The sequence below is a fragment of the Schistocerca cancellata genome, chromosome 11, assembly GCF_023864275.1.
Source record: "Schistocerca cancellata isolate TAMUIC-IGC-003103 chromosome 11, iqSchCanc2.1, whole genome shotgun sequence".
NCBI lineage: Eukaryota > Metazoa > Arthropoda > Insecta > Orthoptera > Acrididae > Schistocerca > Schistocerca cancellata.
The window spans coordinates 127,448,158-127,719,558 of record NC_064636.1 but is presented as its reverse complement, the minus strand read 5'-3'; the positions used below and the strand labels follow the sequence as shown (position 1 = coordinate 127,719,558).

General features: G+C 41.1%; 1 protein-coding gene across 9 annotated transcripts; it reads left to right on the top strand.

Annotated features, from left to right (window-relative positions):
- The first annotated feature begins 97,697 nt into the window (after window positions 1-97,697).
- Window positions 97,698-224,198, top strand: LOC126108756 (zinc finger protein 99-like). Of its 9 annotated transcripts, none has more exons than XR_007523622.1 (7): window positions 97,707-97,830; window positions 99,763-99,849; window positions 120,543-120,632; window positions 175,648-175,719; window positions 185,401-185,438; window positions 187,033-187,154; window positions 193,600-193,678. XR_007523622.1 is itself a non-coding variant. In XM_049914100.1 (7 exons), exons 3-7 carry the CDS (start codon window positions 99,781-99,783, stop codon window positions 195,074-195,076), a joined length of 1,746 nt encoding a protein of 581 aa, XP_049770057.1. In that variant the 5' UTR covers window positions 97,707-97,830; window positions 98,107-98,223; window positions 99,763-99,780; the 3' UTR covers window positions 195,077-197,414. The 9 variants fall into 9 exon arrangements, 7 of the variants coding, with proteins under 7 accessions (XP_049770056.1, XP_049770057.1, XP_049770060.1 ...); XR_007523621.1 differs by lacking the exon at window positions 175,648-175,719 and adding an exon at window positions 172,382-172,453; XM_049914100.1 differs by lacking the exons at window positions 175,648-175,719; window positions 187,033-187,154 and adding exons at window positions 98,107-98,223; window positions 172,382-172,453 and having other exon boundaries at window positions 193,600-197,414.
- Window positions 224,199-271,401: the final 47,203 nt, after the last annotated feature.

Genomic DNA, 271,401 nt, shown 5'->3' with positions numbered 1-271,401 from the left:
TATACGGCCCAAGCAAAAACCCAACCTGGAAGTGAAAGCTGCAGAAGCTGGCCAGACAGACATCACAATGGCTGCTACAATCTGTGTGAGACAAGGGTGACATTATATTGCAAATTTAGTGTAAAAAGTTCCATATTGTCTGAATTTGTCCTATACTGACAGGACATTCTAGTCCAGTCGATTTTCTTATCTGCAAAAGTACACTAGCCAATACCAGTGGCACAAAGGTAGTGCCACATTACAAACTATCCGGTAACAACAGAATTATTGGTGAACAATGTACGGTTAATAATATGTAATAACCTGAGAAATTCAAAAAGAAATAGAACAGTATTGGAAAGATAGTAACATTTTGAAAATAACAAATGACGCAAGCAGAGTTTTCAGTTTTTATGAAAGCTCACTTAATTTCCCCCCCCCCCCCCCCCCTCTAGATTCTCCATTATCAAGGGAAAAAATGTGATAACATAAAAGTGCAAGAAAGTTGTGTACAATGTTGGAAATGATGAAAAAGAAAATCTCACTATGCTTCCTCCTCCATGTGAGGAGTATTCCTGTAATAATAGCTAATAGCATACCAAGAACATTAGGGTGTCACAGTGGAGATTTGTTTTCTGGTACAGACATCTGATACAACTATTCCACAGCAAAATATACTTTCAATAGGTGTGGTACCAGTGCACTCCCATAGGATAACAGCATATTATGTCCTCCAGGAATCATATTGGGTACACCACATACAGAATAAACTGTACAGCAACTACAATGCTTTGTGAGCAAGTAATAACAGTCAGTATCTTTAATTTTAACGTAACTCTTAACTCCCATAATTACCTGCTTATAGGTGTGCTTGTACTACAGGTTATTGGTAAAGCAAGTACTAATTGAATAGGTCTTCACACTTTTAATACTTAGCAGAAATTCTGTAAAAAGTAATTTTTTTTATTACTTTATCACCTCTATGGCAAATGAAGAGGTACTGACTGGTTTCTTTGAACATTTAATAGAAGCCTTCTTTTTACCTGCAATTGATAAAGATTCATTCCAAGTTCTGTACAGAACAATCTCTCACATTTTTCATGAGGTTTGTTATTCTGTACACTAATATTTCTTCTTCTAAATGGTAAATAATGCATTCAGACAGTGTTGGTATTAAAGGTAATTCATGAAATAAATTATATTTAAACCAGAAAATTAAAGGTTCCACATGGCACATGAAAAGTACCATGCTACACACATATGTGTACAGATTACAAAATGTCTGTGAATTTGAGTTACAAACTTTTTTAAATAGAAATATGAAGATCACAATACTTTTGGGTCTGCAATGACACAAACGTAAAATACTTTAGTTCCCTATGGGAAGCTTTGTTCTTTACGTGACTCGTGCAACTGCTTTCACTCTTAATGGAAAACTAAATGGTTTATGTTAAAGTTAACTAGCAAAAAGTGTAACCATTTTTGCACAATTTCTGTGAAGTAAGATTCCTTAATGTTATTTCCTTCCTTTGTCATCATAACTTGATAATTTCAGTTCCGTATGGGACATATGAACTAACAAAATGAAATGCTTTTATTACTATGACCAAACAAAATCTTTTTAACATGTAGTACACAGTTAAAATCAGCAAAAAGTGTAACTGTATAATTAAGGTAAATGTTGATGAAAACTAGGCATGTAACATGAATACTGAAATTTCCTAGATTTCCAAGTGTACCTGTAATCACTGTATTCTGTACTTTGTAGTGCTAGAAAGATATTTGCATTCTACCCCCCCCCCCCCTCCCCTTCCTCAACACAGCAAAAAATAATAGAAAGACATCCTAGCAGAATAAAGACAAAATTCTGAAAATTAGGTTCTAAAGTAATAAGAATGCTTACGATCAATTGGCACATTGTGTTCGTTCTAGGAAGTATTAAAAAAAGAATTAACAGAGTAACAATTTTATTGCTCTTATGTTGCAGAGTATCCACAAACATTACTGTTGGAAACATAGGGCCACTGCATACTCCATTAGTTCACACCCGTCCTGTGATTAAACTGTTTTCTTAAAGTGAAAAATTCAAGTTGACATAGCTATTGAGGGAAACATTTTGTCACACTTAAAGCCATCTGTCAAATAAATCTCAGAACATTTTTTTTCATTAATTTCACACAAATCACCTGTTTTTAATGCAAGTGCATATTTTGTAACACCAAACATCTTAATATAAGCTTGTATAATAAAAAATAATAATTTTGTTACAATATCTACACAGGACATAAAGAGTTAATTTTACTTCAATGCCATTCATCTTTTGAAGTTCATCATTACACAACAACAAATCTATGGACAAAATAGTTCTAAAAAATCTGTCAAAATGTCACACCCATCTGCATGGAAGTCCCATTACATAATATTTTCCAATTTTAGCACTATACATGATTAAACAATATGAGTTTATTTAAATTCTGCCTTATACTTGATTTGTTGTTTAAAATTTTCTCAGCTGCTTTTTTTCCATATGTTTTTAAGCGTATGCAGGAGTATAGAGATGCAATCTTACTAACAAGTTGAGCCTGATGTAAGTCCTCAATCCTAATTTCATAATGGTAATCGTGACCAAGAGCAGGAAATGGGTAATCTACAAATTTATTTTTAACACAATGCAAAATCTTGGCCTGTACATATTTCTGTTGCATATATCCCCAGCAATCAGAAACATCTGAAACAGTTTCTGAGTATTCTACAACAGAGTACACACAGTCACTTGTTTTAACCAGTTTTCCCCGGTTAACAAAATTTACAAATACGTTTTTATTGGCCATATTGGGAAAACCATAGAGAGAATCACATTCTAATGCAGATTTAACTACTGGTGGCTTCAGTATGTGAAGACAGTCTTTGCATGTGATCTGCCTTGAAAGGTGCAATGACACATACCCTGCAATATAATACAGTATGTTTTGCTTGTAAAATGAGAACTTAACCATCAAGAAGTGCACACCACTTCTCTACTTCATTTGCTGCAGCACTTTCATCACTTTGTACTACATGCTTTCTTGCATGAAAATCATAAAGAGGTGGCAAACAACACACATTAAAATTTGAGCAATTCCCATTCATTGCAGTGACACTGTTACCCAAGAGCAACTTTCTCATGGCACATTTGAACTGGTATGCATTTCTATTGTTCCAAACACCTCTGGACTGAATACAGGAAAAAAAGAAAAGGTCTATGTGGTCTTGTGATAGTTTATATGTTAGAAAATACTTCAGAGGAGATTCAACACAAAGCATACTTGCCAGAGCTATGTGCCTGACTGATTGCATATTGAAAATTATCCCAAAAGCAAAAGTATTTCTTGCATGGAGCAGCAACGGAACACCAATGATTTTTAAGCTTTTGATATAATTTTCAGTGTGTGTGAAAATAGCAAGCCAATAAGATTTGTTGTCATCCCTCAGGGGGCTCTTATACCCTTTACCTAATGGATTTCTGGAGTTCAGAATATAAAAAATCCTATCAATATTATACAAGAATTCTACTGTTGCTTCACTTCCTTTAAAATTTGGATCACCAACCCTCCTCAAAAACTTTATACTATCTGCCACGCTAGAACTCAAAGTCTGTGGAGCTAATGAAACAGTCATTTTTCTATTTACATAACTTATATGTTGTCCTGATAATTTGTTGGCAAATGTCATACCTTCTTCTTGTTGTACCTTGTTCAATTGCTGAATGAAATGCCATCTAATAATGCTAGTTGGAGAGTCAATAGCAGATACTTCTGCTAGAGCATTTCTGGCAAACTTAATCATATGACACATGTCCAAGATACAATAAACATTGTATTTTTCCACAGGATGAGGAAAGTAGCTTTTAAAATCACCCTTGGAAAAATTTAAAGTACAGCCAAGTGAACGTAAAGTGCTTATATTTACCTTGCAGCCATCACATATAACACACCAAACCCTAATGCCAGAACTATGGAGCCTCTCTAAAGCAGATTTTATCAATATGGCATGATTATTTGCCTGTACACCGTTGATAAAGAAATATGTAATCGGGCATTTAAATTTGCCTTTAATAGAGACAAGCATGAAAACCAGAGCCTAAGGTGCCTCTATTACTTCTTTTGACTGAGGCACTTCCCTACCAAAGTCTAAAAAACCTGTGTATTGCTTAGTTCCTTGGTCCCAAAGTACTTACTTCCTAATTGCCATACTGTCTACAATTAGACGTGAATCGCTGAACGGCTCCCTTACAATTGGGTTCAAATCAATGTACTTAAAAACATCTTTTAAGAAGCCAGGTTCACAGTCTTCACTTGCCACCCATTTGGAAATTAATTATTTATGGGGCAGAGGCATTAATTTTTGCAGGTATTGATATGCTTCTGGTGAATAAAAGTACACAGCCATCGCAAACATTTTCACATTTGTTGTGTATCTATTACCCTTTGACGAGAGAGAGTTGTTCACTAAATTGCACACTAATTCCACTTGTGTTCCTTTCTGATGATTGAGGAAGTTATGTAACTTCTCAGGAAGATGCCCCTTCTCCTTCAATGAACTTACGATGTCATCCTTGGAAAACACTTTCTTCTCTCTTCTTCGAAGTTTTTCATGGGCGCACTTCAGTTTACGTTTTAATTCGTGCACAATGTCTGAGAAAAAATTGCAAGTTTCGGTCGCCTTGTCTTCCATTTCTACTTTCGACTGTATACCACAATCAATTACTTAAGAACCAACTGCACTCTGAAGTAACTCAAGGCTTGATGAAAAAATATTATAAGAAAACTTTGGGGAAAACATCCTTATACTAACGTTTTCGACACAATTCGCAGCTTCTGCATTAGATAAATGGGACATGCTTTCCACAGAAGAATTCTCATTGACAACATTCTCCACGCAATCAGTAGCTTCTGCAGTGGGCAAATCGAGCACGGATTCCAGGACAGAACGCTAAAAACAAAAATATGGACCTGTACTACAACACTGCTTAGACCTATGTAGCCCATTTGTGTCCGTACGAAATAAATTCACAAAAGTAAAAAAGCACACACATAGCAAGGAAATTCATTAGCTACCTCAAATGGAGAAGCATCGTTGTCACTCAAAATCCTAACATGTCGTCGTGGCTGTTTATTTGGTGGCATCAAATGTGCCGGAAAGTCGAAAACTGATGGCACTGCTTCGGGTCTGAAACGTTTCTTCCATGTTCCAGGGCTCACTACGTAATCATCTTGCCGGAAAAGGTTTCCGCAAAGAAAACTGCAAGACGTAGGATTAAAATCTTTCCACTTCACGGAAGTAATCCACTTCTTTAGCGGCTCTGGGTGCTTCAGAGGAAACCTGTTCAAAAACATCGAATTAGCAAACGCACTAAGTCTGTATTGTTATCGTGTTGTATCGGTAGTCCTATTACCTGTGAAATGGTAAGTCACTTTCCTTACTCCATCGCTTCGTACAATTGAAAGCGGAACAAGAAATCACCATTTCGATAATCCTTAATTCCTTATACACCGTACAGACCGAGAGAAACTTCTTGGCAAATTCGAATATGGCGGGCAATACAGACGACAGTAATCAGCTGGTAGAGCCATCTATCGGTAGGTCTGGTAGTTGAGCATCCGTCATTTCGCTAGCTTTAGACGCATGGAGGTAAGAATAGAGGGAGACGCCGTGACGTCACAGCTGCGAAGCTATGTGAAGCCAAGGGTAGCCACCTCAGTCCGACCAAAACATTGCTGCTGTAAGCTTGTGTGCATAGGCTTGTCGCTCGCTTTTGGAAGAATTTTGTGTTATTATGGTGACTTGTGTGGTGTTCGGATGTACGAATCGTTCTGATTGTGATGCGAAATCGAAGGGAATAACATTTCATGTGTAAGTTGTCTCGTTAAGTGTGATTTTACTACTTCATTGTGAATGAGCGTGTGCTACATCGGTACTTGTACTATAGCGTGTTTTTCTCCTGTATGATTTTAGATTTCCTAAAAATGAAAGTCGGAAAGCTCTGTGGGAGAATGCCGTGAGGAGGAAGAATTGGCGTGCGTCTAAATGGAGCACTATATGTTCTCAGCATTTCCGAGAAGAGGACATAGACCGAGCTTCCCTTTCAACAGTAAGGCTCCGAGAAAATGCTGTACCATCAGTTTTCCCTACACATCCAAAACATTTGCAAAAGGTATGTTAATTCAAAGAATTAAATTCTTAGTTTTCAAGTTCATGTTTCAGTATAATACGTACGTATTGTCGATAATCGAAGTGTTGAGTAACTCACTTTGTCTTCATCGTGTACCAAATTAAAAGCTAACACAACATTAACTGGCGAAAAGTATAGGCCTAAACAGGACACTGTGTAGATTTGCCATTCTGTGTACCGTATTTCAGTAAATATTGGTGGTAATGAACAGTGTTTCCCAGTAGAGTAACGTAACTGAAATGTCCCAGTACGTATTACAAACAAAATGTATTTATGGGGCTTTGGAGGGAGGGTATAGCTAACTTAGTTTTCAGTTTCTATTATTTAGCTCTAACTCCGAAAGTAATGGAATACACGTGTGAAGTAAATTATATCAGTTATGTGAATATTTAAGGCAGTAGTTTGTGAACATCTCACTTTGTCTGGTCCACTGTGTTGTACAATATTTTTATTGCACTATCTTTGCTAGTTAATGGCAGTTATGTTTTAGGAGTAATTAATACAGCTCTAGTTTTACTTATATATGTTGATTTTGGGAGGATTCCTTCAGGTCATTAGAATACATTAATTTCACTTTCCACCTGATTAAGTCATTACACATAGCTTTTGCCTAGGAATGTTTCCATGCTGTATATAGAATTTAAGAGGGGAGGTGCTGGAACACTGAAGTGTTTCTGCAGCTACACAGTATATTATAAAGAGATAATCTGGTTCTCCACATTGTCGTGTAGAAACAAATTTATGAAACTCCTTTTTGATGAGCATCAGCCTCTGCACACAAGAGAATATTTGAGAAGAAAATTCAGGTTTGCTGTTTAGATTATGAGACTACTGAAGCTAACAAGTTTGTCTGGTATAATTATTTAGTGAAGTCACAGAAATTAACACTTGGGCTGTGTTAAATATAACTCTGTATTTGGTTTAAGCACAGCAAATGAACATTTCTTTTGTTTGATGCACTATTCATTGACATTCTCCATTGAAAGATATCATTGATTAAAAAGCTTTGGCAGTACCTTCTTGTTAACATTAGCCACAACTGTGGAACATTGAATATGCACCAACCACTAATGCAAAATTAGATATAACACACAATTTTATATCATTAACTGTTGGACCGGTAACTTGTTAACTGACAGCACCCATAGGGATACAGTGTGATAGTTAAACAAGACACCCCAGCAGAAATATTTTACATGTTCAAAGTTTATATTTTTTCAATAAGTGTGTATTAATTGTAGCTTCGCACATGGGAGGCATTTCAAGTTGTCTGCTGAACACAACAACGGTTTTTGTTTGAGTAATGAGTATTTTATGAACAAGATAAATAGTTGCTGGAAAAATAGAGTTTATATTTCTGGAAAGAACTAAGAATAGGAGTAATTAGTGGGCTGTAACATGCTGTTCATGACAAAGACTGTAACACCTTCAACCATCTGTTAAAAACAGTTCTTAATGTTTTCCATCCATTTATTTCATTTAGGGAGACAAGAAGAGAAAGCCACCATTGCGGAAGGAGAGCTCTTCCTTTCTATCTTCAGTTTTGGCTGCCGTCAGCAGAGTGCAGGATGAAGAAGTTCCTGCTCTTGTTCCTGAGTACACTGCAGGACCACCAGAACGTAGTCAGACATCCTCTGAAAGTGAGGAACTGAAGACGAAGTGTGAACACCTCATAAGAAAAACTGATCAGTACAAAAAACAAATTAAAACTCTTCAGCAGTCTAAGCGACGACTTAAGAAGAAAGTGGCTTCTTTGAGTGCTATCATTAAGGTACTGAAGGACAAGCATCTTGTGGATGAAAGTTCACTAAATATACTAGAAAACATACCTGGAATGCAGAGAGACTTGCTGCAGCGACAAACTGCGAAAGCTGGGGCACAGGCTGTACCTAGGTCATACAGCCCAGAACTGCGCTCCTTTGCCTTAACACTGCATTTTTATTCCCACAGGGCGTATAATTATGTTAGGCGCTGTTTTAATACATGTTTGCCACACCCCAGAACATTAACAAAGTGGTACCAGTGTGTGGGTGGAGCACCTGGCTTCACATCCAAGGCATTTAAGGTAATCACAGCAGAAGCTAGTCACCGTGACACAAGGTTTCCAACTATATGTAGCTTGGTAGTTGATGAAATTGCCATCAGGCGACATGTAGAATTTGATGGTACATGCTATTATGGTTATGTAGACATGGGGTCATCTGTAGACACAGATAATTTGCCCATTGCCAAAGAAGCATTTGTGCTCATGCTTGTGGCTATTAATGCTTCTTGGAAGCTCCCAGTTGGGTATTTCCTGACTGCTGGTATAACTGGTGAGCAAAAAGCCGAGATAGTTAAACAGTGCATTGATCTTACCAATTCAAGTGGTGTGAAAGTTGTTTCGCTCACATGTGATGGTTCAGCTAGCAATTTGTCAATGGCTAGATGTTTAGGCTGCAATCTCAATTATGAAACTTTGAAAAATACTTTTTCAGTTGAAGGGAATGATCATGAAATGTCATTTTTCCTAGACCCTCCAAATATGTTGAAACTTGGGCGCAACGCTTTAGGAGATAAAAAAATTCTTTGGGATGAGCAAGGTGGTGTCATTTCTTGGCACTTTTTGGAACTGTTACATAAATTACAGGTCAAGGAAGGGCTTCACATAGGCAACAAGATCACTGCCAGTCACTTTAATTTTTTTTAAAAATAAAATGAAGGTGAAACTGGCTACTCAGCTGCTTAGCAATTCTGTGGCAGATGCCACACAGTACTGTTGTGATATGAAACTCCCAGGTTTTGAACAGGCATCTGCAACAGTAAAATTTATACGCATTTTATGTCTGCAATTCCAGAACACTTTTACAAAGTGGTTTCAAGCAGGCATTAAATACAGCAAATTTTAGTGCTGTAGAGGGATTTCTTTTAAAGGCGCAGAGGTACATCAAGGAACTCACTGTTGGTCCAAATCCTCAAGCAATGAGAGTTGTTGACTCAAATAGAAAGACAGGGTTTATTGGATTCCTGGTGTGTATATCCAGTGTTTTACACATGTATAGCAAAGTAGTGGGGACACAAACTCATGCTCCTCTATTGAAGTATCTGCCTCTTTACAAATGTTCTCAGGACCACTTGGAAATGTTTTTTAGTACCATCCGAAGTCGTGGTGGTTGGAATAACAACCCCACTGCTCGCCAGTTTGTTGCAGCATACAAGAGGCTACTAATTCATAGTGAGATCCGTGGATCAGAAAGAGGGAATTGTATAACTTTGGAAGATATTCCAATTCTTACTTTCAGCAGTTCTGATGTTGAAGATCACATAAATAACACTTCGGAACGGTGGCAGTTACTAAGCACGGAAAATAGTGCAGCGACAACTGACAACGACCATGATTACTTTGCTACTGGAATTTATCTCTCTGAAGTGGCAGTCCATATTGTAGTATATGTAGCTGGATTTGTGGTGCGTCACTTAGAGAAAACCTTAAAATGTGAACCATGTTTATCCGTGTTGAGAGGGGATGGCAGCCGTGTTGCTTATTCTCTCATTCATAGAAAGAGTAGGGGATGGTTGGTTTTACCATCGAATGATGTTGTTGACATCTGTGTGTGTGTGCAGAAAAAGTGTTCAGGTGCTATACTACAGGTAATTCTAAAGTTCCTTTGAAAAATCAGTTTTCCAAATGTGTGTCTGAGGTGCTTAGTGAATACATATTCAAGCCAGTGTTTAAGGAGTTAGCAGACCACATGAAAAATCAGCATCCCTTGGACAATCATATGATACTGCTGATTAAAGCAATTGCCACACGATACCTCCTGACACGGCAAAAACATGCAGCCAAGAGAATAAGTGATGCATTGCATGAAAATAAAATCAGGACAACCTATACAAAACTGGTACTCTTTAAAGGTCAGTAACTGATATTTGTACACCGAGATCTAGTGTGTGAGGCATCTTGTATAAAGCACTCATTATATTGAGGCAAACTGGGAATGTAACCTTATTGTAATTAATAAATGATGCACATTCTTCCTTTTCCGTTATGTCTATGTTGTTATAACCAACTCCAAAATGTTTGTGATGTCTGTATCTTAAAACTATTAGAACTAGCATATTCAGTGTATCTATGAAAATTTGTTCCTGGTGTGTGATGGAGTCAGACAATTATAATTTTATGTGTGTGTGTGTGTAATACCTTTCAAATATATCTTCCTCAAACCAACATTTGGAACTACATTATATGTAGAGTGTTTCCAAGTGATTGATACTCCACCATACCGGTATGCAGTGCTGGTTCTGCAATAGCTTGTGATCTGTGTGCTTCCAAATGGGACATACATTTCTTTTTGAAATATTTAGCCATTGTTTGGCAGAGTATGTTTTAGTATGTTCTAGCCAGTGTTGTCAATGAAGTTTCCACGAGTGACAACATATTAATGAAAAATAGAATTGCCTCATTTTTGTCACATTGAAATACATTCCTATCATTGTGTGGTATGTTATGGTTTTTGCTTGTGTGTCATTACAAATTACATTTTTTGGTGATCTAGTCCAACAGTGGTTTATTCTCAAAAAATGAGATAGTAGTGTTCGCAGGTGGGCGTTATTGGTTTTTCACTGCTTCATTGGGCACTAAATTTTCTAGCAGTCTCCCCTAATCCATTGAAACGTAACCCATGTGTTGTACAGAAACTACAGCCCACAACGTTTATATCTGTAGTATGACATATTTTATAAATGATTGCATATTTTCTTATGTTTGTTTGCTTGACTACTTTCCTGGTTTATGCAAGACCACTGTGATAAATCATATGTATGTGGAATGGTAAATAGTATTACATTTGTATCAGTCAGGAGACTGAAACATTTCTTTCATTCTCAACAAGCAATGATGTGGACTTTGTTACAATTTCATATAATATTTTTTTTACATAGAACTGTGTTATTTTTAAATTCCACAAGCTTTTGAAAAAGGCAGTTAACTGAAAAGTCACATTGTAATAATTTTTCTGTATAGCTGTAACAAGCAGTTCAACAAAGTGGATAACAACAGACCAAGAAAAGCTTTTTTGCTGGAATAAAATTCTGAATATAGTACCTAATATTTATGCTTTATTTCATTCCCAGTTCCCATACTTTTTATGAATGAATAAGGAATATATAGCCTATATTTTTATTAGGATAATGATTTCAAAAGCAAATCCTAGTTTCAATGTTAGTAAAACTTTGTCATTGGCAAGCAATGAAGCTTCTGCTTATTGGTTGAGACATTCCACACTTCTCAAACTATGATGTAAAGTTTTGCTCCATGATCTGTCTCAATCCCTTCATCATTTCAGATTGTACCACTGTAAATACCTATCAGCTTGACAAGAAATGCTTGCATTTAAAAGAATGAAAGTTATAAAATAGGGAATGACATAAACAAAGCTCAATGAAGAATGGTTTATGCCTAAGCTACCTAAAAACACTGGGGCATTGTTGCCCTGTTAACAAATCTCTTCCATACCAAAATAAGAAATTGGAACCTAAGGTAAGTAAGCAATAAATAGAACTCCTTACTAATATTAAAATGAGTCCCATAGCAGATGAAAATTGGAACACTGTTATACTGCCTTGGCTAACAGACATGTCATTTAAGTGCTGCTGCTGCTGCAGTTGATTTGTTAGTTACTAAAAAAAGTGCCCCAGTCTCATATTAGAGCTGCTGCATATCACTTAAGAGAAGAAATGTGGGTATGTATTGAAGTGTGTATGAACTGTATGGCAAAGAGTTTTGTTTTCTTCCTCAGGGTCAATGTTATCCAAACTGAAAGTACCTGTTTTGTGTATTAACAAACACCTAATTTATATTTCTTGGGATTCTCAGCAGTTATATTCCACTTGACAACGGAATGAAGTTGTGCACAATGTGACAGGTTGTTGGCTAAACATTAACTCACATTGAGTTATTTTATCAGACTTATTTATCTGCTGCTTCATTGTTTAAATAATTAACAACAAAGACAGATCATTTAGTTACCTCTTCAGATATAGATGGTGGTCAGAACCGCAATCAGTCTGTTACACATTAGTAAATAGCTGCTACAATACATCATTCTGAACTCAAACAACTGAAAAGTTTTGGTTTGTATGTCACAAAAATCGGAAAAGACGTCGTCACTTTTCGTAAATCTGGCATTGCTTCGTCCAATCAGATGATCGTAAGAATAAGTAAAGAAAGAACCCTAGTTTGTGATACACGTTGGTTACTGATTTAACAAAATTGTATCGTTTACATTGAAGACCAGCTACTCGTAATATTACATTAAAACTATTTTTACTCAGAAGAAACGCGGAATTTCGCCTTTACGAGGTTTTATTTTAAACAAAAACTTTGAAACAACCAATCTGATGACGTTACATGCGTATATGGTGCAATTAGCGACTTTAATACACGCAGCGCTATAGCACACTGGCAATGTTTTGGTCAGAGTGTCATGGCAGCGAGCCACGTCCCCATGGCTTCAAAACGTAGTACGGCTGGGATACGTAGCGCCATCTCCCCTTATTCTTACCTCCATGTTTAGACGTCTGTCTTCAAGCAGCGAGAAAGAGAACTTCAGATGCGTCGTAAGCAGTGATCCCTATAGTATGGAGATCACTGGTCGATTACTAGTCGACAGCATAATGTTTGTTTGCATCTTTTTCCTACGTGATTTACGAAATATTTGAATTATTTTTTTGCCTCCGAGAGTTTCTGTAATATCAGAAGACACAGATGTTTCTAAAAATGATTCTAAATAAGCGCAATTAAGGATAAAAATCATGAATCCAGTGGCAAGTTACATTACCTTCGTGAAGGAACACTGGTGACGTTGGATAGAACTCCAGGTTACCAGGTTGGTATCAATGGAATATAAACATATATTGGGCATTTAAAACTAGTTGCGACTGTTGACAGTTCAGTACGGAGTGAGTGGAGGGAAGCGTAGTCGCCGGTGTGTGCTGGGCGCAGTCAGCAGTCAGCAGATGACCACAGCATGATGCCAGGCATACTTGGTGCGGAACCTAGCAGGTTCACTTGATTGCGTCAACAGCAAGTCGTGCAAGCTGGTTGTTATAAGATCTTTATCAAATGATTTTAAAGAAATTATTTTGTAATAAACACTGATTCTCGCACTTCATTCGTCAGCTTCATGATGAACCACCTATCATTTCGTTAATGTTAATAGTTACTGCGATATTTTGATAGTAGGCAAACTATTGCAAGAAATCGGTAGTTTGCAGTGAAAAATAGTTGTCGCTATAAATTTGTGTTTTGAGCCTGTTAGGTTGTATGTTGCTGTGTATTAAATGTAGACAATATACTGAATTATTCTTTAAGCTTGGAAGGATCGCTGTCTGTTTCCAATCTCGAGAAAATGGAATTCATGTAAAGCACTCTGTCACAAACTCGTGCGTGGGTCGATAAAAAAACTAGAGTGAAATACTCATAAATTCTACATATCTCATAAATGGTTTGAGATATCGAAACAAGATTTAGAGAATGAAAGCGCACAAAGACGAGAGTGTTTTGATATATGATTAATATGCGAAAGTTCCATATCTACCGCGATATTCAAGCGAGTACAGATTTTTTTTTCAATGAAATAATGTGATTATTGAGGGCCATCAATAGCTGGTTGGTGTTGCAGCAGTATAAATGAAGGAGTTACACATTTATTTGTGTACTAAGAATGGGCTGCTTATAAACTATTGACCTGACTGGCATTCAGTTGTTACTTTAACTGCGTCAGGATTCTGTTTCAATTTCAACAGAATTAGAAAGTTTGGGAAATGAATATTTCTATACTCGGCTGTCTTTTGGCAAAAGAAGCAGATTTTAACATGGCAACAAGATACGTTATGCATTTCTCAAAACTCATCACAGTCCTTCTTCAACTACCTTCTTGGTATGGCTCAAAACTCAATACCAGTCCTGTTGTGTAACATTTGCAGTGATCTCTTTTGTCCGCATTTCAATTTCAGTGAGCATTAACTTCTTGTATCGTTTTGCCAAATTACTTTTCATCTACGCCCATGTACTCTGTCGGATTTAATGAGCATGATAAGGAAGCCTGATTAAACTATGCTCCTTACAGTTCATCGACCTGGTAGTATGAAATTTTGGCTTATACAGCACTACAAGTTCCATTAACTTCGCCTTATACATGCTAGATTCAACTTCATTTTATGGAAGATTTCTTTGTTTCCAGAGCAAGATATCTGCTTTCCTCCACTGCATTGTTGGAGATTTATGCATCAGAACAGACTGGTATTGAGTTTTGTCCATTACTATTCTCGATTTCCGAGGAACGTTTTGCAGCATAACGTTATATTCCCAGCTGGTTAAAGGTGATCCTGGACGATCTTTTATTGCAAATCTCTCATTCAGATGTACTGCACTGTTGTTATTAATGCAACACAAACCCAAAACACTTCTTCACAGTACCTGATGATTAGAGAACATTTCACTCCAACAAATTCGACTTCACAACGAGAGCTGACAAACGCTGACGCATATAACTTGTGTCGCAACGTGGTACTGTTTATTCGGCAGTAGTGGCAACAGGGACGCTTTACCAGCCAAACCACTGGCAATGTGGTAGGGAAAGTCGGCTTGCTATTACCTGGGCAATGGCATCACGTCTCCTTCTGGTCAGCCAAACGTCAAAAGTCGTAACTAATTTTAAACAAATTATAGATTCACACATAAGAAACACAGACATGTACCTCTACATGCAAAAGAGATCGACGCCCCATTTGTCGTTCCGTAGGCCTACTGTGTTTCAGTCCTTGTCACCTATTGCCACAAATATAAGACCTTCATCTTTATATTATTCTAAGTGGGTCAAGCAACTACTAAGCAGCGGGAGAAATATATTGTAGGTGTAAACCCCAAGCCCTCAAAGCCAATAACACTGTCAAAGTGCTATCATATGTTAAATTTTCATCCAGTGACATATGCGCTAGTTTATCAATTTTGAAGAAATGCTGTATCTTCTGCATTAAAAGGTCGAACATATTGTCACTTTTCCCACATTTAATTTGCATCCCTTCCACATACAACTAATGTACGCACTGATGGAAACACAAAACAACAAACAGCTTATTTTTGTCTTTCCATCTTGTAGATGGCATGCTAATTTGGCTTAATAAAAAGTCATGGGCATCTTTTTTTAAATATCGGAACCCTATAGTCTTCAAAATTTGTCTGTCCTTCACTCGATCCTTCTGTTACAGTTTCTGTTGCTGTCTGTACTTAAAATGAGGGGCACTTTCCTTGTCCCATAATAGTTTTGCACATAGTCTAGCGATCTGCACATTCTGATACTCCACAAGCTTTTCCTAGACATAAATAACTGCACTAAATTTTACCACTTCACCGTCAAAGCAGGTCTGTGTTGACGATTCAGATGAATCTGGCAATGATATATAGAGAATTGAGCTGGCTGTTTCTGTGGTATAGGAGTCTTTTACAGCTTTAGATGGATTGTCGTACCTTTGTGACAGGTTCTTCTTTATCATCAGTTGAGGTGGCTTATTTCAAATGTCAAACAATGTGGTTAACTGCAGTCCACACAGGTTTATTATTGTCTGCATTAATGAACTGGTTTCATTCTACGTATAGTGGACTAAACATTATTGTAAACAGAGCCTTTCTTCATAAGATCTTCTCGTCTGCTATTCACCATCCATTTTCTACTTCTAAAACGAGACATTAATCATCAACGCACGTGTAGTTTGGAAGCGAATCCTGACGATACAGTTTTGTTACATGATAGTATATACCTCCCAAGATCCTTAGGAAACCTACAAGAAGACAGATGTAGTATCCCTTTCTTGCTGTTGCTGCAATTTATTGCCTTACACTATGCTCCCATTTGTAAAAACAATCGTACAAACCAAAATAAACACCTACTATTCGCTTTCGCTTTCACGACCGTGCCGAACTCAACAGTTTAATTACTGGCTGCTTGGAGAGCTGCTGGCGCATTAGGGAACAAAAGCGAGATGAAGTGTGGAATAGGATAGAATAGAATAGAAACTTTATTGTCACACAACATATCATATACAATCAGAGATGTGTCTAACTGTTATGTCAGACTGTGGTATGACATGTGTGTGAGGCATTACAATTTTTTGGAGGGACTTGTGGCACACTCTGGTGGAGAAACTAAACTCAATTTTAGAGCATACGTTTAGTGTTCCTTCTAAATAAAAAAAGAAGTATATCTAATGGTAAAAATAAAATAAGTAAAATAAAATACCTCTAGTGGTCACAGGCTTTTTCACTCTCGTAACGCATCACATTTATACCCAATAATCATATTTTGTAAACAAGACATGGCGTCTGCAAGGAGAATATAGAAAAGAGAAACGTTATTAGTAAGTACAAAGCATATACCCTCATCATAACAATATTATTATGGAATGAGTTTTGAAGTAAATGGAGATTTTTGTTTTGAGGTGATGAATACATGCATTGGAATAAATATTTTAGGTGGTACGTATATCCGATCCTCACAAGTATATACACCTTAAATTTCATTCTCATTTATATAAAGAGGTGACATTTGGCAAACTGTAAGTCCAATAATTATGTTGGTGACAGTGGTAAAATTATAACTACTGCTTATCCACATTACGTTGACGTTTAGTGCGGTGGCTGATGGGAACCACTGTGCCCACACATTATGGCTGCTGAGACAATCTCCAGCGACAGTAAAACACGAGAAGTGACGTAGTTGGGCCCAACAGTTATTCTGGAGTAACCATTATCATGGTTTCAGTTATTCTTTGATAACCGTTATTTTTAACAGTTATCAATAACTGTCAAGCTATTTTTCACTACTGAATACCGAATACTCTGACGAGGTTACAGTTAAATAACGACATAGTTGGAATCCATCAGTTTGGTTATCAGTAGACGTGCGAGTAGTGCGAAATGGCAGGAATGTCGTAAGAATCGTGCCATAACCTTAGATAATTAACTCTGGCTACATTTCAGTTGATGTTTGAACGATTGTTGTTGTTGTTGTTGTGGTATTCAGTCCAGAGACGGGTTTGATGCAGCTCTGCATGCTACTCTATCCTGTACAAGCTTCTTCATTTTACGGTACCTAATGCAACCTACATCCTTCTGTATCTGCTTAGTGTATCCATGTCTTGGTCTCCCTCTACGATTTTTACCCTCCACACTTCCCTGAAATACTAAACTGGTGATCCCTTGATGCCTCAGATCATGTCCTACCAACCGATGCCTTCTTCTAGTCAAGTTGTGCCACAAATTCCTCTTCTCCCCAATTCTATTCACTACCTCCTCATGAGATATGTGATCTGCCTATCTGATTTCCAGCGTTCTTCTATAGCACCACATTTCGAAAGCGTCTATTCTCTTCTTGTCTCAACTATTTATCGTCAATGTTTCAGTTCCATACATAGCTTCACTCCATACAAATACTTTCAGAAACGACTTCCTGACACTTAAATCTATACTCAATGTTAACAAATTTCTCTTCTTCACAAATGCTTTCCTTGCCACTTCCAGTCTACATTTTATATTCTCTCTACTTCGACCGTCATCAGTTAATTTGCTCCCCAAATAGCAGTACTCATCTACTACTTTATGTATCTCATTTCCTAATCTAATTCCCTCAACATCACCCGATTTAATTCGACTACATTGCACTATCCTCGTTATGCTGTTGTTGATGTTCATCTTATATCCTCCTTTCAAGACACTTTCCATTCTATTCAACTGTTCTTCCAGGTCCTTTGCTGTCACTGGCAGAATTACAGTGTCATTGGCAAACCTCAAAGTTTTTATTTCTTCTCCATGGATTTTAATTCCTACTCCAAATTTTTCTTTTGTTCCCTTTACTACTTGCTCAATACACAGATCGAATAACATTAGGGATATGCTGCAACTCTGTGTCACTCCCTTCCCAATCACTGCTTCCCTTGCATGCCCCTCGACTCTTATAAGTGCCATCTGGTTTCCGTATAAACAGTAAATAGCTTTTTGCTCCCTGTATTTCAGCCCTGCCCCCTTCAGAATTAGAAAGATAGTATTCCAGTTAACATTGTCAGAAGCTTTCTCTTAGTCTACAAATACTAGAAATGTAGGTTTGCCTTTCCTTAATCTAGCTTCTAAGATAAGTCATAGGGTCAGTATTGCCTCTTGTGTTTCAACATTTCTATGGAATCGAAACTGATCCTCCCCGACGTCAACCTTTACCAGTTTTTCCATTCGTCTGTAAGGAATTCGTGTCAGTATTTTGCAGCCGTGGCTTATTTAACTGATAGTTCGGTAATTTTCACATCTTTCAACACCTGCTTTGTTTGGAATTGGAATTATTATAATATGCTTGAAGTCTGAGGGTGTTTCGCCTGTCTCATACATCTTTCTCAACAAATGGTAGAATTTTGTCAGGGTTGGCTCTCCCAAGGCTATCAGTAGTTCTAATGGAATGTTGCCTACTCCCGAGGTCTTGTTTTGACTTAGGTCTTTCAGTGCTCAGTCAAAATTTTCACATAGTATCATATATCCCATTTCATCTTCATCTACGTCCTCTTTCATTTCCATAAAATTCTTCTCAATTACATTGCCCTTATATAGACCCTTGATACACTCCTTCCAACTTTCTGCTTTCCCTTCTTTGCTTAGAACTGGGTTTCCATCTGAGCTCTTGACATTCACACAAGTGTCTCTCTTTTCTCCAAAGCTCTTTTTAATTTTCCTACAGGCATTATCTATCTTGCCTCTAGTGATATATGCCTCAACATCCATACAGTTGTCCTCTAGCCATCCTGCTTAGTCATTTTGCACATCCTGTCGATCTCATTTTTGAGACATTGGTATTTGTTTTTGCCTGCTTCATTTACTGCATTTTTATACTTCCTCCTTTCATCAATTAAGTTTAATATTTCTTGTGTTAGCTAAGGATTTCTACTAGCCCTCATCTTTTTACCTACTTGATCCCTTGCTGCCTTCCGTATTTCATCTCTCAAAGCTACACCTTCTTCTTCTACTGCATTTCTTTCCACCGTTCTTGTCAATCCTTCCCTAATGCTCTGTCTGAAATTCTCTACAACTGCTGGTTCTTTCAGTTCATCCGTGTCCCATCTCCTTAAGTTCCCACATTTTTGCCGTTTCTTCAGTTTTTATATACAGTTCATAATTAATAGATTGTGGTCAGAGTCCACATCTGCCCCGTGAAATGTCTTAAAATTTAAAGCCTGATTCCTAAATCTCTGTCTAACCATTATATAATCTATCTGAAACCTTCCAGTGTCTCTAGGCCTCTTCCACGTATACAGTCGTCTTTCTTGATTCTTAAACAATGTGTTAGCTATGAATAAGTTAAGCTCTGTGCATAATTCTACCAGGGGACTTCCACTTTCATTCCTTGTCCCCATTCCATTTTCACCTACTACATTTCCTTCTCTTCCGTTTCCTACTATCAAATTCCAGTCACCCACTACTAGTAAGTTTTCGTTTCCCCTCACTATCTGAATAATTTCTTTTATCTTATAACACATTTCCTCAATCTCTTCGTCATCTGCAGAGCTTGTTGGCATATAAACTTGTACTACTGTGGTAGTTAGATTATTAGTATTTCGTATTATATGTATGTAGGTTATCGGTCACTATTCGAAATATTGTTCTCTCAGCTGCAAAAGAAAGTACACAAATCTTCGTCACAGCATTGTGTAAGTAATATGTTAAAAATGTGCATTTTTAAGTATTAAGTAATATGTAAACTTAATACTGTAGTTCAAATTCGATGCTTAATTTGTTGTGCTGTTCACTTAATAGAATAAGTGTATGGCCTTGTAATACAACAAAAAAATATACGTAATGTGATAGATTCGTTTACTCCTGTATAAGATAGTCATTTTAGGGAAAGTGTGAGTATGATAATCCAAGATTTATGTGAGATTTGGAAAACTGCTCGATTTCTTCAGCTAAAGCATGTGTATTACATACAAAGACATGCAGATCGAAAAGGTTGACAGTGTTAAATTTCTGGAACTACAACTCGATAATAAATTCAGTTGGGAAGGGCATACCAAAGAACTGCTGAAGCGCCGAAACAAGTCTGTATTTGCAGAGATAATGATGTCCAATGTAGGAGATATAAATATAAAAAAACTTATATACTTTCATTCTATCATTTCATAAGGGATCATACTCTGGGGTAACTCATCGAATGGAGTAAAAGCTTTTAGCTTGTAAAAGCGTGTAATAAAGACCGTTTGTTGTATAAATTCAAGAACATCATGTAGAAACCTGTTGAAGGGACAGGTAAATATACTAGGAACCACTGCCTCCTAGTATATTTATTCCTTAATGAAATTTGTTGCAAGTATTTCCAACCATTAGCTCAATACATAGTATCAGTACTAAGAGCAGGAACATCAGTCTACATAAAGACCTAAAATCACTTACCTTGGTCAAAAAGGGGTCCAATATTCAGGAATACGCATTTTCAATAAACTGCCAGCAAGTAGGCAACCACTAAAAAACTTGGTTTCAGATAATGCATGGTTTACAGAGATTTTGAAAGATTTTTTAATCGGCAACTCCTCCTACTCTAAAGATGCATATCTTAAAAGGGACTGTTAGACCAGCTTAAATAAAAATTCTGCTATATTTCAGTTCTGACAGCACTTGGTCACAACAGTCAAAATTGGGTATTCTGTGTATGATAAATTTATTAAAAATGCATAACTATGTTCTATTTTGACAGCGTATTAATTCTGTAAATATTAGCAGTTACTGTAATATATTCACATATTTTGACAGTCTCCTGACAAGTGATGAGGATAATAAGTATTATATTCATCCCAATGGCAAGCAGCTATTTCCATAGCAGTACGAAAATATTTGTTCGCTCCAGGAACTATCCTCTATGGAAATATCACCCGGGTCTACGACCTTTAACTGGAATCACTGAGCCAGGAACACAGTTATTCCATTACCACTTACATGTTACCTGTAGTGATAGCCCGTAAACTGCCAGATGAGGAGAACTGTGAGCTAATAACGATAACTGCCAGAAAAAATTACAGGTGTCTAACAGTTATTTCCGTAGTCTCTCAAATTCCTTATGGTAACTCTCTTTGTACTACCCACCCAAACTAAACTGACATAAATGGCGGTGGGTCAAGGGAACGTCCATACTTTTTGATGCCTGTACTGCAGCTCCTGTCAGGCAGTGCTCTGACATTAACTTTATTTAATGGTTTGGGCAAAAGTAGTGAAGGCGCATGAAATACGACACAGTTCTATCAACAGATTCCAATGACATTTAGAACACCCTCTCCTTCATAGCCAAATCTCCGATGAGTTGACGCAAAAGTGTAGTACAATCTTTGGTCAAGAGATGGCATGGGGCACTGTTGGTATTTATTGAATAACTGCTAGTATCAGATGAGTGGTTATCACAGTAACTGTTACTTCTCAGTAACCGGTTAGTTCTATCATTATGCTATTTTTTGCCACCTCTACAGCTGATGTTTGTAGAAGGAAAGTACTCACAACATCCTGGATATTTTTATTTGGTTACTTGGCTATCAAAAACATGTTTTCTGTGAAAGTCATATTTCTTCCCGGACATTATGCTTGCTTCTTTATGAACAATGTGCTATGATTACAACAAGTACGAATATTTTGTGCCTTAGTGCTGATTAGCTGCCATAAAATTGTAAAACTGTGGATTTATTGTGTAGAACGTAGAGCTTTTGGTGTGGTTGTTACTGTTAGTCTTGAATGTAATTTACTGATGATTTTGTATTAACACAGTGAAATATTATAATCATTCTGCTTTGGAACATTAAACATGTCAGCTTAAAGAAACGTGGCAAATCACAAATTTTTTGTGTTAAGGGTTTGTTTATAAATAACTGAGCTACTTTTGTTTATATTTTGAACAATGTGTAGCGAGAAATAATTTCCGTTTTCAAATGTATTGTTCACCATCATGTGCCATTTTTTCGTGATGTTTTTGCATGTAACTATTTATGAACGTTTGTTAGTTATTTTCTTATGTATGCCTCTACTGTGCTCAGAAAATTGGACCACAAGAAAACTTAAGGACAGATCAAACAGAGCCCCGCATATGATAAACACCACGAAAAGAAATGGCATAATATAGAGAACAAAGCCCTTCAAAATGAGAAATATTTCACGAAACGCGTAAATAAAAGTAAAAATCGTGTGTTAGCAGTTATTTATAAATAAACGCATTGTTTCCACAGTTGTCGCTGGTTATCACAAACCATTTCTAATGTGTAAAATCAAATTATTGCGGTACTATTATTAATTTTTAATATTTATTTACCCACTGAGAACTATTCGTTAAATGGTCCAGTTTATTTGTTAAATTACACACAGATTACTAGTTTCAGGTCTATAAGAGTGTGTGGCGTCGACAGTTCGTATCGACCACGAAACTTAATATCTGTGAAATCTAAGTGCTCTGTCGAGCCTGCATCTTCACTTTACTTTAGTCAGTTCTTTGTTATACTTCATTTTGTATGGACGCAGTGTCAATATATACAAGCTACGACATATATGGGAATTAAGTTCTCTATATCCTGATTACCGATCCTTTCCCATAGTGGTGATTCTGCAGTTTGTGTTTCACGTCTTGTGCTGGTGTATATGCAACAGGTTATATGCACTATGCAATGACCATGCCAAATAATGCCTTGTTCAAAGATGTGAAAGCACAACTTCGCTCACCGAGTTTCGTCGTTTATTCTCCAACAGCATATTCATAATTTACGCACAGTGATTTGCGTTCTCAGCCAACACCTTGTGCTAATCTCATTAGTTTTCAACAGTCGAAAATTACGCCTATCGCCCGGGGTGTTTGATTCATAATCAAAACGTCTTCGGTCCCGGGTTCGATCCTCGCCACTGCTTAAATTTTGATAAATAATCAGCATCGGCGGCCGAAGACTTCCGGCATAAGAAGTCAGCCTCATTCAGCCAACGGCCTTGTCAAAGAGGGCGGAGGAGCGGATAGAGGTTCAGGGCACTCTCTTGTCCTAGGGGTGGGAAATTGCCCCCTAAAGGCGGAATAATCAGCAATGATCAACGACATGAGGATGCAGAAGGCAATGGAAACCACTGTATTAAAGACACGTAACGTGTATCCACAGGACATGTGGCCTATAATTGAAGAAGTGTCATGATTATGTCTCCATTGGCAAAAGATTCCGGAATAGTCCCCCATTCGGATCTCCGGGAGGGGACTGCCAAGGGGGAGGTTACCATGAGAAAAAGATTGAATAATCTACGAAAGGATAACGTTCTACGAGTCGGGGCGTGGAATGTCAGAAACTTCAATGTGGTAGGGAAACTCGAAAATCTGAAAAGGGAAATGCAAAGGCTCAATCTAGATATAGTAGGAATCAGTGAAGTGAAGTGGAAGGAAGACAAGGATTTCTGGTCAGATGAGTATCAGGTAATATCAACAGCAGCAGAAAATGGTATAACAGGTGTAGGATTCGTTATGAATAGGAAGGTAGGGCAGAGGGTGTGTTACTGTGAACAGTTCTGTGACCGGGTTGTTCTAATCAGAATCGACAGCAGACCAACACCGACAACGATAGTTCAGGTATACATGCCGACGTCGCAAGCTGAAGATGAACAGATAGAGAAAGTGTATGAGGATATTGAAAGGGTAATGCAGTATGTAAAGGGGGACAAAAATCTAATAGTCATGGGCGACTGGAATGCAGTTGTAGGGGAAGGAGTAGAAGAAAAGGTTACAGGAGAATATGGGCTTGGGAAAAGGAATGAAAGAGGAGAAAGACTAATTTAGTTCTGTAACACGTTTCAGCTAGTAATAGCGAATACCCTGTTCAAGAACCACAAGAGGAGGAGGTATACTTGGAAAAGGCCGGCAGATACGGGAAGATTTCAGTTAGATTACATCATGGTCAGACAGAGATTCCGAAATCAGATACTGGATTGTAAGGCATACCCAGGAGCAGATATAGACTCAGATCACAATATAGTAGTGATGAAGAGTAGGCTGAAGTTCAAGACATTAGTCAGGAAGAATCAATACGCAAAAAAGTGGGATACGGAAGTACTAAGGAATGACGAGATACGTTTGAAGTTCTCTAACGCTATAGATACAGCAATAAGGAATAGTGCAGTAGGCAGTACAGTTGAAGAGGAATGGACATCTCTAAAAAGGGCCATCACAGAAGTTTGGAAGGAAAACATAGGTACAAAGAAGGTAGCTGTGAAGAAACCATGGGTAACAGAAGAAATACTTCAGTTGATTGATGAAAGGAGGAAGTACAAACATGTTCCGGGAAAATCAGGAATACAGAAATACAAGTCGCTGAGGAATGAAATAAATAGGAAGTGCAGGAAGCTAAGACGAGATGGCTGCAGGAAAAATGTGGAAGACATCGAAAAAGATATGATCATCGGAAGGAGAGACTCAGCATACAGGAAAGGCAAAACAACCTTTGGTGACATTAAAAGCAACGGTGGTAACATTAAGAGTGCAACGGGAATTCCACTGTTAAATGTAGAGGAGAGAGCAGATAGGTGGAAAGAATACATTGAAAGCCTCTATGAGGGTGAAGATTTGTCTGATGTGATAGAAGAAGAAACAGGAGTCGATTTAGAAGAGATAGGGGATCCAGTATTAGAATCGGAATTTAAAAGAGCTTTGGAGGAATTACGGTCAAATAAGGCAGAAGGGATAGATAACATTCCATCAGAATTTCTAAAATCATTGGGGATGTGGCAACAAAACGACTATTCACGTTGGTGTGTAGAATATATGAGTCTGGCGATATACCATCTGACTTTCGGAAAAGCATCATCCACACAATTCTGAAGACGGCAAGAGCTGACAAGTGCGAGAATTATCACACAGTCAGCTTAATAGCTCATGCATCGAAGCTGCTTACAAGAATAATATACAGAAGAACGGAAAAGAAAATTGAGAATTCGCTAGGTGACGATCAGTTTGGCTTTAGGAAAAGTAAAGCGACGACAGAGGCAATTCTGACGTTACAGCTAATAATGGAAGCAAGGCTAAAGAAAAATCAAGACACTTTCATAGGATTTGTCGACCTGGAAAAAGCGTTCGACAATATAAAATGGTGCAAGCTGTTCGAGATCCTGAAAAAAGTAGGGATAAACTATAGGGAGAGACGGGTCATATACAATACGTACAACAACCAAGAGGGAATAATAAGAGTGGACGATCAAGAACGAAGTGCTCGTATTAAGAAGGGTGTAAGACAAGGCTGTAACCTTTCGCCCCTACTCTTAAATCTGTACATCGAGGAAGCAATGATGGAAATAAAAGAAAGGTTCAGGAGTGGAATTAAAATACAAGGTGAAAGGATATCAATGATACGATTCGCTGATGACATTGCTATCCTGAGTGAAAGTGAAGAAGAATTAAATGAACTGCTGAACGGAATGAGCAGTGTAATGAGTACACAGTATGGTTTGAGAGTAAATCGGAGAAAGACGAAGGTAATGAGAAGTAGTAGAAATGAGAACAGCGAGAAACTTAACATCAGGATTGATGGTCACAAAGTCAATGAAGTTAAGGAATTCTGCTACCTAGGCAGTAAAATAACCAATGACGGATGGAGCAAGGAGGACATCAAAAGCAGACTCGCTGTGGCGAAAAAGGCATTTCTGGCCAAGAGAAGTCTACTAATATCAAATACCGGCCTTAATTTGAGGAAGAAATTTCTGAGGATGTACGTCTGGAGTACAGCATTATATGGAAGTGAAATATGGACTGTGGGAAAACCGGAGCAGAAGAGAATCGAAGATTTTGAGATGTGATGCTATAGACGAATGTTGAAAATTAGGTGGACTGATAAGGTAAGGAATGAGGAGGTTCTACGCAGAATCGGAGAGGAAAGGAATATGTGGAAAACAATGATAAGGAGAAGGGACAGGATGATAGGACATCTGCTAAGACATGAGGGAATGACTTCCATGGTACTAGAGGGAGCTGTAGAGGGCAAAAACTGTAGAGGAAGACAGAGATTGGAATATGTCAAGCAAATAATTGAGGACGTAGGTTGCAAGTGCTACTCTGAGATGAAGAGGTTAGCACAGGAAAGGAATTTGTGGCGGGCCGCATCAAACCAGTCAGTAGACTGATGACCAAAAAAAAAAAAGCGGACAATGGACTCAGGCTTCATGTCATCAGATCATGCCCATCTGACAGTGAAATATGAACTGAGCAATATTTAGAATTGTGTCTCTTCAAATCGAGTGTTTCAAGAACAAAGTGATCTCCATTTGAACACGTGTTTAGCCACCCACTGGCATGCTACATCAGTTACTGTAAGGCCGTGTGCAACGCCGCCATTACTACAAACCGCGCCGGATCCATTACGCGGACATGGTGTTCCAGTTGTGTCCACTTTACATGCAAAATTCAGTGTTTCGCATAACATGGACCCCTTAACTCATATCAGTGGCTCGCCACATGCACTACAGGCATGTTATGCATCAGATAGTTTCCACACGGGAGGCGTTCTCAACCAACTCCCCCCCACACAACTTGCGGGGGCCCCATTTCTGATTGCTTAACTGCCTGCTACTCCCACAGCACCGCCTGTGTCTGCCGTGCCGGTCTCTCGCGCTGTTCCAGAAGCGAGTTGTTTCCACCCCGCACTCGTCACTAATGGTCCATTTTCCAGGATTCCCCCCCCCCCCCCACCTGTACTGTCCATCCACTCCTCTCCAAGGTACCGTCCGTGCCTGCCACGCTGTTTTCGTGACTCACAATCAACTATACCAGCTGCAGCTGCTACGGATTCGCTCGCCTGCTTTAAATCTGTGCTTACCACGCCGGTCTCTGACTTAACCTCAGTTCAGCCGCTACCCCAGGATACTAAAGCCACTGTCGTCACCTCCACCTGGCCGCCTGCCGAAGCTACTGCCCTTATACAAGGACAACCCGGCATCGTGGTTCACGCTCGTCAAGCATCTGTTCGAGTTACATGATGTCTCTGACGACAACTCAAAGTTTCTCTGTCTCATCACACACCTCCACAACTATTCGGATTTGATTTGTAACCTGCTCCTTTCGCCGCCGCCTGCACCAAAATACAAGTTTGCAAAGAAGACTATAATGGAACAATTTGCCTGCTCACCACAAGAGTTAATAATCAAGATTCTCTATGAGGAGCACCAGGGGGAATGTACCTCCTCCCAAACTCTGGCGCTGCCTTCGATTGCTCATGAACGAGCATACCATGCCTGACGCCACCCTATGGGCTATGTGGTCTGCCAGACTACCTTCTGATCCACAGATCCATCTGTTACCACACTCGTTCAAGTCCATTGACTCCCGCCTATGCATCACTGATCAGTTGTATTCACTGCTGTGGCAACATCAGCCGGTTCATTCCACACCGTTCGTTGGCACAGCCGTCCCCTGCATACAGACCTTCAGCCGGCAGAGGCAGGGCTCACTCTGCCACCACCTCATCTGCTTCGCCTTGCAGCTTCAGCTCACTCTCTCCGCTGTCCGAGCACTTCAGGATCGCTCACGCACCTTATGTACCAGTCTATTTACCGGAACAAATCAATGAGGACAAGCTGCCCCACTGTCCCAGTATCACCTCGTCCTCACCCTGCTCACCCTTTCTGCTGGTACCACAAGGTGCTCGGCGACGACGCCAAGGAGAGCAGGTTGCCATGCCAACACCCAAACGCCGACCACAGGAACTGTAGGCGCCCTGGTGGTCCCAGTCGCCTACGGTGGACTGCAAGGCGAGCGGCGACCTCTCCAGTTGACAGGATGCTAGGAAATGACTGTGGACGCGTCAGAAACGCCAAAGAAACATTATTAATTCATGACACCTTTATTCCTGCCGAATACAATGTGGCCTGCATAACACAGGCTGGCTGAGCTTGGTAGTATCAACGACCTTTCCCGAGTCCTAGCTGACTTGGAGCAATGACACCAGCTCCGGGCCGCACTAGTCTTGCTAGTGCAGCGCCGCGTGCTGTGACGTAGCAGTGGAATGCTCTTACTTCAGCCGCACGTGGCCGGCGGTGCCCGGCTGGCTGGCTGGCTCGGTGGCAGACAGCAGGCCGCTGCGCGTAGGAGGCTCCAGGTTGGAGTCACGGCGCTGTCAGCACGAGAAGCGTTCTCGTAGTGTACTCTATCCCACCCCGTCCTCTTCCCTGCTCCTCCTGGTGGCTCGTCCGCAGTGGATGGGCAGAACGGGCTGCAGTCCCCCTGCGTCGTTGGCTCACCCGGTTGTGACAGCGGATGCTGTTGGTTGCTGGATGGGCTGCCCTTACTGCAACATCTCCTCAATACAGATTAACATGTCTATCACCTAGCTGAGCGCTACGCATCGTCCCAGTACACATCTAACTGCAACTCTAACTGCGAGTGCCTTATTGCTATCAAAGCTGGCGTATTTAAAGGAAGCACGAGCGACGTCCTGACGTCATGCTCGTTTGTAATGAATGCATTCGTTCCACTTATTCTGCTGATTTATCTGTCGTACTCACCCCTAGGGTGTTCTTGTGACAGAGTTGTTGTTACGGCAGACTTACACGAAGTTATGAAATGCAGTACACCTGACGCTATACCTCTGTATTACACTCTACGAAAGTCTCCGTCTAACACAAACTCGCGTGCTAAGCCATTCTCTCTCGCCTGTTGTGTGTAACAAGGCCACTGCCCCGGTGTGATGACACATTCCGATACATGTGCAATCCTCTTACCTCTTGGCTAACCTACAGCCTCTGGATCTCGGCATAGGCAACGAAACTTTGACAATATTCCACGATTAGGGGACTCATGACCACATATGTTAAGTCCCATAGTGCTCAGAGCCATTCCACGATTCCAACTCTTTACTATTCCGCGACACTACACATCCCCCTCCTTTAAGAAAATTCGTCCCGAATTTTACAATTCTGGACTTACTGGTTGTGCACGCCATACTTCCTTATACTCTACAGGTACCTTACAACTACTCCTTCAACACTATCAAACTTTTCTTATCCGCTAATGATCTATTTACACTTAATACTGATTCCAATCTTATCATTGATTATCTATTTATATTACATTCCACTATTCCGGATCCATCCCATAGGTATTTGATGTACGGCTGTTATTTCAGAACGAGACATCTTTTTCCTTATACAAAAGTAAGTTGCACAAATAAACACTAGAACTAAGATTATGCTAGTCGTTGACACACCAAATATAACTGTGTGTTGCTTACGTTTCTCCCGATATTGCTGCACATACTGCAGTAATTGATTAACTGAGATCTGCTCTTTTTCTGAGCTAATCAGGCTATCTAAAGATTGTAGCAATGTGGGATCCAAGGACTCGTTAATAAACGCTAGGTTCTGGCGAGGCAATATGTGTGGTGGTTCCTCTGGATAATACAAGATAAGCTGTGTCACGTTAATTATTGTTGTACCCGTGAAAGTAGCTGGCAGGTGAAAATGCTTCCCCACTATTTCACATCCAGTGCCATTAATCGATAACCCATTGCCCTGCAATTCAAGCTTTGATATATCTTTCAATCTACCATTTCTGTAACAAGTGGCAACTACGGTCTCTGGTTCAAAAACAAAGTAAATCCAATGTTTCCCAAATTTTTTGAAATTTCGGTCTCGGAAGTAACACCTTCTTTTCGCATTCTAAGGTTCCCATATTCCCCAAGAACAACTGCATCTCACACGAGTGATTGTGGGTTGCCACCTCCTTTGCTGGAAAAATAAAACCACTTCCCCTGAAACAGTCTGTCAAATCTTCCATAGACATTACCACACGAGCACTCCTCCATCTTGACACTAACAACACTTCCTGAGTTTGAACTTGCACCCACTTCCCAAGTGCACCCCATCCAATTGGATATGGGTGTACTGTATAACACTGGTACCGCGAGTTGATACCCATCACTGGTATTTGCACTTCTACGTGTATACTCGCCAGATCCGTAATTACTCTCACTTTAGACATGCGATAGAATAACGGTAAATTCCGCTTCGCCAGAGGCACGACATGACGCTCTCCTTCCGAGAATTCTTTCTGCGCTTTCAGCAACGCTTTCATCATCTGATCTGGACCTAACAAGGTGGCACTCAATTGCCCATGCACTGCGTGATGCATAGCTTCATATAACGCTTTCAATTCGACACACGCATCATCCACCCTGCCTGCTAATGCCCTCAATAAAGCTGCTACTTGTATTTTCCCATCTATTCGATTCAATCTCGTCTGTATAGTCTCTATATTCCAGTTCAACATTTTCCTGGTATTTGCTGCTTACCGTTCCAGGTCTGACGTCAACTCCTGCACTGTTCTAGTGACATTCAATATCCCCTGCTCCATGTTACCTATACGTGTCGTGTGCCAATCCACTTTCGACTTTGTCTCCTCTGCCAACTCCTGCACATCCCCCACCGTACTATTTAAGCTCCTTATATCTTCCTCGTCCGCGGTTCCAAACACTGCTTTCAGCAATTTTCCCCCTGCATCCAACCACCCTCGTTTCCTGCGAACGAGCGTTTGCGGGACCACTTCCGTTACTTGTTGCAGCTGCCTTCTCAGCTTTTCGTATGAGAGCTTTAATTCCTGATACTCGTTCCGTAAGTCTTGAAACAACCCCTCCTCTGTGGCCGCCTGTCGCGCCGTAAACCTATCGTGTAGTGTCCGTACATCATTCTTCACTCCCCATACATTACACGTGAACACAATTGTCCACCTGCGGCTTGATAATACCACATCTAATTGTCTTGCAAACAAAATTCCCTTTTCTAGTGGTTGCACCTGCACCACCTCTCCTCTGCAACAGTGTAGCAGTACCAGACTGATGAAAAGTTTCCCGGGCCACATCCTAGCACGGCACCTGAAGGAAAAGGGAGCCATGTCAATCGCTCCCTTCCTTACCACGTCCAAAACACACAAATGACAAGTAAAAACTACACATACCCTATTACCTAATAACAATAAATACGACATGTTTCTCCCCAAGGACACTTAATCTACTTATCCCTAGACCTAAGTGCGTAAGGAACGTTCCTCTGCTGTTCTTTTAGCTTCAGTACCCTCACACCCTTCGTTACTGCTGGAGGAATCTGTGATAACGCATCCACTGCGCCCTTAAACGGCTTAATCCTACTCACATGAACTACTGGCGACTTGGTTGGTAACTGCAACTTCATGTTCACTGGAGACACTATTTCATTTACCTGATAAGATCCAGAATATTTCGTCAAAAACTTCTTCGTTTAATCCTTCGGAACATAAAGATTAGCCAAAAATACCCATTGACCAATTCAGTATTGCGGCAGTTTACCTGTTCTTTGCCCAATACTACACTCCTGGAAATGGAAAAAAGAACACATTGACACTGGTGTGTCAGACCCACCATACTTGCTCCGGACACTGCGAGAGGGCTGTACAAGCAATGATCACACGCACGGCACAGCGGACACACCAGGAACCGCGGTGTTGGCCGTCGAATGTCGCTAGCTGCGCAGCATTTGTGCACCGCCGCCGTCAGTGTCAGCCAGTTTGCCGTGGCATACGGAGCTCCATCGCAGTCTTTAACACTGGTAGCATGCCGCGACAGCGTGGACGTGAACTGTATGTGCAGTTGACGGACTTTGAGCGAGGGCGTATAGTGGGCATGCGGGAGGCCGGGTGGACGTACCGCCGAATTGCTCAACACGTGGGGCGTGAGGTCTCCACAGTACATCGATGTTGTCGCCAGTGGTCGGCGGAAGGTGCACGTGCCCGTCGACCTGGGACCGGACCGCAGCGACGCACGGATGCACGCCAAGACCGTAGGATCCTACGCAGTGCCGTAGGGGACCGCACCACCACTTCCCAGCAAATTAGGGACACTGTTGCTCCTGGGGTATCGGCGAGGACCATTCGCAACCGTCTCCATGAAGCTGGGCTACGGTCCCGCACACCGTTAGGCCGTCTTCCGCTCACGCCCCAACATCGTGCAGCCCGCCTCCAGTGGTGTCGCGACAGGCGTGAATGGAGGGACGAATGGAGACGTGTCGTCTTCAGCGATGAGAGTCGCTTCTGCCTTGGTGCCAGTGATGGTCGTATGCGTGTTTGGCGCCGTGCAGGTGAGCGCCACAATCAGGACTGCATACGACCGAGGCACACAGGGCCAACACCCGGCATCATGGTGTGGGGAGCGATCTCCTACACTGGCCGTACACCACTGGTGATCGTCGAGGGGACACTGAATAGTGCACGATACATCCAAACCGTCATCGAACCCATCGTTCTACCATTCCTAGACCGGCAAGGGAACTTGCTGTTCCAACAGGACAATGCACGTCCGCATGTATCCCGTGCCACCCAACGTGCTCTAGAAGGTGTAAGTCAACTACCCTGGCCAGCAAGATCTCCGGATCTGTCCCCCATTGAGCATGTTTGGGACTGGATGAAGCGTCGTCTCACGCGGTCTGCACGTCCAGCACGAACGCTGGTCCAACTGTGGCGCCAGGTGGAAATGGCATGGCAAGCCGTTCCACAGGACTACATCCAGCATCTCTACGATCGTCTCCAGGGGAGAATAGCAGCCTGCATTGCTGCGAAAGGTGGATATACACTGTACTAGTGCCGACATTGTGCATGCTCTGTTGCCTGTGTCTATGTGCCTGTGGTTCTGTCAGTGTGATCATGTGATGTATCTGACCCCAGGAATGTGTCAATAAAGTTTCCCCTTCCTAGGACAATGAATTCACGGTGTTCTTATTTCAGTTTCCAGGAGTGTATCTTGCTTCTCCAAAGCTTTAGTATTAGCACGCCGTAGTCTTTGCCAAATCTCTCTCAATTTCTTGGCGAAATTCTTCATTGACTCATCCTGTGAACCTACCTGAGGTTTGAGCGCATCAAATGGTGATAGCATTTTCCAACCATAAACTACCTCATACGGAGAGAGCCCCGTTCCTGTATGAACTTTCGTGTTATATGCGCTTGTCAACAGATTTAAATACACGTCCCAATACGTGTGTTCTGAATTTACGTAATGAGTAATCATCTTGACTAACGTTCTATGAACCCGTTCTCTTCGTCTATTCGACTGAGGATGAAATGGGCTTGTCCGCAATTTCTTAACTTTCAATAAACGGCATAACTGCTTCATCAGCTCCGACATAAAGTTACTACCCTGATCTGTAATTGTAGTATCAGGCACACCATACTTCAGCAACCAGTTATTTACTAAGGCTGGCGCAACAATGCTTGCCTTCTGATCTGGAATAGCTACCATTACGAGGTATCGGGAAAAATGACCTAATATTGTTAACATGTATCGATTACCCGCTTGGGTCTTGTTAAATGCTCCGATTACGTCTAATCCGATGAATGCGAACGGACGATCAGCTTCAGGTAGTCTCTGTAACTGAATTTTCTGATGACTTAGATCTGCTCTCTGCGCACACGGTACACAATTTTGCACATACTGCTCTACATCACTGCCACCACAAAAACCTTTCAGCTACCCGTCTATCAGTCGTTCTTTTAACACCATGACCCGACAATATATGGTCGTGCGCTTGTTTCAACACTTCTTCCCTCAGTGACTCCGGTACTATGATGTGTAGTCCACACTTCGTCTTCCTGCAAAGCAACCCATCCTGCATATCAAACTGGGCTTGCGTTCAGAACAATTGACACTCTTTGTCAGTGGCTTTCGCCTTTACCCACTCCTTCTCACTTATGCCCACAACTTGTACAGCTTCTATTTTTCTACTAGGCGCATCTGCATTCGTATGTTTTACCCCTGGTTTGTGAATTACCTTGTAGTCAAATTCACTTAGTTTCAGTGCCCATCTCGTTAAACGACTCGAAGGATCTTTCAACCCCAACAACAACTTCAATGCTGCCGGTTCATTCCACACCGTTCGTTGGCACAGCCACCCCTGCATATCGACCTTCAGCCGGCAGAGGTAGGGCTCGCTCCGCCATCACCTTATCTGTTACTCCTTGCAGCTTCAGCCACTCTCTCCGCTGTCCGAGCACTTCAGGATAGCTCACGCACCTTATGTACCAGTCTATTTACCGGAACAAATCAATGAGGACAAGCTGCCCCCACTATCGCAGTCTCACCTCGTCCTCACCCCGCTCACCCTTTCTGCTGGTACCACAAGGTGCTCAGCGACGACGCCAAGGAGAGTAGGTTGCCATGCCAACACCCAAACGCCGACCACAGGAACTGTAGGTGCCCTGGTGGTCCCAGTCGCCTACGGTGGACTGCAGGGAACCTAACAGACGTCCTCTTAGATTATCCTCTGTTCACTCATCCGCCTGGCTGAGTGGTCGTCTCTATGTGACTGACATTGCGTCAGGTCTAGCTTTTCTGGTCGACACTCGTTCTGACGTGTCGATCATACCTACTTCGATGGTTCCACCTGCTTCTTCACAGATGAAGTCACACTTCTACGAGCCTACCTCAGGCTCAGTAAAGGCTACAGTGGCCCCATCTCCTCTACGTTTCCTGTGGACGTTCTACATTGCCGAAATCGATGAACCGATCCTCGGTATGAATTTTTTTGTCTCATTACGAACTATCTCTGAACGTTGTACAGCGTTCAGTGATGCACCGTCCTACGAACACTCACATACTGTGCACCCACACCTACGAGGTGTGCTAGAAAAAAACCGGACTAGTACTGGTGAAACAATAAAACGAATGCAATAAGGCTAAAAGTCGCGTGGCCTGTCACGTGACTCTCGCTCCGCCTACTGCTCGAGTTTCATCTGCCTCCTGCACTCAGTCTGCCCGTGGCGTCTGTTTTAAGTAGTTGACGTTTCGTCTGTGCGTCGGAAAATGTTGAGTGTACAGAAAGAACAGCGTGTTAACATCAAATTTTGTTTCAAACTAGGAAAATCTGCAAGTGAAACGTTTGTAATGTTACAACAAGTGTACGGCGATGATTGTTTATCGCGAACACAAGTGTTTGAGTGGTTTAAACGATTTAAAGATGGCCGCGAAGACACCAGTGATGACACTCGCACTGGCAGACCATTGTCAGCAAAAACTGATGCAAACATTGAAAAAATCGGTAAACTTGTTCGACAAGATCGCCGTTTAACAATCATAGCAGTGTCTGAGTTAACAGGAGTTGACGGCGATCTTGTCGAACAAGTTTACCGATTTTTTCAATGTTTGCATCAGTTTTTGCTGACAATGGTCTGCCAGTGCGAATGTCATCACTGGTGTCTTCGCGGCCATCTTTAAATCGTTTAAACCACTCAAAAACTTGTGTTCGCGATAAACAATCATCGCCGTACACTTGTTGTAACATTACAAACGTTTCACTTGCAGATTTTCCTAGTTTGAAACAAAATTCGATGTTAACACACTGTTCTTTCTGTACACTCAACATTTTCCGACGCACAGACAAAAAGTCAACTACTTAAAACAGACGCCACGGGCAGACTGAGTGCAGGAGGCAGATGAAACTCGAGCAGTAGGCGGAGCGAGAGTCACGTGACAGGCCACGCGACTTTCAGCCTTATTGCATTCGTTTTATTGTTTCACCAGTACTAGTCCGGTTTTTTTCTAGCCACACCTCGTATGTCTAATGCTCTGTTTCCACCGCAACATACCACACTCGTTCTAGTCCATTTGCTCCCATCTACACATCGCTGACCAGTTGTATTCACTGCTGCCTACGCAAGTGCTCCACCCTCGCGGGCAACATTGTGACCCGCCTTACTGACCTACTCTCAGAATACGACTCAGCGATGCAACCCTGCCAAGACAACAAGAAGCTGAAACAATGAATCGCATCCACTTACAGCGAGCTCGCCGCGGCTTGTACCTCGCTTCTGCAAGTGAAGTCCACGCCGCCGCCACCTAAATAAGATTGCTTGGCCGAGCCTAGCTCAAACTCTCACCAGGTTAGTTCACAAACTTTACTTGCGTGTGACGTTCCAACGCCCCGGTCGTGCTCGCCTCATCCAGTGCTGTGTATTTCAAACAGTGCTGCTCATGACAGTCGAGCGCACGTTGCGATCACGATGACATCTCGGACAGCTACCACGAGTGTTGATAAAGATTCTCACTCTCTCACTCACCGTCCACATGTCCCAGCAGCCATTGTGGCCCCACGTGCGACACCAGTGCAGCTCTCGCCCGCGCCGGTTGTCCAGTGCAAGGTTAACAGTGGGCAGTCGCCACCTGTTCCCCTTTGCTCGCCGCTGCACGTGCACCCTTCCCCTCCACCCTCCACACAAGCGCACGTCGCGCTCCCATAAGAGACATGTGACTTTTGTGCCACCTTTCCCCATGGCGCTGGAAAACATTCCTAAGACGGCTATCATAACATTGCTCGGCTTTTTCCAATACCACTTCACGCCGTTCGGCCTAAAGAACGCAGGGCAAATGTGGCATCGTTTCATTGACTATGTTGCGATAGTTCGAGTTTTGCTTTGCTTATCTGGACGACATTTTCGTTTTCAGCAGCACAGCAGAGGAACATGAAAATCATCTGTCTACTGTCCTCCAGACCTAGAATTCCCAGTGTCGAGATCAACAAAGCCAAGTTTCATTTGCGCCAGGCTTCAGTATCCTTCCTAGGTTACACCGTCTCTGCTGACGGAATACAGCCTCCCAAATCTCGTGTGCAGGCTATCATGTCTCTGCCGCCCCTGGCTACTTACAAAGAGCTACGTAATTTCTTTGGCACCATCAATTACTATCGCCGCCATCTGCCTTCTGCCGCCATTGTTCAGGCACCCCTGACGGACGCAGTATCAGGCAAAGGCAAACAAACTTCCGGTATGAAACCCGTCTCTTGGACTGCTCCAATGTTAGAGGCCTTCAAGGCTCTGAAGACTTCTTTAGCTCACGCTGCGACACTCGCCCATCCTGACCCCTCGGCCGAGTTATTCATCACGATGCATCCCAGAAATATCGCGGTGGGTGTAGTGTTGCAACAAAGCAAGGGCGACACACTTTCTCCCCATCATTTCTTCGCCAAGAAACTACCTACGGCTCAGAGGAAATATTCTGCATTCGATAGAGAGCTCTTTGCTGTTTATGAGGCAATCAAACATTTCCGCTCCGACGTCTACGGACGTTCGTTTTTCGTCCTCACCGATCACAAACCACTGCCAGAAGCGTTCTGCAACCCACCTGAGGATCCACCCCCTCGGCGTTACCGCCACTTTGACCTGGTTTCTCAATTCATAATGGACGTCCGTTACATCAAGGGTGCAGATAACATGCCTGCAGATTTCTTCTCGTGGAACAGTGCTGTTTCCCACATCATTGATCTTTCCAATCTAGCCTCCCTCCAAGCTTCTGACGTAGATTGTCAGGCTCTCCTACGAGACACACATTGGCCGTGGACCGCTCGTTTCAGGTGCCCGACCACTGTCACCACTGATCAGGGTCGACAGTTCGAATCCTCCCTTTTCACCATCCTCTGCAATACCTGCGGTATTAAAAAAATACACACTACCTCCTATCACCCACAAAGCAATGGGTTGGTAGAGAGATGGCACCGCACCCTCAAGATGACCCTTCGATGACATGATTGTGTCTGGCCAGAAGCTCTCCCGTGGGTGTTACTTGGTCTACACTCGGCCTATAAACCTGACCTACAGGGGACTACATCCGAATTTGTTTTCGGGAGAATCCGGTCCTAGCGGGGGAACTTATTCTTCCCCAGGCTAGCAAGGATCTTCCCCCTCGCCAGATTTCATTAGCTGGATGCACATGCATTGTCAACAAACGCGTTTGCAATCGACCATCAGTCACTCACCGCCAGAGACTTATGTTCCCACCGCACTCTTCGACTGCTCCCTCATCATACTGCGTGATGATGCGGTTAGGCAGCCTCTTCAACCTCCTTATCTTGGCCCCTACAAGGTCCTCCGGCGGGGGGGGGGGGGGGGGTGACACTGCTTTTAATATCATGATTAAAGACGACAGAAAGATAGTTTCTCTGCACTGCCAGAAACAGGCTTTCGTCGACACTGATGGTCTCACCGTGCCGCATTCGGACTCTGCAGGCGATCCGTCCTTGATCTAGAACGAAGACATACTCCCATCAACCTCACCGCACACCTCTTCCGCCGAAGACTGTTCGCCACCGTTTGCTGGTTGCCCGACCACGCCCCCTGTTTCACCCTGCGCAGGTTTCGCGCCCTCACCTCCAACGTGGGAGACACACACACACCTACTATCAGTTTGCCCTGCAGCGTGCCGCTGCACCGAGTGAACGACATTTCTATAGTGACGTTCGACGAACGAGTGTTCATTCTTTTGACAGATACCGAGGTCCCGCCATCGGACGGCCCCTTACACGTCAAAATTGCATACAACCTCACAGTCCCACACGAGCGTGACCGAGCATCTCTAGGTGCTTTCATTTGGTGTATAGCACTTATGTACTTGATTTTTTTTTTCTCAAACTTGAGTAAAACCTCGATTACACAATGCAAATTTTTTTTCCAAAGCATACAGAACATATGTATTAGAGGTGAACATGTGAAAGTATGCAAAAGTACCTCTGGGGATTTTTGAAGCATACCCTGGTTAAAAATGAGTAGAATGTAATGAGATACACTTTATTCCAATTTTGCCAAAATATAATTCCATGACAGAAACCTGAAGTTACTGTTGATTAAGTAAGCCAAACCAGTCCAATTAGTGTATTACTCTTTCATGACCTTTTTACAGTATTAAATAGTACTCTTTATGTGACTCCTACCTTTTTAACTGTTCCTAGGCCCCTACATAATTTCTGTTCACATATTAGTCTTTCAGTTTGTTGATATACCTATGTTTGTTCCAATAGAGATTGAATGTATCACAGTCAGTCATGATATATTAGGGAAATTGCCAGTACCAGACCTAGAAGGTATTTAAGGCACTGTAAAGTATGCGTAACATAGGCCTGTTGTGTTGGAAGCCTAGGATAACTATACAGGAAGAAACTAACTATCCTAACCAGTATGAAGAGGCATAGAACTGGCTTGGAGTTTTATCTGGTATTACTCAGTACCATCATTAGTGAATGGAATTTATCCTCCATGCATGAAATTTTGTGGGAAGTATAAATTACGAAGAAGATTGTGTGTAATATGGTCCCCAGACTGACACTCACCTTTTAGGGAATGATAAATGTTTTACTGTTTTTTTTTGTTTTTTTTTTTTTTTTTTTAAGCAAGATATCTCAACAACTTGAAGCACCCCGTTTGACAAGTGTGGTTCAAATGGCTCTGAGCACTATGGGACTTAACATCTAAGGTCATCAGTCCCCTAGAACTTAGAACTACTTATACCTAACTAACCTAAGGACATCACACACATCCATGCCGTGGCAGGATTCGAACCTGCGACGTAGCGGTCGCCCGGTTCCAGACTGACACGCCCAGAACCACTTGGCCACACCGGCTGGCTGACAAGTATGATGCAGGAGTTTTATTAGGGGGGACTGTGACCAAGACTTAATGCTCTAATAAATTTTAAGTGATTAGGATGACACGGCGATCGGATGGTCCCGATGGGCCACTTGTGGCCTGAAGACGGAGTGCATACCTTTAAGTGACAATCTAGAAGCCACTGTCATTCGATTAAAATCCTTGGCTGAAGAAATAGCTCCTGTATGGAAATGCAAGAAACATGCTTGGTGGAATGAGGAATGTGATGTAGCGATTCAATGTAGACATAAGGCCTGGCTAAATGACCGATAAAAGGGAACTGAACGCTCCAGGGAGGAATTAATAAATGCTAGACGATCTACCGCCAAAGAAATTAGAATGGTCAAAAGGCAAAGACTCGCTAAAATCTATCGAGGATGCCTTCAATCGCCACAAGACAAGAGATTACTATCAGACATTGAAACAGTACCAGTCGAAATACACTCCATCTACTCTTATGATGAAGGATACAAACGGAAAGGTAGCACATATTAATTACGACAATTCAATGATACTGGCTAAATATTTCAAACAGTTACTAAATAGCGCTGAACCTGAACATCATTTGGAATTTGATCCCTATCCAAGAAACAAAACGCATTTAGAAAATGTTATACCACCACAGCCATATGAAGTACAAACAGCGATTAACTCACTTTGGAATTATAAAGCAGCAGATGAGAACCAACTAGTGGCTGAATTTTGGAAATATGCAAATGTACAAATTATTCTGAACTTTCACAAACATTTTACTGACATTTTGACTACTGAGAAGTTACCAGAGGAATGGAGTGTTGCAATAATCCATCCACTACACAAAAAAATGAGATTGATTGGATCCAAATAATTATAGGGGTATATCCATGCTGGATATTACTTATAAAAAATTTTCCAAGGTTCTGTATATCAGAATTCATGAACAGCTTGATGGTCAACTAGGCAAAATCAAGGAGGCTTTCGTCTGGGACGAAGCTGTCCTGATGAAATTATTAGTCTCAAATGGGTAATGAACCATCAAATGGTCGGGGAGAAGAATCTAGTGATCACGTTTGTCGATTTTAAAAAAGCCTACGATAGTATCCATTGTGAATCTCTAATGTCAATTCTTAGATAATTTGGATTACATCAGAAACTTGTAAACCCTGTTGCATTCACCCTTCGAATTACTAAAGCTAGAGTAAGGTTCAGAAATCAATTCTCTGAAACTTTTGAGATTCATACTGGCCTTCGACAAGGCGATGGATTGTCTCCATTATTTTTCAGCTGTGTGCTGGTGAAAATCATGCATGAATGGATGAGATATGCCCATCATCTATTAAGATTGGAAGAAAGGTTCAACTTAACTGCCTCGCATTTGTAGATGATTTGGCACTGTTGGCAAACAATATTGATGAAGCAAAGGTTCAGATAGAACAACTAGAACGATTAGCGGCAAGTTCGGATTGTAAATTTCGTTTGAGAAAACCGAAATGATGCCCAGCTTCCCCGTTGACACATCCCATATCATACTCCATAATGATAAAAAAGTTAAGGTAGTAAAAAAGTTTAAATATCTTGGTGAGATTATTACCCGAAATGTTAATGAATGAGCATCTATAGATAGTAGAACATTAAAACTTCAGCGAGTGCAGAGAACCACATGGCCAACCTACAGAAAACGATCTCCCTCAATAAATGCTAAATTTCGACATTACTCCTCCATCGTTAAACTGGAAGCAACATATGGAAGTGAAACACTATTCAGACTAAATACTCAAGCAACAACTGACAAATTGCAGAATGTTGATAGAAGAATACTCCAAACAATTATCAGTAAGAAACACCAAGTTAATGTGCAGTGGAGACATTTGCCCAATTCAGAAGTGCATAAAGAAAGTGAATCCATTATTGATACAATGCGGAAAAGAAGGATTGCATTTTTCGGCCACATATCTCGCTTACCAAATACTAGAATCCTGAAGCAGCTTTTTGACTACTTCTGGAACAGTAAAACCAAAAACATCGAGTTTAAAGAAGTACAAAGTGATCTGGATGAACTGAACATGACCACACACCAAATTCAACAAAGAGAAGAGAAACTGCTTCTGAAGAACTAATACACATGGCTGGCATTCAAACCATCAGAACGGAAGAAGTATGTCATATCTGCAGAAGAACGTGCAGCCAGATCACGGCGAATGAAGAAGTTTCGGGAAGCAAAGAAATTGACAATGGCTAAGACTTAAACTTAATTATTGCAGACTCTGTTGTATTATGTTTGATTTTAGTGCTCCAATGTGGGTGTAAACTACATAAATAAATAAATATGTTCAATGCATTTTCCTGGACAAGTTGGTATACCTGCCCTTGCTACTGCTCTGTTATGCCGTAACTCATTCCAGTTTCTTTCCTGGTACGTAGTGTTTCCTAAGCACGAGATAATGACTGCAGATTGTATATGTATATACAGAAAGAAAGTACAGTGCATCACTTACCTGAAAGCTAACACAACTGTCTGTATCACACTATAATCTCATTTTTTATAAGATTGCTTTAATGTGAATAACCCCAAATTTTGTTTTACTGTCAACATTATTTTGTGGCAGCAATGTGCAAATTGTAAACAGGATACTCGTTACCTTTCTTAAATTGGTTTCTCGAATTCAGTAAATGCATCTGAATGCTACATATATAATTTTATTCTTTGTCATTAATGCGTGGAGTTGTACATCAACAAATATACGACATTAAACAAATAATTACTCACTCCTGTCCAGTTGAATGGCTCTGTGTAAACTAAAAAACGACAGTGATTTGAAACACCCAGTTACATTATATGAACCTGGCTTTCATCCACCTACCTCATACCTACCCTTGTCTGAAGTTGTTTACCATACAAGCATAGGTCTCTATGGCCCATGGTTCTGTCTTATTTCCTTCTCACATATTTCGCAATTTATCCACACTCGTTTGCTTTTTCCATTTGTCTTCACTTACCGGAAGCAGAATGTTGTGTGTCACTAAAAGCTGGACATAAACATTCATGGTGAGTACACTTATCTAGTCTAGCTTTCTTTCTGCTGTTCAAATAAAAGTTTAAAGAGATTCACTGTCCTTTTCATTTTCAGACTGTTAAAATCACAAAATGTAATATGAAGACATGCAATCACAAAAATTAAGTTTTCTAAGACATTACTGCATTTTTTTGGTTTAGGGTGGTTGCCTGGAAGAAAGTGTGTTCTCCTACAGAAAATTAGCAAAAAAATTGTTTACTTCCATTTTAATTAGTCTGAGATCAAAACTTTTTTTTCGTAGACTTTACATGTCAGAGAAGGATGTCATCATAAGCAATCCCTTCACACCAACCTTGGTGTGAATGGCAGCAATTTGTTCATAATTCATATTTAAATGTGATGTTTATATTAACATTGCAAAATATCTTCACATTACTTTAGAAGACTAAGTTTTAATATCAATTAATGAAATAATAACAGTTCGTTTCTGCCAGTATTGCAGTTGAGTATTCATGTGCAATATATATAATTTGATGTCTGTACAGGTGGTTCACTTCTGTGGAAGCCGCATTGTATATTTCTATATCCTTGGCTTGTGACTTTATCATACAAATCTGAATGTTCACACATAGTTCACAATACATCTTGTGCCAAGGCAGTGGCATTGGCACATTATGGAATATTTGCTAACAGGTAATAGCGCTTGTATCTTGTGTTAACACAACTTCCTGATTGGCAGTTGCCTCAAGTTCCCCAATAGCTCAAAATCTCTATCCTGAAAATGATGCAGCCTCTAGGGCATCACATTAGCTCATTGTCTGAAAGAAATGTGGTCAGCCACACTATTTTTAAAGAAGGTGAGTCCTATGTAGAACATGTAGATCATATGGGGATGGGGGAGGGAATCACCCATACTGATGTACTCATATTCAGACTGTTTGCTAATCATGTTTAGATGTTAAGTTATTAACATCATGGCATTTCGTGTCTTTGGTCCATTATGTCTTGCATGTACAATAAAATTTTCATTAGATAACACCTAAATGGCAATATTTAAACTAGGCCTATATTTTTTCTATTATTATTTATCCAAGCATTTTCTAAAGGTGTGGCATATAAATATTATGACTTTAAGTAGATAATTACAACATAAAGAAGTAAATACACACATATGTGGAGCCTCTTTTAGTTTCATTCTGTTATTAATTTACTTGTCATTTGGGTCCTATTATTGATTGTTAAATAGTGGTGTAGTATTCTTTTTATGGCAAAGACTGGTTTTAGTGGATAAGAAACACTTTTCTGCCCAGTGTTCTAATGAACATTTTTAATCAATACAAAAGAACAAATTTCATACCAAAAATATTGAATAATATTTCTATACAGAAATGGATAGGACAAGCCATGTTATGTAAACATTTTCTCCCCATCATGGAGCCTGTATTAGTGCAACAAACTTAGTAATCCATAATTTAGAAATATAGGTTTTCCTTAATGACTGCTTACTGCAGCATAATGTGTAGTATTTTCTTAATCTGGGATCCAACCTAACAAAATATTAAGGGAATGATTGTATAACTAAGCCTAGCCTGATTATTGAAATATATTTGTTGTGTTTGGCAAGAGAGCCAACACCATTTTACTAAAGGAGGCCGAAATGCACGCCTTTTAGCTCACGCAGGCTGGCGTGAGGTCTGGAACATGACAAGGAAATTAGAGTTTAGAAAAAACGGACATAGCTGGTGGAATACTTAACTTTAATCCATTAATGATGAACGTCGGTCTTGACGATACATGATTCACAATATCAATAGTAACTGATAATGGCGCCTTGCTAGGTCGTAGCAAATGACGTAGCTGAAGGCTATGCTAAACTATCGTCTCGGCAAATGAGAACGTAAGTAGGCAGTGAACCATCGCTAGCAAAGTCAGCTGTACAACTGGGGCGAGAGCTAGGAATTCTCTCTAGACCTGCCGTGTGGCGGCGCTCGGTCTGCAATCACTGATAGTGGCGACACGTGGATCCGACGTATACTACCGGACCGCGGCCGATTTAAAGGTTACCACCTAGCAAGTGTGGTGTCTGGCGGTGACACCACATTCCTCCCCAGCAAATCGGCGTATGGTTGTGGCATAAGGCTTCCACCCGCCGTGGGGAGGACCCCATGTTGACATATGCGATGAGGTGGGGTCCCTAACAACAGGCGAGGCTGTGCCACCCGCACCGTGGCATTCGGACCGCGGGGAGCTAGGAAACGCCTGAAAACCTGCTCCAGGGTGCACGCCAACATGCGGTGTATGCGCCCGCAGAGAGACAGGAGAGGCCGAAGGTCGACCTCCATCAGGCCAGGGCACCCGACGGGCGAAGACGACATATGGTCCGGAGCAGGCAAGAGTTCCATGTCGGAGGACAACTGGTCATGGGAAGCGATCAGCGGCGCGTGACCCAGGGAGGCGCCCGGCGGTTGCAGCGACGCGTTCACTGTGGGCGTCGCCGGCGGGAGAACAGGCGACGGCGGCGGCGGCGGCGGCGGCGGCGGCGCGTCGCCATGGGGCAAAATGGAAGGCAGCGTCGGTAACACTTGGGGCTCAGGCGAGCCAGTAGATGGGTTCCCAGGGCGCTGACCGGACGGCACCGTCTCTGAAAGCAGACGGCGAGCGGCAGATCCCGTGCAACGACAGAGGCGCAGCTGGTTGAGATGCCGGCGCACCTCACCAGAGGCCCCCAAAACCAGATACATAGCGCGTCCGAGGCAGTGAAGAATGCTCCCTTCGAGCCAACGCCGTGAACCTCGGTAGTGGCGGTAGTAGACAACGTCTCCTGGGGCAAAAGCAGGTGTTTGCCATTGCACAGGAACCAGATGCGGCGGATGTAGCAAAGACATCAAGGTTCGATGAGGGCGGCCATGGAACCACTCAGCCGGCGAGCGACCATCTCGGGGCTGAGAGCGATACGAGGACAAAAATAGCAACAAAAATTGCAACTCTTTTAACTTCAACATCTGTGACTTGAAAGTCCTGACCAATCGTTCAATGGCACCGTTTGACTGTGGCGAAAATGGCGCCGACGTCAGATGTTGAATACCATTGGCCTTGCAGAATGACTGAAATTCTGCTGACATGAATTGTGGGCCATTGTCAGAAACAATAGTCTGTGGAAGACCTTCAATGGAAAAGATAGCAGATAACGCTTGGATGGTAGCAGATGACGTCACGGAAGACATCCGGACATACAAAAGGAAAATTACTGAATGAATCTACCACAACCAACCATCGAGCATTCCAGAATGGACCAGCAAAATCGATGTGTAACCGTTGCCAAGGGGAAGTGGCTTTTGGCCATGCAAGGAATTTCCGCGGTGGTGCTGATTGTTGTTTGCCACACACCATGCAAGAAGAACACATATTCGTAATCCCGGCATCGATTCCGAACCAAGTACAGTGCTGACGAGCAAGTTGTTTCATTCTCACTAGACCCCAATGTCCTTGGTGGAGAAGCCGTAAGACAGAGGACTGCAACGAACGTCGGACCACGACCCTGGACTGATCATCATCAGAACGCAACAGCAAAACACCACGTCGTACAAAAAGTCTCTCCTTGTGAGCAAAAAATCGGCGAACCAACGGGTCCCCGATCCGTGACTTTGACAAGGGTCATTGCGTAGCAACAAAACGCAGAACGGTAGCAAGGACAGGGTCGGCAGCTGTGGCTGTAGCTACACGACGAAAGTCAATCGGAAACGATTCGACCACATCATCGGTTTCCGCATCAATGAACATGCAAGCAAGTTTGGAGGAATCGAATGCCCTATCCTCAGCAACAGACAAGCGGGACAACGCATCGGCGTTTCCGTGCTTAGCAGTGGACCGATACAAGATATCGTAGCGGTACTGCGAGAGGAAAATAGACCAGCGAATGAATTTTTGCGCTGTACATAGAGGTACAGGCTTGTTCGGATGAAAAAGCGATGTCAAAGGTTTGTGGTCTGTGATGATGGTAAAGTGACGACCATACAAAAAAATCATGAAACTTTGTAACACCAAATACGATAGCCAATGCTTCTTTCTCGATCTGTGAATAATTTCTTTGCGCAAACGAGAGCAATTTGGACGCAAAGGCAATAGGGCGATCATGCGATCCATCTTTGTGCGCAAGCACAGCACCGATCCCGAAATCCGATGCATCCACCATCAACAAAAGGGGCTTCTGGGGAACGAATGGCGTAAGGCAAGTATTGGAAAGCAACGCCTGTTTCAACTGGCGAAAGGCGCGTTCGCATTCCGTCGTCCAGACGAACGGAACACCTTTACGGCGTAAGCGATGAAGCGGAGCTGAAATGGAAGAGGCATGTGGCACATATCTGTTATAGTAATTTATTTTTCCCAGCACACTCTGTAGCTGCTTCAAATTCTGCGGCGAAAGCAAGTCATGTATGGCACGAAGGTGCATGGGACTGGGATGTATGCCTTGGGCATTGAGTACATGTCCCAGGTATGGCAAATCACGAGCAAACAACACACATTTGTCCTTCCGCAAGCGAAGATCATTTTGTCGCAAGACCTGAAATAATGTTCTGAGATTGGCCAAATGTTCTTCTTCCATCTTTCCAGAGATCACAATATCGGCCAGATAATTTGCTGCAGTAGGGACCGACGCACAAACAGTTTGTAGATATTGCTGAAACAATGCAGGGGCGGATGCACACCCGAATGGCAGTCGTTTGAATTGATACAACCCAAGATGCGTGTTAACCACCAAAACGCGCTGGGATTCTTCGTCCAACAGTATTTGCAAGAACGCATCTGTGAGGTCCAACTTCGAAAAATATTTACCCGGGCACAGTTTGTCAAAAAGATCTTCCGGGCGGGGTAAAGGAAAAGTTGCTATCACTAGTTGTGGATTCAGTGTTGCCCTGAAGTCCACCCAAAGTCTCAATTTTCCGGAAGGTTTTGGCAAAATTACTAAGGGTGATGCCCAGAGAGAAGCCTGTACACGTTCAATTACACCTTGTGATTCCAAATTGTGTAATGTTTTTGCGATCTCATCATGCAATGCGTGGGGAACATTGCGCGCTCTGAAAAATTTCGGTTGCGCATTTACTTTCAGTTCCAAATGTGCTTTATAGTTCTTAGCCCAACTGAGGCCCGGTGCAAAAATGTCTGCAAATTCTTCACATAGACGAGAAACAAAGTCTGAAGGCACAGTCTGGTTCACTGATAGGACCTGATTTACTACAGACAAGTTAAACAATTGAAATAAATCGAAACCAAGCAAGTTCACTGCAGAAGACGAACGAAGGACGTAAAATGACACAAGTTTTGTTTGTCTTTTGTATGTTGCAAGAAGGCTGTACTGTCCTAACACAGGGATCTCTTGACCTGAATAACTAGTTAATTTAACATTTGCGGCACGCAACAGAGGTGTGCCCAACAGTTTGTAAGTGTCTTGATTGATCAGTGAAACTGAAGCCCCGGTATCGAGCTGGAATGGTATCACTTTGCCGTTAATGTCCAAGTCCACAAAAAGTTTATTGTCCTGCTGACGACAAAAGCGACTGTCTTGTGCAATGTGAACTGACACTGGTACAAAATCACTTGCGACTTGATGGGAGTTCCGGCGACGTCGACGCACACTATTTGTGGGACGAACACAGTCAGTGTTAGAAAGAGTGGCACTGAGTGGAGTGGAATGAACTACATGAATTTCCATGGGCGACGTTTCTCGAGCCTGAGTATCCTTGGTTTGATTCCGATTCCGGCACGAAGCAAAGGGCCTGGAATGGTTTTGAGCTTCCGATCTGAGCTTTTTCTGGCAAACACTCTGATCATGTCCTTTTTTATTACAGAAAAAGCAAATAGCTTGGCGTGACGGGCAATTCTCACGCGAATGTCTAGTAGCACTCCGTGGCCAGGATTTAAGCACTGTATTTGCTTGCCGGCACGGCACAGGTGGCTGAGAGCCTGGCGGCAGCGGCGCGGCCGGGCGCGAGGGCTGTTTACTGCTCTGTGCAGCTCACCCAGTGGGCCAGTTAACCTGACACACAGCTGGTGAAGTTTCAAATGATTCCTGAGCAAAGTCAAGTGTGTCCTGCCAATCCAATATGTCCATCACTTGTTGAAGGGAGGGATTGACTAGTTTCAAAATCTATTTCCTTATACGAACATCAGAAACATTCTGTGCAATTGCATCATGTACCATAGTATCTGAATATGGGAGTCCACATTGACACTCAAAAGCACAATCCCTAGTAAGGCCTTGCAAGGTTGCATCCCACTCCCGATTAGTCTGACCTGCCATACGTTTTGTATGAAAGAAGGTATACCATTTGGCAACTACATTGACTGATTGTTTGAAATATGCATCTAATGCAGACAAAATTTCTTCGTGGGACAGAGTTGCTACGTCATGTCAGGGAAATAATTTGACTATCACATGGTACATTTGTATGCTAACCGATGATAAGAGATAAGGCTGCCGCTCGTTACCTTGAATTCTGTAGGCAGCGAGATGGAATCCAAATTGGCGTGACCACTCCGTCCAGCTTTCCAGTGCAGCATCAAAAGGTCGAAAAGTTGGTGCAACAGCGTGTTGTGGCTGCATTAGCGGGGGAGCGACTGCTGCCGCATCGTTTTGCATTGCACGTTGACCCTGAACGAGCTGTCCAAGGGCATCCAGTAATGCCTGCATCTGCTGATTCTGTAAGCGATAAAATTCGGACAGTACATCTGGAGATTGTGGCGAAGCCATTACACAAGTAAATCAGGGCAGTTTACAGAAGAACACAGTTTTGCCTCGTCGGCTATGTTGTGGTTGGCAAGAGAGACAACACTGTTTTACTAAAGGAGGCCGAAATGCACGCCTTTTAGCTCACACAGGCTGGCGTGAGGTCTGGAACATGACAAGGAAATTAGAATTTAGAAAAGACGGACGTAGCTGGTGGTATACTTAACTTTAATCCATTAATGATGAACGTCGGTCTTGACGGTACATGATTCACAATATCAATAGTAACTGATAATGGCGCCTTGCTAGGTCGTAGCAAATGACGTAGCTGAAGGCTATGCTAACTATCGTCTCGGCTAATGAGACCGTATTTTGTCAGTGAACCATCGCTAGCAAAGTCGGCTGTACAACTGGGACGAGAGCTAGGAAGTCTCTCTAGACCTGCCGTGTGGCGGCGCTCGGTCTGCAATCACTAATAGCGGCGAGACGCGGGTCCGATGTATACTACCGGACCACGGCCGATTTAAAGGCTGCCACCTAGCAAGTGTGGTGTCTGGCGGTGACACCACAATATTCATAACTGATCTGCAGTGTATCATTCAGCTGGCTTGCTGTGCAATGGAATTATCCAAACCAAGTTCAAGGTGTGGAGTAACTTCAGTTTTTTAATAGCAATGTCTACAACTTATTCCACTTGACTGTCACATCAAATCATAATACTTACTCCACATGACAGTCACATCAAATCATAATGAAGTATTTTCTTAGTCTTTAATTATGCTAATAGAGCTGCCTTCATATAAAATAAGAATTTTTTTAAAAATGATCCCAGAAACTTGCATGCCATAGCCTTTATCAATACTGGATATGGGGTCAGTCTGGAGGCAGTTTTCAGTTGTAATTTCCTATTTCGTTTGTGGTTTAGTTTCGGTCATTACACCACCATTAGCACACAGTATTAAGTTTATGCAAGTTAGCCAACAACGTTGTATGTTCAGAGGTCTATTCTGGAAGAAACATTGGAAGCAGTGCTAGAAGTGGTCCTTCAAACTTAAAAATGTTAAATAAACAACTATTACTTTATTCCTTACATATGCCCTTTGGGGAAAGGAAAGTTAGTAGATAAATTTCAAAGTGTCATACTTGAATTTAGAAATGTAATACTTAACTTTTCAGGAATTTCTAATGTTTTTAAAAATTTCTTGCTTCACTTAGAGTGTGGTCTCAGTCTTCCTCCCAGATGACATCTGCGACCTGCCAAGTTGTTCTTTCTTCTGCTTATTGCAGCGGGCTGAATGGGGATACAGTTACCACGATTTTTACTTGATTGTCCTGTAACAAATATGAGAATTCATACAATTTTTAGTTACTTTCTCTCCATAACTTTTATTTAAAAGTAGGTTTTACTTAGCTTCACCAAAATTTGCCAAATAAGATGCACAAGCAGATGGAGTATTAAACTTCATCAATTTTTCGCACATGGCGTCCAGCCCGTTCCTCCTATGAGATGAGATTCTATTTCTTCTATTAAATCTTTATTTCTTTTGCCTGGGACTGTCTCCATCTGAAGTGTCTCAGGCACCTCTTCTTGGCTTTCACAGAGCAATCCTGTATCCATCTGCTCCAAACGTTCAGAAGAATTTGAAGCCATTGCATTCTGAGAGCTAAACAGAGGCTCTAGCCATCTTTCAGAAGGCTTCTCGTCTGTAGCTATAAAATAATAGTCTGCATGTACTGTCATTATCTGTACACCCCAGTAGGTTTCTTATGGTAAATCAGTACTGACCCAGTCTATATGTTTGCAGAACTTCCCTGTATTGCCTTGGCAATAAGTGCAAACAAGAACAGCCATATTTACAATGTAATATTGGTTCTCTCTTTCTTCACTGGGAACCAGCTGAATATCCTCATTGACTTGTCTGATTTTTGCTAGAATTTCCTGTGAAGGAGCCTTCAAAGGCCTGGAGAAAGGCTTAGGACTTGCTCCATTAGCAGCTTCAGGAAGTCTCGTCTGAAAATAGAAATTCACCTTTGTGTTAAATAAATCCATCATCTGAGCCACACTGAAGGCATGTACCTTCTCAAAAATTCTTTCCTGTAAAATTCTCAAGAAGGCATCAGTTATATTATTGGTGTTGTGGCCTTCTATAAGCATAACTCATCAATGTGAAATGGTCCACAGTTGTTTCCTATCCCAATACCTTTCTAAGTATTTGAATAAATTTTGTTGATTTTCACCGATTTTCGCTCTCGTTAAATTATAGCTTACCACTGCTTCACTTTTTGTTGGTGCAAACTTTATTTTTTTTTTAAATTCTGGAAGTACTCACGCTGTTTTTGCTGTGGTATAACATTTTTTGCTTTGAGAAGCCAGCGCCACACTGCCAGCAGGGCATGAAATATATACAACAATGTCTTTGTGCTTGGGAAGCACCTTCTAATTGCATTTTGTTCTGACCGGCTGTCGTAATCAGAACTCCAAGTGGTAAATCTGCACACTCACTATGAGTAAGTAAAGCAAACACTCTGCTGCTATCATGGATCAGAGAACAAGCAGAATCCACAAATACAAGTTAGGAAGCAGCTTTTACATGAATATGGACTTTTTGCATCAGTTGTCAGCAAATGCTGAAAAAGGATTACACAAATATTAATAGTAGCTAAATGGTTTTGCATAAAGTTCTCATCAGACTACATATTTGTAAATATACTCTTACCATACTATATAATCATAATCTTTCAGAAGCTCCAACTTTGCTATTGTATTCCTCTAATCTCTGTTGCAATAGCTGCTTTCCTTCTTTGTTGAAGTCTGTTGGCCCATACTTTCTCTTAAAAACTTTATTGAACAAATAGTGACAAAAGTTGTTATCAGTTCACTTGCTTCTGTCTACAAGGATTAGAGGGTAATCTGAACAACTCTGCTGAATGTCAATCTTAATCAACTCAAGTGTAGTGGCTGGTGAAAGACCTCTTTCAAACAGGGAGATTAATTTTTCTTTGATAACACTTGATGGTTGCTTAAATCTTAAACCAACAACACTCTCAACACTGATTGGGACCCATCACCAAGTTAACCTCACATGGCGTTTCTTTATAGAGCATTCCTTTGTGTATAGACTTACCTCTGTATCTATTATGCACAGCATGAATTGTCACTGTCATTTTTTATGGACAGTTAGTGTTTTTAGTTGCCCTTTCCACTGAACCATGAACTTTTACACTGCAAGTATTGTGGTGACAGATCAGCCTTTGTTTAAAAACAACATACTTTCCTGATGTATGTTCAGTGGACCTCATTGTGTATATCGTTTTTGTTATGTTTTCAGACTGTGCTAATCACTGTCCAAACTCCTCCCTTGTTTTAACATCAACAAGAACGTTTAATGATTTAATTTCTTGCACATTACAGTCATTTATGTGCAGCTCCAATACACGTTTTCCACTGTGGGAGAACTTCCTGTTGAGAGAAAAGAACATGTATTACTATTACTTATTTATTTGACTTGATTTAAATTATTTCAGAATTTTCTTCCCTACAGCATAATACACTTGATATGAAAAAAGCAGCAGGGATGTAGACACATGGTAGACCACACCAAAATTAAATAATTCCCATCAATAAGTACACATTTTACCTTGGGTATGGATGGGCAAATACAAAACAATATTAAAACTTTTGAATTTTTTGGGTGAAAAACTTATGTACTCTTCAGAATTTCGTTAAGAATGTTTCATATTCACACAAAAATTTCAATGAAAAAGAAAAATACTTGGGGGCACAAAAAAGACCTACTAACTAAATTGAAGAAAATACCTATACAGGCGACAGGACAATAAAAGGATAGAACTGTTTAAAATTAATTCTTATGATGGTCTATTAGACATTTCTATGTACAATAAATAAAGTTAATATAAATTTTGAGAAAAAGAGAATATTTTTGTACAGAGGAAATATGAACTATGTTCATTAATGTTACAGGCAGTATTTAAGCTAATAGTTTTGGCCTTAAAAATGTGTTTATACACATAGTTCCAATTCCAAATCTCACAAGAAATGTTTTAAATACAAAGATAAATGGGCATGTTGGTATGCTCATAAAGATTATTTAAAATTTCTCAAGTTTCTGGGTGATTAGAGCTGGGTGTTCAGTAAAATGTGAAAGCCAGTCCATACACACAAAACTTCTTTTCAATGCTCTCTGTAGAACTGAGCTGAATATACTCAGCAGCAATATGTTTCACCTGGAGTGAAGTTATGGGAAGGTCCATTTAGCCAAGTAAGTATACTCATCTTCACTGAGAACAGATCTTTATGTTTGTAGACCTTTTTGGCACTACTCTCAGACACCAATGATATGTTAAAATCACAGTTTTGAATATTTAAACCTGGCATTCATTTTAAACTACCATAGCATCCTCTATCTCTTTATCTTTAAGGTTTCAGTTTAATGTAATTTCTAGGCATTCTACACTACTGATAGTCTAATGATTTCCAAACTGAAATAAGGAGAATAAACAGAGTAGTTAGTAATTATTTTAAAAAAGCAACCTCTACTTATAATGAAACTAAAGTTAGAGGGCTCAAAGTGTTGCATACAATTGACTTTTATAATACCAGTGCAAAATTTTAATAAGTGTTAGCTGATTCTGAAACCTTTTACACATATACATGTTTCATACATATGTTAAACATAAGAGAGAATGGCCTATGACAAAAGCTTTACTTTAAAGGATCATCAAAAGTCTATGTTACTATCAAGAAACATAACATAAAAAACAAATTTGTACAGAAAAATTTATTAAACGGTAACTATCCAGTACTGGGAAATAAAAATATGTATACCGCTGTTTTATATTACAATTAGCACGTGCTGTTTCATACACCAGTTAAATCTCCTGTGTACTATCACACCATCTAAATTAGTAGAGTCCACAGTAAGATTTTTAAATAAGGATTTCTGATAAGGTAAACAAGTTGGCTTTATCTTCTCCTTATTTCCTTTCATAGTTTACACAAACTAATTATACCTTCTTATCCCCAACCCTGCTTATCTCGTTTTTACCCTACCCACACCCTCTGTCTTTCATGTTTTATTTGATCCTGGTACTTTTATAATCGTAAATAGCCTATATTACCAAGAGGACAGTAACAACTGGCAAGTGAGCAGTCTGGATTAACAGCTTCAAAAAAGCAAGCAGAGAATACAACCCAGTTGAGAAATAGTAACAAATACTATTAACTATTTCACTCTTCCTTTCGTTCGCCGACAGCTATATCTTTGAAAGTAATAAATTTAAACTTAAATGCTTAAAAAGCCTTAAGTTCATAAAATTAATATTAAATGCGGTACTTAGAAATACTTCAGCCTTTTGATTGTCCACAACACTATCTTCGAAGAAAATTATTTCTAAAATAGAGTGCGAGGACACGACTGATGCAGGCCACACACACGAAGAAAGAATTGGTGCGCTTCAAGTTCACAGCAGTTTTTCATTGGTAGTCGTCTGGTGGCTCCTTGTTGTTCGCTAGCTTTGAGCTCAGACACAATGGAGGAGATATGGCTAGACCTCGGGTCAAGTCAGTACTTGCCCAAGACGGCTGAGTCTGGCTGACCTACGCAGAGATGTGCTTTTCACAAGGGGGAGACTGTGGTAGCCACTAGCCACATTACACACCCACACCATAGACGCTGAGTCGCCAATTTCTACAGAGAGCTCCTCATACTCGCATTGATGTTGCGTTATGGTTTGTGATTCTGCATTAGACAGAATCTAGGATGTTAGTAACGGGTTTCGAGTTCGAGAGCCCCAGGTACTGTAGGTCAAAATTGCCTAATATTAAGGTTATTTCTCACTGGGTTATTTTCTTGTTAGATTAAATTCTTCTTTTCCCTTGTTAGATCAGCGAGGTCTTCCTCCACCGTGGCATGTACATCTATATCTATGTGCATACTCTGCAAACTACCGGGAAGTGCATGGCAGAGGGTATGTCCTATTGTTAGCAGTTGTAAAGATTTCTTCCCGTTCCATTCAAGAACGGAGTGCAGGAAGTTTGATTGTTTGAATGCCTTCGTGCATGCTGTAATTATTATGTGAGTGATACATAGGCTGTTGTAGTATATTCCTACAGCCATCGTTTAAAGCCAGTTCTTGAAGCTTAGTTAATAGACTTTTTCTGGGTAGTTTACCTCAATCATGAAAAGCCTGCCAGTTCAGTTTGTTCAGTACCTATGTCACACTCTCATGTGGATTAAACGAACCTGTAACCATATGTGCTGCCCTTTTCTGTATACGTTCACTATCCCCTGTTAGTTCTACTTGGTACAAGTTCCACACAATTGAGCAATATTCTAGAACCATCCATGCGAGTGATTTATAGGCAGTCTCTTCTGTAGACTGATTGCACTTCTCCAGTATTCTACCAACAAACGGAAGTCTACCATCTGCTTTACCCACGATTAAGCCAATCTAATGATTCCATTTCATATAGCTACAAAGTATTTTATATAGGTTTTTGCATAAGCTGGCCGATTCCAACAGTGAATCATTGATAATATACTGACAGGATGCTGTTTTCTTTCGTTTTGTGAAGTGCTAAATTTTATATTTCTGAACATTTAGAGCAAGTTGCCAATCTTTGTGCAACTTTGAAATCTTGTCAAGATCTGACTGAAACATTGTTGTAGCTGCTTTCAAGACATTATTCCATGATAGAGAACTGCGTCATCTGCAAAAAGATTGATATTACTGTTAATATTGTCCGCAAGGTCATTGATATGCCACATGAACAGCAAGGGTCACAACACACTTCCGAGTGGTACACCCAAAGTTACTGCTCCATCTGACGATGACTTTCCATCCAAGATAACATGCTGCGTCCTCCCTGCCACAAAGCCCTCAATCCAGTCACAGATTTCACTTGACATCACATATGATCGTACATTTGACAATGAGCGTGGGTATGGTACTGAGTCAAATGCGTTTTGGAAGCCAAGAACTACTGCATCTACCTGACTGCAACCATCCAAAGTTTTCAGTATGTCGTTTAAGAAAAGTGTGAGTTGGGCGTCTCTCGCCAATCATTTTAGCATCCTAAGGTCAGTGGACAAAAAATTAATCACGCTATCATGCATGCATAGATGAATTGTTAAGCCTCTACAGATGGTGCACTGATGGAGGCACATGCTCATCCACACATGCGCTGTCCTTAAGTGAGCATAAGGCAATAGCAATCAGTGACACATTCATGTTTCGAGCAGACATTGCACGTAAACATGGGTACATGTAAGAATGTGACAGAGTGGCGAAAAGGGTCAATTGTGTTTGGGCAAGCCCATGGCGATAGGTTGGGAGAAATTGACGGATATGTCGGTGTTTCGCAACGTACTGTACAACGTGTCTAGAAGCAGTGATGTAACACACATGGCCACGAAACACGGCATCAAAAAATTGTTGGAAAAATATCCTGACTGAGAGGAACCAAAGACACGTTGCATGGCTTGTGAATCAAAATCGCTTGCAAACTGGAGAGGAATTTCTGCACGCACTGAATGAAGGTCCATCCCAGCACTGCGACGGCAACTGCACGCCGTGAACATATGGAATCGTCATCTCGCAAGAGGCCATTACTCACGCAGGCACGCAAATGCAACAACAGCAAAGTTTATTGGGCTGGAAGAATGTGTGACTAGTTTTCTGAACACTCCTCCGATCTATTACATTTAGACTGACCTACAAAATCACATGTCTGAACCCCATGTTGGAACAGCAGGTAAAACGCAGACATCAGCAACCCTGGACTTTGGTGGCATAGCGTGACCATATCTTTAGCGAGTGCTTAACCCCCAATGTCCCAGGTATGGTCTCACAGACCGTTGGCGTTTATTGTTACTCTGCTGCTAATGCGTAATGGTGGCATAGATTGCAGCGTTGCTAGTTGTTCTTTCCAGATGCTGCCATGGTTTCCTTTGCCACAGTCACTTGAACGTGAAGTGGACCTAAATTCAGTGGCGACTCGTGAGTATACATTCTGGGTGTTCACAATTTTGAGGTTCATATATATCTGAGACTGTGAAATTAATAGGATAGTCAAAACAGTTACGCTTGTCAACAAGTCTATACAACCACAGCCACTGCCAGTAATAATTACAATAATAATAATAATAATAATAATAATAATAAGCTGCATAGCTTATCCGGCAAAAGAAAGAATTGGTTTCATGCAATTTTGTTGTGTTGTGCATAATTAAGTATGGTTTAGGGCAATAACGAAATAATATGTAAGTTTTGCCAACTCTCCATTTCACATTTCTGTTTAAGTGGGAGTTTTCTTTCTTTTCCATTTTTTGGACAAATGTACAAGATTCCTAATAGATTATTAGTCCATGAATTTACTTCTGGGCTGAAAATCAGATATTCTTGCGCTGCACTCACACAATAGCTTGTGCTAACTTACACTTCCTTGTTAAATGTTGGCTTGTAGTCACTCTTATTTGATTTCGTCACTCTCTCAATCAGAGGATGTTTTCGCAGAGGCCTTTGTGGCTAACTGTTCCTGGTAATTTACTTTTCTGTTCCCAGAATGAGATTTTCATTCTTCTCTGATATGAAACTACTTGGCAGTTTAAAATTGTGTACCAAACCGAGACTCGAACTGGGGACCTTTGCCTTTCACAGGAGGGTGCTCTACCAACTGAGCTACCCAAGCTTTACTTGTCTGTTAGCGTCTAAAATAGGTACAACATATTTCATGTTTATATGGCACATGATAGCCAATTCCTGCCCTGTAAACAACCAACTCCAAATACAAAGTGCTGTTTGTGAAAATGATTAATCTGAAGTAGTAATTCTACGAACATGATCACTTGAGTAGAATACAAATTAGGTGCTGACATCCATAAGGGCCTAAAGCACACTACCAATGACCGCACATATAAGTGAATATCAGAGAAAGCAGTGATACAGCTTTTCGTAAATTGCGGTATTTATGGTGTGGACCTACAGCACACATAAACTTGACTGACCATAAGACCAACAGATTTCAGAAGCATGAATAAATGTTACAGTCTCACAGTCGACTGTGATGGATAACTGAATGATAAAATTTATAAATTAATATCTTGTAACTCATTCAGAAACCTACAAAATGGATTTACTGTCATTTCAACAGTGACATATCCTGACGTCCGATTTAATTTTACTACAGTGTACAGTCAGTGTATAAGTATATCTGAGGAGTTTTCTACTGTCTAGCAGGATTTATGCCAAGGGAACAGGGACAAAAGTCTGTTACAGTGCACTACCAACTGGTGGCACTGACATAAACTACTTGTTGAGTGGCAAGAGCTAGGTGTGCACAACGTGAACCCTGCACGTTGTTCATCAAATCCCTATGTATTTTGTCGCTAAGGCATTTACGTAATGTGAGCTGCGCATTCGCAAAAGCTCCTTAAAATGTGCACTCCTGAATATGTGCTGGTGACCCTGACGCCAAGTTTCACAGAGTCTAGAGGAGCAACAGCGTGATAGATATAAGTGCTGTGTCTTTCATATTGCGGCACCTATGCTATGTTTAACAATATCCAAAGAAAGGGTCTTTGCGTTATGGATTCAGTGGCCAGATCTTCATCTACTGTTCATGTTTAATGGATTCTGACTTTGAGGATACTATCATCGAAATCGCAGTTCTTCCCATTTCACCGGCCTGTGATTCGTCAGAGTCAGGTAACGGACAGTTAAAATGACGCGGAGTTCACAATAAATTGCTGTGAAAACAGCTGTGGGCAGCAAATTCCGTTACTACTGGGAACGGAGTTGCTCGCGACAGCATTCTTGCGGCAGACGCTGTCCGTTTTCTTGCCGAGTTGAACTTTAGTAGCAGTTCAGGATCACTGTAGAAATGTCCATCGCCATTTTTGCGGCACCGTATCACTACCGCCGTGCTGCCAGACAGACGTCTTCGACGCTGTTTCCCCACGTCGGGACGCAAATAATTCGACAAACTGCTCTGCAGAACAGCCGCTGTACAGGGTGAAATTATTTTTGCGGATCTGAACTGTGCCGCCTCTCTCATGACAGGAAAAAAAGCCCTTTTCTTATACAAAAGAATATCTGTATTCCTCGGTTTTTCGTTGATAACAGTTCCAACTTTGCGTAAAAACGCTAGGCGAAGCATGACACTTAGAAGAGGAAAGTAGCAAACGGCGGTAAATGTTAGAAATATGGCGCGTTTCCCAGAATTAGCTGTTCCTTTCGCTTCAGTTGGGTTACATATATTCAAGTTTCGGGAGGGCGTCTATCGTTGAGACGTATGGTGACGTCGTAACATCGACACTCGCGACTCATTCATTATGAACGAACCTGCACTGCCTAACACGCCACCCCTGTAATCGAGTGACCCTGGCCTCACATTCTTATTACTAAAGTACGGAAGAAACATTTTTCCGCATTTTAATGAGTTTCATGTTTGCTCTAGTATAGGCCTAATACAGCTTTAAAACACGAACGGCGGACATCTTTCCGACTGGTTTCAACTCTCCCGGTTACAGCTGCCAACTATATAATTATTAATCGCTGTGTCTGCTGATACAGCGAAAGGATCGCGTGAGACGTGTAGACGATATGTTTAGATCCCTGTGACGTCTTCTATCCCCATATGCTTCTGTCATCTCCTGCACATTCCGGTCAAATATAAAAACAGGCCCGAACTCGTCTTGTTGACAATGTGGAAACACGTAAAGTTATCATTTTTGTAACCTCTTTATCAAGTATGCCGTCCATTCTCCATCGTGGTTGAATAGTCGATACCACAAAGCCGCCAATCAGAATAGGTTCACAATCTATATCTACATTTAATTCAAAACCGTGCACCAGTGAGTGTAACATTGATGGCTCAATAAAGTATCTTCGAACGCTTTAACGGACGTGGATAAACCTTTTTGTGCAATGTCCTTTTCCTGCGTATATGTTCACTGCCACCCATAACAAATCCGTGCCCTCCACCATTTGGCAATGTCTCCTCTCGATATTAGGAAAGCACCGACAAGTTCGCTGTATCAAGGTCAGTTGCACTGCAGAGACCATACGCCTAAAAATTATGAAGCTCGAAACATGGAGGCTTCTTCAGACTAGCAGAACCTATTAAGGTTTAATATTTAACGATGACTTGAAAAAAGCGATTTCCGAAATTTTCGTCTTCTGAATGTTGTGTCCCGTGTAAACGTCGCATCTGTCGTGCCGCTGACCTTGGCTGCTCAGTAAACAGGCTACATGGAAATACGCAGCAAGTACTAAATTCTGGTCGACCACTGCGTGGTTCCATAGATCATTCATTGCCCATATGTTGTAGGTATATACTGAGGTACAAAGAGAAGTTAATGTCACAGTATTTAACAGTGTCTCAGTCATCACTATCGATCACAGACGATATAAAAGAATACCGTCATTACGCACGGTAATAGGAACAATGTGACCAACACAGTTAAAAATTATGTTTCGTTTTCAATGCTCTGGCAACTGACCAATGTATTTGCTTTCCGTAGTACCGATTCTGCGCTGTCTCATGTGTTTTCTCATAGCGTGACTGACGCCCTCGTCACGACACTTATACGTTTGGTACTTTACTGTAAGTCTTCGTAATAAAGAAACGTACTTTACATCCATTTCCTTAGCGCCTTTCTTAAACGTATCATAGTTATCGTCTACTGAATTTTAAAGTTACAGATCACTACCAACACGTTCCGCCATTTTGTCGTTATCATCACTTTCTGCCAGAGATTAAGTGCACTGGACTCCTGAGAATTCGACCAACATTTCGTCACGCCTCGTCTGGCATATGCAGGGTGCGGAACCACAATTTGACCAAAAGTGTAGGGCACAAAGACAGCGTCAAATGAAGGAATCTCAGTATAGAAGCTAGAGGTCGTAACTGAATACCTAAGGCGCTACACCAGCATGGAAACGGTGGTCAGTTTGAACATTTGTTATACATGATTTTGTGAATTAAGTGGTGGCTCATATTCCATTTACTTTGGCCCTTTCAAGGAATATTCAAAAATGAAACATGAACATGTTATTGTCTTCGTTTCTGAAAAAGTACAGTCTGGTGCGTCAGCTCAGTCAGATATACGTGTAAGTGATACTTGAAATTTATCTTGTTCTCATCGTGACGTTTGGTCCCGTTTATGTATACATATTCTGTATATTACCGATCATGTTGATTAAAGACACCTGTATGTCAGATTTCAGTTACGTTCCTGTAGCGCTGCAAGTATGCAGTTGTTTGAAACCAAATGTCAGTCACAGTATCTGTAGCTGGAATCGAGCACTTATTTTTACAACTGAAGTCCTCGTTGTGCCAGTATCACACACGTTGTAATTCAGTTAACCTAACTTCCTCAAGACTCATATTGTTAATGCCATGACTACCCCTGTTCATTTGGCAAGGTGGAATGACAGATAACATTTCAAACACTGTCCCGAAAATTCCATATTTTGAAGAACGACAGAATTACAGTCATTCCCCTATATTCTATACACGTCATGGCAGGCCTCGTTTCGTGACACACAAACACTGTCGTCGTGACATGGACGCTCGCGTCTTACTATTCAACGCCACATAATGCAGCCCCTACAATCGACAGAGCTCGGCCTTATACTCCTGTACCTAAGCTGATACGTTCAGTATTCCCAAATATTCGTTCTATTACCTAGTTTATCTTTTTAAGGGAGTGCCTTTCTGCTCTGCTACAGCTTTAAACACTCTTAAAAAACATCACTGGCGTACAACTAACCAATCATTTGGCACACAGCGGGTTACAAGTGCCAAACGCACAAATTTCCATCGCTTTATTTTCTGACCCCACAATCAAATTCCACAACCTCTGTTGCCAAAGTATTAACGTTGTAGTTCCATCATCCCGTAAGAAGTAGTGCTGTGACTTTTTACACATTCCGGACAAGTATCAAACTGGTATCATAGTTGCCTTGATAATGACAGAGAAGCGATTTGTCACTAGTAGATGCTCGTGCGAAATTTGGCGTCCGCTCTCCGACGTATCTGAATAGTCCATAGCAGAAATCTGTATTAGAAATTTTAGCGAATCGACTATGTACCTAATCTTTGGAAACCAATTCACAATTAGGGCAAAAGAAGTTGCTAAGCTAAAGGTACTGTGTACTGCTGGCGTCTTTAATTTCTCTCTAGTAGACTGACTTTACATAGGAAAGTCTCTCCGGTACTCAGAACATTTCTGTGAACGACGCATTCTACTTTTGTTTCGTTCAGACCGATGCTTCGATGTGAATATCGAATCTTGCAGCTGCTGGTTTGGAGACAGTATTGGTAACAAATGACGCTACGTTGTTATAAGTTCCTAAGGAACTGAGCACCCATTTGTTCCGACAGATTATGTTTAACCTTTTCTCCACGTAGACCACAACGTCATCGAAACTACGTTACTGTTGTGCCGTAGATATACATTGAGACCAGGAAAAAATGATAGAATCATTGTAGTAACTTCGTCACATTTATTTTTGTGTTTGTTACTCAGCTCTCGCTGTGTGTATTGCTGTATCTGGGAAGTAAGGGCGCGTCTGTAGTTGCTAACGGCCGCAGACTTTTGCCCACGGCTGAATCTCTGTTTCTAAACCAGAGACGCTATCAAACCGGGTCGCCCTTACTTGCGAGGCGATGAAGTGATTCCACCAACTCGCCAAATGTTCTGCCTTTCACTTTCATTCATCATAAAGCGGTTACTGCATCGATGATTTCAGCCGTAAATATAAATATTAAAAAAGGTAGGAAGATTTTTCTGTTTAGCAAAAGTGACAAAAAGCAGATTTCAGAGTAGCTGACGGCAAAACAGAAAAGTTTTGTCTCAGGTACAGATAGTGTTCAGGATCAGTGGACAAAGTTCAAAACCATCGTACAATGTGCATTAGATGAGTATGTGCCAAGCAAGATCGTAAGAGATGGAAAAGAGCCACCGTGGTACAACAACCGAGTTAGAAAACTGCTGCGGAAGCAAAGGGAACTTCACAGCAAACATAAACATAGCCAAAGCCTTGCAGAAAAACAAAAATTACGTGAAGCGAAATGTAGTGTGAGGAGGGCTATGCGAGAGGCGTTCAATGAATTTGAAAGTAAAGTTCTGGGTACTGACTTGGCAGAAAATCCTAAGAAATTGTGGTCTTATGTCAAAGCGGTAGGTGGATCAAAACAAAATGTCCAGACACTCTGCGACCAAAATGGTACTGAAACAGAGGATGACAGGCTAAAGGTCAAAATACTAAATGTCATTTTCCAAAGCTGTTTCACAGAGGAAGACTGCACTGTAGTTCCTTCTCTAGATTGTCGCACAGATGACAAAATGGTAGATATCGAAATAGACGACAGAGGGATAGAGAAACAATTAAAATCGCTCAAAAGAGAAAAGGCCACTGGATCTGATGGGATATCAGTTCGATTTTACACAGAGTACGCGAAGGAACTTGCCCCCCTTCTTGTAGCGGTGTACTGTAGGTCTCTAGAAGAGCGTAGCGTTCCAAAGGATAGTAAAAGGGCACAAGTCATCCCCGTTTTCAAGAAGGGACGTCGAACATACACTCCTGGAAATTGAAATAAGAACACCGTGAATTCATTGTCCCAGGAAGGGGAAACTTTATTGACACATTCCTGGGGTCAGATACATCACATGATCACACTGACAGAACCACAGGCACATAAGAACAGGCAACAGAGCATGCACAATGTCGGCACTAGTACAGTGTATATCCACCTTTCGCAGCAATGCAGGCTGCTATTCTCCCATGGAGACGATCCCAGAGATGCTGGATGTAGTCCTGTGGAACGGCTTGCCATGCCATTTCCACCTGGCGCCTCAGTTGGACCAGCGTTCGTGCTGGACGTGCAGACCGCGTGAGACGACGCTTCATCCAGTCCCAAACATGCTCAGTGGGGGACAGATCCGGGGATCTTGCTGGCCAGAGTAGTTGACTTACACCTTGTAGAGCACGTTGGGTGGCACGGGATACATGCGGACGTGCATTGTCCTGTTGGAACAGCAAGTTCCCTTGCCGGTCTAGGAATGGTAGAACGATGGGTTCGATGACGGTTTGGATGTACCGTGCATTATTCAGTGTCCCCTCGACGATCACCAGTGGTGTACGGCCAGTGTAGGAGATCGCTCCCCACACCATGATGCCGGGTGTTGGCCCTGTGTGCCTCGGTCGTATGCAGTCCTGATTGTGGCGCTCACCTGCACGGCGCCAAACACGCATACGACCGTCATTGGCACCAAGGCAGAAGCGACTCTCATCGCTGAAGACGACACGTCTCCATTCGTCCCTCCATTCACGCCTGTCGCGACACCACTGGAGGCGGGCTGCACGATGTTGGGGCGTGAGCGGAAGACGGCCTAACGGTGTGCGGGACCGTAGCCCAGCTTCATGGAGACGGTTGCGAATGGTCCTCGCCGATACCCCAGGAGCAACAGTGTCCCTAATTTGCTGGGAAGTGGTGGTGCGGTCCCCTACGGCACTGCGTAGGATCCTACGGTCTTGGCGTGCATCCGTGAGTCGCTGTGGTCCGGTCCCAGGTCGACGGGCACGTGCACCTTCCGCCGACCACTGGCGACAACATCGATGTACGGTGGAGACCTCACGCCCCACGTGTTGAGCAATTCGGCGGTACGTCCACCCGGCCTCCCGCATGCCCACTATAACCCTCGCTCAAAGTCCGTCAACTGCACATACGGTTCACGTCCACGCTGTCGCGGCATGCTACCAGTGTTAAAGACTGCGATGGAGCTCCGTATGCCACGGCAAACTGGCTGACACTGACGGCGGCGGTGCACAAATGCTGCGCAGCTAGCGCCATTCGACGGCCAACACCGCGGTTCCTGGTGTGTCCGCTGTGCCGTGCGTGTGATCATTGCTTGTACAGCAATCTCGCAGTGTCCGGAGCAAGTATGGTGGGTCTGACACACCGGTGTCAATGTGTTCTTTTTTCCATTTCCAGGAGTGTATGTGCAGAACTAAAGACCTATATCTCTAATGTCGATCAGTTGTAGAAATTTGGAACACGTATTATGTTCCAATATAATGACGTTTCTGGAGACTAGAAACCTACTCTGTAGGAATCAGCGTGGGTTTCGAAAATGACGATCGTGTGAAACCCAGCTCGCGCTATTCGTCCACGAGACTCAGAGGGCCATAGACACGGGTTCCCAGGTAGATGCCGTGTTTCTTGACTTCCGCAAGGCGTTCGATACAGTTCCCCACAGTCGTTTAATGAACAAAGTAAGATCATATGGACTATCAGACCAATTGTGTGATTGGATTGAAGAGTTCCTAGATAACAGAATGCAGCATGTAATTCTCAATGGAGGGAAGTCTTCCGAAGTAAGATTGATTTCAGGTGTGCCGCAGGAGAGTGTCGTAGGAACGTTGCTATTCACAATATACATAAATGACCTTGTGCATAACATCGGAAGTTCACTGATGCTATTTGCGGATGATGCTTTGGTATATCGAGAGGTTGTAACAATGGAAAACTGTACCAAAATGCAGGAGGATCTGCAACGAATTGACGCATGGTGCAGGGAATGGCAACTGAATCTCAATCTAGACTAGTGGAATGTGCTGCGAATACATAGAAAGAAAGATCCCTTATCATTTAGCTACAATATAGCAGGTCAGCAGCTGGAAGCAGTTAATGCCATAAATTATCTGGGAGTAAGCATTAGGACTGATTTAAAATGGAATGATCGTATAAAGTTGATCGTCGGTAAAGCAGATGCCAGACTGAGATTCATTGGAAGAATCCTAAGGAAATGCAATCCGAAAACAAAGGAAGTAGGTTACAGTACGCTTGTTCGCCCACTGCTTGAATACTGCTCAGCAGTGTGGGTTCCGTACCAGATAGGGTTGATAGAAGAGATAGAGAAGATCCAACGGGGAGCAGCGCGCTTCGTTACAATAATCGCGAAAGTGTTACGGAGATGATAGATAAACTCCAGTGAAAGACTCTGCAGGAGAGACGCTCAGTAGCTAGGTCCGGGCTTTTGTTGAAGTTTCGAGAACATGCCTTCACCGAATAGTCAAGCAGTATATTGCTCCCTCCTACGTATATCTCGCGAAGAGACCATGAGGATAAAATCAGAGAGATTAAAGCCCACACAGATGCATACCGACAATCCTCTTTTCCACGAACAATACGAGACTGGAATAGAAGGGAGAACCGATAGAGGTACTCAAGGTACCCTCCGCCACACACCGTCAGGTGGCTTGCGGAGTATGGATGTAGATGTAGATGTAGATGTTCATTCCTTAGGGGAACAGACTGAAAGTGCATAGTGTTGCCTCCCTTAATCCACAGAAAAGACAATAAACTATAGCTAAGAAATGGCCTCCATCTCATCACCATCACGTTTCTTTCCAGTTCACTGCTCTGTGATTCGTCAGCATCAAATAGACCGGCAATTAAAATGACGCGATGTTTATAAATTGCCGCGAAAACAGCTGTAGGCCGAAAGTTCCGTTACAACCGGGAACGGAGTTGTTCGCGACGGCTTCCTTGCGTCAGACATTATCCGTATTCTTGCCCCAAAACTTGAGTAACAAATCAAGATAATTTCAAAAATGATCATCGCCTTTTTTCCGGGACCCTATCAGTGGTGCCTTGCTACCACGTAAGGTGTCGATGTCTGCGGCGCTGTTTCCCCACATGGATACCTAATAAATTCTGCCAATTGCTCTGTGGTCACTCGACGTTAAGACAATAGCCGCTGTCCAGGTTGAATTTATTGTTGCGAAATATGGTCCTCAGATGACAGAAAATGTAAAGCCTCTTTATGATATAAAAAAATATCTGTATCCCTCGGTTTTGCGTTGATAACAGTAATGTAAATATTTTCGCCTAAAACACTAGTTTGAAATATTATACTTAGATAAACCAAGTAGAAAACGACGGAAAATGATGAAAATATGGCGCGCCTCCCAGGATTAACTGTTCCCTTCGCTTCAGTTCCGTTACGCGTATTCTGGTCTCGGGGGACGTCTCTTGCTGATACACTATGGTGACGTCATAACATCGACACTCGCGAATCATTCATTATTAACGATCCTGCACTGGCGCATATGCTACCCCTATAATCGAGTGTGTCTGCCCTGACATTCTGCTCCTTAAAGTAATACAATGACTACTCTGAAAGTTCCGTGCGTTTATGGAAAAACTTTTTTTTATTTAACTTTCCACTGTGTCTTATTTTTGTTCTAATGTAGGCCCGATACATCTTGAAAAAGCAAACGGCGGAAATGTTTCCGATCGGTTTTGTTAAAAAATGTTCAGATGTGTGTGAAAACTTAGCGGACTTAACGGCTAAGTTCATCAGTCCCTCAGCTTACACACTACTTAACCTAAATTATCCTAAGGACAAGCACACACATCCGTGCCCGAGGGAGGACTCGAACCTCCGCTGGGGCCAGCCGCCCAGTCCATGACTGCAGCGCCTGAGACCGCTCGGATAATCCCGCGCGGTTTTAACTCTCCTGGTTATAGCTGCCAACTATACAATTACCAATCGCTCTGTCTTTTGATTCAGCAAAAGGATCACGCGAGCCCTGTAGACGACGTGTTTACACTGCTGTGACAGCCGGCCACGGTGGCCGTGCGGTTATAGGCGCTTCAGTCGGGGACCCCTGCTGTCGCAGGTTCGAATCCTGCCTCGAGCATGGATGTGTGTGATGTCCTTCGGTTAGTTAGGTTTAAGTAGTTCTAAGTTCTAGGGGACTGATGACCTCAGATGTTAAGTCCCATAGTGCTAAGAGCCATTTTTTTGGACTGCTGTGACATTTAAATTTCCTGTACGGAAATGGTACGGTGATCTCTTCAACAGTCCTGTCGTATGTAGCAACAGACCCAAACTCGTCTTATTGACATTGCGAAACAAGAAAAGTTATCATTATTATAACCTCTTGTCAAGTATAATGTCGATCCTCTATCGCGTTTGATAGTCGATAGCACAAAGCCGTAACAGAAAGAGGTATCGGCAATTATTTCAAAACCATGTCCCAGTAAGAGCCAAACACGTCTCTTATGCTGGAATTATTTGCTATCATTTGAATGCTTAACTTCTCAGGAAGACACTCACGTACTTAAGTGTATGTAATCCAGAAATCGTTTCTGTGAATGACGCACAGTACGGTTTGTTTAGTGCGTCCTACGACGGGTCATCAAAGGCGGATTCCGTAGATCTATCTCACAAAACAGCTACTGGTTGGTCATGTTGACACTGTTATATCGATTCTGGAAATGCGGTTACCGATGAAAGACTTCCAGCTCCACAGTTGATATTTGCTCGCACGGAGACGCTCAACCCCGTTAAGAAATGCTCACATTGTCACGTTTCCTCTTGCTTCCAAAAATGTTGGTTAATGTGTACAAAGTTATTTGATGCGGTGTGAAGATGTATGACTACTGCAATGGGCGAGATATTACGAGGGTTGGAACTTAAATGGTGGCAACTGGTTATTCACAACCGATACAAAAGAGTTACATGTTTGCACCTGTTATTGTCCTTCAAAGTAGTCACCAGCGTTGTGTAGAACCCGTTGCCAGCGATGTGGAAGGCGTAGTATACCGTCAGCAGAGCCTCTTCTGTTGATGGTGCGAGTGGAGCGGTCTACTGCCTGTCGAATCTCTGGAACAGTTCTGAAGCGAATGTCACGAAGTGGTTCCTTCATCTTCGGAATCAAATCAAAGTCACAAGGACTTAAGTCCAAGGTTCAAATGGTTCAAATGGCTCTGAGCACTATGGGACTTAACAGCTATGGTCATCAGTCCCCTAGAACTGAGAACTACTTAAACCTAACTAACCTAAGGACATCACACACATCCACGCCCGAGGCAGGATTCGAACCTGTGACCGTAGCAGTCTAAGTCCGAGGAGTACAGTGGATGGTACAGTACTTCCCAGTCTCATGGACAGAACAGAGCAGCCACAGCTTGCGCTGTATGTGCCCGCGCATTGTCGTGCAGTACGATGAGTGGGTTGCGCAGAAAGTGTCGCCGCCTCTTTCGCAAAGCTGGTCGCAGGTGATGCTCCAAAAACGAACAGTAATACCGTGCATTGACGGTCTGCCGAGGAGGAACTTAATGCGTTAGGATAACACCGTCACAGACGAACACGAGAATCACCATATCTTCAGTCCGCTTCCATTTGTACCATCAACAGAACAGGCCTTGCACATTGCTGGCAACGGGTTCTACACAAGGCTGGTGACTATTTTGAAGGACAGTAACAGGTGAAAACATGTAACTCTTTTGTATCGGTTGTGAATAAATAATTGCCTCAATTTAAGTTCCAACTCTCTTATTTATGTATTTTAAACATAGCTGCACAACAGCAACGGTTCCACGTAATAAAATTATAAACAGACGACCAGTTGCAATGGATAACTGATAGCAAAGAAGCTAAAAAATTAATTTCCATTTCTTTCTTGGGTGATATATCATATGGGATTAAACGTCTTCTAAGGAAAAAATATAACTGTAACGTCTCCTTCTCTACAGGTAACAGTTTAAAAAGTAATCTTGTACATTCAGTAGAGATTGCCAGCGATTGGTTTTCCAATTCAGGTGTTTACAAACTAACCTGTAATAACTGTCCTTCATATTATATTAGTCAAACATGCAGAGCTGTGAAAACAGGATATAAAGAACACCTATTATGTAAAAAAGGAGCGAATATACACAGCGCTACTTTTGCTGAACACCTCTTGATAGCCGGCCATACGCCTAAACAGTTAGAAGACACTGTTATCCTACACAGAGAAGTCAAAGGGCATTGACTAGATCTGTGGGAAGAGTTACAAATTTTTAAACATCTAGAGCTCAAGGACGGTAATATACTGAACGACCAGTTGAATCTTGCTTGTAGACAATTTTTCGAAGGCTTTAAACCTGTACTGTTTATGGTATAACATTAATGCTGGTAACCTTAGTGGTCTATTTTCTCCGGAAGCTATGATGCACCTTCAATGCTTTATGCTCACTACCCTTTATGTAATGTGGTTTTCTCACGATGTACGGCTGCCACTACATCGGCCCTTATGTGACTTTGTCTGGCTCTAAAATGTTGGTTCCCTGCGAATGTGTATTAACTGCACTGTGGACCAGGGTTCGTAATTCTGTATTAAGAGCCATTATTGTCAATTTTAAAGTTCTGACATACGTATATACCGTTTGTGGGCTTCACTAATATAGTAATGTAATTTTTATATTTTGGCTGTATATGCGTAACTCTCTCGGCGTAAGCGCCACCTGCCTTTTTTATGTATAACTATATTAATTGTAGCAAGGCTCCCATAATGTTATAACGGGAGTGTTAAACGCTTTCCTTCTTTTTATTGTTACTTTATCTAAGGACGTTATTAATACTGATAATTTACACGTTGCTTTTGTACGCCAATTGGCACATGGTTCGCGCCATGAGCGCCACCTGCCCTGGTCGCAGAGTAACTACGCTCGCCGATTACACTCAGTCGGTTGTGAGCTCTGCAAGATCCATGTACTAATTTATATTTACGTGACAAACCCTATTTCTAGGGCTATATTTTAATTTTGACAAATGGATGTATGCCGACATTTGTAAAAACGGCGATGGTACATTAGTCCTTACTAATGTAAAATTGTAAGTATCAGTCGTCGTTCTCATATTTCTGTAATGCAAGAGCTCTGTAATTTATGTTAACATCTATTCTTGACTTAAGTTTCATACTTTTCTAATGTAAGCTATGATGTTCATTGTCCTTAGGCCACCTTCTGAAGAAGACAAATTTAAATTTGTTGAAACCTAGGTAAGAATTCTTTATCCATTGCAACTGGTCGGCTGTTTATAATTTTATTTATATCATACTTATTGCATTTAACTGAAAATATTGCACTTAATTTTTTATTTAATGGGAAGATACTGAAATTATACTTTTGCTGCACCAGAGAAATCGATCTGACACGTTGCAGTTCCGAGTCCTCCACCGCTGGCTAATTTCTAACCTGCCGCGACCACAGCCAACGCCTCACTCAGTGGCAGAGGCTCTCGTACGCATCCGGTGGCTGGTGACATCGCAGATGCCAGCCGAACGTACAGGAGTGTTTATGTGCCTCTCCTCAGTCGGAGGGTTTGCAGCGATTCGTGGACTCGGAAACCTTGCGTCGAATAATCTTCCACCAGCGACCAGTTCATTTATTTACAGGACGCTCGTAATCAGAGTGCGGTGGTGCTGTGGGGGTTAATAAGGCGGCTTCGAACGCATCGACTGATGTATTTTTGAGTTTTGGACACCCCTCTTGTGCCGTATGCTCCACCTCCGTAAGATTACACTGTTGTCCTACTCTCAAAGAAATTATTATGACATTACTGAAAGTTCGATTCAACCAGGGTAAATAGCATTCAGAGACCAAGGGTGTAGAAGTAACACCAATATAAAAAAATCCATGCGCGTCTAACAAGTTTATAAATATTTTCACCTAGCTAGTTTTGTGGATCATGTAAACGTTGTGTTTGTTTTATTGTCCACACTGGTGCCTCAGTATGAACATGGAAACTTTCAGCAGGTACCTTATTAAATTCTTGTAGTTGACCTACGTTGAGACGTGAGGCAGTGTAGTTAAAACTGTAAATATATGTCATAAAGTTAGACTCTGGCCAGGAGAAATAGATGACGTTTGTTTGTTTCCGTATAGTATTATTCTTGTGCCGTAGGTATGTAAGAGGATAGCGAGACGACTTCATGTCTCCGTATTTTTGTCTCTCTGACTCAGATTCATTTACGGGGGCGTGCTGTAAAGTAATGCCTGCGATCTTTTTGCGTGGAAGTTGTTAAAAGTCTGTAAATGAAACAAACGTTATTGATATTGCTCGTCTGTATTCTTCGGGTCCACGCAGTGTGTGAGAAACCGTTCAGGAAACCGGAAGCTACGACCGCAGCCACCCACCGACTCGGCGGCAGAGGCTGCCGCACACCAGCAGTGGCCGGCGACACGGCGTCCCGTGACTCTGGGCACAGCGGTACGGATGGATCCTTACTCGATCAGATGTATTCTGGCCATCCCTAAACGCCTAAAGTTTTGTTCTTACACCAGCGATCGCCTCACTCTTCTTACCACAAAGAGCGTAATTTCGGTCGCTCAATAAAGTAGCTGCCAACGCTTTAACGCACGTGGATAATATTTTTGTACATCCCCTTATTTGGTACCTCATCATCATCATCATCATCATCATCATCATTAGTACTAGGGCAAGGTTCGTTGCACCCCACTCTCCATTGTTGCCAAATTTATTCAAGATGGCGGCGCTGACGTCATCCAAGATGGCGGCATGTAGACTTGGCTACAGCGCAAGACGTCATCCAAGATGGCGGATTTTGGTGGGAAAATAGGCCAATTGTGCTATGTCCACTAACCTAACCTCCAGAAAAAATGGCGGGAATTTTGAATTTTGGTGGGAAAGTAGACCAATTGTGCTATGTCCACTATCCTAAGCCTCCAGAATAAAAAATGGCGGCAAGTTTGAATTCCAACAGGATAATGCATGCAAAACCATACTTGTCTTTATTATTATTATTGATTATTATTTATTAACATTCATTCTCATTTATTATTATTTAAATAGACCAATTGGGCTACGTCCACTAACCTAATCCCCCAGAAAAAATAGGCCCCAAATAAAATTCCAGCAGGACAATGCCTGCAAAACCATACTTGTCTTTATTATTATTCATTATTATTGATTATCATTCATTATTATTTACTATAATTTATTGTCATTTATTATTGTTTATTATTATTGATCTACCTCCACTAGAAAATTCCCTCCAAATTCAAATTCCAACACGATAATGGCTGCAAAACCTTGCTTTTGTTTATTACTATTCATTATTATTCATTATCATTTATTAACATTCATAATCATTCACTGTCATTTATTATCATTCATTACCAGTTATTATCATTTATTATTATTATTATTATTATTATTATTATTATTTATTATTATTATAGGCCTACCTCCACTAGAAAAATGCGCCAAATTCAAATTCCAACACGGTAATGTTGAAACGGAACTTGTTGTACCCTCCCAATGTTTTATTAAATTGCTAGCACGCATAAATTATTAGCAAGAGTTTCTTCTCTTGCAGGTAATACCTCAGCTGGTGTCCAAAAGGAGAGAATTGACTAAACAGGATCTTTTATTGAAATTTTTCTGTTGTGTACCACGTTTCCCATTTTCCTTTCCCTGGATGGTATAACTGAGTGAGTGGGTGAGCTAGCAGAAAGCTTTAGGCATAGATTGTAACACTGCATGAATGGTCGTTCTGGGGTAGGGTAGTACCAACCCGCCATGTGTGAACAAGTTTAGCAGAGACCAAGTTTGCAGGTCAGGGCAAAGATGACATGCAGTCGCGTATATTGGCTCTGTCAGGTTGGCGCGCCACCCCGCCACGTTTGTAAGCGGAACGGTTAGGCGAATTAGGTTGGAAGAGCACTTGCTCCTGGGTGGTGGTGCTGGACAGACACGGAGACACAGCTCTCGTTTCGGTAATGTTGACGTAGGTATTAGATTGTCTGAAATCTGCTCTGTAATGAAGTCCAGATGTTCAAACCAGGTGCGAAATTACCACCGAACCCCATAAGGGAATGGAGTTTCTTAATTTATTCGAATTTCAGTAGACCTTGCGTTAGTGCCTTGCTCAGGCAACGCACCATGTGCCTTAAGCTCATTGTCACGTTATTGCTCTGGGCTTAACGGAAATTCACTCATTCAATGTATTTTAATCTGCTCTTCCATTTACAGTAATAGTTTGGTTTTTTTTTAAGTTTATTTTCCATAAGTTTTTTTGTGAAATTGCTTTCGCGCCACATGGTCGGTTGGAGCAACCGCCGCAGTGATAAATTGTAGTTTCGGTTTGAAAATACTGTATTTGTCATCCATTGTAAAGCCCTGGTGAAACCTGTAAATAATTAAGATTTGTGTACTGTAGGTTAATTGAGAAATGTACTTGGTGTACTCAAGTGAGGAGACGATGACCACTAAAATTTAAGAGAATGACGATTGTTCTGTCAGAATGTTGCAAGGCGATGGCGAGAAAAGGGCGGCTTACCGAGTCCAGGTGGCAAGGACACGGGAGAACCTGTCCCGGTGCTACAGCCGAGCGCGGAAGGGCGCGCACGCACGGGCCAGGCGGTATGAATGGAGCCTTGCACCCCTTCCCCACCCCATGCGGCAGAGCTGGGGCGTGGCTCGTCGTCCACGGCGGCCTGTGCTGACGCACCACTCTCAGCGGCCGACATGCGCTGACGGCCTCGGGCGTCTCCCTGCGGGGACTCACGGCCAGGCGGGGCGGCTAAGCCTTTAACTACAAAAGAGGCCCTGATGTTCTTGCTCCGGCGCATTTTGTCAGGCGGCGACTCGCATGCCGTTACGACGGGACGCAAGAGGCGGCGGTCGCAGTGACTTTAGCAGAAGCCATTAGTGTTACCGAACTTGTCAGGTGGAGACGTAGGTTGCTGTTTGGTTTGTTTACAGAGCTAAGAGATGATGGGGTACAGACTGAAGGCTCCTAGTCTCATAGGTAACACCTGTAGTGACTATGGACACGGAAATTATGGAGAACCCGTGAAAGACTGGCAATATAAAAGTCGTGTGAAGTTAGCACCCCTTTTTCAAGAAATATACATTTTTTTCACAGTTCTTGATAGATGTAGCGTAGTTCTAGAGTTCTTTGTATAAAATTTCAATAGTTCTGCAGAATTTAGCGACGAAAACAACAATACTCGAAAAAATTTTCGTATCGAAAACATTCTTTGGCAATTTCCGCAAAATGTAAATAAGTACAAGAGTTCTGAGCACAGTTCTGAACAGAGCTCCAAGAGTTTTTTCGAAATTCCAAGTAACATTTTTTTGTGCAGCTAATAGTTTACGAGATAATTGCATTTTAATGAGAAAATCTTTTCACTTACTGTGAAGTTGGCACCCTTTTTTTCAGAAATACATATTTTTTCAGAGTTCTTGATAGATATGGCATAGTTCTAGAGTTCTTTGTACAAAATTTCAATAGTTCTGCAGAATTTAGCGAAGAAAACAACAATATTCGAAAAAATTTTCGTATCGAAAACATTTTTTGTCAATTTTCGCAAAATTTAAACTTGTACAACTAGTTCTGAGGACAGTTCTGAACAGAACCCCTAGAGCTCTATCGAAAATCCCAACAACATTTTTCTATGTTGACAATAGTTTATGAGATAAATTGATTTAATGTGGGACACACTTTGTCTACGGAAAAAATTAATATATTCGTACAACAGTTCTTATGACAGTTCTGGACACCACGTGAAGAGTTCTATCGAAAATCGAAGTAGAATTTTTTTGTGCAGGTAATAGTTTAAGAGGTAATTGCAACTTAATTAAGAATTCCATAAGAGTTCCTACTGTGAAGCTGGCACCCTTTTTTTCAGAAATATATATATTTTTCAGAGTTCTTGATAGATAAGTCATAGTTATAGAGTTCTCTGTACAAAATTTCAATAGTTCTGCAGAATTTAGCGACGAAAACAACAATACTCGAAAAATTTTCGTATCGAAAACATTCTTTGGCAATTTCCGCAAAATGTAAATAAGTACAAGAGTTCTTAGCACAGTTCTGAACAGAGCTCCAAGAGTTCTTTCGAAAATCCAAGTAACGTTTTTTACTGCAGCTAATATTTTACGAGATAATTGCATTTTAATGAGAAAATCTTTTCACTTACTGTGAAGTTGGCACCCTTTTTTTCAGAAATATATATTTTTTCAGAGTTCTTGATAGATATGCCATAGTTCTAGAGTTCTTTGTACAAAATTTGAATAGTTCTGCAGAATTTAACGAAGAAAACAACAATACTCGAAAAAAATTTCGTATAGCAAACATTCGCAATTTTCGTAAAAAGTAAATTCGGACAACAGTTCTGAGGGCAGTTCTGAACAGAACCCCAATAGTTCTATCGAATATCCTAATTACAATTTTTTGTGCAGCTAACACGTTACGAGATAATTGCAATTTAAGGAGGGAACCTCTTCACTTACTGTGTAGTTGGAATCCTTTTCTTCAGAAATATATATTTTGTCAGAGTTCTTGATAGAAATGTCACAGTTCTAGAGTTATTTGTACAACATTGGAATAGTCCTGCAGAATTTAGCGAAAAAAAAACAATACTCGAAAAAATTTACGTATCGAATACATTCTTTGTCAATTTTCGCAAAAAGTAAATTCGTACAACAGTTCTGAACAGAATACCAAGAGCTCTATCGAAAATACTAATAATATCTTTTTGTGGCGATGATAGTTTATACGGTAACTGCTTTGATGTTAGACCCTCTTTCTCCACAGAAAAAGTAAATTCGTTCAACAGTTTTGATGAACAGTTCTGGTTAATACCTCAAGACTTCTATCGATAATCATAATAAAATTTTTTGTGGTTATAATAGTTTGTATGGTAATTGATTAATTGTGGGGCACACTTACTCAAAAAAAAATTATGTCTGTTCGTATGTTCTGATGCCAGCTCTGGATAGCATTGTAAGAGTTCTATCGAAAATACTAGTAACATATTCTGTGCAGGTAATTGTTTACGTAGTAACTGCCTTTATTAAGGAATGCTTATGAGCATTTCCCGTGAAGTTTGAACCCCTTTTACGATAAATATACATTTTTGCATAGTTCTTGATATATATGCAATAGTTCTAGATTTCCCTGCTCAAAACACGAATAGTTCTGCAGAATTTCTGGAAGAAAACAATAACATTATTTGTGACGATGACATATGAGATAATTAATGTGGGACTCACTTTTATCTTGTAAAAGTAATAAATTCGTACAAAAGGTCTGATGGCATATCTTAATACGACCCTAAGAGTTCTACCGACAACAGTAATAACATTTTTTGTTAATGAGATAATAGAATTTTCGAGAGACCCACTTGGTCTACATTATAATAAATTGGCACAACCCTTTTGCTGACAGTTCTGGGTAACACCGAAAGAGTTCTTTTAAAAACCCTCATAACATTTTTATGGTGCCAGTAGATTATGAAATAGATTGTGTGTTCACTCTGCAGTGGGTGTGCGCCGATGTGAAACTTACTGGCAGATAAAAACTGTGCTGGACCGGGTCTCTAACCCCAGGCTATGACGAAAGAATATCGTCACAGTATCCTTTCGTCCAGGAGTGCTTCTTCTGCAATTTTCGTAGGACAACTTCTACGAAATTGGGAACGCAGGAGATGAAGTACTGCTGGAAGTACAGCTATGAGGACGATCGTAAATTCTCACTTTTATTTTGGAAACCCGAAAATCGAAAACCCGGATGTATATTCTACTAATTACAGAAAGTCTAAATGTTCAGCACTATACAAATGCCAGTACATCTTCTTTGACTGTAGTAACTGTAGGTGGATGTGTGGGATGTGCACGCTTAGATGATTCAAGGAGAGAAGGCTCGTCAGTGCAAAACAAACAGATGGCTGAGAGAGCAGATACATTCACATGCGCCACTAACCAGATGGTGTCATACCTGTCGAGAATCGCACCAGAGGTACAATGAGCTAGGGTGGAGTGCTGTTGGCGTCGTTACTATGCAAATTACTTGATGGGCATCAATACACCATTATATTAATGTACAATACTTGAGAAACAATGTCATTCACACACTCCGAGTTCCTTATCACTCAGTACTAGACTAAATTCCCGGCCTAGTGATAAGCAGCCTATGTACCTCACCGACTACACATCTTCGTGTTATAAGGAAAAAAGAGAAAAATACCAAGGGACACAAAATATGAATCCGGATAAACCGGAAATCCGGATTACTGAGGACCAAATAAACGAGGTTCTTATTTACAAATTTCGAACTTCTTATTAACTTTAATACTGTATCCCCTCAACATAATAACACCTCTATCAGTCATGTATTGAATTAGGATTTAAACATACTACTTAGTTCGTTTGTACAATATATTCAGTAAATATACTTACACTTCTATACATTGTAAAGACATTTAACTCTCGATGTAGTGTAACTCATCAAACTTCCACACTTCCTTTCTAACTAGAACAAATGTTTGCAACAATATTAACTACAGCAATTTAAAATTTATTCGTTACACACAGCACATGTTTTTATGTATCCTAGCGTCTGGTGATGTTGCCACATAACTTTCATCCATGAGGGTCCTGGGCATATTTTTAAATGTTAGTGGGTCCTGGATGTCATGAGAGCTCAAAACAATTACTGTTTTACGTAATAAAATTCATCTGGTTCTTCCTGATTCTAAAAATATACACTTCATGTATGCCTTTCATTGTTGTATGATTCAGTATCGACGCTAATGCTCTCTTGATGAGATATGAGCCGATTGCTCGTTTTTATCCACTGTGCCCTTTCGTATTTCATTTCAGCGATTAATTTATTTATTTATCAACGTAGTAAGTAGTACAAAGCTAATCCAGAATGTTAACTGCACTTAAAGTCTGTTTGAACTGTTTAATCGTCAGTGTCCGCTGTCTGAACGTCAAATATCAGATTAATACACTGCGCCTGGTTGCGTTATTTTATAGGAATTTTATTATTTTAAGTGGGAAATACTAGATAATGTTGAAGAAATCCAAAGCATATTGTTCGAAGAGCATAATATTATTCGAAATTCACCTGTACCAATAGGTGCAGCCAAAGCAGCATTTGTGATGCTATAATTACCTCATAGATAACGATATTTATCTATTGTAGTTTTGTATTCCAATTAGAATTTTGAGAGCATCAAAGCTTCATTTCAGCGTGAGAGAGGGGTAAAATCAATAGATGATATTGAATTGAAAGCCTTCATCAGTCTCTTGTTTTTAATTGTTGTTAACAAAAGTAACAGATAAAGCCTGGAAGATCTGTGTGGAACTGATAGTGATGGCATTGAAAAATTACACCTCGCAAATGAACATAAAACGTTTCAAATTTATTCTGGAGAGCCTTAGATTTTACAGTCGCGCTATTCGTGATGGAAGGAGACAATTAGACAAGCTAACAGCTATTCGGGAAATATTTACTGTGTTTGTACGCAACTACCACAAATCTTACACCCTTGGAGAAAATGTTACAGTAGACAAGAAGCTGGAAGGATTCTGTGGAAGGTACAGTTTTCGCCAATATGTATCAAACAAAACAAACGAGTATGGATTCTTAAGTATTTTACCTGTACAATTTGGAAATGTACGCTGTGTTGCAACCAGAAGGATTTACCAACTGAGCAATAAATATTTTGATGTTGTTCTGTGACTGTGTAAACCCATATATCAGTCAGGTCGAAATGTGAAAGCGGACAACTGGTTTACTAGTACTGGAATGATGATAGAGCTATGAAGGGAGAATTTTTCTTTTGTTGGCATGATGAAGAAAAACAAGCGTGAGATTTCTCTAGAGTTTGCTATCAGTAAAAGAAGGGTTGCCCACATTTCCTTTTTTGGCTTCCACAAGACTGAACTCTAGTTTCCTCCGTACCTAAAAAGGGGAAGTGAGTGATCCAGGCATCACTTGCATGAAGATAATTCGATATATGCTGACATTGTAGATAAACGGAAGCCATCCACCGTAAATTTTACAATAGCGTTAAGTGTGGTATTTTCACAGCGGATAAGCCAAATGCTTTGTACAACGCTGCAAGAAATGTCCGCCGCTGGTCAATGGTTATATTTTTGTAATGATCAGTACAGTTGGAATCTATGCACAAGTGATTTATTGTGGCAACAGTAAGAATTGTATCAGAAGGAAAGGGTTCCTGAATCAGCTATGTTATACAATGCTGTTTTCTTTGCTAAATTCTGCAGAACTATTGAAATTTTGTACAGAGAACTCTCTAACTATGACTTGTCTATCAAGAACTCTGAAAAATATATATATTTCTGTAAAAAAGGGTGCCAGCTTCACAGTGGGAGCTCTTATAGAGTTCTTAATTATGTTGCAATTTCCTCTTAAACTATTACCTGCTCAAAAAAATACTACCAGGATTTTCGATAGAACTCTTCACGTGGTGTCCAGAACTGTCATCAGAACTGTTGTACGAATATATTTATATTTCCTGTAGAGAAAGTGTGTCCCACATTAAATCAATTTATCTCATAAACTATTATAGCCATAGAAAAATGTTATTGGGATTTTCGATAGAGCTCTTGGGGTTCTGTTCAGAACTGTCCTCAGAACTGTTGTACGAGTTTAATTTTTGCGAAAATTGACAATGAATGTTTTCGAATATTGTTGTTTTCTTCGCTAAATTCTGCAGAACTATTGAAATTTTGTACAAAGAACTCTAGAACTATGGCATATCTGTCAAGAACTCTGAAAAAAATATACATTTCTGAAAAAAAGGGTGCCAACTTCACAGTAAGTGAAAAGATTTTCTCCTTAAATTGCAATTATCTCGTAAACTATTAGCTGCACAAAAAAATGTTACTGGGATTTTCGATAGAACTCTTTGAGCTCTATTCAGAACTGTGCTCAGAACTGTCGTACTTATTTACATTTTGCGGAAATTGACAAAGAATGTTTTCGATACGAAAATTTTTTCGAGTATTGTTGTTTTCCTCGCTAAATTCTGCAGAACTATTGAAATTTTGTACAAAGAACTCTAGAACTATTTCATATCTATCAAGAACTCTGAAAAAATATACATTTCTGAAAAAAAGGGTGCTAACTTCACACGACTCAATATAAAGTCAGCGGATTTCGGACTTAGAGATAGGGCATAAACTCGCCGATATTTAATTAGATCATGATGAACTACACGAGCAGATTTCCTTATCCATGATAGGTTTCGGACTCAAAGAGGACATAACCTCGCCGATATTTAACTAAGTAGATGGTATGACGATGAACTTCTTTAGCACTTTTCGTGATCCATGATATGTTTTGACGTAAGGAGGACTTGGATCCACCGATATTTAACTAAGAAAAGTGTGTCATGATGAACTTCACTTGCATTTTCAGTTATCCATGACGTTGAGGTGTAGACACCACCAGCAGTGCCTGTTGAGAGAGTTACGAACTGTTCGCCACCGAAAGTTAAGACAATAAACGCTAGTAAACCTGCCACGCAATAATATAGCGGTTGAATGAGGACAGTAGGAAAACTTCAAGCCATAGAGGGACACAAACGTTCAGAACGAGTGTATGACAGGTGATTTAAGTGGGCTTACGGGAACTGCTGTACCTTTAGTCCAGCCCATTCCACTAGTCATGGTGCTTGCAGGACAACAAAGACAACCGCTTTAACAGTGTGTTCACTGCCAACGGACGACTAACTTGCCGCTAGAATTTCGCAGAAGACAATTGCGCTGGAAGCAATAAAACTTAAGGAGACAGCGTGTGAGGAATGAGAGTTGGCAGAGTGTAATAGGCTACCCCCAAAAGTTACTTTGGAAGAAAGCCCTCCCCGACGATAACCCTAGATTGTGTGCGTGTGACATAACAGTGCCGTGTGACTGCTTAAGTGTAGGAAGTGCCACTGATAACCGACTTAACCAGACAGCTAGCCCCTTCTTTCAAGTGTTTCTGTATCATACCACTCTAAACTCAAGAGAGAATCTTGTATATTATTCATGTGAATATCTTGAGTAAGATGTATAAAATGTTACTTGTCATACGTTAGTCGTGTCATTAGCGTATCCTTCTTTGATGACTTCATAGCGGATTCTGAGCAGAGAGGAAAAGGAGAGGACCATTGGCTTCAACATAAAGTATTATCTCTAAAGTTAAAAGTATAGTAAGGTGCATGTCGTTAGTCTGTCATCTACCAGCCTGAAACTGGGCATGTAAGATGGGGTAAATTTTCTGCCCCAAAGCAAGATGTACGTCTAATTAGTTAATCAGAAGCTAGGTCGACTATGTTTCTCTCAATCCTGTATGGCAAGAATTAAGTGTGTGTCATGAGAAGGCGGCCATAAGCCTCGGTGTAGCAGAGATAAGAGACTTGATTTTAACTGGTCCTAAGACATGTGTAAAGGGATATTTTTTTGTGAGCTATTTGTGCCTATATAATTGTTCATAACATTGCTTTCATGCCCCATGCAGCTTTATTGCAATCAATAATGAGGATACTTTATTAAAGGTTTGGTTATAAGCTAGCAGACTCAATAACTAATGAAACTGAAATTATTAGCAAGAGTTTCATCTCTTGCAGGTAATACCTCAGCTGGTGTCCAAAAGGAGAGAATGGACTAAACAGGGTTATTTATTGAATTTTTTTCTGTTATGTACCACGTTTCCCATTTTCCTTTCCTTTGTGCGGACTGGACGGTATAAATGAGTGAGTGTGTGAACTAGCACACAGCTTTAGGCACAGATTGTAACACTGCATGAATGGTCGTTCTGGGGTAGGGTAGTACCAACCCCCCAAGCGTGAACAAGTTTAGCAGAGACCAAGTTTGCAGGTCAGGGCAAAGATGACACGTAGGCGCTCGTATTGGCTCTGTCAGGTTGACGCGCCACCCCCACCACGTTTGTAAGCGGAACGGTTAGGCGAATTCGATTGGAAGAGCACTTGTTCCTGGGTCGTGGTGCTGGACAGACATGGAGACGCAGCTCTCGCTTTGCTAATGTTAACATAGGTGTTAGATTGTCTGAAATCTGCTCTGTAATGAAGTCCAGATGTTGAAATCAGGTGTGAAATTACCACCGAACCCCATAAGGGAATGGAGTTTCTTAATTTACTCGAATTTCAGTAGACCTAGCGTTAGTGCCTTGTTCAGGCAACGCACCATGTGCCTTAAGCTCATTGTCACGTTATTGCTCTGTGCTTAACGAAAATTCACTCATTCAATGTATTTTAATCTGCTGTTCTATTTACAGTAATATATTGGGGATTTTTATTTATTTTCCATATGTTTTCTTTATGAACTTGCTTTCACCCCACATGGTCGGTTGGAGCAATCGCTGTATTGATAAATTGTAGTTTCGATCTGAAAATATATTGTACACGATGAATAATCATACGATAGTGAGCGAGAGTAAAATAGGGAAGGAAAAATCGTGTGGGTCCATATTTTTCTGGGTTTCTGTTGGCTACTGAACCATGTGGGTTGAACAGCATTGAAGTGATGTTTCTTCTGCACCCCCATAACGAGTTGATTTGTTGGCGATGTTGGGCATTAAGTAAAATACATGTGCCACTAGGAAAAGTATCGGATTTTAATGCTACTGATTTGATGAAGATTTGTGAAATACTGTTCCACCCTGACCTAGTTTTGCTTGTATTGTCTTTGCAGAACTTGTTCTGAGTAATGTATAGTAACTGAATGTAATAACCGAGGGTATAGGTATAATTGTGCGGTTTTATAGAAATACATTGGAGGCAGGTCTACACTCCTCTGTCTCATTCCGTAATTACGTGGCGAAACTGAACCATGTTAACTAGAGACCGGTTATGATGATGTACATTGCAAGATAAACACGACTAGTTGTTGAAATACCATCGGTACTGAATAAATATCAATTAATCTCTACACTTGACTGATTATTTGTTCCTTCCATCATAAAGAATAGGTGGCAGTCAGTACCACAGGCGAATTCTGGGTCATGAAAGCAAATAAAAGCTATATAATGCCTATCAAGCCCTGTATAGGTGCCTTCTGTAGTGGTTCAAAAAATGCGTTATCCATTGCGTTCACATCTCTACTGCTTCGTTAAAACCTTCCGCTAGAAATTATTAATACCCAGCAATAACTCGCAGGAGCCAGTAATTTCGTGGACCACACGAATTTAAGAAACCATTTACTACAGACGGTAGCTTGCAGGAGCGGTTGGACATGTCAAAACGACGGTAATCTACCTACTTAGGTGGACTTATACAACCACCAGTACTGGAAGGTTACATTGCAATCTGTACATACTTGTGTATTATTCGTATGTAAACTCATACTGGCCATTACTATGTACTTGGTTTTCATTTTAGCAATCCACTATCACCAATAAAGCGATGCATAAAAATGAATAAAAATACACACTAATGAAGAAACATGAAAAGATGTACATAGAAACACATATGTGCTCATTAGAGAGCCGTCTTTCCACTGGAAATTCATTTTATTGAATAACTTTGCTTGTAAAAAGAAAAATAGATACCTTTGGTTTCAATAGTATGAACAATTTATAGTGCCTAAAACTGAAAAACTATATGCTTCAGTAACATGAAACTTCATGTTCTTCAACTTTGATTACGTTTTACATTTGGAGTAGGCATTTTTGATTTACAGGAGTTGAAGACGATTTTTTAGACAAGTTGCAAAAAATGAACGAACTTTGACAACTTTCTGCAGCCAGATGGCTACACCGATTTTGGCATTTACGTAATAATTCGATGCAAAATTTAATGCTCCTTCATTTTGCTAGTAGTGAAATTCTGAGTGGGATGCATTGTGACCTAGTAATAAATTCTTTACATGTACTGTTACAAAAGCTACAGCAGTTCTCATTTCACAAGACATCTATGGTTCTCAATAATTAAATTATTTCATTCAAAAAGCCTGGAGTCGCTTGAATATCGAGGCAGACATTGAATTTTACATATTAATCATATGGCAAAACACTGTCGTGCTATCATTTGCCAAAATCTTGTTTCGATATCTGAGACCGTTAATGACGTACGAGGAAATTTTGAATATGTCGTTCTAGTTATTCACTGACACACGAGTTCATGATGGAGCGCTTTACATACATTCTATTATCTCGAGATTGGAAACAGACAGCTATATACTTCCAAGTTTAAAGAATGATTCAATATATTATCTACATTTAATACACAGCAACATGTAATCTGACATGAACCAAACACAGATTCATAGCGGTACCTATTTTTCACTGCAAACTAAGAATTTCTTGAATAGTTTACCTACTAGCGAAATATCACAATAAATATATGCATTAACGAAATGCTAGATGGTTCATCAAGAAGCTGGAGAATTAAGTTATAAGATGCGCGAGAATGAGCATTTACTACGGAATAGTTTCTTTAAAATCATATCAGAAAGATCGCAGATTGGCCGGCTTCAGCGACAGTTAAGCTAGCCTGACTGGTTCTGCGCCGAGTAGGTCTGTACTGTGGTCACCTGCAAACCCGCCCAGCACACACTGGTAAACTGCACTTCCCTCCACTCGCTCTGTAGTGAAGTGCCGAGAGTCGCCACTTATTTTAAACGCACTTAAACTTCAGGTTTCCATAGTGTAAATTTACCACAGTTTTCAGTGATTAAATTTTCATAAATGTAATAATTAAACAAGAGCGATAATTTGCCAACAAACTTTCTTTTAGACAAATTGTTACAGGAAATCAGTCTTTGTACTGATTGTTTCGTATCCTACAGACAGAAAGAAATAAACAAGCATTTGGCGGTATAAATCATGTGTTTGGTGAAGAATCGTGTCTGTATGGTCATCACAACCCGCTGTATCATATTAAAGTCGTCGGCAAACGTTTTGTTCTGAGTAATTAAGTGTATAACATTATATCTGTACTTTAGATTTCTGTATGTAGTGTCATAATTGCTGAAAGGTCACGTTTGATTTGATTTCATCTTTTGGTATATTTCAACATGCCAGGAAGGAGAAACTGCCAAGAGTAGGTGAGAGTGCTCGATTACAAAATGAGTAACAAATGATTTACTGGTTTAAGTCTTACTTCTGTCTAGATGAAAGTGTCTGTAACATTACTGTATCAGTTGAGTGAATTACTTCCTTCATCGACAGCCGCTTGTCGAAATAAGCCATCCCATTCTCACGAAGTTCCAGAATTCCTGCAGATGTGCGTCAGTTCCTTCATCAATAGGGAATACATGCCATCACCTTCCTCCCTTTTTCCCAGCCTGGTTTGAACCCAACAATATCTGGCTTGTGCTCTTCATTATACTCCCCTAATCCTAAGAGTGACCAACACTGCCTGTCCAGTAGCTCGAAAAACAACTGCATCCTCCATGTGCATAATGATGTAACATTGCATTTCAGACAAACATATTCTTGTGATGCTATATGTTATAACTTAAAACAAACAGTTAACCTCATAATTCAGAACAGAAATAATATAGTTCCATGACAGTTACATAAGAGAACAACAATTACTTAATAAATAATAATAACAAGAAATGCAAACAATTACTTAATAAATAGAAACTTCGAGTTCTCAGACATTTTTAATTTGAATGAACACCTTTACAAGAAATCAGACATCCCACCTCAAGATTTGCACATAATTACCATCTAGTGTGAGTGCCTGGACTTACACTAGGACTATTCTGTCTGCATCATGTAGTTAAGGGACGTTAACCAATTTGCAGTTCCAAACATGTACGCTTGGGACTCTGCTGCATAGGCTTAGTACTACATATTAGGTACAGCATGTAATACAGGCTTAAAACCATACCACCTACAAGCGACGACTTCAAGCGACTACAAGTGGAAGACAGTTTTTGACAATGTTTATTTTCAGTGATGAAGCCACATTTTGTGTGTCTCGAAAGGTGAATCATCCAAACGACATTATAGAAGAATTTCGTGGTTCACCTAACATTAACGTCTTTTGAGCCATGTCCTCTTCAAAAGTTTACAGACTACTTTTCTTCCCGGAGAAAACTGTGACTGGTTTCTTGTACCTACACACACTGCAGCTGAGGATTATGCCATAAATACAGCAAGCAAGTGAAGAGTTCATTTTGCAACTAGACAATGTCCACCTTACTTTCTTTCAGACATTTATGGTTATCTCGATGCCGAACTGCCTCATTGTCGAAATGCACATGGTTCCCATCGTGACCCTCTTCTCCAGTGGCCCCCAGGGTCACCTCTCTTAGCTTAATTAGATTTCTTCTTATGGGGTTAAGTCAAAGATCACCACATTCCTGCTTCCATTGCCACTTAATTTGGAAGAGTTGAAAGGAAGGACTAATATGGTCCCTGACAATGTAAAACTGCCTTTGACAGACAAACGGCCTTGGATAGATTTAGAAGCATAAAGAACATAACATTATGGCATAAAATAGAAAATTCAGTTTCCAGTTCTTCAGAAGGATGAGAAATGCACTGAACTCTTCCTAAGACTGACGTGAAAGAACGTGAGAAACCAATTTAAAAAAAGGATTGGGCTTGTATGCTGCACAGTGATAAAATTTTCTCTGTATTCCTATCTGATAGTAAATACATAGCAGATGATGTGTATATGTGACACTGAAAAATTTCACTTGAGTACTAGTCACGAGCAGCATGACAACAGTAAATGATGTATTCGAGAACTAGACAACCTTAGGGTACTGCTAATTACTTTGAGCAGCTCGAGCTAATATGAAGAGACTAACACATTTTTATTCTTTCATTTTTCTAAAGTGCATTTGCGGAGAAAGACGCGTTGCTCTGAGTGGCATGTGGCAGAGACCAAGTGAACTTGTTGTGACATGTTTACCACAAGCAGCCAGAGATGCTAAACAGATCTATGAATTTCGAGTCAAAAGGTTCCAACATGTCCTTCACTGTTTACGTAAATGTAAACAGTGGCATAAATGTGCACTTTTGCTAAACGTTATGGATTTTAACAACTGATTAGCAGCCAAAGAGTGCTGTGTAGACAAGTTCCACAAGGTGCATTTTAGCTGTGTATGTTTTTACTTGTGGTAAATCTATCTGCAATGAACTTTTTGTCAAGTCTGTGTGGAATGTGCAATCCGATATCCACTCAAATGTGAATATCACATGAGTGATGAATGCACAATGGAACATGATGTAGACCCAAACAAGTTTTCAGTGATCTGAAGGTGGCAAACTTACCTGTTGAAACTGGTAAATAAAAAACAGTTTAGATCGAAATCTTGCCTATAGACTATTTCTTTAAAGTATGTAGAGATCTATGATTCTCATTTCTCATTATAAGAAACTTCAGAGAAGTTATATGCCAGTTTAAGCTTAGGGAACAGATGTATAATGAGCAGGTTGCTGGAAATATGGGGTGAAAAATCACAAAAGTGCCATCAGAAAACGAATTTTGTGAACAAACAAAACAAAAATTTCGTACATCTGCTTGATATGTAGTTACACAGAAATCGATAACTGACTGTAGTACCTTTTCAATATAAGGAAACATTTGAAAGTGGAGTCTTCTTAATTGACATTAGCAAATTAGAATAAAAAGAGATTGATGAATTTTTGCCACAGACTTTCTTCTGCCAGTATAAAGCTTACAGTAAATGCACAAGTTAACAAAACACACGGACTCAGAGAGGAACAAAGCACAAACTGAGTGTGACTTTACCTTCTAGATTCCTTCCTGGACGTTATTTCTAAACTAAATTGAAGTAAAAATGTGAAAATGAGCAGTTCAATATTCATCTAATGCACATTACACATTTCTTTAACACAATTATTTTCTTTCAACATTCTAACGTTTTCTGTCATTGTTAGCACTTTTTTAAAAGAGGACATTTAAGCTTCATTTGTGTTCTTATTTTTTTCCTGAGGATCGCAGTTCCATGTGACTTCTCAATGTAAATACGTACATTACTTGTAACAATTATTAAGAAAAGGTTTACATGAAGTAATTGTATTTTGAATGCTGTTAATCGCTTCCTGAAGCAAAATTAAATCAAGCCAAGAATAATAATAATTACCAACAGATGAAACTGCATACAGTTTCTGTTATTCCACTTGCTGTGGCATCACATTGGTTGCAAGTCACTCCTGCACCCCACAGCAGTTAAATAAGAGCAAATATTAAAGTTACTCTATAACGAATTTGGAATTATGCTTTGTGCAGGTGCACTTAAAGAGACTCTAATACAATTCATTTGCATTGTCAAAAACTACACTTAATCTCTCTAATATCGTTCATTTCCTTTATTAGAAAGTATACTTGATCTGAAGTTATAACCGAGCGAGGTGGCGCAGTGGTTAGCACACTGGACTCGCATTCAGGAGGACAACGGTTCAATCCCAACCATCCTGATTTAGGTTTTCCGTGATTTCCCTAAATCGTTTCAGGCAAATGCCGGGATGGTTCCTTTGAAAGGGCATGGCCGATTTCCTTCACAATCCTTCCCTAACCCGAGCTTGCGCTCTGTCTCTAATGACTTTGTTGTCGACGGGACGTTAAACACTAGCCACCACCACCACCACCACCATCTGAAGTTATACTGTCACCAGAAACCTCCTTACTTCCTTCCTCAAATCAACTAGGTCAGTGTCTAACGCTTTGTACTCTGTAATGGAAACATAGGGCATCTGTGTACACTCATATTTAAATCGCCATCACCTGGTGGCGAGTGTGCCACAGAGAATTTCACTCTTTGTGGAAACAATAAGGTCACTGACCAACAATTAGGATATACATTAAAACAAGAAGTGCACTTTCTTGCAAACATATTTACATAAGCATTACAACCCAAAACTTTTCATTGTGTGATATTTTTTGAATCTCATCAGGGTGGTCTGTTTCCAATATCATTTTACTCGAATTGTTCACAGATGAATCACTGTCATTATATAGACTATTATCATAGAAATCGTTGTTGTTCTAGTTTTCACTTTAAGATTTCTGTAAAAGCTCTACAATCTCTACCTCAGAAAGGAATGTATATGAAGAACTAGCCATTTCACACCTACTTACTTGAACATGGTAATTACAACTTTTCTCGCAACATTATGGCTATAGTTCGACACTGAGTTGACACAGACTTCCCTCAATGGGAAGCAATCAGGTTCGAGAATGGAGCATGTAAGAGCTATGAAAAGCAATATTTGGAATATCGAGCTCCACTGGCCATTGGCGTGGGAAGGATTGAGAGCATTGAAGCAGCCAAACCTAAAATCCGAATATACTGCCAGTTCTGTATTTAGTTTCACCATTTGTAGAAATGAGTGCGTTAATGTGCAACTACAAATCACATTCCATTAATTATACAATAATACTTACTCATTTAGACAGAAATCTTAACTGTGCATCATATAATGGAACATCATAAACACTATAAATTAACAATGACATGCCCACAACTCCAGTGGTTAAACGTTTCATTGCTAGCAACCCAAAATGTAGAAAGTTAATATTATATTGCTGTTAAAATACACACCATATAGTCACAGTCAGGGCACCTGCTGTTTGGAATAAAAGCACCCATGATGTTGTCAAAGTTACTTGGTACTCACCAATAATGAAATCATGCTCCACATCTCTTTTTCTTTTTTTACTTAAGTACGGTAACATTATTATTGTGATCAAACTTTCACAACTATCTCTCTGCGTTTCAAAGAATATGTAGGATATTTTTCTAAATGCACATAAAATTAACTAGTACTTTCTTTAAGTAGGCTATAATATAACTTATTTGCAACTATACAGTTGCAACATAATGTTTAGAAATCAGTCTTTAAAGTGCCAGTTGGACTGGCAGACACACCACTTCCTGTGGCTGTAGCACAACAAACAGTACTAAAACCGACACTTTTTGTAGAGATCTTTGGTACAGTGTAAAACTGAATCTGCATACTATCCTAATACACTGGTATAAATATCAAAGCTACCAATACTGCATACTAGCTTCAGAATCACTGAAACCATAATGGCAATTGCTCGATTTACTTCTGACACTAATTAGTGTGGGTGAAGGAAAGTAGTGCCAAATAGTTAAAACGACTTGGTCTTTTATGACATAGTTAAAAGTGGCTTCACTTCAGTGATGCCACAGTAATCGGGGTGCTACAATTTCTGCATAGTTACACAGTTTTCTATATAGCATCAGTGTCAACTGAAATTATTTAGGCAGGTATTATGTAGTAGTACAGAGCATGGCATTCGAATTGATTGCGTCAAGAATTAATTACACATGAAAGAATATGCAAAGGATACCAAAACGGATTTCAGACAAGAATTAAATGGAAATTACAAATTCACTTTTAAAAATATTACCATTCAAACATGAAAACTGTTTTATAAATCATTTGTGAACTACAAAAACAAATTTTGAGTACTTCTTGAATCATGAATCAAGCTCCATTTAAAGATGAGGAACACAAATTTTGGATGCAAACCCAGTTTGCCTGAAGCTGCAGGTGATAGTTACTGGCATGTCAGCATTATAGTGCATCTACAGTGTCCTCAAAATTACAGTTTTAGGGTACTTATATGAGATGAAGGGTGCAGTTTTCAGATGTAGCAATCACAATAAAATTTCTATCTGTGAACCAATTTCGAATAACAAGAACAAATGTTGCATAGTTGTAGAGCTGCATATTGGACACTATTTAAAAATCAGATACTAATATTAAATATGCATTATAAGTTCGAGTGAAACTGCAAATGACATTTCGATATTTCACATGTGACATTTACCTGTCATCTCCCCAGTATTTATATCATGTCCCCAAATACAAATTTTTGAATTCTGGCATGTTCTGTTGGATGCTGTTTACTATGACCAGAAGACACATTTGAGAGCTAATATTTTTTCATCCTTGCACCCAATGTCAGTTAAAAATGACACAACATTAATGTTACTCTATGATAAATTTTGGAGTTATGATCTGTTTAAGTGCATGTAATATAATGGAACATTGAATATCCATGTTGCTGTATTAAAAGCTAGAGTCAAGTTGAAAGTATATTGCCATCAGTAACCTTTGTTACTTCCTTTCTGAAATTCACTGGATAGATGCTCAAATGTATGTCGCCAGTACTATGATCTGAATACATTTTCCAATATTGCATTGATTTTAAACATTTGTAGAATTCAATGAGCTGCAGTGAAACTACAAATCGCCTTCCACTAATTACTCAATTACACATGCTTACACACAACCAGAACCTACCCATGTACCAGATAGCATGGATACGATACATTTCCACCACATATATTAACCATTTGTGCTCATATCTGCTATCTCAAAAACTTTGCCTATGAACAGCTTCGAAAGTAGGAAATTGATATATGCTTCTATTGAAATAATTTAACTAAAAACACACAGATCATGTTGTAAGAATTGCTGCGTAATCACCTTGTACCCAACCTACCGAATGATACCACACTTCATATCTTCTTGTTGTCATACTGGCTAAGCAGAGTAACAACAATATTTCTACCCAACTTTCGCAAATTATCACAACATATTTTAAAGAAAATACAGACTGTTTTTCTAACACAAAGAACAAACAAACACCATCCAAACAGGCCTTGAAGGTTCAATAGTACTGACTGGCCGCCGTGTCATCCTCAGTCCTTAGGCATCATCAGATGCGGAAATGGAGGGGCATGTGGTGAATACATCATTCTCCCAGCCATTGTCAATTTCTGTGAGTAGCTTTTGTAAACACACATAAAATAAAATAATTTTTTTCATGTAGTGCCAAACATTTTCAGAAAATCTGTACATACGCCACTCTTATAAGATTTTAACAATTTGTTATGTACATTGATTTAGACACAGTGATTAATTCTCATTTTACTTTTGGCACAACTAAATGACAACTACAGACAGTTCCTGTGTACCTACATCTACATCTATGCTCTGTAAGGCAGCCTGAAGTCAATGGCACAGGGTATGTCCAAATACCAGTTATTAGTGTTTCTTCCCATTTCATTCCCATGGAACATGGGAAGCATGACTGAACGCCTCTGCATGTGCTGTAATTATTGTAATCTTGCCCTCAGTATACCTATGTGAACTATGCATAAGGGGTTGTAATATATTTGCAGAGACATCATTCAATGTCGGTTCATGACACTTTGTTAGTAGCCTTTCTCAGGATAGTTTATGACTCTCTTCAAATTGTGCAGTTCAGCTTCTTCATTATTTCTGTGAAACTCTCACAAAGATCAAACAAACCTGTGACCATTTGTGCTGCCGTTTTCTGTGTTCTTTCAATATCCCCTGTTAGTCCTATCTGGTATGGGTACCACACACTTGCCAATATGCTAGAACCAGTCACATGAGTGATTTGTAAGCAATTTCCTTTGTAAACTGGTTGCACTTCCCCAGTATTCTACCAATAAACTGTAGTCTACCCTCTGGTTCCCAACGACTAAGCCATCTCATATCGCTACAAAGTGTTACACCCAAGTATTTTTATGGTTTGCCTATTCTAACTGTGACTCATTGGTATTATAGTCATAGGATATTACGCTTTTTCATGTTGAAGTGCACAGTTTTATGTTTCTGATCATTTAAAGCAAGTCGTCAGTTATTACATGCCTTTGGAATCTTATGACGATCTGACTGAAAATTTACACAGCTTCTTTCAGGCAGTACTTCATTATGGATAACTGCATCATCTGCAAAAAGTCTGAAGTTACTGTTAATATTGTCTGTAAGGTCATTGATATATGCTATGAACAGCAAGATCCTAACACACTTTTCCATGGGGCACATGTGAAGTTATTACTACACATAACGACGACTCTCTATCCAAATAACATGCTGCACGCTCCCTACCAAAGTTCCTCAATCCAGTTGCAAAATTCAATTAATACCCCATACAAACGTACTTTTGATAACAAGCACAGGTGTGGTACTGAGTCAGATGCTTTTTGAAAATCAATAAATACTGCATCTACCTGACTGCCTTGATTCCTGCCCATCAGTACGTGAGGTCTGCCTGGTCTGGGTTCAGCTATGTTTATTCCTTCACAGCTCCACTTCAGAGTCACAGAACCGATATTCGATGTGGGCAGCTGACAGAATTCATGTGAGAAAAGAATGAGTTGGGTTTCACATGACTGATATTTTTGGAATCGTTGCTGGCTGGCATGGAGGAGGTATTTCTGTTCGAGATACCTCATCCTATTTAAGCTCAGAATATGTACTAAGATACTACAACAAATCCATGTCAAGAATACTGGAGACTGTACTTTTATGGTTCACTTCTACCATTCTCTTATAGATGGGTGTGTCCTGTGCTTTCTTCCAACTACTAAGCACCATGTTTTGTTTAAGGCATCTGCAAGAGATTTTAGTTAGAAATGGGGCTAACTCAGCTGTAAATTCGGTATAGAATCAGGAAGGGATTCCGTTGGGACCTCGAGCTTTATTAAAGTATAACTATTTGAGTTGTTATCAGCACCACTGACACTAGTACTTATTTCCCTCATCTTTCCAGTGTTATGAGGAGTAAATTGGGGCATTTCTCCTGGGTTTTTCTTTGCAATGGAAAATCTGAAAACAAAGTTAAACATTTTAGAATTTGCTTTGCTACTCTCTGTTTCAGTTCCTGTTTCATTCGCTAGCGACTGGACACTAACTTTTGTGCCACTATCAACCTTTACATACCACCAGAATTGCTTTGGGTTTTGTGAAATATTATTTGACAACAATGCATGGCAATTCCTGCCCATCAGTACGTGAGGTCTGCCTGGTCTGGGTTCAGCTATGTTTATTCCTTCACAGCTCCACTTCAGAGTCACAGAACCGATATTCGACGTGGGCAGCTGACAGAATACTTGACAATGTCTGCTACGGCAGCCATTGAAAGCCTCACAAATTGATCTCTTGACAGAAAACTGCGTTTTATTCAGCAATTCTTTAGCTACAGCTCTATGCTTTGTTTTACATCTATTACGCAGTAGTCTCTGTTTGTTTAGCAGTTTCTTTACAGTAACTGTATACTGCAGAGAGTGCCTCCTATTATGAACTGTTCTATTGGGTACATATCTATCCAGTGCATGCTCAGCTATTCTTTTAAACTTGGGCCAGTGTTCCTCTACATGCTGCTGCCCTGTGCTTAAACTTTCAGTTCCTCATTGAGATATGACACTATTGATTTTTTATCTAGTTTACTGAACACACACTCACACACACACATACACACACACACACACACACACACACACACACACACACACACACACACACACATATATATATATATATATATATATATATATATATATATATATATATATGCTTGTTTCAGTTATTCTTTGTACTCTGTTAGTACTCTGTTAAGCTGAATAGTGCATATCACAGTCACAATACTAGAAGGAAACATGATATCCACTATGAACAGCTAAATCTAAGTATGGTGCAGAAAGGAGTCCATTTCAGTTGCTGTAAGGTTTTTAATGCCCTCCCTTCAATAATTAAGTGTTTGGTAGATGATGATCTCTTGTTCAAAAAACCTTAAGGCATTTCCTATTGCAAGGATCATTTTATACAATAGAAGAGTCCTTGAACTACAGTATTTAACATTTCTTGTATTGTAAATTGCAAATGTATGCCCAAATTTGTATTTGTAATACCGAATATTTTTATTGCAAACATATATTTTGTAATATCTATTTCTCTGTAACACTTATTATTTTCTAATCTTTATCTGTCTCTAAAATGTATTTTTTTGTAGTGGTACTTAAGTTACTGTTTACTGTTTTAGTTTTATAATCTCTGTCTATCTATAAAATGTATTTTTCGTAGTGGGACCTAAGTTACTGTTTACTGTTTTCGTTTTGTTTTGTGTATTACCATAAATTCTGGCCATAAGCTTATAAAATTGACACATTCCATGTCCTGTGATAGTGTCACAACATGGATCACTGGAACAACAGATAAATTAAAAAATAATAATAAATAAAAAAAGTAATTGCTGTCACAACCATATCATGTTCACTGATGTGGACATCCTCAAAGAGGTCAGGTCTGTTTGTTGTTGCCATTAGAAACAATATATTTTCATCATGAGAGAGGTTCCTAACTGTCTGTTCTAGGTAGTTTTCAGAGAAGCCATTTAGTAATGTCTCACAGGGTGTCTTATCACACCCATCACTAACAAAACTGTAATTTTCCCAATTGATTGTTGAATTACTAAAGTTCCCCCAATGAGTACAGTATGATTTGGAAACTTTCGTTCAAGCAAAACATTATCACATGCAGCTTCAGTTGCCATCATGGTGGCTTTGAGTCTTTTTGTCTATTGCAACGAATTTATCATTAGCCTATTCTTTCGATATACTCTTAAATTTTCCCCAGAAATCTCACTGCCATTATTTTCAGGCTCAGCCATCTATAATTTAAGCAACCTTTATGTCTAAAGTTCTGTATTTTTGGTGATAGTTCTTGTACTTCCAGAAAAAGAACGTTCCCTACAGCTAAGGATCTGTAATAATGTTGCTAACAACAGGTCTTTAAACGTTTTTGGTACTCCTGAACACGCATTACACACAAGACAAATTTACGAAATGGAAACCAAATTACAGCGATGGTGCTTTGAAATTCCGTCAAAAGGACGCAGCCAATTGACGCAATTCACTGGTGGGATTGGTAAGTGGAGTCAGAAAGTAGAATGGAGTTGAACTTTATGTCGCAAGATAAATGTTGCTTAATTTTTGTCATGTTACTGAAAACTGTGTCTTTACACATTTAACTGTGGTGTCACTCCAGTATTCCATCATCTGGGGTGTCATATTAGTTGCGCATGTGCACTGGGCTTAAATCATGAACGAAGATTTACTACAAATTATTTCATGTACATCACTATTAACTTAAGAAAACTCTCAGACATGCACTTCTGTTCATGTTGATATGCTCTGAAGTTAGGGATGAGGGATTCTCTGAATGCTAAAATTGTATAAAGCATTGCTTTATTTAAATTTGTTTAAAATCTGGTAGATGGTTCCTTAAGACAGTATTAAGCTGGCATATCATACATTCCACATTACACTTCAAGCCTTGAGAGTCTCTGTTTTCGTTAGTAGTATTATTTTTAAAATTTAGATATACAGCATATACTTTTCGCAATATTGTTTTAGTTGAAGCTTTGTTATATAGCCGATTGGGTGAATAATGTTTTTTTTTTTATTTATGTGACCATAGGATCCATAAATACTGTAGAATTGTTTGTAGATTTCGAAACCATACTTGCAACTATGAAAAAATTAATAAAAAACACATAGTTTCCCATTCGACTTTCATGAAACAGCGAAGTGGCGCAATTATAGCACAATGAACTCGCATTCCGGAGGACCACGGTTCAAACCCGAGTCCAGGTTCCTGATTGGGTTTTCAGTGACTTCCCTAAATCGCTTCACGCAAATGCCAGGACAGTTCTTTTGAAAAGGCATGGCCGACTTCCTTCAGCAACGGGACCGATGACCTCACTATTTGGTCCCTTCCCCAAAATTAACCAACAAACGACTTTAATTTTTTTCCTAGCAGATATGCAGCTCTGATTCCAAGAATGTTAAAACTCCGTGGTAGGTTCTTTCTTCCGCATTGATTGACTTTGACCGCAGCAGCAGATGACTGTAGAATTCAGTAGTTCATGTCATGCGTTCGTACGGTATTGTGTTGCGTTTTATGTGTAATATGTAAGTGATTTGATGGTGGAGACAGGAAATCACGGAAAGACACATATTGAGTGTGGTACTAAGTCAATGCTTAATTTTTGTTATCATTACAGCTAACTGCCTCGAATGAAGTAGTTTGCCAATACCTTGTAATGATGCTATAGTAACTGTTCGTACAATTATTATATTAGTTTAATTTCATTTATTGGGCACATTTGAACGATACGTTTGTTCCACATTTAATTCTTGAATCATATTTGCCGCTTGTGGTTATGGTTTGAGATAGCCTTAGAATTTGGTAAGTAATTATTTCAGGTTATGTGTATCAGAACCAAACACTTGTTATTTTCAGTGAGCTTGTGTTTCCGCATTGCGAGCAGGAGGTGACTAGTGTTTAGACAAACATATTAGCGCACATTATGTACCTGTGCTGTTCGGCAATTACGAAGAATACCAGATCGACGCGTGGGTATGTAATGTGCTTGCTGTTTTCGTTCTGTCCGACAACATTGATAAATGTTTCCCTTGATTTAGCAAACGAACCGCCAGAAATTTTGATGTGTCTGTAATTGCCGGAAAAGTGTCTATATGCTGTGGTGGTTAGAGAAAGTGAAGGTCAATGTGAAATATTTAGTCATGGACGAAAAAAGGCCCTCATGAAGTTCACACACACGCTGTATTCATATTGTTATATTTACTTGCGTTGTGCATGCGAAGTTCGGTAACAATATTTGTGAAGGAAGGAATAGGGACAGTAAGAGTTTACTGTAATCTGATCTGTAGTTCGCCCGGGCTGTAGCGCAAACAGTTGTACTGCCGATACATCAGATTCGTTAGCACACGTTAATACAGAGTATCAGGGATTGGTTATGTTGGTATGAAAGAGAATGCTGTAGAGGGAATTCATTGTGTAGCGTTTTCCATGGATTTTCAATGTGCCTATGTGCTCCATAGTTTAGTAAATAGTGTTGTTTATAGTAATGTGCACGTTTCAGTCTATGGAAGGATATAGGAAATGTAATTGACTCTGTAAGGCCTAATGGGTATGTGTAATTGCCACTGACAAAAGCATCCCAAAACACAGAACATTGTCATGGGACGCTTATGAGAAACTAATTTCACTAAGTCTTGTTAGAAGAATTTACTCGTTGTTAAATCTTGACAGTCAAGAATCATTTATTTTTCTATGCAACGTGCAGGCAGCAGTGTGTGTTTTTTAGGGACTGTGTAATGATTGCAGCATTGCTCTATATTGAGTTGTTGATGTTGAATATAGATGACTGTACAAGGAAACAGTTGTTAAAAATATGTACTAAACTGACTGAAAAAAAAGAACGTTCTGTCTGTATGGGTGGATTTTCATGTTCTGCTTTTCTGAATACCATGAGCAAATATGGGTTTATAGATTGATTGAAAATGCAGCCAGTATGATTGAGAAATAAATATTTTCTGTTCTTGCATACGTTGTTAAGAACATAATTATAAACCTTTTACATTATTCTATATATTAAGGAATTTGCAGGATACATTGACAGGCTTCGATATAGCTCGAGACTCATTTTAATCTTTTATTCTTCATACGTAAAATTGTCTACAGTAAATAGATTTGTCTGGTAAACTCACTTTATCTTAGTTGCTTCACATGACAGTTACAAATTTATGTGGAAAAAGAAATATAAGTTAGCTGCCATATTCAGAATAAGACTGATTACCACACACAAATGCTACTAAGTAACAGCAGTAACTGAAAGTCATTTGTTTCCATTGTGTGGGGGGTTTTTGTTTTCTCTCAAATTGAGTTTTGTTTTCCATTAATGACACTGAGACTTCAGAGTCCTCATAACCAGCAAGTTGTAAATCAGTTCATTTTGTCAGGTTCTTTGTTCCTCAGCCATTTTTAAATTTTTCATATGCATCAACTCATTTGCTTCAGCCAGCAAATACTGTCTGTGCACTATGTCGAATAATGACACTGTAAACATACCACTTTTGCTTTCTTGTTTTTCAGTGGCTTAGGAGGGCAATCATGGACTGCAAGGGAACTAGTTTGGTGAAAAAAGAGAAGAATGAAATATATGCTGAACCAGAATCCTTGGTAAATAGCTTCTTGCATTTTTTACCATTGTTTCATTAATTTCTTTGTACAATGTGTTGTGTAAACAAGCAGATTACATGTCCTGTTGTATGTCAGATGAAAAATTTGGTATTGGCTGTTGGTTTTGCTTCTTGACCAAACGAAGTTGTGACTGTTGGCTGTGCAACATATTCGCAATGGATTGGCGTCTTTTAGTATATGATGCCGCTATCTAATATTTAATATGTTTCAAAATTTCTGCAGCTTATTGTTAGTGTGATGTTGGCATCCCAGTAGCCAATGATCACATGTTTGCTGTCTACTAGGAAATTGTCAAATGTTCTTGAGTTGTGACGTTAGCAATCACTTGTTACAAATTAATTTCCTGCTTTGAGATTTAGTTCAGTGTGTTGTTAATGTCTAGATTTGTTCCTTTTTTAGAAAGATGTATTATTAGTGGATATGATAAAGTAATATATGAGTGGACTCCACTTGATAGAGTGCAGATGATTTAGCTACTACTGTAGATCAGTTGTATGGTTCGCTGGACAAATTGATCATATGCTATATTTGTGGTCAATTTTTAAGTTGACCAGAGTTGCTTTCTCAGACATGAGGGATATATATGTGGATTTATTGCAAAGACAATATTTGGCAGTCTATTCGTCATGGTCCCTGATGGAGAAATCTAAACTCATGACCTAAAATATTTTTATCCTGGTGTATAATTTTTGCTATTGTTCATCTAATTGGTTTTATATCCTCAAAGTTATTGTTAGCAATATTACCGTACTTGATCTGTTTTTGTTTTGTCAGTAGGTATTCAGAATCTATTAAATATAGGGAAGTGGTAGGGGACCAAGAGTTGTTGATGAAATCCTTTGATGAGCTTAAATACTATTAAATGAAAGAGCAATTGGTAGTGTAATGTACAACCCTAAAAAGGAAATAGTGGTAATGCTGAAACTAAAAGGAAAAAAGGAGTGTTACAGTTTTAACTACAGAATGTTGGAATGTTTGCAGTGCTCTTTAACCAGTAGATCTTCACATTACCACTCTAAATATTTAGTATCAAATAAATTACTTAAATGTTAATATAATCACAGAGTTAAACTGTGCGGGCTCAAGTATGACACGTCTGTAACATACAACATACGCTTACAGGTTTGGTGATCATAAAAGAAGTAATGATAGCAGAATGTCACTGTCAGCTTCAGGCAAATTAAAACATGCTGAAGTTACTGTTAGAGCTTACTCCTTGATTCATTTTTTCTGAGATTAGCAGGATTTTGAATTTTCCAGTGTGTGGCCATCAACATTTTATGGAAAACTCACTCCTCATCAAAGCGCTGTAATTTGTTTTATGTAGCTAGATCAGAACACTCCTCTGACACTGTAAAGATGTCATTTGCTCTGAATCGTTCATCTTGAGAGTTTCTCTAGAAGCAGTGAAAACACAAATGTACACTCGCGCTAGACAATGTCATGTTATAAAAGTAGCCTTGTCAGGTTTTTGTTAGTGTCAGCTGCCAAAGTCCGTGTCAAGTAGGACCTTCCTCCCCCTCCCCCCCCCCCCCCCTCCCCAAAAGAAGAAAACCTTTGTGCTTTGAATTTCTCACTTACCTTTCTTTCTATGAACTTGGTGTATGTAGTGTCGTGCTCATATTCAGGATGTTCATTCTTCTAGTGGTATTGTAGTTTGTGCATTGATATCAAAATGTCAGCAGTTGGTAAAGGCAAGTAGTTGTAGATATAGCACACATGCCTTTGCTGTACCAATCTTCTTATCACTTCTTTTTGGAACACCTACGGAAGTGAGGACTATATTGCACCTTCATATCGTGTGTTACATCCGTATTGTAAATGTATCTGTTTTTCCATTAGCTCAAAGCTGTGTAACTGAGCAATTGCTGTTCAAGCTTTTCATGTGAGGTTGTATCTGAACTGGTCCAATGGTGACAAGCAAAACTCAGTGGCCTTAGTTGTGTTTTCCAAAGAACAGAGAAATTAAAATCAAACATGGGAAATGACAGGATAGAGTAATGATATACAAAGCATGCATTCCAACTCAACACATTGAGGAGACCTTAGGTTGCAGGTAGGTAGAATGAATTGACTGCTAAATATTTAAGCTTTTGGACAAAGTAATTCATATGAAATACAGAACAACACTAGGCCATGAACACATCTAATGTGAGTAGAAATCTGTTGGAGTGAGAGATAAAGAGGTGCTGTGGGGTGGGAAGTGAGGGATAGCAGGGTAGGGGTGGAGGTGATGCTGTGCTGCCTGTGGTATTTGTCAAGGACATGGGGGTGGGGGGCAGAATAGGGCTGCTAGGTGCAGTGTTGGGAGGCTGTGTGGGGCAAGGGGGGGGGGGGGTGGAGTTGTGGGATAGGTGTGTGCAGTGCTAGAATGAGAGCAGGGTAGGGAATAGGTGGGGTGGAGCATACAGACTAGTGAACGTTGAGGCTTATGGGGATGACTGATATGTTGTACGAAGAGTTTCCATTTGCACAATTTAGAAAAGCTTGTTATGTGTGTGCGATTTTTTTTAATGTGCTCCCAAAGACGGAATCTTTGCTCATCTTCAACCTACCCTGCCACAAAAGACACCAATCATTTCCTTCACTGAGCTCCACAGTTCCTGCTCCTTTACCATTTGGTACCCTGCTCATTATTGGCAGTGCTATCACCCTCTATGATGACATCCCCCAACTAGATTCTAACCCACAATTCTCCATTGAAGGCACCGCCTAAAAACAAATCTACAGCACATCAAAGGGCATTTGTATGGCACCATGTTCTGCCAGTTCATTCATATGCCACCTAGAGGATTCCCTTCTAACCACCCAGAATCACAAACCCTTCACCAGATCAAGATTCATTGATTACATTTTTATGATCTTATTGGATTGTTTATTGAACCTGATCTGATTAGGTCCATCAGGCCCTCTATTAAACTGGACCATGGTTTCACAAATACTGTACCCTTTTTGTATCATATTTTCCCAAAACTAAGTTTTAATATGACAAATAGTATTACAATGATTTGGGTGTCTCAATTAGCAATGTCAGTGAATAATACTATGAACTAAAAGTTAAAACTGGCAGTACTTCTACTACTGCAGTTGATACCACTAGTGGTGCTAGTAGTGGTGGTGATGAAAAAATTTGAAGAAGTGCAAGGTAGATTTTATTCTGATACAGTGTGTTATGAGGAAAGGAAATGTAAGGAGACTCCACCAGCTAAGAATATTGGGAAACAATGTGGTTGCAAGGAATATACTAACGGTCACACTGAGGCCTGCACAGCCTAAAATTTCCTTTCGGGCGTTTTCCCAGAAACAGAGAAAGGGAAATACAGAAGTATCCAATTCCACCCATCTACTTTGTTCCATGATGTCACAAATATGGCAGAAGCAACCATACACTAAGACTCTAATGTGGCGCCTATGTAAACATGACCACTAACACGAAAATACAATTAAAAACCAAAACACACACACACACACACACACACACACACACACACACACACACACACACACAGTGCACTGTGCACTTATTATTTTCCCTTTCTCTGTTTCTCCCCTCCCTTTCCCCTCCCACAGTACAGCTTCCCAAAACTGCCGTTAGCAACCCATACTGTCTCTGCCACATCCTTGCGTGGTGTCACAGAGAACACATTATCTTCCCCCCACCCCTCCTCCCACCTTCACATTGCTATCCCTCTCTCCTTGCGCTGTGCCGCCTCATACCTCACACCCCACCCTAACAGATTGTTGCTCATGCCAAAAGCAGATGGTCATGTCTCAGTTCTTGGAGGCTGTGTGTGTGTGTGGCTGTGTGGCTGTGTGTGGCTGTGTGTGTGTGTGTGTGTGTGTGTGTGTGTGTGTGTGTGTGTGTGTGTGTGTGTGTTTTCTATTTCAGAAGAAGGGCTTTGTCCAGAATCTCAATTTTTAACACTCTTTCATTGTACATGTCTGAGTCGGCATAGAAAGTAAACGTGCCAAATTTCATGTTGATGGGAAAGTGAACTGGGAAAAACACAACAACCAAATCTGGAAGAAAAGGCCTCAAGATTGTTCTACCTTATGTGTAAACTGAGAGTAGTGTTTGGTTGTAACACGCTCTGTATGTCATATTTTGGTTCCTTTGTCAGATACATGTTTATTCCGCTGATATCAGTGGCATAAAAAATCTGTGGAATATGCTAGGCAGAACATATAGTGGTGCCTGTATTTGTTTACCAGGCTTAGAATACTAGTAGTTCTTGATATCTCTATGACTCTGCTGTTGGCATCAGGAAGAATGGTAAGGAATGTGTTGCCAGAACGCAGTTTACAAACAAGATACTGTAACTAATGCAAACATCCACATCCCAAGGCATGGGCTAGCAAGAACAGGAAACTCTCACAAAGTGAATGACCTCAAAAGTTTTATTTCTTATTCCCCCTCTGCTTCATCCACATCATTTTAAAATTTCAAAATAAAAATGTGCGATTGGCTAATAGAAAATCCATATTACAATTGGTTGTATGGTGTGGGTATTGTTGATTTCAATATTAAAGATTCTGGTTGTACCCACTGATTTCACTACACTATTGTTTTTTTATATGATGAAGCGCATTTTGTATAAAATAGTTACCGATAAGTAAATAAAGATATGGGTGTAGGAAATATGATTCAAAGTAGCAGCATAGGAAAGTGAAGTGCAAGATGCTAATAAATTTTCAAATTTCTTGTCACTGATCATTTATATAACTTTTAGATCACTGCCATTGAAATGCACCTTACTGACTGTCACTGAGAAGGCCACTCTGAAAAGAATGAGTCATTTATTCTTTGGAAGTGTCATAGACTTAAAATATGTGATAATTTTTGTAATATATCTAAAATTGTCTTCTTAAAAGAACTCCTGGCAGATTTTTTAAATGGATGAGCAAGTGAACCAACAGGTAATTCTAGAATTTGTGTGACTGTATGAAATGAAGCAGTGTTATGTTATGAGTCAATTTTGGTGAATATAATATAGATTGGCTTGATGCACTTGCCCATGCTAGAATACCCTCCACTAACCTCTTAATCTCTGATGACTGTCAACTCCTACATCCATTTGAACTTGCTTCTTGTCTTCAAGCCATAGTATCCCTCTACACTTTTTACCCTCACATATACCTCCATTACCAACTTGACTATCCCTAAAAGCCTCAATTTTCTAGTCAAAACTCAACATTGCCTGGTTTATTTCAGCTAGATTCCATCGCTTTTATTGATGTTTGTCTCACAATCTCCTTTAGTGATGATATCCAATTTTGTTCTTCTGAGTTTTACCTCCCACACATCCCTTCATTGACAGTTTCAAGATGTCTGTTTTGTTTGATAGAATTACATTGTCATTGGTAAACACATAGCTTGCTTTACTTTCTTCCAGATTTCCTTCATGTCTTCATCATACAGAGTGCATATCAGATGTAGGCTACAAGCCTGTCTCATTTCCTACTAAGTGCTTCCCTTTCATGTCTTTAAATTCTTACAACTGGTGCCTGGTTTCTGTGAAAGTTGCAAGCAAACTTTTGCTTCCTGTCTGTTTATTCTGCTGCTGCCCAAAGTCCAAAGGGTGCAGTCAACTCCACATTCTCAAAAGCATTTCAGTAAATCTGCAAAAGCTGTAAACACAATTTTGTTTTCATTTAACTCATCTTCTAAGGTAAGCCATAGTATCAGTATTGCCTTGTTACATGTTTCTGGTACCCAAAGTGATCTTATGTAAGGTTAACCCTCTAAAAGCTTTTCCTTTCTTGCAAGCATGTCATATTAATCTGATAATATTCACACCTGTTAGCACCTGCCTTTCTTCGAATTTGAATTATTACATTCTGGTTTATGTATGACTGTACGTCAACTATCTCATATCTTGCACAAAAGTGGAATAATTTTGTCATGGATGGCTTCCCATGTATCCCAATAATTCTGAGGGAATGTCACCAACTGAAATGGCCTTGGTACTACTTCGCTCTTTCAGTGCTGTATCAAATTCTGGTCATATGATACCTCTAGTCTTGTCTGCAACTACTTCCTTTTCCCATTTTGGAGCAAGTTTGTTCCCCTTTGCCCTACAACCATTCTTGTTTAGCCATATTGCATCTTCTGTCAACATCATTCCAGTAATGTCTGTTTCCCTTTTGTCTGCTTAAATAGCTACATGTTTGTATTTTCTCTTCTCATCAGTTAAATTCAGCATCTCATGAGTTGTTAAGGTATTTGTACTAGGCCTTACCTTTTACCTATGTTTCCTCCTGCCTTCACTGTTTCATCTCAAAGCTGCCTATTCATCACCCAGTGTGTACTTACCCTCTATTTATCACTTTTTGCCTAATGCTCATTTTCAAACCATCAATGAGTTTTGGTTCATTCAAGTTTATCCAAATGCCATGTACTTAAATTCTACTTTTACCATTTCTTCCAAATTACTCTGCAGTTTATAAAAGCAACTCTAGCCAGAGTCCACATCTATCACTGGAAATGTTTTGTAGTTTAGAATCCTGTTTTGAAATCTTTGTTTTTGACATTACATAATCTGTTTGAAACCTTTTGGTTTCTCCATGTTATTCCACATACACAAGCTTATTTCACGATACTTGAAAAAAGTGTTTGCAGTGACTAATTCATGCAATGTGCAAAATTCTACCAGGTGGCTTCCCCCTTTGTCATTTGTGCCATTGGATGTTCTCTTAACTATTTTGCATCATGTTCCTACTACTGAATTTCATTACCTTCTAGAATTGGTTTTCATCTTCCTTAGATACTGAATAATTACTCATCAAACTTTTTCCTATTCGGTCTGGTTGCCATACAAATTTCTACCATTGTTGTATTTACTTCATGCCTATTTCACCTATGGTAATTCAGTGACATTGCTGTTGATAATAGCTTACTCATGTTCCTATTTTCTTGCTCACAACTAGGGCTCTCCCTGCATGATCCCTATTTGATTTTTTGTTGATAATCTTGTCTGTCCTTTCTGCCACTGCACTTCAGTTCGTACTACAACTGAATACAACCTATCCATTTTTGCTATTTAAAGTCTCTAACCTTCCTAGGCTGTTGTTTTTGTCTTCAGTCCAGAGACTGGTTTCGTGTGTGTGTGTGTGTGTGTGTGTGTGTGTGTGTGTGTGTGTGTGTTGGGGTGGGGGGGGGAGAGGGGGTTTGAGGTTTTCGGGTGCTAAACAGCGTGGTCATCAGCGCCCAACTGGTTTCGTGCCACTCTCCATACTACCCTATCCTGTGCAAGTTTCTTCATCCCAAAGTATGTACAGCAGTCTACATCCTTCTGAATCTGCTTAGTGTATTCATCTCTTGGTCTCCCTCTTTGACTTTTACCCTCCACACTGCCCCCCTATACTAAATTGGGGATCCATTGATGCCTCAGAACATGTCCTACCAACCGATCCCTTCTTCTAGTCAAGTTGAGCCACAAATTCATCATCTCCCCGATTCTATTCAGTACGTCCTCATTAGTTACATGATCTACCCATCTAATCTTCAGCATTCTTCTGTAGCACCACATTTCAAAAGCTTCTGTTCTCTTACACACACACACACACACACACACACACACACACACACACACACGTGCAGAGAGCTGAGACACCACTGCCAAGCTGTGGTCTCAGCGATCATGCGAGGGTGCACGTGTCTACTGCTGACAAAGGCCTTAATGGCCGAAAGCCTTAATTGTGTGAATCCTTTTTTTATTGTGCCTATCGCGACTAGCATCTCTGCTATATGGTGAGTAGCATCTTTCCTTCTCTGGTATTGTTACATTCCATCCTGGGTTTTCCATTGTTTGATGTTTGCTTCTATTCTATTCTTGTTTAAACTGTTAGTCGTCTGTGTCGTCCACTTCCATACAAGACTACACTCCATACAAATACTTTCAGAAAAGACTTCCTGACACTTAAATCTATACTTGATGTTAACAAATTTGTCCTCTTGAGAAAAGCTTTACTTTCCATTGCCACCCTACGTTTTATAATCCTGTCTACTTTGACCATTTGCTCCCCAAATAGGAAAACTCATGTACTACTTTGTGTCTCATTTTCTAATCTAAATCCCTCAGCGTCACTGATTTAACTCGACTACATTCCATTATCCTCATTTTGCTTTTGTTGATGTTCATCTTCTATTCTCCTTTCAAGACACTGTCTCTGACAAAATTACAATGTCATCGGCGTACCTCAAAGTTTTTATTTCTTCTCCATGGATTTTAATTTCTGCTTCAAATTTTTCTTTTGTTTTCTGAACTGCTTGCTCAGCATACAGATTCAATACCATCAGGGATAGGCTACAACCCTGTGTCACTCCCTTCCCAACCGCTCTTTCCCTTTCATGCCCTTCGACTCTTATAACTGCCATCAGGTTACTGTACATATTGTAAATAGCCTTTTGTTCCCTGGGTTTGACCTCAGCAACCTTTATAGTTTGAGAGAGAGTATTAAAATCAACATTATAAAAAAGGTTTCCCGAAGCCTACAAACGCTAGAAACATAATTTGCCTTTCCTTAATCTGTATTCTAAGACAAGTTGTAGGGTCAGTATTGCCTTATGTTTTCAAACATTTATGGAATCCAAACTGGTTTTTCCCAAGGTCAGCTTCTACCAGTTTTTCCATTCATCTGTAATGTATTCGTGTTAGTGTTTTGCAGCCATGACTTACCAAACTGATAGTTTGGTAATTTTCATGTCTAGTTTGGTAATTTTTACATCTGTCAACACCTTCTTTCTTTGGGATTGGAATTATTATATTCTTTTTGAGGTCTGAGGGTATTTCACCTATCTCCTACATCCTACTCACCACATGCTGGAATTCTGTCAGGTCTGGCTCTTTGAAGGCTATCAGTAGTTCTAATGGAATGTTGTATACTTGCAGGGCCTTGTTTCGACTCGGGTCTTTCGTGGCTTTGTCAAACTTGTCACACAGTATCATTTCTCCCATTTCATCTTCATCTACATCATGTTCTATTTCCATATATTGCCCTCCAGTACATCGCCCTTCTATAGACACACTATATAATCCTTCCACATTTCTGCTTTCTCTTCTTTGCTTAGAACTGGTTTTCTGTCTGAGCTCTTGATATTCATCCAAGTGCTTCTCTTTTCTCTAAAGGTCTCTCTAATTTTCCTGTGGGCAGTATCTATCTTACCCCGTAGTGATATATACTTATCCTACTAAGGTATGTAATACTCCACACTCAGACATATAGAGTGCCTGTCCTGCTTTTCCTGATAACATCCTCCTGTGTAGCCTCTGCTTGGAGATCTGGATGGGGAATTATTTTACCTCCAGAATATTTTGCCTAAGATAATTTTGTACAGTAGAGCTGCAAGCTCTTGTGAAGAAAAAAACAAACACAGCTGCAGTTTTCCTTTGCTTTCATCCACTTGCAGTATTGGCACAGGAAGTTGGTTAATGCTACAAGGCCAGGTCAGTTGATCATACAGACCATTGCTCCTGGAACTGCTGAAAAGGCTTTTGCCTCTCTTGAGGAACTATGTGTTAGCTTGATTTCTCCTCAGATAATACGTATTTGTGTTTGCACTTACTGTTTTCAGTATCGCTCACATGCCAGCAACCCTACCTTGGCAGTGTCCGTGGTTCGTTTGGTGTGGAGGCTGTGCACTATTGTTTAAAGTGCTGTCTTGGAGCAGAAGAAATAGTTTTAGCATGTATATTTGTAGAATTACTTAGTTATCTGTATGAACATAAATAACAATTCTGTGATACTGTATTGGTACACATACAAACAAACAGATGAAAACTGTTGCTATGTCTCAGATTTGAGGCTGTAACTCCTGGTTTCAGGATCAGTTACTTTAACAATTACCCTAACCAAGCATGCCTCCAGGGCTGCCAAGGGGATGTCAGTTGTGTGTCCTCATAGATTTTCGTCTTAGGTTCAGGATTTTAAGTTCAGCGACCAGCCAATAATTTTGTAAAGCAGTATGACACAGTTCTCCATAGAAGTAGAAACAAGAAATGTATTTGGCAGTTGGGTGATTTGTGAGTGCTGGTAAGTATAAAAAATTTATTATACAGTGGTCTGTAGATGAGTGCATATGATAACAATATAATAATCATAAAATTGGTGGTTCAGATAACACTGATTGCTACCAGTTCTTTTAGTTTTATGTACATTCCATATGTAAAACAAATGGTAATTTTAATTCATGCTGAACCATACTTTATTAAAATGTTACTTTTAATTATAAGTTACATAAAATGCAAGTATTGTTGAAAAATTACAATTTGGTACAAAAATGGAGAGCATCAAATTGAAAATAAAGAAATCTCGCAGAAATGTATCAAAATTTTTGTTTTAATATGTCGAATGTTGAAAAAAATGTAATTTTTACTAAAGCGTTACAATTCAGTATTTGTTAAATTTGCGAGTTGTTAGTAGACATGGAAGTTTCCAAAAATAAGTAGTTCTTACTAGAAGATTCGAACCAGCAGCTTTTTCATTAAGGTACTTTTGTGCTATAGTCTCAATTACCAGCAGTTGTGTTAATAATTAGGATATATTTTGTAGTTGACAGCACTCAGAAATCTTCTGATCTTCAATGTCAAATTTTTGTAGTTGTTTGGTAACTGCATAGTGCTGGTTTAGGGAATTGATGTTCCAGCACAACTCCAAATACTCTAAATCTGAAGGAAATTAAAGAGGATGATCTGAAAGATACCCTTTTCAGTCAAGTTCTTATTCTTGCAGGGACGTGCCCATAATTTTTAAGGTGATAGCCCATAAAATGCAAGAAATCCAGGTTTAACTAATCAGTGCAGCCAAAATTAATTTTTACGTCTGCTGTTACATAGATGATTCTCTAATATTAGGCAGTCATTGGATCAAATTGTAAATGTTTCTGATCAGCTTAAATCATCTGGTATTCAAAATTGTATTGGCTGACAGCATTGCAGCAGAATTGTGAGTGAATAGAGCAATTGATTTTAATTATCAATGACTGTAGGATCCATTTTTACTCTTGCAGAGGAACTGTTTTCTTTCCAAAATCATATAGGAGAACAAAATTATCTGCTGTTCAGGTCTTTCGCTCCAAACATGTTTCCTGTGCCTCTTCTTACAAACTGAAATGACCTGTGCATTTTTATGTTCCCATGAAAAGCCACTGTTCCATTTAGTAACACTTCAATTGCCAGAGGTTGTTCTGCAAGATCCACTTGTTTTATTTAATCTGATGGCTGCCACTTCAGGTCTAGTGGTCTACTGTGTAGAAAAAGTTTGGTTTTTCCTTCTCCCTCGTGTCCCCACCTTAGTCAATTGTGTATCTGTCATTTTAGTATCCATGCTGCAGCCAAAAATGTGAAATGCATTTTTATGTTCTTTAGTGGAGAAACTTTGTAAGGCAAAGCATTGTAATTGACTTTTGTGTTACTGTCTTCTGTTTTGCTACCATGTGCATCATTGTCAACTTGGCTTTGTAGAGTTGTCTTTGATCCATTTTCTAACGTTTTTGTTCAGAAGTTCTGGGGTTTTCATTTTTTGTTTCATGTTTTGCAAGATATAATCTTGCTTATAAATTAATGGAAGGCTTCTTATATAGGCTGTCTTGGTGGTTCTCATATGTTCAACTTCTGGTTGGCCATGGGGATTCAGAGGATTTAACTTCGTTTGTATATGCTGTACAGATCTCTCCTGTCATGTAACTATGTAATATTGTTAACATTTGCAGGTTCTCACTGTATTCCACAACATTCCCCATGCTGGATGTATTGGCTGTTGCATCATGTTTGATCACCTTACCAGGTTTGTTAGGCAGAAGTATGTTCCTGTCTTTCAGAATTTGTTTTTAACAGTAGCAATCTGTGATGCTTCAGTAGTCCAGTGCTCATGTTCCAATCTCTGTACTTAGAGAATTTATAATTTTGGGCATGTTTATTGCTAACAGAATAAATATTTTCCTGTTGTGCGTGTTTTCTAAACAGTTACACAGGCTAATTTTTGGAAAACATGTTTTGTAGATTTTCACAGGAATTTATGTTCACAGCTGTGCTAATGTCATAGGATGTGATTTTGAGATGAATGAGTTCAGATTGTCCTCTGGAAATTTAGATCTATGTTTTCCATGGATTCTCTAAATCTCTTCAAGGAAATGTATGAACAGCTCCTGATAAAATGGCATGGCTCATGTTGCTTATATTTGCTCAACCTCATGTCATGTTGTACTTCATTGATGTAATTTTCCTCACATCTTTCTCCCCATCTGAAGGCAAGCATCTTCAGTTCTGTAGCTGACACACACACACACACACACACACACACACACACACACACACACACACACACACACACATATATATATATATATAATAGAAGGAAACATTCCACGAAGGAAAAATATACTTAAAAACAAAGATAATGTGACTTACCAAATGAAAGTGCTGGCAGGTCGACAGACACACAAACGAACACAAACATACACACAAAATTCAAGCTTTCGCAACAAACTGTTGCCTCATCAGGAAAGAGGGAAGGAGAGGGAAAGACGAAAGGATGTGGGTTTTAAGGGAGAGGGTAAGGAGTCATTCCAGTCCCGGGAGCGGAAAGACTTACCTTAGGGGGAAAAAAGGACGGGTATACACTCGCACACACACACATATCCATCCACACATATACAGACACAAGCAGACATATTTAAATATGTCTGCTTGTGTCTGTATATGTGTGGATGGATATGTGTGTGTGTGCGAGTGTATACCCGTCCTTTTTTCCCCCTAAGGTAAGTCTTTCCGCTCCCGGGACTGGAATGACTCCTTACCCTCTCCCTTAAAACCCACATCCTTTCGTCTTTCCCTCTCCTTCCCTCTTTCCTGATGAGGCAACAGTTTGTTGCGAAAGCTTGAATTTTGTGTGTATATATATAAAAAGAAAGATGATGAGACTTACCCAACAAAAGCGCTGGCAGGTCGATAGACACACAAATAAACACAAACATACACACAAAACTCTAGCTTTTGCAACCAACGGTTGCCTCGTCAGGAAAGAGGGAAGGAGAAGGAAAGACAAAAGGATTGGGTTTTAAGGGAGAGGGTAAGGAGTCATTCCAATCCCGGGAGCGGAAAGACTTACCTTAGGGGGAAAAAAGGACAGGTTTACACTCGCGCACACACACACACACACATATCCATCCACACATACACAGACACAAGCAGACATTTGTAAAGGCAAAGAGTTTGGGCAGAGATGTCAGTCGGGACGGAAGTACAGAGGCAAAGATGATATTGAAACACAGGTGAGGTATGAGCGGCGGCAGATTGAAATTAGCGGAGATTGAGGCCTGGCGGATAGCGAGAAGAGAGGATATGCTGAAGGGCAAGTTCCCATCTCCGGAGTTCTGACAGGTTGGTGTTAGTGGGAAGTATCCAGATAACCCGGACGGTGTAACACTGTGCCAAGATGTGCTGGCCGTGCACCAAGGCATGTTTAGCCACAGGGTGATCCTCATTACCAACAAACACTGTCTGCCTGTGTCCATTCATGCGAATGGACAGTTTGTTGCTGGTCATTCCCACATAGAACGCTTCACAATGTAGGCAGGTCAGTTGGTAAATCACGTGGGTGCTTTCACACGTGGCTCTGCCTTTGATCGTGTACACCTTCCGGGTTACAGGACTGGAATAGGTGGTGGTGGGAGGGTGCATGGGGCAGGTTTTACACCGGGGGCGGTTACAGGGGTAGGAGCCAGAGGGTAGGGAAGGTGGTTTGGGGATTTCATAGGGATGAACTAAGAACAATGACACCAACCACTTTCTCGAACGCCTGGAATCCCTACCCAGTCTGTTACCCCCGGAAACCATCCTTGTAACCATTGATGCCACTTCCTTATACACAAATATTCCGCATGTCCAGGGCCTCGCTGCGATGGAGCACTTCCTTTCACGCCGATCACCTGCCGCCCTACCTAAAACCTCTTTCCTCATTACCTTAGCCAGCTTCATCCTGACCCACAACTTCTTCACTTTTGAAGGCCAGACATACCAACAATTAAAGGGAACAGCCATGGGTACCAGGATGGCCCCCTCGTACGCCAACCTATTCATGGGTCGCTTAGAGGAAGCCTTCTTGGTTACCCAGGCCTGCCAACCCAAAGTTTGGTACAGATTTATTGATGACATTTTCATGATTTGGACTCACAGTGAAGAAGAACTCCAGAATTTCCTCTCCAACCTCAACTCCTTGGGTTCCATCAGATTCACCTGGTCCTACTCTAAATCCCATGCCACTTTCCTTGACGTTGACCTCCACCTGTCCAATGGCCAGCTTCACACGTCCGTCCACATCAAACCCACCAACAAGCAACAGTACCTCCATTATGACAGCTGCCACCCATTCCACATCAAACAGTCCCTTCCCTACAGCCTAGGTCTTCGTGGCAAACGAATCTGCTCCAGTCCGGAATCCTTGAACCATTACACCAACAACCTGAAAACAGCTTTTGCATCCCGTAACTACCCTCCCGACCTGGTACAGAAGCAAATAACCAGAGCCACTTCCTCATCTCCTCAAACCCGGAACCTTCCACAGAAGAACCCCAAAAGTGCCCCACTTGTGACAGGATACTTTCCGGGACTGGATCAGATTCTGAATGTGGCTCTCCAGCAGGGATACGACTTCCTCAAATCCTGCCCTGAAATGAGATCCATCCTTCATGAAATCCTCCCCACTCCACCAAGAGTGTCTTTCCGCCGTCCACCAACCTTCGTAACCTCTTAGTTCATCCCTATGAAATCCCCAAACCACCTTCCCTACCCTCTGGCTCCTACCCCTGTAACTGCCCCCGGTGTAAAACCTGCCCCATGCACCCTCCCACCACCACCTATTACAGTCCTGTAACCCGGAAGGTGTACACGATCAAAGGCAGAGCCACGTGTGAAAGCACCCACGTGATTTACCAACTGACCTGCCTACACTGTGAAGCGTTCTATGTGGGAATGACCAGCAACAAACTGTCCATTCGCATGAATGGACACAGGCAGACAGTGTTTGTTGGTAATGAGGATCACCCTGTGGCTAAACATGCCTTGGTGCACGGCCAGCACATCTTGGCACAGTGTTACACCGTCCGAGTTATCTGGATACTTCCCACTAACACCAACCTGTCAGAACTCCGGAGATGGGAACTTGCCCTTCAGCATATCCTCTCTTCTCGCTATCCGCCAGGCCTCAATCTCCGCTAATTTCAATCTGCCGCCGCTTATACCTCACCTGTGTTTCAATATCATCTTTGCCTCTGTACTTCCGTCCCGACTGACATCTCTGCCCAAACTCTTTGCCTTTACAAATGTCTGCTTGTGTCTGTGTATGTGTGGATGGATATGTGTGTGTGTGCGCGAGTGTAAACCTGTCCTTTTTTCCCCCTAAGGTAAGTCTTTCCGCTCCCGGGATTGGAATGACTCCTTACCCTCTCCCTTAAAACCCAATCCTTTTGTCTTTCCTTCTCCTTCCCTCTTTCCTGACGAGGCAACCGTTGGTTGCGAAAGCTAGAGTTTTGTGTATATGTTTGTGTTTATTTGTGTGTCTATCGACCTGCCAGCGCTTTTGTTGGGTAAGTCTCATCATCTTTCTTTTTAAATATATTTTTCCCACGTGGAATGTTTCCCTCTATTATATTCATATATATATATATATATATATATATATATATATATATATATATATATATATATATATATATATATATATATCCTGTCTCTGCAGTATAATGGAGAAATTCGATTTGTATACAATATTTACCAGAGTATATCTTAAGCATTAATCTACTATGATGGGTGGATGTTGGAACTCAAATGGTTTTTTTTTCCACATCACATTTGACACTTTGAAATTATTTTTTCCTCTCATTCGATACTTATCTGCATGCAGATTTCAAATTTCAGTAACATGCAATGAGATAAATGCAGATTTATCTCACTGTACAGTACTGAATTTTCAAGATAATAAATGTATTACTGCCTGTGTTCTGTGGTGCATCTTTCTAATGGGTCCTCTGTATGGAATATCAGATTTTGTAGCTAATCATTTGTAGTTTTCCTTCCAGTATTGTGTGTATAATGCCACTGTTAGTTAATGAAACTCTGGATCTTGTCTTGAGTGCTTACACACTTTTCTAAGAGTAAGAGGATTGCTTCTTGAATGGGTGTGAGGCTACAAATTAAAGTGTTTTGGGTTCAGTCCCAAGCATCATCTATCACTTTTTCACATGCAAATTGTCTATGTGGAAAATGACAGTTTCCATTCCAGTGTGAAGCTCTTGGTCCTCATGTAACTTACAATGTCAGTGAGTTCAGAAGTTGGAGGAAGCCAGTGGCATACCACATCCAGTAAGACAATGCCTAATAGAGCAGTAAAATGTTAATAACTGCAGGTTGTTGAAAGCTTTACTTTTACTTTGGGTTTGCATTTGTTTTTGTGACATTTGACATGTATTTTCCTCAGTACCAAAATTAGGTGACGCTCACTTAGATCTGCATTTACCTGCGTATTGTCTTTACAGGTGGTTTTCTAACCTAAAAAATGCATTCTGCATGTAACCTGCTACTTGTTTAGTTCCTTCTTGACCATAGTGCCCTCATGGGCTTTGCGGAGGTACCATATCATCTTCCACTGAATAACACAGGTCAGAAAATAGGAAGCCTTCACTGTGGCACAGGCAGAGGAGAGAGAGAGAAGTTCCAACTTAGTGTCAAACCCAAGTGATCATAAATAGTGATTGACACAGGAATATAAACATTGCTTTCAGTAAAGAAAAGAATAATAGCTTGTGAGTGGAGTTCTACGAAATGGACATGAAATTTTGTGGTGCAACAAAATTGCTTCATAGGTAGGGATTTGGTGATTAGGCAACCAAACTCACAGGAACATAATTTAGTTGCAGATGATAATCTATCAGTACGTAGAAAGATATAGAGGATCATATATAAACTAGAAATGTAGAAAAATTAGGTAATAGTGAAAAGACATAAACTGTTATGAGATCTAATTTTGTTAGGCTCATTATTACTTGAAACATGTAGCTGAATAAAAGTACTCACTGATGATGGCAGAAAAATGCTGAAACATTTTTGGGCATTTATAAACAAAAAGTTGGCATAACAGGTGGATCATAAATTCCAGCAATTGTAGTATACATTACTCAAACTCACCATTGGAATACCACTTGGAACCTTGGCGAACGCAAGATGTTGACATGTGTCTTATGCCCTGTACTTCTATACTCAAAACATTATTTTATTTTTCTAATCTTGTTACATAAATAACTCAAGAGTTGCTAGTATCATTTGTTGTAAAGATGATGTAGGGATATGCATCAACTTCTCCACAGTGGTGTCACCACATTTCTTCATAGTGGTGTGTATCACTACACAAGGCTGCTGTGTGTCTGAGTCTCACTCTTCTGACACTGAATTTCACAGTGAAGAGCAACCCCTCACTGCTTGGTTGGATGCTGCAGTGAGGCATTCTTGAGGTCCAAATAAGCGAGTTACATTGGTTTGGGTGTCCAACCAACAGTAATTTGCTCATCATGCAGCCAGTACCCTCCCTTTCCTTTTGACTCAAGACAAACCAGCAAGGTCAAGAACACTGGAAAGCTTATGGGCCTGTGCCATCTTGACGGGAACCAGGGGCCTCTGTCATTCCTTAGTCCTAGCCATGGAGACCTGGTAAGTGCAGGTACTTTAGATGGACATACGTTACCTTCAAATTGCTTTTGTGTGCCCCAATTAATAACATAGTTCCTCAAGTCAACAACTCCTGTGGACAGGTTTATTAGCTAAACTTCACAAACAGTGGTCCACATACTGCACTAGTTTATGGTACAAAGTAGATATTTCTAACATGTCTCTGGACCAGATTGTTGGCAGCCAATGGGAGGATATTACATCATAGACAATGCACAGCTGTTAACCAGCTCAGTCCTGCCATTAATATACAAAGTAATCATTTTGTGGATGGCCTTTACTTCACAGCATGCTTTTGATACATGTTGACAATTCTGCTAATGTAATATAATCATATATGTGTCTATACAGAACACATGTGCAACTTTGATTTTGAAATTTTATTAATTTTATCTGATATACAATCCTGGTTTTGGTGAGTGGTATTGTCTGCATAGTTGTATCTTCATGTTCTTCTGCTGCTTACAAGAGGTTCTTGTATTGGGGTGTAGAGCAGTGTTCACTGCCTCTCTTCAAATACTATTAACAGCTTTCTCTCAGAGATGGATCTATGTTGTGACAGACTGATATATAGCCTTCTCTGAGGATTAGGTTAGGCTCAAAACTGACACTTTTCCCTTATTTCCTGTTTTTGTCCACAGTCCTGCTGGATACAAATCAATATCAGAAAGAAAAGTGCAAAAATAATTGATGAAAACCCAGTGTTACATTGTTACTTTTTTTTGTTTGGCCACTGCAAACAGGCTTTTTCCCTGAAAATTCACTTTGATCCCACTTTAACATCTGATACGTCAAGGTAGTTGTTAGATTAAACACTGTGTTTGTCTTTCCATTGAATTAAAAATATGTCATTGGCTACACAAATTGGCTGTTCAGCCATCATAACTTCCCATTACAGGCTGCAACAGGTGTTACCAATATACACTTAAGGGTTGGAGAGGGGATGGCCCATGAAGAAGTTGTACCAACTTATGTTAAATTGTCATATTTCCCTCCAGGGTTGCAGACGCATAACTTCATTTCCTGTCTGAGGTGTTTTTCAACTTTATAAATAAAAAGAACTTTGCAAAGAACTTATGTGGCTTCCATGTGCAAAATAGTAGTGAGATGCATTGAACTAGCTTGCTGCATCAGTGTCTCCACATTCACACTGGGCAAAAACAAAGTGCCATCTTCAAACTTGCAGCTGTCAAGACATGTACTTGACGCAGTCATCTACATTGTGCCATGACTCACCCCACACTGCTGTCAACAGTTGTTTCCTTATTGTGGTGGTTTGTGACATTATTCCATGGTGTCCAAAGACCCCTGTGTCATAATTATAATGTGTCATATGAACCAAATTACGTATCATGTAATTGAATGTTCTGCTGTCAGCCGATTCTAATGGATACATTCAAATGCTCAAATGAAATTTGGAGTTTCTCATAAATGGCCAGTTCTGTTTTCTTGCAGATTCTATTTATACTACATTGATTGAAATAGGCTGAAAGGGGGCTGAAAGGACTGGAACCACCAAAAAATAAAATTAACTTAAATTCCAGAATAAAAATCAAGAAATGCTATTGTGATGTGTCAAGTGATTCGATGTGAATTCCATTTTAACAAGTCATGGTTCTGACTTCCAATAAATATTAGTAATATCAGGTCCACTGCCTAAAAAGGAAACAAAAAGTGAATTTTTTGCATTATACAGTAAGAGCTTACACAGTAAAAAAAAAGTTAAATAGCAGGGTAGAGGAATAGAATTTAAAGCTAATCAAATACTATAACAGAAAGCTAAGGTTACATAAACTAACTTTTGTTTTGTAAAATTTTTTGTTTCACTTTATAAAGGCGTTAGCATCTGAACCGGTATTTAACATGTAATAAGAGAGCTTGCAGTTGCTCTTGGACTTATGAAGAGTGTGGAGAGCTCAATAGAATTGTATTACAAGCTTGAAGCCATTGACCACATCACACTTCACCAAGCATTTTGCAGACAATTGGCCAGTTTCTCCTGCTCCTGCGCACTTCAAACACGAAAGGTTCTCTATTTGGCTTCATTCATAAAGCACACAGTTCAGTTTAGTAATGTTATTGGAGTTTCTCAGTCATACAATTGCAAATATCGTAATAGTAATTCATGTTGGCACCTACATAAACACTGTGAGTAATCAACATCTTCCATTCATTAGCAAATACAGTGCATTTCTGTGCAGATAAATTTATTAAATTCCTCACAATAATGAATAAATGTTGCAGTAAAACAGTAGAAATTCTAAGATTTGTCACATAGTATGATTTTCCTAATGATACCCAGAAATGTCTGCCTGCTTACGCAAATCCTGACGTGCTCAGTGCCTTGCGTCAATGCTGGTGACTGGGACCATCCCTGGCAGAGTAGCCTCAAATCAAATTACTACGGTGGCACACTATTTAAATGTTCAAATAATGCATGAAATTGGGTGACAGTGGTACTGGTGAAAAGGAGAAAATTACCATGATATTTTACATGGCGTGTGTAATTTTTTCCATGAAATGAAATCATATTACATTAGTGCAATTTTCTTTATGAGCCAGCTATCCACAATAACATGTCTCCCTTGCAAAATGAGCAAAATTTTAGTTAAGAAAAATAACATCGTTTGTGTGTGTGTGTGTGTGTGTGTGTGTGTGTGTGTGTGTGTGTGTGTGTGTGTGTGTGTAATAGCAGTAGCTGCTTGGCAAGGATGGAATAATTTCTGTTGTTTGGTTGATGTCTGATGTGTCTATCTCCAAATTAGAGTCTTGGTTTCAAATGTATGGACCAATTGGAATGAAAGTAAATCTAATTTAATGTAACACATTTTCTGGTTACCAAATGCCAGTAAGTGAATACATGTGACCAATAGCTATTTAGCACCACATGATGTGTAACCTCCAATCAAGTGCAAGGGACAGAAGCTTTGAATATGCCATTCTTTCTTTTTTCAGTTTCTTGAAGGTCCGCTAAAGATTGTAACACCTAGTCTTCGTATAAAGCAAGACCTAGAACTGAAACAGGAGGATGGCATTGAACATGATGTAAGTTTTCACATCGGTGATGCATTGTGCATGAAGTACTGTATAGATATCATGAAATGCATTGGGTGCAGTAAGTTTCAGTGATCATAAATGATGAAACATTAAAACCTAGGATATTAGCACTCCTCCAGAATGTTCATAGAATTTCAATTGATTGTAGGTATATTGTTCGGTTGTGTGTAATGGTATTTGAATGAAACTTGTAGGAAACATAACTTTACTAACTGTAACCCATGGTAATTTTATTTTACATATAAATAATGAATGCCTCAAATTCATTCTTGGAACAAATGTACCAAAGATGACTTCCTTGCAGCAGCTGTCATTTTATTTGTCTCTGTCAGTGTTCTATAATAGAAAAGATGTAAGAGGTAAAGCAATTAATTGTAAGCAGTATGTTATCAGATAAGTATTGTATTTGTCATACTATTTATTTTCGCTGAAGTATTTAATGAAAAACAAACTACATTACTGGAATTGTTTGCTCTGTGTAAAGACAATGGGTTTATCCAGTATGCATGGTATAAATTTACAGTGTAATGGAACATTGCTTATCCCAAACTGCTTGCAAAGAGAAAACGTTGTGATAGCAAGAATTTTTGTGAACAGCATTAAATTTAGTACAATTTTTGTGAACAACATGAAATTTAGCACATTATGGTGATAGTCTGTGAAATTCCATATTAGTTTAACTATCACCATAGTGTACTAAATTTAATGCTGATGGTTTGTCAGGTCTCCAGCCACATGGTAGCATTGATATCACATGATGTTTCAGGAAGTGTCATATTACCCATCTTCTGGCATAGTGTAAAGATTTGTGGGGAGCGTGCTATTTATATGTGCCATCACCTCCCTCCACTAGACCTCAGGTGGCTGCGGTGGTGTGGATGGTGGCCGCATTCGGTTCTCGGTGTAAGCATTATGTCTGTGTCCACAGGAGAGGGCATTGATGGTCATGCCCCCGATGGATTGCCGCTATCGCAGGGTTCCATGCTGTGCTGAGTTGGTATCCATCATATCTGTTGATGAGATTGTCATGAATCCTTATTTCTATGGATTGTTTGATAATGCTTTCCCAGAAGCGAGATGCTCAGCACAGTACTTTCGTGTTTTCGAAGTTGAAGGTGTGTTCTTCATTTATGCTGTGTTCTGCTGTGGCTGATTTTTCTGTGTGGTCTAGTTGTACACATCTGATATGATCTCTGCAGCATTTAGATATACAGTGCTGTGTTTACCCAATGTATTGTTTTCCGCATTCGCATGGTATGCTATATATACTCCTGGTGTGTTAAGGTTCAGCGGATCTTTGGTAGAACCTAGGAGCTCCCTGGTCTTTGGTCGGAGAGTGGTTTTGATATTGTATTTGCCCAGAAGTTGTGCAATTTTGACCGGGAGCGGAATCGTGTACAGAAGGAATGCAAGACGTTCGTCTCCTTCTCCATCACCTATTTCTGGGCTTCTCTCTGCTTCCTTCTTTTAAGTGCCCTGTTGATCTGCGTTTCACTGTAGCCATTTTGGTGGAAGACTTCCTTCAGGTGTTAATGCTCGGATGGTAGGCTGTCTTTGTCACAGATGGCATGCACCCTATGTACCAGGATGGTCAGTACTGTTTGTCTCTGTGCTGGATGGTGGCAGCTTGTTGTATGAAGGTATAGATCTGTGTGTCTTCTTCCTATGTACTGCATGGCCTAGTGAACCATCTTCCTTCCTCTTAATTAAAATATCAAGGATGGGGAGCCAGCCATTTTCCTCCATTTTCATTGTAAATTTGATGTTCGGATGGATGTTGTTGAGGTATTCCAGAAAATCATCTAGCACCTGTTTGCCATGTCCGCATATGACAGAAGTGTCATTGACATAGTGGAAAAAGTGCTTTGGTTTCTGTCTGGCAGTTTGAAGGGCCATCTCCTCGAAATGTTCCATATAGAGGTTTGCAATCACAGGAGCCTGTGGGGAGCCCATGGCCACACTATAGATCTGTTTGAAGAATTCCCTGTGGCACTGAAAGTAGGTGGTTTTTAGTGCATGTTTGAAGAGCCTGACTGTTTGTGTTCCAAAGTGTTGGGCTAAAAGTGCCAAGGAGTATTGGAGGGGCACTTTTGTGAAAAGCAATGTCACGTTGAAGCTCACGAGTAGGTCTTCCATTTGTAGTCACATGTCCCTGAGTATTTTTACGAATTTGGCCGAGTTTCTCACATGGTGGCTGCAGGCCCCCACAAGGGGTTTGAGCAGTGTTTCTAGGCATTTAGCAAGTCCGTAACAGTGAGAGTTGATATAGTCTACAATTGGTCCAGAGGTACCCCTTCCTTATGGATCTTAGAGAGTCCATAGAGGCTTGGTGTTGCTGGTGCTCTGGGGTACAGGTGCTTCTTCATTGGTTCAGGTACGTCAGATTTCTTCAGCAGAGCTATTGTCTTTCTACTTAACGTCGGGGTTGGATCCTTCTTCAGCCTCTTGTAGGCCTGATCTTGTAGCAGCAGGTTTTCTGCTGGTACTCGGAAGTGCTTAATAGCATTGTAGCATTCCCTTTGTCTGCTAGTAGGATTGTTATATCATGGTCATCTCTAAGGGACCAAAGAGCTGCCCGTCCTTCCGCAGATATGTTATTTTTAGGCAATTGAAATCTGTCGATTATTCTGGAAGTTTCCCATCTGACTTCCTCTTCCTTGGGAAGCCCTAGCACTGATTCTTTCACGCCACTGGTAATGTCTCATTTCGAGTTTGTTCTGGGGATGGGGGTAAAATTCAGTCCTTTCTTGAGGACTGCGATCGTGGCAGCATCTAGTTCTTTTCCAGTCAAATTGACCATGGCTCTGGTGTCATTCATCTCCTTTTTTTGTCAAAAACATTGCAAGATATCAATGCTACCACCCGGCTGGAGACCCGAGGAACCTTCATAAACAGTTTACGCCGGGAAAGCCTACAGTTAAATTTGATGCTGTTTACAAAAATTTGTAATACTTAGTAGAAATCTGTTTTTTTACGGTATCCAGCTCTGTCGACTAAGATCAGTTGTGGTGAGTATTAGAATTTTTACTGGGTAGACGTGATTGGATAATGAAAAAGAACAGAACTCACACATTTCGTATGTGGGATTAGAGAATGCTGCTAAAAATTAAGTGAACTTACAAGGAATATGGAGTCCTCAGCAGAACAGTCGAGGAAAGAAATGTACGAAAAATGCTGACAAAAAGAAGGGGCAGGATGATAGGATAAGCGTTAAGACATAAGGTAGTGAACTAGTCAGATGTGTTTCCATCTCACTTGGGGGAAAAATGCTACTATTACACACATCGTATAGGAACTTTAAATGGAGTGTAGTTAATCTTTGTTTGTTATGTAGTCAATTGTGGAACCTCATCAAGCGCTGGCAACTCTAAACTAGTAGATAAAGAAGTGCTTTTTTGATGGGTATATCTTGCAAAATTATTTTGGGAACAAAATAGGAAGCATTGGAGCTAATATAGATGCTTCCTGGCAATTGTTCTCCCCAAACACCACCTTCAAATAGAATAGGAAATGGTAAAGTAATAGATGTAGTGGTATCAGAAGTACCCTCTGGCATGCACCATTAGGTGACTAGTCTAGTGTAGATGTAGGTGTACAAAGAATCAGATATTAATAGTCAGGGATATGGACTATAATCACACATTTATTATGAGACACATTTGGGAGAGATTATGAGAGAATAAGAAACCCATTTTTTAAAGATCACAGTACTCACAGACAATGATTGCACAGCACTGCGAGTGTGTTGAAAAACATCGTTGTCGTTGTCCAAGTGCATTCAACATAATACTTGAGAAATTAACAGTGATATATTGAATGGGAGAATCTGGGCTTGGCATAGTCATGGCAAATTCCAGAGCTAAGAAGGTTGTCTGTAGCATGTATGAAAGTTAGTCTGTAGAGCATTATCCGAGGAAACATGTGGTGGTTCTTCCTTCCGGAGTAATGCAGTGTGTGCCACTTCATACTGAATTTCATGTTTGCCACCATTGAGAACTGTTGACCCTGGGTACAAGCAACAGCTGAATGTAAGGCACTATAGCATTAGTACATCAGTAACATAGAAATTTTGAAAATGATTGTGTGTAAAATCACAATCTTCAGTAAAATTAAAACTGAGGCATGTGATGTATACTCTCCTCACAATTACTTTGGGATTGACACTAGAGCAGGAACACATGGAGATGCAAAATGAAGTTGCTTCATTCTTTCCTGACTGTTTGCATGATCTGACATTTCATTGAACACACTCAAATTTGCATACTAATCAGTGTACAAAGGTGGAAGTGGGATCAATAGATTCTGGAAGAGTTTCACTACATTCTCATTTTAGATGTGTTTGTGGCAATAAATTTTTAATTTTATATGCAGAATATTTTCTAAAATGCATTGTTCAATGTTCCTGAAAATTTGACTTACAAGGAAATTTTTTTACTGAGTTTAAATGACCAAATTGTGTTAACAAAATATTTAGAATATATCTTATTTTCAACAGCTCCAACATAAGATTAATTTAAATTAAACATTATGTGTGATGCTCTGCTCATGTGATAAGGTATCAGTCATCTGTTTTGTTGAGAGAAACACAGCACAGCATTTACGGTTAACATGACATTACATTTTCTGATCAAACATTACAAATCTTTGTAGCAAGGAAGTTACCCATTTTGGTAGAGGTATGGAAATTTAAGTATGAAAGTAAGAAGAGTAGTGATAACATCATTCACTACCTTCCAATTGCAACTATTATGATGGAAACAATGAAGATTTTGTTAGTGTCATTAGTGCTGAATTCCTGAGGTGCACTTCATTTGATTGTAGTTGCCAATAACAGCCTTCTTAGTAACAATTAAAATTTATGAAAATTGTGGACGTCCTGTTCATGAGGGACATACATGCACCCCATCACCTTGGTGCGTCAATTGTCCTGGCCTCCACTCGCCTAGATCTTTCGACTGCCCTGTCTATGAGAAGGAGAAGAAGATACAAGAATTGAAAACCTTGGACTGTCTGTTTTATTCTGAGGCCAGGAAGAAATATGACCATTTCATTTCCTTCCCCTTCCCCTCCTTCCCCTCCTTGCTCCTCTCCTCTCCCTCTCGTGGTGTCCTTGCTTACGTTGGCCCCCGCTATCCTCCTGGTTCTGTTGGTTTTACAATTCGGCTTTGTTGCATAATCATCTCCTCCTTTTGGCATTCCCTGGTCCCCCTCTGGGGTTTGACCTCCATTACAAAATTTCTCCTCCGTAGTGTGAGCCATTTGGGGAAGAGCACCTTACCTAGTGTCTCCGACGTGCACCCTCCTAGTAAATTCCACCTTTCCTTTCACGTCGTCTGATGCTAGGGTGCATAGCCAGCACGGTAGCCCGTCCGTGTGGTGGGGTCGCTATGTACCCTTTTGGTTGAGTCCCCTGAACACACAGGGATCACACTTCTGATACCTGAGCTGTGACCACCTCATGTATGCCTTGGAGCGCTTGTTCGTCATCCTGGAGCATCGGAACTCCCGTCAATGGCAACCGTGCCAGATGGCCCTTGCTGTGGCTGGGTGGCGCCCGTGAGGAGAGCCCCTGATCGGAGTGGGTGGTATCAGGGCAGACGCTATGCAAATGAAACGCATATGGGTCCAGAATTCTGGCCGTTCTTCTGCGGCCGTCTCTCTGCATGGAACTGATTCAAGTGCTGCTTCTCTTGCCCCTTCGGCCTTCCCTTCCATGGCTACCCCCTGGGAAGAGGGTCAGGCCCGTCGGCTAGGGGCAAAACCTTTCCCTCGTTATCTAGTTTGCACCAGGACTGATGGAGATACTTTCACCAATACCAAACCTTTATTCTTTGTGGAACACATTGAAGACAAGTTTGGTGAAGTGGACTCCCAGAGCAAGATGCAGTCAAGTTTGTTGCTGATCAAAACTGCTTCAGCTGCCCCATCTGTGGCTCTTTGTGCCTGTACCCATCTTGGCACAATTCCTGTGTCCATTACCCCCCACCAGCCTCTAAATATGGTTAAAGGTGTGATTTTTCATAGGGACCTCATCCTTCAAACTGATGAGGAACTTCGGGACAATCTCGGACGGCAGGGTGTTCACTTTGTTCGGCATGTTCAGAAGGGTCCAAAACACAATCGCATTGATAATGATGCCTTTATCCTGGCCTTTGAAGGGGGTACCCTCCCTGAGAAAGTTAATATTATGGTTTATCGATGTGATGTGAAGCCATACATCCCACCACCTATGAGGTGTTTTAAGTGCTTGCGTTTCGGACACACATCTTCCTTCTGTTCTCAGGCCCCTCTGTGTGGTGACTGTGGACGTCCACTCCATGACGGGAGTCTCTGTGTTCCCCCTCCTGTGTGTGTAAATTGTCATGGCAGTCATTCTCCATGTTCACCGGATTGCCCAGTATATAAGAAGGAAAAGAAGATACAGGAGTATAAATCCCTCGATCGTTTAACCTACACATAGGCCCGTAAGAAGTATACACGTCTTCACCCTGTGTCCATGACATCTAGTTACGCTTTGGTTACATCTTCACCCCTTCCTCCCCCTTCCTTACCCCCATCCTTCCCCCATCCTGGACCCCTCTCGTCCCCCCCTCCCCTGCGGCTCCCACACATTCTCCTCTGGGCGCTGCTGCCCCTCCCCAGCTGGATAAATGTCCCACTGTCAAGGGTGCCTCTCCCGGGATGCCTCTTCCCGCCACCTTTCAGGCTAAAGGTCTTCAGCTACGCGACGACCACGAGAGGTGCCGTCTGTCGGCCCCCATGTCGCCCGGTCTCTTTCTCTTCCTGATGTTGCTGCAGCTGGCTCCTTTATGCCACACAGCCCTCCTCGATCTCAGCCTGAAAAGAAGAAGAAACATAAGTCTTGGGACAAAGAGCCTCTGGTGTCACCGGAGGTCCCATCCCTGACTTCACAACCGGATTCTGCCTGTCGTTCATGGATGTCGCCCCCTCCTTGTCAGTGATGGGTGGGGACCTGGCGGTATGACTGGCTTTAGCTTGTTCAGCCCCCATTTAAATCATCGTTCTGTGGTTCCCCAATGGAATTGTAATGTTTACTATCGTCACCTCCTGGAATTGAAATCCCTTCTTTCGTCTTACTCTGCAGCTTGTGTGGTTCTCCAGGAATCTCATTTTACTGATGCTCACTCACTGACCCTCTGTGGTTTCTGTGTTTTCTGTCGAAATCGGGTCGGACCCCTGCGGGCTTCTGGTGGCGTTTGTACGTTGGTCCATACAGAAATTGCTAGCATGTGGATTCCTCTTCAAACTACATTGGAAGCGGTTGCTGTTAGGGTCCACCTAGACTCTGAGGTCACGGTTTGCAATCTTTATCTCCCTCCTGACGGGACTCTTACACCTGCTGCCTTAACTGCCCTTCATCAACTTCCCCCTCCCTTCCTCCTCCTCGGGGATTTTAATGCTCATCATCCCTTGTGGGGCAGTGCCTTTCCATCTAGACGAGGTCTTCTCATAGAGAAGTTTATTGCAGACCACGACTTGTGCCTTCTTAATGATGGCTCCCCTACTCATTTCAGTGCCGGTCATTGATCTTTCTCTTTCTTCTCCCTCTCTTCTCCCTTCATTACACTGGTCGCCACACGACTACCTTTGTGATAGTGACGATTCCCCGTTGATTATCTCGTTCCCTTCACCCTCCCTGATGGACAGGTTACCTCGTTGGTCTTTCCCACACGCCGATTGGCCTCTATACACTGCCCAGGTCGTTTTTTCTCACTCTTTGTTGGGTTGTATTGATGACATTCTACGTGACGTGTTTGACACGATTGTTCGCACTGCTAGCCTTGCTGTCCCACGCTCATCTGGACCATTTTGTCGCCGGTAAGTCCGGTGGTGGAGTACGGCCATTGCCATCCGTGATCGTCGTCGAGCTTTGCAACACAAAGAGGCACCCATCCGTAGCCAGCCTTGCTACCTTTAAACGCCTCCGTGCTGAAGCCCGTTATTTAATGAAAAAGAGCAAGCGGATATGTTGGGAACAATTCGTTTCTTTCCTTGGTTCTACTGTCCCTCTGTCACGGGTATGGGCTACACTTCGCTCTCTCCAAGGTTGCCATCGGCAGTCCACCCTCCCATGCCTTCACCTCTGAGATGGCCTTTGTACGGACCCATTAGTTCTTGCAGAACATCTTGCGACCCATTTTGCAGTGGCATCAGCATCAGCCTCCTATCCAGCTGCTTTCCTTCACCAGAAACAGCGGGCTGAAGCTTCCACCTTATGTTTTACCCCTTGTGAGTCAGAATCTTACGACATACCTTTTACTGAATGGGAATTTCTTTCTGCTATATCTTCTTCTCATGATATGGCCCCTGGCCCAGATTCCATTCATAACCAACTGCTTCAACATCTCAGTGCTCCACAACGGCAATATCATCTTCGGGTGTTAAACCGTATCTGGCTTTAGGGTGACTTCCTCCTCAGTGGAGGGATAGCATCGTGGTTCCTGTCCTTAAGCCTGGTAAGAACCCCCTATCTGTTGACAGCTATCGGCCAATTAGTTTGACCAATGTTGTTTGTAAGTTACTTGAACGGATGGTAGCCGGTCGGCTCAATTGGGTCCTTGAATCTTGGGATCTATTGTCCCCTTACCAGTGTGGCTTTCGAGAGGTCTCCAATCGCTCATTTACTTCGCTTGGAATCTGCAGTTTGGCAGGCTTTTTCCCAGCACCGCCATTTGGTTGCAGTGTTTTTTGACCTTCGCAAGGCCTATGACACGGCCTGGCGGCATCACATCTTACTTACCCTTCATCAGTGGGGTCTTCGGGGCGCACTCCCGATTTTTATCCGCCAGTCCCTGTTCCATCGGTCATTCAGAGTTAGAGTTGGTACTGTTTTTAGTTCTCCACGGACCCTGGAGACGGGCATCCCACAGGGTTCTGTCTTGTGTGTCCTTTTCCTCATTGCTATAGATGGACTTGTGGCCTCTGTCGGTCCTTTGGTCGCCTCTGCCATGTATGTGGATGATTTCTGCATTTGGGTTAGTTCCTCTTCGATGGCATCTGCAGAACGGCAGCTCCAGGGAGCTATATGGTGTGCCTGCGCATGGACCCTCTCACATGGGTTTCAATTCTCTCCTTCAAAATCGGGGGGTGGTCCACTTCTGTCGCCATACTACGATCCGTCCTGATCCAGAGCTCTATCTCGATGCACAACGATTGCCTGTGGTCCCACAGTTTCGTTTCCTGGGTCTTCTTTTCGACAACAAGCTCACTTGACTGCCCCATATCAGACTTCTGAAGGTAGGATGTTTCCGTAAACTCAATGACCTTCGTTTCCTTGCCCACTCCTCTTGGGGTGTGGACCATTCCCTCCTCCTCCGTCTTTATCGTGCTCTAGTTTTGTCTCGCTTGGACTATGGTTATCAAGTTTATGATTCAGCTGCTCCTTCCATACTGTACATGCTGGATCCAGTCCACCATCGTGGTATCCATTTGGCCACCAGTGCCTTCCCTACTAGCCCTGTTGATAGTCTGCTGGTTGAAGCTGGGATCCCCCCCCCCCCTTTCTGTTTGGCGGTCCCAGCTTCTGGTGTCTTACGCACTCGCTATCCATTCGTCTCCCACTCATCCTTCCTATTCTATCCTGTTCCCAGACCATGGACGTCGTCCACCCAACTCCTGCCTTCAGGCGGGTTTACCGGTTGGGCTCCGCCTTGCATCCATTTGCTGTGATTTTCAGGTTCCTTCTTTGTCCTGTCTTCCTCGCTCCCTCCCCCCTTGGTTAGTTCCTCGGCCTCGAATTCGGATGGATCTCCGCCGAGGTCCGAAAGATTCCATCCCCCCGATGGTGTTCCGTTCCTTTTTCCGCCAAATTTTATGGGAGTTTTGGGATGCTGTAGGTTTTTACACTGATGGCTCTAAATCTGCCGATCATGTGGGGTATGCCTTCACGTCCTCTGTTGGAATGGAAAATCATCTGCTGCCACCTACATGTGGGGTGTTTACTGCGGAATTGATGGCAATTTCCCAGGCCCTTACCTTTATTAAACAGTCCCAACACAACCACGTTTTGTTATGTGCGGACTCGATGAGTGGCCTTCTTGCTATTGACCGGTGCTTTTCGCGCCATCCCTTGGTCTCTACCATCCATGACCATCTCGCTGATATTCACCGTGCTGCTTGTTCCATTGACTTCCTTTGGGTCCCTGGCCATGTGGGTATCCCGGGTAATGAGCTCGCTGATCGTTTGGCTGGAGGAGCAGTCACTTGCCCCCATTTTCTGTAACCCATCCTGCAGCGGATTTACGGCTTCACATCAAATCCCACTTCGCACAGTCGTGGGCCACTTCTTGGGAGGCTACTCCCCTGTCTAATAAACTTCGTGCGATTAAGGTGACAACAGGCTGTGGCGTTCTTCCTTTCACCTCTCCCGAAAGGACTCGACCACACTGTGTCGTATCCGCATTGGCCGTCTCTGCATTGGCCATACCAGGCTGACCCATGGTTTTCTTTTGCGTGATGAGCCACCCCCACTTTGTGGTTGTGGAGCCTTCCAGTCAGTAGCCCACATTTTGGTTGACTGCCCCCTCCTTCTGGCTCTGCGTGCTAAGTACAGACTCCCCCACACTTTACCGTTGATGTTGGCTGACGATTCCCGGATGGTCTCTCTGGTTCTCGGTTTCCTCCGGGAAAGTGGTTTTTATTCTCAGTTTTAAGGTTTTTAATCTCTCTCTGGTGTTGGGGCAGGGCAGTGAGTGTTTGGGTGTCTCCCACTGTAAGCAGTGTTTGGAGATTCCCAACTCACCTCCCTGACCGAGATCCTCTTTTCTTCCCATTTTACTCTGTTTTCGCCCCTTTTTTTAAGGATTGGTTAGTCTCCTTTTCCCATATGTACTTCTACATTCTAGCGTTTGCACCTTTTAAGTCACAGGTGGTCTTGCCTATGCTGCTTTATCATAGCGTTGGGTTAGTTCTCTTGCTGACTTCCCTCATTTTGTTTTTACCATTGACAAAAAGACTGCCCTTATACGTTTTTCGCCTTTTCCCTTTCATTGTTCAGACTTTCCTGAGATGTCACATTAGGGGAGTGGACCACATTTGAAACAAGGGACTGATGACCTTGCTGTTTGGTCCCTTAAACCCCAAACAACCAACCAACCAACCAACCAACCAACCAACCCGGCTTCCGAGGTCCGGCGTTCGAAAAAGGACCCCAAGCGTGAGGACATTCTTCAGGTCCAGCCCTCACAGCCCACCATCCCTGTGACTCATTGGTCTTCCAAGAAGGCCTCAAAGAAGTAGTCTTTGTCCCCCTCTCCACCCCGGCGCGTTTCATCTGATGCACCATCCGACAGTTGCTGCTCCCGACCGTCCTCAGTTTCGCCGGGAAGCTCTGCTGCCAGGCGCTCGGCAGGCCTGTCGTCAGCGGACAATGCTGCCCCTCCTGTGCAACCCAGGAATGTGGCTGCAGCTGGTGATGACTTGATGGAACAGGATCCGCCTCCCGACTCGTTGTAGCGATGTTCCCTCGAAACCTGGCCCTTCGCGGCCGTCGAGGTGACTAGTTCTTTCCCTGTTTCGTTCCCCCTTTCTCTGACACACAATGGCTCTGTTACATTGGAACATAAGAGGTATTCGATCTAATCAGGAGGAATTACAACTGCTCCTCCACCTGCACTGTCCGCTCGTCATTGGTCTCCAGGAAACAAAGTTACGCCCAACTGCTCATATTGCTTTTAGCCACTATACCTCGGAGTGATCTGACCCAACCCCTGTGGACGGTATTCCAGCTCATGGTGGGGCCATGTTGCTCGTTCGGGATGATGTCTATTACCATCCCATACCATTGACCATCCCACTCCAAGCAATAGCTGTCCGTATTACTCTTTCTGACTTTACTTTTTCTGTTTGTACTGTCTACACTCCATCGTCCTCCGCAGTTAGTGAGACTGACATGATGCACCTGTTTGCTCAGCTTCGTCCGTCATTTTTATTGTTTGGCGAATTCAATGCCCATCATCTCCTCCTGCATCCTGTCAGAGAGGCCCTTTCTTGGTGAATTTTTTTCAACCAAATCAATCTTGTCTGCCTCAATACTGGCGCCCCGACTTTCATCTTGGACTCTACTCATACCTACTCCCACTTGGACCTCTTGATCTGTTCTACCAATCTTGCCTATCGGTTCGAGTGATATGTCCTTTCTGACACCTATTCGATCGACCATTTCCCCTGTGTCGTTAGTCTCCTGCACCACACCCCATCTCACATCCCTCGAGTTGGAACATACCGATAGCTGACTGGGGACTTCACTCCTCCCTGGCGACCTTTCTGGACCAAGAGTTTCTCAGCTGTGACAGTCAGGTCGATTACCTCACGGCTGTTATCATCAATGCTGCCAAACGTTCCATTCCTCGTACTACCCTTCACGTCGAGTTTCAGTCCCCTGGTGGAATGAGGCTTGCAGATACGCTATCCATGCTCGACGACGTGCTTTATGCACCTTTCGCCGCCATCCTACGCTGGCGAATTGTATTAATTACAAACGGCTCTGAGTGCAATGTCGTCGTGTCATCAAAGACAGCAAAAACGCTTGTTGGGCCTCTTTCACAAGCTCCTTTAACAGTTTTACTCCCTCTTCCGTCGTCTGGGGTGACCTGCGCCGGCTGTCGGGCATTAAGGCCCACCCCTCGATACCTGGCCTGACTTCAGGTAATGAGGTACTTGTGGACCCTGTGGATGTCTCCAACGCCTTCGGCTGCTTTTTCGCGAAGGTTTCAAGCTCCGCCCATTACCATCCTGCCTGCCTTCCCAGAAAAGAGGCAGAAGAGGCTCAGCGACCTTCCTTCCACTCGCTGAATCTGAAAGATTATAATGCCCCCTTTACTATGCGGGAACTCGAACGTGCACTTGCACTGTCCCGGTCCTCTGCTCCAGGGCCAGATGCATTTACGTTCAGATGCTGACACACCTTTCTCCGGCAGGTTAAATGCTTTCTGCTTCATACCTATAACCGCATCTGGACAGAAGTTCAGGTCCCCACGCGTTGGTGTGAGGCCGTCGTCGTTCCCATACCCAAACCCGGGAAGGAGAGACACCTTCCTTCTAGTTACTGCCCCATTTCTCTTACAAGATGTGTGTGTGAGGTGATGGAGCACATGGTTAACGCTCGGTTGGTTTGGATTCTTGAATCTCAACGGCTACTTACTAATGTTCAATGTGGCATTTGTCAACACCGCTCCGCTGTTGACCACCTTGTGACCTTCTCGACGTTCATCATGAACAAACTTTTTGCAAAAGCACCAAATGTTAGCTGAGTTGTTCGATTTGGAGAAGGCTTATAATACCTGTTGGGGAGGAGGTATCCTCCACGCTATGCAGAGGTGGGGCCTACGTGGTCGCCTGCCACTTTTTTTTTATTCATTTTTAACAGATCGAATTTTTAGGGGACTTGTGGGTTCCGTATTGTCCGACGTCTTTCTCCAGGAGAACGGAGTGCCTCAGGGCTCTGTTTTGAGCATAGCCCTTTTTGCCATAGCGATCAATCCCGTTATGGATTGCATTCCACCTAACGTCTCTGGCTCCCTTTTTGTCGATGACTTCGCAATCTGCTGCAGTGCCCAGAGAACATGCCTCCTGGAGTGCTGCCTTCAGCGTTGTCTTGACAGCCTATACTAATGGAGTGTGGCTAATGGCTTCTGGTTCTCTGAAGAGAAGATGGTTTGCATCAACTTTTGGTGATATAAAGCATTCCCTCCACCATCCTTACATCTCAGTCCCATTGTTCTCCCCTTTGTGGAGACAATGAAGTTTTTATGGCTCACACTGGACAGGAAACTTGGTTGGTCTCTGCATGTCTCTTGTTTGGCTGCCCGTTGTGCACATTCTCTTGATGTCCTCCATGTTCTTAGTGGTTTTTTTGTGAGCAGATCGCACTGTCCTGCTTCGCTTATATCGGTCCACAGTCCGATCAAAGCTGGATTGTGGGAGCCTCGTCTGCTCGGCCATCCCTCTTACGCCATCTCGACTCCATCCATCATCGGGGGTTATGTCTTGCAACTGGAACATTCTATACCAGTCCTTTTGTAACCTAACATCAGACCTTTTTGTGACAAGATTATGCATTTCCCCTCATTCAATAGAACAAATAAAGCATGTATTAAGATGAATTACACCTGAAGATGGAGCACAGGATCCGAAATGCAGCGTGTACTGAATAAAACATGAGTGTAGGAATTTCTAATTTCTTTGTTGCTTGAGGGTTCTTATCTACTACAAATTGAACATGTCTGCATTTTGTCAATCTATACAAGAAAAGTGCTGTGCAAGTAGTCACATCTTCATCAGCAACTTGCAGTAAATGTTCACAATCTAACACTTTACACTTCACAAAAAAATGTACGATGCCACTCTACAGTATCAATGAGTCACAGCTGGAAATGGTCCACTCATAAAGTTATGTGGATGTAGCAACTTTTAGGAATTTGAAATTCAACAATTACACAGGCTTAGCTATAGGTAAAGCCAATGGCAGACTTCAGTTCAGTGGCAGACTACAGGAAAAACACTGAGCCTCAAAGGAAATTGCTTACTAACTCTTACAACCCATCCTAGTAAAAATCAGAAGCATGCAGCACTTGTGTGAAACAGGACTGACAGGAGATATTGAACATACAATATGAAGAGCAGCTCAAATGGACACTGGTTAATTTGAGCCATGTGACAGCATTATGGACATGCTAACAACTAGTCCTTGACCAATGGTGCAGCAAGCCAGTAGCTTAAGTGCTTCTACATCTAAATCTGCATCTACGTGATACGTCTGCAATTCACGTAAGTGTTTGACAAAAGTTCATAGAACCACTTCCAGAATATTTTATTTTGTTTTGATTGTCACCCCAGTCAACATATCATTTCCAGCTCCCATACTTTGTGATAAAACAAAGCTTGCTGCCATTCCTTGAGCGTTCCCATCATGAAGACAATGTAAGCAGTCCTCCACAAATGTTGCTCCTCCTAAATCTCTGCCAATGAAATGTTATCTTTGGTTTGCCTTCTTCTCAACACTTTGCATATTATGGTTATAATACATATAGTGCACACACATTTTGTCTAGCTGAAAGTCTTTAAATTTGTGCGAATTTCGTGCAGTCATAATTTGAGTATTTTTAGTACTCATGTAGGGGACCACACTTTTTTATTGTTTAGGTAATTTTCTATTTTTCCACCATATAGGTATCTTGTCTAAATCATTTTGAATTTGTCTCCATCTGATGAATTTACTAGAAAATAAACATCTTAAACAAAGACAGCTACTCAGATTGTCTCCTATATCATTTATGTAAATTAGGAACGAAAGATGCCCTATAACACTTCCTTGGGGAACCAACTAATTACTTCAGTCCCATTACAAGACTTCTATCAGTTCCTATGAATTGTGACCTTACTGACAGAAAATCAGGAATCTAGTGCCATGACTGTGACAAAAATTAAGGCACATAATTTGACTGGAACCTACTTATGACAAATGATATTAACAGCCTTCTAAAAATCTAAAATTATGGTATCAACTTGAGATACGCTATCACTAGCATTCATCACTACATGTGAATATGAAACCAGTCATGTTTCACAAAGACATTCAAATCTCCGCTGATTATGTGTCAATAGATCATTTTCTTTGAAGTATTTCATAATGTAGGAACTCACTATTTGTTCCAGTAGTTGGGTCCCACATTTCGCATATAGTGACAAAATGTGGGCTGTGATATGAACATGACCTCATGCTTGTGAGAAACTACCTAAGAGACTCCAGCTGCATGGCATCAAAACAGAAGTAAAGATACAGTATGTGATCAGAAGTATCCAGAGACCTTGCTGAAAACGACTTACAAGTTCATGGTGCTCTCCATCAATAATGCTGGAATTCAATATGGTGTTCACTTACCCTTAGCCATGATAACACCTTCCACTCTGTGCAGGCCAGTCCATTACAGGGATGTTATTGTTGTGTAACCACTCCGCCACAGGCCGTGCATTATGAACAGGTGCTCGATCATGTCAAAAGATGAAATCGTCATTCCCGAATTGCTCTTCAACAGTGGGAAGCAAGAAGGTGCTTAAATCATCAATGTAGGTTTGTGCTGTAATAGTGCCATGCAAAACAAGTGGTGCAAGCCCCCTCCATGAAAAACACGACCACAACACAACACTACCACCTCCGAATGTTACTGTTGACACTACACGCTGTGGCAGATGGCATTCTCTGGGCATTCGTTGTAACCCCCCCCTCCCCCCTCCATCGGATCGTCGTACCGTGAGTTGTCACTCCACACAACGTTTTTCCACTGTTCAATCGTCCGATGTTTACGCTCCTTACACCATGCGAGGCGGCGTTTGGCATTCACTGGCATGATATGTGGCTTATCTACATCTACGTGATTACTCTGCTATTCACAATAAAGTGCCTGGCAGAGGTTCCAATGAACCACCTTCAAGCTCTGTCTCTACCGTTCCATTCTTGAATGGCACGCAGAAAAAACGAGCACTTAAATTTTTCTGTGCGAGGCCTCATTTCTCTTATATCGTCATGATCATTTCTCCTTATGTAGGCGGGTGCCAACAGAATCTCGAAATTGGAGAAGAAAACTGGTTATTGAAATTTCATGAGAATATCCCGTCGCAACGAAAAACGCCTTTGTTTTAATGACTGCCACTCCAATTCGCATATCATGTATGTGGCACTATCTCCCCTATTTCGCGATAATACAAAACGAGCTGACTTCGTTTGTATTTTTTCGATGTCATCCGTCAGTCCCACCTGATGCAGATCCCATACCGCACAGCAATACTCCAGAAAAGGATGGACAAGCGTGGTGTAAGCAGTCTCTTTAGTAGACCTGTTGTACCTTCTAAGTGTTCCGCCAATGAATCACAGTCTCTGGTTTGCTCTACCCACAATATTATCTATGTGATCGTTCCAATGTAGGTTAGTGGTAATTGTAATCCCTAAGTATTTAGTTCAATTTACAGCCTTCAGATTTGTGTGACTTATCGCATAATCGAAATTTAGCTTATTTCTTTTAGTATCCATGTGGAAAAATTCACACTTTTCATTGTTCAGGGTCAATTGCGACTTTTCGCACCATACAGATATCTTACCTAAATCATTTTGCAAGTAGTTTTGATCATCTGATGATTTAACAAGAAGGTAAATGACAGCATTACCCGCAAACAATCGAAGACTGCTACCCAGATTGCCTCCTATGTCATCAATATAGATCAGGAACAATACAGGGCTGTAACACTTCCTTGGGGAACGCCAATGACTTTCCACCTATTACTACGAACTGTGACTTTTCTGACAGGATATCACGAATCCAGTTGCACAACTGAGGCGATACTCTGTAGGCATGCAGTTTGGTTAGAAGACGCTTGTGAGGAATGGTGTCGAAAGCCTTATACATCCCCTGTCGATAGCACTTATTATTTCATGAGTATAAAGAGCTAGTTATGTTTCACAAGAATGATATTTTCTGAAACAGTGCTGTGTGTCAATAAATCGTTTTCTTCGAGGTACTTCATAGTGTCTGAATACAGTATATGTTCCAAAATCCTACTGCAAATCAACATTAGTGATATAGGACTGTAATTCAACGGATTACTTCTACTTCCCTTTTTCGGTATTGGTGTGACTTTAGCAATTTTCCAGTCATTAGGTACAGATTTCTGTGAGCAAGCCGTTGTATATAATCGCTAAATATGGAGCTATTTTATCAGCATACTCTGGGAGGAACCTGACTGGTATGCAATCAGGACCAGAGGCCTTGACTTTATTAAGTGATTTAAGCTGTTTTGCTACACCGAGGATATCTACTACGTTTCTCATCTAGGCAGTTGTTCTTGATTGGAATTCAGGAATATTTACTTCGTCTTCTTTGGTGAAGGAGTTTCGGAAAACCGTGTTTAGTAAGTCTGCTTTAGTGGCACTGTCATCAGTGATTTCACTGATACTGTAGAGTGGCATCGTACATTTTTTTGTGAAGTGTAAAGTGTTAGATTGTGAACATTTACTGCAAGTTGCTGATCTTAGCACTACGAAATCTGATGAAGATGTGACTACTTGCACAGCACTTTTCTTGTATAGATTGACAAAATGCAGACATGTTCAATTTGTAGTAGATAAGAACCCTCAAGCAACAAAGAAATTAGAAATTCCTACACTCATGTTTTATTCAGTACACGCTGCATTTCGGATCCTGTGCTCCATCTTCAGGTGTAATTCGTCTTAATACATGCTTTATTTGTTCTATTGAATGAGGGGAAATGCATAATCTTGTCACAAAAAGGTCTGATGTTAGGTTACAAATTCATAATTCAGATGTGGAATATCCGTGCGAAATAGTGGTAAAGATGAACAGTGTACATTTATCAAATAATCCAAGAAAAGCGTTTTTAACGTTTTAGTAACGGCATAAGTTGTTTCCTCCATCATTTTCAAGCAAATAATTTCATTCAAGAGACACCTTCACAAACACGTTTGCTAACACTTCACAGACGTTTTTGTACATGGCTTGATTAAAGATGCATTTTTCATAGTGCTAAAGATTTAATTATTAAACAATTGACACATACAGGAAATAACTTCAGAACAGATATTTAAAATTATAGAAATAGCCGTGGCTTCCAAAATCTTTTCATTTAACATTGATTCTGGTTTTTTGATTTTGTGGAGGTGTATCTCCAGTTGTTCTGGCAGTTCTAGGGTCTTACTATTGGCTTCATTATGTAATACTATCAAATTGTTTTCTAGAGCGTTGATGACGTGGTTCGTTTCCAACAAATTTGTGCAATAACTGATTCTTCAAATTGGTTAAGCCTGAAAGCATTTACATGTTCTTGGAAACGTGTTTTGAAGTTTGTGCTTGTTCTCCGTACATAGTTGGCAGGACAACTAGGGCATGATACTTCATTCACTCTACTGTTGTTGTATGTTTGTATATTTGAATTTATGTTATGGATGTGTAAGTTATGTAATTTATTAATAGTTGAGAATGAAACTTACATTTGTTTTTTTAAAGGTTAGCTTTTTTTTTGTGAGATTGGGCCCAGGTGTAGGATACTGGTGAATATTTTCTCTTCTTTCATAATGTTGACATTCATTGTCTTGCTTTTGTATGTTTGTCTGTCTGAATTGTTAATTGTGACTGTGTAGTCATTGCTTATGGCAGTGCTCTTTATTGTAACTATCTCATTCTTGAGAATGTTCCCTTTTAGATCAAGAGTGTACTCAGTGTAGCATGGATCTAAATGCAGCATGTTTCTGTGTGGTGGGATGACATGAGTTGTCTACTATTACACCTGTGTATGTGTGTTTTCTGTGTATGCTGAACTTATGTGTTTGTTTGTGGTTGGTGATTTTAAGATACAGGAAATTTATGCATTTGTTGTCCTCATGTTCTGTTGTGAATTTCACGTTTATGTGGAAAGACTTGAATAGTGCTAGTAGTTTCTCAACCTCATTTTTTGTTCCATGAAATAGAAGCAATGTATCATCAACTTATCTCCAGTAATATCTTATTTTACTTTCGAATCTATTGTTTCCATTATAGAACTTACTTTCCAGATGATTGAGAATTATGTCTGCAAGAGCACTTGATAGGCTACTGCCCATGGCAAGACCCTAATTCTGTTGGTGAACTTTCCCATTGAATGTTCAGTAATTGTAAGACAATATTAAATGATATGTGTCCTTGAACTCTGATATTTCTACAATTGACAATTTTTTATGTGTTATTAAGTTTTCAAAAATTGTCTATTGTTTCTTCAGTTGGTACTTTAGTAAATAGGTTCGTTACATCAAAAGAGGCAAAATTTTAGTTGCTAATCCCTTTGTGTTCTTGAATGACTATGTTTTATCAAAGGTATAGTACTGCTTCAGAATTTTGTTCAGTAATTGGGAGACACTGAAAGCACTGAAAGCACTGAATTAACAGTAGACCTCAGTGGAACTTGGGATTTATGGGTCTTAGGTTGAGCTCTGTCTTTGGGCTGTGGGATTCATTAAAATGAAAGTTTTTGCTCCTTTTTTGGTGAAGAAGAAATTGAATTTATTAACCATTTTTCTGATTTTGTTTTGCAATTTCAGTCGGATCTTGCTTGAGCTCTGTTATGTTATTTTCAGAAAAGAAACTTTATCTTTTAGTGATGTATTCATCTTTGTTCATAATTGCTACAAAATTGCTTTTGTCAGCTTTCAGACTCATGGCATTGTTGTTATATGGTTTTGTGTTTATGCTGTTTAATAGCTTTCTCTCCTGATAAACTGTTTTGTGGATTTCGTTATGGTTAGTTAAGCTTTCCTGAATAAGTTTGTTGTGTGCTAGGACAGTCTGTTCAGTTTTATTAAGATCAGCTAAATCAGTTGGTTTTTTAGTGTATATGATGAGATGTTTTAGGTTATTAGTACTTAATCTGGGTTCTACGTTGTGCTTTAGCCCTTCCGTAAGTAGACGTTGTTCTTTTTCATGAAGGTGATAGCAGTTTGGTTCATGACTCTTTATGAAACTGTTTTGTTGGATGGTTGGTTGTCCTGCTGCTGATTTAGTTTTAGCTACATGGCTTCTAATTTCTTTGGGTGCCTGTGTGTGATTTCAGTTCGCATTTTATTTACAGTTCTTTCTACATACTCCTCTTAGTTCTAATGGTGTAATGTATTAGCTAATTTTAAATACGTGTTGCAACAGCATATAACAATATCTTCTTTCTTTTTGTACTGAGATTTTACTTGAGACTTCATCTACATTATCTCACATTTCCTCTTGGCAATCTGGGCTGCAGCAGACTTGTTTGATCTTCGCTTTGACATAATTAGGACGAAAGTCACACGCTATACATTCTTTGATGAACTTAATACTAGCACTGGCTTTCACAAACTTTATTTTGTAGTTACTGTATGGGTATAATGCTTTCAGTGCCTGGCTGGTCAAGTTAATTTTAACCATATTTTGCAGCTTCAAACGTGGTATGCTTTATTTGTCCTCTTGAATGAGATTAATGGCATATTCCTGTAATGAAAAGGTTTGATGTTAGGTTCCGAATTTCGTAAGCCACACATGGAAAAATGTGCGAAATAGCGATAAGATGAATAGTGTAAACTTATCCAAATAATCCAAGAAAAGCATTTTAACCCTTTAGTAACAGCATTTTTTTTCTGCTCTATCGTTTTCAAGCATACCATTTCATTGAAGAGGCACCTCCACAAACACATGTTTGTGAACACTTTACAGATGTTTTGTACATCGTGAGATCAAAGGTGCATTTTCATAGTGCTAAAGATATAATTATTAAACAGTTGACATGTGCAGGAAATAATTTTAGAGTAGATCTTCAAAATTACAGAAGTAACTGTGGCTTGCGAAATCTTTTTGTTCATTTAACATCAACTCTAGTTTCTTGGTTTTGTGGAGATGTATCTCCAGTTGTTCAAACAGATTTAGGGTCTTGCCATTGGCTACATTATGCAGTACTACCAAATTGTTTTCTGTGTTGTTGTTGACATGTTTCGTTTCCAACATGTGTTGTGCATGACTGATTTTTCAAAGTGGCTGAGCCAGAAAGAATTTACATCTTCTTGAAAACCGGTTTTTAAGTTTCTGCTTGTTTTCCATACATAGTAGGCAGGACAACTGGGTCATGATACTTTGTACACTCAACTGTTTTTGTGTGTTTGCTTATTTGATTTTATGCTATGGATGAGTAAGTTTCCTAATTTAATATTAGTTAAGAATGAAACTGTTACATTTGTCTTTTCCACTATTTCGCACATATTTTGTGCGTCTGGCTTACAAAATTCGTATCCTAACATCAAACCTTTTTGTGACAGGAATATGCATTTCATCTCATTCAACAGAACAAATAAATCATGTATTAAGACGAATTACACCAGAAGATGGATCCACAGGTTGATATGCATAATGTACTGAATAAAACATGATAAATTATGACTGAAGGCGTTTTTTAATTCATATCTCGAGTGTGTTGAGTACAGTCACGTTTGAAGCTGCTGAATATGGATAAAATTAAATTGAATTTACCGAGCCAGGCACTAAAAGCAGTATACTCATACAGGAATAACAAACCAGTGCTATGGTTAAGTTCACAGACGAATGTCTAGCGTGTGATTTTTGTCCCAATTATGTCAAACTGAAGACCAAAAACAAGCCTGCTGCAGCCTATTGCCAGAAAGAAATGTGAGATACTGTGGATGAAGTCACCAGTACAATCTCAGTATATGAAGAACGAAGGTATTGTTGAGTGCTGGTATAACATGTATTTACAATTAGCTAATACACAACACCCATTAGAACTAAAAGCTGCTGATGAGTATGTAGAAAGTATTGTAAACAAAATGCAAACGGAAATGACACACAGGTGCCAAAGGAAATTAGAAGCCATGCAACTAAAACTGCATCAGCAGCAGGACCACCAACCATCCAACAGAACACTTTGATGAAAGAGTCATTAACCAAACTGGTATCATCTTCAGTGAAAAAGAACATCTACTCAAGTGAGGGCTAAAGCACAACGTAGAACCCAGATTAAGTACTAATAACTTAAAGCACCTCATCATACACACTAAAAACCAGCTGATTTAGCTGATCTTAATAACACCGACAGACTGTCCTAGCACGCAACATAAAGTTATTCAGGAAAGCATAACTAACCACAATGAAACCCCCAAAACAGTTTATCTGGAGAGAAAGTTATTAAACAGCATAAACATGAAACTAAAGTAACACCAATGCCACGTTTCTGAAAGCTGACAGAAGCAATTCTGTAGTAATTATGAACAAAGATGAATAAATCACTAAAACATTAAGTTTCATTTTTGAAAATATTATAACAGAGCTCAAGCAAGATCTGACTCTAAAATTCCAAAACAAAATCAGAAAAATGATTGATAAATGCAATTTCCTCTTCACAGAACAAGAATCAGAAACATGCCTTTTAATGAATATCACAGCTCCAAGACTGATGGCTCAACCTAAGACCTGCAAACCTTAAGTTCCACTGAGGCCTATTGTTAATTCTGGGAATACACCTGCTTAAGAGTCTCCCCATTACTGAACAAAATTCTGAAGCAGTACTATACATTTGATAAATCATTCTCATTTAAGAACACAAAGGGATTAGCAACTAAAATTAGACATAAATGTTCCTATTTTTGCCTCTTTTGATGTAACTAACCTATTTACAAAAGTACCAACTGAAGAAACAATAGACATAATTTTTGAAAACTTAATGACACGTAAAAAATTGTCAATTGTAGAAATATCAGAAGTCGAGGACATCTTACAGCTAATATTGTCTCACAATTTCTTTACATTCAATGGGAAAGTTAACCAACAGAATGAGGGTCTTGCCATGGGCAGTAGCCTATCAAGTGCTCCTGCAGACACAATTCTCAATCATCTGGAAAGTAAGTTCTTTAATGGAAACTATAGATTCAAAAGTAAAATAAGATATTACTGGAGATAAGTTGATGATACATTGCTTCTATTTCATGGAACAAAAAATGAGGTTGAGGAACTACTAGCAGTATTTAATTCTTTCCACATAAACGTGAAATTCACAATAGAACATATGGACAACAAATGCATGAATTTCCTGGATCTTAAAATCACCAACCATCAACAAAAACATAAGTTTCGCTTGCACAGAAAACACACACACACACACACACACACACACACACACACACACACACACACACACACCCTGCGGGTCCGGGTATTAGAATAGGCCCGAGGTATTCCTGCCTGTCGTACGAGGCGACTAAAAGGAGTCCATCCCCCTCACGGGGGTAGTTAGCGCCTGCGTCCGGAGACGGACGGTTCCACGACCTATAATTGTGGTCTTTTTGGTTTTTCACTTCTCGTTTCTTCCTTCCTTTTGTTGGTTCCTTTCTTTGCTCTTCTCCACCTCACTGTCTTCCTTACTCTTTCCCTTGACTTCTCCTTGCCTTCTCATTGCCTTCTTCTCCTTGCCTTCTCATTGCCTTCTTCTCCTTGCCTTCTCATTGCCTTGTTCTCCTTGCCTTCTCATTGCCTTGTTCTCCTTGCCTTCTCATTGCCTTGTTCTCCTTGCCTTCTCATTGCCTTGTTCTCCTTGCCTTCTCATTGCCTTGTTCTCCTTGCCTTCTCATTGCCTTGTTCTCCTTGCCTTCTCATTGCCTTGTTCTCCTTGCCTTCTCATTGCCTTGTTCTCCTTGCCTTCTCATTGCCTTGTTCTCCTTGCCTTCTCATTGCCTTGTTCTCCTTGCCTTCTCATTGCCTTGTTCTCCTTGCCTTCTCATTGCCTTGTTCTCCTTGCCTTCTCATTGCCTTGTTCTCCTTGCCTTCTCATTGCCTTGTTCTCCTTGCCTTCTCATTGCCTTGTTCTCCTTGCCTTCTCATTGCCTTGTTCTCCTTGCATTCTCATTGCCTTCTTCTCCTTGCTTTCTCATTGCCTTCTTCTCCTTGCCTTCTCTGGTCTCCGCCTCGGCGTTTGAGACAGTCTGTCCTCTTTCTCCCTCTCTCTCTTGTTTTTCCTCTTCTTCCTTCCTCCCTGTGCGTGCCTGAAGGCCGACCCATGCGTTCGCACGCGTAGCCGGTGACGGGGTAACGCGTAAGTCCCCGCCCTGGGTAGACATGTAAGGCACGCGCGTACCTCCTGGTAAAGGCCAGGCCCGGGAGGGGTGATTGCCTGAGCTGATACCTTCTGACCATGCCGATTGGTCTCTCCATCTGTTTCTCAGGAGGTGTGACCTGAGGTGTAAACATTCACCTAAGGCGGGAGTGCCCTCTGAGAGGGTCCCCACAAGGAAGGAGCGCGCCATCGGAGACGCTGGCAATCATGGGGGATTCCTCCGCAATGGATTCTACTCCATCTCTTTCGACTTCTGCCCAAAAACGGAAACGTGACCAGCCACCAGTGACAAAAGTACTACCGCCTGCCCCACAGTTCCTCATCGTTTCTCGATCTGAGGACGGAAAGGATTTTTCCTCTGTCAACCCTTTCGTTATCCAGAAGGGCGTAGATGCCATAGCCGGATCTGTCAAATCTTGTACCAGGTTGCGTAACGGTACCTTATTACTAGAAACTGAGAGTGCCTTTCAGGCACAAAAACTGCTTCGGGCCACACTCCTGTACACGTTCCCTGTCCGGGTGGAGGCCCACCGAACTTTGAATTCGTCTCGTGGTGTAGTCTATACTAGCTCCGTCGACGGATTGACTGACGAGGAGATTCAATCTTTCCTCGCTGAGCAGGGCGTGACGGCTGTCCATAGGGTCATGAAAAAGGTCAACAATGACCTTGTACCGACCCGGACACTTTTCTTGACCTTCGATAGTGTTAAGCTGCCATCGCGCATCAAGGCGGGCTATGAGGTTATTTCTGTTCGCCCCTATGTCCCGACACCTACGCGCTGCTACCAGTGTCAGCGTTTCAATCACACTCGACAGTCTTGTTCCAATGCGGCTAAATGTGTCACTTGTGGCAGGGATGCCCATGAGGGTGACTGTCCACCTCCGTCTCCTAGTTGTGTGAACTGTCAGGGTAACCATGCCGCATCCTCCCGCGACTGTCCTGTCTATAAGGAAGAACGCTGTATCCAAGAAATTCGGGTCAAAGAAAAAGTGTCCACCTCAGCTGCTCGTAAGCTATTGGCTAGTAGGAAGCCCGCGCTGCTCCCAGCGGGGAAATACAGTACTGTCCTCGCCTCTCCTCAGACTACCAGGGAGGTAGCAACCCAGACATGCGATCTGACCTTCAGCAATACGGTCGTCCGTTCGGCCAGTGCTAAGATCGCGCGGTCGACGTCTCCTCTTCCTCCCATCACCCCACAGACACCAGCCCCTTCATCAGCTTCTGCTAAGACGAAGACCCCGAAGTCAGATGCACGGGCCTTCAAGAAGGAACCATCCCGTGCAGATTTCCTACGTACCTCGACCTCCCAGCCTTCGACCGGTACTTCCACCAAACGTCCTTCCAAAAAGGCTCATAGGAAGCACAGTTCTCCTTCTCCGCCACGGCGCATTTCTTCTCCTGCGCCACCCAGCGGTTGCTGCCCCAGGCCGTCATCCGTTTCGCCTGGCCGCACCGCTGGTAGCCGTACATCTGGCCGTTCACCGGCGGAGGAAGCTCCCCCTCCCGGCCATCCTCCCGAGATGGCCGATGAACCTATAGACACAATGGACGATGACTGTCCGCCTACTGATAGCGGCGGCAGTGCTCGCTCGAAGCCAGGCCCTCAGCGGCCTTCGAGGTGACCCCTTCTTTCATCTTCCTTTTCTTACGATGGCACTTATTCACTGGAATATTCGCAGCATTCGCTCCAACCGAGAGGACTTGAAGTTGCTGCTCCGCTTGCACCGTCCGCTCGTCGTAGCCCTCCAGGAAACGAAGCTACGCCCATGCGATCACATTGCCTTGGCACACTACACATCTGTGCGTTTTGACCTACCCCCTGTGGTAGGTATCCCAGCTCATGGAGGGGTTATGTTGCTGGTCCGGGATGATATTTACCACGATCCCATCACGTTGCACACCGGCCTGCAGGCAGTAGCCATCTGCATTACTCTCCCCACTTTTACGTTTTCCTTTTGTACCGTTTACACTCCATCGTCATCTGCCGTTACCAGGGCAGACATGATGCAACTTATTGCTCAGCTACCTGCACCATTTTTGTTAACTGGAGACTTCAATGCCCACCATCCCCTTTGGGGCTCTCCAGCATCCTGCCCGAGGGGCTCCTTGTTAGCAGACCTTTTCAACCAGCTCAATCTTGTCTGCCTCAATACTGGCGCCCCTACTTTTCTTTCGGACACATCTCACACCTATTCCCATTTAGACCTCTCTATATGTACTCCCCAACTTGCACGCCGGTTTGAGTGGTATGCACTTTCTGATACATATTCGAGCGACCACTTCCCGTGTGTTATCCATCTCCTGCAGCATACCCCCTCTCCGTGCTCCTCTAGTTGGACCATCTCCAAGGCAGACTGGGGGCTCTTCTCTTCCAGGGCGACCTTTCAGGACCAAACCTTCACAAGCTGCGATCGTCAGGTCGCACACCTCACGGAAGTCATTCTCGCTGCTGCTGAATATTCCATCCCTCACCCTACTTCTTCTCCACGTCGCGTACCGGTCCCCTGGTGGACCGCAGCATGTAGAGACGCTTTACGTGCTCGTCGACGTGCTTTACGCACATTTAAACGCCACCCTACAGTGGCGAATTGTATCAATTATAAACGATTACGTGCTCAGTGTCGTCGTATTATCAAAGAAAGCAAGAAAGCCAGCTGGGCTGCTTTTAAAAGCACCTTCAACAGTTTTACTCCTTCTTCTGTTGTCTGGGGGTAGCCTGCGCCGGCTATCTGGCACTAAGGTCCACTCACCAGTTTCTGGCTTGAAGGTCACGAATGACGTTCTTGTGGCCCCTGAGGCTGTCTCCAATGCCTTCGGCTGCTTTTTCGCAGAGGTTTCGAGCTCCGCTCATTACCACCCTGCCTTCCTCCCCCGCAAACAGGCAGAGGAGGCTAGGCCACCTAACTTCCGCTCCTCGAATTGTGAAAGTTATAATACCCCATTCACCATGCGGGAACTCGAAAACGCACTTGGCCGATCACGGTCCTCCGCTCCAGGGCCTGATTCTATTCATATTCAGATGCTGAAGAACCTTTCTCCTGCGGGTAAAGGTTTTCTTCTTCGTACATACAATCGCATCTGGATTGAGGGACATGTTCCCGCATGCTGGTGCGAGTCTATTGTTGTCCCGATTCCTAAGCCAGGGAAGGACAAGCACTTGCCTTCCATTTATCGACCTATCTCGCTTACCAGCTGTGTCTGTAAAGTGATGGAGCGAATGGTTAACTCTCGATTGGTTTGGCTGCTCGAGTCTCGACGCCTAGTTACCAATGTACAATGATTTCGTGGGCGCCGCTCTGCTGTTGACCATCTGGTTACCTTGTCGACCTTCATTATGAATAACTTCTTGCGGAAGCGCCCGACCGCGGCTGTGTTCTTTGATTTGGAGAAGGCTTACGACACCTGTTGGAGGGCGGGCATTCTCCGCACCATGCATACATGGGGCCTTCGCAGTCGCCTCCCACTTTTTATTCGTTACTTTTTAATGGATTGACAGTTCAGGGTACGTGTGGGGTCTGTCCTGTCCGACACCTTTCGCCAGGAGAATGGGGTGCCACAGGGCTCAGTTTTGAGCGTCACTCTCTTCGCCATCGCGATCAATCCAATAATGGATTGCCTCCCAGCTGATGTATCAGGCTCCCTTTTTGTGGACGATTTTACCATCTATTGCAGCGCGCAGTGTACACGTGTCCTGGAGCTCTGTCTTCAGCGTTCTCTTGACTGTCTTTACTCCTGGAGTGTCGCCAATGGCTTCCGTTTTTCTGCCGAGAAGACGGTCTGTATTAACTTCTGGTGCTACAAAGAGTTTCTTCCACCGTCCTTACGACTCGGTCCCGTTGCTCTCCCAATCGTGGAGACAACAAAATTTTTAGGCCTTACATTTGACAGGAAACTTAGCTGGTCTCCACATGTGTCATATTTGGCCGCCCGTTGTACCCGTTCTTTAAATGTCCTCCGTGTTCTCAGTGGTATGTCGTGGGGAGCGGATCGAACCGTCCTACTTCGTCTATATCGGTCGATCGTCCGCTCCAAGCTGGATTATGGGAGCTTCGTATACTCCTCTGCACGGCCATCCATCTTACGCCGCCTCAACTCCATACAACATCGGGGTTTACGACTTGCGATCGGAGCATTTTATACTAGTCCCGTAGAGAGTCTTCATGCTGATGCTGGCGAATTGCCACTCACCTACTGGCGCGATATACTGCTTTTTCGGTATGCCTGTCGGCTACTGTCAATGCCCGACCATCCGTCTTATCATTCCTTTTTTGACGACTCTCTTGACCGTCAATGCGGGTTGTATGTCTCTGCCCTGCTACCCCCTGGAGTTCGCTTTCGTCGCCTCTTTCAACACCTTAATTTTTCACTCCCTGCAACCTTTCGAGTGGGCGAGAGCCACACGCCACCTTGGCTCCAGGCTCAGGTCCGCGTTCACCTTGACCTCAGCTCGCTCCCAAAAGAGGTTACCCCCGGTTCGGTCTACCACTCCCGTTTTTTGGAACTTCGTTCGCAGTTCATCGACATGACTTTCATTTATACAGATGGCTCTAAGACCAATGACGGGGTCGGGTGTTCCTTTATTGTCGGGGCACAAAGTTTCAAATACCGGCTCCATGGCCATTGTTCGGTCTTCACAGCTGAGCTCTTTGCCCTCTACCAGGCTGTTCTTTACATCTGCCGCCACCGACATTCTGCTTATGTCATCTGCTCCGATTCCCTGAGCGCCATCCAGAGCCTCAGTGATCCGTACCCGGTTCACCCTTTTGTACACCGGATCCAATGCTCTCTTCTGCAGCTGGTGGACTTCGGTTCTCCGGTTGGCTTTATGTGGGTTCCTGGCCATGTCGGTATCCCTGGGAACGAAGCTGCAGATGCCGCGGCCAAGGCTGCGGTCCTCCAGCCTCGGACAGCTTCTTGTTGTGTCCTTTTGTCCGATTTTAGCAGGGTCATTTGTCGGCGCATTTTATCGCTGTGGCATGCCGATTGGGCTGCACTTACAGACAACAAGCTTCGGGCCTTAAAACCTCTTCCCGTGGCTTGGACGTCCTCCTCACACCCTTCTCGGCGGGAGGAGGTAGTTTTGGCCCGGTTAAGAATTGGACACTGCCGGTTCAGCCATCGCCATCTGCTGACGGCTGCGCCGGCGCCGTTCTGCCCATGTGGGCACTTGCTGACGGTTAGACACCTTTTAATGTCCTGTCCAGATTTTAACACACTGCACCTAGATCTTAACCTGCCAAGTACTTTCGATGCCATTTTAGCGGATGACCCACGAGCAGCTGCTCGTGTTCTTCGTTTTATCAATTTGACAAACCTCGCTAAGGACATTTGATGATGCTGTTTTTTAATCCTATGCCTGTCAGTCTGTCTTTTATCGTGTTTTCCTTTTTAGTTGTTGTTGTCGACTTGTGCCTCGCGGTGCATTCTTAGAGTAGTCAGGGCACTTATGACCGTTGAAGTTGTGCGCCCTAAAACCACAAAAAAAAAACACACACACACACACACACACACACACACACACACACACACACACACACACACACACAGATGTAACACTGGACAACTCATCATTTCATCCCACCACACAGAAACACACCACATTTAGATCCATGCTATACAGAGTACACTACCTTGCCCTAGAAGGAAACACCATTAAGAATGAGATAGTTACAATAAAGAGCATTGCCATCAGCAATGGCTACACAATCGAAACTATCGACAATTTAGACATACAAATACACAGAACCAAGACAATGAATGTTAACACTATGAAAGAAGAGAATATTCGCTGCTATCCCATACCTGTTTTCCATCTCACAAAAAATAGCTAACCTTTTCAAAGAAACAAATGTAAGTTTCATTTTCAACTAATAATAAATTAGGAAACCTACTCATCCATAACATAAAATGAAATATGCAAACAAACAACAGTAGGGTATACCAGGTATCACGCCCCCAGTTGTCCTGCCTACTATGTAAGGAAAACAAGCAGGAACCTTAAAAACTGATTTGAAGAAGATCTAAACGCTTTCAGGCTCAACCAATTTGAAGAATCAGTCATTGCACAAATATGTTGGAAACGAACAATGTCATCAACAATCTAGAAAACCATTTGGTAGTATTACATAATAAAGCCAATAGTAAGACCCTAGATCTGTCAGAACAACTGGAGATACACCTCCACGAAATCAAAAAACCAGATTTGATGTTAAATGAACAAACAGATATCGCAAGCAACAGTTTCTTTTGTAATTTTAAATATCTGTTCTAAAGTTACTGCCTGTATATGTCATTTTTTTCCTGCATATGTCAGTTGTTTAATAATTATATCTATAGCACTATGATAAATGCATCTTGGTGCACACCATGTAGAAAAACATCTGCGAAGTGTTTACAAACATTGTTTGCGGATCTGCCTCTTGGATGAAATGATATGCTAGAAAACGATGGAGAAGAAAACTTATGCTGTTACTAAAGTGTTAAAAACGCTTTCCATGGATTACTTGGTAAGTTTTCACTATTCATCTTTTCCACTATTTTGCACATTTTTCCGTATGTGGCCTACAAAATCCGGAACGTAACATCAAAACTTTTCATGACAGGAATATGCATTCAATCTCTTTCAAGAGGACAAATAAACTATGGATTAAGACGACATACACCTGAAGATAGACCCACAGGGTCCGAAATGCATCGTGTATTGAATAAAAGTCGATAAATTGTGACTAAATGCATATTAGATAAATACCTCGAGTGTATTGAGTACAGTCACGTTTGAAGCTGCAAAAATCGATGAAATTAAAAAGAAATTCCTAGCTTTATGGTTGAATGATTAAACTGTGCCACACTGATTTTTCTCTGGTAGTGTTTTTTTTTCTGCCTTAACAAAGCATAATATAAACATGAGAACTAAATGGGAACAGTCTTGTGTTGCTCTGGGATAAGAAAATGCTTTATCCCACAGCAAGTGCAGATTTAATGTTCTGAACAAAATGAGTTTAAGTACTACCATTTTTCCTGGCATGTGGGCTAAATTATGTGCTTACTCCTAGAGTGACAGGCAGAAAAATGAGTGAATTACATCTTAAACAGTTTGTAGGTTTATGTTTATTTCAAGAGCCGGCCGTGGTGGTCTAGCGCTGCAGTCCGGAACCGCGGGACTGCTACGGTCGCAGGTTCGAATCCTGCCTCGGGCATGGGTGTGTGTGATGTCATTAGGTTAGTTAGGTTTAAGTAGTTCTAAGGTCTAGGGGTCTTATGACCTAAGATGTTGAGTCCCATAGTGCTCAGAGCCATTTTTTATTTCAAGATTTAAACCAATCAACCACACTATAATGAAGGTACAGTATTCTGTATCAATAAATAGAGGTAAATTTCATATTCAGCAGATGAGCACTGGATGAAAACATGTCCCATCAAAATTAATGTAAAATAATTGATATTTTGTAACAAATGGAACCTTTAATATGCTTACAAATTAGACCATTCATAAAAAATATAGGCAAAAATCTATGCAAAATGAATTTTTATCCACATGTTAAGCACAGGAAGAACAGTAAATGGATGTGCATTTAAAATGTAATCATAAATGTTCAGTATTGAAAATTTGTTATTTCGTCATTACAAAAACCCACACGATCTCCTGGAAGTCGGGAACTGCAGTCACTGGTAACGGGCATGGCAAGTCATGTGGAAATGCCTGTACGTGGACTGGTTACACTTTGTAATTGCCACCATGTGTCAGGAAAGAATTACCTCCATTGGAATAATGAATGGGAAACACCACCTGGATCACCATTTTCAAAATTATTGAGATGTTTTGATCTGACCAGCAGATCATTTTCAGATCTAACTTGGGAAAAGTAAAAATGAGGCCTAACAACACAAGTTAGGAGTGTGACACTACAAATAATACAAACAGCAGTACTGCAAATAACGTAAATATTTCTTATACTCATTCATGTCCTCAGGTGTAGTTTGTTAGTAATGACAAGAATGAACATAAAACTATGAAAACAGTACAGAAGGTGAATGGGGAAAAGTTACTTAGTCATGTGATGTATATAGACATCAGTGCCCAGAACATTAATAGTGTCAAGAAGAATTTTATAAAGAGAAAGTATGTTGATTGAGTACAATTGGTTACATGATTCTTCCTTTCATTCTTCTCCCATCATGTGTTAGGCGATATCACCTCTCTTGTAGTTTGTAATGAAGTATTAGTTGTGGACGTTGTTTTCAGGCATTCTGTCTACATGTTCCCACAATCTGTTTCTATTTCTTGTGCATTGAATCAACTTGCAATTCATTCATAACGTCTTCATTTCTGAACATATGTTCCCTGCTTATATCCATAAGATTCAATAATAATTCAAGAAAAATGACGAGAATCTACAGAATGATGTCTATCATCTTGAGTTGTTGGCTTCTGAATGTCACATGAAAATCTCCATTAATAAATTAAGTGTTAAGGTAGTCAAGGGAAAATCATCTATCAGATCAACAGTTGTTACAAATAATGTAATACTGGAGCAGGTAACTCACTTCCAATGTCATCGTTGTGGAATAAGATTATGAAATTTGAAACAATGTGTCTCCCGTGATAAAGATTAAACCACACATGTGAGAAACACACTTCCTGTAAAATGTATGTTTTTTGTGTATGTTTATATATTTAGTGAGATAGAAATTGTACTGTTCACATGCATATCAGATTTATATTGTTCTGATGCTTCATTTCGTAAAACACATCTGGAAGAACTTACAATTTGCAGAATAAAGGAGTCTTGCTTGAAAATCTGATTTAAGTAGGAAACAGAATCTGGTTATAAAATCAGCCATGTTTTAGAAAATTATTATACTATGTATTCTTATAGTTGAAAGAAAACAGTGAGGGGAAACAGAATGGCCACAGGGGTGTACCACATGCCACAGCAGGTTGTGTGCCAAGTGATACACCTGTGTGTTTACGCAGACCAGTTTGCACCAACCACCATCTTCCCATGGCTGGCAAACATGAAAAAAACATTCACATTGCTGGGAGTAGTGAGCCACTGGAGATTGTATGTTTACTGGGGAACATTGTCATAAATATAAATTGTAATAGTTCTGACACTAAATGTAACTGGGTTTTCTCTTTTGATGCTAGTCAATTGTCAGGATGAGCATTATTACAAAGGGCCTTTGATTCTAAAGCATGTCAGGGTAAAAATTCTAAATAAACTAATTTTTTCTCTCTTAACAACATGTGGGCAGGGTGGTTTCTTTCTTGTCTCGGGTCTGTGGTAGAATGAAACGGCATTTTTACATAAGATAACTTTTATTGAAAGTTTTGTACAACGGTTTGCTTACTGGATGTTCTGGCTCTGAGAGCGGCAGCTGTGTCGTTTGTGAAGCCTTCTGCTGTGGCGGCGGCGGCGTGTGAATACGCGTGGCGGTGTGTATTTCGTGTCACCGTCTCGCCCAGTTGACTGGAGACGCGCAGCGGGAGGTGGCCCGTTTAATTATTGAGAGCGAAGTCGTGCATCAGAGGGTAATACCTTGGATGTGGCGTCCCAGTGTTTCTCTTCTCTAAGCGGCCACGTATGTTGTGCGTCGGCCAGCGGAGCGGCGCGGCGGGGGAAGGCCAGTGTCCCGGTCTCGAAAAACGAACTCCCGCTTGCCAGTCTTCGGCTATCAGATCTTCATCCCAGCTCACAGGTGACTGCTGATGTGAGGCCGTCTCCTTCCCGTCCTCACGAGTCACCCAGGTACGTAAAAATCAGACTTCAAATACCTTTTAACCACTGACTTCTGGCGCCAAGGCTGCTGCTTCCTATTCTATTGCAGCGGCGGGCTTGGTGCGTCTGTGTACAATGTAGTCTCTTCATGCATGACGGTCTTCAGTACCGAAACTGACTAAAAACTACTGCTACTCTTTGTCGGGTCCACTGCGTCTCACGTATTTATTCACTTCACTTCACTTCACTTCACTTCACTGGAGATGAACGACTTCACGGTCATTGCCTCTTCGGTCACGTTGAAAAGCTTCTCGAAGAATCTTCTTAACATCAGTCATTGGCTCTTAGAATGTAGGCGAGGGCCTTTGCTAACATGTGACAACTGAGAAACACGTGAGCCAGTCGGGCGATGCCCTGACAGCTGAATCGACAGCGTCTGCTTATGTGGGGAGGGCGATGGCTTCTGAACTTGCTGACTTCACGGTCATTGTCTCTTCTGATCTGCCCGCTGTTTGCCAGTATGTAAATCTCTAAACTATACCAAGTTTTTCGTTTATTTTCTAATTTCTACTCCACTTTGATTTCTCTTATTTATTTACTTATCTTAAGTACCACGCAACAAAATAAGTGGTGTGGGGAAATTAATTTTCTTCATTAATATTCTTTTCTTTTGGAAGTATAAATTTGCTGCTCTTCAAGCAATGAAGATATCCCCTCTTCCCAACTATGTAAAATCATGTTGTTAGGCAAGTTATTAACAGAAACCTAACTGGTTGCACCATGTGTGGTGACTCCTGAGCAAGCTGATGCCAACTCATGTCAAAAGTGATTTCCTTTTGAGTAATCTGAGAAGCAGACCCCTTGAGTTAGTTTTAAGAGGGTTACAAGCCAACCTAGCTTCAATCCTGCTAGCCAATAGATGATGCTTTTAGTCACTATTTGGTAGAGCCCTCAAGTCTTCACATTTATCTACAACTAGATATATATTTCTTCAGCCAACATATAGTGCATGTTGGAGGATACCTTATGCCACCAATGATCATTAACATTGTGTCCCACTTGCAACTGGAATGATGGAGAATTGACTGTGTATATGGCTCCATATAAACCTTCTGAGATATATGTTGGTGGCAATATATCGTTCTACAGTCTGTTCCATATGCTGGTTATCTGAACTTTCTCACTAGCAGTTTGCAGGAACATGTTCCTTCCACAGGAACCTAAAAATCCTGCCCAGTTCCCTTCACACAGGTCCCACTACCTGTGTAGCCACTTCCTGTGTATAGTGGACCTCTGACCTATTAAGCAGAACCCAGAAACACACCACCCTATGGTGCAAGTCAAGGAATCTTCAGCCTACATGGATGCAGAACCATCTGGACCCCTGATTCAAGCATCCACTGGTCTCTGTACGCAAGGACCACAGTCAGTTATGTATACAATGCTACAGATGGCGATCTCTGCCTTCATCTTGCAACCGAGACTTGGTCTTTACTACTTCAGCTAGCCACTCAAAACCATAGAGAATCTCTTCCAATCCAATGCAACACATCTTTTTAGTTACAACATGAGCCACTACCTGCACTGGGCAGCATCCTTTGTTCTTCATGGTATTTGGATGCACCCATTCCCCCTCTAGGATAATGCCTTCCAAAATTCCTCCTTATATGTGCACAGTGCACAATGAATTCCTTCCCCTCCTCGGCAGCCATATCCCCTAATGTTGGAACTCCCAACTACCAGTAAACCCCCTCTCTGTGAATGCCCAGACCTTGTGGGCTGAGTGGCTTGCTCTGGAAAAAGAGTGCCTTCATCTGGCTCAGGGATTTTGTCAGCCACAAACAGTACCCAGAACTTGTTTGTCATGCTATCTGGGATGGAACTCTGATCAGCCCCTCAGAAATTCTTTTGCTGGAGCTACCTACCACTTGACTTTAGGTGATGGGTCACCTCCAGTGCAGGCAGTTCAGAGGAGGGCCACTGTAGTGGACCAATTGGGTGGATCTGTGGGACATAGTAGATGTCTAGTCTTCCATAGTGATGCCCATTGGCTGTTTGACCAAAGCCAACACCACCTGGAGCTGTTTGCTAGGAGTCACCAACTAGGCTCAAATCTGGACAGAGCAGTTAGTCCCTATTCATACCAAAGATGGAAAAACTGTACACTACCTGTTATTAGGATACTAGACTATGCCTGGTAACTATTCAGACATGCAATAAATTAGGAAGTAAACTGTGTCCACGCAGATAACTGAAAGTAAGTCGCTCATGTTTGAGGCTTGTAAATATAATTAGCAAACAAATGATGTACACACCTTATCTGCAGCAGCACATCAAATGAGTGCTCTGGTGGTCCAGCCAAACTGACCCAATCAAAGCAAAGCAAAAACAAAAAAATCCTGTATGATACAGGGATCAAGAAAAGTGTCAGTACAGGTACTCCACACCACACTATGGAATGAACAGTTCTCATGACACAACACTAATGCTAGCCCTGTCTGGGACATGTGCCACATGGTCAGTTATAGCAATCAACTATTCCATCCAGATAGGATGCCTCCCTCTTCCAGATGCTGCACCAAGCTCACTTAAGTTTTATAATTTCATTATCATATCCTTTAAACCATTTAATGACATTAGTCCTCTCCTCAGACCTTACTGTGTCAGTGCGGCACTGTAATTCCTGCTCTTCACAGAAAACTGTTTCACTAACAGCCCACAGTCTCACTTGATAGCCACACTGTTCACTCATGTTATGGCTTGTCAAATGACAGCATGTATGTCATAGTGTCAGAGAAACAGTGTACAGTGTCAAATTTTGCACTGGGGTGTCCAAAGTTGGAACCGATTTTTTCCTGTGTAAACCAATTCCCCATTAATGCAGCTACCAAGTTTTGCTTTGATATGATGATCAAATTCCACATTGAACGTGTGCAAGTAGCTGCTCATTAATTAGAACCACTTGGTGCTGAAGTCCCATATGTATAGCTCCCATATGTGTCTTGTCAAAATTAGATTTATTACAGCTTTCATGAACACATTTAAACAGTCATTCCTTCTGCACTCCATATGTGAATAGAATGGGGAAAAGCCAGTGGGACGTTACCTCTGCCATGCACATCAGTGGTTTGCAGAATTAAGATATTAATGTAGACCTCTCTGATTTATATAATACTGTAAGTACCAGTTCATTATTTTTACCATGAAGTGCCCACCGATACCTGTCGATTCAAATGTACATAATAAACATGCTTCATACTTAGTATTAAATGCCATTGTAGATTTCTCTAACAATCCTTGTGTATCACAAAATGATCTGTTTATATCTTGTGTTAATTCCTCAATATGTAAATTAATGGTAGTGCTGTATACCATCATATTTGGAATAAAAAAGACCTAACAAGGAGTTTGTAATCACTTGACTTAAATTCAATTGTCAGTAAACAGCTCTGTGCCGATTGTTGCCATGAAGTCTGTGGAAAGCGGTAGTTGACACTGAACAATAGAAAGTGAGAGGTCTCCCACACCAGAACTGTAGAATTCCACTAAATTTTGATTTACATGATAAATCATACAGATTTAATGATTGTAGATTCAACAAAACACCCAGGGACTAAAATTACAAAAACCCTAACGTCACATAAAAAATGTTGTGGGGAATTTGAACTGAAGTGTTTTGTTGGCATTCCACTTAGAAGGTGCAACAAATCTAGTGGACTACCTACACCATGCTTGCGTGCTGTCTCCTGGAGTATTGCTGTACAGCATGGGATCCTTCGTAGATAGGACTATGGAAGGGACTGAGGAAGTTCAAAGGAGGGAAGCTTGTTTTGTATTACTGCAAAATGGGGGGGAAAGTGTAATGTGTACGTTATGAGATGAAGTGGCAAACAGAAGAAAGGCGTTTGTCTTTGAAATTTTGAGGAAAGAATTCAATACAATCACCTACTTTTTTCCTCTGAATGCCAAAGTATGATTTGACACCAAACTACGCCAGGAGAAACGATGATAAAATAAGAGGAAGCAGGGTATACACAAAGGGAATCGTTAACTGATGTGCCTAGATAATCTCAGCACTGCTAGACTAGTCTCTGGCCATCCATACACACACAAGTAGTCACAAGGGGTAGAATTAGACTTTTATCTGTATCTCCTGACTGTTACTGACTACTGGCGAAGCAGTTCTTCACATGCCACTACTCTGAAGGAATGGGAACTGTGTGTGTGTGTGTGTGTGTGTGTGTGTGTGTGTGTGTGTGTGTGTGTGTGTTGCTGAAGTGAGAGTAAGGAAAGGGGATATGAGTAGAGGACATGGACTAGCATAGGTTGAGTCTAGAGGTGTTGCAGGGGTGGTGGGCGAGCTGTGCAGTGTACTGATTGCAAGTAAAACAAACATCATTTCAGTATACTCGATGTGTAGATTCTAACGCAGCTCGTGATGTTGTATTATTATAGTTGAATGGAAGGGAAAATGGAAAAAGAGTGAAGGGCATCTACATCCATGTCCTCATAAAAATACATTTTCCAGAATCTGCTGAGAGTTATATGGCAGCCAATACATCCTACTATACCAGTAAGTAGGGCTTCTTCAATTCCATTCGCATATTGAGTGCAGGATAATTGCTGTCAAAATGACTCTTAGCATGCTGTAATTAGTCACGTCTTGTCCTTACACTCCCTGGGGAAGTGATAGGTAATAGGATGTAGTATATGTCTAGATTCATCACTTACAGCTGGTTCTTAAATCTCTGTAAATGGGCTTTTATAGGATAGTTGGCATCTATCTTCAAGCATCTGTGTGTCTCATTTCTTAGCAGTTGCATGACACTGTCACATGGATCGAACAAACTTGTGAACATTGTGCTGGTCATCTTTGTATATGTTGAGTATTCTGTGATAATCATATGTGGTGCAGGTGCCACACACCTGAGCAGGCTTGTAGTATGGATTGTACAAATGTTTTATAAGCAATCTCCTTCGTGTACTGGTTGCATTTACCCAGTATTTTACCAGGAAACCAAAGTGTGCTATATAAGTGCAGTTTTAAATTTCTGAACAGACCGATGACCTCAGCAGTTTGGTCACTTCCGAATTCACCCCCCCCCCCCCCCCACACACACACACACAAACACAAATATTTTTCTGAAAATTTACAGCAAGTTGACAATCTCTGCACAACTTTGAATTCTTATGCAGGTGTGACTGACCATTTATGCAGCTTTGTCTGGTGTGGGGTGACAAAATATAAACAGCATTACAAATGACTTCCAAGCAACAAATTCGAATTCCTGGCTTTTATACAATAATTGATGAAATCTGTATTTCATACCTTATGAGATAGGAAAATTCCGATTTGTTTTATACGCACAGGAATGTTGTGTGGCTTTCATGTTCTGAACAAACAGATTTAACTGCTTCAATTTTTCCTTGCATTTGGATGAAAACATGAGCTCAGTCCTAGGAACAAAAACAGAAAATTCTGTTATTTACACCATCAACAAAAGTTATTTTATAACAAATGGAGCATTATTTTTAACACAGTGAGACCTTTAATTAATGTGAGAGAGGGAGAAACACCTGGTTATTTGAAAACTATTTTTAACAACACATTAATGAGAGGAAGCACAATGGGGTGTGTTAGGAATGTCATAAGACATATTTAATATTGAAAAATTTTTTCAGTTCTGAAAAAAATCTCAAGTGGTCGCCTGGAAGTGAGAAACTTCAGTCACTGAGCAGTGGTTGCAGACCAATCAAATACTTTCTTCATAATTGTTTGCACCTCATGAATGCATTATCATGATTCGTATAATGAATGGAAACCACCATCTGCATCACTATTTTCTGTAATAAAGATGGTCCGTTCTCATGGGATGTGCAGGTCAGCCCAATATAAAAGTTGGAAAAGAAAAAGTAAGAGAAGGCAATATAAATATTATGTGAGTGTAACGCTATCAAACTAGTGATAATGTTACAACAAATACCATCAAATCATGGACTCTCTCATATCCAGGGCTGTAAGCTTTAGATTGTCAGTAATGACAATATTTTACAGAAAACTATTTAAAAAGTATAGAGGATACAATACATGAACCGAACAGGTGTCGTGACAGAGCGAGAGATTGTGAAAACAAATTATGGTGATACACTAAGGAATGCCGTGTTCATTTGTCTAATGACTACTGAACTCTCTCTTTTCATAGCCCTGTCTGTGAAGCCCAAAGAAGTTCCATTAGGGGAAAAAATCGTGTAGCCACTAATTTTTGCACAGTGCCAAGATGGAGTGTCCTGATCAATATACTAAAAATCCTGAGTGGTAGGGTGTGTGTCTTGGGATGGGGCAGTGATGTTTAAAGGTCACATTTTACGATTTCTTTTGAGTAACTAAATAATTGAGTTTCGACTATGTCACAAGAAGCCACCAAAGGTTGTCTCACAATGTGAAGAGCACAGTACCACAGTCTGCAGACATGCCTTGACAGAATGCATCAAGACTTAATGAAAAGATTATATCAGTTACTAATGACATTAACACAAGAAACACATACAGACAGTCTCTCTGAAAATCTTTCCAGACCGTTCTATGCTGCCAGAGGTGAAATTGATTGTGTCGTCCTGTATGGAAGCTGTAGCCTTCTTGTGGGAAGTGGAAATTCCACCAGCATGAGTGCTGCTTGCTTTTCAATTTACACAGACTATACCTCCCCAGCATTTGTCCAGTTCTCTTGTGTGAGTTGACAAAATAACTTCACTGAGCTCATGTTTGTACAGTAGAGTTATTTTCAGTTTATTAAGGAAATACTTTGTTATAGTTGTTTGGTGAGATATTATGTAAAAAAAAATCATAACAATGCAGCTGTGAGTGTCTCCCACACTGAAGAGCCTGTCTGAACTGTATCTCTCTGTCAATACATATGTGACAATGTCAATTTCTTTGTTTTTTCTAAGCCTTTCTGGAATATTTTTTCATGGTATGAGGGATTTTAAAATGCACCTCTCTAGCTTTTGCTTGCCAAAATTTAAAGAGACTGAGTCTTAAATTTCATTTGTCTACAACAGAGACTGGTAACCTGTTGTAAAACTATAGATGTTTCAGCATAAGAGAAGCAGTGCATTACAGCAGATTACTGTTCTATATGGAACATGATCAGTCCCGTTCCATCAGATTTATTCACACCCATCTTGGAAGACACACCATGGATGTATGTGGTAAGTGGGTCCACTCAGTGCAGCCCATTTCAGAACTGCAGTAAGTTTCACTAATTCCTGAATATGAAAGATTTATGCATCCTATCACTAACACAGTTAATAGTGAGAGACCTGCAGTACCTGTCTGATAAATCATTAATTCACCAAGTGACCACAACTTAATTACACAGCTTTACAACATGCTTTCAACAGTAGACAGCAACAAAGTGACACGTTTACCAATTCAGCCCCTTTCCCACCAACACAATCACATTTATAATCTAAGTACTTCTCAGCCCTGGTTTCAGGCTTGTATGTTACACAATACTCACATAATACAAGCAGTGAGTATTGAATTAATAATCTGAAAATAACAACACTATATAGGGTGTTTTTTTCCACTATTTACAAACTCCAGGAATTGATTGATGAGAGGATATAAAAGAGAAAAGATCTTATGTCCAGAAATGCATGATTTCCATGCCAGAGACCATTTATTAAATCATACATTGTTTCATAGATTGTGGTCTAATATGTACTGTACCATCCAGCCACAGTTACTGTATGCATGGTTTCCTACATCATGCCATAGGATCCTCTCCTGCCATAGTAATTGGTAATGTCTCTGATTCACTTCTCTTTTCGACTCACCTTGTAGTGGATGTGATACAGCATTGTACACAATCATTCGATATTCGTATTGAGAGCTTGCAAACATGTTTCCTTACAGAAAGGCGAATGGCGATGGCTAGCAGGGTTGTATCAGGAGACCTATCCCCACCAATAACAATCACACCATTCAATGTTGGCAACAGTGTTTCACTGTTTGTCGAAGACAGGGTTGCTTCAGGAAGCAGGAAATCATGAAGGACGTACCCAAAATATGCAGACACCAGACTTAAAGGAAAATGTAGTTAACACTGTGGAAGGCCATTGCTGTGTTAGTTCCAGACAGTCGGCCTGCCAGTACAGTGTAACCCAGATGACCATGTGGAACATTCTCTATGACAATTGTTGCTACAATTAACTCTTAAGACAACAGGGCTTGCTTGCTAGTGACAGATTTTCCACATCAGGAGCAGTTCCGTCTCTAGTCCCTTGACCAGACAACCACAATTCTAAGATTTGTCATCCATCCTATTCACAGATGGTCACCTTTATGCTCAGTGGTATCTTCAGCTTTCGTAACGGTCATCTATGGGACAGTATGCAGAGCCCCTGTGGTATGGTGACAATGAATCATCATGATCAGTGGAACAAAGGATTATGTGGCTGCATATGATGGTGTTCCAGCCCGCTTCACTGTTGATGCCTGGACCCATCACAGTTGTCTCCACTGGTCGATGTATATGATTGGGGGGGGGGGGGCAGTTACATGACCTGCTCATTCACCAGATCTCAACCCATACAATTTCTGGTTATGTCAAAAGTATTGTATACACAGAGTCCATTCCAGATGTGGAGACATTGCAGCAACGTATTCATGCTGCCTTTGACACTGTTTAGGTGCAGCTTGCCGAAATGTGAGACAGAACATGCTGCAGCACATACTCACATGCAGTGAGCCACATGGAAACTATTTCAGTACTTATTGCAACTGTGGCAGCTTGGTACAGCGCATACTAGGCCGCAGTCTCTGTAACAATGTATGATTAAATAAATGGTCTCTAGCATGGAAACCATGCATTCTGGACATAAGTTCATTAGACCTTCTATGTTCTGTATCGTCTTATCAATCAATCCCTAGTGTTTGCACACAGTGGAATAAATCACCATGTATAAATGCCAGCTGAGTGAGGTTATTTTGTCTACTTACAGAAGAGGACTGCACAGGAAACGCTGGGGAGTTATAGACTGTATGTAAACTGAAAATCGAGTGACAGTTGTAGTGGGGGAAGTTGTTTTCCCTGGAAGAACATTTTAGTTGTTGTACTGGATGACACAGACAATTTCGCCCTCTACCAGTGTAGAACAGTATAGACATTCACACAGATTTTGTCCGTATGTTACTTTTATTACCATTATTAATGAAGTGTTAACACATGTGGAAAAGAGACTAAACACCTTCACGCTTCTCCTCCCCCTCCATCCCCCTCCCCTATGCCCATGCAATGGGCATAACTTCACAGTGTGTCCTGCTTTTAATTTTTGTAACAGTGCCGTTATGAAAGTGGGAAATTTCCTGCTCACTATTTTGCAGACTTATGAAGGAGCAAAGTGTATGAACGCAATCCTGCAACTTACTTTCCATTGTGCTTCCACTCAACACATCCACTCTTCACCCTGTTGCATATCCACACACCTCTGGTATATAATTTATCTGTTAATACTAGTGTATTGCACTTACATGTGGTACAAACATTTAATATTTGATGTTAACCCATTCCATTTAAAAAACAGTAAATATATACCGTTAAAACTATTTTTTAATACTTGCTTTTTCCCATCCTCTGCCATAGTATCAATATAAACCCATCCAGGCGATAACAGCGTCACCTGGCAAGGAATGGCTGCTTGTCACACATGCATTTTACATGTAGTATCAGTGAGCATCCTCTCTGTGTAGGAGGGGGAAGGTGTGTGATCTGAGTTTGACTAAGGGCAGATTGTGATAGCCCGGCGGCTCAGCACGAGCATTTCGGAAACTTTATGACTTGTCAGATGTTTGATGAGTGCTGCAGTAAAACCTAGGTGAAACAACATCCAGACATCGTGGAGCTGGGTGACGTCCCCTCATTACAGATGTCAGATGTAATAAGCTGTGCAGACTGGTAAGAGGATGGGCAGAAAACTGTGGCAGAACTAACATCAGACTTAAATGCTGGGCAGAGAAAATTGTGTCTGAACACACAGTGCACAGAACACTGCTGAACGGCCTCTGCTATTACCCTTGAACATGCCAATGTTAACATCACATCATCAGCAACTACGACTGAAATGGGCATGTGACCATTGGCACTGAACGTTGGCACAGTGGCAGTGTGTTGCATGGTATGCTGAACCCCAATACCTTCATCATGCCAGTGGGAGGGTGCAGATCTGTTGCCTTCCATGGCAGCAGTTCCTTGTCTTGAAATCTGTACAATGGGACAGACACAAACTGGTGGCGGCTCCATTATGATCTGGGGATCATTCATGTGGCCATCCATGGATCCAATGGAACTTCGACAGGGCACAGTGATGGCCAAGGGGTATCATACCCTAATAGCAGACCGCATACGCCACTTCGTAAGTCATGTTTCATGACAGCACTGGCATTTTTCAACAAGATAATGCAACATGTTACAATGCCAGGAGTGTGATGGAGTGGTATGGAGTGGTTAGAGGAACACAGTGGTGAGTTCCAGTTGATGTACTGGCTCCCTCTCCCCCAACTCGCAAGATATGAACCCAATCGAATACATCTGGGATGTGAGTGAACTTAGCTTCAGACCTCATTGGTCCCCCTCCCCCAAAAACCTCCCTTCAAAGACCTACCAAAGCTCATCGCTTCCATGCCATGATGCCTTGCTGCTGTTATACATGCCGAAAGTGGACATACTGTCCTTTAGTTATATATCTTTAAGTTGTGTATCTTTAAGTTGTGTATCTTCTTTGAGTTGTGTATCTTCTTTGAGTTGTGTGTATCTTCTTTGAGTTGTGTGTATCTTCTTTGAGTTGTGTGTATCTTCTTTGAGTTGTGTGTATCTTCTTTGAGTTGTGTGTATCTTCTTTGTGTTGTGTGTATCTTCTTTGTGTTGCGTGTATCTTCTTTGTGTTGCGTGTATCTTCTTTGTGTTGCGTGTATCTTCTTTGTGTTGCGTGTATCTTCTTTGTGTTGCGTGTATCTTCTTTGTGTTGCGTGTATCTTCTTTGTGTTGCGTGTATCTTCTTTGCGTTGCGTGTATCTTCTTTGCGTTGCGTGTATCTTCTTTGCGTTGCGTGTATCTTCTTTGCGTTGCGTATATCTTCTTTGCGTTGCGTATATCTTCTTTGCGTTGCGTATATCTTCTTTGCGTTGCGTACCTTCTTTGTGTTGCGTACCTTTGTGTTTTTAGTAATAGTATCTAGCTTTGTAAAACAAGAACAGCGAGAATCATTGCTGGCTAGCTGGAGGTGGAAAACAGAAAAAAAGATATATGAATCATCTGAGACATGTATTACAAAAGACTGATCAAAATTAATTGAACTGATATGACTGGGTGAAATTGGAAGGAGGTTCTCCATAAAATTACCAAAAAAGGCACTTGCAGAAAACACTGATGGGAAGGGACATTGTAATAGGATGTGTATATGAAGACAACAGGGAATAACTTTCGTGGTACTAGACGGAGCTGTAGAGGGCAAAAACTGTAGGGAATACACATTGGAATATACCCAACAAGTAGTTAAAGAAGGTGGATATCATTGTTACTATGAGATGAAGCGATTGGCACAGGACCACAAGTCATGACAGGCCACATCAAACCAGTCAGAAGTATCTTCCCCTCCCATGGCCAAAGAATACCAATTTTAATGTTATATATGTCAAATAGGCACTGTAAATGGCGTGTAATTGTGTGCATTTTATGTGGTGCATAGTGGATCCAAATGAAGTAGCACAAAGGAGGTGGCTCAGAACTGGTAGATTATGTGTTTTTTGAGAACTACTGGGTGATCAGAAAGTCAGTATAAATTTGAAAACTTAATAAACTACGGAATAATGTAGATAGAGGTAAAAATTGACACACATGCTTGGAATGACATGGGATTTTATTAGAACAAAAAGAAACAAAGTATTGCTAGACACGTGAAAGATCTCCTGCGCGCGTCGTTTGGTGATCATCGTGTGCTCAGCCGCCACTTACATCATGTTTGGCCTCCCAGGTCCCCAGACCTCAGTCCATGCGGTTATTGGCTTTGGGGTTACCTGAAGTCACAAGTATATCATGATTGACCGACATCTGTAGGGATGCTGAAGGACATCATCTGACGCCAATGCCTCACCATAACTCTGGACATGCTTTACAATGCTGTTCACACCATTATTCCTCGACTACAGCTGTTGTTGAGGAATGATGGCGAACATATTGAGCATTTCCTATAAAGATCATCTTTGCTTTGTCTTACTTTGTTATGCTAATTATTGCTATTCTCATCAGATGAAGCACCATTTTTCGGACATTTTTGAGCGTTTGTATTTTTTTGGTTCTAATAAAACCCCATGTCATTCCAAGCATGTGTGTCATTTTGTACCCCTCTATCTACTTTATTCCGTGATTTATGCAGTTTTTAAATTTATACTGACTTTTTGATCACCCGGTATATGCTATACATCAATCTGCACAGGACTTCGTAAGAAAACTGTGACATAATGTTTATTCCAGTATCGAACAACATGACTGTAATGTCTAAATGACATATGCTTCCTGACACCTGTTTAAACAAGTACTGCATTCACAAGCACCTGAACTACAAAACTGTATTTGCAATCGTCACATGTTTCTACAATATTGCCTCTGTGTTGTGGGTAACGGTTGAAAAATAGTTGTATTGGTATCACAAATACTCAGACACATGCTATAAAGTGGCATGCACAGTTTAACTGTAGGAGCAATTGGATGTTAGTGGGTAGCAATGTGAACTTTTAATCACATTTATGATGGCATATTGAAAAGTAATGCCTACAAATTTATGTGAAAACGTATACAGATTTTTGGATAAAATTTCATAAACATTCTACATGTTTATTCTTCATCTCTACATATTTATGTCGCAACAAAGCCACATTGGCAATGAAAACATTTCTCCCAGTGAGTGATCAGTTCATTGATACTGTCCTGTAGGCTGTTGAACTCTGTTGATGGAGCCACAGCCTCATCTCTACTTGCACCACTTCATCACTATAAGACTGAATTCCTCAAAGATGTCTTTAAGTGTTGGCCTATGCAGCCGTCCACTTTGAGCTGAGGTTAGCGGCTCCGTCTGTTTCATTATGAGTGTGAACAACTGAATGTTTGGACATTACTGACGTTGATATAGTGAAAACAATGCACTGCATTTGTTCTTCTGTGGATTCAATTGAAGGCCCATTTTGACATTTACAAACTTGACTAGAACACACTATTTCTCATGCAGTGACATAGTTCCATTACACACTGCAATGTTACACACTACAATTAAAAGCTGCATAATAGTAGTGTTGCAAGTTATCAGTGAAATGGGAACTCGACCATGTAATGTGCAGGATAAGTAATACCTCAATTGATATTGAGAACAGAATAAAAATATTTGGCAGCATTACTTCTCAATGAGCCTCCATATTACGAGACAATGGGAGAAGTGCAAGGAATGTAACTAACACATTTTTTCAGCATTTATAGATTTTTCCATCACAGGACAATGGTCACAGACAGAGGTTACACAACAATGTGAGGGAGTGTAGAAATCCAGAAAAGTTAGTGGGTGTACTGAGGAGACAGACAGAAACAAGAGCAAAGGTACAGATATGGGAGAGATGATGACCTGTACGTTTAAAATGCGTACTGATTTGGGAGAAGATTCTACTTGTCACCATGAATGCTCAACATAATATTTGACAGATTAATGGAAATAGCAAGGATCCCAACTTGATAGGGCACATGAAATAACAGTGAGGTTTGTAGTCGAAAACGCTAAGAAGCCAGATGTGTTGACTCTTCCCTCAGGCGTGGTGCAAAGTGACCCAGTGCATAATGGGAATTTGATTTACAACCCTAGAGAAGTTTTGATGTGTGGGCACAGACTTACAGCTGGATATTAAATGAGGCAGCATTAGTACATTCAAAAATCTGAAACTATGAAAATGATTGTTACTTAATGTAGTGTGTCCAGCAATACTAAAATTTAGGCTTATATTAGTCACAGCCCCAGGGTTGGTTTATAAACAGAGTTCTTAAGTATTGTAAACACAACTGAGAGAAAATCTCATCATCTTTGGTCCATTCTGAGACTCTGATGTCTGGACAGAAAGGAAAAACAAAAAGTGTTGGAAATGACATTGTAGGAACAGTGTCATATACCAGAAAATATTCAAACCAGAGCTGTGAGCATGAGAATGTGTTAACGTTACAAATACAAACAGGATGAAATAGACACGGGATTTAATAAAATATTAAGGAAAAGTCGTTCAGTGGATGCAGGAAACAACACTGTAACTGCAGGCAAACGATAGTGAGTAGAAGAGGAAACGTGCTGACTGCCCTAGTTCAGTAGTTCTGCCGTGAGATGTCAGTTGGTCTGCTTGTGACCCACAGAAGTATGTGTTACAATGGAAAAATCAGCAGACTGACTTACATTGTGGATACTATATGGAATACAGAGGGTTTTTTCAAATACGTTTTCTGCTCCAAAACCCTGTATTAGTGCTTTTGTTGCAAATATCCAGCTAACATCTGTGTTTGTCTTACGTACAATGTCAATGAAAATTCACATTTATGTTCAGTTTCTGCAAGAGGTAATGAAAGTTTTACAGGAATGTACTGGCCAGCAAATTGTAACTTGTCCGAGCAGAAGTAGTCTTGCTGATGGGTGACGATTTTCAACTCGAAGACGTAGAGATACCGAAATGATGCTGCTGTTGGGAGAGAAATGCAACCTCTTTTCCATAAGTATTTAGGTATTTCGAAGGTATTTTAGTAGTTACTCTTAGCGCCAGTGTGTTCTTTCAGAACAAAAGCTTTTACTGTATAGTTAGAATGCCTCCCCATTTCATTAACTTTTCGTGAGCCTGTGCGTTTTGTGCAAAGCATCACCAAGAGAATATAAGTGTGTCCACTAAGTTATTTATCTATCTAATGAATAATCCTGTTGATCCTGGAGAACTATCTGGTCGATAATTGTAGTTGATGATGCCATCGTTAAAACGTACATCACTTTTATCATATCAACCCCTTTTTATTCAATTTATGACACGAATAGTGTACGAAAATGCCCATATTCTTCCGGTCTTGTCAACTGCGTTTGATGTTGATCAAGGAACTTTAGTTTTTATGCCAGTAATTCCTAGACACTGCTGGACCTCTTTATTCAGTTGTGTACTGCGCCATAAGAAGTGAATGCAACAAGTGTCATTCTGGCTTGCTCTAGCTGGATAATTACTTGAATCAATATATGCTAGACATCACTGGGAGTGGCATTGTGACTCGAGTATACTAAAATAGGATGAATACGATCATGCATCAGAGCAACAGATAGGAACACCAGAGCAATGATAGGCAAAGTTATTACTACAATTGTCTGAAGTATATACCCATAAATTGACGAAACAAACTTTCAGCAAAGTGTTATTGAAATGTAGTTTTCCTTGTGCTTTACTTCATCAAAAATCAGCATGTCTTTGTTTTCATTTTGTCGTTTCCGAAAATAATTCTTAATTGTTCTACAGCCTCTTGGTTAATTTCATATGAGCAATTGAGATTATTTACTTTTGGAGATGTTTCAGAAGGTTGTTGCAACAATGCGTGCCTCAAACCATGTCTATATCCTTTGAGCTTCTAATTTTCAAGGGCATGCTATCCAGAGTAAATTCATTGTCACATCACATAGTGCATTCTCTTGCTGTTTTTAAATTGGCATTTCTTTAACATAGTGGCAAATATGATTTTCTGTTTTTACTGAATGTACAGTAATGTAGGACATTCGACTGAGCCATCTTATGGTTTTCATCTGAGACTTGCTTCTGGAAGAGATTGATTTTGGCATTTGCTGTCCTTAATTTATCACGTAATTGGACCAATTTCTAGTTCCTGGCACATCAACATTGTTTTCATGTGATTACTACTCCGTTCAGTACTGATCTGCACCCTACATTTTCCTTTAGCAGAAGCAGCACTGGCAGACATTGAAACTGCAGCTTGTTTACTGTCTTCCTTCCACAGCTTCCCTTTAGCGAGTGCTTGACTGACGATTTTCTTTTGTGTAATATTTTCGACAGATATTTCAGAAAACTGGGAAATACATAAGGAACCACTGAGCCACTCTGGTTTTAAGACTGCCCTTGTCTTACAATTTCAACTTATTTACTGATGATAAACATTTGCTGTTCCTCACTGAAATGTGAATCGCACACAAAACAACTCGGAGTCAGATTGTCTTTCCCAGGAATTTCTGTCAACCATTTTGAAAATTTTTGGAGAACTACAAAATATTTACCTTTAGTTTCTCTTCAGCCACATCGGTTCACTGGATCGAAAAATGTGGACATGTTTTGTTCGTTTTCTACTATAAATACCAGTAACTACGTATAACTCTCAACACCTCTTTATAATCACAGCCTTCAACTCTTAACCATTCACTCACAAGTCCGTAAACAAACTCTCAAAATAAGTTGAGGCAGAAGCAACAAATGCCATCTGATTACATGTCAGCTTGAGTTGCAAGTGACAGCGCTACTTGTAGTTCTTGGGTATATGAAGATGGTACCTGTTCTTTCAGACATGTCCGAAAGGGCTAACTGGCCATTTGACTATCTTCTTCTATGTGGATGCACAAACTGTGCCTGAACTCTTATGGGATTTGACAAAAAGCTGCGAGTAATGAGTTAGTGGGTAGGGGCACTATGAATATATTAGTGGGTAGGGCACTATGAATATAGTGTGGGACAATAGGTTGGGAATGTGGGTCTCGTGGTAGGCATGCCAGAGATAAGTCCCTGCAGTCACACTATCACCTGTGTTCTTGGTGGCACAGATGGATAGAGCATCTGCCATGTATGCAGGAGATCCTAGGTTCGAGTCCTGATTGGGGCACATAATTTCAGCTGTCCCCATTGACCTCCATCAATGCCTGTATGGAGCTAGGGGTATTCATTTCATTGTAGTTTTTGGGCTCGCCGCCTTTCCAATCCTATGTTAATGCACAGGGAGTAAGCACACTCTCCTTCTTCTTGCTACGGGCAAGCTGTCAGGTTACCAAAGGAAGGATAGGGCTCAGTAAGCACCGTGAAATACGCTATGTAATGACTGATTATGTGTAAAATTAGTGCAGTATGGCACAGTGTGAAATTATGGAGATGCATGTTGGCAGAATAGCTGCTCATTAAAATATATTTTTTAAAATTTTTTGTGTATACGTGATACAAATCTCTGAAAACTTGTATCATATTTATTAAAAAAAAGAAATATTGAGAGCCATGTCATAAGTACAGAAAGGTATAAGGATTTTAACTGAGAGTTTTTTCTTTCTTTCAGTGTCTTGAAGATAACTTGGTAATCTCTCATCCAAATGATTTTATCAAGGAGGATCCTGAACTAAATTTGGAGGTGTGTAAAACTGAGAATACTGTAAGCATTTGCATCTCTGATTTATTACATGTAGGGTGGTTTGTGTAATTGCTTAATGTAAGGAATGCATTACTGTGAGACAGGCACAGGTTATGAGTTTTCTTGAGATAAATGTAATTAATGATTTTACAGTACTGTAACTGCAGGCAAACGATAGTGAGTAGAAGAGGAAACGTGCTGACTGCCCTAGTTCAGTAGTTCTGCCGTGAGATGTCAGTTGGTCTGCTTGTGACCCACAGAAGTATGTGTTACAATGGAAAAATCAGCAGACTGACTTACATTGTGGATACTATATGGAATACAGAGGGTTTTTTCAAATACGTTTTCTGCTCCAAAACCCTGTATTAGTGCTTTTGTTGCAAATATCCAGCTAACATCTGTGTTTGTCTTACGTACAATGTCAATGAAAATTCACATTTATGTTCAGTTTCTGCAAGAGGTAATGAAAGTTTTACAGGAATGTACTGGCCAGCAAATTGTAACTTGTCCGAGCAGAAGTAGTCTTGCTGATGGGTGACGATTTTCAACTCGAAGACGTAGAGATACCGAAATGATGCTGCTGTTGGGAGAGAAATGCAACCTCTTTTCCATAAGTATTTAGGTATTTCGAAGGTATTTTAGTAGTTACTCGTAGCGCCAGTGTGTTCTTTCAGAACAAAAGCTTTTACTGTATAGTTAGAATGCCTCCCCATTTCATTAACTTTTCGTGAGCCTGTGCGTTTTGTGCAAAGCATCACCAAGAGAATATAAGTGTGTCCACTAAGTTATTTATCTATCTAATGAATAATCCTGTTGATCCTGGAGAACTATCTGGTCGATAATTGTAGTTGATGATGCCATCGTTAAAACGTACATCACTTTTATCATATCAACCCCTTTTTATTCAATTTATGACACGAATAGTGTACGAAAATGCCCATATTCTTCCGGTCTTGTCAACTGCGTTTGATGTTGATCAAGGAACTTTAGTTTTTATGCCAGTAATTCCTAGACACTGCTGGACCTCTTTATTCAGTTGTGTACTGCGCCATAAGAAGTGAATGCAACAAGTGTCATTCTGGCTTGCTCTAGCTGGATAATTACTTGAATCAATATATGCTAGACATCACTGGGAGTGGCATTGTGACTCGAGTATACTAAAATAGGATGAATACGATCATGCATCAGAGCAACAGATAGGAACACCAGAGCAATGATAGGCAAAGTTATTACTACAATTGTCTGAAGTATATACCCATAAATTGACGAAACAAACTTTCAGCAAAGTGTTATTGAAATGTAGCTTTCCTTGTGCTTTACTTCATCAAAAATCAGCATGTCTTTGTTTTCATTTTGTCGTTTCCGAAAATAATTCTTAATTGTTCTACAGCCTCTTGGTTAATTTCATATGAGCAATTGAGATTATTTACTTTTGGAGATGTTTCAGAAGGTTGTTGCAACAATGCGTGCCTCAAACCATGTCTATATCCTTTGAGCTTCTAATTTTCAAGGGCATGCTATCCAGAGTAAATTCATTGTCACATCACATAGTGCATTCTCTTGCTGTTTTTAAATTGGCATTTCTTTAACATAGTGGCAAATATGATTTTCTGTTTTTACTGAATGTACAGTAATGTAGGACATTCGACTGAGCCATCTTATGGTTTTCATCTGAGACTTGCTTCTGGAAGAGATTGATTTTGGCATTTGCTGTCCTTAATTTATCACGTAATTGGACCAATTTCTAGTTCCTGGCACATCAACATTGTTTTCATGTGATTACTACTCCGTTCAGTACTGATCTGCACCCTACATTTTCCTTTAGCAGAAGCAGCACTGGCAGACATTGAAACTGCAGCTTGTTTACTGTCTTCCTTCCACAGCTTCCCTTTAGCGAGTGCTTGACTGACGATTTTCTTTTGTGTAATATTTTCGACAGATATTTCAGAAAACTGGGAAATACATAAGGAACCACTGAGCCACTCTGGTTTTAAGACTGCCCTTGTCTTACAATTTCAACTTATTTACTGATGATAAACATTTGCTGTTCCTCACTGAAATGTGAATCGCACACAAAACAACTCGGAGTCAGATTGTCTTTCCCAGGAATTTCTGTCAACCATTTTGAAAATTTTTGGAGAACTACAAAATATTTACCTTTAGTTTCTCTTCAGCCACATCGGTTCACTGGATCGAAAAATGTGGACATGTTTTGTTCGTTTTCTACTATAAATACCAGTAACTACGTATAACTCTCAACACCTCTTTATAATCACAGCCTTCAACTCTTAACCATTCACTCACAAGTCCGTAAACAAACTCTCAAAATAAGTTGAGGCAGAAGCAACAAATGCCATCTGATTACATGTCAGCTTGAGTTGCAAGTGACAGCGCTACTTGTAGTTCTTGGGTATATGAAGATGGTACCTGTTCTTTCAGACATGTCCGAAAGGGCTAACTGGCCATTTGACCATCTTCTTCTATGTGGATGCACAAACTGTGCCTGAACTCTTACGGGATTTGGCAAAAAGCTGCGAGTAATGAGTTAGTGGGTAGGGGCACTATGAATATATTAGTGGGTAGGGCACTATGAATATAGTGTGGGACAATAGGTTGGGAATGTGGGTCTCGTGGTAGGCATGCCAGAGATAAGTCCCTGCAGTCACACTATCACCTGTGTTCTTGGTGGCACAGATGGATAGAGCATCTGCCATGTATGCAGGAGATCCTAGGTTCGAGTCCTGATTGGGGCACATAATTTCAGCTGTCCCCATTGACCTCCATCAATGCCTGTATGGAGCTAGGGGTATTCATTTCATTGTAGTTTTTGGGCTCGCCGCCTTTCCAATCCTATGTTAATGCACAGGGAGTAAGCACACTCTCCTTCTTCTTGCTACGGGCAAGCTGTCAGGTTACCAAAGGAAGGATAGGGCTCAGTAAGCACCGTGAAATACGCTATGTAATGACTGATTATGTGTAAAATTAGTGCAGTATGGCACAGTGTGAAATTATGGAGATGCATGTTGGCAGAATAGCTGCTCATTAAAATATATTTTTTAAAATTTTTTGTGTATACGTGATACAAATCTCTGAAAACTTGTATCATATTTATTAAAAAAAAGAAATATTGAGAGCCATGTCATAAGTACAGAAAGGTATAAGGATTTTAACTGAGAGTTTTTTCTTTCTTTCAGTGTCTTGAAGATAACTTGGTAATCTCTCATCCAAATGATTTTATCAAGGAGGATCCTGAACTAAATTTGGAGGTGTGTAAAACTGAGAATACTGTAAGCATTTGCATCTCTGATTTATTGCATGTAGGGTGGTTTGTGTAATTGCTTAATGTAAGGAATGCATTACTGTGAGACAGGCACAGGTTATGAGTTTTCTTGAGATAAATGTAATTAATGATTTTACAGTACTGTTGTGCTATTCCACTTATTGTGGATTAGCAACTGTTATTTGATTATTGTTCTGAATAGAATCTGAACAGAATTTGTAACAATGTGTTTAACCATATTTTCACTGACCCTTCTGAATGTTAAATATTTTGTATAAGTTTAAACCACGAGAGTGCAGATCATTTGAAAAATATTCTTCCTTTCAGTAACTTATGATTCATGCATTGCAGAAGAGTTCATTGCACATGATTCATCTTTTCAGTGAATGATTGATATTTGTCAGTTTGAACCAAAAATTTTCAAAGGTGCCAAAGGTATGAAGTGAAGTGTGATACAATTTGTATGTGATAGAACACCCTTGCTACATTGTTCTTAGAATAGTTACAGTATGGCTACCACAGTGGTACATGCTGATTTACATATAGATTTGTCAGTCACAGAAAAACTCTAGGACCTATGCAGATAAATCCGTGTATTACCTCACCGTAGAAGTCATAGCAGGTCTGAATAAATTATCTACTGCTTCGATAAGACCTGCTTGTATGAAGCATAAAATTTAATCCAGTAAAATAAAATGTTGTGGTATTAATTTTGTCCACTTTGTGTAAGAGAAAGTGGATGGTTAGATTCATAAACTTCTCACAGGAAAAAGACATAACTTAATATTGGGGAATATAAGGTAGAGTACTGAAAAACCTAATCAGAAGACTTACTATGCAAGACATTGTACAGTACATGACGGTGGGTATGTTCCACCACTGTTAATCATTTCTTTTCCTTTCCCCGGTTACAAGCAGATTGAGGGAAAGGCAACTATCTGTTGCCTCCATACAAGCCCTAATTTCTCTTGTCTTTGTGGTGTCTGTAAAGACCCTCAGGCACATTGATGTCTGGTGATCGTGCAAGCATACCAGTCAAGGAAAAAAATTATCATGCTAGGGACAGTGCATATGGTATATAAAAAAAGAGTGAATCTGGCATAACTGGTTCCTGCATCACATTTTCTCTCCCCAAATTAAGCATTTGTTTGTTAGGCTTCATTCTGTTGTATATGTGTGGTGTAATAATAATTTTCTATGGGGCACAGGCATAATAGTTTTTGCATATGGTATTCACTTTAGAGAATGTGTTCAATATTGAAATCAATTCATTTAGCAAATGTGTTCCTTTACTGTCATTGCTCTGATATTTTCCCACATTACGTCAGTTCACAATAAGAGGTAGATCGGCACCTTGGACTATTAACTTAGTTGTTGGCATTGTGCTTCATAAAATCTTCCATTAGTAAATGTGCCTCTGCATCATTTGAATGTTGCTGCCTTCGTGCTATTGTGGGGAAAATTAATCTGGAATGCATAAATTTTAATTCAATTTCGTCCACTATCTTTACAATCCACAATGCACCAGGGAAAAGAGTTGTCCATGTTTACCATCCATGACTGTATACTACCCAACAGCAACCTTACATAATTGATCTCCTCCCATTGTTAGGTCAAAACTCACAATTTATTATAACACATCTAAACTCTCTTCTAGAATATTACAATCACTAAATCCTATTAATAGTTTTGTGTTTCAGTGTACACAAACAGATGATTTCAGAATTAACAGAAGATACTAGATTAAAAAACGTAAACAGAAAAATAAAGCTCTGTCTATCTCCGACAGTTACGGAGGATAGACAAAGTTTGATACATTACAGGCAAATATTAGTGTACAAATCAGACACACAAACTTTCATTATGTTTCCTTTACAATTCACACTGAACAACATTTACATCTGCAGTTTGCTTCAAATGCCAGTTCCCTAAATTTTCTCAAAAAGAACGTCATATGCCCTCCAAGGATTCCTGTTTGAGTACCTGAACTATATCCATAACATATGTGTGCTAATGAAAGCTAATAGTAGCAAATCTAGAAGCATGCCACTGAATTGCTTCAATGTCTGACTGGTGGAATATCCCATTGTCAAGCATGCGTATGTTCCAACAAAAAAATTTTGGAAAACAGGAGTTCAAAAGAGAATATATGAAAATGGTGAGATAAAGCTGGGAAAATGAGATCAAAATCACAACCACACAATTTAAACCTGCAAAGAAGCTACAAAAATCGAATTTTCTGAACTCCGCTTTACGTGAGTTTCAGATAGATCATGTTGTTATAACCAGTAAGGATACAAAAATTCTCAGTGTAAGAACGAGAGAGTAATTTTTTTAGTCCTTTCAACGTCTCTTTCATATAAAGATTAGATTGCAACCTGTCAGGAAAGAAACACACATGAATAAATCACTCATCATTAATCCATTTTTCAACAAATTATTCATTCATATACCATGAATTGTAACAAACTTGCAGACATACTGAAAACCATTATGAGATTATGCTAACCACAAAGGAAGAGAGAACACAGGTAGTGGAACATTGCCTATGATCAGGGTCTAGTAGATGCAGGGGAACAAGCATTGGAAACTTTAAGTGGTAACAAACCCCAGAAAATGGCAGGAATTCTTAGAAGTATACAAAAGAATGTTCAAGGCTATAAAAAAAAGTGTAAACTGGGTCACTTGAAACTAATATAAAAATAACAGTTTTTGTCTATTACTTTCACTCAGTTCTCGACTGTGTGCCTCTGAAAGAACAATTAGTTTTGGAAGCAAAACAATTCTGATTAAAAATCATCTGTTGAGGAACTGAAGGAAATCGGTACTTTGCAAAATAACGAGTCATGTGCAGAAGACAGAAACTCATAGTAAAAGTATGGAGATATGGATAGTGAGCAACAGTAATCTCACACAAGCAACTGGCAGAATTATGTTAAATATTTATAAAAGTGAAAAAATTACTGAAGAATGGAAATGTGCATTAATTGATCCTCTTCATAAAAATGAGATAAAACCATGTGTGCCCGACCGAGACTCGAACTCTGGACCTTTGCCTTTTGCGGGCAAGTGCTCTACCATCTGAGCTACTGAAGCACAACTCACGCCCGGTACCCACAGCTTTACTTCTGCCAGTACCTCGTCTCCTACCTTCCAAACTTTACAGAAGCTCTCCTGCGAACCTTGCAGAACTAGCACTCCTGAAAGAAAGGATATTGCGGAGACATGGCTTAGCCACAGGCTGGGGGATGTAGAGCATTTGCCCGCGAAAGGCAAAGGTCCCGAGTTCGAGTCTCGGTCGGGCACACAGTTTTAATCTGCCAGGAAGTTTCATATCAGCACACACTCCGCTGCAGAGTGAAAATCTCATTCTGTAGATAAAACCAGTCTGAATAATTACAGAGAATTTCACTGCATCCAGTTATGTCCAAAATTCCTTAAAAAGCCCTGTGAAGGCAACTGGACGAACAAGTAGGCCTATTAATAGGAGAGTATAAGGCACGATTTTGCAAACGCAATCGTGTAGAGAGCAGATATGGGAACCAAAGTCAATTTTGCAAAGATGACGATGTGTAAATACTGTGGCAAGCTATGCCAAGTGTCAGAAAGGCTTATGATTTGACAGAAAAAGACTTGATTCAGTATGTCAGAGGAATTCAAAATCGACAGGAAAACAGTGGCAGTTACCCAATAGACATAAATGGGTACAACACTAGACATTAAACTGATTGGAAAAATTTCAGAAGCATTTGAAATGCACAACAGTGTGCAGCCAGAGATCCACGATCCACTCCAACTTAAAATAATTCTGAAAAAGTTATGAAGACATATGGGAAGGAGACAAGGGAATCCAAATCGAAATTAAAAAAGAGCAGAGCATTAACATGAGGTGTATGGCTTTTGTAGACACTCTCTATTCTAAGACACTGTATAGAAGCCAAACTTGTCCTGGAGAAGCTTCATAAAATGTCAAAGAAAACTAGTCTACATATCATCTGTGAGAAAACTCAGTAATGGACAGGAAGCCTACAGATAATCTCTCCATTATAACTTGATATGACGAAGTATCACACATACATTAAATATCCAGGAGAGATAATCCAATCACCAAGACATTTATTTATTTATTTATCCTATTCTGACAAGGGCCATCAGGTCTCTTTTGCATTGGACCAGGGTTTCCCACATACATCATAGTTATCTAAGAAACAACAATTTTAATATGACAAATCGTATTGAAATGATACGAGTGTGTGAAGTGGCAATGTAAGTAACACTGACTATGAACTAATAAAGTTAATAATGACAGTACTAGTAGCATTACAGCTGTTGCCACTAATGTGGTGGTGATAACAGTAGTAATGACAACAATAATAGTGGCAGGTATAAAAAGGATTTATAAATGTACAAGATAGGTTTCTGCTATAGTGAGTTCCATGGAAAGCAAATTTAAGAAGCCTTCACCATCTAAGAATTTTGAGAAAAGAGGAAGATCTGGGTGGAGCAAGTTAAAAACAGCCAAACCTGGCAATTTCAGGACGTTTGTAGAGGACACACATTGGTGACTTTCTGTTAAGGGATGTGATCTCTATGAACATATTCCTCTTGTTTATCTTCATGATTGTTGGATGTGTACATTATGTGATAAATCAGAGCATGTGTATGCCCCTACTCCACCCAGTTGTCAGTTACATCTGTTGTTTCTTAAAAAGATGTGGTCTTCTCGATTTACAGAACTTGTGGACATAGTTGGTTGGAGCCACATCTCTGATGGAAGTATCAGATGTAGGTCCTTGTCTTGAAATATGTGACAGACTTTGTTATGATGAGGTGGCAGAGATGGAACATTTGCGTGTGCAGTACGAAGTTTAGTGCATTTGGCTACAAGGCTCGTGAAGATACTAGATAGTAGTGACTTTAGGCCAGTGAGGTTATGAGAACAAAGCATACCAGAGTGCATTACGGTAGGGGAGCAAGGTTCCTTTAAGTGAAAGTGAGAGATATCTCCAGGAGGAGGGAGGTTTTGTGGCCAAGGCCACCATGCTTTGCACTGGTCAGTGAATGGTCAACTGAAGACAGGAAGAGAAGGTTCCTGAACAGAGCTAGAATAATCTATGCACAACAACACTGAAAGTAACATAAATGGAATGACAGACTGCTGTCTTATTATTGGTCCTAATGATGAGAAACCACAGTAATATGATGATAAATTATTAAAGTAGAAATAAGACTGTAAATTTTCACCTGAATCAGATCCTTGTGAGCATATTGAAGTAATAGTGAATTAATGAATAGTATTGGTATTGGAGTTATAAGAATTGAGCAGAAAATTAGTACTAAAAATAATCCTAGACAAACAGATAATAATATGAGGGGAAACTGTTGTAAATATAATATTAGTAAAACAAATTGTTTCTTTGCAAAATAAAAACCTGAAAGTAAACACAAAAAATTAGGGGCAATAAGAGTTGACAATTTTTTTAGCTTCTGACGTCCAGACACTACAGCTCATCTGCATTGCGGACTGATCATTCCTATTTCAGTTCTTCACCATTATCCTGCCATCGTTTGTCCATAAGTTTTGCAGCTGAAGTCTTGGGATCACACTGTTCAAAATCTTCAGTCTTTCAAAAGTGAGATCCTCGCTTATTGTCAAACCTAACTTCAGGAGTTTCTGGCTCAAAAGCTTGTCAGCTGATATGGAGCCATTATAACAAAAAATCTATTTTAGAACTACTACTGGAATATCTCTTTGCTTCAGAAAGTACTGTGATTCATGGTCAAACAAAAATGACTGAATGAGAAGCAGGAAAGAAAAATTCTCAGGAAAATATTTGGACCAGTTTTCTGTGAACGAATTTGGATATGGAGTCCCTTTAGAGAGATTTATAGACAGACAGAAACAGTAACCGACAGCTTTAGATAAAGTGACAAAATTCTGTGGATGCATCACAGGATGACTGTCGACAGGCTCACAAGGCAGATCTTTGAGGTAGCAAGCACTAGCAAAATCAATTCAAAATTGGTCATAGGTACAGAAGAAGTTAGACTCTCACAAGATAACATAATAAATCGAAAAAGAGTCAAGAAAGACCATGAAACATACTTAAACAGCAACACATGGAAAACAGAAATGGATATAAATATTTGGAAGACCACAAGAGAGACCACAGAGGACATACACTATGTGATCAAAAGTATACAGACAGCTGCCTGAAAAATGGCTTCAAAATTCGTGGCGCCCTCCATCAGTAATGCTGGAATTGAATATGGTGTTGGCCTATCCTTATCCATGGTGACAGGTTTCATTCTCACAAGCATATGTTCAATTAGGTGCTGGAATGTTTCTTGGGGAATGGCAGCCGATTCTTAACAGGTGTTGCACTGAGGAGAGGTATCGATGTCAGTCGGTGATGCCTGGCACAGTCAGCATTCCAAAACATCCCAGAGGTATTCTAAAGAACTCAGGTCAGGTCTCTGTGCAGGCCAGTCCATTAAAGGGATGTTATAGTCGCGTAACCACTCCGCCATTGGCCGTGCATTATGAGCAGGTGCTCAACTGTGTTGACAGCTGCAGTTGCCATCCCCAAATTGGTCTTCAACAGTGGGAAGCAAGAAGGTGCTTAAAACATCAATGTAGGCCTGTGCTGTGATAGCGCCACACAAAACAACAAGGGGTGCAAACCCCCTCCATGAAAAACATTGACACCATAACACCAGAACCACCTCCGAATTTTACTGTAGGCACTACACACACTGGCAGATGATGTTCACCAGGTATTTGCCATACCCACATCCTGCCATTAGGTCACCACATCGTGTACTGTGATTCTTCATTCCACAGAACAGTTTTCCACTATTCAATTGTGCAATGTTTTCGCTCTTTACACCAGGCGAGGCATCGTTTAGAATTTACGTGCATTATGTGTGGCTTATGAGCAGGTGCTCAACGGTGAAATATAGGTTTTCTCACCTCCCACCTAATAATCATAATACCTGCAGTGAATAATGATGAAGTCTGGAATTCCTGTGTGATGGTCTGTATAGATGTCTGCCTGTTACACATTACTGCCCCCTTCAACTGTCAGCAGTTTCTGTAAGTCAACAAACGAGATCAGCCTGTACTCTTGTGTGCTGTATGTGTCGCTCCACGTTTCCACTTCACAATCACGTCGGAAACAGTGGACCTAAGTACGTTTAGGAGTGTGGAAATCTGGCATAATTGATACCCAATCACCTGACCAAGTTCGAAGTCTGTGTGTTCCGCAGAGTGCCCCATTCTGGCAGTAGGTATCAGCACACTGCACCTCATATGAAAAACTGATATTTTTCGGGGTGTCTGATCAAAAGTATCCACATTGTGTATGTAAAGAAATTGGGAAGGATGTAGGAATAGGAAGAACATTTTAAATTTAGACACTATCTCCTAAAAGTTAATTTATGAAATAGTAATAATGATAATAATGTAATCTGGAAACATCTCCCATAATTATCAGTGTGAGGAGATTGGCAATAGTCATAGGTATCTGATTGTTAGTGGACTTCACAGAAGTAATCTGCAGTAGCAGCTTCTGCTTTTTAGTATGCTATGTGTCACATTCTGCAACCATCTAGACAATATGGTTTGTGAAATACAATGTGTAGATCCAAGAATGAGTAAATGAATGAATGAATGAATGAATAACTAACTAACCAACCAACCTTCCCACCCTCTCTCTGACCAGGATATAGGCAACAGTGTGATTTCACACTGAAAGAGAAATTAAATTTATGAATGAAATAAAAAAATAAAGAAATAAATTCAGCACAAGAAAACAGAATAAGATTACCCTATTTTACTGAAAGGGAAGTGATAGCTGTGGAACCAGATCGTGTGTAGGTTCCAAAAAGGTTATATCCTGGACATGAATAAAGATACAAATGTAGGATAACTTTATGTTCAGATGTATAGCTATAAAGGTTGTATTTGCAGAAGAACCATTCAATTTATCGTAAGTACATCTTCTATATGCATGCATGTGTAATGGGGTACTTTTCACAATTTGGTTTAAGTTCAGTGTTTTCATTCACTTTTGACAAAAGTTCACTATTCCTTCAACTGGACACGCAAAGGCAATAGACTTGTCCCATACTTACTGAAACACATTTGGAGTTCTTGTACTCAAAGTAGTTTTTATTTTTTTATTTTGTGAACCTTAAGTTACTGCATGGCAAGGCAAATAGATGGGGAGCCTTCCACAAACCCCAACAAAAAATGACATATTCTGAGATCAGACAAATTTCAAGGTCGGCAGGTGAATGTGAGATGTGTAAGCCCCTTATGGTTGATACATAAATAAGGCAGCTTATTTTTTAGAAGTGCCCTTTCATTCAGGTGCCAGTGTGGTGATGCTCCATCCTGGTGAAAAATGATTTTTTTTCTCTGGATAGTTTCCTTTGCATCTATCTCGAAACCTTTTGTTATTTCTATTTATGTCAAAAGTCATGTGTTGTGAAGTTCCTTGCTGTACTGATTACATTCCTCATTAATAACATGAAAGTGTTGCTTCATTAAATTACATAATGTGAATAACAAATCATGACCACCACCAAGAAATGGTTTCTTTTTCCAATTCACAATACTTTATCCTTGTCTTTGTTATTACTCATTTTCAATGCAGTTATTTTTTAAAAATCAATTATTTGATATAGTTACCTTAATTCAACTTACTGTCAGAGATGACTCAGTCTTTCATGTTATTGTGAAATAGTTTGTTTAATCTGACATTAGGTGATCATCTTCGGGTTTGCTGACTGAATTTCTGGATTACCCTTGATGTTAAAGGTTTTCTGCTAGGCTCCAGTAACAAACTTGTTTTAGTGCTTGCTGTCTACATTCTGATTGCTTCTTCATATTTATTCATTGTATACTGGCTCTTTATAATTGGCCACCTGAATTTATCTGCAGTTGTATTAATCCCTCCCCTGCTGTGAAATGTATGAAAGCACATTCATTCATTTGGAGAGAACACTGTCCTCATGTTGACCATGTTGTTTATTTCCTATTTATGATACTACACAAATCTTTGTCATTTATATGACTATAAAATAAAAACACTTCATGTAATAATTCCTATCACTTTCATGTCAAGCTGTACTCCTGAATTTCTTCTGTGGATGAAACTGATGTGACATTTAACAACTTTGATGTTCCATTCAGTGAGCTATCTCAAGAGAATGGCATAATATTGAATGCTGCAGTTGTGAAAAAAATACATTTAATAGCAGTTCAGATAGATATTTTTTCAGTTCTTTCCTTTGCCAGTTTCATCAATAAAAATCGGACGATTTTTTACATTTTTCTCTGGTACTTTGCCTAACTGTATGTGCCCGAGAGGTGAAAGGTATTTCAGGCATTTAATTTTGAAGTATCAAGTAGGAAATTTGTTTTCCAATAAATCAATGTTTCTATAGTTACTTACACAGCTAAAAACAAAGTGCAGAAATGAAGCGTTAATTTTTACCTATAATTTTCTTCAATAACTGCTACATTTATTTAGTGTCTCTTTGATAATACTATTTCCAAGTATTGTTTGGAACATTCAGATGTTAGTGGGTGTTAATACAATTTTATTTATTTACTGTTTCATCAGTTTTAAATCACCAGTAATTCTTTGTACTATTTCAGGTGGCAGCCTCAATAAGAAATGCATCTGATAGTTTAAGGTACGTTTTTATTCTTCACTGAGAAATTTTTTGAGCAGTATAAATTTTTTGAGCAGTATAAATTTTTAGTTACATGATGTGAAAGGAAAACAAACAATAACCCCTAGGGACCAAAATACCATAAGTTATTTTTAAAAACTTCTGTTTTTGGAGTTCTATTTTTTCTATATATTAACCATTTTCAGTATATACATACAGTATATACTAACTACAGTAACATTATGCATGTTATCAAAGAAAACACTACTATATCTACTATTCTGTTATTGCAGAAGATTAAAAAGATGCTTTAAAATATTACAAGGTACATCAGTCCCATTTATAACAGTGGTTTGCAATAACTGCACAAACAGAACAAAAAAGCCATTTATGATTAACTGTCGATCCAAGCTTTCCAATAATGAGAATAGATGCAAGGTGAAGCATTAATTTTATGTTCTTAAAACATGTCAGTTTCTCAGATTCACTGATCACCCAAGAATGTTGTTTACTGCTGGCCCCATGATGCCACATGCCACCTTTTGTTTTATGGGTTTGACTTGGCAGAAGTTGTAAAGAAATACTAGTTTTGTCCACATTGCTGGCATAAGATACAGCAAACTCCTCTCACTTGGTCAAATTCATGCTTTCCCCTCTTCATCAACTGCATTCATTTCATTGCCTATCACTGAGCATGAAATTAGGCCTCTATTTTGGAACTTATACAGCCAACAAACAAAACAATTGAAGTATGCTTTGAATGTCTAAATTTTCTGCAGTCTCATGTGTTGTTCACTGAATTTTATTTCCACTTACAGGCACATTGGAGGTGCACATATAGCTGAAGCACTGTAAAAGTTCAGCATCTTCATATATAACACTGTGAAGTCACTTCAGCATGCAACTGGAACACAGAGCAGCAGAATTAAGAACATTTCATTTAAGTAGTGTGCATAATGTAGATTTGCTGAGTCTAAACCTTCTTCCAATTGTGCTGTTTTTCAATACACCGTATTCTGCTTCCTGCAGAATTTTTAGTTTCACTTGCTTATCTGTGCTTTGTGCTTCCTACTGCATGACAACCCTTTCACTTCTTGGAACTCAGTGTTACTACTACTGGCTCTATTTAGAGAATATAAAAGCACATCTCAACATGGAATTGCACTTGTTGATAGAATCTAGTTTCTCACGCTGTTTGTGTCACAATTGTTTTCCTTGTTGATGGTGATTGTCGAGCAATGTTATGCACAAAGGTCAGCTAGAGAAACATTAGGAAAAAAGAAAAACATTGACAATTCAGGTTTAATGAAAAATGTAATGGTGCTACAGACTAAAACACAGTTTGTAATTCATGCTGACTGAAATTTGTTAACTAGTAAAACATTGTATAATATCATGCACATCACTGCCAGTTCTGATATTCTGCTGGTGTTAACAAAGTGATCATCTTAAGTGAATTCATGTTAAGCATGATGTTTGAAATATACATGATGGTTCATTATTATTCATAAGTAAAAATATTACAAAGCAGTTACGTTAGTAATGCATTCTATAAAACAGCTCGTTTGTGTGTCTGTTCTTTAATAAAAGAGTGTACTTTTATACAAAAGTGCAGGTGAGGTGTCAGCAGCTGTATAGTGCTAACTATTCTAATTGAATATGACATGGAAGTCATACAAATTCAATGTGATGGGTACAGGCTAATGTCCTACCATGTAGAACAAGTAAGAGGAAAGGGTGAGTGGTTATATATCCAAAACCTGGAGTCAAGTTTTAGCCCCTTCAGATAAATGAATGTTGGGGGTGAACAACTCTTTGACTACTGTGTCAGCAATGTGGATTTGGAAACAAGCTTGTTGTATTCACAGTTTACAGGCCACCATCATGTTCTTAAATTTCATAAAGCATCTGTAGTCAGCTTTAGTAAGGCCATGAAGACTTAACTGGTGAGTCATTTTTTGTGACATGTGCGAAGCTACTAACCAAGGACACCTAGAATCCCCTATGTCTGAATGTGGGAAATCTAACACAGTACAATTCCCCAAAAGGACTTAGTCACACATTGAAAATTTGGCTGATTTGGGAGCAAAACTGATAGTGATTTATCTGGCCATGACAGTAAAATGAATATTGATCAGTTGTGCTCAGATCATTCGAGGAAACTATTGTCATCACAGAATTAGAGGGAAATTACAGGACAAATATCAGTAGGTATATAAGGGGCACAGTGTGGATGGACAGTTAAACTTCGTGTTAATAATTTTCCTAGTATTCTTATTCTGTAAACCACCACAATACTGACTGGAAGTAAGAGCAAAGGATGAATAACTCCTTGGACGTAATTATCTTGTGCAAGGTAGAGAGATCTCTACCTACTTCAGAAGACAACAAACTGTGATAGTGAAATATTCTGCTATACTGTCTGTAGTGCACAATCAGATCTTCCTTTGTGTTCAGTAAAGCTCTTTTTTCCTGTCACAAGATGTTCTCATCCCAAATTGTAGCTATGCCTTTTAGGTGTTTGAACTGTAGTAGCCACTGGACCTGTTGTGTAGTAAGGCTGGGCTGATGAGGTTGCAAAATCATTTTTAGGAAAAAAATCAATTCTGCATTTACTATGTATGTCCATGGTAAACATTTACCATTTTTCACCTAGTAAATGCTCACAGATAAGTGTGACTGCTGTGTCTAGATCTAAACCTGTTGCTTGCAAAGCACTGTGAAATGAGAGATTAATATCTCTGGTTAGGTCTATATGATAAGCATCACACACCCTTCAGCAATGTTCTGAGGTGAGTCACACAGTTGTTTTGAAAGCATTGGATTTCTGCGGTATCCTAGCAATGGAGTCTCTGGTATCGTAGCAATGGACTGACTGCTGTACCTACAATTGAACCAATGTGATGATTCCATTTGGCATCTCCACATATTGCTACACTCAAGAATACATGAGAGTAGTGATAGGATACTTTGATTCTCCTTTTTGTGAAATACACTATTTTTAGTCATAATGTTTGAAGCTAGCTGGCAATCCTTGCACCACTTCAAAATTTTATCTAGGTACAAGCTGATACATTCTTTTAAGTTCTTTATAATTTACAAAGCTAGTAATTATATGTGCCTGTACAGTTGTGGATAGTTTTGCCTTTTATCTGTCTTGGCTATGAAACTGAGTCAACAAAACTGTTCATTATAGTTTACCTACATTTCTATATTCTTATTTATAATAACTTCTGCTGGTGCATTACTCTTCTTTTCTCCGTATTCACCTGACCAGGAATGTTGTTCTTCCTCCCATGCACCACACTAATTCCCACCATATCAAACTTCAACTTATCCATCTCTCATTTCATGTTCTCTGACTCACCTAATCAATCAAGGGACTTCACATTCCACACTCTGACTTGTGGCAATATTGTTTCTTTCACCTGATGATATCCACGAGTGTAGCCCCCTCCCAGAGATATTATTGGGAGTCTATATTGCTACTGAAATATATTACCCAATTGGATGTCATGATCATTAAACTATACAGCAGAGCAGCATGTGGTTATAACAGGTATAGTTCCCCTTGCTTTTAGCTGTTCACAGTACTAACAAAGCAAGGTCATGTTGGCTAATGGTACAAGACCAAATTGTATAATCATCCAAACCATTCTGCATTTACATCTACATAGATACTCTGCAAGCTAGCATATGGTATGGGGGTGGCTCGTGCCTTTACTACTAGAAAGACCTGCCATACATCTTCATTAACCACATGTTAGTGTGTGGACCCTCCCTAGATATCCTTCCATTGCAGTTTTATGTACTTTATGTGTCTGTCTGTTTTGTTAAGGCATGCATGTCACTTCACTTTGCCAAGATAAATGTTTCATATGGTAAGTGGGTGCCACACAACTGAAACAAATGAAATAATTTAGCTATTACCAAAAAGTCACAAAATTAGGAAATCTTGACATTGTGCCGTGGAGATGCTGATAGAATTTTTAACTGTACACTTAATATCATATATTCTCACTACATACTTTAGTAAGTTATTGGCTATCATAAGTTATTTTTTGGAAGTTACACAGGAATTAGGATTGGCTGGTAGAAATGAGACAACACATACTTGAGGAAAATTATGAATAACTAAAATGGTAAGCTGCAGTTAAGAGATATAATATTAAACTGAAGTTCATAAGGGTGAACAGTATGTGTAACTGCTCATGTAATCAGCTTTGAGATGATGCCGCAAGTCCCAAATATCACAAGCTTTGTTGTACTGTGTCATTTAAGGGACAAGAACTCCATGAGAAATACCAGAAAGCTGCATATGAATCAGGAACATAAGTTTTGCAACAGTTGTATTAACTTGAACCATGACTGTACAGCAACAGACTAGGATATCTGCGTGTCACTCACTTTTGTTATGGGAAGGTTGTTCCAATGAGACATCTTGGTATATTAAGTGTTGGAAATTTCACTAGCAAACTCTTCAAGAACACATTTGATGGTGACTTGGGGGTTGTGGCAGCTGACGGGGGTGTTACTTGATGTTCTACTCTATCCCAACAGAAGAAGATAGAAAATACTTGAAACCTAAAGCCACCACCATTCTCATTGGAGAAAAAACATAAATGAAATAACAGCTGTCAAAATATCCCATGAATCACAAGTGGACTTAGTCCCTAGATGCAAACACTGATGGTTTTGTGTTGGAACCACCAAGTTCCACAGTGAAAACCCTAAAATTGTCATCTCCCTAATCAATTGTAGTAATGACACAAAAGCTTATCATTGATTTAATTACTCCTATACTGCAATGGAACATTCATAGTCTGATAGCACATGTGAAGTAAATGAAACTTTTTATTTGTAGACAGCCACAGTATTTCACGTGAGTCACTCTGTAAATGTTTCAATACTCCCATGCTGTCAGGGCACAGTATCTGACTGGTTGCCACTGTAGGTAAGGATTGCTGAATGGACAACCTGTGTTTTTGGTGTGTGTGAGGCATAAGTGAGGCTAAGTGAGGACTGAGATCAGACACTAGCTGTGTGAATTCTTAGGGGGAGCTACTCAATGATAACAATAGATTTTGTTTTGATTTGCCAAGATCCTCTTTGCAAGAAGCATTGCTAATATTATCCTAAAATTTTGCCAGCCATTTCATTTGTAGGAGATATTAATGTAAGCAATATGCAGGTGTAATGCCAGCATCTCCTGGTGGGTTGTGAGAAGAGCTATGTCTTCTAAATACAAATGCTAGAATTTACTTCAGCACAGTTATTTGTTTTCTCACAACTAAATGCTAATCCTGGTTAATTATAATTGTAACCTACACATATACGCATGTCAAAAGGAGGTCACTGAGGTGGGTACCACATAGAGCAAACAGAGGATTGTTTTACCATCTGCTGATATTCAAAAATGCTTACATCTTGCCAGGCTATGATTATTGCAAGGTAGATTCACCACACTGTTGGTGCACTTGCCCTGTTGTGGAAGTAAGTGTCAAACCACAGTATTCACCATCTGCAAAGCTTGGTGATAGTTCCAATGCTGTTCATCTACAGTGAATATTTATCACAGAACAGCTGTCTACATCGTTTATTTTGTGATCTGGGTCAACAAAAATATGAGTAGCAATGAGGAGGATTTATTATTGTTGTGATAGCCCATGAAACTCCTGTATCAGGCAGGAACAAACCTAAACACCAGAGGGGAGAAAAGGAGGTATCTCAGACAGTGTTGATGTAATGCCACAAGAAACCTAGATACGACTTATTATTTTCAAGTAGTGCTACATAACAGCGGAACTAGTAGGAAAATTTCAGCCTTACGTGAGAAAGCAATCGTGCCTCTTCTACTGAACCCGGGGGAAAATGATACATTGCACAATAATTACTGTAAGGTGGCCCTCACCAACAGTAAGCCAAATGACAAGAAAAATTCTATCAGCATGTGCCGTACCTGGTCTGTAGAATCCAAGAAACTGAGCACTCACATCCAGTGTACATTTGAAGGATATTGCTCCATCCTGAGAATGTGAATGGCTGGAATACGCTGCCTTTCCCTAATCAGATAATATGTTGGAACAGTGTGTAATTGTGGCTGTGTCCTCCTTGTATGTGTGTTGATAGGAGTGTTTGGGCAAAGGCAGTACCTGCCTTCTATGTCATCTGTAAGCTTTGAAAGTGTGAGGTGTTTCCAGCCACTTTGATAATTGGCACACCAGGCATCTACTCTTATAATATGGCCTATGTGGAAGCAACTGTGTAAGTAATATACCTACATAGGGCATACCGAAAAGGTGTTTTTTTTTTGTTTTTTTTTTTTTTTAAATTCAGCATGCAGTACTGTAGTCAGTGGGATACAATATTCTACATTAACTTAGTGTCTGGAGATTTTAGACAGAAGCCCAATTTTACTGAGAGTTTCTCTTAAAGGAAGTTTTCTGGTGTATGGCATTTTTGGCATAGTGTATAACTGTTCTACGCAATGTAGCGATTAACTGCAAAGGTTTTTATTAATCACATAGAAAATAACTTTTACTGTAGTCTGATTAAAACTGCTTGATAGCTGATGTGTGTCACTTGCCACAGCAATATTACTACATCCACTACCAGGTACATTGCTTGGTTATAGGCCACACACAAACACAGCTGATTTTAAGTGACTTCTGACTAAAATGTGGCGGATGACAGGTTTTGTAGCTTTGAAACAAACTCGTTTCCTAACCTTACCACAACTATGTGATCTGCAGTATATCTGAGAAAACAGCAGTCAACAATCTGCAGCACAATTGAGATCATGATTATTTTGTTCAGAGCTTTTAAGGCTAACCTCTATGAGCGAACTCAAGACAGAAAAACTTCTTAGTATGTTTCTTTGCACAGCCATCTTCTGCAGCAAAGTTTCAGTTTTTGATGAAAGGAAACTGTAATTTCTCACTGTCATTGGTTACTTGAAACCATATATCCATCAAAAAGCAAAACAGTCAAAAGCAGCAATCATGGTAGAATAACAGCACAGAAGTATGTGCATGCTCCTACCCACCCACAGCCATATCCACACTCAAATGACCTCAGTGGGAAGCTCAAAGATGTCCATTTTCATTGTGATGGAATGGGGTAGCTGCAGATGGAATGATTGGATCCAGATATCACACGGATGGGCCATGCACCTACTGCAATTATTTGCTCTCAGAAGATTATGGTAGGATTTGCTGTACATGATTCGTGCTAATGTCACCATTGATACATTTGTTTGATCAGTCAAGGATGTTTCGGAACTCCAGGGGACCAGATATTGAGTTGTTGTAAAGATAATTTTGAATGGGAGGCTGTAACTGCATTGGCCTCCTCCCTGCCAGACAGTATGTCAATTAGAAAGGGCTACACGTAAGCTGTGCTGCTAACAATACACATGTAATGTTGGAATAATTTGTGTGTGTCATTCACATTTGTTCATCAGTCTGGACATTTATGTATGTGTTCCTTCATTTATTGACGTGACATTGTTTCTTATATATGTACAGGTGTTGGCCACATGGTTGATGGCCATACCACCTAGCCAATAAGAAATGTGATGTTGCTGATAGTTGGTGATCAATTTGCAGTCAAATAAAATGCCATGCTATATTGGTTTCAGAAATAAATTGATCATTGGTGGTTTTAAGAATTTCTACCCAAAGCCTAAAGAGTCCTCCAAATCAAAGAAAAATCCACATGGAAAGAGTGATTGGTTTTTATTTTAAAATCATAGATTACTCTTATTTTTTGTTTCCGTTTATCTTTTGGTGGATATTTTTATGTCAAAAGCTAGAGGATATTATTTCTAATAAATGTAATAATTTGGTGTAAAAGATTGTAAAACAGTATTTTAAAAATACTGCAAGACTTTTAATAATAGAATCTACTAGAAAATAAGTGAACCTAGTCAGCACTGAATGAGACGGGGTGTTATTCAGTTTCCTGTGATCATTTGCTTTATAAAAATGTTTCATATTAGGAAAATTCTATCATTCTGGTAGAATGTCATGACAATTATAAATCACTTACATTTACTGAATAAGTTATCTGTGATGGCCATACATTTTTATCTTTTGGTTTATAGGCTCTGATTTTGTGGATGGTGAAATATTGTTTTGTATTGTGTAAATCAATGTTTCACACCTCTTTCCTCCTTCCTCAGTTTCATTCAAAGTGCTGGTGACAGCTGTGACATTTCATATCAAGAAACATTGCATCAAGGAGTAGTCAATGACAAGCTGGAGAAAGATGCAGAGAAGTCCACAGATTTCAGTGTGTCTCACAACTGTACCAAAGTACAGACTTCACAAGAAGACGGCTTATGTGGCACAAGATTAAGTTGTAGCATCAGGGAAAAGGAATTACATAAGTTTAACTGTAGTTTCTGCCTGCAGAGCTTCCCTTCAAAATACAGACTCATAATGCATATCTTCATCCACATTGATGGTGTGCAGGCACCTGCATTTGTGTGTAAGTCATGTGGTGAGGTATTGCCGACTGATGACTGCTTGAAAGAACATTTGAGAGTGAGGGAGGTCGACCAAACATTATCTGCTACCAACAGTGAGAAACTTGAATGCAGTGATGATCATGAAAACAATATCTCCTTCGAGTGTGTACAAGAAGGAATCGTGGAACAGACTGAGGAGCCCCCTTCATACAAGGTACCCAGGAAAACTTTTAAAAAATCCGTTAATGACATATGTAATACACATACTGTGAAAGAAGCTGAAGAGAAACTTGAAAGATGTAATGACTGTGGAATTTTATGTGCAAGTGACCATGTTCATGTCCACACAGTGCTAAGTGCAAAGGGACATCACAAATGTGATGATTGTGGTAAAATGTTTACTCAGTTATGCAATCTTAAGAAACACACTGGAGAGAGATCCCACGAATGTGTTGTTCGTAGAAAATCGTTTACTGAAAGGGGCAGTCTCAAGAGACATGAATTAATACACACTGGACAGAAACCACACAAATGCGATGTCTGTGGAAAATCATTTACTCAGTCGAGCCAGCTCAAGACCAACATGTTAATACACACAGGACAGAGATCACACAAATGCGGTGTGTGTGCAAAATCGTTTACGCGGTCGGCCTCTCTCAAGACACATGTATTAATACACACAGGAGAGAGACCTTATAAATGCGATACTTGTGGTAAATTATTTAATGCATTGAGTAATCTCAAGGCCCACAAGTTAATACACAGTGGAAAGAGACCATACAAATGTAGTATTTGTGGAAAATCTTTTACTCATTGGAGCAGTTGCAGGAGACATGAATTCATACACACTGGACAGAGACCACACAAATGCGATGTCTGTGGAAAATCATTTACTCAGTCGGGCCATCTCAAGAACCATAGTTTAATACACACAGGAAAGAGACCACACAAATGCGATGTGTGTGCAAAATCGTTTTCTGAAAGAGGCAGTCTCAAGAAACATGAATTAATACACACTGGACAGAGTCCTCACAAATGCGATGTCTGTGGAAAATCATTTACTCAGTCGAGCCATCTCAAGACCCACATGTTAATACACACAGGAAAGAGATCACACAAATGCGGTGTGTGTGCAAAATCGTTTACGCGGTCGGCCTCTCTCAAGACACATGTATTAATACACACATGAGTTGACCTCACAAATGTGATACTTGTAATAAATAATTTAATGTATTGAGTAATCTCAAGGCCCACAAGTTAATAAACAGTGGAAAGAGACCCTACAAATGTAGTATTTGTGGAAAATCTTTTACTCATTGGGCAGTCACAGGAAACACAAATTAATACACACAACATAGAGACCACTCAAAGTATTGTTGAGGTCTGTAGACCTACACATGTTGATGGAAGACCACACGTGTTTTATGAAAATTGTTCGCATGTGCTACAGAGAGGTCACAAAAATTATGACAAATCCATTTCCGCAGCTTCACATTCGAAGAAGTTACATACAAAATACAACATATGAAGCACACAATTGTGATTTTTTGTTGCAAATGCTCCATGCTTTAATTGTTCGGGCTACCCAAAATTTGTGCATTGAGAGGTACCTTTTACTCGTTTGAGAAGTAGTTTTGTGCAGTTATCAGGACCCTATATTCAAGAAAATGTACCAGTATGCTGCTAATTATTTGAAAGAAACTGCCGTTTCAATCTTCATGAGGCTGTATCCACTACCCAGGCGACAGCAGAAATGTGTTTATTACACATTCATAATGTAGGATATTTATCTCAAGAATGGAGAAAGATACAAAAATCGCTTGATTATGTGAACATATTATTGAGGTATGCCTCCTTAATAGTATTGCTATTTGTGTGATCAATAATCTGCACACGTGTGAACTTTCTGTGCTAGTTCTCTATTAGGAAGTAACTGATGGTGGCATGTATGCAGAGATAAGGGAAAAATTATAATCATCTGCCTAGTAGCGTTTTGATTCACCTACAGACTGCAATACAACAGTGCATCTCTATGGTATGGACTCATTAGTTCTTAGTTTTTCAGTTGTAAATTGGACTATAAGTCTACACACATCTCACACCTTTCCCATTAACTGTAGGCTATCGGTTTATTGCTGTCTAGTTGGTGTGCAAGAGCATCCCAGATTCATTTCATCATGATCTAATGAGGTGAGCTGGGTGGGAAAGACAACAGTGTGAACCATCATGCTGCTCGAACCATTGCAGTGTGATTCTTACCTTGTAATTTGGTCAGTTATCCTGCTGTAAGATGTTGTCACTCTCTGTAAATACATCAAGCATTGAGTGATAAGTTTGCAGTAATGTTCATGTTCTCCACATCTGTCATGGTGCTTTCAGTTATGACCAGCTGTTTTCTTGCCATCTCATATGAATATCCCCCATAGCATGACACTGCCTCCATCTTCCTGCACCAGTTGTGTGGTGCATGTATGAAACAACTATTCATCTGGATAATGACATATCTGAGCACAACCATTCACTTGGTCTGAAAGAAATGTCATTTATCCCAACATGTGACACTTCCTTATAGGTATGCAGTCCAATCTCGATTATCCTATTTGTATTGCTATTGTAACTGACAAGATCGTTAGATCAACATGGGAATACAAAGCTGTTACATAACTTGGGGCCTCATGTTCAACAGTGTCTGCTTAATAGCTTGAAACTCTCGAGCCTGCTCAAGCATTTTCTTCTGTCTCCACAGATTGCCATCTATCCCATTTTACAGAGCAGCTAGGTTCTGATTTGCTTGTTCTACATAATGGATGGGCATTCTACAACCTTTGTCAACTTGTGGTTTCACCATCTTTCAACAATGTTCCATAGAGGCTCATGGTAGAAGCATCTGCACAGCCAACCACATTCACTGCTTCTGAGATGCACTTACCCAGGCACCATGCAAAACCATCTGCTCTTTGGCAAAGTTATTCACGCCAATTTTTTACCATACTGTCACTAGAATGATAACCACTCATTTCTGGTTGTATAGTTTCATTACTACGTGACATAGCCACAATGACGCTGGGTAGCAAACACTCCTCCTACAGAAGTGGATTTAGTGACCTGGATTAACAGTGTATCTTCACAAAAAAGGCCTTTTGGTAAATTGTGTAGTAATTCAATTTTTCTGCTTTGTTAAATTTTATGTAAATACACTATTGTCAGTTCAAGTGCCGTATTTATTGTGAAAAATTTTTGTATTACAAAGCTCTGTACATTAATTTTATGCATCAAATCTTTTAATTATTTGTCTGTTTTTAAATACCATGTAACTACTGTACAAACATCAGTGGGAAAACTGTCATCATGTAGTGTCAGATTATAATTCCGATTGTTTGTAGAAACACAAGGACAGTTGAAAGAGCTCAGTGTGATTTCTAGGTTATGAATTTAATCCAAATGCATAATTTTTATTGTAATAAGTTTATTTATCACATGTACTTTCTTTCTAATTGCTTTGTTTTAATTTGATTTTTTAGTTGTTTTTTATCTGCTTTAAACATGATTTCATAGTGTATATTTTCCATAATTTCTCTGAGTAAATGTGAGGTTTTCAGAAATCTTTACTAATGCTTTGTCTTATACTTCATAATTTTTGTTTCTGGTCAGTTTTTTCCATTTACTACCAATTTCTTATTGGTGTAAGGTAGTTTGTTTATTAAGTTTTGTCATACTTTTAATAACTTGAGACAGTTGTTTTTAAATGATACACATTTTTGAGTTTAGCAACACTTTAATCTGTGTGTCTTTTTACCGAAATGAGAATGTATCTGTCAAGATCGTTCTTGCAACATAATAGTGTGCTGCTATCTGGGCTGTAATATTGCAGTGGCTTTTAAATATTGAGGGAATGCTGATCTAGTTGCAGTTCGTGGGCTCCCAGTCTTCACACACTTGATGAGATATTTTGGTTGTGACTTGGAATGAAATTGCATGGATTTTAAATTTTGTCATTCTCCTTATAGTAATGCTGTTACACTATTCTGTCCAGCTACTTAGTTACATATTTCTACTACAGTTCCTGTTGGTACTGCACTCTTTGCGGATGGATTACTTCAATCATAACAGATAATACACTCCTGGAAATTGAAATAAGAACACCGTGAACTCATTGTCCCAGGAAGGGGAAACTTTATTGACACATTCCTGGGGTCAGATACATCACATGATCACACTGACAGAACCACAGGCACATAGACACAGGCAACAGAGCATGCACAATGTCGGCACTAGTACAGTGTATATCCACCTTTCGCAGCAATGCAGGCTGCTATTCTCCCATGGAGACGATCGTAGAGATGCTGGATGTAGTCCTGTAGAACGGCTTGCCATGCCATTTCCACCTGGCGCCTCAGTTGGACCAGCGTTCGTGCTGGACGTGCAGACCGCGTGAGACGACGCTTCATCCAGTCCCAAACATGCTCAATGGGGGACAGATCGGGAGATCTTGCTGGCCAGGGTAGCTGACTTACACCTTCTAGAGCACATTGGGTGGCACGGGATACATGCGGACGTGCATTGTCCTGTTGGAACAGCAAGTTCCCTTGCCGGTCTAGGAATGGTAGAACGATGGGTTCGATGACGGTTTGGATGTACCGTGCACTATTCAGTGTCTCCTCGACGATCACCAGTGGTGTACGGCCAGTGTAGGAGATCGCTCCCCACACCATGATGCCGGGTGTTGGCCCTGTGTGCCTCGGTCGTATGCAGTCCTGATTGTGGCGCTCACCTGCACGGCGCCAAACACGCATACGACCATCATTGGCACCAAGACAGAAGCGACTCTCATCGCTGAAGACAACACGTCTCCATTCGTCCCTCCATTCACGCCTGTCGCGACACCACTGGAGGCGGGCTGCACGATGTTGGGGCGTGAGCGGAAGACGGCCTAACGGTGTGCGGGACCGTAGCCCAGCTTCATGGAGACGGTTGCGAATGGTCCTCGCCGATACCCCAGGAGCAACAGTGTCCCTAATTTGCTGGGAAGTGGCGGTGCGGTCCCCTACGGCACTACGTAGGATCCTACGGTCTTGGCGTGCATCCGTGCGTCGCTGCGGTCCGGTCCCAGGTCGACGGGCACGTGCACCTTCCACCGACCACTGGCGACAACATCCATGTATTGTGGAGACCTCACGCCCCACGTGTTGAGCAATTCGGCGGTACGACCACCCGGCCTCCCGCATGCCCACTATACGCCCTCGCTCAAAGTCCGTCAACTGCACATACGGTTCACGTCCACGCTGTCGCGGCATGCTACCAGTGTTAAAGACTGCGATGGAGCTCCGTATGCCACGGCAAACTGGCTGACACTGACGGCGGCGGTGCACAAATGCTGCGCAGCTAGCGCCATTCGACGGCCAACACCGTGGTTCCTGGTGTGTCTGCTGTGCCGTGCGTGTGATCATTGCTTGTACAGCCCTCTCGCAGTGTCCGGAGCAAGTATGGTGGGTCTGACACACCGATGTCAATGTGTTCTTTTTTCCATTTCCAGGAGTGTATTTTGTTCTCTCAGTAACGCTTGCTGAGACAAAAATCATTACTATTATTATTCAAGTAAGAACTGAGCTCTGAATTCACAAACTTACAATACTGCTACTCTCATGAAGCTTAAATCGTGACTCGAAACTGTCCTATTTTAATAGTCTCATCACTGAAAATAAGCTTGTGTTGATTCTGAAGATTCTGTACAGAAATTAAGTAAAGTAACCCACAGTGATATGTTACAATCGGATTTCAAATGACAAAGGGAATGATATTGACAATAATACTTTATTTTGACGAAGTGCCATTAATTGTTATAATGTGGTATTATATGATAACACCAAAACAAATGTCATTATTAGTAACTGGTTATTACTGCCATCATCATATGATGTTCCTGACCACTTTTAGACGTTTTGTGCTGAAATATATCTGGTAAATGCCATAAAGGCTCTAAGGACTATCTTCACATTATCACCATTGCTCTGCCCCCGGTAGCTGAGTGGTCAGTGCAACAGACTGTCAATGCTAAGGGCCCGTGTTCGATTCGCGGCTGGGTCAGAGATATTCTCCGCTCAGGGACTGGATGTTGTGTTGTCCTAATCATCATCATTTCATCCCCACCGACGCGCAAGTCGCTGAAGTGACGTCAGATCGTAAGACTTGCACCAGGTGAGCGGTCTACCCAACGGGAGGCCCTCGTCACACGCCATTATATTACCATTCACTTAAAGCTAATATGGGTGGCATTGGCCAACCAAAACGTTCTACGGAAAATCATTTGATACGATAATTGTTACCTTCCACTCCTGTCCAAAATGGTTCTTTTCAAAACCTATACCGTTACACATCTGACAAAAGACTAATATTAGTGTTCACTTGAGGCCAAACTGAATCATAAATAAAGAAAGTATGGTTCTAAATATTGTTATAAGAAGAGTTAGAGTACTTTTTGTTTGAAATTACGTGAGTGAATGGAGGTTGTTGGAAGATGACACAGCTTTCATATAACGCTAAAAAAAAGCTAATTTTCACTAAAATATATAATTGTGGAAACAGTTTGCAGATTCATGCTACTTAATTGGATTTGTGTGTGTAAGTATTTGTGCTATTAAAATTTTTTATTGTTCAAGTTTACTGTGGCTACGTTTACTAAGGGGAAGTTAACTAGTGTGCCACATGCGACTGCAGGTGTAACTCTCTCATACATTTATACCCATAAATTTGTACAAGTTGTAGCTATGCAGTTGCATATCAACATAGTTTCATATCTTAGGTTACAGTGCATGGCACATGAGATAGATATATCTAATTCATACATTGTCTCATAATGAACAGATTGAGATACATCAGTATCCCCCTGTGGTGGTTGCTTTAGTTAACTCTATTCAGTTATACTCAGGTTAGTTGATTTTCAACAAATATTGCCATAAAGCATGTTATGGGACATTTCGTACGTATTTACATTACTATGAATAATTATGAGTAGACTGATCCTTTCACATCAGAAGTATTAGAGACATTAAATCAGTGGTCGTTTTTGGGCCAGTGTTGACTATATTATCCATGAATATTGACGGAATACCTCCCTGCAAGCAACAACTCTTACAAGACGTGCCACACTAAGCACTGTGATATTTTGTGTGTTCAAGAAATACACACATACACCCAGCAGAGACGTCCTTCAGTTCCTGGAATAAAACTGGTTGCTGAAACACAACATGCACAGTATGGAAGCGCCATCCTTATAAGACCTGACCTTTAAGTCTGTAGTGTTCGTCAGTCAGATGATAACAATATTGATATTATTATTGTTGAGTAACAGTAGAGTCAATATCAGTGTATAAACCTCCAGCAACAGATTTTTTCTTCACCCCACCTGAACATTTTATTACAGGGAAAGCTTCTATTTTGGTATGTGATTTCAACATTCACAGCCATGTTTGGGGGGTACACTCAAGGCTGTCCTCCTGTGGGATGAAACTTTCCATCTCTCACTCCTTCACGACAGCAAACTACCTCATTCTTTCTTCAGTGGACGCTGGCTATAATCCATATCTGCTTTTTGTTGGTGAAAGTATTTTTCATACCTGCATTAAATCCGTCTGTAAGCCCATACCGAATACACATTGACCTATTATGTGTCAAGTTCTCCCACAAGTAAGCCCTCAAGAAATCACTTTCACCTGAAGGTACAACTTCAAAACGGCTGATGGGCAGAAATTGTCAAAGTTATTACATGAGAAAATTGTAACTATAGCTCCTGTGGTAGATCAATATAAAAATTTTGTTAACATCGTTAATGCCTCCCCCTGAGCATCAATTCTAAGGGGATGCAGAATGAACTATATCTAGGGTATAACACCTGAAACGACCTCTCTTTTTTTAGGAGTACTACAGAAAGATTGAAGAAGATCCTTTTAGTGAAGCCTCATCAATTGATGTACAGAATGTCCTCTCTTCAATATCTGAGGCAAACAGAGAAGAATGGATTCAATTAATGGCAGACTGTGACATGAGTAAAAGTAGTCAAAAGGCCTGGAGGCTATTATATCGCCTGAGTAATGATAACACTCAGGTCAACTTATATTTTAATATCAAACCAGACCAAATTGCTCAACAACTCCCCATTAATGGCAGATCAACTAAATCCAGAAATATAGAGAGGAAACAATTATTCAGGCAAACAGACCAAGAGAATAGTATCTTATCTCCTTATTTCTCTGTTGAAGAATTGAATTTAGCCCTGAAGAAATGTAAATAGGGAAAAGCAGCAGGACTGGATGTCATTAGAGCTGAAAAAATCAAGAATTTTGGTTCCACTAAAATGATTTGGTTACTGCAATTTATGGGCAAATGTATTCGAGAGTGCAAGATCCCTAAATTATGACGAAAATCAAGAGTAATTGCCACACCGAAACAAGGAAAGTACAGGAAAGATCCCAAAAATTATGGACCAGTCTCTTTACTCTGTCATCTCTACAAAATACTGGAGAGGCTCAGTCTTCAGAGAATGATTAGAAAGGCGGAGCCTCTTCTAATACCACAGCAAGCAGCTTTCAGAGAAGGGGAGAGCTGCACATCTCAGATATTAAACTTAACACAACATATCGAAGATGGATATGAGAAATGGCACATTACAGGTGCTGTATTTATCCGTCTATCCACAGCTTGTGATGTGATCATCCATCAGCTCCTTCTGAAAAAAGTTTGACATAACTAAAGACTTCACATGCATGTACAATATTAGAAACCTTCCCCAGAATTCCTGATTTTTTTGTGGAATTTTAGGGTAAGAAAAGTAGGTGGAGAACTCAGAAAAATGGGCTGCCACAAGGCAATGTGCTTGCACTGCTATTATTCAACATCTATACAAACGATCAACGTATCCCTGAAGGAGCTCAAAGCTTTATTTACGCTGATGACTGCACTATCACTACTCAGGCTGACTGTTTTGAGACTAGAAGATACGCCATCAAAATCTTTAGAAGAATTCACTGTTTATTATAATGGGAATTACTTGATACCTAATCCTGCCAAGACTCATATCTGCGCTTTCCACCTCAAGAATAAACAGGCAAATAGATCCTTAAATATATCCTGGGGAGGTATCGCACTCGAACATAGTCCTACTCCCAAATATCTTGTAGTAACACTGGATCGCGCGCTAACATATAAAAAGCATTGCCAAAAAACCAAACAGAAAGTGGCAGCCAGAAATAAAACAGTGTGACAATTGACACATACGTCATGTGTTCTAATCCATGCACTGTGAGCTCAGGCGCGCATGCTCTACGTTGTTCCACTGCTGAATATGCATGTTCAGTGTGGTGTAAGTCCAGTCATGCCAGGAACGTAGATGAGGCTCTAAATGAGTCTTGCCAGATTATCATGGGTTGCTTAAGACCTATTCCTGTGGACAAACTCCATTGCCTCGCTGGGAAAGATCCTCCTGGAATGAGACGTTAGGTAGCTGCGAGATATGAGAAAAGTAAGGCCACAACGAAGAACGCCCATCAACTATATGAGGCAGATATCAAGAAAGAGCTTCTTGACAATTACTGAGGCTCTCATCGAGAATCCATATGTGGCAAGGATCTCGTGATGGTGGGAGAAACGTCGGTATTTGGGAGAATGGATCGCTCCAAAGGAAGAACTTCCTCCAGGATATTCGGAGAAGTGGTCAATATGGAGGTCTCTCAATATTTTATGGTCAAACACAATGAGATGCAAGACCAATCTGCTGTGTACCTCATCACCAACCACCTGCACCGTGCAAGACCTTATGAGACATACACCAAATGCACTTGAAGTGTCCAAGTTTTTGTCCTCTTTTGTGTTAAATTATGTCAACACTTATATATATTTTTTTGACATTTCGGTACTTTTGAAATGACAAATAAATAAACAAGTAATGTAATAAAAGTAACAGTAAGAAAAAACTGTATCATTGGTTTTTAATGTCCAGAGAAAAGAAGATTATTCATATGTTAGTGGAGGAAACATGACATGATATTAGCAACGAAATAAACTCAGCGTTGCATTCTTTTTATGCTTAACTAGATGGAATGCCACAATCATAGCATTAGCTCTCATCATTTTGCAGGTACGAAGATGCACAACCTACTTAATAGAAACACAGTTTGATATTCCTTCTGACAAGAAAAGGGAAAGTAAGGATATGGTGGAAAATATTAGTTCTAAGTGTATGAAAATTTAGCTAAACTATAAGGATGATTGATAGTAGCAGCTAAGAGTTGTGCTTAAACAGAAAGAGAAACGAATGAAATCCTAGCATGAAACTGTATCAGCATCATTTTTGGGAATATAGGTGCTGCTGCAGTGCAGAACACCAGGTGGATTGTGGACAAGATAGAGTTGATAGTTGCGTGATTGTTTGAGGGCCAATTAAGAGTCATGAATATGGTCAGAGAAGTATGCAGTTATTACAGTGCTAGTTTATATTGGGCCCTCCAGGAAAGATGAAGTTGCCAGTCTCGATAGCAACAGGGATGGGTTGCCTGCTGTGTGATAGAGATAAAACACAAGTGAGGCTTTTGTAGATGGCACAAACCATGTCTGCTTTAGCACAAGTAACTGAAAAAAGACTCACAAGCATATAAGACTAAATCAACTCCACTGTACTAGCATATGCACCGAGCTATGATTGAGCACAGAAGGTAGAACTGTAACTAAAAACGTAAAGACAAAAATTATTAATATCTAGGTATCCTTATTTGGACTAGCACACCGAGTTGTACATTCTTAACCTTTCACCCTTTTGAATAGGCCAGGGTGTAGGTGAAGGGATATTGTCAGGGACATAAAATTACAGGGCAGCAGAATTTGTTTAGATCTGAGGTTGCTTTGTATTACAGTAACGGAATAAAAAAAAGACTCTATCTATAAGAAAAGGTTTGCTGACTATTAGGTGACCCAGGGTAGTTGTTGTCATATTCCATATCTGGCAGAACTGTTGAAGTGACATGCTCAGAAAAGGAAAATATTGGAAACACTTGGACAATCGTAATGGAAGGAGTCTTCAGATATACTGTAGTAATAATAACAACAGAAATAAAAAGGCTATGTTGATACTGAGGAAAAATGTGGTAAGCAATAATTATTTTAACTGTGCAAATCAAAGTTAATTGGAAGTACAAAGTGCCAATACATTTACCATGAGTATACTGATACTGTGCAAAAATTACAATATGTTTAAAAATGGTAGAAATTAGAAAATTTATTAGCCAGTTGTTAGTCCACAAGAGAATGAAATGAAAGAAGAAAATACAGTAAAGGGGACGAATTCAGAAACAAATGTGTACAGTGTTTTAGAAACTAGTATTCCATATTTTGAGAGGCAGTAGTATATATCATAACAAGAAAAACTGCATAGGAGACATGGGCTGTAAAATACTTACTGTACCTTAAGGGGAGATATAATGGAAAATGTAAACATTTGTTTAAAAAATCATTACAGCCATATTTATTAATGTACAAATCTAAAATCTTGCATATGTAAAAAAAGGAGCTGTGTTTTAACGGAAAAATAATATAAAATATGCAGAAATATTATTTTGCCAGAAATTTGAATGGTTATAATAACGTGTTGTTGTTGTTGTTGTGGTCTTCAGTCCTGAGACTGGTTTGATGCAGCTCTCCATGCTACTCTATCCTGTGCAAGCTTCTTCATCTCTCAGTATCTACTGCAACCTACATCCTTCTGAATCTGCTTAGTGTATTCATCTCTTGGTCTCCCTCTACGATTTTTACCCTCCACGCTGCCCTCCAATGCTAAATTTGTGATCCCTTGATGCCTCAAAACATGTCCTACCAACCGATCCCTTCTTCTAGTCAAGTTGTGCCACAAACTTCTCTTCTCCCCAATCCTATTCAATACCTCATCATTAGTTACGTGATCTACCCACCTTACCTTCAGCATTCTTCTGTAGCAACACATTTCGAAAGCTTCTATTCTCTTCTTGTCCAAACTAGTTATCGTCCATGTTTCACTTCCATACATGGCTACACTCCATACAAATACTTTCAGAAAAGACTTCCTGACACTTAAATCGTTACGTGATGTTAACAAATTCCTCTTCTTGAGAAACGCTTTCCTTGCCATTGCCAGTCTACATTTTATATCCTCTCTACTTCGACCATCATCAGTTATTTTACTCCCTAAATAGCAAAACTCCTTTACTACTTTAAGTGTCTCATTTCCTAATCTAATTCCCTCAGCATCACCCGACTTAATTTGACTACATTCCATTATCCTCGTTTTGCTTTTGTTGATGTTCATCTTATATCCTCCTTTCAAGACACTGTCCATTCCGTTCAACTGCTCTTCCAAATCCTTTGCTGTCTCTGACAGAATTACAATGTCATCGGCAAACCTCAAAGTTTTTACTACTTCTCCATGAATTTTAATACCTACTCCGAATTTTTCTTTTGTTTCCTTTACTGCTTGCTCAATATACAGATTGAATAACATCGGGGAGAGGCTACAACCCTGTCCTACTCCTTTCCCAACCACTGCATCCCTTTCATGTCCCTCGACTCTTATAACTGCCATCTGGTTTCTGTACAAATTGTAAATAGCCTTTCACTCCCTGTATTTTACCCCTGCCACCTTCAGAATTTGAAAGAGAGTATTCCAGTTAACATTGTCAAAAGCTTTCTCTAAGTCTACAAATGCTAGAAACGTAGGTTTGCCTTTTCTTAATCTTTCTTCTAAGATAAGTCGTAAGGTCAGTATTGCCTCACGTGTTCCAACATTTCTACAGAATCCAAACTGATCTTCCCCGAGGTCGGCTTCTACCAGTTTTTCCATTCGTCTGTAAAGAATTCGCGTTAGTATTTTGCAGCTGTGACTTATTAAACTGATAGTTCGGTAATTTTCACATCTGTCAACACCTGCTTTCTTTGGGATTGAAATTATTATATTCTTCTTGAAGTCTGAGGGTATTTCGCCTGTCTCATACATCTTGCTCACCAGATGGTAGAGTTTTGTCATGACTGGCTCTCCCGAGGCCATCAGTAGTTCCAGTGAATGTTGTCTACTCCCGGGGCCTTGTTTCGACTCAGGTCTTTCAGTGCTCTGTCAAACTCTTCACGCAGTATCTTATCTCCCATTTCGTCTTCATCTACATCCTCTTCCATAATATTGTCCTCAAGGACATCGCCCTTGTATAAACCCTCTATATACTCCTTCCACCTTTCTGCCTTCCCTTCTTTGCTTAGAACTGGGTTGCCATCTGAGCTCTTGATATTCATACAAGTGGTTCTCTTCTCTCCAAAGGTCTCTTTAATTTTCCTGTAGGCAGTATCTATCTTACCCCTAGTGAGACAAGCCTCTACATCCTTACATTTGTCCTCTAGCCATCCCTGCTTAGCCATTTTGCACTTCCTGTCGATATCATTTTTGAGACGTTTGTATTCCTTTTTGCCTGCTTCATTTACTGCATTTTTATATTTTCTCCTTTCATCAATTAAATTCAATATTTCTTCTGTTACCCAAGGATTTCTATTAGCCCTCGTCTTTTTACCAACTTGATCCTCTGCTGCCTTCACTACTTCATCCCTCAGAGCTACCCATTCTTCTTCTACTGTATTTCTTTCCCCCATTCCTGTCAATTGTTCCCTTATGCTCTCCCTGAAACTCTCTACAACCTCTGGTTCTTTCAGTTATCCAGGTCCCATTTCCTTAAATTCCCACCTTTTTGCAGTTTCTTCAGTTTCAATCTGCAGTTCATAACCAATAGATTGTGGTCAGAATCCACATCTGCCCCAGGAAATGTCTTACAATTTAAAACCTGGTTCCTAAATCTCTGTCTTACCATTATATAAACTATCTGATACCTTTTAGTATCTCTAGGATTCTTCCAGGTATACAACCTTCTTTTATGATTCTTGAACCAAGTGTTGGCTATGATTAAGTTATGCTCTGTGCAAAATTCTACAAGGCGGCTTCCTCTTTCATTCCTTCCCCCCAATCCATATTCACCTACTATGTTTCCTTCTCTCCCTTTTCCTACTGACGAATTCCAGTCACCCATGACTATTAAATTTTCGTCTCCCTTCACTACTTGAATAATTTCTTTTATCTCGTCATACATTTCATCTATTTCTTCATCATCTGCAGAGGTAGTTGGCATATAAACTTGTACTACTGTAGTGGGCATGGGCTTTGTGTCTATCTTGGCCACAATAATGCGTTCACTATGCTGTTTGTAGTAGCTAACCCGCACTCCTATTTTTTCATTCATTATTAAACCTACTCCTGCATTACCCCTATTTGATTTTGTATTTACAACCCTGTAATCACCTGACCAAAAGTCTTGTTCCTCCTGCCACCGAACTTCACTAATTCCCACTATATCTAACTTTAACCTATCCATTTCCCTTTTTAAATTTTCTAACCTACCTGCCCGATTAAGGGATCTGACATTCCACGCTCCGATCCGTAGAACGCCAGTTTTCTTTCTCCTGATAACGATCTCCTCCTGAGTAGTCCCCGCCCGGAGATCCGAATGGGGGACTATTTTACCTCCGGAATATTTTACCCAAGAGGACGCCATCATCATTTAATCATACAGTAGAGCTGCATGTCCTCGGGAAAAATTACAGCTGTAGTTTCCCCTTGCTTTCAGCCGTTCGCAGTACCAGCACAGCAAGGCCGTTTTGGTTAAGGCCAGATCAGTCAATCATCCAGACTGTTGCCCCTGCAACTACTGAAAAGGCTGCTGCCCCTCTTCAGGAACCACATGTTTGTCTGGCCTCTCAACAGATACCCCTCCGTTATGGTTGCACCTACGGTACGGCCATCTGTATCGCTGAGGCACGCAAGCCTCCCCACCAACGGCAAGGTCCATGGTTCATGGGGGGTATAATAACGTGAGAAGTCTAAAACAGAGAAAATGAGTTTTAAAATTTTCTGCTCATACTTCTACATGTAATAAGCTTACCTCAGTTTTAAAATCGTCCATACTCATACATCCTCCAGATTTCTTTTCTCTCTTTACATTTCCCTGGCCCATATTTGCAGGTCAGACATTGATCCATTAGCTTTCTTGACCAAGCTCTCGGCGATGGTGTAAAAAGCTTTTGTTTTAAACACACCAGGATCTATACCAGCTCTATTCATCACTTCAGTTCTGCCATTTTTTGCGTTGCTGTAACATCAAACTGCATCATAGACACCTACTTTGAGTACTTCAAGTCCACAGAATGTCTCTGAAGTTTCTGGTTACATCAGGAGATGAGTTTGGAAGGCAGTAGAGGATCCAATTACCATTTCATGTCCACCACTGATACAGAGTCTTGCCCAATCAGTCTCTCATCCAGCTTCAGTTTCTATCTCAGTGGATTTCAGTTTTTGTGTACTGTGACAAATACATTACTTACATTTCCCATTAGCCTATCCTTTAGATGAACACTTAAATTTTCCCCAAAAACCTCATTGCTTTCAATTTCAGGTTTCAAATGGCTTACAGTATTAGGGAGGCTTAATTGCTTTTCACGAGTGCTTTGAATTCTGGCACTTTGTTGCGAATGCTTCAGCAGTTAACCACTAGGATTTTAATGCTCTCACCTGGGGGAGGCATTTGTTTCGATCTTACACTGATACTACTTCTGGATTTACAGCAACTCTTGTTCCCAGGATTGCATAGTAGGTCGCCTAGTCTAAAAAGACTTTTGTTTGCTCCCACATACAATCAGCTACCTGGACAGCAGCCTCTGATGTGTAGTCCACACCTGACCCATCTAGAGGCACCCTACAGTTCTCAACAAAATGGCGCAAGTCCAGGAAGTAGCAGTCTAGCTTGTCACAGAACTTTCGAAGTCTCTGGTTCAGTGCTTCCACTCAATGCAGAACCAATGATCCACAATCAGTTCTGGAGACAATGCTGCAAATTGTGAGGTCTGCCGAAACTGTACACAAGGCTGGTCCTCTCAGCCTTATCAGTTGCTGGAATTATCCCAGTATGACCTCAGAGTCCAGATAACAGGCTTCATTTATTCCAACATGTGCAACTCTCTGCAGTTGCTTGCACCTCATTACCTCAATGGCTGTTGGAATAGCCTCTTCAACATGTTGAATGAGGCCTTCAGATATACGCACAGGGTGCACCTCATGCCCTTTCCTGTCCCTTGCTGCCATTTCCGTAAGGGGAACAATCATTCCCTGTACAACTGAACCGCCAACAGTTAATACACCTCTGCCCTTTTGCGTTTACCTCCTACTGACACAGGACAAAACAGGTTTCCCAAAAACAGGTGAAGTGAGTCCCACTGGCTTAGTTTCAGTTTCAGTTTCAGTGAATGACAGCACCTAGAAATTGATGTTTAGGGTATCAGTACAGCACCCTAAGCCTCCATGGTCCCTGTTGACACGGTGGAGGACGCCTGGATCTGAAACGCCAGTTACAGTCTAGTGCACGAGTAATGAGAGATTCCGTACTATCTTCAGAGGAGACAGGGTCCACAGGAGAGGACAGTACTTGAGTCACCATTGATACTGGTACCACAGGTACATGACTCTCGGGAACTCTTCACCATATTGATTTGCAGAAGCTGACAGTCCTTTGACAGTAGCGAAGGCGATTTCCAGCTGCCTACAAAAGTCAACCAGCTCAACCCATTTTTGAGAATTGCACTCCGGGGCTCAATTTTGGCTGGCGCAATGTATTGCAGGAAAGTGAACAAATAACTTCAAATTAAGCCTGCTGGTTGTCTTTTATGTCCATTGAGCTAAAAAGGTACTAATTCCTGTAAGAACTGAAGCAAATATAGAAAGCGATATTTCTATTAAGACGAGAGTAAACTTTTTAAGGTTAGTTATAGCTACTTGGAAATTTGAAAATGGAGTTAATTTATGAAAAATGTAGGTAATATGTACGTTCCTTAATGGAAAATTATGTGTCTGCTACAGTACCTAAATCACAAACTTTGATTTACAACAAGTTAGATTATGCACAGGACAAGCAAAAAAATGCGCATCTATTTGCGACGATATACGGTGAAATTTGGGGTGATCTACTCTTTGGCAGTAACTGTGAATAACAAATATTGATTTTCTACGAAATAAGTTATCCAAAAACACTCTTACTGGTAACTTGCGAAAATATAGTTTTGTAAGCGACGGAAATTTCTCACAAGTAAAGTATTTCTCAAGTAATTATACAGTGCAATCAGAGAAAGATTGTTTTCAAAAGGTTAGGCCCACTCTTCTCAAAATTCTTATTAGAGCAAAATTGAGTTTAAGCCTAGGATTAACAATAACAGTAGGTGTTCATTGTGACACTCGTGAATGTTCGAATTTCACAATAGACCAAAATACAAACAGATATTAATACAATCATAATAGATTATGCTTAACTGACGTGATCAGTAAAATACGTGAATCTAGAATTTCAACTCGGCACTTCAGTCTCACACAAAGGAAAATTCCGAAGTCTACTTTTACATATAAAGAGACATGCTAACTGCACAGGTTTTTAAGTTATCTGTTTCTGTGCGAACTTCTACCCTAGCGTGCTACAGAAGAACACTGCAGCATGTGGTAATCAGTCGAAATATAGAAAAATGTGCAGCACCAACAAAGCACATCTTCTGCTTATTCCAGCTAGCTAGCTATCTGGAAGTGCAATATGAGTTAGGAGTTTCAAGACCAGCACAGAGGAGAAAACCTCTGGTGTGTGTGTGTGTGTGTGTGTGTGTGTGTGTGTGTGTGTGTGTGTAATTGCACATAAACATGGACAAAAATTTATGAAACAATTTTCATTAATCATTTGAAGTTCGACTTCACTGGCCTGTGTGAGATACCAGTGTAAGATATACTTTTATCTTATGATCATAAAATTCATTATACTCATCTTAACATCTGTAACACAATTCGTTAATTTTTTTTACTATTAAAAACAGTCTTGATCACGATTTATTTATCAAGGTGACTGGTTTCAACCACTACTGTGGTCATCTTCAGACCTACAAGTTGTATACAAAGCTTTAATTAGAGGGCTACATACATTAAAGAAAATACAGAAAGTTATAAAGCTATAAAACGATGAATTACCATTAAGTAGGAACCTCTTTCTGTTGGAGAATCACTATTGGAGAAACCAATGCACGTATTACTATATATAATGGTGGCATCGTTTTATAGCTTTATGTATTTTCTTTAATGTATGTAGCCCTCTAATTAAAGCTTTGTATGCAACTAGTAGGTCTGAAGATGACCACAGTAGTGGTCGAAACCAGTCACCTTGATAAATAAATCGTGATCAAGACTGTTTTTAATAGTAAATATTTGTAAGACATTGATCACTGCCTCACCCATAAAGTATTCAAAAGTAATTAATATATTGCCAAGTCAGCTATTGGGAGATTGCAAGATGTTTAGAGGGTTATGCACTAAAATAATGAAACTTAATTCCAAAATTTCTTTTAACAAACAATGCCTAACGAATCATGTGATTCCTAATTATGTAACAATTAGTTTTAATACCAGATGAAACACAGAAAAATTTTTGTGACAGAAGAGTAGCATTCTATGGATTAGATCTGAAATTAAAGATGCATATAAAGAAAAAGATGCATTAAATCTTGAAATGTACAATTTACATTTAAAAATTAGCGGTCAGTTGTCACCACTAATATTTTCACACTTACTTAACTTTACAGATGACAAAATTAATGCAGTACGAGAAATTATTCTTAATAAGCATACTAAGAAAATTGCAGCCCTTGTTAGTCACCAAAATGTGTGTTCATAAGATGTTTCACCAAATGTACATAACTTTTATCCAAGAGTAAGCAATCTAACCAAAATTACTTTTACTCCTGCAGAGACAACACTTTTAAACAAAGGCCTAAAATATAATTAAGCTCCAGAATTGAGCAATGCAAATATTAAACTTGTGATTGCTGACATAAAGGTTGCTGCAAAACATGCACAATTTAGTAGGTCTGAAATATGTGACATTGCACGTAAAACTAAAAATGTCATTACTAATGAAAAAGATAAAAATAAACATAATAATGAATTAAAACTTGTAAAACAAATGAACCAGAAGTTAATAAGTAATAAAGCTATTACAATCAGTGCAGATAAAGGGAATACTCTTGCCATTGTTAATGAAGATGATTATGGTTTTAAGACTTTACAGTTTTTTGATGCTAATGGAATAACTGAGGTTAATAAAGACCCGACTTCAAGATTTCAAACAAATATTAAAAATCTGATTGATGATAGTGACTCTTTACTTTCACCTAAAGATAAAATAACACTTAAAGTAATGAACCCCACCTTAACTAAGTTGAGATCACAAATCAAATTACACAAACCAAATTTACCAATTCGTCCAGCAGTTAATAATACCAACAGTCCCTCTTATAACCTGAACGGAAAGCTTAATCAAATCTTAAAATCCTTTTACATTTATGAAGAAAATTATAGTATTAAAAACAGTTTTGAATTAACAAAGTTAATTTATGATGTGGATATTCCAAAAATCGCAAGGTTTGCATCGTTGGACATGACAAATCCTTACACGAATATACCTATTCAAGATACTATATTAACTTAACGTATCACAAAATCGTGAGGCCAAAAGAAATAGTAGAATTCATTGAACTGTTAAGAATTACTCTAGATTTTAATTATTTTTCATATAATAATAAAATATACATACAGGAAGATGGACTTGCAATGGGGAATTCACTGTCTAGCACTATAGCAGATATCCCCGTCAATTATGTTGAAATTCAATTTTTCAAAAATAATCCAGAAATAACAAATAAAATTATATACTACAAAAGATGCGTTGACGATACCTTGCTATTATATAACCGTTCTAAGGAAGAAATTGATGCTTTCGCTAACAACTTAAATACTTTACACCCAAAACTTGTATTTACAGTAGAACACGAAAGTAACAATAGTATTAATTTACTGGACCTCACAATTACAAACAAGAATGGAAAACATAATATTTCTATTTTTAGAAAACCCACATCAAACGACATAATAAATGCTACATCATGCCATCCATTATGATACAAAATAGCATTTTTTAAAACTATGATACATAGGATACTGAAATTACCTCTTCAACCTGATGCAATCCAGAAGGAAATTGGTACATTAAAACAGATAGCAGTTGTTAACAATTATAATTCACATCAGGTTGATCTGTTATATCAAAAATTACAAGAAACAAATGATGCTGTTATAAATTTCAAGAGATTTACAGAAATGACACACATGGGACCTATTTCAGATAAAATAAATAAATTATTTAAGAACACAAGTGTGACAATAGCATTTAAAACTAATAACCCCCTGCAGAGGAGACTGAAACACACAATTGGGGACTCAAATATACACCAAAAGTCAGGCGTTTACAAAATAATATTTAATGACTGTGACAAACAGTATATTGGCCAAACTGGCTGTAACTTTTTAACACGTTTCAAAGAACATACTACTGGTACTGCACATACCAAATCAATATTTGGTCAACACCTTGATGGATACAATCACTCTGAGGGTTGCATTTCTAACAATTTCAAAAGATTACATACTGTGCGAAAAGGACCACTGCTAAATACTTATGAAGAAACTGAAATCTTTTCACTTCACAAAAGTAATCCATTATCTTTTTTAAGCGAACAACTTCAGTTCAAAGACAAACATTTCTTTGAACTTTCGATGATCTGCTTTAGACTGTTTACTCTTCTGTCATTGGTTTTTGAGATTATTAAGACTTTTAGGAAATATTTTATCTTTACATTGTAATTCTATTTCACCAAACATTATTTTATGACTGATGATCTGTTTTAGAATTTTTGCTTATAAGCTTTTAGACTGTGTATTGCTAATTTACATCCTTTAATTTTGACACTATGGCTCATAATATTATAATTTTAAATTCCTTCCATTTCATTATTTTTATTTCTTTATAAGACTGGCATATAACTTAATGAATAGCAATGCCTTTTAAAAATTGTCACATGTAATTTACATACCAACTTCATTGACAATGTTTCATATACATGGACAACAACTTCGTATCGTATTTGTGCAGCATGTAGTATACATGTCAGCTAAAAATTATTGCAGCCTACTCATTGAAAATTGTTTCAATAAAGACATGTTGCTGCTCAATAATACATCGTTTGCCATGACAGTCTTCGCGATTCCACTTTCGCAACAACTTCGTTGGAAAGAAGCCTGCTGCCACATCTTTGCACTGGCATTTGTCCTCACCATGGCAACCACTAGCTCGCCTATCGACTTTACAACAACTTTAGTGGAGAGAAGCCTGCTACCTCATCTTGGGAACGGCGTCCAACTTTACCATGGCAACCAGCGGTTCCAAATGATTCACTAACAGGCCTTGTCCATGTACTGCCAAACCGAAGTTAATTTATCCTACATGTTTAAATATTTTTAACGCTTCTTAATTGACAATTGCTGTTTAATAAGCTAAGTTTAGTGTGTATTTATTTTTAATTCTTGACAATATTCTTTTCATTAAGAAATTTTAAATTGTATTTCGACTTATAACTCATTGCTTAGTAATGACGTCATGCTGTCAGAAGGGGGCGGAGCCTCCATTATATATAGTAAAACGTGGTTTCTCCAGTAGTGATTCTCCAACAGAAAGAGTTTCCTACTCAATGGCAATTCTTGGTTTTAGAGCTTTATAACTTTATGTATTTTTTTAATGTATGTAGCCCTCTAATTAAAGATTTGTATACAACTTGTAGGTCTGAAGATGACCACAGTAGTGGTCGAAACCGGTCACCTTGATAAATAAATCGTGATCAAGACTGTTTTTAATAGTAAATATTTGTAAGACATTGATCACTGCCTCTCCCATAATGCATTCAAAAGTAAATAATTCGTTAAGATTTTAAAAACTTTCATTATTGTCATCAGTGTCATCATCGTCATAAATCTCTTATGGCAACATAAATTTGTACTAAAGCTTCAAAATATCATCAAAGTATGTATCAACATAGAACTTTCAGTGCACATCCCATTCCTCCCAATCCACAATACTCACTGTAAGAGTGACAAGAAACAGTGCGTAAATTATATATTTTCAACACTGTCATGCTGCTGATTATCAGGTGTGCAATACTACTTTAGAATTTGTCCACTTACTGTCAAATGTATTTAGCCTCAATGTACACTACTGGCCATTAAAATTTCTACACCATGAAGATGACGTGCTACAGACGCGAAATTTAACTAACAGGAAGAAGATGCTGTGATATGCAAATGATTAGCTTTTCAGAGCGTTTGCACAATGTTGGCGCTGGTAGCGTGGTAGCGAAACTTGCAACGTGCTGACATAAGGAAAGTTTCCAACCGATTTCTCATACACAAAAAGCAGTTGACCGGCGCTGTCTGCTGAAACGTTGTTGTGATGCCTCGTGTAAGGAGGAGAAATGCGTACCATCGCGTTTCCGACTGTGATAAAGATCGGATTGTAGCCTACTGCGATTGCAGTTTATCGTATCGCGACATTGCTGCTCGCGTTGGTTGAGATCCAATGACTGTTAGCAGAATATGGAATCGGTGGGTTCCGGAGGGTAATACCGAACGCCATGCTGGATTCCAACGGCCTCGTATGACTAGCAGTCGAGATGACAGGCATCTTATCCACTTGACTGTAATGGATTGTGCCGCCACGTCTCGATTTCTGAGTCAACAGATGGGGACGTTTGCAAGACAACAACCATCTGCACTAACAGTTCGACGACATTTGCAGCAGCATGGACTATCAGCTCAGAGACCATGGCTGTGCTTACCCTTGATGCTGCCTCACAGACAGGAGTGCCTGCAATGGTGTACTCAACGATGAACCGGGGCACACGTTTGGCAAAACGTAATTTTTTCGGATGAATCCAGGTTCCGTTTACAGCATTATGATGGTCGCATCTGAGTTTGGCGACATCGTGATGAACGCACATTGGAAGTGTGTATTCATCATCACCATACTCACATACCACCCGGCGTGATGATATGGGGTGCCATTGGTTACACGTCTCGGTCACCTCTTGTTCGCATTGACGGCACTTTGAACAGTGGACGTTACATTTCAGATGTGTTACGACCCGTGGCTCTACCCTTCATTCGATCCCAGCGAAACCCTACATTTCAGCAGGATAATGCACGACCGCATGTTGTGGGTCCTGTATGGGCCTTTCTGGATACAGATAATGTTCGACTGCTGCCCTGGCCAGCACATTCTCCAGATCTCTCACCAATTGAAAACGTCTGTTCAATGATGGCCAAGCAGCTTGCTCGTCACAATATGCCAGTCACTACTCTTGATGAACTGTGGTATCGTGTTGAAGCTTAATGGGCAGCCATCCAAGCTCTGTTTGACTCAATGCCCAAACGTATCAAGGCCGTTATTACGGCCAGAGTTGGTTGTTCTGGGTACTGATTTCTCAGGATCTATGCACCCAAATTGCATGAAAATGTAATCGCATGTCAGTTCTAGTATAATATATTTGTCCAATGAATACCCGTTTATCATCTGCATTTATTCTTGGTGTAGCAATTTTAATGGCCAGTAGTGTAATTGGGCCGTGGCTGGTTCGTCTTATGCCTTGCATTAAGCCTTGTTTGCTATTCTGTGCTCAGTGTCCTGCAGTTATCACAATCATGCTGCTATCCTCTCTCTCTGCAAGTGGCAGCAGCAGCGTGTATCGATATTTACACCCTTGTAGTATCTTTGGTCTCACGCTTATAGTTTAAGGCTGTGCCATGCGGGCCGTTGGTTGGTTTGCGTGGAGCAGCGAGGAAGTCTCTGTGGTGCATGTCTGGCCGGGCCTGCTGGTGCAGTCTACATGCAGTCGGAATGTGATGGGCAGTTCCCATTGATACAGGGTCCGTGGTTCACCGATCCCCGGCTCGAAAAATTGAGTCTTTACTTAACCTACCAGCCATCCTCACCTGTTCACATTGTGTCTTTCATGTCGTAGTGGACTGTTGGGACATTCCCGCAAGCAACAACGTGTGTTTTCAAGTTGGCGAAATTCTAGCCGCCCTCTTGTGTAGTTTAACTTAAATCGATTATTTTCGAATTGAAGTGCACCAGCAGAATCTTCTACCTTGTGCCCGATAACGCCCCTGTTACCTGCCCTGGCTGTTGATGTAAACTCAGGCAGTGTATTTTCCTCGTCGTGTTGTGGCTGTCCAGCATGGCATGTAGTTTGACAGTTGAAGATGTAAGTCGTTGCGGGCGCCGATACCTTCTTCGTGTTCCATTGAACTCCCCATTGTGTGCTGGTCGGGTGGAGCGGAAGTTATCCTTTCGCTTGGTCCATTGACTACCTGTCAGTTGGGTTGCCGCCGGATTGAGAATTGTTGGGCCGACTGACAGTCTCACGTAAGTTGGCATTAGTGTTTGAGTTCTAGGCCGACCCCTGGAAACTTCTGAGCGCCGTTTGATGTGCTATTTTTTCTTATTTATCCTTGGTGTTTGTTTATGTATGGCTTCTAGCAGACTTTAAATTAAAGTTGTTTTGCCCTTAAGGCGTGATATTGTTTGGGCCGTCAGCCTAATTTAGAGAAAAGTTTTGAGATAAGGCCGTCTGCCTTTTAAATTCAAATTTCTGTTTTTGAGTCTTAAGTTCTTGGCTTACAGCCGATTGTTCGCTGTTAAGGCATGAGATTGTTTTGACCTTCAGCTTAATTTAGAGAAATGTTTTAAGCTGAGGCCTTCTGCTTTTTAAAATTCAAATTCTTGTTTTTGAGTCTTAAGTGGTTGGTCTTCAGCCGGTTTTAAATTAAAGTTGTTTTGCCCTTGAGGAGTGAGATTGAATGGCGTATTTAACCGGGAATTAAGTTCTAAAATTAATGTTGGCCTGCTATGTTTTTAATGTTTCCTTTACTCTTGTAATGTTTGTAAAATGAATAAAGTAGTATGTTCGGGTGCAACTGACAGCGACTCGTTTTGGCCCCTCTCCACAAATTAAACTATTTGTCCTGTACTGCGGGCATAGCAGGGGATCTCACTGGTAGCAGAGCATGATTTCGCTTGTGTTTGCTATTCCAGTTGCTGTCAGTCTCACTCTTGTTATGTTTTTGTGTTCTGTGGCACCATATTGTTTTGGCTGTTACTTGTTTCAGGTGTTTATCGTAATGGCAGTCAGACAGTGTCTGGGGATATGCGTGCTCAGAAAGGACCACCTTGTTTACGAGTAGGTAATAAGGCGCCAACCGATTGAGGGCAGTGTTCCGGAGTTAGTAGCCCGTTTGCGTACTGCCGTTCTTCATCCGGTTGATGTCACGTAGGCGGTGGTGGGTGAGACAGGAGCAGCAACTGAATTTTTGTTTGAGACTGTTAGAGGCTTTGAGCAAACTATTTGTGTTTTGGAGGTAACCCAACCTAGTGACAGTTACCTGGAACGGGGGGTGCAGGCACAGTTAATGCATTTAACTAATCAGATAGCGGATTTAGGCACGTTAGCTTCGGACGATCGTCACCGGAAATTAACCGTTGGGTTAGGAACTTTGGTGAGCACATTACAGGTTAAGCTTGCGTCTTTGGAGTTGGATGGGAGGAGGATTGAAGATCGGGATTTGCGCTTTCAGGGAGAGGGTGAGAGCCAGCCCGGTGGGGTACTGTTGCATCCTCTCTTACGTTAGATGCTGTATTTGCCAAGTTGCCTAATCCTCTAGCCTATTTCTTCTGAGATATTACTGAATTGATTGTGGAGCGACTTGATGAGACTTAAAAATTATTATTGTTATTGGTTCGCTTAGAATAACAAATGGCTGCCTTTAGCATTCCGCAGCAAGTAATTTTGTCATCATTGTACCCGTTAGCTAGAGGTGAGTTGCAGAACCTCCTCTCGCGAGCCATGGCGAAAGGGTTTTTCCTGCAGCAATTAATGTAGCTGGTGATTTGGCAAAGGTTGACCACCGGAATTCGTAAACAGTCAGAGTGTCGTTACATTTGGGAAGTACATGGTGTGGGGAGCTGTTACATCAGTATGTCGATAGAGTACATATAGCCTCTTTGACATTGTTAATTGATTTACCTGAACAAGAGTTGGTCTCTATTGTTCTTAGGGGAATGCACGGAGCGGATTAGTCGCATTTTGTCTTCCACAAGCAGCCTTCAACCTGGGAAGAGCTGCGTGACGTAGTGGTAGCAGCATCTGCAAAACCACTTGGTAACAATGTACGTCACAAGGTTAAGGGGCAGGTCGTCAGCCCTGATTCCAGAGTATCTACATCCACTGAAGCTATCAGAAGGGTACGCTGGCGTTGTTTCAGGTGCGGTAGTTGGCGCATTTGGTGTGCTCTTGTGTTCATCCTCGTGCACCCAGAGCCAATAGATGACTCCGGGCTAGGCTGCGAACTCTGGATCGAGCATTCAGACCTTGGTGTACTTATGTACGTTTGTTCTCGGGTAGGTGGCGAGCCGATTTGTGCTCTTTTGGATTCTGGTAGTTCCGTTTCATTATTGAGCTTTGAGTGGTTTTCGGAATTTGGGCATCTTACGAAACTTCGGTCAGTCCCTTCGCCGGTGCAGAGATGTTGGGTGGCCAGTGGCCAAGTGTTGCCTCTACATGATTAGTTCCGGTGGAGTATATCGGTCGGCGATTTTTCCTGGCCTATGTCTTTAGTCTTGGTTAAGGAACTGCCAGTTGATCTAATTTTGAGATGTGATTTCATCAATAAAACTGGGTTGGTCTTGTATTGTTCTGGGCACACCTTTTCCTTTAAGTTTGCTCCTGAGGAGAAGTTAAGCCTTTGCGGATGCGCTAAACCTATTGTGCATCGTACTGTTAGCGCATTGGCTGTTGAGTTTCATCCGGTCCATCTATTGCCCCATCAGGCTTCTCAGTCACGCAATTTGTTGCACAGTTTTCGCCACGTCCCGAGTGATAACTTGGGTGTTACTAACGTTGTTGAGTATCATATCCGTCTGTCCGACAATATTACGGTTTGGCAGTACCTATATCGCCTCTCACCCTCTAAGTTGAAGATACTAAAGGCTGAAATATCGCAGATGCTCCAACAGGAAGTGATTAGGCCTACTACATCTGCTTATGTTTCCCCAATATCCCTTGTGCCTAACGATTTCAGACCTGTGGTTGACTACCGCCGTTTAAATGCTAAGGTTGTCGTTAAATCGGTACCCTACCTCATCAGCATAATTCTTTTACTTGGTTTGCCGGCGCTAATTGGTTTACAGCCCGTGATTTGAATCAGGCTTATTATTAGATTCCCTTGGCTGAAGCCGGCCGGAGTGGCCGAGCGGTTCTAGGCGATACAGTCTGGAGCTGCGCGACCGCTACGGTCGCAGGTTAGAATCCTGCCTCGGGCATGGATGTGTGTGATGTCCTTAGGTTTAAGTAGTTCTAAGTTCTAGGGGACTGATGACCTCAGAAGGTAAGTCCCATAGTGCTCAGAGCCATTTGAACCAACCTTGGCTGAAGAATGTAAACATGTTACCGCATTTTGTACTGATTGGAACTTGTTTGAGTTTAACAGATTTCCTTTTGGGCTAGACACTGGTGCGGCTGTGCTTACTCGTTTGCTTGATAATGACCTTGGCGTCTTGAAGTTAGTTTATGTGTATAATTATTTGGATAACTTAGTTATCTATAGACGTTCGTTTGAGGACCATTTGGAACATATACACCAAGTTAAGATTACAGGGAGCCGGACTGACCGTTAAGCCTACTAAGATGACGCTAGCGAAGCAGCAGGTATCTTTCTTAGGTCATATAGTGTCGAGTCACAGTATTCGCATTGACCAAGAGTGAACTAAGGCCTTACGGGCTTTGCCTCCGGCTACTGACAAGTGGGTAATTACTAAATTCATAGGCATGGCGAACTACTTCAAGCGTTTCGTTCCCAGTTTTTCTCAGTTGGCAGCACCCTTAAATCAGTTACGCCAGAAGGGCGCGCGTTTTGAATGGGGACCCGCCCAGGAGGCTGCCTGTGAGCACATTAAGGCAGCAATAACCAGTCCTCCGGTTCTTGGAGTACCCGATTTTAATAAATGGTTTGTTATTCAAACTGACGCTTCTAATGCTGGTATTTCAGCCGTTCTCCTCCAGGAGTTTGAGGGGCAGAGACAGCCATTAGACTATGTGTCTCATCGGTTAACTGATGCTGAACTTAAGTACTCTGTTTACGAGTGCGAGGCTTTGGCCGTTTAATTTGCATTAGAGAAGTAGCGCTTCTACCTTGAACATCGGGCTTTCCAGTTAGAAACCGACAATTGGGCTTTGAGCTGGGTGTTGGCTAGGCCACGTAAAACTGGCCATATTGCCAGGTGGGCAGTGAGTATTTCAGCATTTCAGTTTGAAATTAAACATGTGAGAGGCTCTGAAAATATCCTCACAGATGTCTTCAACTGGATGTTCGCCGAAACTACACCTAGTAAGGGAAACCGGCAGGTGGAGGGGGACAGTCTTAATTGTATGGTGTAGGGTGAAATTCCCCTTTTGTTTGATGATGTTGCTCAGCATCAGGCTCAGGACTCTGTTTGCGCCCCGATTAAGCAACCTGTGTTGGCAGGACAGATGTCGGATGAGTATGTTGTTAAGAGAGGTATTCTCTGTAAGAGGGTGGGCGATGCTAAGGAGTGCAAGATCTGTTTGCTTGTAGCTTTGGTGCTCCTGGTTTTACGTTATTTTCGTGATTCGTTGATGGGTGGCCACTTAGGTACTTATAAGATTCTCCAAAAAATCAAGGAGCATGTAACTTGGTCCTCCATGGACTGGGATGTAAGAGAGATGATTTCCTAATGTCAATGGTTCGCAGGAGAGCTTCTGTAAAGTTTGGAAGGTAGGAGAAGAGGTACTGGCAGAAGTAAAGCTGTGAGTACCGGCCGTGAGTCGTGCTTCGGTAGCTCAGATGGTAGAGCACTTGCCCGCGAAAGGCAAAGGTCCCGAGTTGGAGTCTCGGTCGGGCACACAGTTTTAATCTGCCAGGAAGTTTCATATCAGCGCATACTCCGCTGCAGAGTGAAAATCTCATTCTGATATCCTAATGTCGCTTGTGTAATGTAGCCAAACCCAAGAATGTTCTTCAACTGGGTTAGTTGAGTTCTGAACGAGAGTCCTGTCCGACGCGCAAGCTCTACATTGATTATTTAGGACCTTTGCCTCGTACTAAGAAGGGTCATCGATATGTGGTAATTATTATTGATGCTTTCTCCAGATTTATTGGCTCCTTCCGAACCGTAACGTTACCGCTGCCAACACTATTTCTCATTTAACTAATGTCTTCAGTGTTTTTGGCCCACCTAAGCAGCATGTTAGCGATAATGCTCCTGCTTTTCTTTCGGCTCCTTTCAGGGCCTTCTGTTTTCAGAACGTTGTCAAACATATCACGACCACCCTGTTTTATCCCCTGGGGTTATTTGTGGAGAGAGTTAACCGAAATCTTAAGTCCGCTTTGATAATTATCATCAGAAAACCCCTAGTCAATGGAAATCCAGTCTTCCTTAGCTTAGTTTTGCCTTTAATACCGCCAGTCATTAAGCTTTGCGAGCTACGTCCACCTCCTTGATTCTTTCCTATCCCATTAATTCCCCTCTTTCGAACTTGTGGGGTATTCAAGATCTTATTCCAGCGGATATTAGTCCTCAAGTTATCAAGGAAAACTGGAACCAGGCCAGACGTAATATACTCAGGGCCCATAATAAACAAGCTGAGCGTTATAATCATAATTCAGAAACCTTTAAGGGGAGGCCAGGGGATCAAGTCTATGTCTGAAATTTCCTGGGGAGGCAGGTGCTTGGCGGGAATGTTAGCAAATTTACTCCCCATTTTCTGGGGCGTTGCACCATCGTACGTATCTTAGGCCTGATAAATCTGTTGATCAAGGATAACTGTTCAGGTAAGCAGTATAGGGTTCACCTTAGCCTAGAAGTTCAGATAGCTCAGGGGTTGAGTCACCCCCTACCTGTGTTGAGTTTAAGGGGGGGAGGTTGAGCCATAGCTGGCTTGACTTATGCCTTGCATTAGACATTGGTTGCTATTCTGTGTTTAGTGTCCCGCAGTTATCACGATTATGCTTGTTATACTCTGTCTCTGTGAGTGGCACCAGCAGCGTGTATCGATATTTGCACCTTTGTACTATCTTTGGCCTCGCGCTTCTAGTTTCTGGCTGTGCTGTGCGGCCAGTTGGTTGGTTGGCGTGCAGCAGCGAGGAAGTCTCCGAGGCACGTGTGTGGATAGGCCCGCTCCCGGCGTCCACGCGCAGTCATAGTGTTCCCATTGCTTCAAGGTCCATGGCTCAGCGATCCTCGACAGCAAAGGTGGGTCTTTACTTAACCTACCAGCCAACCCCAACTGTTCACATTGTGATGTTTGAATTTAGTTGTGGGCTACTGGGACATTCCCGCGAGCAACAACGTTTGTTTTCAAGTTGGCGAAATTCTAGCTGTCCTCGTGTGGAGTTTAACTTAAATTGATTATTTTTGAATTGAAGTGCACCAGCGAAATCTTCTGCCTTGTGGCCGTTAACGTTCTGGTGTCCAGCCCTGGACATTGACTTAAATTCAGGAAGTGTATTTTCCTCGTCGTGTTGTGGCTGTCCAGCATGGTGTGTAGTCTGACAGTTGAAGGTCTAATTCGTTGTGGACGCCGATACCTTCTACATGTTCCATTGAGCTCCCCGTTGTGTACTGGTTGGGTGGAGCGGAAGTTATCCTGTCGCTTGGTCTGCTGACTGTCTGTCAGTTGGGTTTCTGTCGGGCTGAGAAATGTTGGGCCAACTGCCTGTCTCACCTAAACGAGCATTAGTGTTTGAGTTCCAGGCCAGCCCTTGGAAACTTCTGAGCGCCATTGGATGTGCTGCCTCTTCTTATTTGTCCTTGTTGTTTGTTTATGTATGGCTTGTAGCCGATTTTAAATTAAACGTGTTTTGCCCTTAAGGCGTGACATTGTTTGGGCCTTAAGCCTAATTTAGAGAAATGTTTTAAGATATGGCCAGCTGCCTTTTAAATTCAAATTCCTGTTTGTGAGTCTTAAGTTATTGGCCTTCAGCCGATTTTAAACTAATGTTGTTTTGCCCTTAAGGCGTGAGACTGTTTGGGCCTTCAGTCTGATTTAAAGAAATTTTAGGATAAGGCCTTTTGCCTTTTAAAATTCAGTTTCTTCTTTTTGAGTCTTAAGTGGTTGGCCTTCAGCCAGTTTTAAATTAAAGTTTTTTTTCTCTTGAAGAGTGAGATTGAATGGTGCATTTAGCTGGGAATTAAGTTCTAAAATTAATGTTGGGCTTGCTCTGCTTTTAATGTTTCCTTTACTCTTGTAATGTTTGTAAAATGAATAAAGTAGTATGTTCAAGTGCAGCTGACAGCCACTTATTTTGGCCGCTTTCCATAAGTTAAACTATGTGTCCTGGCCTACAGGTATAGCAGGGGATCTCAGTAATATCGAATGAGGTTGAAAAACGTAGAATGATATATTAAAAATAATCTGGTGTGATGTCAGGAAGAGTTTAAATTGAAGAAACATCCCACAGAACTCAAATACTACATGGTCATTAGACACACTGTCATAAAGGTCTACTCACACGTGAAACAATAGAATAACAAAAGCATTTGACAATGTGTTTCAAGATGTATGAATGGAATGTTAAGGTTTCTTTGGAAGAAAGTATTGACACTGATGCATGGCGGAGGGGGGAGGGGACGACGATGACGATGAAATTGCTGTCGTCATCTGCTAATACCACAAGTTAATCTACATTCACCATGCTTACAGTATCGGATTTCATACATCTGCGTCTTCCTAGTTCTTATTTTATTATTATACTTTGTTTTCTTGGCACATTGCTAACTTTCTATGCCAAGTTGGTTTATTTTATTGAATGTTCTTCCATAAGACAGGCTAGACATCTGAATGCACAGTACAAGGTAGGTTTTTCAGTAGCAGTTCAGATGAAAAATTCAACATAGTGTGCATGTGTGTGTGTGTGTGTGTGTGTGTGTGTGTGTGTGTGTGTGTGTGTGTGTGGTTCTGTAAATAAGAACAAACTTTATGTATCAGTTTCTTAACAGTGAAATAGTCAGCTCTATTGAAGAAAAAAAATCAGCTATTTCTTAAATTTTTTAGTACATAGAAAGAAAAGAAACAGTGGCTAAGGTGAAAAGACACTGCATAGTACTCCAGTTTTGTTCGACAGGTTTCTACATCTATAATTTCTTTAGCAAATGTTAGTGACGATGTTCAGAAATGTTTAGCCTACACTTTTCCTAGTGATTCAATTCCCAGTAATTTAACGTGGAATCGCTGTAAAGAACATCCTTTATGATTTAGCTTTGGCCATTCATAAGCTTATGTCGGTTCATGGCTCATGTCGGTACCAATGGCGTGTGTCTCTTGGAAGTAGAGGAGATTCTCTCTGGTTTCGGGCAGCTAGTGGATATGGCAAAGACTGCCAGTGTTGCTTGCGAGATTAAGGCGGAGCTCACCATTTGCAGCATCGTCAACAGAACCGAGTGTGGTCCTTTGGTGCAGAGCTGAGGGCCTGAATCAGAGGCTCAAGTGATTCTGTGACCGTGTAGGCTGCAGATTCCTTGGCTTGCGCCATCGGGTGGTGGGTTTCTGGGTTCCGCTTAATAGGTCAGGAATCCACTACACACAGGAAGCTGCTACACGGGTAGGGAGGGCTGTGTGGAAGGGTCTGGGCGGCTTTTTAGGTTAGGTCTCAGGGAACCACAGAAACGGCGTCTGTCTAGAAGGGGACAGATAAAACACAGTATGTTAGTTGTAGAAACGATCGGTATTGTAGTTGTAAATAGTCGTAGCTGTGTCGGAAAAGAACCAGAGCTCCAAGCCCTTAATAGCAGGCACTGAAGCTGAAATAGTTATAGGTACAGAAAGCTGGCTAATGCCGGAAATAAGTTCAGCCGCAATTTTTCAGACGATCTAACAGGGTTCAGAAAATATAGATTAAATACAGTTGGTGGTGGAGTATTTATTGCTGTCAGAAGTAGTTTGCCTTGTAGTGAAACTGAAATAGATAGTTCCTGCGAAATTGAGAGAAGGTATAGAGCTGGGTTTAGTGTCATTTTGTAAGGAAATACGTCAAGTCTCCTTAACTTAAACTAACGATGTAGTATGTAGCTTCCGTTGGCTATTCCGCATACATCCCATCAGAAGTCAATTGCTCAGTGGCTGCGTAATTTCTTGGTCCAAGTTCAGGTAGAGAATCCGGCACAAGAGCTACAAACACGATATCCTTGATGAATCCCCATTTAAAAAATCGAGTGGTGTCAGGTCTGTGAACGTGGGGGCCATGAAATTGGCGCACCACAGCTAATACATTGACCTGGAAAGCGGACGCTGAAAAAATCCCAGATGTCACCCGGGTACTGGGGTGGTGCACCATCTTACATGTAGTAAAAATTTCGTTCTTGGTCATTTTCATCAATCTGTGGTATCAAAAATTGTTGTGTTATCCAGTTACACTACCCCTCTGATGGTTGTCTCAGGGCGCCATACACTTTGTTGTTGCTCAGTGCTCAATAAACGTTCAGTTTAAGTCATTCACGAACATGTTGCAATGTTTGATGTGGATTTTCACTGCCCCACATCCTACAGTTATGTGTGTTAATCTTGCCACTCAACTGAAAAGTCCACTCGTCAGAAAGATGATTTTGGGCAAGAAATGTTCATCTTCACATAATCGATTTAACATATCTGCACAGAAGTTCCTGCGAGCAATTTCATCAGTGTCCTTTATTCCTTGTACGGTTTCATAGCCAAACGGCTCCTCAACTCGCGCCAAACGGTCGTATGTGGGATATGCAGTTCACGATATGCGCGCCAGGTCGATTTCGCAGCGTTGTTCACAAAATGTTGCCTCACTCGCTCAACGACGTCGTCAGACGTGCTTGGACGACCTGATGATTTCCCATGTCTTACCGAGCACCCTGTTTCTACAGCACATTTATGCCACTCATAAACTGAAGGTCTACTAGGAGAATCTTTAGCGTACTTGGTATGGAAAGTACACCGAACTGTTGTCGCCGAATTTGATTCTTCAAACCAAAACACACAGGTAGGGCGCTCAGGTCCAGCGAAGGCAACCATCTTTAACGCAGCTGCCGCTAGAGCAGTGCCTTTCAGCACTAGCGAAATACGCGAGGCAAAACTTGATGTATTTCCATACAAACTGACACTACAATCGCCTCTATAAGTGCTATGATTTTTTTTTTTCAAAATTGTTCTCTTTGGAATACCGTATGTACCGCTCCCGTTTCAACTAAGATGTAACTTTCATGCACAAAACAAAAATAGATATTTCCACGATTCCGACAAGGTGTAACACATCGATGTTCGTGGTGCTGTGGGACCAGAATATGAGCTCAGTCTGGGGTGAATGACAGTGGAAAGGGTAACAGTCGTCCGCCGGCAGGGACGCCCAGGGTCGCGCACTCGACTCCCCGTTACGCGGAGCAGACGACGTCACGTGGCGCCGCCTGCCTGGGGGTGGGGGTGGGGGTGGGGGTGGGAGGAGGGGCGTTCCGCTGTGTCCGGCGGCCGACGCGGCTCTGCCTCCCACCCCCGGAGTCGAGGGACGCAGTATCAGCGTTTACTTGTGTGTGTGTGTGTGTGTGTGTGTGTGTGGAGCTGGAACAGCGGTTCTGCCCATTTGCTCGGCTGTGCTGCTATGAAGACAATAAATAAGTGAACAGATAAAATACTGAAAAGAATACTTGATGTGTGTTGTTAACACTGGTTAATACGAAGAAAACTTACTCTTACATTAAGTTACTGTGTGACATGACGATATTCACGTAACTGCTATAATTATTTATGGATCAATATTAAAATTTAACTGAAACTACTACATGTCAGATCCACCAGCTACGTGAACAACTCTTTTTGCATTTGTATTTATAATCGTAAACATTTTTCAGCACGTTTCTGCTCTCGTCACTGGGTACTGTTTATAATCCGGATGTTTTCAACTGGCAACTACGCTACGAACACTGGGTCTGCAGACAGTTTCCGGCTGCCGTTGTCGTTACGACACCTGTTTATCACTGAGCGGCCAACCCAGAAAGCAGAACCATCTGCTGGTGGCCTACCAGACGGTTTCCAGACGCACAAAAAATTTGGTCCTCAAAACTTCATGTGATTACTGAGTGAATTTAAAAATTAAAAATGCTGTCAACACCCATTAAGTGATATAAACTTATTTTAATAGTTCAAGACAGAAATGTGTTACAGTCAAAAACCAATTGTCCTCTTGAGGCAGTATAACTGCCACGACTTTCTTCATACAATATTTGAGAATAACACAACTTAGCAACTCCCAGCAAACTTTACACATAATTTCAAACCGTCTTTTTACAGAGACTGACCCCCTCCTCCCTCCCGCAACACAGCCAAATTTACAAAAGGAGACAACTTTATTGCTTACTGAATTTTCGCTGTTGCTGCAGTAAAACTTAAACATCAGAGATACTATTTTCAATTTATTGGTCTATTACCGACTCTGTTAGCAGCGCAAATGCAACACTCAATGAACGTGCAAACTTCTATCCTCTTACCCATCAATGCGGTGGAGATACACTAAAGCGCCAAAGAAACTGGTACACACATGCGTATTCAAATGCAGAGATATGTAAACAGGCAGAATGCGGCGCTGAGGTTGACAACGCCTAAATAACACAACTAGTGTCTGGTGCAATTGTCTAGATCGGTTACTGCTGCTACAATGGCAGGTTATCAAGATTTAAGCGAGTTTGAACGTCGTGTTATAGTCGGCGCACGAGCGATGGGGCACAGAATCTCTGAGGTTGTTTTCAAGTGGGGATTTTCCCGTACGACCATTTCACAGGTGTACTGTGAATATCAGGTATCTGGTAAAACATCAAATCTCCGATATCGCTGCGGCCGGAAAAAGATCCTGCAAGAACGGGACCGATGACAACTGAAGAGAATCGTTGACCAATGACGACTGAAGAGAATCGTCGACGTGACAGAGGTGGAACTCTTGACAAATTGCTGCAGATCAATGCCGGGGCATCAACAAGTATCAGCGTGCGAACCATTCAGCGAAACACCATCGATATGGGGTTTTGGAGCTGACGGCCTACTCGTGTACCTTCGATGACTGCACAACACAAACCATTATGCCTCACCTGATCCCATCGACACCGACATTGGACTGTTGATGACTGAAAACTGTTGCCTGGTCGGACGAGTCTCTTTTAAAATTGTACCGAGCGGATGGATATGTACGGGTATCGAGATGACCTCATGAATGCATGGACCTTCATGTGAGCAGGGAACTGTATAAGCTGGTGGAGGATGCTCCGTAATGGTGTGGGGTGTTTGGAATTGGAGTGATGTGGGAGCCCCCCCCCCCCATCCCGATATGTCTTGACACAACTCTGAATGATGACACATACGTATGCATCCTGTCTGATCCACTGCATGCATTCATGTCCATTGTGCACTCCGACGAACTTGGGCAATTCCAGAAGGACAATTCTACACCCCATGCGCCCATAATTGCTAGATTGGCTCCGGGAACACTCTTATGAGCTTAAAGACTTCCGCAGGCCACAAAACTGCCCAGACGTGAACATCATTGAGCATATTTGGGATGCCTTGTAAAGTGCTGTTCAGAAGAGATCTCCACCCCCTGGTACTTTTACGGATTTATTGACAGCCCTGCAGGATTCACGGTATCAGCTCCCTCCAGCAATACTTCAAACATTAGTGGGGTCCATGCCACGTCGTGTTGCGGCACCTTTGTGTGCTCGCGGGGGCGTTATACGATATTAGGCCGGTGTACCAGTTTTTTTGGTTCTGCAGTGCATGACGTCAAACACCGAAATGCATGAAAAACATGCTTTTGGTTAACGTAGCGCTCAAATTCCCCTGGCTGTCTTACCTAGTGTTTCATAATGACGCGACGTATATACCTTGAGTATAATTTCAAATGTTTTCTAAATTTTTTGTCACTTACGTGCTTACAGCCGGATATTTGACATATTAACTCACTTGCAATGTAATGGGAAGCTTAAAGCTGTTTTATACATGGAAGTGGATTCTTTAAAGAATCGGAGGTTTGGTGGTTACACACTAAGACAGACAAACTGGGATGAAGTGCCTCACAACACGTTTCACCCGTACATGTGATCTCACGATGTTCCACTGATCGAGGGCGTGCTTTCTAACGTACCTACAACTAACGTGTAACGTAGCTACAACATATATTGTCTATGTTCAGCTGTGAGAATGGACTCGATAAGTAACCTGAGGTATCAGTATTCTGTATCTAACCTGCATAACACTGTGTGCGTGTTGTATGAGTGTCGATTTCACTGTCATTTAAGCCCTCAACAGATCGTTACATGACAAACGTAAAACTAATAACATTTGGATGAGCTAACTGACTGCGTATTTGAATATGAAAAAGTACAGTAAGAAATGAACCTGTAACAACGAATACCTAAGCTATCTGACTGCGTTTTTGAACAAGAATTTGCAAGTGATACAGAATCTGGCTTGTGAAACGGAATTTGCTGGATTAGAGTACATGACATGTTGAGGTGTGTCAGTGTCTCTGTTTGGGCCCCGAGTTTGATCTCACCCCTTTAGATGACTGCCTTTTTCCATGTGATTTACAGAAATTCGCAGCAACAGCGGCTGCAGCTCATTGTCACTAAGAATCAATTTAATAAAACTGAGTTTGCTTGGGTTTTGTTAACTGCTAAATAACTTGCAATAAGGGATTTCACAAATTAAGTCTATTTAAAAACTTTAGAAATCATCATGACCAATAACAGACAGTGACAACTAAATATCAATAATGGCTAAGTGCCAGATTAAGGAATTATTTCGATTTCAAAGTTACATTAACATTTAATAACCACAGCATATTTATTAATTAGATGTGGAGAGTAATTATTAGTATTCGGGGATAAGGCGGTTTCTTTTTAACTCACAAGAAAATCGTTGGATTATTGCAAACCCGGTCTAACAATCAGGAGCCTAACCCTGCAATTATGCTTTACGCTATGCTTGTGAATTTTACCCTGAATTCCATCTTCAAGCGTAGTTAAGCCATCTACAGTAATTCTCTCCTGGCTATGTAAATGAAAGGGCAGCGTGACACGTCTTCTGTCTCCGAGCTCTCCACCGATACCACTACTTCCACTCCCGCAGACAGACCTTGTCTCACAACAATGCTTAGAATCGCGCTCCCGTGTTTCGCCCTCAGATTGTTACTATCGATATCTGAGTGCTTATTTATTTCCAATCTTACAAGATGCTAAGAATAGCGTTAAGTTGGCTATATTGTTTTCAATGTAATGGAGAGTTCTGACACACTTCTTATAGCTTGTGGTTGTTCTGGCATTTTTAGAAACTGATGAACACAGGTGACTCAGTGGTCCAAGTATTGTGCATAATTTGGAAATAACTGGGCCGAAGACCCGAAAGCCAACCATTGTTTCACTAACATTCACAACAAGGCCCACAGAAACTACAAACCTATTCACTGAACACATATGTCATCATTTGCTAATCGATATATTGACCACGAACTGTTTACAATTGCCACAAAAGGGACCGACTTAGGAAACAAGAGCAGGTGGCATTTACAGATGGACAGTTGTCTGGGACGTTGCAGTGGCCATCAGTACATGGCAGAAGATCATTAAAAAACCTCGCGTCTCTCCAAAGTTATGACTGAATGAACAGCTTTGTCACGCGCCCCATGGCAACGTCAGTTAAGAAACACACACACACAGACACACACAGACACACACACACACACACACACACACACACACACACACACACACACACACAGGACGATCAAATGGTGAGTGGTCTGCCGTCCCACACTCGACCATGTCAGATTTGGGCTTCTCTGACTAATCAGAGGAATATGTACTGATTTGTAGCCCACACAGTGAGACTGGTAGTTGAATGTAGACAAAAAATACCGGTGACACAACAAAATTTTGGTCGAGACTGGAGCACCGTATTTCAGTGTATAATTCTGGTAAGACGGTAAAACCTGGAAGGCTGGTGGACTGTTTACATTGTAAGATGGCAAGAACTATGCCCCTTACATGAAGTCATTAAAGATCACCTAACTCACGTTGAGCACAAAGTAGGGCTGAACAAAATGACTGACAAGGCACAATGCATCTTGTAGAGGGTGTAGTATTGACGTATTGGAATAATTAATGTCGGGTGATGGTTTTAAAGTAATTCACACGACATGAAAACTTTGTGGAAACGCGTCGATTTACTGGAGGCTAGTTTATCCCTGGGAAGTATACAGAGTTGACCGTAGTTAACTGGGGAGCAGTGAAGGGAAGCGACAATAGGCAGCTTAGGGTGGCTCAAGCTCTGAGTAAGTGGTAACGGGGCGCTGCCTCCAGCTGCCTTAAGATGAGTGACAGTGAGTGCGTGGTTGATCCCATGCTGGTGTACCGGGAAGCAGACGGGGAACTTGTACACCTGTTGATAAATGTTCGTCATCCCGTTTTCAGTGAAACGTGCGAGAAAGCAACGCAAAGCTACGGTGGAGCGGTCAACAGAGGCCAAAATATGCGTGTTCGTGACTATAGCAACTTCACACTGAATTCACAGTCCACAGAATCTGAAGTAAATCAGGTGAAGAGCGACAGAATGAAATACGCCATCCTCCAATGGGAACATAGGACCAAGGAATTTGAAGTACTCTTCTGGGAGTCAGAAGTCTGGAAAAATTGGTGTTTTGTGCAGACGCTAACCTTGATGGGTGGCCTGGGAGGAGCTTAATAGCAGAAGTTGAGAGGAAGGGAAATTTTGTGGGAATTTGTTCACTTCCCAGAGCAGGCATTGGTCGGCGCTGGGAAGCGACACATAATTAACGCGAGTTGCGCTGCAATTGGCGTAAGTGATTTTTCTGGAGAGGAAACAGAGGTGAAGAGTGGACTGGGTGAAGTCTCCGTAGTGGTCTTCCATTCCCAGCTTGCCTAGAGTGTGGACGTGGCGTGCTTTACTCAGCTTGCCTGAGAGAGAGTGAGCATCTCTGCAGTTTAGGACTTAGCAAATAGAACAACTGAGCTTGGAGATAGAAAGTTTTGGTTCAGCTATGTACTGAGCAAGATAGCTAGGAGTGAATAGACGAGCACATCCTTGCAGCACCACGACGCCAGTCGATGTCCTTACAACGACGCTTCCCTGCCACGCTGAATTCGGTGATATTGCACCCGTTCCGGCTTGAGTTAGGCCACATTAATTTCTTGGATCACGTCGGCAAAGTTTCAGTGAGGATATCATGGGCCGTGTATTGGGGAATTCTTCTCGCACTTCGCATTACACCTGGGTCAGTTGATAGGAATTAATTTTAATTTATCGCGCTTTACTCCATGTAAATGCAATTTATTACCACTGCCTGATAGGAGAGTCATGTAATGTGATGATGGAAGGTCGGGAGTTAAAATAAATTTGTGCTAATAGACTGCATCTGTTTACAATCAAGTAGTTGAAATCCCAAGTCATTTTCTTAATTAATTTTATATTCAACCTTTGCATCTGGTGTTCAATTGCTGAATATAACATCAATGTGCACCCGTTTTTAATTAAAAGTGATCAATTCTGAATCAATTAATGTCAACACTGCCAGTGCAGTTCAATCAGGAGTCACAGGGCCTTATTACTTTCTTTACGTTATCCGATATTGCGGCACTTTTGCACTCTCTGTTGATCTGTTAGTCAATTAGCTGGGGTGAACACACACCAAAACCAGATAAGTGACGGGTGGTGTGTTACATATGGCAGACCCATGCCAGGATACGATACTTCGGGTTTTGCTAGGAAGTAGTCTTGAAAAAGCAAATTTTTCCACATGATCCATTACTTAGGAAATTTTAATTGAAACACGAGTAGTATTAGTTACAATAAGTTACATTGTCTTCTTCATGTGCTGTCCTTTCAAATTGACATTTATAGGTGCCTGTGCAATGTATTTGTGATTTGTTGGAGTACTTATGATGTGCAGTGCCGTAATCAGCCGATGCTGAGCACACAGAACCAATCATTGGTACTAGCCTTTTTGGGGGAATGCTTCATCAACTATTTGTCGGGTCACTGCTCAAACCCAGTGTATCAATTTGTGTCCTGATATATGTTTTGCGTTACCCAATTATTGAGAGTAAGGGGTACCTTGGTTTTGAGTTTTCGTGTAACATAAAAGTGCAAATGATAACGAGGGGGAAAAGCCAAGACAACGGCAGAATATAATCAGATTGTTACTCGGGAGAACATGGGTGATAGTAGGGATAGCTCTACCGATGAGCGTGACGAACGAGAGCTGCAACTTCGTGAAACTGGGTCTTACGACTGGTTTAGTCCGCTGAATAGCAAGGACGTTGATTCAAGCAGTGATACTGAGGGCTCGGGGAACGCAGGGAGTACAGGATTAATCCATAAGTATGGAAGATCCAGCCTAAGAAGCCAGAGTGTGTTGGAACAAAACCATGTCCGACCATTATCATACGATTCATTCACAAGTGATCCGACGGGGTGCGGAGACGGTACTTGTATAGATATGGAAGGGTTCTTCAGAACAGAGGAGGAGTCGCATTTTCAACCACAAAAGAACGAGGATCAAAATGCGGCTACTCTCAAAAATATTACGTACCTGTTGCAACAGATGCAAACGATGAACTTAGAGCAGAGCGCCAACCTTAATGCCGAAATTAAAAAGGCAAATTCGGAGTTGAAAGAGCAAGTAAAAGAGAAGGTAGAGAATCTCGGCGTCAAAATAGAGAAAGAGATTGCCATCATCAAACGAACGGCAATTGAAGCCAAATTAATTGCGAAAGGTGCAAGGAAAATAGCGAGAGAAACGCGGGACTCCACGCAAAGCACGGCAAAATTAGGAAGGGTCATGTTATCAAGGCTACAAAGCCGGATAAAACGTATCGAAGAAAAGCAACAAGAGCAGCCGGACATAGGGCCTAACGAGATGTTGAAAGAGGAGGTGGCGATATTAAAAAGAAATTTAGAGGACGAGGTAAAACGTATCATTACAGAGACATCAGGAAAGGAGAAGGGTATAATTACTGCGTCGACTGAACCGTCACTTGTCGGAATACAGATAACTGCTTCACGGTGTGACAAAGTTGACACTATAAGCAACGGCAGCCACGCCTTGATTCACAGCTCTGAGGCAACGACCGAGGTAAACACGGACGGCGCGCAGCAGCCCAGTGAGCACAGCTGCTGTCGGCTGATTAGATGTACCGAACAACTGTCGAACATACAGTGGGGGAAGAGATGATGTTAGCGTGTCGGAACGAATTAGTCCACGTCTCGAAGTACATACGAATCGTAAGAACGGTCGAAATGATAACTGGAATGATGACTGGTTTGACTACAAGCATTTTGTATCAGTCCGAAAGTTCCATCACTACAAGTACGAAGGTAATAGGTTGCATCGAAACACCTTTATGGGACAATTCGAGTTATCTTTGCCCCTACACTGGCCATCGATGTACCAGCTGGATGTTGTGTGCTCCCATATGGAGGGCGCGACCTCTGAGTACATGAGAAATGTAGCGAAGACGAGCGTCTCGTTCGAAGAATTCAAAAATGCCTACTTGAGCAAGTATTGGTCTAAAGAAACCCAAGAAAGGATCAAACAAGAAATTATGATTTACAGAGATATGGAAGCGGCAGGGTACCGGAGTCCGGTCATTTTTTTTGAAAATATGACAAAAAGGAACCAGTGCCTAGACAACCCATGTAGCGGTGAGGAAATCATCAGATTATGCTACATGAAACTTCCCATCTCGTATCAACAATCGCTTGCCGGTCGTTGTGGTAGCGATACTGAGGTATTTAAGGGCATTCTGCGCGAACTGGAATTCGCATTTCAAGAGGAACAGGCGCGGGAGAAACGCCGACAGCGTGAACAAAATAAGAACTGTCGCAATAACGGACCCCAGTGGGATAGTAGCCCAGTACCGAACTACAACGGCCACAATCAAGATAAGATTAATAGCAACTCGAAAAGAGGCTACACGGAAGAAGAGCGACACTCTCCGGTACAACATAATAAATCACAAAGGACTTGGGGCGGTAATCAGCAGTCGGGAAGGAACAGGAGTAATGGTTACCAAAATAACAACCAGGAAGAGGTCGAAGTCCGCCCTCCGAAGCCTGGTCCATCCCACCAGGATTACGAATGACTAGACCAGAGCGCGGACGTAGTAAATATAGGCTTAGAATAAGGATTTTTTCTAAAGTCTTGTTTGTTTGAGTATGTACTGATCTTAGTGGTAGAATGTCTCGTTTAAATGTGCCTATATTTTGTGTTTTTATTATTAATAACGATATCTCGCTTCTCGACGCTGAGAAAGTGAAGTGCACTAGATTATTTTGTAAAAACACATGATTAAGGAATGGAAAACAAGTATTTCTGGGCGTACCCTTAGAAAAAGATAGATTAGGAACTCTGTAAATTACAGGAAGGTTCAACTCTGTAAATTACAGGAAGGTTCAGCATAATTGTATCTCCGTCATTGAAGAACATATTTAAGGTGGCCAGTCCCATAGGTCGTTACAAGGACGCACCGATGCATCTCGTATGACCCTGAATACGTAAGAGGTGGACAGCTATGCGCAGTTGCGTGAATTAGCGCACCCACTGAACAGGATGTAATTAATACGCCAGAACTACTTGTTGATACCAAGATAATGTAACAACTGCGAGTGTGAGCAGTGAGCTATATTTGTGTTGTGCATGTGGTGTCACCGCCAGACACCACACTTGCTAGGTGGTAGCATTTAAATCGGCCGCGGTCCGCTAGTATACGACGGACCCGCGTGTCGCCACTGTCAGTAATTACAGACCGAGCGCCACCACACAGCAGGTCTAGAGAGACGTACTAGCACTCGCCCCAGTTGTACAGCCGACGTTGCTAGCCATGGTTCACTCAGAATTATGCTCTCATTTGCCGAGACGATATTTAGCATAGCCTTCAGCTACATTTGCTACGACCTAGAAAGGCGCGTATTCAAGTGATATTGAGATTCTATTAATGTATCATCAAGAGCGATGTTCTACAAATGTGGATTAAAGTTAAGTATTCCAGAAGCTACGTACTTTTCTTTATAGCATTCATTACGTATCCTGTTTCAGACCTCACGCCAGCCTGCGTGAGTTTAAGCGCGTGCCTTTTGGCTTCCTCTCATTGTGTCTAGGCTGTCTTGTCTAGACACAACATATTTGGCGACGAGGATGAAAAAGGATCTTGTTCTTTATACTTGCTTTGCCCTAATTCACTTGTGTAATGGCTTCGCCACATTCTCCAGATGTACTGTCCGAATTTTATCGCTTACAGAATGAGCAGACGCAGGCCTTATTGGATGCCCTTGGACAGCTCGTCCAGGGTCAACGTGCACTGCAAAACGATGCGGCCGCCGCCGCTCCACCGCTACAGCAGCCACAACACACAGTGGCACCACCGTTTCGTCCGTTCGATACAGAATTGGAAAGCTGGACGGAGTGGTCACGCCAATTTGGATTCCATCTCGCCGCCTACAGAGTTCAAGGTAACGAGCGGCAGCCTCATATCCTTTCTTGTGTCGGTGTGTCCACCTACCGTGTGATAGTGAAATTGTTTCCCCGACGCGACGTATCAACTCTGTCCTACGAAGAAATTTTGTCTGCTTTAGATGCCTATTTCAAAGAATCAGTTCATGTAGTTGCAAAAAGGTATACGTTCTTTCGTACAAAACATACGGCCGGTCAGACTAATCGGGAGTGGGTTGCAACTTTGCAAGGCCTTACAAGGGATTGTGCTTTTGAGTGTGAACGTGGACTCCCTTATTCAGATACTATGGTGCGTGATGCAATTGCGCAGAAAGTTTCTGATGTTCGTATACGGGAACAGATTTTGAAACTAGTCAATCCCTCCCTTCAACAAGTGATAGAGATATTGGATCGGCAAGACACACTTGACTTTGCTCAGGAATCATTTGAAACTTCGCCAGCTGTGTGTCACATTAACCGGCCCGCCGGGCGAGTTGCACGGAACTGTAAACAGCCCTCGCGCACGTCCACGCAGCCACATGTGCTGCGCAAGCACGCAAATGCAGTGAAATCATGCCCGCGGTGTGCTATTAGACATTCGCGTGAGAATTGCCCATCACGCCAAGCTACTTGTTTTTTCTGTAATAAGAAAGGTCATGTTCAAAGTGTTTGCCAGAAAAAGCTCAGATCGGACACTCATAACCATTCCAAGCCCTTTGCTTCGTGCCGGAATGGGTATCGAACCAAGAATACTCAGGCTCGTGAACCTTCGCCCATGGACATTCATGTAGTTAATTCCACTCCGCCCAGTGCCACTCTCTCCAACAGTGACTGTGTTCGTCCCACAAATAGTGTGCGTCGACGTCGACGGAAATCCCGTCAGGTCGCAAGTGATTCTGTACCAGTGTCTGTTCACGTTGCACAAAACAGTCGCTCTTGTCGTCAGCAGGACAATAAACTTTTTGTAGACATGGAAATTAATGGCAATGTGATACCATTCCAGCTCGATACCGGAGCCGCAGTTTCATTGCTCAATAAAGACACGTACAAACAACTGGGCACACCTCCGTTGCGTGCCGCAAATGTTAAGTTACATAGTTATTCAGGAGAGCATCTCCCTGTGTTAGGACAGTGCAGCCTTCTTGCAACATACAAGGGACAAACAAAACTTGTGTCATTTTATGTCCTTCGTTCTTCTTCTGTGGTGAACTTGTTTGGTTTAGATTTATTTCGGTTGTTTAACTTGTCTATCGTAAATCAGGTCCTATCAGTGAACCAGACTGTGCCTTCAGCCAGTGTTTCTTGACTATGTGAAGAATTTGCAGACATTTTTGCACCGGACCTTGGTTGCGCTAAGAACTATGAAGCACATTTGGAACTGAAAGTCAACCCGCAACCGAAATTTTTCAGAGCGCGCAATGTTCCCCACGCATTGCGTGATGAGGTCGCAAGAACATTAAACGATTTAGAATCACAAGGTGTAATTGAGCGTGTGCAGGCTTCGCTCTGGGCTTCACCCTTAGTCATTTTGCAAAAACCGTCCGGAAAATTGAGACTTTGTGTGGACTTCAAGGCCACAGCGAATCCACAACTAGTGACTGCAACTTTTCCTTTACCCCGCCCGGAAGAGCTTTTTGACAAACTGTGCCCGGGTAAATATTTTTCGAAGTTGGACCTAGCAGATGCGTACTTGCAAATACCGGTGGACGAAGAATCCCAGCGAGTATTGGTGGTAAACACGCATCTTGGTTTCTACAGATTCAAAAGACTGCCATTCGGGTGTGCATCCGCACCTGCATTGTTTCAGCAATATTTACAAACTGTTTGTGCGTCGGTCCCTACTGCAGCAAACTATCTGGACGATATTGTGATCTCCGGAAAGACGGCAGACGAACATTTAGCCAATCTCCGAACATTATTTCAGGTCTTGCGACAGAATGGTCTTCGCTTGCGGAAGGACAAATGTGTGTTTTTTGCTCGTGACTTACCATATCTGGGCCACGTACTCAATGCCAAAGGCATACATCCCAGTCCAGAACACCTCCGTGCCATACAAGACTTGCCTTCACCGCAGAATTTGAAGCAGCTACAGTGTGTGCTGGGAAAAATTAATTATTACCACAGATATGTTCCACATGCCTCTTCCATTTCAGCTCCGCTTCATCGCTTACGCCGTAAGGGTGTTCCGTTCGTCTGGACGACGGAATGCGAACGTGCCTTTCGCCAGTTGAAATCGGCGTTGCTTTCCAATACTTGCCTTACGCCATTCGATCCCCAGAAACCCCTTTTGTTGATGGTGGATGCATCGGATTTCGGGATCGGTGCTGTGCTTGCGCACAAAGATGGATCGCTTGATCGCTCTATTGCCTTTGCGTCCAAATTGCTCTCGTCTTCGCAAAGAAATTATTCACAGATAGAGAAAGAAGCTTTGGCTCTCGTCTTTGGTGTTACTAAGTTTCATGATTTCTTGTATGGTCGTCACTTTACCATCATCACCGACCACAACCCTTTGACATCGCTTTTTCATCCGAACAAGCCTGTACTTCCACATACAGCGCAGAAATTCATTCACTGGTCTATTTTCCTCTCGCAGTACGGCTACGATATCTTGTATCGGTCCACTGCTAAGCTCGGAAACGCCGATGCGTTGTCCCGTTTGCCTGTTGCTGAGGATAGAGCATTCGATTCTTCCGAACTTGCTTGCATGTTCATTGATGCGGAATCCGATGAAGTGGTCGAATCGTTCCCGATTGATTTTCGTCGTGTAGCTACAGCCACAGCAGCTGACCCTGTCCTTGCTACCGTTTTGCGTTTTGTTGCTACGCAATGGCCCTTGTCAAAGTCACGGATAGAGGATCCGTTGGTTCGCAGATTTTTTGCTCACAAGGAGAGACTATTTTGTACGACGTGGTGTTTTGCTGTTGCGTTCTGATAATGATCAGTCCAGGGTCGTGGTCCCACGTTCGTTACAGTTCTCTGTCTTAATGCTTCTACACCAAGGCCATTGGGGTATAGTGCGAACGAAACAACTTGCTCGTCAGCACTGTACTTGGTTCGGAATCGATGCTGCGATTACGCATATGTGCTCTTCTCGCATGGCGTGTGCCGAACAACAATCCGCACCACCGTGGAAATTCTTTGCATGGCCGAAAGCCACTTCCCCTTGGCAACGCTTACACATCGATTTTGCTGGTCCATTCTGGAATGCTCGATGGTTGGTTGTGGTCGATTCCTTCAGTAATTTTCCTTTTGTTGTCCGGATGTCTTCCACGACGTCATCTGCCACCATCCAAGCGTTATCCGCTATCTTTTGCACTGAAGGTCTTCCGCAGACTATTGTTTCCGACAATGGCCCACAATTCATGTCCGTAGAATTTCAGTTATTCTGCAAGGCCAATGGTATTCAACATCTGACGTCCGCGCCGTTTTCGCCTCAGTCAAACGGTGCCGCTGAACGTTTGGTCCGGACTTTCAAGTCACAGATGTTGAAATTGAAAGAGTCACATTCTCGGGAGGACGCGTTATTGCTCTTTCTGTCCTCGTACCGCTCTCAGCCCCGCGATGGTCGCTCGCCGGTTGAGTTGCTCCACGGTCGTCCTCATCGAAACTTGATGTCTTTGCTGCATTCGCCACATCAGGTTAATGTGCTGCGGCAGCCACCTGCTTTTGCTCCTGTCGACGTTGTATTCTATCGCAACTATCGCGGTTCACGGCGTAGGCTAGCAGGGCGCATTCTTCGCTGCCTCGGCCGTGCTATGTATCTGGTTTTGGGGGCCTCTGGTGAGGTGCGTCGGCATCTCAATCAGCTGTGCCTCTGTCTTTCTGCAGCTCCCCGTCTGCTTTCAGCGACGGTGCCGTCCGGTCAGCGCCCTGGGGACCCATCAAGTGGCTCGCCTCATCCCTAGGTGTTACCGACGCTGCCTTCCATTTTGCCCCATGGCGACGCGCCGCCGCCGCCGCCGCCTGTTCTACCGCCGGCGCCGCCCGCAGTGGACGCGTCGCTGCAACCGCCGGGCGCCTCCCTGGGTCACGCGCCGCCGATCGCTTCTCGTGACCAGATGTCCTCCTCCATGGAACTCTTGCCCGCTCCGGACCATCTGTCGTCTTCGCCAGTCGGGTGCTCCGACTCGATGGAGGTCGACCCTTCGGCGCCTCCTGACTATCTACGGGCGCATACAACTCATGTTGGCGTGCACCCTGGACTAGGTTTCAGGCGTTTCCTAGCTCCCCTCGGACCGAATGGCCGGGTGCGGGTGGCACAGCCTCGCTTGTTGTTAGGCTCCCCACCTAGTCGCCTACGCCAACATGGGGTCCTCCCCACGGCGGGCGGAAGCCTTATAACACAACCGTACGCCGATTTGCGGGGCAGGAATGAGGTGTCACCGCCAGACACGACACTTGCTAGGTGGTAGCTTTTAAATCGGCCGCGGTCCGCTAGTATACGACGGACCCGCGTGTCGCCACTGTCAGCAATTGCAGACCTAGCGCCACCACACGGCAGGTCTAGAGAGACGTACTAGCACTCGCCCCAGTTGTACAGCCGACGTTGCTAGCCATGGTTCACTGAGAATGACGCTCTCATTTGCCGAGACGATAATTAGCATAGCCTTCAGCTACATTTGCTACGCCCTAGCAAGGCGCCGTATTCAAGTGATATTGAGATTCTATTAATGTATCATCAAGAGCGATGTTCTACAAATGTGGATTAAAGTTAAGTATTCCAGAAGCTACGTACTTTTCTTTATAGTATTCATTACGTATCCTGTTTGAGACCTCATGCCAGCCTGCCTGAGTTTAAGCGTGTGCCTTTCGGCTTCCTCTCATTGTGTCTAGGCTGTCTTGTCTAGACACAACAGTGCCATTATGACATTGCTAATCCAAAACATGTTCACAGGCATTATAAAGCCACTCGTGACAAAAGGAGAAAACGGGAAGAAAACAGAGGGAAGAAGAGGTGTCGCAATAGAACACAATAAAGGACGCTATCCAAACTTTCAACAAAAATCTTGATAAGACTGACACATGTCTAAGTTTGTTGTGTTTTATTCATGTTCGCAGGCACAATAAGAGGGACGTCTCCCACATAGGGAATTCAGAAGAAAAAAAACAAGATTAGAGCTAAAAAGTAGTAAATAGTAGATATGTAGTCGGGTTGGCCAACACCGTGTTAGTCGTAGGAATTGGTAGTTAGAAACGGTGGTGGGATCCTGTCCAGATAATCTTGATTCCCTATCCCTTGATTGTGTGTGTGTGTGAACGACTGTGAAGCAAGTTGTATTGTACATTTTTATGTTTATGTATAAAAAAGTTCTGTTACATTTCTATTTTAATTGATACTGAAGTTGATTTACAAACAAGTAAAATTATTCTTTTTGTAATGAAATAAGTTCATTGTCTTCAGTGAAACGTTAAAAAAAGTATGGTACTGATGGTTAAACATGAGCACTTTCCATGTACTAAAACTAGTTGTCTTAGTGTGTTAAGGTGGCGTAATTGAGCAAGAGGGAGTTGAAGCTACGACACCTGGCACACCACACACGAGGTGACAAGGAACGAGGACGACAGCAATGAGGGGAGCACACAGCTGACGATGGTGATGGCATGCAGACCACGCCATGAATCGATGGGGACGGTGGTCAACTCAGCAGCCAAGCTATATTTGTTGCTCGCCACGTCAGGTGGAACGACAGCCCAGCTGACCTTTTGTGCCTAATGACACCAACTTTGAGGGCCTGAGCTAAATCGTGTATAGAAGGAGCAATGACCTGTGGCTGAGCAGCGAGAGGTCACCGATCATAGATGCACCGATGGGGTCTTGTGCCTGTCGGACAAGATGTCAACAACGAGCTCTTAGGTGAGAGCCATCCTGCCGCAAGAAGATGCGGGTGCCTGTGGCGCCATTTCGGTAATCGACGTTGCTCTCTTCTGTCAGCCATCCCTCAACTTGCTAGTCAGAATTAATGTCACTTCCGTTCCTGCAAGAAACTTGTGCCGTGTGTGTGAGTGTGTCAGTGTGGCTGGCTCTGAGCACTACGGGACTTAACACCTATGGTCGCCAGTCCCCTAGAACTTAGAACTACTTAAACCTAACTAACCTAAGGACATCACACAACACCCGGTCTTCACAAGGCAGAGAAAATCCCTGACCCCGCCGGGAATCGAACCCGGGAACCCGGGCATGGGACGCGAGAACGCTACCGCACGACCACGAGCTGCGGACTTGTGTCAGTGTGGATTCAAATGAATAACTTGCGCCTCAACGAACGTAAAGTACTTATTTTTTCTGTTTACGAATTATGTTATAAGAAGGTTATGATTTTATAAATGTGCCATCTGTTAAAACGTCATATATTTGTCATGCCATGTCTCTTTGTGTTAGAATAAGATTTCATACTTACACCATGTTCCAAATACACAACAGTGGTTGCTCAGTACGCAATATATATATATATATATATATATATATATATATATATATATATATATATATATGTATATATACTCCTGGAAATTGAAATAAGAACACCGTGAATTCATTGTCCCAGGAAGGGGAAACTTTATTGACACATTCCTGGGGTCAGATACATCACATGATCACACTGACAGAACCAAAGGCACATAGACACAGGCAACAGAGCATGCACAATGTCGGCACTAGTACAGTGTATATCCACCTTTCGCAGCAATGCAGGCTGCTATTCTCCCATGGAGACGATCGTAGAGATGCTGGATGTAGTCCTGTGGAACGGCTTGCCATGCCATTTCCACCTGGCGCCTCAGTTGGACCAGCGTTCGTGCTGGACGTGCAGACCGCGTGAGACGACGCTTCATCCAGTCCCAAACATGCTCAATGGGGGACAGATCCGGAGATCTTGCTGGCCAGGGTAGTTGACTTACACCTTCTAGAGCACGTTGGGTGGCACGGGATACATGCGGGCGTGCATTGTCCTGTTGGAACAGCAAGTTCCCTTGCCGGTCTAGGAATGATAGAACGATGGGTTCGATGACGGTTTGGATGTACCGTGCACTATTCAGTGTCCCCTCGACGATCACCAGTGGTGTACGGCCAGTGTAGGAGATCGCTCCCCACACCATGATGCCGGGTGTTGGCCCTGTGTGCCTCGGTCGTATGCAGTCCTGATTGTGGCGCTCACCTGCACGGCGCCAAACACGCATACGACCATCATTGGCACCAAGGCAGAAAGCGACTCTCATCGCTGAAGACGACACGTCTCCATTCGTCCCTCCATTCACGCCTGTCGCGACACCACTGGAGGCGGGCTGCACGATGTTGGGGCGTGAGCGGAAGACGGCCTAACGGTGTGCGGGACCGTAGCCCAGCTTCATGGAGACGGTTGCGAATGGTCCTCGCCGATACCCCAGGAGCAACAGTGTCCCTAATTTGCTGGGAAGTGGCGGTGCGGTCCCCTACGGCACTGCGTAGGATCCTACGGTCTTGGCATGCATCCGTGCGTCGCTGCGGTCCGGTCCCAGGTCGACGGGCACGTGCACCTTCCGCCGACCACTGGCGTCAACATCGATGTACTGTGGAGACCTCACGCCCCACGTGTTGAGCAATTCGGCGGTACGTCCACCCGGCCTCCCGCATGCCCACTATACGCCCTCGCTCAAAGTCCGTCAACTGCACATACGGTTCACGTGCACGCTGTCGCGGCATGCTACCAGTGTTAAAGACTGCGATGGAGCTCCGTATGCCACGGCAAACTGGCTGACACTGACGGCGGCGGTGCACAAATGCTGCGCAGCTAGCGCCAATCGACGGCCAACACCGCGGTTCCTGGTGTGTCCGCTGTGCCGTGCGTGTGCTCATTGCTTGTACAGCCCTCTCGCAGTGTCCGGAGCAAGTATGGTGGGTCTGACACACCGGTGTCAATGTGTTCTTTTTTCCATTTCCAGGAGTGTATATATAAGGTACATGTGTTCACACAATCCAGACAATGGACTAGGCCAGACCTTGTTGAATTGTGTAAAGATGACACTTACACCGTGTACTATATAAACGTCCAGAGACAGTGAGACATACAAAAAAAAAACCTTTATTTATAAAACGTCAAACGGGCGTTCACATATATTAACAAAGGGACAAGGGAAATAAACTCCTCCATGATAATTGAACTACAAGCACAGGTGAGTAGCATAGAGCAACACCTATTAAGCCCACACTTTATAATGATAATTGTATCCTCTCATGTAAAAAGAAAGTAACAGAAGACTATAGATGTCAGCTGTTCACCAATTACTGGGCACTGGGATCGTTACAAAGACAATGGGATTTCCTAAACTGCATTGAAAGGCTCGTTCTCAAATGTCGTCGGATTACTGCCCAAGAAACTAGAAAGCCGAATTTCGTTTTCTACTTGGTGAAAGATGAACAGAAGTTTCGTGTACGCTAAACATTTCCGATAAACGCTTTGGAATAACTGAAAGGCCAATCCGTACCGTTATCGAAGTGAAAAGGACTGGGACTGGGGTGGCACCTGTGGACGAAAGGGGACAACGTGGAAAACACTGTAGGACTGATCCAGAAAACCGGCCGCCAGTGGCCGAGCGGTTCAAGGCACTTCAGTCTTGAACCGCGCGACCAGTACGGTCACAGGTTCGCATCCTGCCTCGAGCATGGATGTATGTGATGTCCTTAGGTTAGTTCTAAGTTCTAGGGTGTTGATGACCTCAGATATTAAGTTCCACAGTGCTCAGAGCCATTTGAAGCATTTTGATCCAGAAATCTTGGAGTCAGTTAGGAATAACATAAACTCAATTCCCCATGTTGTGAGGCACTACGTAAAAGAAGTGACACAACAAGAGTATTCAGATGGTGGTTTACCCACCGCAGAAATGCACAGAAATTTCTCTTCAGAGCGATCTTCCGCTAACCTGCCAGCTACAAATTATGACGCCTACACGCATATATTCAATACCGAATTTAACATCGGATTTTTTGTTCCAAAGAAGGATTAGTGTAACCAATGTGAAGCTTACATAAACGCTACAGATGAAGACATGGCAAAGCTGCAAGAAGCATTTCAAGAACATCAGGAAGAAAAAGAATTGAGTCACATAGAAAAAAACTTGAATAAGGAGTTGGCTCAAAATAAGAAGATACAACTAGCTGTTTATGATTTACAAGCTGTCTTACCGGTACCAACGGGACAAACATCTGCCTTTTCTACAAGTCAAGGCTCACCTGTTACAATTTCACAGTAAGTGTCCATACATACCTTTTTTTCGCTATCTGTTATTACTCTTGAAGTCTGTTCTACTTATGTTTGTTGTTTGTTGCAGGTTACTGAGAGTGGAAACGACGAAACTACCTTTTTTTTTTTTTTTTTTTTTTTTTTTTTTTTTTTTTTTTTTTTTTCCCCACGAGGGCACTGGAATCAGAGGCGTGGTACCAGCAGCAACTTGTGTCTTACAATATCTTGAAGAGTTATCCAAGAACCTTCCTGGAGTTGATGTCGTATTTTACTCCAACAATTGTGGAGGGCAACAGAAGGACAAGAAAGTACTGTAAACTCAGACTGTGATTCGCAGAAATCATGTAACAAAATGTTTGTGTTGTAAAATTCACATTGATTAAAATGTCATTCTCCTCTATTTCAGATACATTATTGCAACGTACTTGTGGGCAGTACAATGGCTGGATTCTGGTCACACCCAGAACGAGGGAGACGGAGTTCACAGCAACACTGAGAGAGCAGTTAAGAGTGCTAAGGACCGAGAGTCAGTTTATGTATCCGATCAGTACATATGAGTCATCAGAAATGCAAAAGAAAATGGAAGTACGCTACATCTTAGAAAAATGGTTTTTCAGAGTTCAATGACATTAAAGCTTTGCAGACGGCTGTTGTGGCCGGGCGGTTCTAGGCGCTTCAGTCCGGTACCGCGCTGCTTCTATGGTCGCCGGTTCGAATTCTGCCTCAGGCATGGATGTGTGTGATGTCCTTTGGTTAGTTAGGTTTAAGTAGTTCTAAGTCTAGGGGACTGATGACCTCAGAGGATGTCCCATAGTACTCAGAGCCATTTGAACCATTTGAAAGCTTTGTATGATGAGATAGCTCTTTACATGGCCAAGGACGTTGACAGGAGTATTTTCAAAGTGTCCGAAATTAAATTATTTCGATGTGAAAATGGAAGTGATGTGTTTCAGAATAAGAACAGTTACAAACAGTCCGAGTGGGGACGAGTTCAGTTCAAAGGGACAAAACAGGCGTTTAACAGGGAATGTAGATGGGAGTAATCTGGTTCTGAAACCTGCGTTTACTACAAAAATGACCCTCTCAGGACCATAATTCAAGAGTTAGACAATTTAGTTAACAGCAACATCATTGCTAATTCTTACTTGTTTTTTTTTTTTTTTCCACATAAATGTAATTTGTTGCTTGTATGGGATTTGGAAGTTCTTCATTTCACTTAGTGTGTTATATTACGTCGGTTATAAGATGCAAATAGTAAAAATGATAATAAAACAGTGAAGCTGTAAACAGCACTTACAGCATGATTCTGCCGAACTGAAGGGACTTGTTGCATTTGGAAGTTCTTCATTTCACTTAGTGTGTTATTTTATGTCGGTTATAACATGCAAATAATAAAAATGATAATAAAACAGTGAAGCTGTAAACAGCACTTACAGCATGATTCTGCCGAACTGAAGGGACTTGTGCCGACTGAAAAATGCCGCACAACAATCCTGAATGAAATGCCGAGCAAATCCCAGTGACAAAGACGATCCTTGGCTTACACGTGGCATGCACACACTGCACGTGTGAAGTTTGGCACGCCGCGGCCGGCCCTGCCCTAGATAAAAGCTTCCAGGTGACGGCTGTAGATGCCAGCACACTTCATACTCAGCTATTTAATGATGCGTACCACGTGCTACTCAGTTACGCTGTGTGGCAGCGAGTCTTTGGTTTATCAGCTGCTTTTGACACTGAAAGAAAGGTGGTTAAGAAATACTTCAATGAAGACGACGCAAATACTAAAACTGTAAATTTTTAAAACTATTATGTTCAGTAACAAATACTATGTTTACTATTTCAAGAGCACACTGAAAATCAGTTAGCTTTGCTAAGTATGAAGAATTCAGACTACACCGACACGAAAGAATAGTCATGTCACCAACTCTCACTTCAACGGAAACTAAGACACTGGTGATGTAGGCAATTATGTACATTCCTCTCTAGAAGAACAAATGACTAACCTCTGACTGCGGTATTGGTTCCAATTAAGCACCTGCTTCCCATCTCCACAATAAGCTACTGTCTGCTAGTAATAGAAGAGGTAAATGAGTAGTTTTTGAGAAATACAAGGTGTATCCTGAAAGTAAGCTCCGATACTGTCACAGAAAAACAAATCATCACTATGCATAATATATTTATAAGAATATTTACAGTTTCACTGGTTATTTCTCACTATATTCATCACCACAGATGAGAGGTTTTCCTAACAGTTCCCCATCAGCTGTATACCCATGCCTCAGGATTCAGCCCCAAACGTAACGAGCCACGGAGCCACTCCAGTCTGCACCTCAGCTTCGTTGTGGTGGAGGAGATTAAGATCACCGTGGCAGTGATCGGATCTGTAGGGTGAATGGTAGAAGATTTCCAATCCAAAATGATTCAACACATTTCATGCGGCGTTGGCCCAAGCTTTGTGCCTCTTGTCAACATCACACATCTCTTGTTCTGGACCACGCACTTTTTCAATGCCTGACAATATCCATCAGCATTTAAGGTTACCGCTCGCTGTTTCTGGCAACTTGGTCTTCACAAGTGAACCTCTATGCCGCCAATCATTGGATTCTCGTATTGTTTCTGGCGTGGTATGCGACACCCATGTTTCATCTCCAGTGACAACATGGTGGAGAAACCAGTCAACTTTCTCTGCATAGTGCTGTAGGTATACCAATGCTCCGGCCTGTCTTTTATTTCTGTGTTTATCTTTCAGTGGCCTTGGCACCATCTTGTACACAGTCTACGAAAACCAATTCAGTGGGAGACAATTTCGTGCAACAGCGAGCGAGACGTTTTGGGAATTGACGAGAGAATTCAGAAAATTTGAAGCGCCGATTCTGTAAAATTCCTTGCCGCACACATTTCCGCCTGCTCTGGTGTCACCAGGCACAGCCGACCGCCGACCACTGAGGTCTTCTTCGTGAATACTGGTTCGTCCTTCCGCGAACTGCCTGCACCATTTTCTGACCACACTGTCGCTCATAGTGCCGTGTCTGCGCACGTAGCACAACTAGTGATCAATCTCTGCAGGAGTGTGCTTCCGAGCGTGCGGAAATCGGATAACTGCACGAACCTCGCACTTGGTGGGACACGGTGTCAGGGCAGCCATTTTATCCTAGCACTGTGCGGTAACCACTGCCATCACAACAAAAAATCTGCACTGCTTTATTCCTACGCATCTCCTCTCTAGTCCATCCCCATCACATGACTCAAGCCATCTCAGGACGTGAATGGAGCTCACTTTATGTAAGCACCTCATAACATTTCTTACAATGGAGCCAGTCCCAGTTTGAATCTGACTTTGTCCACGTCTTCTCTTGTTGTTCTTCTTCCCGGTTCTTCCAGTTTTTTGTAGGGGACATATTAACTTTAAAAGACTAATACTGACACATCTACGACTTCACTCATTTTCTCATTTCCTGCCCTTAACAATTCTTAGTTTTAATTTCATTTTAATTTGTTTTAAAACAGCTTCTTATTTTGCTTTTTCAGCATCATTTGCTAAACACAAGAACATATGACCGTAGCAGCTTTCAAAGGCAAAGATTTAAATCTCTGCACAGTGTGGCTAATATCAAATCCTACTCATGTCATTCTGACTTCAGGAATGTACTTAGCCGCACTTCAGTACTTAATAAATGACCTGATATAGCTGACAGGCAACGCTGGACTTGCTTTCTACTGTAAACTCACACGAATCAAGAGATAACACACTACAGAGATGTCCTCAGTTGACAAATAATCTCACTTAGAGATACTGATGTTATGTATTCTTTCCCTTTCAGACAGCAAATATGCACTGTGGTTCTAAGTTTAATAGGGGTTAACGAATTACAGACCTTGGATGCAAGCGTGTACTGATTCAAATCAATGAGAAAAGTGGAAAATTTGTGGCTGACTAGGATTTGTACCCGGCTCTGCAGCTTATAGGTAGATTCTCAAATCATTAAACCTTCCAGATGCGCTGGTCATTGCTACTGCACGATTTAACCTATGCCTACTGTCCAACCCAAATATTCAACTTAGTCACATACGATTAATGTAGTACCCCTTCCCCATTATCAACATTACTCGCGGCATTTGGCCGATTCCCGTAAGAGTTCCAGCGTATTGTGTGTCTACACTGAGGAGATTATTGGCCATCTCATCTTAATTACATATTTACTGAAGAGGCAAAGAAACAGGTACATCTACCTAATATCGTGTAGGGCGAGCTCTCGAAAGTGCCGCAACACGACATGGCATGGACTCGACTAATGTGTGAAGTAGTTCTGGAGGGAACTGACACCGTGAGTCCCGCAGGGCTGTCCATAAATCCCTAAGAGTATCTGGGGGTGGAGATCTCTTCAGAACAGCACACTGCAAGGCAATAATCTTGTCTGGTGAGTTTGGTGGCCAGCGGAATCACTTAAACTCATAAGAGTGTTCCTGGAGCAATTCTGTAGCAATTCTCCACGTGTGGGGTGTCGCATTGTCCTGCTGGAATTGCCCAAGTCCGTCGGAATGCACAATGGACATGAATGGATGCAGGTGTTCAGATACAATGCTTAGCTACGCGTCGCCTGTCACACTCGTATCTAGATGTATCAGGCGTCCCATATAACTCCAAGCGCACACGCCCCACCTTTACAGAGCCTTCACCAGCTCCAACATTCCCCTGGTGACAGGCAAAGGCCGGTGGTCGTGGCCGAGCGGTTCTAGACGCTTCAGTCTGGAACCGCGAGACCGCTGCAATCGCTGGTTCGAATCCTGCCTCGGGCTTGGATGTGTGTGATGTCCTTAGGTTAGTTAGGTTTAAGTAGTTCTAGGGGACTGATTATCTCAGACGTGAAGTCCCATTGTGCTCAGAGCCATTTGAACCATTTTGACAGGCAGGGTCCATAGATTCATGAGGCCATCTTTATACCCGTACATGTCCATCCGCTCCATACAATTTCAAACTAGACTCGTCCAACCAGGCAATATGTTTCCACTCATCAACAGTGCAATGTCAGTGCTGATAGTTCCAGGTGAGGTGTGAAACTGTGTCGCACAGTCATCAAGAGTACACGACTGGGCCTTCGGCTCCAAAAGCTCATATCAAAAATGTTTTGTTGAATGGTTGGCACGCTGACACGTGCTGATGGCCCAGCATTGAAATCCGCAGCAATTTGCGCAAGAGGTGCACTTGTATCATATTCAACAATTCTCTTCAGTCGTTGTTAGTACCATTCTTGCGGGATCTTTTTCCGGCCACAGCGATGTCGGAGATTTGATGTTTCACTGGATTCCTGATATTCACGATAAAGTCGTGAAGTGGTCGCAAGGGGAATTCCCCACTTCATTACTACCTCAGAGGGCTGTGTCCCCATCGCTTGTGCGCCGACTATAGCTCCACGCTCAAACTCACTCAAATCTCGATAACCTGCCATTGTAGCAGCAGTAACCGATCTAACGACTGCATCAGACACTTGCTGCCCTATATTGCCGTTGCCGACCCCTGCTTGTTTACATATCTCTGTGTTTGAATACGCACGCCTATACCAACTCCTTTGTCGCTTCCGTGTATATGTGGTGTCTGTTCTGCCGGACATGTCCGAAACAACAGGCACCATATGTTCATTTAACAGGTGTTTCTGTCAAACTAACATAAATATTTCAAATAACGACGTGATACCAGCAAATTCGGTGATATGAGTTGTGGTATTTCCCTCAGTAGTAGGCATGAAGTGAGTGATAAAGGCTCCTCCTATTAAATGCGTTTGTGCTTTCCATGTGGACTCTGTGGTTTTTATCAATGGCCACCCAGTCGTTCCTGTCTAGAGCGTCAATATGATCAGTGCCTTCCATTCCATATCTACGTGTGCACTTCGTAAGTCGCTTACGGTGTGTGGCGGAGGTTATCTCTGCTACCTCTATGATTGTTTGCTCCCGTCGCCCGTTCCATTCGTGAACGGTGCGTGGGCAGAATGTCTTTCTATAAACATTCGCATGAGCTCTGATGTCTCTGATTTTCTGGTCGTGCTAAGTCACATGTGGGAGGAAGTGATACGTTTCCCGTCTCTTCTATGATCGCGCGCCCTCGGACTTCCAACAGGAGCCCTCTCCATGGAGCGAAGCTCCTGCCTTGTAACGACTACCACTACTGTTTGCTGGGAATCTCTGTTAGATTCTCGCAGCGAGTGAACAATCCCGTGGCAAAACGCGTAGCCCTTCATCGAATCTTCTCCGTCTCTTTCACTCATATTTGCCTGTGACTTTCGTACGCGTTAGCCAAAACGAACAATAGTTAGTTGACTATAAGATTTCTTCCAGATTTCCGCTGTCAGCAGTTCATCGCACAACCCTTTTCCATTTCTTGATTAAAAAATATTTATCTATGCAATTTCTTATTAAATGGCTGATAAAGAGTACCACTGAGATAGCTTTTAGTTTAGTAGTGGAAACTAATTAAAGGGAAGCAGCACACTTTCAATGGACTTTCAGACCTGAAAAAAGCGCCTGAGAGTGTAAATACCTAAGGAAATTTAGGAACAGGGTGACTGTATCAAACAAAGCCGTCACAACTTCTGAACAGATTATGCGGGGCAAGATGGGAATTAGTATGCGTATGCATGGTTTGGTTTAGCGAGGAAGTCCACCTTATTTGATTGTGTTCGTCAACAAGAAAAACTGTGGATTTGTGGGGCTGAGAATCCGCATTGTCTCACACATGGTTTATGTAAGTCGAGAAAACTGGGGGTCCTTCTGTAGTGTCTTCTGGCACAACACAGTGGGGCATAGGTTTCTATTGAGCTGTCGCTCTCTGTATGAGGTCTGTTAAAAATTTTCCCTAACATTTGTAATTTCGGACCGATCCTGTGTTGGAACGAATTGGGTTGTCATCTCTGAACACCCCTGCGTTTAACGTGTAACTGCTGGAAGTTCCATTGCTACATGTCCGTTAGTTGTGGTTTAGTGCTGCAGTGTGCCGTACAGTGTGTTGGGAGAGTTAGAGGAGCAACGTGTCTGCATTAAATTTTACGCGAAACTCAAAGAAACCTTTGAAGAGACACACGAAATGATGCGGGAAGCCAACGATGGTGAGTAGTTAAGCCGTAATCGGCGTTACGAATGGTCCATAAGGTTTAAAAACGGCTGGACGGAAGATGACCCTCGTTCAGGACGCCCTTCGACGTCTACCGACGACGCTCACGTCAGTGACGTGAACGAAATTGTACCTGTCAATAGAAGACTGATTGTCCGAGAGATTGCAGAAGAATGTAGCGTTTCCGTTGGATCATGGCATGAAATCCTGATACAACATCTTGGAATGCTTCTTGTTGCCGGCAAGTTCGTCCCACGGCTCATGAGTGAAGACAAAAACATGTTTACTTTGCAACCTTTGAAGAGCTTTTCCTTTTCACAAATGAGAACGAGATATTCTTTAAGAGAATCATGTGACAGGAGTTTATTGTGATGATGCTGAGACCAAGCGATGACTGGATGGTGTCGAAGGAAACATCAGAGTCCTATGAATCAGAGGATGGAGAAGGAAAGTAAACGAGAGGGCACGATGGAAGCAAATTGCTGAGAAGTCTAAGGCCCATGCAGCGTTCTGAAGGCAGAAAAAGAATTTAAAAGGTTTTGCAGCCTCATCAAATGCATGTCTCATGTTTCTGTAGTTAATAGTTTATGTAATGAGAACTGTGCTGTTTTTCCAACAGACTCTGTTAATAATTTGTGTTGGTAAGTAATTAATTATTGATTCTTCTCTCAGAAGTGTAACTTGTATGTGAAAAGTGTGTTTGGAAGTATCCCTTACAAACTTCTAGGACTTGTGGAGGTGAGTGAGTTCATAATGTCTTGAATAGGAAGCCACATCTGGAAAAATACAATTTCTCTTCTATTACAGTTTCATTTCATATGTTTAACTTATCCACTTCTACTTGACGAATTGAATGATTCGTGACACTATATAGTTATCAAGTAGCAATTCGAAATGAAACATAACGAGGCATGGATTTATTACTTAAGTACATTTATTTGTATCAGCAATTTAACATTAAATGTTTACGTTATACCGAAACAAAAAAGAACCCAGCATGCTGTACGCACAGAACACTGCTGATGGGTTGCAACAGGGGCTTGATGTGGCGACCATCTACGTTGTTACAGACATTGTACCTATGTAGCATGTTCTGGTATGCACTCTCCTTCCCACCTAGTGTCTCTTTAATTTCTAGTGCAGTGACCAGAACATGTGCCAGCATATCTTCCTCTGTCTCTACAGGAGAGTTATATAGCAAACCTAGCATAAAACATTAATGACATCAGGTGAGTATCAGATGTAGCACAAGTCATCCTGTATACCATGTTGCATACCAGGACAAGCAGCTCTGAGACTTTTCTCTTCCCCTCGGCAGATGTGGGCACGTTACATATCTGAAGTGAAACTGTGATAGAACAGAAACAGTCCATTTCGGGATATGAATTCCCATTCAAGATATTACATACTCACTCCCTTCTACAAGTTCTAGAAATTTGGTGTGCCGTATATAAGTGCAGATTCTTTTATACGTGGTGCCTTAATACTAACACAGAGCAGTACAGTGATTGCTTTTACTCTGTGATGAACAGTCGTCACACAAAAATGTCATATAATTTATTGTCTGAAGTTTTCTACATGGTTGCAGCTGCACTTCTAAGCGGACTATCCCTGTTACTCTATAATGACTACCCATTTTGGGTCCACATGTCTATACTTCAGCACCTACCTGCAGCTCAGGAGATAATAATCAATTATGGCTTTCTCTTGCCAAAAGTACTTGGAGTTACTACCCAACCAAAAAACATACGATTTGTAATTGCTATAATTGTTAGTCAGCAAATGATGTAAATACTGATGTAATGGGTTCCGTACATCATACCCAACCACCAATAGAAATATCAGAACTTAACTTCCAGTATGTGCATATAAAGGGCGATCAGAAAAGAGGTTCAAATATTTGCGGAGGGTGTAGTATGCATAAAGAAAAGAAAAAAATGTTCCCAGAAACATTTATCTTTAGCGTCATGGTCTGTGTGTGTTTACGAAGAGCATATCTTGCCCACCATATACTTTTACTCAAGACAAATGAGGAAACAGCATACGTACTAGACATTTTTGCAACACAGTGTGTTGCATTCGTATCAAGCATCCACCCAACACCAGAACATTTACAGTATTCCACAGCATACTACAGTATATAGTGTATTGGTCAGGTACGTTATTTTCATCTGGTGTACCCATAGGGCTCGTATGGTGCATTGCTTGCTGTGACAGGGCAGTACATTCCTGTAATTTGTTTGCTTGTCAGTCACTGTTTGTATAGTATCCAAAGGAGGCCTGGCCTACTACTCCGCGTAGGAGATGTCACATATGGTCTTCTCTTTCTGGCAGGCAGATGGAAACAGTTTATGGGCATGTAACCTTTATGTTACAAAATACGCATGACATCGTATACCATGTATAAAAATGTTTATTACCCTGAAAATATAATGAAATTCAGACCTTCAGCTGTTATCGGCGTTGATAAATATCAATGGGGACAAAATTTCCTGGCAGATTAAAACTGTGTGCCCGAGCGAGACTCGAACTCGGGACCTTTGCCTTTCGCGGGCAAGTGCTCTACCAACTGAGCTACCGAAGCACGACTCACGCCCGGTACTCACAGCTTTACTTCTACCAGTACCTCGTCTCCTACCTTCCAAACTTTATCAGCGCACACTCCGCTGCAGAGTGAAAATCTCATTCTGGAATCAATGGGGACAGTTGAAAAATGTGTGCCCACGACTGGGATTCAAAGCCGGAACTTCCTTCTTACATGGCAGATGCTCTAACCGACTGAGCCACCCAGTACACAAATGATAGTGCGAGTGCAGGGACTTATCTCTGCCATGCTCCCTGTGAGACCCACATTCCCAACTTGTCCACAAACTATTGAGTCCTTCTTAGCGCAGTCGGTTAGAGCGTCTGTCATGTAATCAGGAGGGCCTGCGTTCAAATCCTGGTTTGGGCACACATTTTTCAACTGTCTCCATTGATATTTATCAACGCCTGTAAGCAGCTAAAGGTCTGGATTTCATTATAATTTCAATCTTAGAGAGGTGCAAGATTGCCAATGGTATCTGTACCGATAACAACTTCATATGTTGATTACCCTGTTCCAGCGGCAATCGAAAATGTGATCCTTTGTGTGAGGACAGTGGCAGACGTCCAAGAACCCACACCTGATTTGGAGCAATGGATATTAGAATGTGTGGAAAATAATGCTGAAACGATGGAGAATAAAACTGCAACGAGTGTCTGAAGAATGGCTGCAGCAGAGGGTGTTGCAAGACATTCGTCCCTGAGTCCAGGATTTGCTACCATCCGATCAGCTTGCTGGATTGCAGTTCTGCCATTGGTTTTGACAAAGGTGCTCCCATGTACTGTAGTTCACAGCAAACGTGTTGTTAACTAATGGACTGGGCTTCAGAAGTGATGATATCAAATTGCCATAATACACACACATATAGGCCAATGTATACCCATGTGAGCTTGAAGAGAGGTGACACGACAACATATTTAGTATGAACATTTAGGCAAACAACCATGGGAGCAGTGTGCTAGGTCCGTACGTTCTACACCACACAGTGAATTGTGATAGAAATCGCCACTTTCCTTGGAATCAATTACATGTGTTGCTGGAGAATGTTGGAACACGCATTAGGTGAGGCGCTACCTATCATCGATCTCTGAGAAGTGATGGATTGGTTGTGGAGGACCAATACCTTTGCCTGCCGGTCTTCTTGACCTTAATGTTGTGGGCTTTTGGCTTTGGAGACCTTGCCATATGCAGTCCCATAAATGATGTCGATACACTAAAAGAATGCTTGTTCAATGCCTGTGACACAGTCCGGCAACAATCAGAAGTGTACCAACGAAAGCATGATGCACATCTTGTGGAGACTAGCGCAGAGACATGGTGACTCGAAAGATACGAGCTTCACAACCTACGTTCATAGGAATTTTTTTCTTCCCTTGTTTCATACACTAGATCATATATATATATATATATATATATATATATATATATATATATATATATATATACAGGGTGGTCCATTGATAGTGACCAGGCCAAATATCTCACGAAATAAGCATCATACTAAAAAACTACAAAGAACGAAACTCGTCTAGCTTGAAGGGGGAAACCAGATAGCGCTGTGGTTGGCCCACTGGATGGTTCTGCCAAAGGTCAAACGGATATCAACTGCGTTTTTTAAGTAGCAACCCCCATTTTTATTGCATATTCGTGTAGTCCCCCCCCATGAACCATGGACCTTGCCGTTGGTGGGGAGGCTTGCGTGCCTCAGCGATACAGATGGCCGTGCCGTAGGTGCAACCACAACGGAGGGGTATCTGTTGAGAGGCCAGACAAACATGTGGTTCCTGAAGAGGGACAGCAGCCTTTTCAGTAGTTGCAGGGGCAACAGTCTGGATGATTGACTGATCTGGCCTTGTAACATTAACCAAAACGGCCTTGCTGTGCTGGTACTGCGAACGGCTGAAAGCAAGGGGAAACTACAGCCGTAATTTTTCCCGAGGACATGCAGCTCTACTGTATGATTAAATGGTGATGGCGTCCTCTTGGGTAAAATATTCCGGAGGTAAAATAGTCCCCCATTCGGATCTCCGGGCGGGGACTACTCAGGAGGAGATCGTTATCAGGAGAAAGAAAACTGGCGTTCTACGGATCGGAGCGTGGAATGTCAGATCCCTTAATCGGGCAGGTAGGTTAGAAAATTTAAAAAGGGAAATGGATAGGTTAAAGTTAGATATAGTGGGAATTAGTGAAGTTCGGTGGCAGGAGGAACAAGACTTTTGGTCAGGTGATTACAGGGTTGTAAATACAAAATCAAATAGGGGTAATGCAGGAGTAGGTTTAATAATGAATGAAAAAATAGGAGTGCGGGTTAGCTACTACAAACAGCATAGTGAACGCATTATTGTGGCCAAGATAGACACAAAGCCCATGCCTACTACATTAGTACAAGTTTATATGCCAACTACCTCTGCAGATGATGAAGAAATAGATGAAATGTATGATGAGATAAAAGAAATTATTCAGGTAGTGAAGGGAGACGAAAATTTAATAGTCATGGGCGACTGGAATTCGTCAGTAGGAAAAGGGAGAGAAGGAAATATAGTAGGTGAATATGGATTGGGGGGAAGGAATGAAAGAGGAAGCCGCCTTGTAGAATTTTGCACAGAGCATAACTTAATCATAGCCAACACTTGGTTCAAGAATCATAAAAGAAGGTTGTATACCTGGAAGAATCCTGGAGATACTAACAGGTATCAGATAGATTATATAATGGTAAGACAGAGATTTAGGAACCATGTTTTAAATTGTAAGACATTTCCTGGGGCAGATGTGGATTCTGACCACAATCTATTGGTTATGAACTGCAGATTGAAACTGAAGAAACTGCAAAAAGGTGGGAATTTAAGGAGATGGGACCTGGATAAACTGAAAGAACCAGAGGTTGTACAGAGTTTCAGGGAGAGCATAAGGGAACAACTGACAGGAATGGGGGAAAGAAATACAGTAGAAGAAGAATGGGTAGCTCTGAGGGAAGAAGTAGTGAAGGCAGCAGAGGATAAAGTAGGTAAAAAGACGAGGGCTAATAGAAATCCTTGGGTAACAGAAGAAATATTGAATTTAATTGATGAAAGGAGAAAATATAAAAATGCAGTAAATGAAGCAGGCAAAAAGGAATACAAACGTCTCAAAAATGATATCAACAGGAAGTGCAAAATGGCTAAGCAGGGATGGCTAGAGGACAAATGTAAGGATGTAGAGGCTTGTCTCACTAGGGGTAAGATAGATACTGCCTACAGGAAAATTAAAGAGACCTTTGGAGAGAAGAGAACCACTTGTATGAATATCAAGAGCTCAGATGGCAACCCAGTTCTAAGCAAAGAAGGGAAGGCAGAAAGGTGGAAGGAGTATATAGAGGGTTTATACAAGGGCGATGTACTTGAGGACAATATTATGGAAATGGAAGAGGATGTAGATGAAGATGAAATGGGAGATAAGATACTGCGTGAAGAGTTTGACAGAGCACTGAAAGACCTGAGTCGAAACAAGGCCCCGGGAGTAGACAACATTCCATTTGAACTACTGATGGCCACGGGAGAGCCAGTCATGACAAAACTCTACCATCTGGTGAGCACGATGTATGAGACAGGCGAAATACCCTCAGACTTCAAGAAGAATATAATAATTCCAATCCCAAAGAAAGCAGGTGTTGACAGATGTGAAAATTACCGAACTATCAGTTTAATAAGTCACAGCTGCAAAATACTAACGCGAATTCTTTATAGACGAATGGAAAAACTGATAGAAGCCGACCTCGGGGAAGATCAGTTTGGATTCCGTAGAAATGTTGGAACACGTGAGGCAATACTGACCTTACGACTTATCTTAGAAGAAAGATTAAGAAAAGGCAAACCTACGTTTCTAGCATTTGTAGACTTAGAGAAAGCTTTTGACAATGTAAACTGGAATACTCTCTTTCAAATTCTGAAGGTGGCAGGGGTAAAATACAGGGAGCGAAAGGCTATTTACAGTTTGTACAGAAACCAGATGGCAGTTATAAGAATCGAGGGGCATGAAAGGGAAGCAGTGGTTGGGAAAGGAGTAAGACAGGGTTGTAGCCTCTCCCCGATGTTATTCAATCTGTATATTGAGCAAGCAGTAAAGGAAACAAAAGAAAAATTCGGAGTAGGTATTAAAATTCATGGAGAAGAAGTAAAAACTTTGAGGTTCGCCGATGACATTGTAATTCTGTCAGAGACAGCAAAGGACTTGGAAGAGCAGTTGAACGGAATGGACAGTGTCTTGAAAGGAGGATATAAGATGAATATCAACAAAAGCAAAACGAGGATAATGGAATGTAGTCAAATTAAGTCGGGTGATGCTGCGGGAATTAGATTAGGAAATGAGACACTTAAAGTAGTAAAGGAGTTTTGCTATTTAGGGAGTAAAATAACCGATGATGGTCGAAGTAGAGAGGATATAAAATGTAGACTGGCAATGGCAAGGAAAGCGTTTCTCAAGAAGAGGAATTTGTTAACATCGAGTATAGATTTAAGTGTTAGGAAGTCGTTTCTGAAAGTATTTGTATGGAGTGTAGCTATGTATGGAAGTGAAACATGGACGATAACTAGTTTGGACAAGAAGAGAATAGAAGCTTTCGAAATGTGGTGCTACAGAAGAATGCTGAAGATAAGGTGGGTAGATCACGTAACTAATGAGGAGGTATTGAATAGGATTGGGGAGAAGAGAAGTTTGTGGCACAGCTTGACTAGAAGAAGGGATCGGTTGGTAGGACATGTTTTGAGGCATCAAGGGATCACAAATTTAGCATTGGAGGGCAGTGTGGAGGGTAAAAATCGTAGAGGGAGACCAAGAGATGAATACATCAAGCAGATTCAGAAGGATGTAGGTTGCAGTAGATACTGGGAGATGAAGAAGCTTGCACAGGATAGAGTAGCATGGAGAGCTGCATCAAACCAGTCTCAGGACTGAAGACCACAACAACAACAACATTCGTGTAGTATATATACTAGTTTTTTCGCTTTGTGATAGATGGCGCTGTATTACTCACAAACGTATAAGTACGTGGTATCACGTAACATTCCGCCAGTATGGACGGTATTTGCTTCTTGATACATTACCCATGTTAAAATAGACCGTTTACCAATTAAGGAAAAGGTCGATATCGTGTTGATGTATGGCTATTGTGATCAAAATGAGCAACGGGCGTGTAACATGTATGCTGCTCGGTATCCTGGACAACATCATCCAAGTTTCCGGACTGTTCGCCGGATAGTTACGTTATTTAAGGAAAGAGAAAGCGCCCGCATCTCGTGGTCGTGCGGTAGCGTTCTCGCTTCCCACGCCCGGGTTCGATTCCCGGCGGGGTCAGGGATTTGCTCTGCCTCGTGATGGCTGGGTGTTGTGTGCTGTCCTTAGCTTAGTTAGGTTTAAGTAGTTCTAAGTTCTAGGGGAATGATGACCATAGATGTTAAGTCCCATAGTGCTCAGAGCCATTTGAACCATTTTTTTTTTTTTAAAAGAGAAAGCGTTCAGCCAAATGTGACACGACATCCACTACCTACAACAAATAATGATGCCCAGGTAGGTGATTTAACTTATGTCGCGGCTAATCCGCACATCAGCAGCAGAGAAATTGCTCAAGAATCGGGAATCTCAAAGACGTCGGTGTTGAGAATGCGACATCAACATCGATTGCACCTGTACCATATTTATATGCACCAGGAATCGCATGGCGACGACTTTGAACGTTGTGTACAGTTCTGCCACTGGGCACAAGAGAAATTATGGGACAATGACAGATTTTTTGCACGCGTTCTATTTAGCGACGACGCGTCATTCACCAACAGCGGTAACGTAATCCGGTATAATATGCACTATTGGGCAACGGAAAATCCACGATGGCTGCGACAAGTGGAATATCAGCGACCTTGGCGGGTTTATGTATGGTGCGGCATTATGGGTGGCCCCCATTTTATCAATGACAATCTACATGGTGTAATGTATGCTGATTTCCTACGTAATGTTCTACCAATGTTACTACAAGATGTTTCACTGCATGACAGAATGGCGATGTACTTCCAACATGATGGATGTCCGGCACATAGCTCGCGTGCGGTTGAAGCGGTATTGAATAACATATTTCATGACAGGTGGATTGGTCGTCGAAGCACCATACCATCGCCCGCACGTTCACCGGATCTGACGTCCCCGGATTTCCTTCTGTGGGGAAAGCTGAAGCATATTTGCTGTCGTGATCCACCGACAACGCCTGACAACATGTGTTGGCGCATCCTCAATGCCTGTGCGACATTACGGAATGCGAACTACTCGCTGTTGAGAGGAATGTCGTTACACGTATTGCCAAATTCATTGAAGTTGACAGAAATAATTAATGTGGTATTTACAGGTAATCACGCCCGCATCTCGTGGTCGTGCGGTAGCGTTCTCGCTTCCCACGCCCGGGTTCCCGGGTTCGATTCCCGGCGGGGTCAGGGATTTTCTCTGCCTCGTGATGGCTGGGTGTTGTGTGCTGTCCTTAGGTTAGTTAGGTTTAAGTAGTTCTAAGTTCTAGGGGACTTATGACCACAGCAGTTGAGTCCCATAGTGCTCAGAGCCAGCCACAGGTAATCACGCTGTAACAGCAGGCGTTCTCAGAAATGATAAGTTCACAAAGATACATGTATGAGATTGGAACACCCGAAATAAAATGTTCAAACGTACCTACGCTCTGTATTTTAATTTAAAAAACTTACCTGTTACCAACTGTTCGTCTAAAATTGTGACTATTACAGCGCCATCTATCACAAAGAGAAAAAAGTGGTCCAACTAAAACATTCATATTTCTTTACATACTACACGAATATGTAACAAAAAATGGGGGCTCCTAATTACAAAATTCAGTTGATATCCGTTTGACCTATGGAAGCGCCATCTAGCGGGTCAACCATAGCGCCATCTGCTTTCCCCCTTCAAGCTAGGCAGGTTTCGTTCTTAGTAGTTTTTTCGTTTGAAGATTATTTCATGAGATATTTGGCCCAGTCACGATATATATATATATATATATATATATATATATATATATATATATATATATATATATATATATATATATATATATGGAGAGAGACAGAGAGAGAGAGAGAGACAGAGAGACAGGGAGAATTTTCTGGATTTTGAAGGTGCTAATCACTCTGACTCTTGTCTAGCTAGGCAATTTTGGCTATCTTATATTCTCTTATTTGTAAACTGATGTGAAGAATTTTTTCATTCTAGGCGAGCTGAATTGGGTCTGAATTGACGAAGATAATACAAGTATGGTATGTCATAGGAGTGAGTGCAGAAAAAGGATTGCACTCTGTAGAAGCCATTCCTGTAGCCAAGCAACCAAACAACTACGCTCGTTTGACTGAGAGGCTGGCAGGTGTGTGGTACAAAGACGTTGCCATATGCTACTGAAATAACAGGCATGTCTGTAAAGGAATTTGGGAGAACATGATTGCACTTACAGTATCTTCAACTAATGAGGTTCATAAGTGGTTTTGGGTTTGTTGAAATTGACTACTGTATGCCACTGATAAGGAACAGTGAGTTGTGTAGAACTGCTGGAGGGGATCTCACATATCACATATATTGGACTAATGGACTGATATCATCAGGTATCAGTGATGAACATATTATGGGCAGCGTCATGGGAATAAAAATGTGAATGCTCACTGACTGCTTACAAGCTGATGCTGTGTGTGTCTACCCTGCTCCTCGAGGATCACCTCATATGCAACTGTGTTGTGGCAGCAGAAGTGGAGTGTGAGTGTGGCTCATTTGAGAACTTTTCTAAGTCACCTCTGATGTTGTGCCACTTAGAAAGACACTTCTGTCTGTACTGTAAATGCAAAAAACTAAAACTTAATATCGAGCAGAAGGAAGTATGTAATGGTTTTTTTATTATTTACTACTGAAAATTTGTGAACAGTGACCAAAATATTCACGGAAATGGATACACCACAACATATCACAATGAGACTGCCACGCGAGAAGAAGAAAGTGAGTGACCGTTACACAACATTTTCGTGCAAACATCAGTCCAGCTTCGAAAGTGACATCGCCTCTTACTAAGTTTTCTCTTCTTCCACAGGATGACCACAGCATTTACGAAAAGACTATGTAATATCAGTATGATCTTATTGTAAACTTGTTTTTGTAGTGCCATTTAGCCTGAAGAAGAGGTGTAACCCTCGGGACATGTCGCTAAATAAATAAGTAATAAGTTGGCAATCTTTGTGACTGGTAGCGCTAATTCAAAAAAAAAAAAAAAACTTTTACATAGTTCTTCGGACAGTCACGGTCGAAAAATAGTCCAGAAGGAAAGTAACTGGTGTGGCAATCTCAACATGATGCCTGAAATAGTTCAAATGGCTCTAAGCACTATGGGACTTAACATGTGAAGTCATCAGTCCCCTAGACTTAGAATTACCTAAACCTAACTAACCGAAGGACATCACACACATCCATGCCCGAGGCAGGATTCGAACCTGCTACCGCAGCAGCAGCGTAGTTCCGAAGTGAAGCGCCTATAACCGCTCGGCCACAGCGGCCGGCATGATGCCTGAAATCGGACAGTTTTATGATGAGTATTCTGAAACTATCAATTCACGTATATAACTACTCTTATCGTAAATCCTGTGGAGACAGCATTTCAAAGTTAAATTGTTAGAGGAAACACCACTGCGATGTATTAATCGATTCCTTTCCAATGGGCACTAACATGAGTTTTTGCTGGTACTCATCTTCAAATTTTGATGCAATATAGCATCATGTCAGGCATGGCATCTTTTAGAGTTGTGTTGTCCATCCCTGAGAGTGTTGCTGTCACAAAATACCATACACCCATAGTTGAGCATCCAGTATGGCTCTTCTGAATGTTCAACAAACGATCTAAAACATTACACAACCAAGAATATCGCCGATGACACAGTGATATGAAGAGTCAAGTATTTCCATCCCCAGAGGAGAAGATGACTGGTTAACTGAAGGAATGATTACTGCTTTGCCTACATTCTAATGAAAGTACAACTGATGTAGTCATCGCAAAACTCAAGAACAATGAAATGAAGTATACAATTGATAGTGTCCATCTTTAAGTTCTAATATCGAATGGGAAGTCATTATCACAGCAACATCTCGTTATGACACTTGGTGAGATGTACCAATTCGTTTGGGGTTTTTGTCCTTTGATGTTTCCTTAAAACTGGCCTAAATGTGGAGCACATTTCCAGTAAATCCAGGGAATAAGTGAAATCCAACCTTGAACACTGCGATTGCCACTAGTAGAATATCGTAAATCTTAAAAGCATATATCCACTCCAGTTACAGATTGTAATGTCACATGTATCTTAATAATAATAACGACATATCTCATAGCCTTCAGCCAAATTCTTTCTGACGCTGAGTGGCAGCAGGTACATTGAATTTAGGACTTCTTAAGATTTCTGGTGCCATACCGAATATTATAAATAATGTGAAATGCTTTATGAACTCCAGAGTATAGTTACTGAACTGGAGGCACAGTATTAAGCACACGCTGTCAATGGTTATCACTGACTCTGCTCAGTTGTCCGGGATCACAACTACAAACGAGTATTGTATGAATACTTTGATCTAAAATGCGAATCTTGTAGGTCATGATATAAGGCCGTGTAGTTAAATTAGAAGCATGAATTACACCATTTCGACAATGTGCAATTCACAACTGTCTCACTGATTACAACAAGAGATTAATAACTAGTCGTCATACTGCATGGTGAGCTAACCCAAAATTAATCTTTATTGTTCATCTCACTTGATAACTGATGCTTATTTTGAATCCTATCATGTAAATATTTATGTGTCCTTATGATGTCTGGCAGCTCGTGGTGTAAACTAATAGAGCCTCTAGAAAGTACAGTCATGATGTTTCATTTCTTAATAAATACTAATTAGTTGAATGACAGCTACTACAGCCACCAACCAATCAATGTGAGACGATACTGAGCTCTGTTGCAACCAGTAAATGTAATAAGCCTTTACAACAAAAGAAGACAATTTATTTCAGACAACTTACACAGTTTACCACGATGCAATTTTACATTTTTCTGTAGATTCAAATGGTACAATGAACAATTCTAACCTAAAATTGATCAAAATATTATGTAACAAAATGTGGAATGGATAACTTTCTGTTGAAAAGAAAACCAATGGTTTTATCAGAAATATCTGAAAAGCACAATATATTGAGGAGGAAACATTTATAACCCTGCTTTTACTCATTCAAAACCACCTGCTGCGTCGTGACACCTCACAAAGGGGTATTCAGCATTGCCTAAACATGGTCCACAGACATACTTGGCTCTGAGCGCTATGGGATATAACAGCTGAGATCATCAGTCCCCTAGAACTTAGAACTACTTAAACCTAACCAACCTAAGGACATCACACACATCCATTCCCGAGGCAGGATTCGAACCTGCGACCATAGCAGTCGCGCGGTTCCGGACTGAAGTGCCTAGAACCGCTTGGCCACCGCGGCTTGCCACAAACATACTTGTTACACATTATACATAAATGCTTGCTTCTACTGTTACCTCTACACCCTCCAATTTGACCAATCCTCCGAATGCTGTGATGTTGTGATTATGAGGAAGAGTATTTTGTACCCATGTGGACTTATATGCTGAAGCCAACACTTCTGCAAATTTGTATATAAACTAACGTCTGCTTAATTTTTCTCCTGTTACTTCTTTACAGAGAACCCAAGCATTTATAGCTGCTAAGTCCAAGGCATAGGAAAAAACGCGCATGGGCCATCTGCAGCATCCATACTTCTCAGTGTAAAGCCGAGCCATCTGATCGATTACGTCAACTCCATACGTAATGCTACTGCAATAGGCCACTGACTCTGGTAGCTTTTTAAGATGTCGTTCATCGATAGTTACTGTGTCTGCATTGAACTCCCAATAAGCACATTTTTGTTCTTTTTCCACTGATAGCATGTTAGAGTCATATCACCTGACTTACAAAGAATAGTTGTGTGCAAAGGTGCCACAGCAGATTTTGCTGATCGAGGTATTTAGATTTCTTCACTGTGGTTATAATGCTTGTACTCTTACGTTTCTAAATTTCTGCAAGGCATTTTGTTGTGAAAAAAGTGTCGCAGGTTATGTTTCTTCCCGCAGAAACAAGAACCTGCGTAAGACACGTTACTACACGCTCTGCAAGTGGAATACCTGTGGGACGCTGCCCATCTCTGCCTAGGTAAGGAAACTCATTCACCAGATATTTTGAATTCATATCAACTGGAAGAGAAAACTTTATTCCAAATTTGTTTCATTTATTGGTCATGCATTCAATGAAAGAGCGTCTAGACTTGTACAGAAACAGTTCCTCATCCACAGTGCTATTTTCACTTGGAATATAACACAGCAAGTAATTGGCAATGAAAGGATTCCACACAGGGGCAGCAGGTGTAAAACGATCTGTCTTTAGTCTATGTGACGTGTGGTCTTTTCTTCAAATCGCATAAACCGAAATATTTCGGTGAACTTATTTATGCTCTTTGTGTTGCGAGAAAATGCTGGCCCCAATGTATTCGACCATAACTGCTTCAAAGGAAAGTTTTTTTCTATATATACGCCTCGTAAATACGTAAGTGATATTGCGGCTTCTATTGAATCGATGCTAATGGTCTGATCATCATCATGTAGCTCTTGGTGTGCTCTTTTGTCTGTACATTTCTTTATATTTTGTAGCACCCTGTCATCAATTAGCAGTCTCCATGCACTACAATATACACTTTTCCTGACAATCTTCTTCGCATAGCCTGTAGGTCATGGTGCTACCTTCAAGTTGTTCTACTGTGGACGTCTTCCAGGAACAGCTTTCATATGTGTAACAGTCCATGTTGTTGCGTCATTAGCTGTCTCACTACTCCCAATAGAGGTATTTCATTCCATCTGAATTTTTTCTTTCACTCTGCCACGAACGCGTCTAGTGCCGTTAGCTGGAGGTAAGTGCACAGTGTTATTTGATGTACCTAAACATACAGTATATAATAGAATAATTCGGTCACTACCATAAATTTCAAATTGTAATACAGAAAAATAGATCACATTTATAACGCTTGCTGAAATATCAGTTGCGATAAAATATGAAATTATAGTACCTGCTGTAGGTAAAGCAACACTGGTTTGCAACTTCTCGGCTTTCTCTTGTCCGGTAGTTGCAACATCGCTGTCTCAAGAGTCACTGATTTCAATGATGGGAGGGTTATATTCCTCATAATCAACAGCGCTTACAGCGTCATCATCTCGTAATTCACCAGCCTCACTAATATAATGAGGATCTTCCCCTTCGTATTCCCCATCTGACATTGAGATCAAATATTTTAAAATTTGTGCATCAGACAAACCGTCTCTTTGAACCGCCATTACGAAACAACTGAAATGTCACACACACAGACTGCGCAACTTGAGCAACAAAGCTTCGTTGCTCATCGACAATGGATCTGCAGAACACAATAATCAGATTAGGGCGATAAAAAACAATAGTTTTGGACATGTCCGAAAGCTATTGTTTGGGACACTTTTCAGAAATGTCCCATTGGGTAATTTCTTTCATACGCCTACCTAAGAAATATTTATGAAGAGTCATAGAAAATGGGACCAGTAACGAATCCATGTAGGAAAAATAAAGTCTATAGATGTAGAATACCCGACTAAATGACTGTGTTAGTAATCCTTAAAACTGTTCCAGACATATAAACAATTACTGTAGTACTATTATAGTGTCTAGACTGGGTAACTAGTGAGGAAGTACTAAATTGGATCAGGATCAAGAACCATCAATTTAGTAACGGAGGAAAGTTGTGATGGTCTGGAGGATGTGATGGATACTGCAGTGGGAGACCAGGGCTTGGCTACAGGAAACAGGCTCGATTCGATAAAGGTTTCAGAGCTATGCAGAAATGGAGGGACCTACAGAGGGTAGAGTAGTGTGGAGGACAGCATCAGACTAGAGCTGGGACTGAAGCCCACAGCAGCATCAGGGAGTGGTCCACGGCCAGAGGCCGTTTGGTGAGGGGAGACCAACGAGCTGCTGCCCACCCAGCCCAGCACTGTAATGGCCTCACAGCTGGACCTGCTAGAGCGTGAAGTTTGCCTGGACTGATGTTCGCTGACTGCTGCCAAAATTACTTTTGGTGTTGATGATAATGTTTGGTTTCAGGGCGCTCAAGTTCATCGTCATCAGCGCCCATACAAAATCCCAATTTTTACACAGTACAATTTTTTTTCGCAGTCCAATCTAGCCACTGTCACGAATGATGACGACGACGACGACGACGATGATGATGACGATGATGATGATGATGATGATGATGATTAAATGATGAAGACATCACAAACACCCAGTCCCTGTGCAGAGCAAGTCCCCAACTGGGCTGGGAATCGAACCTGGGACCCCATGATCCAGAGGCAGCAATGCTAGCCACTAGACCACGAGCTGCGGACATTACTTTTGCGTTGTTGAGGAGAGTGAGGAAATATGCTTCCTACTTTAGTAGCAAGATTGAGCTTATTGTCTCTGAGAGAATTTGTTGTGCAGAACAGGCTATTGTGTAACATGCTCGCCACACTGCAGTCTAAGGGAACAACGTAGAGCAGTGTATCAGGACAGGAGGAAAGATGAACAGCTGTTCATGTTCCAGAAACATAAGAAAAATTTTCAGAGATGTTAGATTAGTTGCTGACATTTTAACATGCAAATGTCAGAGGAAATGTCAGTACCAGCTTTGTGTTCCTAAATATCTGCGCTTTCTATTCCAAGTGTCAGCACGTGAGATATGAGAGTCTGTTTCCATTGAAGAACCACAGCTTTAGTAACGGCCAGCTTTGAGAAGCCTTATCGGAAAAAAACTCTGGGAGATTCATACATTGAACTAACATATTTAAATTTGCTTTAAAAGCGACGTCTTCTGTCTGTTTGACTTTTTACCTTATGGAAAGCTAAAATGGCTGTTTTGGATTACTTT

Coding starts and splice junctions, on each gene's coding strand:
- LOC126108756 (XM_049914099.1), top strand. CDS start 99,781: ATGGACTGCAAGGGAACTAGTTTGGTGAAAAAAGAGAAGAATGAAATA. Junction 99,850..120,542: donor ATGCTGAACCAGAATCCTTG/GTAAATAGCTTC, acceptor TTCTTTTTTCAG/TTTCTTGAAGGTCCGCTAAA. Junction 120,633..172,381: donor AGGATGGCATTGAACATGAT/GTAAGTTTTCAC, acceptor TCTTTCTTTCAG/TGTCTTGAAGATAACTTGGT.